This window comes from Triturus cristatus, chromosome 8, assembly GCF_964204655.1.
Source record: "Triturus cristatus chromosome 8, aTriCri1.1, whole genome shotgun sequence".
NCBI lineage: Eukaryota > Metazoa > Chordata > Amphibia > Caudata > Salamandridae > Triturus > Triturus cristatus.
Genome location: NC_140591.1, coordinates 498480739 through 498769096, shown reverse-complemented (window position 1 = coordinate 498769096; position 288358 = coordinate 498480739).

Below are 288358 nucleotides of genomic sequence, written 5' to 3'. Positions count from 1 at the left end.
GTGAAGTTCTTTTGTTGTCTTGGTGTGGCACTTACACTGGAGGAGTGAAATATTATTTAAAAAAAGGCTGTTATGTTAGAAAATGATCGTCAAAGTGATTGCTATTTCAAATTATGTTATGTTGTTTGCCAAGTCCACACATTGAAACTGTTTCATATATCTTTGCAATAAATGATTACTACTTCTACAGGGAGTGTGTCACTTTAGTCAAATGCATTCAATCAGGGGTGAATTATTTATATGTAGGTTTTGATAAAGATTTTTCAAACTGCTATTTTAACTGCAGTATCACCAACACCTTCTCCTCCCAGAGCAGTAGGATAAGGGGACTTGAAAACCCACTACTTGTTTCCATGGAATGCTGTGAAGAATTAGTATAGCGAAAAAACGACCTACAAAAGTTGTTCTACCTCCTTCAGATGTCATCCTGAGACATCTGGTCAATGAACGCAGTATTCACCCTCTCCACAAAGCAGGTCAACATTTCGCTATACTGACTTATGGTTGTAGTCTGCACCTGTGCACCCACCAACAATTTCATTCACCATTAATAGCAGCTCATTTTCTGAGAAGCAAGGGGCTATTCGGCTTGCTGTGGCTTATGAGTCTTTGTGCATGGCAAGGGTGTGCAGAATGGGGGTAACTACTTCGTTATGGTGGTTTGGCAGCTTTGTAGGAGAGGAAACAGGGGATTTGTAATTGTTTGTACTTATGCGGGTGTGTCTTGTTGTGCTGTCCCTCACAATTTGACAGATGTCCATATCTCTTATTCATGTTTGTCATAGACATGTCTGTCACAGTGGTTCCACCATCACTCCATGGTAGCGGGTTACTCTAAACACAGCTGACGATGGACCGCCACCTCGACCTTGGTAAAACTGAGTCCATAAATGGGGAAAGAAGAAACTGCAATGCAGAAAACAATTATAGCTGTCACTCTGCTATGGAAAATGGCAGAAACTACTGTTAAAGCTCCTAATATGGAAGTCATTCAACCTCAAGCCAGATGGTTTCTGTTAGAAATAGGGGTCTCAAGTTAGCAATGGTTTGCATCTTTGTCCAAGTAGGGACCCTTCTTCCTAGTCAAGGTAAGGGGGATACACTTCTAAAATAACCCCTGCTCACCCTCTTGGTAGCTTGGCATGAGCAGATAGGCTTATCTCAGAGGCAGTCTGTAAAGCATTTGCGCACACCTACAATAATACAGTGAAAACACATAGGGCCCGATTCACAGAATTAACTTAAGACAAAATCCTAAACTTAGTACCATTTTGGTATTCACAGAAGGCACTTACTCATTTTGGTATTCACAGAAGGCACTTACTCATTACGGTATTCACAGAAGTTAGGAGTTCTAACTTTAGGACTCCTAAATGCCTTCTGTGAATACCGAAAGTCTTAAAGTTAGGATTTTTCTCAGTTTAGGATTAGTAAAGTTAGGACTCCTCACTTTAGGACTCCTAAATGCCTTCTGTGAATACCGAAAGTCTTAAAGTTAGGATTTTTCTCAGTTTAGGAGTAGTAAAGTTAGGACTCTTAACTTTAGGACTCCTAAATGCCTTCTGTGAATACCGAAAGTCTTAAAAATAGGATTTTTCTCAGTTTTGGAGTAGTAAAGTTAGGACTCCTAACTTTAGGACTCCTAAATGCCTTCTGTGAAAACCGAAAGTCTTAAAGTTAGGATTTTTCTCAGTTTAGAAGTAGTAAAGTTAGGGCTCCTTAGGGTTTCTTTTCACCGGGGGGTTGGGAACCTTTCCCTTGGTTCCCTTGGGAATTACTCTGGGGCCCTTTTTGGAACTCCTTTTGTTTGCCCTTGTCCCCCCACTCTTCTGCTGGGGACCCTGCCCACCCTTGGCGTAGTCTCCCACATACCCCTTGTGGACCCTGGTGCTGAACCAGCGGTCCGCCTCCAAAGCAAGCTTTCTGGGGTCAGTCCGGCTTACTGTCAATCAAGTGCTGAGGGAGCTCCAGAAAACTATTAGCAGACAAGTGCTCTCATGTCATCAAATCATAGAGCCCCTGAAAATCATTTACCTGGCTACCCTTCACACAGCCATCCAGTGCTGTGGAAAAATAGGCAACATACTCCGCCCAAGTGTGTTATTCACGTTTCTGACAGGCCCTAAACTTCTACCTATATAGTTCAGGGGACAAGCCATATCTCCTGATTAAGGCTTCCTTCAAAGGAGCATAAACCATCTTATCCTCCTCTGGTAAGGCTTGCAAGGTATCCCCCCTATGCCATGTAGTAGTGAGTCTGCAACCGTGCTCCCCAGTCTCTCTCAGGGATTCTGTGGGACGTCATTGCTACCACATACCCCCTGAACCACTGAAAAATGCCATCACTTTTCACATAATCTTTGATCACTTCCTTAGGGATGTATGCCCTCCCTCATACCGGCACTGATGACAAGCTGCCATCATTGGAACTGGACTCCACACTGTTGGCTTTTATGTCCAACTCCTTCAAACCTCTCTCATGCTCTTTGAGCATCCTCTTTTATTCCAGGACTATTTTCTTCCTCTCTTACTCCAATTCCTAATCCTCTTTCCCCAACCTGGGCTTTACAAGCTCCAATGTATGCACTCTGCTTCTCTCTCTGTCCTCCAGCTCTTCTGGAGACAGTCCTCTTGAAGATACAATGCTGGCGTTCCTGGAAAGCACCCTCCCTCCAGGCATAACCGAAAGCCCATCCTGCAGCCCATCTAAATTCTCTGCCTCCTCCACAGTCTCCTCGGTCTACCCACTGCCATTCCTTGATTCCAACCAGGCCCTCAGCGCTTTTTGGTTTTGCTCCATCCTGGAGAGGCCTCTTACTGAGATTTTACATTTCTTGCAGATGGCTTTCAATTGTGGCACAGTGTAGGTTTCCTCCCTATCCTCTTCAAACTCAATATCTACAGATGCAATTGATGCTGGTTTTGTCATGGTAAACATTGGCAGCTCACTAGTTGCAAAAAAAATCCAAAAAGAAAACGTTCCACCAATAATATGTGGTTGTGTAATGGTCTGCACTATACTAGTGGTGTACACCAGTCACTATGTAAGGCACAAATGCAAGTCTAGATCCTCACTGCTGACCTCCGATATTAGAGATGGGGGTCTCTAGTTGGCAATGGTTTGCACCTTTGTCCAATGAGGGACCCTTTTCCTAGTCAGGGTAAGGGGATACACTTCTAAAATAACCCCTGCTCACCCCCTTGGTAACTTGGCACGAGCAGACAGGCTTATCTCAGAGGCAGTCTATAAAGCATTTTTGCACACATACAGTAATTCAGTAAAAGCACTACAAATGGACACCACACCAGTTTAGCAAAATAAGTAATCTTTATCTAAACAGTTATCAAGATATAACATTTAGAATGTAAAAACAATTCTGTCCTTAGCAAGCTATAGATGCAACAGTTTCAAAAGAAAGAACCTTGGATGTGTCTCAATCATAAACAAAATCAGCCACAGGGAAGGTGATGTGCCGGGTCCTTACACTCAGGAAAGGTGATGTGTTGGTTCCTTACTCCAGGGGAGGTGATACATCGGTTCCTTACTGCCACGCAAGGGATGTGATGCTTTGATTCCTTACCGAAGGGGAGGTGATGCGTCAGTTTTTTTTACTGTGTGGGGAGATGATGCATCAATTTCTTACTGTAGCCCCAGTGTCCTTGTAGACTTGGCGCCCCAATGTGATGCGTGGGGATCGGGGATGCATCGTTCTTGATGAGGCTGCGGCAAAGTCTTTGTCCTCTACTTGGCAGAAACAGCCACTGAAGGCCAACGCCAAACAGCATAGAGCAAAGGGGCAGTACTTTTCTTTCAGTTTTCCCAGCTCTTCTCCTTGGCAGAGGTCCCTCTTGAATTCCAGAGGTATTCTAAAGTTCTGGTGTCTGGGCCCCAATATTTATACAGCATTTATCTTTGTTCACTGTTGTCAGAAAAACTCTGTGCTCAGTCGAAACCAGTGCTGTCCGCTCTGGTGCAGCTTCCAGGCATGAGGTGGAGACAGCATTGTGTAAGGCGGACCAGGCCCATTCAGGTGAAAGGAAATCTCCTTCTCCTACTCTGAATGCAGACCAGGTCTATTCATCCCAGCCCTGACTCATACAGGTGAGACAGGATACACCTCAACCCCCCAGTGGCTGTCTACAGTGAATGCACATCCCCAGCCTCTGTCACTCCAACGCCAGACAGCCAATCCACAAACCAGCAGAGGCGCACAGGATGGCTAAGCAAGAAAATACCTACTTTGTAAAAGCGGTATTTTCAAACACAGAATGTAAAAATCATCCATATTAAAAGATTCATCTTTATATTCTGAGTTAAGGCATAATAAACTTTACTTTCCTATCTTGTACCAATGGAAAGTTATATTTATAAGATGTTATAAATAAACTCCCATTCTATCCTATAGGACAGATAGCCTTTCAATGGTAAGAAATGAAATTCACTGTAGTTCACTATTAGGACATGTTACACACATCAGTACATGTTCTACCTTTCAAATACACTGCACCCTGCCCACAGGGGTACCTTGCCCTACCTTAGGGGTGACTCACATGTAAGAAAAGGGAAGGTTAGGGCCTGGCAAGTGGGTGCACTTGCCAGTTTGACATGGCAGTACCAGATTGCACACAGACACTGAAATGGCAGGTCTCAGAACCGTTTGCAAGGCTGCTTGTGTGGGTGTCACAATTAGTGCTGCAGGCCCACTAACAGCAATTGACTTACAGGCCCTGGGCACACCCAGTGCACTGTACTAGGGACTTGGTAGTAAGTCAAAAAAGTCAATCATGGAAACACCAACCCATAGTCACAATTTTCAGAGGGAGCGCTTGCACTTTGGCGCTGATCAATAGTGCCCAAAGCATCTAGACGCGGAAAAAAGAAGTCCAGCACACAGCAAAAAAACACAGGAGGCAGACGCAAAAATATAGGCGAAAACCACACCAAGGATGCCAAGTCTAACAGTTTCTCTGTACTGCCAGGCAGAAGAACGGTGACTTATCCACCAAACTCTAAACAGGATTCCTAGTAATTGCATTGCATGTACATAATAGAGCATACTTATTGTGCTACAGTAGTTAAGTTTACGTCCCATGGGAGTGTAACATGACACATGCAATGGCAATCTATCTGTTGTGAGAATATGTATAGCTCAGTCACTTTGATATGCGAGAGGACTTTTCATGCTCAGACATTCAATAACTGCCTTACTGGACAGACAGCTGGCAGCTTCTCTGTACATTACACAGACAACAATGTAAATTGACCTGAGTTACACATTGTGCAGCATGTAAGATTTCAAATGACCATGGGCACCAGGTTCAGGCTCAATAACATCGATCAGACACCCTCCCTTTCATTTTGATATGCGTGCCAGATACAGGACAGCACCTTTTAAAAGAAAAGGTTGTACTTATGGAAGGGTATGCTTTTAGACCTCAGCTTGGAATCACACATATGACATCACATGCATGTGTGTGATCAAGAAGCCTCCTAGCTACACATGATTCTACACTAGAATGATTTCATGGGGTTGTATGTTGATCAAAATCATCACACACCACCTTAATTGCAAAGCCTGAAGCCACGCCCTTCTCTGTTGTAGTGGGTCTTTGGTTCCCTACTCATGGATTCATTCGGTTTCAGGAAAAACGTTGTTTGGTACAGTGCTTCAGATCATGCAAGTAATTCTTGAGTTGATCCACAGTCCTTCGTGTGCAACCCACAGAATGTATTTGCCTCAAAATTTTTCTCCAGAATGATGATGTAAGTTTTGATGAGGAGGTGTGTGGGAGATGTCATCATTTTCAGTTAGCACAAAGTATTTTTTTGTGCTAAAAAGATATTTTGTGCAGCACAGCTGTTTATTTCAGGATTGCACTGAACGCAGTTTGGCAAACTCATTTTTTCCATTCAGAATCAAGAAATGAAATTGGAGCAAATGCTGAGAAAGAGCGACCATGGGGAGCTGTATGCTCATGATTCAAGATATCCCATTAAGTTTGAAAAAGGCCAATTTGGAAGTAGATAGGGATGGCTGTGTTCGTGCACACGAGAGGATATGGCCGTGTCACTTCCATAAAAAAAGGAATGAAAACTGAGGTGGCATCATTAGCCCTATTCAAGACACTATGATGGGCATGGATTGCACAATAAATACAACGTCATTCACAAGTACAACTTGAGGGGGTTCTAGGTGGGGTTGTTTGAAGTTAAGAGTTACAAAGAACAGAGTTAAATGCGTCAAGCAGACAGAAGTGCCTGCAGCTCAAAAATCCAGATCTAAATTGTATTTCTCTCTTTACTCCATGAATTTATAATGGTAGAGTAATTGCAAAAAGTGTACGTTCAATTTCACACTTTCTTGTACCAGTGCATTTATTAGAAGGTGCCATACAACTCCCTTCATTAAAAAACATGTTTACAATTAGAACATTCTTCGGATAAAAGGATGCGTCAGTGAATTACTTTAAATGAGATGCCAATGTAAGAACATGTCTAATAATTTTGGAATTATTACTCACTGTTGGTTTTGTAACTTACATCCTTTTTGTGTCCAGAATATTTGACTAAACTTTGAAAAACACAAACAAAAGAGATCTACAACCAGAAAAGATTATTTTCCCTTTTCATGTATTTTTGGATTAAGTGAACACTTACTAAAACTACAATATTGAAAAAATATCCTCTAAGGATAGCACATCGGAAGAAAAGAGAGATTAGATCTTGGAAGCAAAGCATGTTGACAAACAAATTACTTTGAAGTAATAAAGGAGGAGGGGAGCAAGATGCTGTTTGGCACCTCATTTGTTTTCTCTGGCATTTCATTTCATTTTGAGTATATCTTACTGTACAATATTATAGCTGCATTTCCATTTATATTGGAGACAGCAAGCTCATTTTGTATAATCTTTACTGGGTGCATTTTCAAGATTGAAAAAAAGTATGTTAACCAAGAGGATAGTTTTGGACTGTCTGAATTAACCCTATGCTCAAAGACAAGTGTGATTTACAAGGGGGTTGTATTATCCCATTTTATTATTCATGCTTTAGGTTGCAAGAACGTTCGATGTATTATAGCAGGCATTTATTGGTGAATTTTGTTTGTAGGATTTATTATAGCAGGCATTCATTGGTAAATTTTGTCTGTGGGATTGTGAATGTTAACTACAAAAAGAGATCTGAGCTTGCCATGATGCAAAACGTGGCTAGCCTTTTCTCTCAAAGCAGCTTAAAGAATAAACATACTAAATGTGGTATGCAGCTTTTACTACGTGGGGTCCACATCAGGAGTCATTACATCGAGTTACATCGGGAGTCAATATCTTCGCAAGTCATTTTTACTTTACAGGTAATTTCGTTTTAAGTCACCTAACGTTAGCATTTTAAATCTATATTTGCATACATATTTGTATGATAATGTACATGTATGTGTATGTGTATTTTGTAAACATGCACACACACATACGTATATCCATTATTTATTTATTTCTATACAGGAGATGCAAATCTGAGGACTGCACCCTCATGGAAACAGAAACATTGTAAATCGTCTTACTGATGTAATTACACAGCACATGTACCCTGACAAGTTTGACAGAGACAACTATGAATATTGTATCATTGGTATAATATGATTATGTGTTTTTGTTTAAATCCATTTTGATTATAATTGTAAATCAACTTACATGTGCAATTGCATATCACATTACCCTTACCAGTTTGACGAGACAACTATGAATCTAGAATCATTAATTGGTTTGATAATGTTTTGCTGTTTAATTAAATTTCACTTTTAGGTGTTGTCTTTTATTTGTATAAATATTGTGAGATCATTAACAATAAATTTGGTGTGTGAGTTATGGTTTGCATGGCTGTTGCGCAAGTTATAGATTATGTTTAAAAACATAAATACTTAATGTCACTGGTTTTTTGGTTTCAATTTGTGGTCATTTCTGCATTTTAACTATGTTGTAGATGCATTTCCTAGGTTTTTTGAACATGTGTTGAGGTATAATCACCCAAAACTAATCATAAATTCACTTCAATGTTTGGGGTTTTCAGTGACGTTTTTATCTTTCTTTTCTGGTCATTTACAATATCCATGGGTTCCTTTTACCCAACCTACTGCAAGCAGATATCCCCAACTGAGCACAGCCTTTTTCAGGTAGCAGTGGGTGGTTTGACTACAAGCCCTGACCTTTAGCCAGACCCTGAGCACAAACATTCACTGGTATCCAACCCCCACAGTGCACAGTTTTTGGCCATACCCAGTGGGGTATGACTAAGGGCCTGGCCTCTCCCCAGGGCCTACAACCAACAATTTCTGGGTGTCCAACCCTTGCTGCGCACAGCTGAACGCCAGGCAGAGCAGGATTGGTCATAGGGCTATGCCTTCAGGCCCAAATGCCCCACCCTCTGAAGGCATTGACAAAAACTTTATAAGACCTTCGGTAGTGAGCAGCTTGATTGGCCAACAGAACTATTCACTGGCTCGCCTGAGCACCCAACTCATGGCTGGTGACCTATACCAACAACATACAACCTTCAGCCTTGTGCTGTGTGGTTGGTCACAGGATCTGTGCCTAACCTTCTATGAGTGGCCATCCACCACTGCACACAGTGTTTGGCCATGCACAGGGGTTGGAAAAAGGGCCTAGACTCTGTCCATCCCATTTGGCCAACTCTCCATGCATACCCACAGTGCATGGCCATCAGCCATAGGCAGAGGGGGTTGGCCATAGGTGGTGGCACTAGCCCACTAACTATCTCCAAAATACTGTGGATAGCCAACTGTGCAGTGTGAGGCCATGTGCCGCGGGGTTGTCTGCAGAGGCCTGGCCTACAGGCCTTCATTTTTGTGCAGTGGGGATGAGTGCAGGGTGAGACCTTTGGCCAGCTTTTGTGCTCACTTCTCCATAAATGGCCAACACCCTCAGTACATAACCTTTGGCAATGTGCACTGGGGTTTAGACATAAGGCCTGGCTTCTGGCATGGCCCGGTGCCCAGCCTCAAGCCATGCTTAGTGGGGTGATGGCCATAGACCTTGACATCTTGCCAGCCTATGCACCCAATGCTTTTTGGGTAGCCAGCACCTACAGCTCACTGCCTTCAGCCATGCGCATTAAGGAGGTTAGTCTAAGGCCCAGGCCTCTGAACAGGTCCTGCACTCAACACACAGTGGGTGGACAACAACAGCTGTGCATGATTTCAGCCATGCCCTGATGGGGTTGGTCACAGCTCCTGGCCACCATCCAGGTCCTGCCCTCACCCTCCTTGACAAGTCAACATCCACACCTCTTAATCTTTGTCCATTTGAGCGGGGGTTTATGAAAAGTCCTGTACTCCAGCCAGGTCCTGCACTCAACCGGCCATAGACTGCAAATTTCTGATACCGTTCAGAATTTGACCATGTGCAGGGGGGTTGACTGCTGGGCCTTCGCTCTGGCAAGTCATTACACCAACTGTCCACAGGCTGTCAACATATGCAGTTCACAGCCTTCAGTCATTCGTAGTGGGGTTTATCCCAGGTGGCCAACCAGTGCAGTGTTTGACCTTTGATTCTCTGCAGTGGTGTTGATTGCAGGGAGCTGTCCCCGGCCAGCCAATGCACCCAACTCTTCACAGGTAGCTAACTCCTAAGGCCTCTAGGAAGATACTGGAATCAGTTCTCCTTGGATGGCCATCCCCCACCATGTGCAGTGTGGTTGATTACACTGTGCAGTATCACAGGCATGACCAGCAGAGTGGCATTTCTCTATCAATAGGTTTAAAATTATCATCTAAGAAGTCAACCAAGGCTGGGTTGGATTCATAAGTCTACATCAAGACTGTACGAATGGGAGGAACAGATATTGGTCAAGAGAGCTGTAAATTTGATAGACCATCACCATGGCCACAAGCTTCTGAGACACATGGAATGTTGTTATTGGAGTGTGGTGCCTGTGGTAAACTTCCGCCTCTGGGTACGAGATGGGTAACAGCTTTTGCCAAGGGGTGCATACATACTTCTTCAGCAATTGGTTAACAAAATTGGCAAAGAAGTCCACAGCATCATTTAATGCACTTTTAAAACTATTAAAGGTGCCGAATTTGGGACTAAGTAAGACAACTTAAATTTTGACAGAAATTCAAATATCAATAGGCCATTCATTAGGGAGAGCAAGAATGTAGTCAGCATTACATTTGATACAAGGTTGACTACATATGATGTGACTGGCTGGTTCATATCTTGTTCAGGTTGTACCATATTGTTGAGATTTTCAAAATAAAAGGTCATTTTGTCACAAAGATCCTGCCAGAATGCCGTATTGTAAGTAAGAAAGCAATAGGTCTTTAGACATTTCATCAACGTAAATACACATTTTTTTTTTAAGATGGACAGACAAAAGTAATGTGCCTTTTTATTGCTGACATTTATCCACTTTGCTTCTATTTTGTGTCTGATCTGCTTCATCAATTATTGTTGTAGGCCGGACTTAAAGGTAGAATAAGTTCAATTCTTGGACTGGAGAGGTAGGGGCTACTTTAATTACAAATCCAGATAACAATCTAAAAAGAAAAGGATAGCAATTGTATATTTGTCCTTCTATGAGCCAAGAGTGGAAAATGTATCCAGTAGAGGAGAAACTTCTATAGTAATAATTTTACTTTGGATGCATTCGCTCACTAATTTGGTCAAGAAAGGGGAGCCGAGGTCTAGTGTGCTCATTTAGGATAAATGTAGGCTCTTGTGGTTACTGGGAGAGGGATCACATAAAAAAAAAACTACAATGCATGGCATTACATGTATATAATTTTTTTAATTGAACGGCAAAGGATAAACTGCAAAAGGACATTAGCCAAAAAGCTGTCAAAGGATTACAAAATACATGTTGCCACATATTTAGGTTGCATAAAAGATAAAAAGCAAACATTGAAATACAAATGGATTGACAAAATCCAAAGTGGAAGGGCCTCTATGATTCAACTAGGGGTGGGTGGAACTCGCAGAGTTTTGCTCTGGTGAATTTCTTGAAGTTACTTTAAAAACTCTGCGAGCAGCGAAATTCGGTACATCAAACCACTTGTGCTGATTTTTAGCACCTGGAGCTTGTCCGGCGCTATACAATCAGTGCAAACGGCACCACATGGCGGGCCAGAGGGCACTGTTTCTTTCTGATGCTCAAGTAAATACATTTTCTACTCAAGCAGAAGCTTTCTCAATGCAAGTGGGTGCTTTCTCAACATGAACGGTAGCAAACTGCCGCAATCGCCCACGTTGAGAAATCTTGCTGTTAGGTGGTCTAGTGCTCGACTTTCTTGTTCTCACTCACCAACCTAACATTGGTGAGCCGCGCAGGAGAAGAAACTCCACCACATTGTGGTTGGGGGAGTTCTTGTAGAACTGCGCGCTCGAAGCGGAGCGCAGAGTGGGCAAAACTCTACGATCTCCGCTGGAGGAGCAGAGTTTACCGCTCACCCCTAGATATACCCTGGTGGAAAGTAACAAGGATCGTTTGGTGAATTTGCCATTAAAACCCAATGGAACAATATTCCCTGATTCATTTTTGGGAATGCGGTTGAAGTCTTTGCTGATGAATGAACATGCACCCTTTGGTCATTTACTTCATTTTGATGGATGTAGTCTTGGCGCAGCAAAGAGTTAATCTCATAAGACCTGGTAGGGCTAAGCCAAATGTTGGTAATCCGTGCCAAATCAATCCTGTAAAAAAATAATCATGGATTACATTTTAATTTGGAGGGTGACTTCTGAACAACTGTTAAGCACCCCTATGCTGGCAAAATGCTCAGTGGAAATAAAGTTAGCAGCACATTCTTTACTCAGGGCTAATTCAGAAACATTGTTTAAGTTAAATAGGCCATATAGGGAATGAAAAGCAGAAATGATGCTTGATTAAATCAGGTTGTAACCCACAGGAGCACTAACCCCAAATGTAAAAGCAGATATCCCATGAAAAAAGGGACAGGCACAAACAGCATCCTGCCGCAAAAGTAAGCTAACTTCAAATTGCTGTTGGTCACCCCCCATTAACGACATGGGGAAACTAAATGCTTTGATGGTGTGTTGCCCCTACCGCGAAGGCATGACACAAGCAAGCATGCAAATAGCACAGAGAGTGGTATGATTCCTCTGGAGCAATTGATTGGAAGGCAGAAAGGAACACCTCGAGAGGAGAAACATAGCCGACTCAAATTATATGACTATTCCGCTCCTTGATCGCCTTTCTTTAGACTCATAACTAAGTGTTCCACACAAACAACAATTACCCTTATGCATCGCCACATTAATCCATCGCCCCAGAATGGGTTAAACTCTTTGCTAGATCAGACCCATTGTGCTTAAAGGGGATTATAAGTAAAATTGTTTTTATGTGTTGTTCTTGATGTCAAGCTCTCACCATGTGGCTAAAGAAACGATAGGAGGGTGCTAAATCATGTGCTTCTTATTTTGTTTCCCAAAACTCCATGAAAATGTTGAAAAATTGTTCACAATTATGCTTTTAGGGCAAACTGTGGTATGCCAGTATCTTGTGTGACATTTCTTTATATAAACGTGCACTCTGCATTAGAAATTCTTGTGGGACTCGTTTGAGGAAAAATGTCTCTAAGTGCCATATTTTTCACAGGAATCAGACTCCTGCATGAAAAATGTGATAATGTGAAAGTTGATGACGTTGAAACGTTGAAATTCTTTATTGCGTGATTGATAAAAATCTTTGCAACTGAGCTAAGAAGGCACCTTTACAAAATCCATAAAACAACTCATTTCATAACGATGGGGTTAGTTTAAAACCATTTAAAAAGTAACAATGTGTTTATGCTTTTGAGTTAGTACTATTTAGTATAAGCGAAAATTGTAAAATCTCTTTAAACTAGCCTAGATTAAAAATTGAAAGCCAAGGGATTCCATTTAACAAACGTTAATTTATACTCTTTCTTCTTACTATACCCTAAAGATTCACAACAAATCTAACAAGAAGACTGCTTAACATTAAGAATTGAATGTTGGGTTTTGGTGTTTTTAGACGATTCATGTACTAGCAGGAGGGTTTAGCATAGTTTTTGCTATTTTCATAAAACGGACCAATCTACAAGCTATTTGAATGTCTCCTCCTGTAAAGCAGGCTTTTAATGTTTGTCGGCGGGTTCGCAAGCATATTTTGTTCCAGAGTCGTCTAAATAATAGCCTTCGCTCTTTTTCTAGACCTTTGCAACTGCACAGTAAATGCAAGACATCCTCTTTTTGGTCATCACAAAGTCTGCAGTTCATTGTAATTTCCAAGCGTTTCCATTGGGGGAGAAGTTCTTTTGCTGGTATAACTCCCATCCTCAACTGCAAAAAAGATTCCTTCACAGCCCGTGAAAACCCTGTTCCCAGGTATCCTTGTAGTAGAGACCTAATATAGCTCTGGATGACAAACCACCCATGGGCCCTCCTGGTAACTGTGGTTTTATCTTCTTCCAGGGAAGTGTCTTCACTGTTTTGTTTACGAGCTGCTTAAAATATTTGTGAGTCCCATTCGCTTCCCAGAGTTCTTGTAGTGTGAGAGAGCTTATTGCTGACTGAAGGTAGACCGTTGCTGGGCAGTCTTTATTCCTTTTCAGCTCTTTCCATAGATATGAATTCAAAGTACCTGTCTCAGCAACCTTTATTTTTTGCCAACATTGGTCATAGGCACCCTTGCGTGCTATTTGTTTTTTGTGGAGACCGAACTCAAGCCTTAGTTGCGCTGGCGAAGTGTACTGTGGGAGGTTGAATAATATTTGCATTCCTTTAGACACCACCTTATCTAAGGTGGTCTCATCTCTCCCTCTCATACATTCACTGCCATAAGTTATTGACGGTAATAATCGTGCTTGTAATACTTCTAACAAAGGGATTAAGTTTGGGCCCGTTATTTTGTGCTTAATGCTCTTTAATGCAACGGCCAGAGATATACCTCTGTTTCTGATCGCCGTTTTTAGTTGCCTAAACGTTCCTTTCCTGTCGAAGATTATACCCAAATATTTATATTCTTTGACGACCTCCATCCTCTGGTCCCGTAGAGACAACTGAGGTTGTTGTTTTTTGTATTTTTGGTTTATTGTCATCACCTTTGATTTTTCTAGGTTTATACTTAACCCGTTCCTTTCAGAAAAGTTGCTTGTCGTGATAATAAGGTGTTGGAGGCCTACTGGGGTTCGGCTAATCAGTATTAAATCATCCGCGTACAGAAGATTTGACAGTGTAAGGCCCCCTAGATTTGGGGTGTATTGGTTGCAGTTATCAAGCTCTGCTGAGAGGTCTGACATGAAGAGGTTGAACAGGGTCGGGGCATGGACGCAACCCTGCTTCAACCCCTTTGTAGTTGGTATTTCCCTTGATAAACAATTGCCTGTCCCGAGCTTTATTTGAATCCATGTCTCAGAGTGGAGTAAAATTAATAGATTAAACATTTTGGGGTCTATTTCCCAGCCTGATAATTTAGCCTAGAGTTTCCCTCTGTCTAAACTGTCAAATCCGGACGACTAATCAATAAAACAAACAAATAGTGGTTTGTTTATTTTTATGGTGGCATCTATTAAGAGAGAGAGAACGAGAATATTTGTCATTGTCCCTGTACATTTTTGAAAGCCTGTCTAGTTAATGGGGATTAAGTTTTTCGTTGATGCCCATTCGGAGAGTTCTTCCAGTAAAAGGCCTGCAAAATATTTGGCATCTATAACTATTAGAGCGATGAGCTTGTAGTTCTTTGCTTTGCTCCTATTGCCTTTTTTGTAGATCGGGGCAATGATTGATCCCTTCCAAGAGTTGGGGATTTGTTCCGCCTCCCAGATATTCTTGAAGAGAGGGTGCAGTTGCTCTGCCCAGTAAGTTGCGTCCTGCTTGTAAAGAATTGGGGGTATTCCATTTGGCCCATGGGCCCCCTCTTTCCTGCCTTTCACAATTCTTTTCTTGATCTGTTTTGTTGTGCCTGGGAAGATGGTCTCCTTGACTAGATGTATATCGCCTCCGGGTGTAGCTGACTGACCATAGCGTCTTGTTTTGTTTCGTAAGGTTCTTTATTGAAGTAGTACACTATGTGTTTTACCCAGGCCTCCTCAGTTATGTGGGAATTGATTCCAGGGGCCTTATGATTCTCTATGTTGTTTACTGTGAGCCAGAATCTTGTGCTGTTGTTAGTTATAGCGTCATAAAGCAGTTTTGCCCATATTTTTTCCCCGTTTTCCTGTTTTATTCCCCAAATGATCTTAATCTTACTGCTCTTTAGCTTCCTCAGCTCCATCTGTATGCTACTGTCTTGGCCCTTTTTACAGAGTCTGAGGAGTGTTCTGTGGATATCGCTTTTTATTTGCCTTAATTTGCTTGTTTGGGTTGTCAGTGGGTGGATTTTTTGATTGTTTAAGGGCCTGGTGGGTGATTCCTTTTGGATGTTTGTTCTATTAATTGTTTTTGATGATTTTAGTTTGGAATTGGCTGGTCCAAACTTTTTCAAAAAATCCTCCCAGGCATTTATACTATTATCATTCTATGATTTAGTTTCTTCCCAGCAGATTTTGGCCTCTGTCACAGGTTTTTCCGGGTCACTCGTTTTGCATTTGATTCTTTTGCAGTTTGATGTGACCGCTAAGATTTGGGATTTGATTGGGAAAGTAAGTGCTGTTCCCTGCACCGTCAGGTTCAGCTCTTGTGGCTGATGGTTGCTACAATCTGACGTTCCAATCTTAAAATTGCTTACTTATTTAAAAAGTGGGTATGAGAAGAAAGTGTAGTCTATCGCAGTACTAGACGTGGAGTTATGGTAAGTTGCTGCATGGGGCCGATCGCCAGGCGTTCGCCCATTTAATGATATCAGGCCCAAACTCGTTAAGTCCATTAGTAGGTCTTTAGATAGCTTAGTTTGTTTTCCCTACATACACTCTTCCTGAGATGGAACCCCCCTTTCAAGCAATTGGTTGTCTGCAGGCTGATCGTGTCCGGGGGCTCCTTGAGAGGAACATATTAAAATCTCCTGATACGATGTAATTTGGTGTTTCCACTTCAGTGATAAGTTTGGTCAGTTCTTACAACAGGGATTTTGCGCCGGCATTTTTCCCGTTTGGGTGCAGGTATGTATTTACCAGAATTACCTGTTGTTTGATTTTTCCTGGGGCTACAATCTCCAACTGTATTACGTTAATACCGTTGTTTGATATATTTTTATTCAGCAGTTCTTTAACTGTATTTATTGTTCTTATTGAGTCATTCGTGGTGAGGCCTCCTTTCTGATGACCAAACTTTTAATTTCTGCTGGCTGGAATGTGGTATGATTTATAACCTCGAAGGTGAAAAGGTCCTACTGCTGAAAGTACGTCAATAGGTCTTTGTTCATAGTTTTGGATCCTAGGAAGTTTATGTTCCAGGAACATAGTTTTAACGTTAACTTTGACGACGACGAGTTCCTGTTTTGTTTTTCGATCTGTCACGTACCTATAGATCTGGTGTTAATGGCTTTTGCTACCCAGGTCCAGTCTTTCCCTGTGTCCTTCTCACCTTTGTCCCTGAGCATCGGGGTGTCTCTAGCCTTTGGTTCAACTGAGACTCCACGGGCTCCTTTTAGCACAGATTTTATGGGTGCACCAGACCGATCTCTTTTTTTGTGTATTGTCATTATGATCTTGGAAATGTCAAATTAATGGTTCTGGTTAGCCAACTTTGTAGTAAGGTTTTATACGGATCCCCCATACTTGTAGTTGGTGTTCCTCTTTTAAAAACTTTTTCCGCTAGGTTTCCTGTGATCCAGGTAGTTTTTGTTATTTCCTGTTCTGACAGGTGCTTGTATCTTTTGAATTCTACGGATTCCAGATCTTGGGTAGCTAATCCTGTCAGGTCACTAATAGAGTTTAATACTCAAAGAATGTTACTTCTGTTTAAGATGTCCTCTCGACCCTTTGATCTATATTCCGGAATAAACAGAATTGTTTTGAGGTAATTGGGGTCGGGGGTATCCTGAGATATTTCGGTCTTTAATTCTGTTTCTGTCCTCTGAAATCTCCTGGGTACTTGAGGATCTTTTCCCCCTTGTTCCATATCTCCATTTTGAGGTTAGCATCAGATTCTTTTATCTGTATTTTTGGTACTATTGCAACTGTGAATTCCTGGGTGTCTATTTTCCCTTTTTTGTGTTTCCGTACTTTCAGCGGTTTGGTTTGCTGTTCTTTTGAGTCCTAAAGTATTCACTTCGATCTTTATTTTTGTTCCTGGAGCATCTTGTAGGTCCGTTTCCTCCTCTTTTCCTTTGTTCTCATTTCTTGTTGTTAGTGTTGGTGAGCATTTGGTATGCAGGGGCATGCTTTCTGGTCCCTTTTGCCAAAGTTCATTTATGATTTTCTGCTTCTCATGCAGATTTAATTCATCTCTAATTTCCCCTTGTTCCGTCTGAATCGCTGTTGCGGTTTTGCTTGCCGGTTGGAAGAAGGACTTTATAGTGGAGGTTTTGTTCCTCCCTTTTCTCCTCAATTTCCGTTGTTGTTTCGATGTTTGCTTTATACTAAACTGTTGGTCTCCTTCTTCTAAGTTGCTTAACTGCTCGGTAGGGCTGCTCTGGTGCTGCTCTCCTGGTAGGTGTATGTCTGGGGGCCCTGTTTGGTTTGATCCCATGTGTTTACTCACTTTGGGCCTGCCGCGTCCCTCAGGTTTTTCTTGTTGCGTCGGTCCTTGGGCGACTCCTTCTCCTGTCTTCAGTTTGTTCCTTTCTTCATGCGGTACCTCTATGCTGTTTCCTTCTTTAATTAGGTCAGATAGGTTCAGTGCCTCTTCTATTGGTTGTTTTTGAGTCCCCTTTTTGGTGTGTTTCCTTCACTTATACCTTCTACGTTTCCGCCGGCATTTACGACTCCCTTGCTTTTGATATTATTTGCATTCTTTATATCTGTTAGGAGATCGCCCATTACAGCCGGTAGCGTGGCTAGTTTGTCGATGATTGAGTAGCAGGTGCAACTTAGTGGATTTAATATCGTTTCGGATTGGGCTCTCTTAATCAAGTTGTTCAGTTCTGAAAGTTTGTTATCGATGTTTGTAACATGCGTGGCTAGACAGTTTAGAAGATTTAATTGAATGTCCATCTTGTCAGAGTGGTATTCCATAGCCTTTGTTGAAAGATTCATGGTATTTAGTAGAGACGCCCATAGATTGTTCTCTTCTGTTGTTAAGTCCTCAATCTCTTCTTCGTTGCATTTCCTGTGTCCTGCTGTGAGGTATTGCTCTTTCCCTGGGAGTATGTGGAAACCTTTTTTCCCACTCTTCCATTGTAAGGAAGGATATATTACTTCCGGCAGTACCGGGGGTCTCTTCTTGTGAGACACCAGAGTTCTCAATTCCTTTGTCTGAGGTTGCAGTCGTGGGAGATAACCAGTGTTCTTCTGAGACTTGGAGAATAGGGACCGTGATTATTGGGTCCCGTCCCTTATCCCCGCTAGAGAGTGCTCTCTGTCTCGGAGCAGGCCTTGTTTTATCTAAGAAGGATTGTCTGTGCTTTTTTATAGGGTCCTTTCTTCACCGGTTTTTATTGGTAATTCTGCGGAGTCAGAATTGCTATCTTGCCTTTCTATTGGGTTATTGGGGATAGAAACGAATCTGGTGCATTTGAGGTTAGTACCGCTATGTCTCGTATTGTATTTGATCCATGTTGACGGGATTTAATTTTGATGTTTGGTTCCAGTGGGACTCTTGGGGGTTCCAGGGGACGTATAATGTGCAAGTTTCCTAAGGTTTGCTTGGCTTCATTGATTCCTTTCTCATTTATTCCTTTCTCGTCATCTTTCTCATCTTTCTCGTTTCCCTTTGAAGAAGTTTTTTCTGGGCACAAAGGGGAGGGGGGTCCCTTTGGTGTGTCGCTGGTAAAATTCAACACTGCCCCTGCATGTTTTACAAAGGAGAATTTAATGTAGATTTCTGGTTGATAGGAAGATTTTGGTGCTTTCGTGAGCAATGACGCCACTGTTTCTGTTTCACTGTCTAATTTCACTAGCGCTTAGTACTCCATGTTGGCCGTAGCGTCTGTTGTTGTGGTTGTTTTCTCCTGGGCACTGGCAGATACACTGGTCGGTACTTTAAGAATCTTATTTTTCTTTTTCCGATTGCTGATAACGGTTGTGATGCTCTGCCTTTCTTTGCCCGACCTCATGTCTATTTATCTATTTGTTTGCTTCTGAAAACACTGAATAGAGGGATGGATAGGGCTGCTTGAATAAATGATAGTCTGTGTTATTTGTAATTTAAAGCTTCTGGCTTCTAACTTCTATTTTTTGCTCAATCCTGCGTGATTGGAAATGATCTAACAGTTGACAGTCCCGCTTGAGCCCTGTTTGAGTTGGGTTATCTTTAATTTAATTTAATCCTTGGTGTGGAGGGAAATCCACTTCAGCGGGAGAGAGGGCTCAGGCTCCCCCACCACTCTCGCTGCCCGCCCCCTTGTCGCTTGTCGCTCTTCACCTCGCTCCTCTCCCAAGGCTCCTCACCTCGCCTCGGGGGCTGCCTTGCTCAAGTTCCGGTGCGGCTCAGGTACAGGGTCAGGCTCGGGTGCGGGCTCGGGGCGCAGGGCTCAGAGCTCAGGCTCCTCTCGCCACTCGTTGCTCCTCGCTGCTCAGCAGGGTCTGCCTGACTGACGCTGTGACGCTGATAGTGCTTGTTTGCTTGTCTGTGTACTGCTGGCCCGGGGTTGGGGCTGTTCAATCCTCGCCCCGTAGTGTTTCACAGTGGGGACAGGTGGTGTAGGGCAATCAATCAATCAATCAGGAACATTTATAGAGCGCGCTTCTCACCCGCGAGGGTCTCAAGGTGCTGGGGGGGGAAGTGCCGCTACTGCTCGAAGAGCCAGGTCTTGAGGTGCCTCCTGAAGGAGAGATGGGCCTGGGTCAGACGTAGGTGGGTGGGGAGGGAGTTCCACATCTTGGCCGCCAGGTAGGAGAAAGATCTTCCTCCAGTGGTGGTTCTGCTAATCCGTGGGACGGTGGCGAGGGCGAGGCTGGCGGAGCGGAGCTGGAGGGTAGGTGTGTAGAACGTGAGGCGGGTTTTGAGTTATTCGGGGCCCATGTCTTGAAGAGCCTTGTGTGCGTGGGTGAGGAGTCTGAAGGTGATCCTCTTTCTGATGGGGAGCCAGTGCAGGTCTCTCAGGTGGGCAGAGATGTGGCTGTGTCGGGGAATGTCCAGGATGAGTCGTGCAGATGCGTTCTGTATGCGCTGGATTTTTTTCCGTAGTTTGGCGGTGGTCCCGGCGTAGAGGGCGTTCCCGTAGTCCAGTCGGCTGGTGACGAGGGCTTGTGTGACCGTCTTCCTGGTTCCAGTGGGGATCCATCGGAAGATCTCTCGGAGCATGCGGAGGGTGTTGAAGCAGGAAGAAGTAACGCCGTTGACTTGCTTGGTCATCGTGAGGGAGGAGTCAAGGATGAACCCCAGGTTGCGTGCGTGGTCCGTGGGCTTCAGGGGGTGCCCAGAGCAGGGGGCCACCAGGAGTCGTCCCAGGCGGAGGGGATGGTCGGAGGATGAGGACTTCCATCTTGTCTGAGTTCAGCTTCAGACGGCTGAGCTTTATCCATTCTGCGACGTCTTTCATTCCTTCCTGGAAGCTGGCTCTGGCGGTGGCGGGGTCGTTGGTGAGGGAGAGGATCAGTTGGGTATCGTCGGCGTAGGAGATGATGTTGAAGTTGTGTTTGCATGCAATGGCTGCGAGGGGGCTCATGTAGACATTGAAGAGGGTAGGGCTGAGCGAGGATCCTTGGGGTACGCCGCAGATGATCTTGATGGGCGTTGCGCGGAAGGGCGGGATGCGGACTCTCTGAGTTCTGTCGGAGAGGAAGGAGGTGAGCCATTCCAGGGCCTTTCCTTGGATCCCGGCGTGGTGGAGTCGGGTTGACAGGGTGCGTGGCAGACGGTGTCGAATGCGGCCGACAGGTCAAGGAGGATGAGGGCGGCCGTTTCGCCGTTGTCCAGCAGGGTCCTGATGTCGTCGGTGGCTGCAATGAGGGCGGTCTCAGTGCTGTGGTTCGCTCGAAATCCGGACTGCGATGGGTCGAGGGAGTTGTTCGTCTCGAGGAAGGTGGTCAGCTGTTTGTTGACGGTTTTCTCGATGACTTTTGCTGGGAAGGGGAGGAGCGAGATGGGATGGAAGTTCTTGAGGTCTGTGGGGTCCGCGGTGGGTTTCTTCAGGAGGGCGCTGATCTCCGCACGCTTCCCGCTCTCTGGGAAGGTGGCGGATGTGAAGGAGTTGTTAATGATGTCCCGGAGTTGGGGTGCGATGATGGAGTCGGCTTTGTTGAAGGTGTGGTGTGGGCAGGGGTCCGCTGGGGAGCCGGAGTGGATGGTGTTCATCATGTGGGTGGTGTCTTCCGTGCTGACGGGGTTCCAGGTGCAAAGGGTGGTGGTGGGGGGCGTAGACTTGGTGGAAGGGTACATGGTCTGAGCGCTGAAGCTGTCGTGTATATCGGTGATCTTGCGGTGGAAGAACGTGGCGAGTGAGTTGCAGAGGTCTTGCGATGGCGTGATGTCGTTGTTGCTGGCGCTGGGGTTGGAGAGCTCTTTGACGATGCTGAAGTTCCTTGCTGTTGTGGGTGTTGTTGTCCAGTCGGTCTCTGAATGCTATCCTTTTGGTGGTGCGTATCAGCTGGTGGTGTTTGCGGATGGCGGTCTTGAGGGCTGTCATGTTTTCTGTTGACTGGTCGTTGTGCCAAGTTTGTTCGAGGGTACGGCAGGATTTTTTGGAGTCTTTGAGATCGTCGGTGAACCATGAGGCTTTCTTGCTGTCGGGATTTCTTGGAGGGTTCCTCAGTGGTGCAAGGGTGTCGGCGCAGTTGGTGATCCACTGTGTGAGGTTGAGGGCTGCTTTGTTGGGGTCCGTAGTGTAGGAGGGTTGGTTTTGGCTCAGGGAGGTGGTGAGCTGGTCGGTGGTGATCTTGCTCCAGCATCTTCGGGGAGCTTGTTGCGGGCGGTGGTGAGTCGTGGTTTTCCTGAAGTTGAAGTGGACGCAGCTGTGGTCGGTCCAGTGAAGTCCAGTGAAGTGGCTGAAGGAGATGTGGTTGCTGGAGGAGAAGATGGGGTCAAGCGTGTGGCCGGCGTAGTGGGTGGGGGTGTTGACCAGTTGCTTGAGTCCGAGGTTGGCGAGGTTGTCTACCAGGGTGGTGGTGTTGTTGTCCTTGTTGTTCTCCAGGTGGAAGTTGAGGTCCCCTAGGAGGATGTAGTTGGTGGAGGGGAGGGCGAGCGGGCTGATGAAGTCTGCGATGGCTTCGTTGAATTGTGTGCGTGGTCCCGGGGGTCTGTAGATGAGGGTACCTCTGAGGGTGGTCTTGGGGTCGGTGTGTATCTGGAAGTGGAGGAGTTCGGCGGCGGTGAGGGTGTCGTTGGTGTTGGTCGTGATGCAGAGGGTGTTTCTGTAGACGATGGCGATGCCACCTCCGGCTTGGTTGATGCGGACCCTCCAGGTGATCTTATAGCCGTCCGGGATTGTTATGGCGATGTCAGGGGCTGAGGAGGTGTTCATCCAGGTTTCCGTGAGGAAGGCGACGTCCGGCGCTGTTGTCTCGAGGAGGTCCCAGAGTTCGACGGCGTGCTTGTGGACGGAGCGGGTGTTGAGCAGGATGCACTTGAGGTGGTTGTTGTTGGCGCCTGTCCTGGCAGGCTCGGTGCAGGTCCGGAGGCAGGTGAACTTGCAGGCGTGGCAGGTGAAGGCTCCATGGGTGCGTTTCAGGGTGGCTCTGAAGCAGGCTGACTGTCGGCCGGTGTTGAGAGCGTGGAGGGCGGTGGCGCTGTATCTCAGTCGGGTGGGTTGGCTCCGGCGGGGGCCAGGAGTCCAGGCCCTGGGCGCGGTCCAGGCGCGGACGGGCGCAGACGGGCTTCCCTTAGGTGCGCCTTCGGCACGCCAGCGGCGCGCCTGCTGCGCACGCCCGCTGCGCGCCCACTGCGCGGCCTCCATATAAGTGGTAGTGGGAGGGAGGAGCAGCTGGGAGGTGGGAGCGGGGTGGCGAAAGAGACAGCGGGGGCGTGACCGCAGGGTGCAGCGGCGGGAAGGTGGACCGGGGGAGGGGGGCACGGGAAGGAGCGTGGGACCTGGGAGCGGGGTACAGAAGAAAAAACGGGTCACAGGGGCACAACAATGGAGAAAAACGGGGGAGCAGGAGCGGGGTACAGAAGAAAAAAACGGGTCACAGGGGCACAACAATGGAGACAAGCAAGCATTTGCAATGCAATAGGTCTCGCATTTATAAGAGTTTAAGCTATTGGCATTGTAAATGACAATGCGTTTTATTTATGTTCAAAAAACAAAAATAAAAGGCATTGTCATTTGCAATGTCAATAGCTCAAACTCGCGTAAATGCGAGACCTATTGCATTGCAAATGCTTGTTTTTTTTACTCTCGTCTCCACCATGTGGACTCCTACTAAGAGCGAGGTGGGGCTGAGGGGTTTAAGATTCTTGCTGCTCTCACACAGACTTCTAAGTTCAGGATGATTTCATCTTGAGATCTACCATGGCTGTTCGACTAGCGTATTTTAAGTGTGGTGTTCTGGTTGCTTGCTTTCCTAGTGGTTAGATCCCATGGGCTGGGGAGTGTCTACTGGACTGCTAGTTCAGCTGCTGGATTCCAGCTGTCATGTCAGTGTGTTTTTTCATGTTACAATACAATACTGAACCAAGTTGTCTTCCCTACTTTTGTTGGAGAACTATGGTATTCGTGACTAATTTAAAGCACATTTAGGATGTAAACACTGTTCTTACTTGTCACATTGGTATAACTATATACTAGTGTCTCTTGCACCCCCTTATTTTTCCTTTATTATTTCACGGTTTTCTTATCAGTACATTGATCCTGTAAAAGTGCTGCCGAGGTTCTGTAAATATATCTGCATAGTGCCTTGACTAATCTAGTGGAAACAGTCATTTTTCACTGATGTCCAAGAATATTACATTTATCATAAAAGCCCAATTATCTGTTCACAAATCATTTACTGCCAATACTCTGTGCAGCTACGTTGTTTAAACTTTCTCATACGAGACCTGAAGCCACGAGGTATAGAAAGTGGTCCTTCGTGTGATCTTTAAGAGGTGATCCAACTATAGAGCCAAAGTGTGAAATTCCAGTCTAGGTAATGTGGTCTTTCACAATGAATTGTGAGTCATAACCCAGATGCTGCCAAAGAGGATCCACGCACCAGAACCTAGTTACAGGAAACGGTTTCCAAAGAAAGACATTAGGGAAGTCTCTTGCTCTGCAGCATTGAACCTACACATGTTAAAAAAAAAAAAAGTAGTGACTATGGGGAACATTGTAGATACTCAAAATGATAAATATAAAGCAACAAGTTGTGTTTTATAGAAAGTGAAGTACGACGGGGATTCAAGGTGGGACACAATGAAACTAGCAAACTTGACTTGGCTCGCTATGGGTAAGGGGTGTGCCAAGCTGCAGTAAGCTTATAACGAAATGGGCAATTAACTTGCAGACTTTAGTATGTATGTCTGCTACACAACTGCATTCAAAACCTATTGCATTCAATAGTAATGAGAGCTAACTTATTCCATAGAAGAGGGGAAAAAAAAAATAATAACTATTTCTTCAACGATTCTACAAAATAAAAAAATATATACATTAAGAAAGCAGGTGAAGTCAGCAGTGTAAGGACTGTATGCACGGCTAGAGATGGTGAAATTATTCTGTAGGGCCTTCACAGCTTGTCCCACCCAGTGATGTACCTGAAGGACTGAAAGCGCGACTTTCCTAGTAAAATGACTGGCAGGAGAGTGTGCTACCCTAGCTTAAAAGCAGCACTGAGGTACAGAGCCCATGCAGTGACGAGGCTTCTGCCACCCAAATAGCACGGAATGGGGAGAATGTGTGTGTGTGTAGATAGATATCTGGGGTTTACTCAGGAGTCTGGGTATCCTGGTAATCAAGTTGCTACTGAAGTATCATACATGCCATCAGCCTCCCTCCAAATCTCCACCCTGAGCACTAAGCGATTTTACACCTCCATGTTCATTCCCGACAGGCACTGCCAGGCTCCAAGCACATGGTGATCTATAAACAAGCATTGGCAAAACCAACTGGCCTAGTGTTGCGGTCAATACTTATCCGCTTTGCCATGTTTCTTGCAAAAAGTTGTGGGAGCTGACCGGTCCCTCACCAATAGAAAAAGTAATTTTTTTGTCTTCAAAGCACACATTGCAATAGTAGTCACTAGCCCTGAAGTGAACTAACTGAGCAGATGTGCTCTTTGAGAAAGTAGAAGGCCATCACTCACAGTGGAGTTAGACAACGGGCACATAAGACCCACTACCCCACACCTTAGGCAGAAGAAAAATGAGAATGATACAGCAATAGACCAATGGGGGAAGAGAGGCTGGTCTCAGCAACAAATAGCTTTATTAAAATCAAAAAGGTTCTGTATAACGCAAGGACCTTTGATTTTACTAATATTAATTGCCTAACGCCAGACCTAAAATGAAAAACACAAAGCTACCAGAAGCAAATGGCAGCCGGTCAAATCTTGGAGGGAGGGGGGCTGTAACCGAATTCTAACGCCTAGGAAGCAGTTTACGGTTAAAAATAGACCCGCACATAAAGCTGGCGACCACCCGCCCGCCAATTATTGAGAAGTCTGGCCTTTTCTGACCGCAGATCAGCTGAATCGCAGCATTAAATGGTTGTCTTGGCGTGCACGAGAAGTTGAAAGTCTTGTCCAGAGACGATCAATAAGTCAAGCAGAGCGGCTCTCACGGGCTGCTCGCATTAGCATGAGAAGATAGCCAGTGCCCACAACCCGACGGGCTTAGTGAACAGCGCAGCAACACACAGCACTCCTGCGTGCAGTATGGCACCGGCAACAGATTCATGGTTACAGTCTACACCACGAGCACACAAAGCTGCAGCCCAACACTCTTGTTATCCACAGGAATGGGCCGAAGCCAAGCACACCCTCTCCCCACACAGCTCTGAAACTGTTAAGACACCAAACTACGGTGAAAAGGAAAAACAGATGCAGAGTGCCGTCTGCGGCCTTCATAGTTAGACACCACATTCAAAGACCTGCCAGCAAAAAAGTTCGACTACGTTAAAAAAATGAATGCAATGACAGGCTTTCCACTCCAAAGGCACCGGGGAATTTTTAGACTGGAAACCTGAAAGTCTGGTGGGTTTTCCACATTTCATAAAAAAAAAAAAAAAGAAGGATGACAGCGACAGCATTTAGTGTGAGGCTGCGCTCATGGTGTATTTTTCTACTGAACATATGTCTAATCTCCGGAAGCGATTTCGGGAAAATATTTACTGATGAGGCAGAGCTGCCTGTAGCGCGTAAGGAACAACAAAAATGCCAATGCTGATACTTACTCAACAGTCTTCTTATACAAAATCACACGTGACTGAGACTGTAAAAACAAAATTGGAGCATTTTTGTTGTTTCTTACGTATTGATTTTAGCCTAGCATTGCTTTTTAGGGCTAGAACCCTTCAGTGTTTCTACTGTAGCAAGAGCAGCAGGCCTGCGGTTGCCTACGAGCCTGGGACAGTTCGGTGCCTACACCCCTTGCCCGGCAGCGGCTGCCAGACTGCAGGAAAGGGAATATTCTTTTCAAAGATACGCCTGCCCTGTTGAAAGAAACACAAGGCTGCGTGCATGCCTCCGGGGGAGATTGGATCGTCTATGCTTAGCCCGGTGGCTTATTTTCACAGCGAATTCCGAGCTTAAATGCAATCACCCAAGAATCCCTCCCTACGTGCAATCCGGCCATTCCACATCGCTGCTAATGTAGAAGCAAGCACAAGCAAAACAACCCGAGCACTGGCAGTAGAACCAGAAAATGCAATTGAGGTTTCCAGCTTTTAAAAAAACAGGCATGCCCAGACTACTAAAAAGATTCAGCCCTGACTCAAGTGAAACAAGCTGTCGCCATTGTGAGGGAAGTGGGATAAGGGAGGGGGTGGCAAATGGTGAGCACTTTCCGGCCGCTTAGATGTTCTCATCAAAGCGGCCGCGAAATGAGCTTTTGTAAACAGGGGATTTGAAAGTGCAAACTAGTGCTTTCAGGCTGCCAAATGGTGCGCGTGCCCGGTGCACATGCACTGTATTTGGAGGCCTGAAAAGCACTAGTTTGCACTTCCAGATCCCCCTTCTACAAAAGCTCTCACAAGTGCAGCGCTAAAGCGCTGGCTCAGGCGAGACCTAAAAAACGGGTGACCAGGAGCGGGGTACAGAAGAAAAAAATGGGTCACAGGGGCACAACAATGGAGAAAAACAGGGGAGCAGGAGCGGGGTACAGAAGAGAACGGGTCACAGGGGCACAACAGAAGCGAGAGGACAGCAGGCGCAGGGGGCTTGCTAGGCAGCGGCGGGTACTGGAAGGCAGCAGCAGAGCACAGGAGGACCGTGTGGTGGCTGGGGGGCGACCTACCTGCTGGCAGGGTCAAAGGTCGCTCCCTTCATCGCTGCGCGGCCTCCATATAAGTGGTAGTGGGAGGGAGGAGCAGCTGGGAGGCGGGAGCCGGGTGGCGAATGGGACAGCGGGGGGCGTGGCCGCAGGGTGCAGCGGCGGGAAGGTGGACCGGGGGAGGGGGGCACAGGCAGGAGCGTGGGACCTGGGAGCGGGGTACAGAAGAAAAAACGAGTCACAAGGGCACAACAATGGAGAAAAGCAGGGTAGCAGGAGCGGGGTACAGAAGAAAAAAATGGGTCACAGGGGCACAACAATGGAAAAAAACGGGGGACCAGGAGCAGGGTACAGAAGAAAAAAAAGAGTCACAGGGGCACAACAATGGAGAAAAACGGGGGACCAGGAGCGGGGTACAGAAGAAAAAAACGGGTCACAGGGGCACGACAATGGAGAAAAATGGGGGAGCAGGAGCGGGGTACAGAAGAGAACGGGTCACAGGGGCACAACAGAAGCGAGAGGACAGCAGGCGCAGGGGGCTTGCTAGGCAGCGGCGGCTACTGGCAAGCAGCAGCAGAGCACAGGAGGACCGTGTGGCAGCTGGGGGGGCGACCTACCTGCTGGCAGGGTCAAAGGTCGCTCAGTAGGCAGAGACCACTAGAACAAGAAAAGCCGCTTGGCTCCACTCAACCCCCCAGAGCCACTCACCACTCAGCACCACTTGGCTCCCTGCGGCTCCCTGCGGCTCCTTTCACCACTGGAGCTGGGCACATTGGAGCACACTGAAGCAAGTGCCAACCAAGAGTAATGAGGAGGAGTGGAGAAACCATGTACATGTGCACAGAGCTGGAGCAGGGCGTGTGCGAGCAAGAGTGGGGCAGGAGTGGGGCAGGAGTAGAGCACACTAGAGCGGGCTACACGGGCAGGACTGCGCCGGGGCCGCTGTCACCCCCCCCAGCGGCTCTACCCACTCCACTCACCGCTCTCCGCTCACGCCGCTCTGCTTGACCCCCGCTGCTTCCTGTGACTCCCGCGGGTCCCTGGAGCAGTTCAGGAGCAGTTCAGGGCTCAGATTCTGGGCTTGCAGATCGTGGTTCACCGTTCCCTTTCACAGTTCTCTTTCGGTTTGCGGCCCGCGTTTCCAAGCTCCAGCGGTCCGCTTTCCGCTTGCTACTGCTGCCTCCTTCGCGCAAAACCACAGGACCACCACAAGACCCGGACTGGAGCCAGGAAAGGGAGCTTTGATTGAACTTGATGACGTACTATTCAGGAAATTCACCAATTTATTGTGTGTACTTAAAATGCAGCCTAGGCTTAAGGTAAATATTTATACTGCTTTATGTTTGTTTTACATAGTGCAATCTCAGCCGAACGGCATTAGAGCACTCTAGATGAGCACTAGATTTCATTACACAAACTAACCTTTTCTATTTTTCAGGCACAGGAAGAGTGAGTGATTTGCCCAGAATCACAGTGGGCCGCATGCATGAAACAATTTTGCATTTACAATCGCTGCGAATCTCAAAATTCGACTGTTTGCATATGCAAAAGAGCCTTTTATGATGTATGAAAGGCTTAGCAGTCACAATTTTAGGTAATCGCAATTTTTTGTGATTGCCTAAAATTGTGTATGCAAATAGGGAATCACTATTTTCTATTCTGTAACCATATGTATGAATCATTATCCAAATGCAAACAGTGCATTTAGGCAAATGCAATTACCATCAACTTCAAGTTAAAGGTAACCATGTGCAAACTTTGAAAAATTTACAAAACTGAATTTTTCAATGTGCCGTCTAGCACACACATGCCCCAAGGGCATATGTGCACTTTACATGTGCACATTACATTTTTTTGGGTGCTTCAGGGGGGCCTAACATTACCTAATATCTATTCGCTATTTACCGAATCGATATTAGGTAATTTTAAGGTATCTCTAAATCTTTGGCGATTCCTTACATACTGAGTGGCATATTTATAATAACTGACGCATCCCTGCATATCAGCAGGGATGCGCCAGTTATTTTGCGCCCCAGCTCCGCCATCATGGATGCGCCGCATTTATAATGCGGCGCACCATGGGGCAAAAACGGCACAGATGCGTCACGCATCTGTGCCGTAAAAGTGGCGCATTGCTGGAGTTGCGTCGCAAGCGCGACGCAGCTCCAGCAATGCTCTGGGGGCACTATCTTGTGAATGCTGTGTCAATCCTTACGCCTGCTTCAAGCAGGCGCAGGGTTTTGACGCAGCATGGGCTCAAAAGTGACTGAGTGAAATCTTGTAGATTTCACTCAGCCACTTTTAGGAGGCGTTCCTGCGCCGGAACGCCCCCATCTGCCCTGGAACGCCTGCATGTGGCGCAGGGCTTTACAACGTGACGCATCTCCCAGATGCGTCACGTTGTAAATACCCCGCACCATGGCGCAGGATTTGCGCCGCTGCTGCGTCACAAAAGTGACGCAACGGCGGCGTAAATGAGGCGAAAGTAAAACATAAATCTGCTCCATAGAATTTTGCTATTACCAAATAGCGTTTCGGTAAATATCACTATTTGGTAAACACAAAATGCTATTTTGATACATGTGGCCTAGAATGTTGAGTCGACACCGGCACTCAAACCTTTTTTCCTAGTTTTAAAATAAGCAGCTCAGGGTTTTAGGCCACAACTCTTGCTGTTCTATGTAGCTTATTTGTTATAAAATTACTTGAGCTCATATACAGTACCTTAAGTATGTCTCACGTGATATTTTACTTTTAGAAGGGAACAGACAGTACAGCAAGGTTACAGAGCTATAAACATGTTGTCCTTTGGTTTGGTTAATTCTTATTATGTGGAGTGGTATTTATTTAACTTTTTATGGGGTAGAGTTGTTATGAGGGGTCCAATACTTAATAAAGAATCACTACCATCTAGAGAAAATAATCAATAATTGGGATTCTCAATGTCTGCTTATGTGTGCGTTTGACTTTCATTAAATAAAGTTGCTCCGGCACCGCATGGTAAATATAGCTAACATTCTGTATTTATTTTAATTTGATAAGTTAAGAAAACAGTTCAAGTATGCATTTGCAAAAAGTGTGCATTTGTGAGATTGTAGTAGCAGTTTTTCTTTTATTTCTTGAGCTCATGTAGGAACGCAATGCAGCCTTAAAACCCTGCCTGCTATACACTAAGAACAAGAACAAACCAGATGCTTGCTGACTCCCCAGCCACAGGATTAGAGTTCTATGATCAAGTCTACGTTTGGAAATGTATTTGATATGATTAATATCAAAACCGCGGACACTAGAGTGTATTGATCGGATACAAGGATTAGCGTTCATCTGCCTCGGAGGTTGTTATCTTTTGTCTCAAAAAATTCTAAAATAGCTTGCCAGCCCCTGAAAGCCTTATGCATAATCTGAGATCAGATAGTTTCCCGCCAGTAACCCTGGGATGAGAGGGAAGGCAAGTGGAAGTTCAACGGTTCAATGAGGCGCGGAGGAGCCCCGCTGCCGCCTAAAAAGAGGCGTGTCTCTAGCCAGGCACCCAGCTTAAAATAAACACGTTTTATTCGCAGGCTTGACATTTTACTTGCGTGCTGGAACAGATGGTTAATAACGGTTTATCCAACAGAAATATCTCGCGCAGCCGTTAATCTTCCTCCTTCAACAGATTCGGCGTTTTAGCCGACGTTAATTCTTATGCGTTGTTGGAAGTAGGCCCACGATCAAAGCTCATTGGGAACGCACTTTAATTTATTTTAATGCTGCTTAAGAAGTGACGAAGGAGCAATGGGAAGAGGAAAATGCAGTCTTCGGCAGAAGGTTAAATGCGCCCACTGCTGTTAAACCGGAGTTTAGTTCATTCACCTCGTGCCTCTGATTGAGGGTAGCCTAAAAGTTGAATAATCTACGGAATATTTGATGGGTCCCTGTTGCTCTCACAGGGTCGGACTGGAACAAAAGATAGGCCCGGGTACCAAAATAAAAGTGGCCTCCCCATTAGTGAACCAGATAGCTAAAAAAAAAAGTCCCACATTTGAAAATCAGGACTGTTTTGAACTTTAAGGACACGGGGGCAGATTTACAAGCCACTTGCGCAACTTTTGCGTCACTTTTCCCATGTTAGAAGTGACGCAAAGTGGCGCAAGGGGCTTGTAAATTTGCCCCACGCTGTATTGGTATTTTGCAGTATATGGGTTTAGTGCATGCAAGTTATACCCAGGAAATCACAGTAAAAAAAAAAAGTCCCACTAGGCAATACAACAGGTGCACAAACTGCTAATAAAACGACCCACACACTAACTGACCTGTGAGACCAGCCCATGGGGAACTGGCTGATTGCCCCATAGGACAGTCCGATCCTGGGCTCTCATGTATCAATCATAGTCCTGAGGCGGAATGGGGCCAACGGAGCCTGTGAGGGCCATCCTCACACCCCTGAAGAATGGTGCATTAAACCTTTCCAAGGAACAGAAGTAGACCATAAGCAAAGCTGATATCGTATATAAAATGTCCCTAAGGTTGCTTTTCAGTTTCAACTCTGCCTGCATACCCAGTTCTCCAACTTCTTTGTGGATCATTTTGCTCAGCTAATGAGTTAAGTAACACGCACGTGTTGCATTTCTATTACTTACATAATGGTTGAGTGAGCTGTTGCATAAAGTTACAGAACATTGATCAGCAGAAAACCCATGAGTGCAAGATAGTAGAAGTGCAGCCACTGTGCCCATTTCTAGCTTGCTTACATCAGCTCCTGTATAGGTCAGTTCTTGTATTTATTATCTACCAGGGCATAAGTCCTAAAAAAAGAAGTGGGGGGACGCTGACGTTACGACGCTCCCGGTAAAATAAGTGGGGGGATGCCGTCCACCCGCGTGGTACCCCAACTTGAGCCCTGTTATCTACAAAGTTTTTTAAGGGCATGCATAGAGGTGAAATAACTTTGTTGCTTTTATACTCTGTTCAGTGTCAGAGCCTCGGAACTGCAGTGTCAGACTTAAGAAAAAAGCAGTAAGGGAACCCAGGAAGGTTAGGAAGGAAAGCTTGCGGATGGGCTGGTGTGAGATCCTCAGGGTGGGTGACAGACTGAGTGGAGAGGTATGTTAAAAATACAAAAGTAAATATATCTTGTCAGGTTTTATTACAACTGTAGCATAATTGGACGGAGGACCTGAAATATCTAATTGGATTTTAAATTTACCATCATAAAGTAAAAAAAAAAAATGTCAGGACCCCATTCAGAGGGGCATGGGTCATGCAGGGGCTACTGGGCCCAACCAAGGGAATTGAGTCTTTTTACTTTTTATGTCCCGGCCTACTGTGGATTCTGAGCAGCAGGATCAAGTACCCCTTGCAGTGGTAAGTATGGTCAAGCAGTCCAAGGCTCCCTCGGGGAGGTGAGTGTACTAACAGATTAGTGAACACGGGCTAACAACTCAAAATGCACGCAGAAGCAGCAACAAATCACTGTCCAGCCAAATACTGACTTCTATGAAAAGAAGAGAAGTGTTTTATTTCTACTGCTACACACACACAAAGGAAGAATACAACATTCACAAACAATTACACAGTCCTCCACTGATGATGGAGCTCTTGTGTCTCTTTGGAAGTTCCCTGCCCCACTAAATCCTCGTAAATAGCAATTGTGTTTTTTTCCCCACCCCATTAGTAGTCCAAGTCTCAGAGTACACTATGACTCTGATTTAAAATCAATAGTGTTCCAGTGCAAGTGCATTCGAATTAGCATCAAGTTTGTCAGGGTCCAGCAGGCCTGAAATAAGTCTTACCAGCACCGGCAGTTGTGGAGGGCCTAGGTTCCAGAGTGGGTCAAGTCCACGAGCAGTCTCAGCGGCTGCAATCAAGTTCGAGTAATTCAGCTGCACGTGGCCCAGAGGGCTGCACTCAGCCAGTGCAGACTCTTTCACTTGCGGTTTACCGGTGGTATCCTGCAGCTCCTCCTGCAGGGTAAGTGTTCCTTCAGTTCCTGATGGGGGGTGCTTATGACTATCCTATCCCTCACTCAGGTGAAGGTGCATGGGTTATCTGATGGTTTTCTCACTTCTGTGGCGGGGAAAAAAACAAGTTGCAGTCTTTGGTGCTCCTGGTGACCCCATTCGCATAAGGGGTCACTGCAACTGACTGTAACTGGGCTACGGAATGATCAGCAGAGTGCTCTTATCACCGGCAACGTTTCCTGGTATCTGTGGACACTTCACAGCTGCTGGACAAGTCTTTGGCCCTCATCACATGGCAGTCTTTACCTCAGCTGTCCTTCTTGGCTGATGGGTTCACTGCACTCCTACAGCACAAGGCTTCTGCCATTTCTACACAGGTCTTCTTAACATGGCTATCTTGACAGAGGCCACCATTCCAGCATATAGGGGTCACTGGCTCAGTCCTGCACATGGGCAATGACCGATCGATGCATCAGCCATTTCCTTAAACCACGGCACAGGGAGTCCAGTTGACAGGGCTCCCTACTTGACCTTGCTTCCTCCAACTCTATCCTCTTCCTCAAAGGGCACAATAGTCTTGGAAAACAGGCAGCTGCTGGTGTTCTAGGCGCCGGGACAGATAGTCTTGGATTCCCTGGGGTATGTCCCCTCTCTCAGCAGGAAGACTAGCAGGCCTTGAACCCCAGTCCTGGTCAGGGACAGAATTCTAGTTGTGCTTCCCCTCCACATGCATATTTAAATAACAACAAGAGCACTCCTCATGCAGCCCATCTGGTTGCTTGGCAGATGACAACTTTGGGGTCTCAACCTCCCCTTCCTATAGCTAATTTCCTGACACCAAATTCTGTCACAGCAGGAGTGTCTCCAAAGCTGATAGTCCCACAGCACAGGTCATGGGAGTGACTAGAGTTCCCATATGGATTTCAACCACAGTGATATGTGCATCAAATTATTCTCCTTGCTGAGATATTCCTAGTCCCCTTCCTTGTGGCCTGTGATGGAATCAACGAGCACTCTCTGAAGTGTACAAGAGAGGCCTGTTCCTCTCCTATCATGTGTGTATCCCACCCAGCTTACAGATATGCAGCAATCCGCAAATTTGTCTTGGTGGATATCTGTACCTCCAGTCCATATTTCAATTTCACCATGCAGGCCTGGGACTCCCAAAATGGAACCCAGGGCTCTCTACGTTTTGTACGATTCACTGGCACACATACACCCAGTGCATATTTACAGCATGCACACACTGAGCAGTACTGTATCCTCCAATTCCTGTAGCATTTAGAAACACACATACATCCAGCATTTGCATCTAACATATGCACACTGCCCGAACTATATTCTTCATGTATTATTCCACTCATAGGCACACATACAGACAGCATATGAATTTAATTTACACACACTGTACGCTTCATGTATTGTACCACTCTCAGACACGCTTACAACCAGCACATCCATTTATCCTGCACACGCTGTACACCACAACATCCTTCAGGCACTGTACCACTCATAGGCACATTTACATCCAGCACATGCATACACCATGCACACACTTCTCTGTACTGCATTATTCTCGCATGGAACCCTTCCCAGGCACACATACATCCAGCACAGATACACCACTTCTGTGCTGCACAGTGCTTCACACCAACCTTATGTAGCCACAAGGGTGAGTTAAGCACACAGCAGCAGAACTTTAAAACGTCACTAAGCCTGTATGCCTCCCCCAGTGACAAAGATTAACAAGCATTTGCAATGCAACAGGTCTCGCATCGGTTAGAGTTGGAGTTATTGGCATTGTAATCACAAAATTGCTTAATGTTTGGTCCAGGTTAACTCACTACACAACCAACACAATGGGCTAATGTCGCAACAGCAAAAGTCCCATGAAAATTTAGGAACCTACACACTTAAAATAAAACGCTGCGATATGAGCCGGTAAAAGCGCCAAGAAGATCCGAAAAGGCACTTTAAAAAGAAAGAACTGCTGTGATGTATTGAAAGAGAGCAAGATGAAGATGAAAGCAGGCAGATTGAAGCCAGTGAACTGAAAACAACTAAAAAATAAAGGACAGATGCAGCTAAGGCTCCTTCCAGTCTGCTCTCTTCCTGTTCGCAATATAAATAAAGGTTTCACGGACATGAAAGAGATGGCAGCATGCTTGTTACAATCCACAACACTTTGCTTTTAGAATAATTCACGACGAACAGTAGATGGTGCCATAGATAAGATTTAGAAACTAACCCCCGAAACAGTAAAAAAAAGTGCTGGAGGGCATGTGTCTGCCTCGTGTGAAGTATTTAAGTAGACAAACAATTACATGGAGCGCTAACAACTGGTATACCACAGCATAGACGCTATGATCTATGTGTTTTTTGTGTAATATAACTATTTCTCCTGTAAAGCTCGCAACTACTTTTGGGGGTAGTTCGCACTACATAAAACTGCAAAACAAAACAAAAAACAACCAGCCAGTATACCCCTATGGGCAAGATCTCACTACACCAGCTGGTCCAGCACACGCACAGCTATGAAAGCTCTGTACACCCTAGTACTGTCCGTTAGGTGGAATGTTCCCAGTACACATATAGCGCTGGCAGTGGGCCGTATCCAGACACACACGAGTTAGTATACGGTCCTTGAACCCGTATACAGCTCCGGGGTGGCAGGAACAGCACACTGCATTCCCACAGCAGATAAATCAGAAAGGCAGCTTTGCTCTGTTTGCTGACAAAACGACAAGCCACTAAATCGTATTCATCAAGAGTGAAGCTTTATTTCATCGTATATTTTTTTGAGTGTTTGATATTGGAACAGTTCTGCCAATCTATGGGGTGCCTTATTATTTTCAGGCGGTACTCTGCGTTAAGTGATTAGCCTGTCACATACACATCTCGCGATATTACTGCTTGTAAACTAGTGCAGAGGTAATCGGTAACTATTGAACAGATGTCGCTTTTGTTTGTTTCCCTGTACAGTATGTGTAATCTGACTCAGAGGCGCAACTAGAGCCAAATTTCGGGGGGGGTGAGCAAAAATTTCGGGGGGGGCTGAACTTTAAGCAATAGGCAGAGTGGAGCTGCAGGGGCTCTAAGAAGGGGTGAAACAACAGTGAGGCCTCATTAACATGCAAATGGTCTTTTAAAGACCTGTGAAGTGCTCGGGTGCGGCTGATTTTTTGCCCGGGAAGGTGTCTCATCCCGGGCTGCCACACACGACATGGGGGGGTGGCTGAAGCCCTGTGAGTCCAATGGGTGTTGCACGCCTGATCTGACTGTACGTTTAGAGAGCACTGTATATAGGTAGGATAAGAATGACAGCATCCGGGCCTATATCAAGAGGTGATTTGAAACTATGCCTATTGCCGCTAAAGCAGTAATGTTAAAATATTTCAGAAGCTATACACCTAAATAATGTGCCACTATTAGGTTAAGTGAAAATTAAAAGGTGTAAAAAGGCACATATAAATAATAATGTTGCAATGCGCCAATGTGGGAGCGCTATAAACCTGGAAACAGCGCGTTCTAGATACTGCACGCAAAAGCGACCAAGAACAGGCAAATGTTGTCTGAGGCTGTCCCCCCAAGTAAGTATAAAGTACAAACACTTATGTGGCACAGCACATCAGGCGCACACAAGTACGAGGTCAAATATTGCAGAAGCCACCAATAACAAATGATAGATGTTGCCTCTGTGTGTTTCTCTGTGTGTAGTATGAGAAATTGTATTCATACATAATATAGCGCTAATATCCCTGCAAGTTATGAGAGCGCCGCATATAGACACGTTAGAAGAAACACCAGCCAGAACTGCTGTGTGGGTTAACCTGAAACAATGGGCTAATGTAGTAACAGCAAAAGCCCCATGAAAATTTGGGAAGCTACACACTTAAAATAAAACGCAAGTAAAAGCGCCAAGAAGATCTGAAAAGGCACTTTGAAAAGAAAGAACCGCCGCGATGTGTTGAAAGAGAGCAAGATGAAAATGAAGCCAGCGAACTGAAAACAACCAAGAAATAACGGGCAGATGCAGCTAAGGCTCCTTCCAGTCTGCCCACTTCCTGTTCGCAATCTAAATAAAGGTTTTACGGACATGAAAGAGATGGCAGCATGGTCGTTACAAACCACAACGCTTTGTTTTTAGAATAATTCAGGACGAACAGTGATGGTGCCATAGATAGGATTTAGAAACTAACCTCTGAAACAGTAAAAACAAGAACAACAAGCAGGAAGTGGGATAAGGGAGGGGGTAGGGGAGAGAGGCAATGCAGGCTGGCAAATGGTGAGCACTTTCTCGCGGGCGGCCGGGCGGCCGTGCGGCCGCGAAAGTGAAAGAAAACGAATGCTTTCAGGCTGCCAAATGGTGCGCGCGCCCGGAGCACATGCACTGTAGTTGGCGGCCTGAAATGCACTCGTTTCCACTTCCAAAAGTCGCTTACTATAAGTCTTGCCAGAGCAGCGCTAAAGCGCTGTCTCAGGCGAGACCTAAAAAGGACCTATTCACTTCTACTGATCACTACACAGTATGCTGTCATCATTGCACTTGTGCTGCTTAACTCCTGGTGAAGGCGGTAGTCTTCCATCACTATGAGAGTAGAGCTTTTGGCACCCCTTTCAGTCCAGCAATCAGTAAAACAGGCCTACGTCATCATGCGCACACATGATCCGTGTTTACCTATAACTACAACAATCAGCATTAGGGATCCAAATATCAGTACAGTTGAGGTATCAGGGCAGGGGTGCACAAATATTACCATAAAGAGGACTTTTACATCCCAACACATTATAATGCACATTTTCCACCAACCCCATGGCTTCCTTAACTTAGATCTAAAACCTGATAAATTGGTAACAAGTTCTGTTTAAGAGTAAATGTTCCTTAGAAGAGGCGAAGAATCATGCTATGTTATGTTTACATAGAAACATACATTTGACTTTTATATATTGTAGCTTGACATATTAGCTCCAGTGCAAACAGGGGTGGGGAAAAGGTTCACCAATAAATTTGGTGCAAATCAGGACCAAACATTGCAGCAAAGGTATCTAGGGTTTGTGGCATAGACACATTCTATTATGAAGTACATTAGGAGACTATTGACAACTCTAGCACTGACATTTTCTGCAAATAAGATGAACAAGTATGCTCCTCTTTGCAACTTAAGATCTGCTCATTCTTATTACTAGCTGTTCCCCAATTTTGGAAGAGAAGATCAGGAGGCAATAGTTTTGTAGTGTTATCCTCCACTATCTAGAACCCTCTACCTTGGACAATTCACCAAGCTGCAGATATTCAATCCTTGATAAAACATTTAAGGAACTGGCTGTACAAACAAGCCTTTTCGATTTAATTGGATTAGACGATAATCCACAATAACGGTGTATTTCTTATTGTGCCAAGAGACCTTTGGTGAACGTGCGCTTTATACATTTTCTTTAACATAACATAACTTCCGTGCATTTCTGGTACTACTGATAACACAGGGATCCAGGTTCATCAAAAAGTGTAGAAATATGTAAGGAGTTTTACACCTCTACTTAAAAATACTTTTACGTAATTTTCTAATTCACAAACAGCAGTATTTGAAGGTTCACATACATATTCTTCGGAAGTCCATGGACTTTTTCAGGTACAAGCATTTTCCGGAGATGAAAATGCACACACAACATAATTCTTTATTAAGTGGATGCAGCTGTGATGTATAAGTGCAATTTTTTCTCAACTGTAAAGTAATTTCCCTCTAGAAAAACCCTTTCACCTATGTCTCCAAGAGGTTTAATGGTTTTCTGGTCTCATTCCCAAACCTAGAAGGGGACATAATCTAAATAATTTGCAAGAGTAAATCTTTACTCATTTCTAGTGAAGTTCCAGATAGGTATTTTGATTGCCCCAATCTGCTTTGTTTCTAAGCTTTTAGAAACTCAAAAGGCAAATCTCGCCTTCTTAGGCCCACTTCCCATCCCATTCATGGGAATTACTTTTGTGTAAATATACCAAATAGTGGTGTGCAAGTAAACGTATTTAACCTGCTTGGGATCCCTTATTAAATCTCCAATCAGCAAAACTCAAGCCATTATCTACTGTAATGTTAAGATCAATGGCATGGGAAAACCAGAAGTTTACACAAATCAAAAATTGGTTAGGCGAAATATTAAGAAGATGTAATAGTTCTAAGAGGACAGGAAAGGGAGACAGTAAGATCTCAGAAAATAAGTAAGTTATCCTAAAATTAAAAATTTGTGAAGTATTCACCTTGCAAAGGACAGTCAGCAGTTCGAAATTGGAAATCTGGGGGCTGTTTAGTTCTTGATATTATTTGTAACTATAAGGGCTCATCTGTTTTCTTTTTAGGAAAGGTGGTCTTGGTTTAATATTTTAAAAGTGCATTTCAAACATAGAAACAATATCTGAACCAATGGGCAGTGAGATCAGCAATCAGAACCCTATAAGTGGAATGTGCTGTAATTATAATTAACATAAGTTCTGATGGAAGTTGGAACATATTTTAATCAATCGTGCATGTAAAAAGGCTATTCAGTTGCAATGTGCAGTTTCTCTTCTGAGATGGAAAATAGCTTAAAGAAACGTTATTGGTGACAGACTTACTGCAATAGTAGTGGTTATGTACAACAGAAAAGGAAGGGTTTCTGGAAGATTCCAATGGTTTGCTGAGGAAGGACGCTCACAGGCTTGCTGTAGGCACACTCATTGTGTGTGTCCATTGTTCAGGTGGGTTTCCCTAACACTCATATTTTCGAACAGTTAGTGATACCAATGTAACGTGATACAGAGAAGGCTCCTCCTTTTTTCAAGCAACAAAGAAGTCAGCAAAAAGTGTGCAAGTATGTAACAAAAGAAATGTAATAACATGTTACTGCCAGCACAATAGTGTGCTAAAACAAGTAAAAGCAGACCCAGACAACTTGAAGACATAAAAGAAGCTAAATGATTCCAACAATAAAAAATCAGATAGCAGAGTGAAGCAAAGTCTGGCAACCTTGTATGTGAAAAGAAATCAGAACTTAAACTATAACACCTCAAACAACAAACATGCAAGATGCACAGATCTAGTTAACATAGGCACCCTTGCCAGAGGTATGTTAAGGTATCCACAAAGAGCACAATTGCCCAGGGCCCCCACCTTCCAAGGTGGCCCCAAGGGAAAGTAAACATTTTTGACTCTCTATCTCACCTCTGTCCGTTTTTATATCTGAACCTCTCTTCTTCTCTCTGCCACTGTGTCTCATTGCCCACGGACATCTCAAGGATTTTAGGGGGCTCAAAAAGACATATTCCAGATTATTTTTTCTGTGAAAACCATTTCCAGGCGTTTGGCATCATGCAGGCTACAATTAGCACACAAGTGGGTAGTAAAGTTCTTAATAAAGTTTTTCAAAGTTTTTATGAATGAGGGGCCCCAAAATATGTCTCGCCAGGGTCCCCAATAATTCTTAAGACAACACTGACACTGGGTACATCTCCATGTAGCTAATCTAGTTTTGATATTATATGATGGGTTTTGCAATTGGGTTCTGCCCAATCAGTATGCATGGATTTTTTTGCTTTTTAGATCACCTGGTTTTGGACTTTTTACTGTGGGTCAGTCTCATTACATGTATCTCGCCCACAGTATTCACTTGGCAAATGGACTGCATGTGTTTACCACCAGTGTCTGCCGTTTATGGTAAGGGCGCTGAGAAGCAGCAAGGTTAAGGGGCACACGTGTGCGGGCTGTGCATGGGAGACTACTATTGTGCACATCCTGGTAACTGCCTGGTGCAATGGGTACTCTGCAAGACTAAATATTCACCTGGGATAGGTCTTATAATGTTAGTGTACACTAACTGTGAAAGTCCAGAGAGCAGTGTAGGATGTCATACTAGAACTGTTATTTTACTATACCTGAGGTGGCGGCTGGGGTGATGTCCAGCTGGTTGGCCAATCAGGTAGGTCCTGTGGATCAGATACTAGGAGTGAGAGCAGAGGCCCTGTAGTGGTGGGTAAGGCCCCCAACATGATGTGAGGGTGCACAGGAGGTTCTGTACCATCCTTGGGGTGGATGCCCTGGGGCCCCTCAAAGTCCTGTCTCACAATGCATTGGTCTGACTGGTGGGTGCCGCATCCCCAAGTACTTTTAGAGTGGGCAGGAGGGTCTGCCCTAGGCATGCCCCTACCTACTGATGCATTTTTGGTGTACTAGCCTAGAGTGGATGATCTGGGACTTTTCAACTTCCTGGGTTGCCAGACGTTGACTTCCCTGGTGGGTGTGGCCCCAGCTTGTACAGTGACCAAACGAGGGTGCCAGATGAGGCTGATCTTAAGTGAAGGGACCATGATCTTCAGACTGGGTAAGTGTAGTAACTTCTGTCTAGGACTCTTACTCTGAGCTACCAGTGAGGCAGGCTGTTGTGCCTGACAGACTTCTGGCGGGACCACTTTAGGTGAGCCAGAGAGGTGGATGCCACTGGTGAGGGTGTGCAAGAATTGCTGCCCTAAGCAGGTCCCTGCCTGGTGCATTATTGGTATAAGAGCCTTGGGGTGGAAACCCTGGGGACCCTCAAAGTCCTGGTTTGCCAGGCAAGGACTCCATAGGAGGCGACAAGCTCTCTGCTGAGTGTGGTGCAAACAGGCAGTGCGAACCTCAAGGTGACTTTTTGAACCTTTTTCTGGGGCATCAATGTGGTCCCTGGTTGGTCTTCATGGTTGTGACATGTAGGCTGGGAATTGGACTCATAGGGGCCTGACTCAGGCATGTCCCACTCACAGTGTCCTGCGGTGCTTCTGTTGAACTGGTGGGGCTACAGGGAGTCTGTGGGTGAGGGGTTCTTGTGATGCAAACTGCCTGGAGGTGACTCTTATCTGGGAACACTCTGTGATTGGGCTGGAGTCCCCTTATGGGACACAGTCATCCCGAGAGGGCGTGTCAGCAGCGTAGACCCAAGAGAAACTAATGTGTGTGAGGGTCAGCAGCTTGTTCAAGGGGCCTGCATGGCTCAGTTGAGTGAGGGTACTGGCTTGTGTATTATCAAAAGGGGGGACAACCAGTGACCCATGGGACAGGTTTTGAACCTGTCTGTTGAGTTGGCGTCAGTGCTGGTGCACTGTACCCTTTCTTGGGATTATGACGTGGACGCAGTTTTGCATGGCCCAGTGCAAGAGGGGACCTAAACCTGCCAAGTCTATATAGTTGGTTAGTGTCCTGGATGCATCTGATCTAGAACCAGAAGGATTCTTAGTGCAGTCTGGGCTCCCCGTAGAGATCAGCAGTCACTTTGTTGAGTTAGGTGAGTAGTCTTAGCTTAAGAGGTCCAGTGGAAGTTCTCAGTGATAGCGGACAACTGGCGAATTGTGTGTCTGGTCAGAACCCATTGCCATTTGTTAACCACTGATTAGGTAAGAGTACCCATGAGTGACGGCTATCCCTTCCCTACTTACAGCTGGCAGTGGTACGGGTAGCAATTGGGTTCTGCATGGTCAGTATGCCCGGATCTTTTGCTTTTATTTCACTCTGTTTTGAACTTTCTACTGTGGGTCAGTCTCATTACATGTGTTTCATCCACAGTAACCACTTGGTAAATGGACTGCGCATGTTTACCACCAGTGTCCTACTTTTAAGATAAGGCTGCTGCAACACAGAAAGGGTAAGGGGCACTTGGCCGGTTGCAAGTAAACATGTGTGGACACGCTTGTGTTGGCTACTCTTGGGAGACTCCTGCTATGCACAGACCAGTAACTGCACAATGGCACAATGGGGACTCTGGAGGATGGGAGGATCACCTGGGATAGGCTTAATAATGCTAGTGTACCCTAATTGGGAAAGTCAGTGTGGTTTACTGTTTTGTCTATAGTGACACTCTATTTTATACACACTAGAGAGCACTTCCTTAGAGTGCAGTTTCACTCCCCTTTTGCTTATAGAAACCATTGACGTCTTGAATCAGAGTGTCACCGGTGCAAAAAAAACTAATCATGTAATTTCCAAATTGATATCTGCACACCTTATTGATTATCCAGAGTTGTCATATTTCTCTGGCTCAGCTCAGGATCAGATCCCATGGCTTTAGACACTCTGCTATGTCCAATAATCACATTTCTTTCCAGCAGCCGGAAGGAGCAATTAACAGTATTTCTCCTAGTTCCTGAGCTGAGGAGTAAAGGGGTGGTGCGAACTGATCTACATCAATCACTCAGCTGTCACACTGCACTAGGGTTGGGCCTGCCCAAGCCCACTGAACAAAGGAGATTGCCCAGACAAATGGGGACAACTCAAAAGGGTGTCTCTCTTCGAACGTCTAGTGTAAAGGTCCCTGGAAGTGATATCAGCATTGGGTGGAGCTGAGACCCCAGGAGGCATTGTGACCAATGACTCCTGGATGATGACACCCTATGATTGGCCAGGGGTGCCTAACATCTGGAACCTTGCTCTCCCCTTTAAACTTCTTGCACAAGGGGGAGACTCTATCTTGCCGGCCAATTGTTCTACACTTCACTGCTGGATCCTGGGACCACTATGGAGAACTGGAAGGAGGAACCCACTGACCCCAATCAGGAATAAGGACTTTGCCCAATTGTCCCCAGGACCAGTGGGTCTCCCCAAGGGCTAGTGACGAGACCCTGATTACACCATTTTCCATTAAAAAACCATGGTAACGTTTGGTGAAGGCACTACACAGGTAATTTGGCTGCTAAAACCCTTTTGCTGTTATTAACCTGCTAATTTGTTTTAAACATTCACATTTGTTTTAAACATATTTTTAATTCTTGTAATGCTTTTTAAACTTTAAAGCTTTTGAAAATGTATCGAAACCAGTAGACTGGTAATGTCTGACATGCTAATCCAGGCACCTGCACTTTACTGTAAGTACTTCAGTGTCTAGAAAGCATGACAACACTTTAGGCAATACCAAACCCAATACGGAGCGTGAAGGACATTAGCAGCTGCTATTTTTAGGGGTTGATGGACTGTGCATTCCTGCGTGCCTCATGGGCTGGGGTAAGGATATTTAAGTAGAGCCCTTGTGCCAACTTGCAGCGGACTTGCGCAGCTGTCGTGCAGCGGGCATGCTACCAGCGCACCACAGGTGCACCAAAGGCCGCCTGCACCCATCTATGCCAGAAACCCTGTCTCTTCCCCTTAACAGGTAAGATTGTGGTGCTTATATCATACACCAGTGATTGCAACAAACAGGGGCAGCCCTGTAACCCAAACCATGGGCTAATAAACAATATAAACACAACAATGGTTCAGGAACTAATTAAAAAGAAACGTAACAGTTTATAACATATGATGGTCCATTCATAGAACACAAAAATTAGCAATTAAGTACCTACAAGTATATATCACAAAGTTATTTGTTAATAAACAGATATGAAATAGTCAAATACACAATAATACAATGGTGTTCATAATGCTACACATACATGTATAAAAAAGGGGACAAACTTAGGTGTAAACAAACACAATGGCAAAGAAAAAAATACAGAGACAACTTTGTCAAATTACAAAAACAAAACAAACAAAATAAATTCTTCCTCTTGAATTTTGCCAAGGTGGGCCTTGTCACTGCATCCAAATTGAGTGGATGTAGTGACGAGAGGAGCGGGCAGGGATTTAAGTAATTAAAAGAAACACGTGATTTGGAATCAGGAGGTGTCGCGGAGACAATTCCTTTGGATGTCTTAATGCCACGTTATAACCCAACTGTCTTGCGTGAATTATATCTTGGACTGATCATATTGCAGGACTATCATTGATTTCATGCCTGAGACTGGATCAGGAATTTCACAATATGGAATATTTCTATGTGTCATCACTACGGTCTGCTTTTACCAGATATGATCTAAGTAAACAAAGAAAAGGCAGGGAATCACGCTGAGAGATTAATTAAAGCAACGTTGCTTGAAGAAGAACACTTCGTTTAAAAGAGTAAACAAAAACGACTAAGGGTTAAGCACAGCCAGAGAAATTCGCCGCACTTAAACAAGTGAATGCCACTCTCAGATATGAAAAATAGCCAGAGAATCCGGCTGCAAAAAGTCGACTGAAACTCTTTACGTTAGAGACACTCGAGCTGCAAATAATACAACGCTGTCCAGAAAACCAACAGTGCTGCAAAAACAACTAAGAGCCCTGATGAGAGTCCATTTATTAAATATAAGAGACTCAAAATGCGTTGGCTTTACTACGACACAGAATATGAACACGAAGGAACAATAAAATTGGTTCAGTCTATATATAGAAGCAAAATCCTATGTATTATGAAAATAAGTTTTTTTTTCCCCCAGTTCTTTCTTAATTGACATGATGAATTATGTGACATCAAGTAGTATGTAAAGATGAAATAATTTGGTTGTGATACTAAAAGACAACACAAGAAAATTGTGATAGTAGGATGTTTTGTTTATTAGTTAATCACTTATGTTTGTTTATATTGTGTATTACATACCCAATATTATTGTTAAATGTTTTATGAATCACTGCACAAAAGAATTTTCTGTATATAGACTTAAATGTCTCTTCTGCTTTGAATATACTAAAAAGAGCAAAAAAAGTTGAAAAATATGTACTAATAAAGTACCAGATCAAATGTAAATAATAAAGTTTGGTCTAGAGGTAATTTAAAACGCTAAGAATTATAAAGGTTCTGGCCTACCTCTCTTTTCACAACTTTCTAAAAGTGGCATTTTCAAAACTGTAACTTAAAATCAGACGTTACCATTCAAGAGGATTTTTTATTGCAATTTCTCAGAAACAAAACATGAAAAGTCTGCCTGTTCCCAATCAAATGTTAGCACTTATTAAATGTAATAAGGCAACCAAATGTTATCCTATTGGAGAGGTAGGCCTGACAGTAGTGGGAAACAAATTAAGGAGTTTTTCACAACCAGGACATGTTCAACTTAAAAGTATATGTCCAAGCATGTATTTACAAATACAATTCACCCTGCCCTATGGGCTATCCAGGGCCTACCTCTGGGGTGACATACATGAAGTAAAAGAAGACTTTAGGACTTGGCATGGAGAGGTTTTATATTACTAAGTCGAATTGGCAGTTTAAAACTGCACTCAGGCTGCAACGACAGGCCTGGGAGATGTTTTAAGGGGCTGCTTAAGTGGGTGACACAATAGATTATGCAGGCCCACTCGTAGCATTTAATTTACAGACCTTGGGTACAAGGTATACCAATAAAGTAAATTAAATATGCCAATCAGTTGTAAGCCTATTGTACTATATCTAAAGGAGAGAGTACAATTATTTTAGCACTGGTTAGCAGTAACCCTGGGCGTAGTTCGCGAAGTAGCACTTCGCGAAGCTACGCAAAGTGCAGTTCGCACTACGCGAGCTACGCGTAGCACTTCGCGAACTGCGTAGTACCTTGTTCGCACTGTGCCAGATGTCGTTTTCAAAGATTGCACAGTGCGGACAAGCAACCGGCAATGTGCAATCATTGAAAATGGCATCTTGCACAGTGCGAGCTGTAGTTTTCTGCTGCTCGAGTAGATTTTTACTCGAGCGGCAGCTTTCTCAACGCGAACTGGTAGTTTCTCATCGCGAGCGGTCGCGAGCATACGTGACCACTCGCAATGAGAAACCTGACCTCCTCGCGTTGGGAATCTCGCCGGGAGGTTTATTGTCCATGCTCGCGATCGCCAACTTGATGTTGCTGATCGCGATCAAGGAAAAAGTCTCGCCGGGATGTCATTTTGCTTGCTCGCGGTCACCAACTTGACGTTGAGGACCGCGAGCAAGCAAAAAATGACCGCAGCACTACGCAACACTACGCTACGCATGTTCGCACTGTGCTACGTGCAGTTTGCGTAGTGCGAAGTAGCGCGAACTTCGCAAACTACGCGAGCGTAGCGTACTGCTTTGCCCAGGCTTAGTTAGCAGTGGTAAAGTGCATAGAGCCCTATGACTAAATGAAACAAATTCAGCAAAATAGAAGTGGTGACGGCAAAATGTATGAGGGTACCCTTTCAGAGAGGGTGAGGTCCAACAGTATTGCTAAAATTGGTTTCACCCAAAAGGTCTACTTAACTTATTTGAAGGCTTTATTAGATGGCTCAAAAATGTGCCAATTAAATGGAAGTTTCATTTATATGTGATCTACAATTTGTAAGTATATCACCTACATATGCACCAAAAACATGCAACTTCCAAGATGTTTATTGACAAAATCAGATTTTTTTGGTGGGAAAATACCTTTATAAAAATGTTCTTTAAGCTGTCTGGGCCTGAACTGGCTTAAAACTAGTTCTGCCAGTCATCACACCTTCATAGGTAACATATACATCCTTGACTGTGAGAGTTTACAGCTTTGGCTGAGAAATCTGAAGAAGAGAGACCTACTGGAAGAAGGACTCTGGTACACATGACTGCTGCTTAAAGAAGATTACTTTCATAAGGACTCAAGGACTCCTAACTCTTGTTTACACCCAGGGACGGAAACTGCCCTTCAGAAGTCAAGTGCATGGACTCCTGTTTGCTTGCTTCAGGGACACAAAAGCCAGGTAAAATCCTGATTTCAAGAGTACCCACAGAGGACTCAGCCATGCTTGAGATCTAGCTGGAGAGAGCAGGTGTGTAAAAGCCTGCCCTGAGAAGCTACAGACTAAATGACTGATCAGAAGTAACTTTACCACCCTAGTTGGAGGAACTTGAGAACTAAAAACATGACAAAGTCCAAAGGTAAAACTTTGGACCAGATCTAGGTGGAAAAAAATATCTGATCCACAAAGCTCCAGCTCCAGCCGTGAAATCCAGTTTTATCACACTCCAAGCTTATGCTGTCAAACCAGTAGCTTTAGCAGCAGCTCAGTGATGAATTATCCCACTTCAAGGGACAGCCTTGGACTTTGCTCCAATGAAAAAGTTTGACTTCCATTTCAGTGAGTTCAAGGGAAAACATTTTTACTGGGAAAACATGCTTGATTTATCTAAAATCCTCTCCATCTAAGTGAGTGTGATATTGGGTCCCTGTCAACTACAAACTGTGGTTCTTTAATGGCACTATATGTTTTCTAAGCACTTTTGCCTTAAACCTTTAACCATTCATGTCTCAGGTTAAACGTTTCCATTTTTCTTTTTTTTGCAGAAAACCTTTTGGGTCTTTTTGATTAAAGGACGGTACATTACAGAGCAAAATCTGCAATAAATACATCGCAGAAATTACCAGAATAACAGGACGGTCAATTGTGGCTTGCAGGCCAATAGCGACGCCAAAATAAGAACAAAAAAGCTAAGAAAATATATAAGAAGAAAAAGAAAAGCCGGCAACCACAAAACATTGACATTCAGCATCACCCCTGAAAATAGACATGCCACCAGAGCAAAGCTGACATGCACCACTCTTCCACTCCCCTCACTTTCCCTCTACCCCATACAGCACTCAGGTTACAAAAGACCTGACATCTGTTTCCACGGAGAACAAAACCTGTGGACTTGGCTCCCAGTGTATCTCAAGATAACCCACCCACTATTCCCAATCCTATAATACTTCTTAGGACAGCCCCTAGAGGTGTACACAGGGCATTCAAGACCTAGGCAATGGCGCATCCCTTATTTCCAAACCTCCAAGGAGGAAGCTAGAAGCCCTTTACAGGACCTCACCATGCCGCTCTTAGCAATGACCAGCCCCAACCACAGCACTACTGTCAACATCATCAGAAATATGAAGCATGGCACACCGAGGTGTGCATGTCAAAGAAAGGCCTAGGCCCCGCTCTAAAAACATCAAAGAGACCCCACTCCAAAAAAAGGCATGTTAGACTTGGCTTTTTAAGAGGGTTTACCCCCACACTTTTTACTTTTTGGCCTCCTGTTTTGACCCTGTTTTTGTTGGTTTTAGGACTCTGGGCACTTTACCATTGCCATTCAGTGCTAAAGTGCATATGCTCTCCATGTAAATTGTGTTTATGGATTGGTGTTTCCATGACTGGCATGTTTGATTTACTGGTAAGTCCCTAGTAATGTGCACTGAGAGTGCCAGGGCTTGTAAATCAAATGCTACCAGTGGGCCTGCAACACTGATTGTGCCACCCACAGAAGTAGCCCTGTAAAGGTTTCTCAGACCTGCTACTGCAGGGTCTGCGTGCAGTTTTTACTGCCATGTCGACTTGAAAAATGCACCCACTTGCCAAGCCTTAACCTTCCCCTATTTTACATGTAAGTCACCCTAAGATAGGTCCAAGGTACCCCCATAGGCAGGGGGTAGTGTATAGTCGTGTATGACATGCCCTGATAGTGAAATACTGTGTATTTCATGTTTCGCAATTGAAAGGCTATCTGTCCCATAGGAGAGAATGGGAGCTACCTTGCAACATCTTACAAGTATAACTTCCCACTGGGACAAGAAAGGAGAATGGAGTTTAATATGCCTGAACTCAGATTTTAATCACACATCTTTTAGCAAAGATGGTTTTGAATTTGTGTGTTTGAAAATGCCACTTTTAGAAGAAAGTGCATTATATACAAGACAATTTCAACTGTGGGACTCTTTTTCAAAAGACGTGCTGGCAACCCTCTAGTATCAATCTGGGGAAGCCCACTATACAATGTTCCAACTCCAAACCAAACAGGTGGTACCTACACACACTGTTGCTGTATTATATGATACGGCCATTACACAAGGTTTCTGTGGTAATATATCTATTGTCTTATATAGTTCCATTCACTCATAGATTTTTTGCTATACAGGTAATAAACAAAATAGATCACATAAGTGCAGACAAATGGTGGGCTTCCCCGGATTGATACTAGGGGGTTGCCAGCACATCTTTTGAAAAGGAGTCCTATGGTGGACACTGTCTTGTATATAAAGTACATTGACCCCAGTCCACGTGGACGGAAAATGGGTTGTCCATGTGAGAACATATACTTTTAGAAAGTAGTCATTTCTTACTTGTGTGCCTCTGCTGGGGTGTGGATTGACCGTCTGGCTTTGGAATGACAGAGGCTTGGGATATGCATTCGCAGTAGACAGCCACTTGGGGGTTGAGATGTGTCCTGACTCTCCGGGATGAGTCAGTGCTGGGCTGAATAGATCTGGGCTGTATTTAGAGTAGTGGGAGGAGATTTCCTTGCACCTGAATAGACCTGGTTTACCTTACACAAGACTGTCTCCACCTTCTGTCAGGAAGCTGGACCAGAGAGGACAGAACTGGTTTGGACTAAGCACAGAGACTCTGTGCCACAAGAGAACAAACGGAAATGGGGTATACATATTGGGGCCCAGACCCCAGGACTTTAGAACTCTTTTGCACTTAAAAAGCTGCCATGATGAAGAGCTGGAGAAGCTGTATGGAGAAACTACCACTTTGATGTGTGCTTTGCTAGGTTGGCCAGCAGTAGCTGCTTCTGTCTTGGGCAGAGAAAGAACTGGCCTGAACTTTCTACAACTTCTTTTTTTGAGTTTCTCCAAGGGTGTGAAGTAGAGCTTGCCCCAGCCCAAGAATGCTCAGGAACAGTAAAGACTTCACCTTCCTCTGGGTACCGCCTCCAGGACCACGTGTCTCAGTTGCCACAGAGGGAAACCGCAACCCAACACCTTCCCCAAGACCGCAGGCGGTTCCGTGACCTGAAGGCCCCGCAGAGGACACGGCCGCACTTTGCACCACAACCCTGGTCTCACCGATGACAACTACCGCCGTCGCCACCAACCCGCTGCTTGCACCACGACATGTGGGCACTGCACTCCGCCCGCCTCTCTCACAGCTCGTAAGCTACATGAAGCACCCCCCAACTCACACCACAGCCATGGCCCACCAATGCCAGCCCCATCGACCTGCCAGCCCCATCGATCTTTGAAGGACGCCATTGCTTGCACCATGACTGTGAGCACCGCGATGAGCATAGCCCCACTTCGCACTGCAGCCCTGGTCTCACCAACGCAGCTGGACGATCACCACGGAGCCACTGCAGGAACCAAGACCTGAGGGCACCACATGCCGCACCACTCCGCTTCACACCGCAGCCTCACCTATTCCCACCACCGGAACACACAGCCATGGTTGGCCGGAACAAAAGGTACTGTTTACAAGTCTTCTGACACCAACGCTGGTCTGCACAGATGCGGTCGACCAACACTGTTGGATTCGGTGGTTTTCAGCACTGCAGTAGCACCGGACGAAGCTACTGACTTAATTGACCTGCATTTCTAAGGGCATTCTTGCAAAGTGCATATTCGGATTATTGTATGTTGGATTTTTATCGTTTCGTCTTGTTTTACAAAAATAAATATTGGTCATTTTTCTAAAACTGGTCATGTGCAAATGCTTTACACACTGCCTCTGAGATAAGCCTGACTGCTCATGCCAAGCTACCCAGGGGATGAGCAGGGGTTATTCCAGTACTGTAGCTCCTTATCCTAACTAGGAAGAAGTGTCACTACTTGGACAGGGTAGCAACCTGCCAACTAGAAAACCCTATTTCCAACAAGCCAGAACAGCGCAATCCCAGACAATGTGTAGGAAGTCTCCTGCTGCAAACTGGCACTGCAAATAGTTGGCAGAAGTTATGAGGCCCTTTCCTGATGTAATAGACCCTATGCAGATAGCACAGCCGAATGAGGCATGGAATAGCCACCTCACTAGGGGAGGCAAGTGCCTCTCCCCAGTTCCCATCTTCCAAGAAGCCCATGTCACAAGCCCAGGCCTCCCTAACGGCCGGAAAGAAGGTGTATGGTGCATTAACTACCAAGGAGAGGTAAGCAATGTAAACCTTATGGCGGGTAATGTCAGTCAACAAATCTTGACTTCTAAGGGGCTGAACTCAGGAATTTCATCTAAGTGTGTAAGATAGGGGGAGAGTGTTCATGCCCGAGCTGCAAGTATCTATAACATTGCTTCTAATGCAACTGGAACTCCTCCTGGAGGGAGGCAAAGTAGTTGAGCATTTGCCCATCAAGGACGTCCCCAAACTTTGCAATGACTATAAGGTCCCAACAAGAGAACTCCTTCAGCCTGGCCACCTGGAATAAAAACATACCCTCCCACAGAGGGACCTCCCTAGTGAGCCTTTTCCTCCCCATAGACCTACTCGCCAGCCTCCACGTTTGAAGCATGGCCTAAGCCGTCGGGGGAATGTGCAAGTGATTACCACCATACAACAGATGTAACAGGGACCGCAAGCCCAGAACCTACCGCTCCAATGATGCATTTGTGGGATCGGCACAGCCATCAAACCACTAATCAATTAAAAAACTGCAAACTGGTCCTCCATGTAGTAGGACCACACATCAGGAGTAGCTATGCCCCCGTCATAAGTGGACTTATAGCACCTGGAAAGGGAAATATTGGATGGGCCCAAAGCCCACAGGAAGCCACGCAGTAGAGAATCAATACAGGTGAAGAGAAATACAGGCATGGGGAAAGGGACATTCTGGAGTAAGTACAAGAGTTGGGGACAGGCCGCTATCTTAAAGACGGTTGAACGACCAAGAAGGGGATGGAGTAGCATTGCCCAGTCTGCCAGGTCACCCTTATGCCTATCTATCTGCGGCTGTATGATCAGGGCACATGCCCAGGCTTCGTTGTCCATGAGAAAGACCCCCAGATAGCAGAACCCCTGCAATAGGATCTGAATCCCCAAAGCTCAGGACAGCCCCTCTCACTCCACTCACTGGGTATGTCGAACCTGATGTCCTCAAAACCGCCCAAATAATTCCAGGATCTGGAGCCTCCGCAGTAACAAGGTACGGAGATCGGTCAGGAAGATAAGCACGTCATCAGTGTACAATGAAATTCTCTAGTCCAGCCCCACACCCATTTAAACCCCCGTAGCTGTGCATCCGTATTAACTTAATTCGCTAGAGGATCTGAGGCCAAAGCATAAAGGAGCGGGGAAAGGCGACACCCCTGTTGCATCCCCTTCTCTACTGGAAAAGGGGAAGATGCAAACATACCCAGTCAAACTTGAGCGCAGAGCTCTGTATATAGAAGGCACACATAGTTGATGAACCGGGGACCGATGTTATGTTAACTTACCTTATCTTATGCTATGTGTATTTGTATAGCGCACAACTCGCCCAGGAGGGTAATCTGGCCCTTAAGCAGGGGCTGTATGGGCCAAGCCAAGATTTAACCTAGGTAAAGACCAGGGGCCATATGTAGGAAACAGTTTTGCGATCGCAAACAGTGCGATTCGCAGGAATCTGGGTGTTTGCGATCGCAAAACATACTTGAGCCATGTAGGAAAGGTATTCGCAGAAGAGCTGTGCGAATCGCAAATTTAGCGATTAGCTATTTTGTGGAAAGTGGAGTCTGCGAATAAATCAGCGTAATCGCAGTCTGCGCACCAGTATTTGCGAAAATCGCTGTTACCGAACTCGCAAATAGCGATTTCGCAAAATGACATGTTCAGAAAATTCGCAAATAGCGATAATGCAAAATTCGCAATTTTGCACTTCCCAATTACCATCAACACTGAGCAGGTGGTAATCAACTGCAACCTATTTAAACAGGCCCACAATGCCACATGGCCTTTCCACCATGGCTGGGCTGTACGTGATAGCCAGGAGGCTGCGAATCAGGGATGCCACACAGAGAAGGAGACGCCAGGAAAGGATCTACAGAGCACGCATCACCCTCTTCCAAGTGACCGATGAGGAGATCCATGTCAACTACAGGCTGCACCCATACAGCATCCTGGATTTAATTGCTGAACTGACACCCATACTTGACCACCCCACACGCAGGGCACACTCTATTCCCACCCATGTACAGGTGCTGTGCTCACTGCACCTCCTGGCATCAGGTAGTTTCCAGGGGGTCATTGCCACAGCAGGAGGTGTCTCCCAAAGTGCACTTTCGCGCTTCTTCCACGCTTTCCTGGATGCAATGGTACAGAGGCTGCATTACCACATACAATTTCCTAGCACAGCACAGGCACTGGATCAGACCAAGCAAGATTTCTACCAAATTGCACAATTCCCCCATGTCATTGGCTGCATAGATGCCTGTTAAACACACGCAGAGGCAGTAGAGTGATGCAGTGGCAGGACACTATTGAACATTAATCTGCTTATACCCCGCAGGTGACAGTGCGTATGCTGTACGAGACTACATCCTCACACCGTACCTGAATCCATCAACTGCAGGTGAGAGGGGGTACAACAGCGCACACAGAGCTACACGCTGTGCCATTGAGAGGACCTTTGGAATCCTAAAGAGCCGTTTTCGATGCCTCCATAAGAGTGGTGGAGCGCTACAGTACAGCCCTGAGACGTGTTGCAAAATAGTGGTTGCCTGTGCAATGCTACACAACATCGCTACCAAGAAAGGAACCCCAGTGGACCTGACAGACTCTGAATCATCAGATGAGGATGGAGCAGCACCACATCGCGCTCCCGCAGGAGGTGCTGGTGCAGCTGCCGGACGTATGAGACGTGATGAGATCACCCAAAACTACTTCTAAGTGAGTAATGATGACACAATAACACTGATTGGTGACTGACAGGGTTGTTTATTTCTGTGTCATCAGGCATTGAGTGATCTCACGTTGTGACGTCAAAGTCCCTGCATGCACTTGTTTGTGTCACAGTGCAAAGAATAACAACAGACACTGAGTCTACATGGACTGTGTTGCATCACACATGGCCATTAGTCCCTTGTGTCCCTTCACCTCCTACGTGCACGGCCTGGTGCGCCTCGCTGTGTGCACGCTGTGCCCTCCCTTGACTCATCCTCCACTGTGCTCTGTCGTCCACTCCTGCGTCTTTCCTGTGGTATTGGGGGAGTGATGCTGCTCCTGCTCGATTGTCCATCAGTGTCCGTGGCTGCAAGTGCACCTATGCCACCTGTGGCGGTTGCGCGCATCTGGTCCACCGCATGTGTGACCTGCACCAAGACACTGCCCACGTCCTGGCAGCAGTGGGCCATCTCGCGCTGCATGCCAACACATCTTCTGGCCTGCAGGGATGTGGCGGTTATGTGGCGGTTCACAGCCCTTGTGTATAGGTCCAGCCGTGTGTGAAGGCGATGTCTGTCCCGGCGCCACGCTGCCCTGTCCCTCGCTATCTCCCTGCACAGTCCCTCCAATGCACCAGTCATGGCCATTACTCCTGCGTGCAACTCGGTCATGTTGTGGTTATGTGCTGTCAGCTGCCGTTGTATTGACCTGATTCCCTTCACTTGCAGGCGCTGCTGCTTCAGCATGCTGCCCTCCAGGCCCGAGAACACCGTGTCCTCTTCAACAGGAGCAGTGCTGGTGGACGGCCGTTCCCTGCGTCTCATCCCTCTCCCTACTCTTGATTGTTCAGGGGACTGTGTTTGTTGCAGTCCTGCACGCTGCCTGTGCACTGGCTGTTGCTCCTCTGCTGTGTCTGGTGCCTGTGTCTCCAACAGTGGTAGTGGTGGGACAATTATGCGACGCCTGCATGGTGCTGTGTCGGCAGTTGTGGCTGCGCCCTGATCCTTCTGGCATGCCTGGTCCTCCATCTCAGCTGTTGGCTCACATTCAGCCTCACTATCCTGTGTTGGTGGTGGTGCTGTGGATTAAATGACACACATTAGTACTGTGTCCTGTGTGGTATTTGTCATGCATTAGTTTCAAGCAATAGAATCTCATGGGTACTATCGGTCTTTTTCTATCTCTGCATGATGGAGTCCTTCCTATTCCACCTGTCTGTGTCTCACTGGCACAGTTATCAGTGCATGTGACTACGTTTCCCATAATGCATTACTGTGTGTGCTGTGTGACATTTACTGGAGTTGCAGTCAGGTTGCCTTTTGGGGGATGTGGGTGGTTTGGGGATGTAGCAGGGGGTTTTGGCATGCACCTTACCTTGTCTGGTGTCTGTGTGTTCTGAGCTGTCCAGGTCAGCCACTCCACTCACGCTCTCAGGCTGCAGTGTGCCCTCCACCAGCTCCTCCAGGGGCGTCGGTTCGGTTGCAGTGGAAGGGCCCCCACTGTTTTTTTTGCCTCTGCCAGTCTTGTTGCCACTCTCTCCTTTGACCTCTGCCGCATGTCATACCATCTTTTACGTAGGTCCTCCACACTGCGGTGTGTGACACCAATGGCATTCACTTTCTCTTGGATGTCACTCCAAATCTTGCGCTTTCTGGCCTCAGGTACTCTCAGGGAACTTTTACCAAATAGGAGATCATGGTTGCTGACCACCTCCTGTGTGAGGACCTCCAGCTCCCTCTCACTGAATTTCTGTTTCCTCTTCCTTGCTGGTTCCTCCTGCTGCTTTTCAGTCCCCTGGGAATCCATTTGGCTGGTTTTCAAATGCAGAGCTTCACTGTTCTCCTCTCCACACAGGCTCTCAAACAGCTACTGGCTCACACACAGCTGCTGGCAATCAGGTGCAGCATGGGCAGTCACACTTCCTGGTTGTGATGTCCTCATTCTGCACCTGAATTGCAGATTCCCAGATTTGCGATTCCTTAATAGCGTTTTCGCAATTAAGGAATCGCTATTAGGGTAATCGCAAAATAATTCTGCGAATTTTTGCGAATCGCTAATTATTCGCTAAAATCTACCTACATAGCTATTTGCGATTCGGAAAATGCGATTCGCGAAAAATCGCAATTTCCGATTCGTAAATTCCATTTTACCTACATATGGCCCCAGGTCTTCAGTTTCTTGTGGAATTCAAGAATTGAGAAGGCTGCTCTGATTTGTGTCCATGGGGAAGTTGTTTTAGGCTTTAGGAGCAAGGTAGGAGAAGGCACGACTGCGATTCTGGTTCTGCATATGCAGGGGGTGGACAATTAGGAGTCTGGCTGAGCAGCTGTGTCTAGTAGTTTTGGGGACGTTTATGCAGTTGTTAAGGACCTGGAGCTCATGTTCTGTTTTTGTATGTGTTGGTGAGGAGTTTGAAGAGTGCTTGTTGGTGGAGTGGGAACCAGTTGAGCTCTTTGAGGTGCGAGGTGATGTGAGTGCGGTGTTGGAGGTTGAGAGTGAGCCTGGCTACTCCGTTTTGTATCAGCTGGAGTCTTCTGATCATTTGAGCATTGATTCTAGTATAGAGTGCATTTCCGTAGTCCAGCTTCTGAAGAGTGCCTGGGTGATGGTTCTGGGAGTAAAGATTTGGAGGCATTTGAAGATCTTCTTGAGCATCTTGTTAGGTGGAAGCAGGAGACGGAGACTGCTTTCACTTGACTGGTCATGGAGAGCTGAAATGTCAGTAAAGGAAATTATGCATATCACATACAAGTCTAAATAATCTTACATTATCAAACATACAAGCTGGAAATGACTGCGAGAATCTTATTCTCAATGACAATGCCAACCATTTCCAAAACAATTGAAATGACAGTAATCACAAAAATAACCAAAACTAAATGAACAAGTGATTATCCAGAGTGTTCCTCTGTTTAATTCTAATACAACATTTTGTACAGCTGTCTGTGAAATTCTAAAATACTTATTGCTTACTTTTACGCCTGCATGACCATGGCATATCATTTGCAAAGAAGGTCCTGCTAGAATCTATTTGTACTTAAATTATGCATGATTGTTTCTTCCTAAATCATGGTTTTGCAGTTCATCCAAACATGATTCTGTGCTATGACTAAATGTGAATACTCATAAAACTAAGCATCGCTTTTTATCACTCTATATAGCAATTTTTATCCCAACACAGATTGAAATATATTATTCATATGCATGACAAATGTACAGTGTGAGGCATCCTTTTAATGCAGATAGGTTTCGTCCACATCACATATGCAATCTACACAATCTAGCGCTAATTGAATGAACAAATATTTAAATTGCATGTCATCAAAATGGAAATGTAAACTACATGACCAACTAAAGCCATACTACCTAACTGATCACTAACACTGAACTGCCAAGAAGTACTGTCCACCCATCTGCAAATCCCTTCCACAATTTTCCAGAGATAGCAATACGCTATTTACATGCCCATTGTGTAAAATGCACATGAATATTGTCGTTCTAATAGTGAACCTCAGTTCTCATCACATTTGGAAGGAGAAACGGCCCTCTACATTTCAGGCAGTCAAGCAGTCAGGCATGGTTTCCCAAAATGGGAAAAACTGGATAAAAATGTTTTACTACCAACTAAAATATGTAAGGGAATAAGTTAAAATCGAAATGAGGCAGGGCAACCTTGTGGAATATAAGGAAAATAAAGTAAGAGAAATCACAATAACCAATTAAGCAAATTGCGGGATAAAGTGCAAGCTCATATCCAGTAGTGACCTCAAAGTCACATGAAGCACGATAGGTGAAGCATTCCATTAATATCAGGCAAATGATCAGTCAGTCAAGCAGGAGTCAATGATGTAGAAAAAAAGACAAAACTAAAAATATAGTTCTATGTAAATTAGGTAAAAGAATCAATCAAAACTAGTAGAGTGATGCCAACAAATTCCAACAAATAATGAAACAAATGCCCCCTCCCCCAATTTCCCAAACTCTGGTGTTGAAAAACGTAGGCCTCAAATTTAATGGACAATTGTTATTTCGCTCCCAAGTCAACTCAGTAGCAGGCACTTGTTTTGCCCTTCTTCGACTATTTCTGCTTCTATTGTCCTTTACGCCTAGACAACAATTGATTTAAGCCCTGAATATTTTACGTCTTGACTATTGGAACAGACTCTACTCAGGCCTGCCAAAATACCTGACAGATAGGCTTCAGCTGGTCTAGAATGCAGCTGCATGAACATTTTTGGGGCTCCCCCGTAACTCCCATGCATCAGATCTTCTTAAGAGTCTTCATTGGCTTCTTTTGAGGAAGAGGATTACTTTTAAGACTCTGCTTGTGACCCAGAAAGCCCTCCATGGAACTGGCCCAGCCTATTTACAAGACAGAATTAAGTTCTACACCCAGCAGAGAAACCTTCACTCTGCGGATCTTTTTCTTGCCAGAGTTCCGCGGATCAGGAAGGCAAGGTCAGGGGGCAGAGCCCTTTCTTTCTTGGGCTCCTCCCTCTGGAACAAATTTCCACTGACTCCCAGAAGCATCAAGCCAATGCCTGTATTTCGGAAAAGGCTTAAGACCTGGCTTTTTTCCAGTCCCTAGGTCTTTCTCTTCTTTCCCCCGCGGACACTCTTTTGGCAGTAGCGCCAGGACACCCCTTGGAATAACAGCGACACTTTATAAATAACCCCACATAGACAAGCACCTCAGGTCATAAAGGGGAAATCAAAGCCTTCTACATACCAAATGAAATAAGAAAGATGTTGTTGCACAGCTCTGACTATCTAGTTTGGATTTCTATTTCCTTTTTTAAATCTTCCTGAAGTCATAACGGGGCTTGTCTGTAAGATATTTCTGCTGCGCATAGCCTGCAATTTTCTAGTTAGTATCAGCTAGGGAGTGCTCTTCTTTCTAAAGCCTTAGCATGCACATATGAGATATCATTGTGGTACTGTAAATTTCGGAACCATGTTGGTAGCATGGTCCTACCATGCCGATTTTGGTATCAGCGAACCCCAAATTACTAATGCGGTATATATGAGTGTTTTCGTCATGTTTCCTCGATGAATTCACCGTGTATACGATACTACATATTAGACCCTCGGGTTCCATTTTAGAATGGTAACCATTTTGTGGTTGCCCTCACATAGGCTGCGCATTAAGGCCATGCCTAGGCCTAATGGACACACAATCCTCCTGTGACTTCTTTGTGACCTGTGAAAACTGACTCCGCTGCCCGAGGTCAGTCGTGTCCGGCCGGTTCCTTTTACTGCGGCCAAATGGGATTAGCATCAGGGCCCGACACATCATAAAGTGGTGCATACCACACGAATCCTGACTAATCTCTTTCACACCTGACTCTGTTTCCTACTTTATGGCTTGTTTTACGAGAAGGGGGTGCCCGTTTTATTGGGGTCTGCTGATATATGATGAGGGTTCTGAGCCTCGCTGGGTAAATAATTATGGGCAGACCGAGCTGAAATGTGGGATTATCATCATGACTTTGCTCTTTCTTTGAAGCGAAAATATGTGAATGACCACTTGTAAAATAGGGGCGGTGTTGCCCAGAGCGTAATATTCTGTATATAAGAAAAGACTGTTTTTTGGTTCGGGAGCAGTCTCCTGAGAACATACACCGTGCTGTACTTCTCGGATACCTGTGATTGGTCTGCAGCCAATAAAGACGATCTTTGACTTCATCTAGAAGACTCTGTGTTTCTGTAGTCTGAAACAGGAAGAACTCGAAGTCTCCGGGTGTGTCCCCTGGCACCGCTGGGTTGGTTCTGAAAAACCCAGTACTTCAGTTGGCGCCCAATGTGGGGCGATTTCAGCGGTACCGGTCCAAGCCAGAGGTTCGTGAGGAGCTTCATGTGAAAATTCTGGAGGAAGGCCGCCACTTCATCGACCCCTGCATGTCGACGTGGTCCGAAAGTCTTTACTGCGAGGTTCTCCGTGTCCTGGACCCTTGATGATTTGGTAGAGCGAAACGATTTAACGAGTCTTCTGGTGACGTCATCGATACCTCAGTTAAGTATAAGTGGAGCGTCTCCCAGTCCTTAGTTTGGTTCTTAGTTTGGTATCCCTTTGGGATCGCTTTGATTTGGAACTTGCAAGTGCCAAAGCCGAAGGACTCGTGTATTCACAAGACTATCGTATTCGATAATCCTTTGAAGTTTGAAACTAGACTAGTGAGCGAAGATGCCTGGTTCTAGTATATTTGGAAATTTGTTTTGTCTGGGTTGTAATAAGGACTCCCGATTAGAGGATTCGTGTCCGCTTCCTCCAATTGGAACTCCAACTTATGAGCTTTATGTGAAACATGGCGTGGGCCCCATTACGTACAATGAAGTATGGATCCGATACACCAGGAAAGATGGTGATTTAAAATGGTCCCAATATGGTAGTTTCGACACAGAGATTCTGGATAATCTGGAGGTTAAATTATTTAAAAAGAAAGCCCGGCCGCCGATGTTTGATTCTTTCCGCCTATGGTGGAAGGAAGCCAAACAGAAAGAAATCAAATTAGCGAAGAAAAATAAAAGAGAGAAAGGAAAGTCGATAATGCAAGCAGCTTTGCAGTTTAAAGATAATGAAGAAGAACAAATGAATGAGCAGTTGCGAAGGCAACGTAAACTAGTGATTGATAAATGTTACCCAGTTTTGCCGCCCCTTCAGCAAGATGCATCAAAAGAAAAGGAGAAAGATCCCCTAATGTCACATTTGCTGAGTTCGCCACTCCCGTATGCGCAGAGTGCTACAGCGCCTCCGCAACCTTTAAATGTACAGCCTCGAGTTAATTTGCCGCAAGCCTTCCCGCAGCCGCCAGCTCCTCCTCAGCCGGCTCCTATCCCTACAACGCAGCCCTCTCACGGGCCGCCGATTTCGCTACCTATCTCTTCTGCGCTTCCTTCGACTTTACCTGGTACATCAGCTGCCTCTCTCGGCACTCTGCCTGATACGGCCCCTGTACCTGTATCTGCACCGGTTTTTCTTCCCTCTGTCTTTCCCCCTGTTCTTGCCTCAACTTCACCTTCTACACGACAACGAATAGCTAGTGCGGTCACTAGTTTCATATCACCTCTCTTAGGGTCATCTAGTACGACCCCTGGTTCACAACGTAAGCAGTTGCGTAGTCAGCTGCCTGGTTTTGAAGAGAAAGAAGTATTAGACCCCATGGCGCATAAATGGATTGTTTATCCTTCAAGATATGATGTAAGGTCTGTTGTTAATGTTTTTCATCAATGGGAAGCACCAAAACAGAGATACGTTTTCGAGAAAATGTGTGAATTCCTCTGTGAGGAATTGGAAGATCATGGTTTAGATTCAAGCCCGCAGGAGTTGTGCCGTGTACGATTTGAATTTGAAAAGGGCACGATTGTGGGTCCCGATGTTGAAAAAGCGGTTGCGACATTGTTGTCTTTTAGGATTTAGGGCCCTTCTAAGTCATTGTTTGAACATGACCCATCTGATAAAAAGGTAAGACAATACCCTATGAGAGAAGTCCCTCCGGTATGGAAGGACGGGGTTGCGGCTGATGCCGCTAACAGTATTGTTGCTATGCCAGCTCATTTCCAGCGTGTTTGGGTACATGTTCCTTGGAAGCGATCTGAAGTTTTAGCCCTTAAGCAGACCTTGCCTGACCCCCGTAAAAACCCTGCAGGATATTATAAGGAGTAATCACAGACCGCAGAATCGTGTGTCATGAATCTAGCTGACATAGATATGTTGTTCGGGAATGTTGTTCCGCAGCCTTTATGGGGATCGATTCGTAATACAGATCATGCTGCAGAACTAGATGACACATGGGCTAATATCATTACGGCAGACACTAGACAAGTTGGTGGTGCGAAACCTGAGCCCTTAGTAGCACAACTCCCTGCTAGAATTATTACCTACATGAAAACTTTAATGCCCGCGATGCGTGTGAATTGGGATAAATTATCCGCATGCAAGCAGAAGAAAGATGAGTCAGTGTCTGATTTCTTCACCAGGTTTGAAGAAACATTTATCGACCACAGTGGTCAAGACATGAGTACGGAAGGTGGTCAACGGTTATATGTTGATAAATTCGTGCATAATTTGCTTCCCGAGTTGTGCAAGAAATTAAAAGATTCAGAGAGTTCTTGGGCTGTTTCCTCTTCAGCGCAAATACTGGCTACTGCACAGTATTACGAAAATAGGGATAAAGCTGAGAAGGATAGAGCAGACAAGAAAACAAAAGAATGAAAGACGAAGGTTTTGTTACAGCAGGCCTACCCACCACGCGGTAGTCAGAGTAACTATCAGCAACCTCAACAGTTTCAAAGAAACATGCAAAGGTTTGAATATTCCCAACCGCGTGTTCCTGTAGGTCCCAATCAATGTTCGTATTGTAAACAAGAAGGTCATTTTAAGTACAGTTGTCCTATATTGTTGCAGCGTACGAATAATGCTTATGGCACACGAGGTAGAGGTGGTCAGCAAGCTCTTAGAGGTAGAGGGCGTGGAAATGTTCCCCAGAACGCGCGTCCTCTTCCGCCTCAAAATACGGTGAATAGTTTTGATCAGCAAGCCAATGCAACTGGTAGGACGACTCAGTACTATAATAACGACTATTATGCAGAAGATGAAAATGCGGAAGGTAATGATTACTAGGACAGCCATAGACAAAGAGAGGGAGTTGTTTCAGTGCCAGTGGATCAGAGTGGACCGTATGTCAAGGTGACTACAGCGGGTGTGTCAGAGCCTTTTTTATTGGATACTGGTGCTGCAAAGAGTTCTATTATGCACTCAAAACTCCCTGGCGCGCCTTTGTCTGGCGAAATGAATGTTTCAGTAGGTTTTTCTGGCGCCCCGGTTAGGAACCCGATCTCTAGTCCAATGCCCCTTTCTGTTGGACCTTGTGAGCTGAAAGCACCCCTTATCCTAACGACAGGTTGTGGTGAAAACCTGTTAGGATTGGATTTGTTAAAGAGGTTACATGCGACATTATATTGTTCTCCCTCAGGAGTACAACTTACACTGGGTAGGAAAGTGATTTCTCCAATGTATTTGTCAAAGAATAAACTGCCAGCTGAATTGTCGTCTCTTCCAGATGTCCTTTGGGCTACTGGTCCTAATGATGTGGGCCTCTTGGAAATACCGCCATATGTGGTCACTTTGAAAGCCAATATTAAATTGCCACGCATTCCCCAGTAAAAGATCTCTAATGAAGGTGAGAAAGCGTTGTTAGCGATCATCTATGATTTGATTGAAAAGGATGTAATTGAGGAGACAAGAGGCAACGTTTGCAATAGTCCTGTTTTGCCTGTTTTAAAACGTACTGACCCTTCTCAGCCACCTGTTTACAGGTTTGTGATCGATCTTAGAGAGGTCAATAAGATAGTTGTGCCACAGTTTCCAGTTGTCCCTGATATAACTGCCTTGTTAACTATGATTCCAGCTTCCGCTGCTTGGTTCTCAGTGATCGATTTAAAGAATGCTTTCTTTAGCATCCCGATTGCAGAGGAGAGCAGGGATATTTTTGGTTTTAGTCTAGGAGGTTCAAGCTTCCGTTTTAAATGCGCTCCACAGGGCTACTGTGAAAGTCCATCAATATTCAGTCAGGCTTTAAAAGCGCATCTTGATGCGATTGTTTTACCTAGTGGTGCTAGCCTCATTCAGTATGTTGACGATTTACTAGTCGCCGCGGATACTGAGGAGATTTGTAAAGAAGCTACATTGTCATTGTTGCGTCATTTGTCTACCTTTCATCACAAAGTGTCTCTCTCAAAACTGCAATATTGTCGACAAGAAGTGACCTACTTAGGTCATCTCTTATCGAAAGAGGGAAGAAAACTGACCCCAGAAAGAATTCAGGCCATTGCACAATTGAGCGTGCCAAGAACACAGAGAGAAGTGCGTGCTTTCTTGGGTATTACTTCATACTGTAGGCAGTGGATCCCGAGTTTTTCTTTGCTGGCAAAACCTTTGATAGCATTAACATGTAAAGATACCCCAAATCCCGTCCCGTGGTCTGAAGAGTGTCAGAAAAGTTTTTTATAATTGCGTAATGCATTATGTTCAGCTCCGGTGTTGGGTACCCCCGACTACAGTAAACCCTTTATATTGTATGTTTATGAGAAGGAAGGTTGCGCATTGTCAGTGTTAACACAGTCTTTTGGAGACAAACAGCGTCCATGCGTGTATTTTTCGTCGACTTTGGATCCGGTAGCTAAGGCATTGCCGAGTTGCTTGAGAGCCACAGCGGCAGCAGCTGTGTCTATTCAACAGTCTGCTGAGTTAGTGATGGATAACACGTTGATTGTAATGGTTCCGCATGCAGTGGACATATTGTTAAAGAAGACCAAGACACAGCACTTAACTAGTGCTCGATTGTCAGGTTATGAGCTAACACTATTAGCAAGTCATGTGCACATAAAGAGGTGCAATACGTTGAATCCAGCTACATTATTGCCGATTTCAGCAGACACAGATGAGATTAAACAGCATGATTGTCTGTTCAGAACAGAAGAAGAAACAAAAGGGAGAGTGGATCTTAAAGATACTCCCCTGGTTGAGAGTGATGGTACCTTATGGGTGGATGGTTCGTGCTTCAAGCTTCCGAATGGTGATACGACTGCTGCATATGCTATCACGACTTTGCACACGATTGTTGAAACTGCACGCATACCACATAATTCGGCTCAAGCAGCAGAATTAATTGCACTTACAAGAGCATGCGTGTTGTCGAAAGGAATGAAAGTGAACATATATACTGACAGTCAGTATGCCTTTGGCGTGGCCCATAGTTTTGGGCGCTTGTGGAAAGAACGTGGGTTATTGACTTTGCATGGAACTAAGATTCAGAATGGTCAGTTGGTGAATGATCTCCTTGAGTCGTTGACCTTGCCGTTACAAGTTGCGATTGTAAAATGCAGTGCACACAAGAAGGTTACCGATGATGTTGGTCGTGGTAATGCTTTTGCTGACGAAATAGCGAAAGAAACAGCAAAAGATGTTACAACTCGAATGTATGTTGCAGGCCCTGCAAGATGGGTTGGTGATGTTGGAATGTGTGAAGACACGATAGAGAGTGTGAAGTCCCTTCAAGCTGAAGCCACAGAGAAAGAATCGAGCATATGGAAAGAAAGTAAGGGTAAATTGGATGAAAATGGTTGTTGGGTTGATTTGTCAGAACACCGACGATGGTTGTTACCTGATGCATATGTGCTTCCAGTTGTCACGATGGCACATGGAATGGCGCATATCAGTGTGAAAGGGATTTGTAAGTTGTTGGCTCCAGTATGGCAGAATGCTGGAATTCCCAAGTGTGTGGAGAATGTGGTCAAAAATTGCATGGTATGTTTGAAATACAATCCTGGTAGGGGAACCCCAACTCCAGCTGGTCATTTTGCGCCTCCAACGTATCCGTTTGAGGTTTTGCAGCTAGATTTCATCCACATGGAAAGGTGCAACAATTTGAAATATGTACTTGTTGTTGTCTGCGCTTTTTCAAGGTTGATAGAAGCATATCCCCTAAAAGACAATACTGCCTTATCCACAGCTAAAGCCCTTGTCAAAGAATTTTTCCCTAGGTTTGGAATGCCAAGAATGGTATGGAGTGATAATGGGAGTGAATTTGTAGGTCGAGTGATGAAGAATGTATGTGAGGGACTAGGTATTGAGCAGAAATTCCACGCTGCAAATCACCCCCAATCAGCTGGACTAGTAGAGTGTTACAATGGCACTTTGAAACTTAAGTTAGCTAAGATTCAGGCGAGTTCTGGTCTTAAATGGCCTGATGCTCTGCCCTTAGCACTCCTATCAACAAGAATGACTGTGCATTCACGAGTGGGACTTAGTCCGTACGAGATTGTGTTTGGCCGTCCGGCCAATATATGGGGTGTGCCAAGACCGACAAAATTCAGCTAAATTGAACATCCAGTACTGCTTGATTACCTGTATGAATTGACGGCTAAATTGCGTGTTTTACACCAACAGGTGCATGATACTCTGCCTCAGGTCTCTGAAGCTCCAGGACACCCCATCAATCCTGGATCATGGGTGCTGATCAAAAACTTCAAGCGGACGAAAAATGATGAGCCCCGGTGGACCGGCCCCCATCTCGTCCTTCTCTCGACGAGATCAGCTGTTCGAGTGAAAGGGAAAAAGAACTGGATCCACGGCGTTCATTGCAAGAGGGTCCCTTTGCCTTTGCCTTACGACCAGTGGGTCCAGGAAGGAATCGCTGACTCAGAGACTGAGACTGTGCCTCGTTTTCTGCCGTTTAGTGATGCACGAGTGAAAGGAACGCTTTCTGAGAAGGAAAGCGCTGACATTTTGCAAGAAGCTGTGCCACCGTCAATTCGATTGGACACTACAGAACCTGAACTTTTGTTTCAAGACCAAACAGTACCTGGGAAAAGCCATTACAATTTGAGGTCAAAGACTATGGACAAATAAAAAATTCCTTTCCCTTGCTATTTTTTTTAATATTACACCTCTCCCATCTGGAGGACTTTCTTTATTTTTGATTTTTTCTTTTTCGAACCACCATGCGGGTTCAGCTGTAGGGTCGCGGTGCCAAGACTTTGGGGTACAAGCCAGAGACGTTAGGTCAACGGTTTGGTTGGTCTAGGGCGTTCCCTGGACTGACAGGTGTACTCCTTAGCAGAAGACACTCATCCGCCGCGAACAGCACGATTAGAGGATGGAGTTTTCCGAGATGGAGAGACCCGCTGAGGAAATACAATTTAAGAGCAGAATATGTAAAGTAATGAATAGCAAACGTTTTGTAATATTATGTCTGTTTGTACTATTTAGCATGATGATGTTTTCTGTAGGTTATGTATTATTGTCTTTTCAAGTGCCGTTTGCACCCACTATACAGCCTATACCTCCTCCTACTGTTCCCTCACACTCTTTCCACCCTCTACCTGAACACGAACAAGCTAGACGTTCTGAGTTCGCAAACAATTTGTTTATTCAACTCCTGCACCAGCACCAACTAGTTATGAACACAACAAATTGCTGGGTGTGTGGTTTGATGCCGCATACCATTGATAAGGGTAGCCCGTATCTAGTGCTGCCGTTTAGTTATAATGGGTCATCATGGGCATTCCAGACTATGTTTCTTTTTGCACTTGAGACCTATTCCCCACGACCACCGCGTTCCAATAGACCTAGCACGAACAATAAAGCCTTGATGAGAGGAGTTGCTGATATGAGTAGAGATATCGATGCATATTCATCTATTCCCAAGGATAAGTTGCGAGCTTATGTGGGTTGGAATGCGACGGGGTATAGCATTAGTCTGGGCGAGAAACAGCGTAAAAGTTCATCTCCGATTTGGGTCATACCCCACATAGGTCGCTTCTGTTTACAAGGCAATGGTCAGAATCCAAGAGCTCAATTAGGGAAGAGTGACTGTGCGGAAACGTACATTTTTCCATCACAGTTTTCCCCTGCATTTGTGGCTGCCAAGGGTACATACTTTGTTTGTAATGACCGAGCATATACATGGTTACCCCCTGATTTCTTGGGCACGTGTTATGTTGCAAATTTGCTACCGCCGACATTTACTGCCACCTCTGATTATCACAAGACCAGATTTGTGAGAGGCGTTGCTAGTAAAGAGGATACTGCCGGTCAGGAAGCGGGAGATTTCTTCCTGGGTTTCCTGCCGTTTTGGGGACCAATGGTCAATAGCAGGAACCTGAGACAACTGACTCGTGTAGTTGAATCCACTGTTAATGTAACGGCTGGTGCCCTTGGTAACTTGACAGCTGAGCTCCAAGCGGATCGCCTCATGATGTTGCAGAACCGTATGGTTCTAGATGTCATACTTGCAGATCGTGGTGAGGTATGTAAGGTTATCCAATCAAGCTGCTGTATTTTCATACCAGATAACGCTCCGACAGTCTATCAGGCCATTTCCAAACTGCATAAGATTTCCGAATCCATTCATGTAGATAAAGGAGACTGGTCGATGATGGGGTGGTTCTGGGGACTGATATCAGCTTGGGGATGGAAGATTCTAATAGTCACTGGGACGAACTTAGCCATTCTTTTCCTGTTCTGTCTATGTATACAGTGTGCTCCTGTAATCTGTGGCCTCTGTGTTATATCATGTGTAAGGAAACCTGCATCAAGGGACGAGCTAAGCAATAGGATGATGCTACAGCAACATCTTCATGACTTTATGAATATAGACCTGGACACAGATTAGTATGAGTATAGTTATTGCCTATGTAAGGGCAAAAGGAGGGTCTGTGGTACTGTAAATTTCGGAACCATGTTGGTAGCATGGTCCTACCATGCCGATTTTGGTATCAGCGAACCGCAAATGACTAATGCGGTATGTATGAGTGTTTTCGTCATGTTTCCTCGATTAATTCACCGTGTGTACGATACTACATATTAGACCCTCGGGTTCCATTTTAGAATGGTAACCATTTTGTGGTTGCCCTCACATAGGCTGAGCATTAAGGTCATGCCTAGGCCTAATGGACACGCAATCCTCCTGTGACTTCTTTGTGACCTGTGAAAACTGACTCCGCTGCCCGAGGTCAGTCCTGTCCGGCCGGTTCCTTTTACTGCGGCCAAATGGGATTAGCATCAGGGCCCGACACATCATAAAGTCGTGCATCCCACACGAATCCTGACTAATCTCTTTCACACCTGACTCTGTTTCCTACTTTATGGCTTGTTTTACGAGAAGGGGGTGCCCGTTTTATTGGGGTCTGCTGATATCTGATGAGGGTTCTGAGCCTCGCTGGGTAAATAATTATGGGCTGACCGAGCTGAAATGTGGGATTATCATCATGACTTTGCTCTTTCTTTGAAGCGAAAATATGTGAATGACCACTTGTAAAATAGGGGCGGTGTTGCCCAGAGCGTAATATTCTGTATATAAGAAAAGACTGCTTTATGGTTCGGGAGCAGTCTCCTGAGAACATACACCGTGCTGTACTTCTCGGATACCTGTGATTGGTCTGCAGCCAATAAATACGATCTTTGACTTCACCTAGAAGACTCTGTGTTTCTGTAGTCTGAAACAGGAAGAACTCGAAGTCTTCGGGTGTGTCCCCTTGCACCGCTGGGTTGGTTCTGAAAAACCCAGTACTTCATCATTCTTCTTTCCATTGCCAAAGGATTTAGTTTCTTTTTTGCATGTGCTGGATTGCAACCTGGCTGTCTGAAACTAATTGTTCACTATTTAGGGTCCCAGGTGGTGTTGCATGTTTGCATCCCTAACTTTTAGTCTCTGCACAGTGGATCTAATCCGTGAATTAGAAAATGTTTCTTTTACCCCAATGCTTGACCCAAAACATCTCCCTGTAGAGCAAAATATACAGACACAACTGATTTCTTGATTGTGTTAACATGCACCTAAAAAGATCACTCATTACCTTTTAGTCAGACAATTGGGTTGACAAGTTGGTAGTGAACATGTTAAACATGAAAATTGAAAGCTTTTACCATAAGGAATAGAAAAACAGAAAGATGGTTAGAAGTTAATATATAATGTGTTTCTTTATCTTTACATTTCTGCCTTGGGGTATGAGAGCATTGTACATAGAGCAACATGGAGATGATCAGTATCAAATACACTGAATCAGAAGCCAAAGCTATAACCACCATGAAATTGAAGTGGATAATAAATATTGAGAAAGTAAATGAGCAGTGGGTAGAGGGATTATGTGAGAAGGTAGCTAAAGACAATGCAAAGGACAGAACTAAAGAAGCAGATTCATTTTACAGGGCTAAGAATTGTGGGTAAAGAGTAGAGTTCAATGTAACTTCTGTGAGTCAGGAAGAAAATATCAGTTTTCGTAGATTTTTCATAATGTAATTTTATTTGCCAGAAAGTAATGTATTACAATCTGAAAAATTGAAATAAACTATAACAACTTATTTAATGATAATTTCATTACACGCTTAATTTTAGCCCTTATAACAATGTCTTCTAAGCTTCATAAACGCCTTCATATAAATTCTCCCTAAAGCATTGCAATTTTCATTGGGGGGGGGGGGGGTTGGCTGCCTGTAAAGGTAGCTCCACTTCCTACCAATGGAATCCGATGGAATCCATCCTTCCTGTGAGATGATCACATGCATACCTCTTATCTGGGAGTTTAGGTGGCAACTAGCTCCAGCCCCAAATGAAAATTGCTGAACTTACTCTGCTGAGGACAGTGTGGCAGGAACTGCAAGGGCTAGGGGCATGCTCTCAGGGACTGCAGCCTGCACGGCCGCTGGCTGCTTTGAGACTGTAATTGCAGTGTGGTTGAGCGGACCAGGGGTCATAAGGACCCTTTGCCCTGTCTGCAGCTGTGCCCCCATCAGCCGGGGTTCTCCGGGCCTGACATTTCTGCCAACCTGGAGTTCTACCAGCAGGGAAGGTGTGACTGTGGGGCTGAGCCAACTAAAAATAGGCAGAAGCGGGGGAGGGACTGGCTGAGAGGGGCCCCAGGATCTCTCTCCCCCTGTTGCCCTGAGCGCCTGGTGCATGGTGTCCTCCTTGCCTGCAGCCTGATAGGGGACATAGGGCATGGCCTGTAGTAGGGAGGCTGGCCTCTGGTTGCTGCCTGTGCACAGCCTGGTCTGTTGCACTGCACAGGGTTGACCGTGGGCCCCCCAGTGAGCCCTGGACCTCCTCTGTGCTGAGCAAGCTGCGGCTGGCTTTCGGGTCCTGGCCATGGCTGGTGCGCTGCTCTGGCCTTCCCATAAGGGCACCCTGAAGATAGAAACCTTTGACGTGTGGCTCAACCGGGGAGCACTGGTGAGCCGGTAGAAGATTGGCAGGTGCTATTTGGTTGCTGTGGTGCAGCCACGCTTTCCAGCTCAAAGACCTTATTAGTTGGTCTCCCCCGAGCGGTTCACTCCTCCTCATTACTGCCCCCAGGCGAGCGGAGATGGTTCATCCCTCACCTATCATGGTAATATATGGACTGCCATCATCCTGATGTATGGGGCCCTAGAGAATAGCACGTTCTCTATCAATGGATGTCCTGAACTGTAGCCTGTGGGATCCACCCTACTGCTTCCTGTACTACCCACCTGACCTGCTCCTGCTGGTGCGCCCAATCCTCCTCTTGCTGGAATCCAGGTCTGTGGGGTCCATTAACTATGGAGACTGCACATCCCTTGACATGCTTGACTTGCGGAGGTGGCAGAGTGGGTGAATCATGCGGGGCACACGCCTGATGAACTGATGACTATAGACTCCAGTGTATTCACTGGGTCCGCATTTCCTGGTGACCCAGTTTTGTTGGAGTATATAACCAGTCCAGCGGTGGAGTTGACTTAAGTGTCACTTGCTAGATGGCGGCCCCTCAGAGTATTGCTGAGGGCATCTCATTGCTGCAGCGAACGCCGCTAGCTGCTGACATTCCCCAATGGTTACTGATCTGTTATATTGACCTTGTTGCCATCTGCTGTCCTATCAGACTGGGAGTGCCATGCCTAAGCTAAGTAGGGGATTTGTTTTACATTCATCCTCCCCACTATGGGTAAATGTGACCTGAAGCAACCCAAGCTAGGGTTTGAACTCCATAAGGAGGCATACTGCAAAAATGTAGACGGTCGGGGTGCGATGGGGAATGTCAGAAAAATCTCCAGTGAACCTGACACTCATGGCTTGCTGCTTCAGGTGAGTGCTAGTAAACACATTAAAACTGATAACCTGACTGGCCACCTGGACAAACTGGATTTTTGGATTGGTTGACAGGAAACGTGAACCACTGACGTAGAACACCCCATATTCTCACTGGGAGTGGATCAAACCACATCAGCATCCAATTACTAAACGTTCTGCACTGAACTCCTTAATGTAGCAGCCAAGAACAAAGCCTTGGAGGCCTGCTCCAGAAGGAATAACTTGGGCCTTGTGGGCAACCCAGAATCCACCAACACTGGGAAGATGGAAACATTAATTGAAAAATTGGTGTGTGAACTATTCGCCACTGACTCCTTCTCCAAATGGTTCCTTGTAGAGCATGCTAATCAGTCACTGGGCCTACGCTCTGTACCTGGTGCCCCTCCATGCCCCTTCACTGCCAGGTTTCTGAACTACCACAATCAGGACACTGAAGTTTACCTGGCCCAGGAGAGGGGGACTTTCACTTACCAGGGCTTTAAACTCTCCAGTATCCCAGACTTTACCCTGAAAAGGCAGGAGGCTAGGCGTGCATTTGAGGAGGCAAAAGCTCTTCTACATGATCATAATGAACCTTATGCCATGCTATATCGGGATTGCCTCTGATGCAAGCTTAATTGTAAGGTAACTCTTTTCACATCTACCTCAGAGACCCTACGAGATATCATGAGTGCCTTTGAGGTGCGTACTCGACTTCGCACAACAACTAGTCCTCTATGACCGGCAGTAACACTGGCATCTCAGACACTATGGGTCCTGACACTTGCTTATAATAGGCTCTATCATAACCTCCTACCATTGGCTAGGTGGATGGTATCCTGTGGAGAAGTGTGGCTCACTGGTTAGAGGAGGCAGACCTGGAAGCAGAGGTCAGCCTGGGACCAGGGTTCAATTCCTGGCTCGCCAGGGTCTTGAGTCCATAAAATGTCCATGGACTCGATAATTCTCGCTCCAGTGCATACTCGATTCATGGGTTCACACTCTGCGACTCTGGGCAATAGCTTGCTTAATCTCCACAATGGCCCCTCGCGACGGGATGCCTGGCTTTCACCTTGCGGAGGCCCTGCTGGGTTATCTCACAGGGGAATACCAGGACGGGTTCCCTAAGCAAGCGCTTTGTGATTTGCGCTATATAAATTCCTGCACATTTACATCAGCGCTCCAGAACTGTACTTTCAGTTTTATGCCGTCCATCTACACACTGTTATGTTGTTTGCTTTGTGGTGTTTTTTGCCTATGGAAATGTGTGCTGTACTGATGGCGCTAGAGAATGAATCAATACTACTTTCTGAGAGCCGCTGTTAAGAATATGTTACTTGATGGTGATAATTCCCTCTTTCTTGCTGTGTGGGTGGGGTGGTTAAATGCATTTAGCTTCCCCCCGGTGCACTGCATGTTTGGTTCACTGGTCTATTCAAAGTTATATTCTTCTTCTGTGTCCATACCAATGGTATAGTTTATTTTCCAAGGGTTTTCACTGATAATAGGGTTGATCAGTGTGGGTTGGATTTTGATTTAAACACTATGTTTTCTTTATTGTTCATTGAGATGGCAAATGTCCTCCTATTAATAACGGGATATCTGAGTGCTAGCCTGCTTACGATTGGATTGCGATGTACACATTTCTTTTGGCCCTTGTTTCAGCTCATGTTATCATACCCTGCTTCTCATGGCACATAACACAAATATGAGGTCTCATATTAACCTCATATTTTGGAATGTGTGAGGTCCTAACAACCCTCAAAAAATACGGAAAGTGTTTGGTGTTCTTGAATTGCCATAACATTCATATCGCTCTACTGCATAAGTTGCATAAAGTCCAAGGCAGAAGCCATTTTGTAAGCAATTGAGCCTCTCATAGAATATTTGCCATCTTCTCTGCTTCTGCCAGGGGGTGGTCCTACTGATAAAGAAAGAGCTTCCGCTCTGCTACTGGCGGAGATATCCCACCCCCACCCGAGAAGGTTTGTTATGTGGAAGTTACTTTTGCAAGGTTAACACCTCACCATCATCAATACCTATTGACCAAATACAGATGACACAGAATTTTTGTGGGCAATCTAGAAGCACTGTCTAGCTCTTTCATCTGACAGTGTTGTCTTGGGTGACAATTTTAATTTAGTTCCAGATTGTGACACTGATTGTTCTAATGCGGATTACCACAGCGCTGCTGCCACTGCATTGCACCACCTCATGAAGACCAATGACCTAATTGATATCTTAAGTGCTCAAAATCCCAGAATCAAGGTGGGCGTACACATATCCACGGTCCGTGGGTCTTGGGCTAGTCTGGACTACTGGCTGGGTGCCCATGATGTATGCAGTTGTACCCTGATGGTAGAACACCTCCCGAGAAACCTATCAGACCATTCTCGCTTACTGCTTACCCTAGCCTTTCCAGAATTAAAACACACTGTGTTTACATGGCAACATACTCATCAGGCACTAACAGATCCAGTGTTTAAATCTGAACTACACCAAAACATTACCAAATTTGTGACAAGCAAGGGCTCGGTTTATTCAGTGGTTGCAGTATGGGAAACATTTAAAGTGTACATTAGGGTAATGTATATGTTAAAGAATTCTCTACGGCATCAATTAGATCTGCTGGGGTAAGGTCTTTGGCAACTCAAGTGTGACATAGAGACTGTCTATCATCCACACCTGGTGATGGTACTTCAATCTGTCTTAACTGAATATCACACCCTTGCGGACAGTGAGAGCAAACTCTTGCATCAGTGTGCTAAAGCACATGAGTACGGGAACTCTGATAGACCGGAATGGACTCTAGTCCATCTTCTAAATAGCCTACTTACTGACCCTATTCCTCTTGGCAGAGCAACTTGTCAGAGCTCCCCTTTGTCACCTCTGTTTTATGCACTAGTGACTGAGCCACTGGCTTCCACCATACGATAACTACACAGCCATAGGGTTCTGGCCTTTTCGCAATGTAACATAGTGATCCCTCTATATGCAGATGGCATAACCCTCTAGTTAAATAATCCGGTAGAGAAACTTGACCCAGTTATACAAGAATTTTCACAGTTCCAGGTGGTATCTGGTAAAAACAAAAATCACTAAAGCTTATATATTCCCACTCACCCTGGCCACTGCTATTTTCACACTGTTACTGCCTTTGCGATGGATGACCGACTCTCTCAAATACTTCGGGATCCAGGTCAGTGCTAGTAAACTACATGCATTTTGGCAGAGAACGGTGGGGCAGTACTAAATGCTCTGGAGGAACAGATCTGTGTTTGGAATGATTTGTCCTTTTCCCTAATGGTACGCATTGCCATCATGAAACTGGTCATACTTCCATGGCTGCACTACCTCTCCACAAATATGCGTGTCACTCCACTGCAGCTTATGAATACTTATGGTGCACCTTGCTTCACCAGGACATCAATCTAGACTTTGTTGGACAACTTTTACCTTACCCTATCCTATGATAGTGGCGGTCTCGAAGCCCAAGATTCTGAGCCATATTATATCTGTGCACAAGCCTCATTCGCCCACTTTTGGTTCAGAGCTCCCCCTTATCTGGTGCACTATGCACCTAAACATGACCTGGTGTATCACACTCCCCTCCCAGCCCTGATTGGCCAAGCACCACGACAATCTCACTGCAAAATTGACACAGTAGCTTGCATACAACAGCCCTGGGTCCAATTGCAAGCTAGAATTTGCCTTAAAATATTATATTCTCCGCTGCAGAATGTCACTCAGCTCCCCCTATACTGGAAACTAAGGGAGGGTGGGGCTGCTCAGAGAGTGTAATGCTGGGAAATAACAGAGACGGGTGTTTTTTTTTCCAATAGATAATTGATACTGGTTATTTATTGGATTAGCTGGATATTTTCAATTTTTTTTGTATCAGAGTGTTGCTCAGGCAACACTATCCTGACTTCCCAGCAGCACCATCTGAATGCAAGACACATAGGGGCATACAGGGAAATGGCACAGCGCAGCGCTGTGGCAAATTTTGCAGCACCGTGCTGCTGCATTTCCAAAATGCAGGAAGGCACTGTATTTACAAGAATACTGTGCTCTGTGTTTTCCCTAGAGCTAAAGAAAAACTGCCTAGCGCCAACACAGACACCCTTGCACCATAGTGCAAGGGTGTCTGCATTGCATGGATGATTGTTTATGTGCAGGAAGGTATCCTTTCCTGCACAAAAACAATCACTAATGGTGATTTGCTACTTCTATATTTGCTGCATTTTGCAGCACACATAAAGGTAGCAAATCGCCATTATTTAATGATTATTTTTGTGAATCAATGGTGTTTGGCTCTTTCTATGTGTGCTTCAGAATTCAGCACATATATGAAAAGCAAAAATGTGGAAAACTGAAAGTATTTCTCCAAGTTGCGCTACTCTAACCCCTGCTTTTCACAGCGTTGGTTTTTGGTGCTGACTCATATTTACAGATCCTTGTAAATCTGGGGCAGCATCAAAACGCAATGGGTTTTGAGGTGGAAGGCCCACAGCAACTAGCATGGCATGCCACTTTCATGCAGATACCTGTGTGAGAGTGTAACATATGTACAAAGTGGCGTTAAACCACAAAAAGTGGCTCAACGCCACTTTGTAAATATGGAGCAGGGCATTGTACCACCGGAACATCATTGAAAGGGATATTCTGGCTGTGCAATTCCCCTCGTGCATATGCCCCTAACTTTCCTTCTTAAGGCACTCTCCCCATTATGCCTCAGTGCAGTCTGAGATGATGCTAGGCTCAGAGCATTCTAAAGCTGCCTGGGAGGCTGATTTGGGCAAACACATTACTGATATGAAGTGGGGAAGCACATGGAGTCTGACCCAGACCCTTTCCCCAAATGCCAAGCTATACATTATAGATTTCCATTTTCTACACCAGACTTATTACATCCTGCCCAAACTATACAAATATCAGCTGCGTGCCCGCGATGAGTGTGACAGATGCCATGGGGGAGAAGTGGACTTCATGCACTTTGCCAGGCTAGGTCCTCCCATTGCAGTTTACTGGACTGCCGTTTTCTCCACAGTGTTTGACATGTTGAATAAGCTACTAAGCCCATCACCGGAGTTGACGCTTCTGCTTCTCCTGGCAGACATGCCCGAAGATAACAGAATGCTTTTTGCGCTAATGCAACTTTTACCTAAGCGTGATTGTATGTGTGTGGGGTCGTATGGGACCCGTTCATTGGCAGGTGCTTTCAAAGAGACACTGCTATTGGCACAACGTAACTAGAGACTATGGACTCAACGTTTCATCTGTAGACTCTGCTTAACTTGCAGGACCCTCTTAAAAAATAATTGGTGTGGAAATCGCCCATTTGGTTTGATCCTTCAGGATCTACCTCTGACTGTGTCTGTCTGTTTATATAATTTTCCAACATTTCAGCCTTTTTTTTATCTACTTCTATGCCATTGTAGGAGCAAAATTTGAAACCAAAATTTACTCACTCCACAATCTTACACCCCAAAATATTGATCTCGTCTGGTTCTCGCACTAATCAAATTTGGCATTAAGGCGCCCTTTAAAGATCAATTAGGAGAGTGAAACAGTTAAAATAAATAATAGGCCCACTCAATAATTTGTGTTCCAAATCAGAAAAAAGTAAAAGGGTTTTAAAACAAAATTCAATGTAATAATACAGGGTAAATGCAACAAAGGTGTTCAAGTGCAAAGTTACAGAAAGTATTCAAAGTCGGACAGCATCACTAGTAGAACAGGGAAGTCTTTAGGGTCACCCCCAAAACCCAGTGGTTCTTATACACAATTCTTGCATAACAAGTCAGGCAAACTAGGAAATCGATGTTGTCTGAGCAAATCATTTTTTCTTTGTCAAATTAGATCACAAGGAAAATGACACAGCATTGCCTTAACACATAAGCACTATGCCATTAAAAAAAACGTATTCAGCACCCTCTATGCTAATACCATCCAGACAGCAGCGGTCCGTGGAGGGAGTTCCGTGGGGCAAAAAGGTGGGGCGGGATAGGGGCAGGGTGGGGGGTACTAAACACCGGAACATGGATAATTGGAGGTAAGCAAACAATTAAATAAATAAAACGAATTTCGTAGCGCACCCTGCATCACAAAATGCGGTGCAGCGCGCGCTACGAAATTAGTTTTATTTATTTAATTGTTTTCTTACCTCCAATTATCCATGTTCTGGTGTTTAGTACCCCCCACCTGCCCTTCCCCCGCCCCGCCTTTCCGCCCCACGGAACTCCCTCCACGGAACGCTGCTGCATCCAGAGATGTTCTAACAAAAATAAAACATTTAAATAATAGAACTTTCAGTAAATTAATGAACTAATATGCACAACGGAAGGCAGCGGAAGGGACCATGATAATGTTTCACATCATAGGAGCCAGGAGAAGGTTCATTGAAAGGGGAAATAAACCATTATTCAACATTATTATTTCACAAAATATAAACCCCTCCAAAAAATCTAAGACCATCACATCTAAGAAGGAGTTAGTTCCTGTTATGTCTGGGACCTGAGAACTTGTAGTCATCTTACCTTTAACAACTTCATTTTTTCCCCACTTTAATAGTTATTCCTTCCCAATAATGTGGTAGTACATAATATTGTGAGATTGGCGATATATTTCTGCAGGGGTCTCCCATGGGAGTTTGGCCAAGTGAAGAGAGATCCTCAGGGGAGATGGGTGTGGGTCGAGGCTAAATTAAATGGCATGATATTGCATTTCATCAACTACTATGGCCCAATTGTGGATGACACTACTGCCCTGTGCAGAATTAGTGAATTATTAAGGGGGGTACCCCGGAAAATAATTATTGAAGGTGATTTTAATTTCATTCAGGATTTAAAGAAAGATACCTCGAATAAAAATAAAAAAGAGCTGAAACCCAAAACTAAAAAGGTGATCGAGGCTTTAAAACAGGAGCATATTTTGGTGGATCCCTGGCGTGTTGCCACTCCATCGAAATTGGAATTTTTATGTTACTCGAATCAATTCCATACGGCTTCTCAAATTGATTTTTTTTAAATATCACAATCCCTGGGCTGTACTACCTCAGATATAGATATGAATCCATTCTCCGACCATTCTCTTATTAAACTTAATATAGAAATAGGGGTAAATAGGAGGCCAAGAACCAGGTGGAAGATAGATCGGCTACTTCTGCAGGACCATCAATGGGTGGCTGATACAAAAGATTGGATTGTAGAATTTTTTAAGATCAATGAGAATACGGCAGAAATTTCTCAGTTTGGGGGGGTTTAAGGCTGCCCTTTGTGGACGAATGATTGCACTATCCGCCTCTCAAGTTAAATCGAGGAAAGAGAACAATTTTAAACTCCAGCAGGCCGTAGCAGAAGCAACAAAATTTAGATATGCACAGTCAGCAGGTATGGGGGACGCTAAAGCAAAGCTAGACAGGGCCAAATTCGAGCTAAAGGTGTTTTTTACTCTGGAAGAGATTGCCAGCTCCAGAACTTATCTACAGCGAGTATATGAGGAGAGTCAGATGGTTGGCAAGATGCTCACTGGAAGTACTAAAACCAAACAGGAGGCAGCCACTATCACGGAAATTATAGACCCCAAAACTAGATTGTCTTTAACCGGTAAAGAGGAGATAGTTGAAGTCTTTCTAGATCATTACGCCCAGTTATACACCACTAGATATGTAGCTGGTGTGACTCAAATCAACAACTATTATGATGGGGTCGAGCTTCCTACTCTTTCAGGGCCAATGGTGGAACAGCTTGTGCTAGACATTTCTGAAGAAGAAATTATAAGTGTTATAAAGTCTATTTCAGGAGCAAAAGCCTGCGGAGCGGACGGTCTACCTATTGAGTTTTATAAAACTTTTTCGAGAGAGCTGATCCCTTTTTTGGTAAACCTTTTTAACAACATCATTCAGGGAGGTGGTGTTCCCCCAAGTTTTAAGGAATCCATATTGGTTAGTTTTGTTAAAAAGGAGAAAAACGGCAAAGATAATAATTCGTATAGGCCTATTAGTCTTCTGAATGCGGATTTTAAAATATTAATGAAAATTTGGGCACAACGCTTTACTCCTATCTCCCAGGAGCTTATTCACTCTGACCAAACCAGGTTTGTAGCTGGAAGGTCCATGTCCACATATACTGGGTTTTTAATTCAAACTCTTGACTTTGTGACAAATAATAAAATACCTACCCTCCTTACCATGGTTAATGCCGAAAAAGCATTCGACCTGGTAAATTGGGACACACTTTTTTTCAGTTGAGGTAAATTCGGCATTTTGGCTCAAGTTTTAAACATGCTGAAAAATATTTACCAAGGGGCTCAAGCTAGGGTGATTGTTAATGGGGACTCAATAGGGACCGTGGAAATAAACCGCGGTACTAGACAAGGGTGTCCAATGTCACTCCTACTTTTCACTTTTTTCATTGAACCCCTTGCTGTAAGAATCCGTGGAAATCCCCTAATTAGAGCTCCATGCGAAAGAATGTCCAAGTCAAAATTATTTGCAGATGATATAATTATGTACCTCTGCTCGGATAAACAGATCGTGGAAGAAGCTCTTTTAGAATTTAGTAAATTTGAACAAATAGGAGACTATAAAATAAACCAAAATAAAACAGAAATTTTAGTGCTTAACACGAACTTCAACTTTTTACCCACAATTTTAAGAACCCAGGTCTTGAAAGAAGAGCCAATCAGATACTTGGGTATTAATGTCTCGTGCCACATAGATCAATTATTCAACCTGAACTATATAGCTGGGCGAAATAAAATTAAAGCTCTATTGGACAAATGGTCCCTTCTGCCATTGACTTTGATCGGTCGTGTAGCACTTTTAAAAATGTAAATTCTTCCTCTTTTAATATTTTTGTTTGTTAATGTACCTTTAAAAATTAATGCTAAATATTTCAAGGAAATTGACTCTATGTTTAGGGAATTTGTTAGGAATAAAAAGGCGTCAAGGGTTAAACTGCCCATAATACAATTAGAGATAAATCAAGGGGGTTTAGCCGTACCAAACATCCGCACTTACTACGAGGCTGCGTTATTAGATCTTACGGCACGCCTATTGGAACCTAATGACCAGATGGACACATATTTTTTTGAAAGAATGATTGATGAGTCTGGCACAAAAATTCCAGTTTTTAAAAAAACATCAAAACTACCAAAAAAGTCCCGTTATAAGACTGTTCGTGACTATTCTGATCGTTTGGGTTTGCCTTTTTGAAATTGGAGGAATGGAGGGGGTTTGGCCTGCATATTCATTCTAGTCGTCTTAAGAGATGGAAGGATATTGGCTTCGAGAATCTGAGGCATTTTCTCAGTGTAAATACAGTGATTTCTTGGGAAGGAGTACTAGGTAGAGCAAGGAATCGAATTAAGCCAGGGTTCTTGGAATATATGCAGATCATAAACTTTATTAAAAAATATAATCTCATGTTAAGCGGGGTTCCAATTGTCCTGGTTAATGCTCTATATAAAGTAAAATTAAAGGGAGTGGGAAGTTGGTACTCCTTAATTATGAAACACAAGGCACTTCCCTTGGTTGATGAATTCTTGGGAAAAATAAATCAGGAGACTAATTGCGCCTTCTCTCATCAGGAATGGCAGGCTATAGCCCAGCTAGGAAGTAAGGCCCTGAGAGCAGCTAATTTTAAAAGGATGGCCTTCTTGTCACGGTGGCTGACTTATTATACTCCGAAAAAGCTAAACAAATGTCATCCGGAAGTGGTTAATAAATGCTTTTTTCTCTCCCTTGGCGAGGGAGACTGGCTCCATATATTTTCCACATGCCTGAAGCTTGAAGTCTTCTGGAAAACATTTTTTTAGCAATGAGCCAGTCAATTAAAAAAAAGATCAACCCCGAGACAGAACTGGCTCTCTTTGGGCTCTGACCAAAGTCGAAGAGGGATGTATGACGTTACAACGCACACTTTTACAACGCATGCACTTACAACGCATTTTTTACAACGCATAATCCATTACAACGCATGACATTACAATGCATGACACTACAACGCATTTTTAAAAACTACCTTTACAACGCATTTCCATTACAGCGCATGCAACCTTTACAACGCATACCATTACAACGCATAATATTAAATTGCATTTAAGGTAAGTATTAGATAGTATAGGGGTAAAAGTTACTTTTCTAACTCCAGGGGGTGCAACAGTAGGGTAAGTGTTGGATAGTATAGGGGTTAAAATTACTATTCTAACTCCAGGGGGTGCAACAGTAGGGTAAGTGTTGGATAGTATAGGGGTAAAAATTACTATTCTAACTCCAGGGGGTGCAACAGTAGGGTAAGTGTTGGATAGTATAGGGGTAAAAATTACTATTCTAACTCCAGGGGGTGCAACAGTAGGGTAAGTGTTGGATAGTATAGGGGTAAAAATTACTATTCTAACTCCAGGGGGTGCAACAGTAGGGTAAGTGTTGGATAGTATAGGGGTAAAAATTACTATTCTAACTCCAGGGGGTGCAACAGTAGGGTAAGTGTTGGATAGTGTAGTGTAATATTATGCGTTGTAATGGTATGCGTTGTAATGGTAGTATGCGTTGTAATGGAATGCGTTGTAAAGGTAGTTTTTAAAAATGCGTTGTAGTGTCATGCGTTGTAATGTCATGCGTTGTAATGGATTATGCGTTGTAAAAAATGCGTTGTAAAGGTAGTGCGTTGTAAAAGTTGTGTTGTAAAGGTTGTTCCCCGTCGAAGAGACGTACATCTCAATCTGCTCTACAGTAGCACGCTCATTAATTCTCCAAAATTTGCGGTCGGAAGAGATTCCATCTTATCCTAAATGGGTAAATAAAATGTCAAGTATAAGGAGATTTGAGGAAGTATATGCTAAACGGGTTGGCGCAACAAAAGAGTTTGCAGTGGTTTGGAAGTTCTTTGACAATTTGGCTGTATTACAGGAATTTTAGCACTTTAGCACTTTGCACTTTTGAAAATGTAGCACTTTAATGCACTGCACTTTAAACCCCTAACAGGGGAAAACGTTTTGTATTCTAATAATGCCAAGATTTTGCACATGAAAAAAAAGAAAAAAAGTTGCAGATAATAAAACTAATATTTCTCGTATTCATGATGATTATTAGGCACTAGTCTCTTTAGGCTAGTTTAGGATGTGGAAGATGTAATTGCTTTCTTGATGTTTATGAATATACGGTGTACGGATTTGAGGATTGAGGATGTGTCCATCCCGGTTTGAAGGGTTTGAGCTGTTAAATGTATATATTATATATATGTATATATTATACATGTACGTACGCTTAAGTTGGATGCATGAGGGTTGTTGTTTCCTGATGATCAATGCTATGTTATTTTTGCTCTCTGATCTGCCCAGCAAAAAAATAAAAAATAAGAGAGATTGGCTATTATTGACTTTTCTCCACTTGTTTGCAGTGGTGTTACAATGTACTCAGCTTCATTCTTGAAATGTCCAGCAATTTGAGCAACTGCATTTTGACCGCTTCTATTTCTCTTTGTTTGGATTGTGATATTGCTTTCTTTTTAAATCTTTTCTCACAATGGTGCATATAAGGTCTAGACTTTCCTCTGTAAGCTAGATGACTGCTTTTCTTTTCTGATTTTAATTGCATTACTTCATTGGACATTCAGATTATTTAAACTCGAGGGCCCAGATTAGCAAGCATTTTGTGCTGGGTTTGCATCACAGAAGTGATGTAAATCTGGCCAAATGTTTTTTAGGGGATTTATTTTCCAGCGCAAAATGTGATTTGTGCAGGATATTTTTCTACTAGCAACAGTAGACAGGGTTTTGTGCCAAATGATATGTCACTTGAAAGCAGGAGTTAGGAAGGAAACATACTTTTTCCCCCTAACGTTTCCCACTTTGGATGTGTGCTGCGCTGTAAAGCACATATCCAACATGGCAAAAGTTTTAAAGTTAGCCTAGTCATAGCATTTTTCACTGGAAAGGCATGTTTTCAGTACAAAACCTATGCTAGAGTCAGACAGACACCTTTGCACTATAGCTCACATGTGTGTGTGTAGAGCTCGGCAGCCTAATTGTGCATCAGCACTGGGGAGAGTAGGATAGTGCCATATCTTTCCAGATGTGGCTCTTTCCTGCTCTCTTCCTCTCACACAATGAAGCATAGCAAATTTGGGTACAGGGCTCCATTGGGTAAGCGTTTGCTAATCTGGGTCTTTGTTTGTTGTTGGAGTGATACACAATCTGTGTATTGTCCACCAGAGAAACCACTCACTCTGATCCAATAGAGAAAGTCCTCTTAGTATGCCTGCTGCTTAACAGCTCCCTGATTGAGTAGTGCAGCTGTAACAGATGTTTTTCTTCTGGGCGGGTAGCCAAAAGGGCAGAGGCACAATCCTGCCCATGGGAGTCTAGATGGGGTAAGACTGCATGGCCCACACATGTGGGCCAGTGAGAGCCTTGTAAGCACACTAAGACCACATTTCTTGACTTTCTCCAAAATGGTAGAGGCCACTGTGTTTGGTTGAAGAATCACTTCTCTTCAAATCAATCAATCAATCACAGACATTTATAGAGCGCACTACTCACCCGTAGGGTCTCAAGGCGCTGGGGGGAGGGGGGTGCCGCTACTGCTCGAACAGCCAGGTCTTCAGCTTCTTCCTGAAGGAGAGGTGGTCTTGGGTCAGGCGTAGGTCGGTCGGGAGGGAGTTCCAGGTCTTGGCGGCCAGGTAGGAGAAGGACCTTCCTCCTGTAGTCGCTCTTCGGATGCGGGGGACGGCGGCGAGGGCGTGGTTGGCTGATCGGAGGTGGCGTTTGGGAGCGTAGAAGTTGATTCGGTTGTTGAGGTAGCTCGGGCCTTGGTCGTGTAGGGCTTTGTGTGCGTGGGTGAGGAGGCGGAAGGTGATTCTTTTGTTGACGGGGAGCCAGTGTAGGTCTCTCAGATGTCCGGAGATGTGGCTGGTTCGTGGGATGTCGAGGATGAGTCTGGCTGAGGCGTTCTGGATCCGCTGGAGTCTCTTCTGGAGCTTGGCGGTGGTACCGGCGTAGAGGGCGTTGCCGTAGTCCAGTCGGCTAGTGACGAGGGCCTGGGTGACGGTCTTCCTGGTCTCGGTGGGGATCCACCAGAAGATCTTCCGTAGCATGCGTAGGATGTTGAAGCACGCCGAGGAGACGTTGTTGACTTGCCTGGTCATGGAGAGGGAGGAGTCCAGGATGAAGCCCAGGTTGCGTGCGTGGTCTGTCGGTTTGGGTGCGGTGCCCAGGGCGGGAGGCCACCAGGAGTCGTCCCAGGCGGAGGGTGAAGAGCCCAGGATGAGGACCTCCGTCTTGTCTGAGTTCAGTTTCAGGCGGCTGGTCGTCATCCATTCGGCTACCTCTTTCATCCCTTCGTGCAGGTTGGCTCTGGCGGCGGCGGGGTCGTCGGTCAGGGAGAGGATCAGCTGGGTGTCGTCGGCGTAGGAGATTATGCTGAGGTTGTGTTGGCGTGCGATGGCCGCGAGGGGGCTCATGTAAACGTTGAAGAGGGTGGGGCTCAGCGAGGATCCTTGAGGGACGCCGCAGATGACTTCGGTGGCCTCTGACTTGTACGGTGGTAGGCGGACTCTCTGTGTTCTTCTGTCGAGGAAGGAGATGATCCATTCCAGAGCCTTCTCCTGGATTCCGACGTTGCTGAGGCGCTGTACTAGGGTGCGGTGGCAGACAGTGTCGAATGCCGCGGAGAGGTCTAGGAGGATGAGGGCCGCTGTTTCTCCATTGTCCATCAGGGCTCGGATGTCATCGGTGGCGGCGATGAGGGCGGTCTCGGTGCTGTGGTTGGCTCGGAAGCCAGACTGTGAGGGGTCGAGGGATCCATTCGTCTCAAGGAAGGCGGTCAGCTGCTTGTTGACGGTCTTCTCGATGACTTTGGCTGGAAACGGGAGGAGCGAGATGGGGCGGTAGTTCTTGAGTTCGGTGGGGTCTGCTGTGGGTTTCTTGAGAAGAGCGCTGAGTTCGGCGTGCTTCCAGCTCTCAGGGAAGGTGGCGGTGTCGAAGGATGTGTTGATGATGTCTCGCAGGTGGGGTGCGATGACAGCGTCGGCCTTGTTGAAGACGTGGTGAGGGCAGGGGTCGGTCGGCGATCCGGAGTGGATGGAGTTCATCGTGCGGATGGTGTCTTCGGTGCTGATCGGAGTCCAGGCGTGGAGGGTGGTGGTGGGGGGTGGTTGTTCGGTCGTGGTGTGCGTTGGTTGGTTGTTGAAGCTGTTGTGTATGTCCGTGATCTTGTTGTGGAAGTAAGATGCGAGGGAGTTGCAGAGGTCTTGCGATGGGGTGATGTCGTTGTTTCCTGCGTTGGGGTTGGATAGCTCTTTCACGATGTTGAAGAGTTCCTTGCAGTTGTGTGCGTTGTTGTCCAGCCGGTCCTTGAATGCAGTTTTCTTGGCGGCGCGGATCAGCTGGTGGTGCTTCCGGGTGGCAAGCTTGAGGGTGGTCCTGTTGTCCGGTGTTGGTTCCCTTCTCCAGACTTTCTCGAGGGCTCGGCAGTTCTTCCTGGAGCTCTTGAGTTCGTCGGTGAACCATGGGGCTTTCTTGCTACCGGGTCTGCTGGGCGGGGTCCTCAGCGGGGCGAGCTCGTCCGCGCAGTCGCTGATCCACTTCGTGAGGTTGTCGGCGGCCTGGCTGGGGTTCGCTGAGCTGGCAGGAGGGTGCTGGCTCAGGGAGGTGGTGAGCTGGTCGGCTGTGATCTTGTTCCAGCTTCTGCGGGCAGCCTGTTGCTGGTGGTGGTGGGTCGTCGTTCTTTTGAAGGTGAAGTGGACGCATCTGTGGTCCGTCCATTGAAGCTCTGTGGCGTGGCTGAAGGCGATGTCTGTGCTGGATGAGAAGACTGCGTCGAGTGTGTGTCCGGCGAGGTGGGTGGGGGTGGACACCAGCTGCTTGAGTCCAAGATTGGCGAGGTTGTCGAGCAGGGTGCTGGTGTTGCGGTCGTTGTTGTTCTCCAGGTGGAAGTTGAGGTCCCCCAGGAGTATGTAGTCAGCGGAGGGGAGGGCATGCGGGCTGACGAAGTCGGCGATGTCCTCGCTGAATTGGGTGCGTGGTCCCGGAGGTCGGTAGATCAGGGTGCCTCTGAGGGTGGTCTTCGGGTCGGTGTGGATTTGGAAATGCAGGTGTTCGGCGGTGGTCAGGGTGTTGTCGGTGCTAGTCGTGATACGGATGGTGTTCCTGTGGATGATGGCGATGCCTCCTCCCATCTGGTTGGCGGTGCGGTCCCTCCGGGTGATCTTGTAGCCCTCTGGGATGGCGACGGCGATGTCGGGAGCTGAAGAGGCGTTCATCCAGGTCTCCGTGAGGAAGGCAACGTCTGGAGCTGTGGTGTCGAGGAGGTTCCACAGTTCTATGGCGTGTCTGTGGACGGAGCGGGTGTTGAGCAGGATGCACTTGAGGTGGGTGCTGCTGGTGTTCGACTTGGCGGGTGCTGGAGCGAGGCAGGTCTGGATGCAGGAGAACTTGCAGGCGTGGCAGCTGAAGGGTCCGTGGGTGCGTCGTGGAGTGGCTCGGTGGCATCCTGGGAATCGGCCGGTGTTGAGTGCGATGAGGGTGGCGGCGGTGTACGTCAGGCGGGTCGGCCGGGGTCCTCGTGGGCCAGGGGTCCTGGCACTGGGCGCGGTCCAGGCGCGGACGGGCGTAGACGGGCTTGCCTTTGGCGCACCTTCGGCGCACAATCGGCGCGCCCGCTGCGCGTGACCGCTGCGCGTTCGCACGGTCGCCATATATGGCGAAGTGCGCGGGTGGGCGGGGCAGCTGGGAGGCGGGAGCGGGGAGGGATACAGAAGGGAAAAAGGGGCGTGGTTAGCGGCGGTGGCGGGAAGCGGGGAGCGGGGAGGGAAGTCGAAGGCTAGTCGTGGGCAGCAAACACGTGATACAGAGGCAAAAGAAACAACTATACAACAATTCTAATCAATCAGGCAGCAGGGGCACAGGGATAAGAAATACGAGATACAGAAGGCAAGAATTCAGTTATGCAAACAATACAAAGCAATCAGACAGCAGGGGCACAGGGATAAGAAACGCAAGATACAGAAGGCAAGAATTCAGTTATGCAAACAATACTAAGCAATCAGACAGCAGGGGCACAGGGAGAGAAGCGGACCACGCCGCTCGAAGGAGGGGGCGTGGCCGCGCGGCGGCAGCCGGGCAACGAGGCACAAATGCGGGGAGGCACACGCAGCAGCTGGTGGCCGTGCGGCGCGGGGGTGTCCTAGAACTAGGTCACACTCACCTGCGTCGCACGGTCGCCATATATGGCCAAGTGCGCGGGTGGGCGGGGCAGCTGGGAGGCGGGAGCGGGGAGGGATACAGAAGGGAAAAAGGGGTGTGGTTAGCGGCGGTGGCGGGAAGCGGGGAGCGGGGAGGGAAGTCGAAGGCTAGTCGTGGGCAGCAAACACGTGATACAGAGGCAAAAGAAACAACTATACAACAATTCTAATCAATCAGGCAGCAGGGGCACAGGGATAAGAAATACGAGATACAGAAGGCAAGAATTCAGTTATGCAAACAATACAAAGCAATCAGACAGCAGGGGCACAGGGATAAGAAACGCAAGATACAGAAGGCAAGAATTCAGTTATGCAAACAATACTAAGCAATCAGACAGCAGGGGCACAGGGAGAGAAGCGGACCACGCCGCTCGAAGGAGGGGGCGTGGCCGCGCGGCGGCAGCCGGGCAACGAGGCACAAATGCGGGGAGGCACACGCAGCAGCTGGTGGCCGTGCGGCGCGGGGGTGTCCTAGAACTAGGTCACACTCACCTGCGTCGCACGGTCGCCATATATGGCCAAGTGCGCGGGTGGGCGGGGCAGCTGGGAGGCGGGAGCGGGGAGGGATACAGAAGGGAAAAAGGGGCGTGGTTAGCGGCGGTGGCGGGAAGCGGGGAGCGGGGAGGGAAGTCGAAGGCTAGTCGTGGGCAGCAAACACGTGATACAGAGGCAAAAGAAACAACTATACAACAATTCTAATCAATCAGGCAGCAGGGGCACAGGGATAAGAAATACGAGATACAGAAGGCAAGAATTCAGTTATGCAAACAATACAAAGCAATCAGACAGCAGGGGCACAGGGATAAGAAACGCAAGATACAGAAGGCAAGAATTCAGTTATGCAAACAATACTAAGCAATCAGACAGCAGGGGCACAGGGAGAGAAGCGGACCACGCCGCTCGAAGGAGGGGGCGTGGCCGCGCGGCGGCAGCCGGGCAACGAGGCACAAATGCGGGGAGGCACACGCAGCAGCTGGTGGCCGTGCGGCGCGGGGGTGTCCTAGAACTAGGTTACAGTTGTAAAATAAGCTGTAGCAATTGGCTGTGACATTCTTTCACCTTGAGTAGTTTTTTAACCTTGTGCTGCTTTGTCATATTGCATCAAAAAGATAGATCTGCAGTGGCAATACATGTTGTCACCAGAGAGCCTGAGACAACATAAAATGAGAAGTGTGGGTAATGAATGGCAACAAATCCTTGCCATTCTCCTTTAGTTCCTATATCCGATGGGCAGTAATTATTTTGGAATGAAATGACGGAGGAGAAGAGGAAGTTGAGCCTGCACTATAAAGAAAATTAAAGTGGATTACACACACACATTTCAAATTTGTGTTGCATTTGAGATGGTGGGCTTTCAGTTCCTTCCTAAAGGTAAATACGGACTTGAAAGTCTGATTTTCCTGGTAAGCCATTCCATATGTAGGGGACAGCCCTGTGAAGGCTTAAATTACAGTTTTCCATGTTGTAAATTGAGTCTTTGTCCAAAAATATTTCTTTTGGTCTATTGTATGACAGGAGGAGTCATGAGACCATTCAGAACTCGGCAGCCAGAATCACTCTCAACTTCCCATGGCACATTCACACTACATCTGATGGAACTCCACTGGCTCCCTATGAAGAAACAAAAACAATTCCCAATTTTTACCCACTTTTACAAGGCACTACATAACATTGGGCCTGCAATCGCAACTGCTTTCACAAACCTTCTAGACACCTTGCTTGTTGGGACTTCTACTTACACACATCCAATGCATATGGAAACCCAGATCTAATGGTCAAGCCTTCTCTTAAATCACTCCTACAGTGCGGAACAACCTGCTGCTACTCATAGGAGCCCCCTCCTCACTAATTACATTCCACAAGAAGCTGAAAACCTTGCTTTTTGAGTATTCCCACTAGGCCCTAGGTTTGGCTAGGCTCACACCTGCATAACATACATAACATAACATACAATAGCATAACATAATACACCCACAATTTAGAGTACCTATCCTGATTTCTTCTTTGAAGTCATTATTGCTAAGTTACTCAGTCCCTCTGCCATGCCACTCTTGTCAATGATCCTGCTTCAACGGCAGCCAGCTCTGATGTATGGGAGTGAGGCTTTTTCCTGCTGCCTTTTCTTGCTGCAGAAGAGTGAGTTTGCTTCAGGACAAAGGTTCACATGCAACAGAACTGTACGGTGGAAAAGAATGTGGAAAATGTTTACCAGGAGATAACCTGAGAAGCAGCTGTGCAGGTTCTGCACACACTTCTGAAGTGAAAAACAGATGTCTCTTTCAATTAGAAATAATCTCCTAAAAGAGTCAACAAAATCTAAAGGCAGGTAACTTTAACATTGGGAGTGTTGACAAGCCACAAAGTCTCTGGTTGGTATATAGGAGTTGCCTTAACCTCAGAATGTATTTGTTTGCTTAGTAATGCAGAGACAATTGTCCTCTAGTTCCGGCATTCTTGTGAATACTGGGTAACAGAGATATTGTAAACACAATTTGAGCCGGCTTCAAAATAAAAAATGTTCCAACTTCTAATGCAAGGACCAAGAGCAATTTCCTCCATGTGAGAGACTTGAACGCTACCTAATAAAACACCTTAGTGCCAAACCTTAATAGTTAAGGGGAAAGTCACTAGCTGACATTTTAGCCCCTTTAATGCTTACGTCAGCCAACATTGCACGATTAGTTGACTTGAATATTCACCTTGAGAATTGGCAAGACTTAGGGGCCTTGAAACTTAATCTCATGAACTATACTCCAGCACACAGAGCAGAGTACTTGTTGGATCAAGTTTTTTCCAACACAGAAAATGTACATTCCCTGTTTCTGATAGGGCTTTTTTGGTCAGATCATATGGCTGTCCTTTTTAGGGCCCCATACCATCGGGGGCTTTGGAAGAGGTTAGGCTAGACGCGCCTCATATTGATGACTGTCTCCAAAGCTCTCTAGACCATATTCTGCCCCTGAAAATCCGTCACTCCAACAGATTACAAGCCCTGCCCTATGGTTTACTGAGGAACTATTGGCAGAAAGAACGGGCTTTCAGAGGTTAGAGAGAGCTTGGAGGATCAGCTGTGATTTTTCCTCCAAGCTTAAATATAAAATGGCTTTGAAATAGTATCATAGCCTTTGTAGGACAGAATGTGCTACTTTTTACTCAGATCAGATCTTTTTGGCACAACACTACCACAAGACGCTCTTCAGAACAGTCGGTGAGTTGTCTGACCCCCGTAGGATTGCCCCTGTGTCTACTTTATCTCAGAGCCAATCTGAGGAATTAGTGCTCTTCTTTGAGGGAGACATATGGGGAACCTTCTAAGCTCGCTAATAATTGGTCACCTTCGGCTTCTGAGGACTTTACCACTTATAATGCCCACCAGGTACTAGATACTTGGGACTCTTTGGATCTGCCTTTATTTGTAGGCCTGGATAAAGCTATAAGATCAGGCTCTCCTAAAGATCCCATTCCTCCAGTCAAGCTATGTCTCCTGTACCCTGATGCCATGCTTTTATGGTAAGGATTCTAAACTGTTCATTACAGGAGGTAGTTGTTCCTCAGTTATGGTTTCATGCCACGGTTCTTCCTCTTATGAAGAAACCGAACTTGGATCCTTCCATCTGGTCCAATTATAGACCTATCTTGCCAATTCCCATTCTATCTTAAGTCAGAGAAAAGCATGTCTGTAAACAGCTTTTAATTTTGTGGAGACGCAAAGTTTTCTACATGACTCTCAGTCAGGTTTCCGAGCTGAGCACAGCATGGAGTGTGCCCTCCTTGGGGTCACTAAACATCTTGGGTGGCTCCTAGATAAGGGCGAGACAACAGTGCTAATTTTACTTGATCTCAGAGTTGCCTTTGATTCTTTGTCCCATGATACGCTCATTCTGAGGCAGACACAACTGGGACTCCAGGTAACCTGCACTTGCCTGGCTATCTTCTTTTATAAAGGGTTGATCCTTCTAGGTTTCCTTGGACAGCTCTTCTTCCAAGTGTCATGAATTGACTTCTGGGGTCCCGCAGGGTTAGCCACATTCAAAATCTATGACATGGTGGACTGTTGCGGTCTAATGCTTTTCTCCTTTGTGGATGACACTCAAATCATTGTTTATGTTATCATCCAATCAGGACCAGATCTCAGCGTCATTGAATTCCTCTCTGGCACTTGTAACATCTTGAACAAATAACATCTCACTGAAATTGAATGGGGAAAAATGGAGGTGCTAGTGCTTGGAAGGAACCCGCAACTGTGGGAACCTCAGCACTGGCTGGACGCGTTTGGGCAATATTCATGTCCCTGCTGTCAAATTTAAGAATCTTGACTTTTTAGTTGACACCAAGCTCTCTCTGAAGCCTCAGGTGGCGAAGGTGTCAGAGGCCTGCATTTCTACCTTAAAATAGCTTTGGGAATTCATCTGGATTCTTCCTATATCTTCTCAAAGAGCAGTTCTCAAGGCACTTATTCTGTCCCACCTGGATTATGGCAACATTCTGTACTTTGGGGTCAACAAATCCACCATAAAACATGTGCTGGAGCTGCCGAACGCAGCCACCAGACTGATTATTTATAGAGTGCCAAAACATGCTTGGGCTCCTCCTCCTCTCCATGAGCTTCACTGGCTAAGGGTGGAGAAACGCATTCACTTTAAGGCGCTCTGTTACATTTTCAAAACAAGGGCAGATGTTGTCCCCACCACATCGTGGGCCTGAGAAAATTGCACCAGCCTGTTCATCAGCTGTACTCAATGTCTCCCTGTGCACCTTTCCAGGATCAAACAAACCTGCATGGGAGGTCGCTCTTTTACATACCTCAGCCCAAAACTATGGAACACTTTACTGAAACATCTGAGATTCTGCCCTTCAATGACCACCTTTTGCAGACACATAAAGACATAGAAGTTCTGAGTTTGCTTGGCCGGAAGCACTCTTGCCTGTTGATAAAGCACTGGGAAACACCGAGTTGGTAGCTGTCAGCCTATATAAGCTTTTTAATCTAATCTAATCTAATCTAATCTAAATTGCTATTTCAATATAGCAGTGGCATCAGAACCCAATTTTAGAGAGTAAATTCAATAATAATTAAAGTACATTTGTACGCAATAGTAATTTGTTCATGAGATTTTTTTGTGACATGCCACAAGAGCATGCTTATGGATCCTGAACACACATTTGTCTAGTCTCATAAAAGGACCAGATATAACATGCCGCTGTCAGTATGGTCAGTGACTTTATGTATATTTTGTCATGCTTTCTGACTGCAAGTTCTAATTGGAGTGCCAACTGTACATCAAGAGACCAGTGCTTTTCCCCAAATTCTTTCAAGCAGGAAGGTAATTATTGTGTCCATTATTATTCAGGAAAAGTCATGCCTGTTATCACATTGTATTATCATGCTAAAATGTGTCATTTGTAAACAACAGTGGTTATTCCATGTGTTGTGTTCTTCATACTCACCATGTATGAACTCTTCACCTGTGTGTAGTTGCCTGTTTAGCCCATGAAGCACACTACAATGTGTCAGTCAGCATAGAATTAAAAATTATTTTTATGCATTGTATTAGTTAATTAAATTAAAATATGTAAATGCCCATAGACTTAAGAAGTGTCATACTTTAACTGTTTAATTTTTGACCATCAGGTCTGAGGAAAATACTCTCAAGTAACAGCATAGTAAGTATGGTGTATGGCTTTATGTACTCCACGCAGTATTTTATGAATTGTTTTATAAATTTCCCTAGTGCACTGCCACAAACCAAGTACTGAGTATGCTACACATATACAGTGAATATTGCCTGACATATTTCACAACATATGAGAAACCTTGCTGCAAGATGTGTATTGTGGCACACCACAAATACTCTAAAACAGTGCTTCCCAAACTTTTCTAAACCGCAATCCAATTTTTAGAACAGGAAACTTTCGATACCCACTTACCTTTAATAGACTTGAGGTGGGGCGAGTTTTGAATGTAACTGAAGCATTGTGCGGTAGCGCATTATAATTTTTCCATTTAAATGGACACTAAATTTGTGCAGAGATACAGTTTTGCTGATAAAACTATTTAGCACACAAATTATAATATGTGGAAATCGGGTTTCTGTGAATATTTATCATTTGTGCATCACTAAGTAAAGTGTCTTGATTTATTTTGATCCTATTTAAATCTGTTCCCACACTTTTCGGAATTACAAAACAGTGCTTCATGTTTGCTTATCTAACTGCTGAATGCATACTGTTCATTTATAGGTGCTTACATTTCATTTTTTTGTATGTTGCAAAAAGACAATTTCCTACAGCCTTTTCTTTCACACTCCCTATACTCTGACAAGATTGTCACATAGTTCACTTTAAAAATTCCTCTCACTTTGCAGAAAAGCAATTCCCATGTCAAAAGAATAAACAGCAATTTGTCAGACAACATAGCTTTATATTTGACTTCTGTCTTTGAAGCACAGGAAAATGTGACTAGATAAACAGCGAATTTAAAGACAACTTCATTTATTGCTTGGACTTTCCAGACCTACCAAAAATTGGCTCGAACCATCAGTGGGTCTTGTGCCACAGTTTAGGAAATGGTGCTCTAAACATTTTCCACAGTCAAATGGAAGAATCTATGGGCCTGATTAAGATGGCAGTGAATCCACCACCGGCAGGCTGCCGGTAGCGGGTTCACCTCCCTCGTAAGGCCTTTTTCTGCCCTCCAGATCAGGATGGCGGACGGGGTGCCTGGCGGGTGGAAAGCTTGTCTGCCACGGGTCCGACAGAAGCAATCGTTGTGATTGCCTGTCGGACTCATCCTGCATCCACAAAATGGTGGTGATCCCTGTCTATGGAGGTTCAACCGCTATTGAAAGGCTGGAGAGGATGTACTTTGGTGGCCCGTTGTGAGCCCCCCTTGTCTAGAGGCATGTGAAATTTGCACTTGGGGGACACCTATGGTGCCCTCCTACAGTTCTCTGCACCAGGTGGCAGGCAGCGCGTGGTTCCTGCCACTTACTGCAGGGAAATGCACAACATGCATTTTTACCATTGCGGCGGCTGCTGCAGCGAGCAGCTCCCGCCGCAATGGTAAACATGCACAATGCATCCGCCAAAGTGGCGGTTGCATTGTAATGTCATGTGCGGGACCACCGCCATATAGGCGGTTGGTCCCAATGCCCGGACCGATGGTAGACAAACTTAAGTCCATCCGCCATCGTAATCAGGCCCAATGTTTTGTATTTCTATGTAGTGTTAATATTCCATGGTGGTACACAATTTACTGTGCATTAAATGCAAAAGGAAAAAACATTTAATGGTCCACAGGATACAGTCTAGCTGGGAGGAAATGCCTTTTCACCATTACTCTGACCCTTAAATCATGTATGTCTGATTGGCTTATCAACAGTTTCTAAAAGTTAACTTACCTATAAGTCCCCAATATGTGGTACCAGGGTTACCCAGGGCCTGTAAGTTAAAATGGCTCTTGTGAGCTGCAGCACCTAGTGGGCCCTACGAATGTGACAAAAAAGCAGGGCTCTCATCCTGCCATTGCAGGCTTGCAGAGCAGTTTTCAAACTGCTAGCTCGACTTTGGCATTTAAACTAATGTCCAGACCTTCCCTTTCAACATATACATATGTCATTGCTATGGTAGGTCTATCGAACTCTAGTGCATGGTGCTGTATATTAAAAAGTAGGATATTTGATTTGTATATGTCCTAACAGTAAAAAACTCAAATTGTTGTTTTGCTGAAGAAAAGCTAGTAGTCCCAGAGCCCCAGACAGAAGAAGTGACTGAAAGGGTCAGTTGGATGACTTACTGTTACAGCTACAAAGCCACAAAAGCTGAAGACGTCTGTCTAGGCTAGTTGGCAGCCACAATCGCTTGACCCTCACTAACTGCTGAAATGCAGCCTGGATGACTAAGTCTTGATGCTCAAAAGTTGCACCCAAGTCTGCTGGACCCAAGAGAGTCATCAAAGTGCCATTTTGTTGCCCAAGATTGACACTAGCCTAAGTTAAATGGGTCCAGTCCAGTCAGGCTTTTTTGCAACTCTTGAATTCGCTTCTTCTGTCTAGGGATCTGAAACAACTTTTCCTCGAGCAGGGTGCCCCTGGCACCTAGACCTCCAATTACATGAGTACTAGAAGGATTGCCCTGCTGTTACCCGGACCTGGCAAAAAGAGGCTGCACCAAAGAGTGGACTACAACAAAGTTAGGGATTTTTCACTAGCAGGACATGTACAACTTAAAAACACGTCCTACTTTTTAAATACAATGCACCTTGCTCTATGGGCATTTTAGGGCCTATATTAGAGGTGACTTATATGTATTAAAAACGAAGCTTTCAGCTTGGCAAAAAGGTTTATTTGCCAGGTCGAATTGGCAGTTTTAAAATACCACTTTAATGGGTGACACAATAAGTACTGCAGGGCCATTGTAAGTAAGGATCACATCAATGAAAATGGAAATCGAATCTGTTGCCCTATGACACCAGTCTTTTATGTCCCAAGACAGGCTTGGGTCAGGGCTGGAAAGAAGGAAATACCAGCCAATCCGAACTGACGCAACTCAACACAACGCCTCGTAAAGCCTTGCCACACAGCTTTGCCAGAACCGAGGCAGAGTGACACAGCCCAACTCAGGACTTCGTATTGCGGACCTCACAGCTTCTCGGAACCGATGAGGTGAAGCCTCGCAAAGCGACCCTGCACAGACTGCACATCAGGATTTCAGGTAGTTTGTTCATCGGGCCAAACTTGCTCCCTGTATCCGGCCTGCACTCCATTGCTGTTGGCCTGAACTTGTGACTTTGTCCCGATCCCGAGCGAGCAGATACCACAACTGGCACTTTGTGCTTCTTAGCTCTATTTTCCCTTAAATCTTTAAAAAATGCATAACTTTGGTTTTATTTATTGGATTTTTTGTGGTTTTGGTCACAAATACTTATTACATTTTACTCTATTTTCCTAAATTGGTGTGGGATTTTTCTTGTGCTGTGTTTTCACTTCATTACTCTTTGAAGGGCGGCATAAATACTTTACATATTGCCTTTAAGTTAAACCTGCTGCTTTTATACCAAGATACCAAAGGCTAAAGGTTAATTTGGGGTTTGCTTGTGTTTCACCCTGATAAGAATTGTGGTTGCTGCTTGAGTAGGGCTTCACCCCACTCAACAAGTAGCCCAATTTCCAACAGGCATGAAACAATACCATATGATTTTATAGAAGGTTACCACAGTATTCTCATTCCCTAGAATGCTGAGATTTGCGCTGGCTTTCCCATGATGCTCTTCAATGGAGTGGTAAGCTCACTTTGCTATGTGAAAATGGCAGTGCAAATTGTTAGCAAATATCAGTATGTTTATCTTTAAAAACAATAAACGCAGATTACCCTGCTCTTGAATATGACTAGAGACATAGACATCATATTATAGTTTTGAAGAACTTTTATAACATTGATGTTGTCTATAACTGATGCTGAAGGGATCTGTAATTGCCTTCGTGTGTTTTATTTATTTGACAGATTTTGTATTTCTCAAGTCAAGCTCTCCTAGGGGCATATTGTCAAGCCAGGCGATACAATTATCGCCGCTTAAGCGGCAGAAAACTGCCGGTAAAACGGCGATAATGGGCTTGATAATATGCTCTTTGGAATTCCAATTGAAGCCCATGTTAGATGTGAAGGACGTCTAACATGGGCTTCAATTCGAATTCCATAGAGCATATTATCAAGCCCATTATCGCCGTTTTAGCGGCAGTTTTCTGCCGCTAAAGCGGCGATAATTTTATCGCCTGTCTTGATAATATGCCTCCTAGTTCCAAAGCTACATTAAACGACAATAATCCTACTTATTTTCACAAGGCGGACTTCAAGTAAACAGTTCATGATTATGTCTGATTCTGTAAGCTCTCAGAAAAGCTGGATTTACGCTAAAGCTTGTTAAAGCCTTCGAAGGCGAGTATTCTTTTTAAAACGACGGGATTTCAAACTAATTAGTCTTTTTTCCTTTCCTTGTCTATCTGCATGTGATATATCCTCTTAAATGCTCGGAGATTTAGACGTGTAGTCTAACACATGCCTGTTCTGCCACTCACAGCATAGAAATGGTGTGCTAATTCGTCAAAAGCTTGTATTTTAAAATACTTTGAACACACTTGCTACTTCATTTTTTTATTTTTTGAAAACATGCAAAGCGACAGCAGCGTCTGACTAATAATGATGCTTGGATTTAACAGTATTCTCATCTATTTTCAGAAGTTTTTTAAGTTCTAGATCACCTCTTTCTGTGATTGGCATGCTGAGATATCAACTCTGTTTCACATTGTTTTCTTGTGGATTTTTATTTCTACATGTCTGCCTATTTATAAACGGTCTTTTCTGGTCAAGAACGATTTCTTGTTTTCAAGATGTGCGAATGTATGTATATCTTTAGAACGCTTCAGCCCTCATTAAGGACACCCTGAGAATACCTGTATGCAAAACCACCTAGAGCTTAGTGTGCAAATTTGTCCCAGGTAAACCGTGGGTCGGATCAGGTAAAGTGAACAATGCAACTTTTAATTTAAGGCAAATGAAACATGCCATGAGCCCGGTTTCTGCACTGTGCCATCTCTAAAGCGATCAGTGTTTCTCTCTTAGGCATCTTCAGTACATACCTCAGCTCGTAATATCTCTGAGTGAGTGCATATTTTGAAGGCAGCAGACCTTGTGAGCATAAAGAGGCAAATACCGCCCCATGGGGCATATTATCAACGGCCAGCGGTAATTATCGCTGGCCGCGCTTAGCGATAATTTAGTTATCGCAGGCTATCTCTGGAATTTATCGCCCTGGTAGCGCGTTATTAACAATGCGTTTCTCCAGGGCGATAAAAATTCCAGAGATAGCGAGGTTATAGCCGTTTTGCAGGGAACATCGCTGGTTTTCCAGCGATATTCCCTGCAAAATGGCGATAACCTTGCTGATACGACCCACAGGGTTGTATCAGCATAATCCACCCCAATGTTAGGGGTAGGTAAGTCTTCATTTTCGCAGACGTTAGTTTTTGGAGAAAACAGCGGTTTTCTCCAAAAACTAACGTGTGCTAAAATGCTGGGGCAGCCTTGTAAATATCGCGATGTGAACATCAGCGATATTTACAAGGTTGTCCTGCCCAGTGACGCCCACTTTGCATCTCATTAGAGATGCAAAGGGAGGCGTTGGGTAAAAGGGTGCTAACATGCGCTAATGTATGTTAGCACCCTCTTGTTAATAGGGAGACAGTTTTATCTCCGCTTTTTTTGCTTTAATAGCCAAAAAAGCAGAGATAAAGCCCTTGTAAATATGCCCCCATGTTTCCAAGCCTTCCTATCGCCAAAACATGCACTACCTCGTAGATATGTACAGTTAAGTATGTGCTAAATATTTCAAAAACAAATCACAGTTACATTCTGCGCCGGCGCAACGCAGAAAAAGGAGTCATGATACAGCTCTAGTCCGGTTCACAAAAGGATTTTGACTCCCACTATTTCATGTCTATATTGATAAGTTAAGGCAGTGCTTACTCCAATCTCCTTTTACCACCGTATCATAAAAGCAGGGTTCTGGAGGTGGTAATGTGTCACAAGAACATTTGTATATATTTTGTTAGGTGGCATTTTGTGTGGATAACGTTATTTTTAGTTCTGCTGTGTATTTGGGCTGACCAAAAAAGGTCAGCAGTATTTTATAGTTCCATTTCAGATTGCTCCAGCTGTCAGCTAGCTGAGTTGGATGTCTTATATTTCTAGAGGAATATGGGGGCATATTATCAAGACAGGCGATAAAATTATCGCCGCTTTAGCGGCAGAAAACCGCAGTTAAAACGGCGATAATGGGCTTGATAATATGCTCTATGGAATTCCATTTGAATCCCATGTTAGATGTGAAGGGCGTCTAGCATGGGCTTCAATTGGAATTCCGTAGAGCATATTATCAAGCCCATTATCGCCGTTTTAGCGGCAGTTTTCTGCCGCTAAATCGGCGATAATTTTATCGCCTGTCTTGATAATATGCTCCATGGTAAGTGGAAATTGGAAGAATGTCAAAAGATGTGGTTACACAGGGCATGCCTTCATCTATGTGGCAAAAAGTGACGCTGATAGACTTGTATTACACACATTTTGAGTATCATGCGCCTTTCTTTCATACGAAGAATGCACGAGAACCTGTATTTTGTTACGTTAAAGATTTGTGCACAATTCTTGTACAAATATGTCTTTTTCCGAATATGTCAATATTGTATAGATACAATTCAGCCAACTGTGGCTATAGTCACTAGCCTGGAGCCTGTGACTGCTAAAATATCCAACCATCATATGTTTCTTTGGGAAAATACTGTGCGCATTAACATTCTATGACCTCCAGCATTGTATATGATATTAACATTTATGGACTCCCATGGTTGTTGAATTCAGTACAAGTCTTTTCTGTCTTTTAGGGATTCAGTGTCTCGCGTTTGCAACCAATTGCACTAAGTATATTGGAAACACAATAGAAATATGTAATCGTTGTGCATCCATTCCCAGTCCTGCACAGAGTGGTACCAGAATATTGTTGTCACAATATCTTCTGACAAAAATACTGTGACTTAAATATCACATGCAAAAATAGTGTCTCATTGGAGTTGATAATAGGAACTCTAAACTGAACTGGACAATGTGTTTTAAGACGCTATTTAGACGCAATATCTATATTAGGCAATACCATTCTATAATATATGCTGATATGCAGCTGTCCAACATAGACAATGATGCCATATCTTATATCCCCTCTGTGTGCCTGTCACTTGAGATGTGCAGGGAAACAAAACATCAGACTACACCTCTTTTTATAAGATACAAAGGAGAGTCTACTCTCACATTTGGACCTGCTCTTTCCATCGCCTCCAACGAACACCATCTGCCTTCTCATTTAGCATCAGGACAATGTCAAGCAGTCCTTGAGATTGCATTTTGGTAAAACTTTCTCCTGTAAATAAAGCTTATTTTATACTTTGCAACTGAGTGGGAAGTTAATGAGTAAAAAACATTATCTATTTGTGTTTTATTGATATCTCCTTAAGTTCATTTTAAATTCGTGTTCATTGTCCATAATGCTGTCTCACTTAGTTGTACCTATTATTGTTCTTGCTTAAAGAACTATGTAGCATAGGTGCCTAGGTCTTCTAGCCCTTTTGACAACTCCCGTATTCCGTCGTGCTATATCAGACAGTAGATCACATTCATATTTAGAAATAAAGAAATAAATACTTGATTAACCCATTCATCCATCTGTCCATTTATTAATTCATTCCTTTCTTACACAAGGCCATTGATTTTATTTCCTTTTTAGGTTATGTGATCCTTGATTACATTTGATGGTCATCATTATTCAACAGCAGCTTCCTGATGGAATGCTAATAATATTATCATTATTATTGTCACAATTGGTGTGCCAGTTTATTTTTTTCAATATGCTCCCAATTTCTATATTTGCATAATGTATTTCCTCGTAAACATAATCCTGGGTGATGCATGTAAGTTACACCTGTAAATGATGTTGGGCTTCATTTAAATTACTGCAGATAGCCTGCTATGCACCCAGGTGAGCAGAAGCCCTATTTGCGTAACCTCAAAAGGTGACTCTCCTGCCTGCTAGGCATTTCTGAGCCTTAAGTGGATCCAGCAATACATAAGCATACTCACAAAGTAGGAAGTTGGAAGTACCAATGACCCTGACACTTAAAGAGTTTTCTCCCTGTGATTGGTGGTCTTTGCTTATTTTATTTTTCTTGCTCAGGGCTTTTAGCATTGCATGCCATGTCCAGGATGGAAACAGCAGTGATGGTCAGTCCAAGTTAAATAGGGGTAATGAGGCCATAATTGTGAGCTCATGGTCCTTTGGAGTACAGGTTGACAGGTCAAGGACTTCTGTTTGCAGAATCAGCTGAGACTCCACTGTCATAAATCAAGGAATTCCCCAACTCCAAATGAGGCGCGAAAACCCTACCTTTGGTAAGGTAGGAGTGCTGCCAATATGCGGCTGATTTCCAGCTATGCCATACCATGGAACATTATGGAATGGAATGACATTTATAGAGTACATGCTCACCCCAGAAAGGCGTCTTTGCACAGGAAAACGAAAACAGAAGCAAACCATCCAACAAAATTAAAACTGAGCATATAAACTATTTACAAAAGAGTTACATTTTTAATATTTTCCTAAAGGATAAATAGGAACCAATGACTTGGTAGACAAAGGTATTTTATTCCAGAGTTGAGGTCTAAGATAGAAGAAGGTTCTATCTCCAGTCCTAGATTTCATTAAGATTGGTTACAAAAACAGTAACTGTGAGTAGGAGCCTACGGGTAATTTATAATGCTAAAAACAAGTGACATGGGGAGATTTTTTCAAACCATAAAGGATCTCATACATTGAAAACACAGTTTTAAAGACCACCCTCCCCTTGACAGGCAGCCAATGTAGAGCGATCCTAGACTGTGAAACATGGTCATACTTTCTCAACCCATATACAACTCTGACTGCTATTGTGAAAGGGGGTCTTTGTTTATTGGTCCTATGTTTTGCATACCTAATTCACACCATTTTCCATCTGTAAATCAGAAAATGTCCTTTCTAAATCAGGACCATACTGTTCTTTTCACTTTCTCTGAAATAATAGTGCATAATGTGGAAATATCTGATTTACTAATATGCATGCTGGCCATTCAATTTATGAAGACATATTTAGTTTGCCTCCCTGTCCTTCTGCCATCATTGATGCATTGACTAATGACACTGCAACCCATAGTTTCATTATTTGTCTGCTTCTTCTATTTTAAGTGTTGATCCAGTTATATGTGACAATGGAAAGCTCTTGGAGTATCAAGATCTCTGTGATTAAGTTTTGTTCCTTCTCTATAGTACTATGTCGTTCATGCAAGCAAGTGAGGACATATTTACATAGACATCAAAAAGAAGTTTCCATCTCCTATCTCCCTTTGCCCAGCATAGCAGTCCCTTTGAGAAAAGATTACTTAAATCACAATGACTGACAAAGAATGTCCTTAGCAGAACAATGACTGAACCATCCCAAACTGCATCTGTGGCTAATAGTGTGTATCTTAATTGAGGTCAAATATGAAGCCAACTGTGATAATATGAAGGTTATTTCACATAATGAAATTTTACGTATCAAAATTGTATTCTTTATCAATTGATCAGTTGACTCATGTGAGACTGTGAGGCACGAACCACAAAACCGCAGTAAATGTTTTAGAATTTGGACCTCTGATTTTTGGATCTTTGCTGTAGGTTTCACCTATCGAGCCTCACTCACTGAAAGCTTCTGTATAATGCTTTAAATGGAAAAATGCCAATACGCATGTTTTAAAAGACTGCCTGTGCAGCTAGGGTAGAAGGCTGTGCACTGGTTACACATGGTCAGGTGTGCACATTTTTGTGTTCACTTCTGCGAGCTGAGTGAGTTGAACTGCTGTCTTACTTAGCTTTAAATCTTCACACAGGCAAGATCTTGCGCAAATTGATCTATGCCATGTGAGGACCTTATGATTCAATTGGGCATCCAAAAAGAAATACTGACATTTTCTGATGACTACAGTATGGGTCTGTGGTGATTTATTGTAAATTAGTGGTGCTTTAATGTATCCAAACTCCATGTGATCACAGCACCAACATATTAACATACATTGACATAGAGAGATGATTAAAATAGTTTTCATTAAATTTCCAAAGAACTCAAGCACAAATATAAATCTAATTTGGTCATAGTTGCCTTGCTTCACATACACTGGTGTTTGCTATTTTCCCCTGAGCTAGTCCTCAATGAGTATCTTCTGGCCAGCAGGTAGATCAAAGCCTTTTCCAGACAATAGGCCCATTTTGGGAGAATTAGCTTTCTCCTAGTAGACGAAGACGATGAGAGAGGTATACACATAGGCTAATTGCACTCACACTCCACTGACAAACATAGGGAAGGCCTTTTTCACAGAAACACCATTGAGCAGGCAGACTTCTAGCACCAGTCTCAACAGGGGATTCCTTTGAAATCTTGGAAGGAAGGCATTCAGTTTGCTGTGCCAGTTAAGGGCCAAGTTATTGGCCCAGGGAGAGCTCTTGTAAGCTGTCACTTGAGAATACCAACAATGTTGTGCAATGGGATGGGTGAGCTAAAGGTCTGGTCTTAGAAAGTGTTTGCTAGTGGTGGAGCAATGAAGTGCCTTTGTACTGGGCAATGAGACCCACTTATGGAACTTTCTTCCTTCCCTTTTAAAACTCTGCATAAGAGAAAACCCTGAGAAGAATACAAACTGCAGAGAAAGAAAAAAATCTTCCTTCTGGACAAAGCCCTGTCTGAATTGAAAAGACAATTTGAACTTGTACTTCTAGGGGTTTTGTTTCCAAGACCAGTTGCACTTGCTTCCCTACTCCCTCAGGAGGACAGTAGAGGGTGAACGTGCTGGGGACACTGAAGACGAGGGTCCTTTTGAAAATCTGTGGGCTGGTCTTGTGGTCAGTAGCCATGGAGAGAATCCCCATGACTCATACTGAATAAGCAGACTCTCTGCAAATGCCTATAAGGCTGTGGACCAGTAGACTGCATGAAGGGATTATTATTTTTTTTATTTCAAATACTTTATTAAATTTTCCAAATATATACCAAAACAACCAAAAAGACAAGTTTGGAGCAATGTATAAACTGAATATTATGGTAAAATAACAATCTATCATCACATTCACTTTGCAACCTAGTAATGTTAATAATCCAAAACTTGTAAACCCAAAATGCTACACTAGAAGGACTAAAAGAAAGGAAAAGAAGAAAGAAGAAAAAAGAAGAATGAAACAGAAACAAAAGAAAAGAGATAAAGACCACACGTTAAACAACAAGAGAATCCTGTATTAGGGAACTGATATAAAATAATAACAATCAGAGCCTCAAATATTATAGACATAATATTACAGAGAATACACACATAATATGAATAATCATGGAGGTTTGTGTGTACTGAAGTAAATGTCCAAGGAGTTCCATAAGGATTGAAACGAGGGTTTCCAAGGAGAGTTCTGTAGCATGATGTTGTCTGCACCCCTTAGAAGGGTAACTCGGTTCATCCATCCTTTATATGAGGTCTTGTGTGTATCTTTCCAATTGTTAAGAACCATCTTCACTGCTAACGTAAGCAAAAGGTCTAAAAGATCTCTGTCTGTGTCAGTACACAAATAACACTTTAAAAACCAGTAGTTAGTACAGAGAACTCTCTTTTTAACTCGCATTCAAAGAATTTGGAAACAAAGCCTTGTACCAAAAGGACGACACAGCATTACAATGTAAAATAAGATGGGCTAAATCCCCAGTTTCCTCTTAACAATTCCAGCATAATAGATCATCTCAAATGGCCAAAGAATGTATACGAGCTGGGGTCCAAAATGCCTTATACAAATGCTAATATTTAGTTTGCGATAATACTGGGGATATTTTTTTGCTAGTTATCGAGTTCCAAACTTGTGGCCATGAAGAATCCAGTATTGGGTCAGTAGAGTAAGAGTCCCAAAAAGCGACCAGATTATCATGGAGTTTAGAAGATTTAGGTCGAAGAAGTTTATAGATATGTGACACTTAGTGGCCTAATTTATTAATATTTGTCACAAACATTGGTAAAGATGGAGGCCCATTATGTAATTTGGCTCTGGTTATTGCAGCTCTTACTTTTAAGAAATTATAAAATTCGATGTTATCTAATTTATAACTTGCTTGAAGATCTGCAAAAGTCACTGGATACAAAGAGCACTCCAACTGATGCGGGAAAAAGTTACCCTTTTTAATCCACTCATCAAGCTTTAATGATTTCCCTCTGTAGAGTACCCTACGATTAAACCATGGAGACTCCATCTTTGAACCCTTTATGCTTACATCTAATTTCTTATCTATCAACAGAAGTGCCAATTTTGTATTTTTGAAAATAGATTTAGAGCTGTTTGGGTGAAGCTGGTTAGAAGTATGTAATATCAAAGGATTAAGATTATCAAGAATGTTTTTTTCTACATCTAACCACACCGGGCTATAATGAGCTGGAGGTGAAATCCAATAGGAACCCTGTTTTGCAAGAAATGCTAATTGATACATTTTAAAGTCCGCTAAATTGACTCCCCCCAAAGATTTATCAAGCCTCAATTTTTTAATGGAAATGTAAGCTTTTTTGCCACGAAATAAAAAGTTTGTAAGAATGATGTCCAGTTTATGATGAAAGTCCTCCTTCAGGAGAAGAGGAAGCATGTTTATAAGGTAGTTAACCAAAGGTGTGATCATCATTTTTATAGTTTCTATCCTTCCCCACCATGAGTTTGGGGATTTTCTCCAAGGTTACCTTCTTGTTACGATGTATAGTATCAATGATATTGCAACCAAATCTGATCCCTAAATATTTTATATATCCTTGTTGCCAAGCAAATCCAGAGTTACCTAAAACGTCTTTTGTGCAGTGCACAATCAAGGGTTTCACTTCTGATTTGTCCCTGTTAAGTTTGTTGCCTGAGTGTACGTAATATTCCGCAATAGCAGCCATCAAGGCCGTAATTGATGGGCCCGGATTTTCAGTCATTATTAGGATATCATCCGCAGAAGCAGCTAATTTAACTTGAGTGTCTTTAAAACCTACATCCTTTATATCCGAATTCAATTTAATGTCCTGAATTGGTGGTTCCACTGCTAACAAAAACAGAGATCGGGACAGGGGGCAACCTTGTCTAGTGCCTCGATGAAGGGAAAAGGAATCCAAGAGAGAACCATTAATCGCAATGAGGGCCGATAGTGCAAGGTAGAGGGACATTACCATTTTTATATATGAATCTCCTAAATTAAATGTATACATGCATTGTTTTAAAAAGACCCAAGAAACTCTGTTGAAGGCCTTTTCTGCATTTAATATGATAGCGATAGCTGGATCTGGATTAAACGCAGCATTTTCCAGGACATGACATAACAAACGAGTATTGTCATTAGACATGCGACTTTTAAGGAACCGTACTTGAGAATTACTTATTAGATATGGCAGAACAATGTTAAGTCTAGTAGCTAAAATTTTTTAATACATTTTACAATCAAAATTGATGAGGGATATCGGTCTATAATTCTTTGGAAGTAGTGGATCCTTCCCCTCTTTAGGTATAACAACTATGTTGTCTTCTGTCATGGAGTCTGTAGTGCGCTCTTCACTAGATATATTGTTAAAAACTCGCAACATGGTCGGTTGTAGATAATCTCGGAAGGTTTTATAAAATTTGGCTGGTAAAGCCGTCTGGACCTGGGGCTTTATTACCTTTCAAGGTTTTAACCAAATTCGTAATCTCCTCTACCTCGATCGGTTTCCCTAACGCTAGTTGGCCTTGCTCCGACAATTGGGGTAGGCTAAGTCGGTTCAGGTATTAGGTGCAATTCTCGGAATTAAGGTCTTGACCCTTCTAATATAAATCTTCGTAGAAGGATTTAAATGTATTTAATATTTTTTTCCGTTTTGCGTGTACCTGCTCACTGGTATCCTTGATGGCCGAAATCACATTCTGGTTCTGTTTATGTTTAACATATGAAGCAAGCAATTTACCCGCCTTGTTACCTTTGCAAAGATTAAGGGCTTTAAATGTATTAACCCAAATTCTCGCTTGTTTACTCAGGATTTTATTGTAAGCATATTTCTTTTGTGTAAGTGATGAAAGAAGAGAGTTATCATTTAAAGAGCTGGCATGAGAAGATTCCAGGGTTTTGATTTCGATCTCAAATTTAACGAATTCCTCATTAATACATTTGTTTATTTTCGTTTTAATCTCAATAATTATTCCCCTAATAGTGGCTTTCAAAGCGTCCCATAGAGTATTGACATTAGTGTCAGCAGTGTCATTATGTTTAGGATAATCTATTATCGCCTCTTCAATTTTCCTTTCGTCCTCAGGGTCTAATAAGACATCATTATTAAAGCACCATCTTTTTGGAGACGGTTCATTATGGCTACCTGCCAGTTTGAGGAATACCCAAGTGAACTGACACTAGCTTAGGGGCGATGTCTGAATGTTCCATTAAAGTTGTGAACAGCCTGAAATGAGAATATAATCAATTCTAGTATAAGAATTGTGTGGGGTAGAGTAAAAATTGTAGTCTCTAGAATCCGGGTGTTGAAGACGCCACACATCTTTAAGATTACATTTAGAGCATATGGTGTGAACTATGGCATGCAATCTGGTAGGATGGTATTTACAATTGGATTGTCTATCAATTATAGGATCGAATGGGATATTAAAATCTCCTCCAACAATGATAAGATCCTCCAGGGGAAGATCCTCTATAGTTTTAGATATACCCTGCCAAAACTTTGGGTCATCTATGTTAGGGCCATATATATTCACCACATGTATAAGGTCTTCTCCTTTCTTTAGGTGGGTAACTAAAAGTCTACCATCACAGTCATGAGTTTATGATTCTAATAAAATATTTGCTTTCTTAGCTATCAGCGTAATCACCCCATTCCTCTTATGATCTGCCGGGGAGCAAGCAATTTGTGAAATTTTATTATTCTTAATAACTAATAATCTTCTTTAGATAATTTTGTTTCTTGTATTAGGATGATGTCCCCTTTAGTTTTAGCTAAATAGTCAAATAATTGCCTCCGTTTAGTTGGGTGGTTAAGCCCTTTACCTTTCAGTGATATTACATTGAGATCTTCAGCAACCTTACGTGATCTAGGTTGTGCCATCAGAAATAAATTTGAAAACAGGTTGTTGTAAGCTCGTACCTTATAAAATAATAACTGACTTCCACACTGAATACTAAATCGGAAAACATCATCACAACATGGATATAACCTAACATGGCAAGAAACACGCTATAAGTGTCAACCATAATTATATACGGAAAAACCCATAGGTACTCTTGTATGATAGGGCCACAGCATTGCCCAACAAATAATAGATAAAGGACAGCAAAGAGAAGAAAAAGATAAAGCACACAAAACAATAAAAAAATCAATAGGGAATCCCCCAGAAGCAAAACACAGCACAACTAATGACATTGCTCATGGTCTGGGAATTTCCAAAAGCCAAACCAAAATATCCCTCATCACCCTCCCTCCCCGCCCAACCCTGCAAACCTTGAATGTAGGAGTTGCGATGACAGGAGCGTCAACCCATCGAGCGGGTATTCGAATAAAATCAACATTGTTAAGATTTCCTAATGAGTGAATCAATTGAAGTAGTACCTAGGATCCTCCTAAGGAACAAACCAACTCATATGCAAGGCTACTAATTAGATGAAAAACAGAGGGAGATGCACCACCTTTTAAGTATCTTATATCGCCATAGGTGTAGTGGCTATAAATAAGCTCCATATTATGAAAAAGAACAAATCTAGGAATAAAGATCTGACCTCAAGATTCTAAACATCACACGAGCTAAGCAGCTAGGTTAACAATGATATTTTTAGACAATATTACCCTCATTAACTAAAAGCTAAAACTGGTGTAAACTGTTATCCGGATAGGAGGAATGTAAGAGTATCATGGTTTTCTTTTAATAGAAGCAGATTGGGCAAAGTCTATGTCTTGAGGTGGGGGCCCCTCTAGAAAGTTCAGTAAGTCTTTAGGGTCTGTGAACTAGTGTTGGTGATCATTGACTATAATTCTAAATTTACTTGGACCTACAAAGGAAAATTGAATGCTCTTGGCTCTGAGTTTGTCTCTCAAGCTGAGAAATCCCTTTCTAGTATCTATTGGAGGCTTGGAGAAATCCTACGTAAAGATTATGTTGCGTCCATTCCAAATCAGGTGACGACTTTTACGAGCAACGCTGAGTATAGTTTCAGTATGCTGGAATCTCAATAGTTTACAGATTATAGGACGGGTTATTTGACGTGAAGAACAATTGAAAGTAGGTACCCTATGGGCATGATCCAGCTCAAAAGGATTTGAACATTTTATACCAGTAAACTGAGATATCCATTCTTCTAAAAAGGCCTACAGGAATCCACTGAGTCTTCTGATCCTTCTGGAACACCTAAAATCCTAATGTTACCTCTTCTATTTCTATCTTTAAATTCAGCTGATTGTTTCCGAAGATTGGCTGTAATGTCCATGAGGGATCTCATTTCTTTTTTAGTTTTCATAGAAACATCTTCCACATTTCTGATTCTCTGTTCTGCTGCTGTCACTTTAGTATGAATTGCACTCATGTCTGCTCTAATTGCTGTAAGTTCTAACTGCATGGTGTCTGTAATTTGTTTTGTAGACTTAGCAAGATCATGTACTTCTGCAAGCTTTTTAAGGATCATATCCATTGTACTACTTACATCCGCTTTTGCTTTGATGGAAGAATCGGATGGTGAAGGTTCACCTTTGTTTTTTTTAATTGCATCCTAGATTCTTTCACAGCCATTATAATGCTGATTAATGGGAAGGACAGAATCCTTCTCAGAATAGGTGTATTCGTACAAGACAAGAAAAGGTGAGTCAACAGGCTGCTAGCAGTAGAGCTTCATGTAATCAGCCAGTGCCAACTATATCAGCCTATCGCTGTACTAAAATAAACCTCACTTCGGAGTATGTGTGCCACTGAGAGGCACAATCAGTGAAAAGGGGGTGGACTGGCTCACTTTAGCGACTGTTTCTAGAGATAATCTCTAAGTATGGCTAATGGTGGCACTCACCTATGTAACATCATAAGGCCCCCCCACCTGAAAAATTGAAACATGCGGCTACTCCCATCATGAGATGTCAACAGAGAACTCCCAGCAATAAAGACACTAGTAGGAGTTAGATCACAATACAAAGATGCAAATTTCCCTCAAGCAGGCACCAAGTCTAGATCAAGCAGTGACCATCATTGTAATGTTAAATATTACAGAACAGTGCTACGTGGAAGCAATCCAAATATATAGCACCAGCTTCCTCTCTAAACAGTGACAGATCATGTTTACATTACACACGGTGCTTCTGGGCTGTTCTATTCACTAGCATCTCTCCGATGATACCACACACATTTCTGTCTCCAGTTTGTATCTCTCTCACCATCGCTGGGCTCAGCCTGCCGTGATCGCAGGTCAACACTTGTCCGCTCAGACCGTACTCACTGCAACTGCCGTTTCAATCTATTACCTAAGGTAATCGGGCAAAGCAGAGATGCGGTGGTTTAATGACTCACCCCAGAAGACAAAGAGTTTCTCAGTCGGATGCGCAATGCCGCCATTTTAAGGTCAGGCAGGAAGTCGCGTAGATCTTTTATTGGTACTCTGGCATGGATCATAAAATAAAATGCCTCACCAGACCACAGGTCCCGATACATGCATAAGGGTCCAAACCACAGCTGGGCTCAAAGGGACCTCATCTGCCCATCGCCGTCACTAGCCGAGAAGCAGCTCTTTCCACCATTTTGAGAAGCCGCATTTGGTTGAAAGGCAACACAGCCCAAAGACGTTAATCTTCTGATAAATCACTCTTTCTGTTGCAGCATCTATCATTCCAATTTATTACTTGCAGATAGCGGGCAAAGCAAAGACTCAGTGGTTGAATGCATTACCGCAGGAGACTAAGAGCACTCCCGTCGGGAGCGCAATGCCGCCATTTTAGATTCAGGCTAAATGTTGTGTAGTAAGTTTATTGTCCCTCCAACATAAAACATATATTAACTTGCCTCACCAGACCTCAGGCAATGATGCAGGCATGAGGATCCACGTTTCTGCTGGGCTCAAAAGAGTCCTCGTTTGTACGCTGCAGCTTCTAGCCGAGAGTCGGCTCCGCCGCCATTTTAAGATGCCGAAATTCAGTTAAAGGCAACACGAGCCAAACTCATGAAGCTGTCAATATCACATTCAAATAGGGACAGCACTGGATGCTGCCACTTTTCTGGCAATCAATTCTACCTTTGTCTCGCATATCCAGTGCCGTCTTGAAGGAAAATCAAGCGCTGGAGCTCCACACTCGACAGAGCGACTGGATCAGGCATCCATCGGCTCTGCCGTCCACGCCACGCCCCGCATGAAGGTATTATTATAACCTGCCTTAAAGTACATGGAGTGCAGCTGAAGAAAGACCTCAGGCAAGGAGATTACCAGAACCCCAAACAGGAGATCTTGGCCTGGGCTCTTTGCAGCTTCATGCTGCCGGAAGGAGGTAGCTAGGTTTTGGAACTGTATAAAAGCTTTATAAAAAAAAAAGGTAACGAGATGAGGGCACTGAAGGGGAAGAACAGTCTTCAACAAGATACACAACACTGAAAAAAATTAGAGTCTAGATGACTTAACAATCCGGGTAGCTGGAGCAAGCAACAAGAAGAAAAATGCAACAATCCCAATTTAAAGTGGCCCAATGGGGCCCAAGATATCTTTACTTGTTCCTCTTGCTCGTTTTGTGAAATTCCCTGTAAATACCGAGTGCTGCCAGCTGAGCAGAGCCATTCAGTACCTGGTGGTTTATTAAATCAAGCCCCCTTTGAAGGCCAGAGCCACAGAGGTGCCAGTGAATGTGGATCAAGTAGTGCTCAAAGAGCTGCCCCACAAAGAAGAAACTTTGCTCAGGGAGGGCTAATGCCCCAGAGGTGAACCAATACTGATTAGCAATTATACCTTGAGAGATCAATGCAGCCTCCTTGTCACCTTGCCTCTGCCCCCCATGCTTGTGTTTGGATAGAGTGGGCCCGAGCCGAAGGGCATTCAGGAAAAATACATCAAGCTGTTTAATTCCATTGCACTATTGTGCTTTCCCATTCAGGAGCTAGAGAGAGAAAGTGCTGTCACTTCCCCCAAATGGAGAAGAAAATAAAATGTAGTCCAGCCCCCCGACAGCTCCATGGACAGTGAGCTAGCTGAGTGGAGAGCTATCCAGATTGCATGTTTGTGGGCACCAGGTGAAACACTCTTGGAAGAGGAGCCCCGATTCTACAAAAGGAAGAACACACCAGTGAGCACTCAATAAAAAAAAGAATTCCAAAACAAAGTATTTATGGGCCTGGCCATGATTGTTTCAAAGAACTTGGAAAGTAAACACCATAAACATTTGCCGGGTTTTTCAAAGTTTGCATGTTTACCTTGCAGTGATCTAAAGTTGAAAATGACAATATTTTGCCTGGTATCGTCCCAGATTTGTGCACTGACGGTTTTTGCTGACTGTAGAAGTCTGTGTACTTAACCCCAGCTACCCAGTAGTAGAGTGCCTGTGTTACCCCTTTCAACACGATGAAAGTGGCATATTCCTGAACTGAAGGTTTAACTTATCCTTCAGATCCTAATATATGGTACGAAAATGTACACAGCCCTGTAAGTTAAATGTCACAAGTGTACTGCAGCACCCGGTGTGGCATCCATTACAGTGAAGGTGAAAACTTGACTGCATGTCTACCACGTGTAGTAAGGCTGTCCTGTTGTAAAGTGCAAATTCGACCTCTCAAAATAATCTTTTTGATAGCCCTAAACCTTTCTTTTATACAGGAACACTAAATAGGCCTTACTGCCTATAAGGCATGGTGTATGGTATTTAAAGTTAGGATATGTTAAACTTTAATGTTAAACATGTAGGTATTCATACAGAATATTGATTTGGAAATTTCGACTTACAAAAATATCGAGTTGGAAATATAGTCACACAGAAATATTGACAGCAAGAATATCATGGTCAAGAATATCGAATTTGAGGTAAGAAATATCATTTTCAAAAAATATCGAAGTCATTAATATCATTTGCAAAATATAGTTGTTTCAAATATTGATTTTTTTGTTTAGTGTTATGTATTTTATTTTATATTATAAATGTATGTTTTTTGTATAAGTATTGTTTGTTTTTAATATAGGTGTTACATTTTTAGTAGTTATCGATATTCTTTTAAGTACATTTTCCGTTTTTAGTATCGTAGCAGGTTGTGGATTTATAGGGGAATGGGGTGGAAAGTAATTTAATTATAATAATTTTTTTTTCTTTCTTTTTTTGTGTCCTCATATGTGCCACCAAATGATATTTGCTCTAGATGGGAACTCTCCGTACCATTCACATAGACCAGCTCGATTTCCGCCCTCGGGGACTGTGTACAGCAAACCGGGTTCCCCCCAGAGGAAGGCTGTCTCCTTATCCAACTCCTGGTCCCTACCAAGAACATAATGGGTACTAGGGAGGACCGGACCACAGACCCCTGGCATAATCATTGGACCGATGTTGTTATTTCTTCACCCAGGCCATTAGTGGAGACCAGATCTTATTGGTACTCGCATCGTCACAGGCCATGTCTGACTGACTAATCATTGTGATGTTTTTTAGACAGTCCGCAAATCTAGGTGGGGCCTCAGACTTCCATTGTCTACAGATTTCTCTTCTGGCTATAACTATCACATAAAACACAAATTGTGAGGCAGCATTCGTATTATACTCCGGTAGAAGACCAACAAAAAACAGTCTAAGGCAGCATATGATCGGTACATGTAAGACCTCCTCAAAAAAGCTACATATAGACCCCCAGTAGCTAGAGATTTTTGGACAGTCAATAAACATATGTCGATCGTCCGCTGCTGGAAATTTACACCTAGGGCAGTAGAAATTATCTGACGTAACCCTGGATAGTTTAGCCGGAGTCCAATAAACCCTATAGGCTGTAAATAGGTGGTTCCTCCTCAAATTGGCAGGTTTGATTACTCTTGGAGACATGGAAAAAGAGTCCCTCCAAATTTTCTGTACCTCCTCTATGTTCCCTATTAAACCAGTGCCCCAGAGTTTCCCTATCTCTAAATCTAAACAATCCTCAGACCCAATAAGTGTCTGATACCAAAAGGAAACTTCTCGTTTCCAGCCTCCCTCCCTACAGATGGAATCTAGGATCGGGATGTCCGTTGCAGACCCCCAAGATTGTCTTGCCCACCATGCGGACAGTTGGTAAAACTTAAACCTGGTTGGGGACCTTTTGGTTAAATTTGCAAGACACTCCCAGTCCATAAGCCTAGAATCAAGACAAAGGTCCCCCCATATTTTATTCCCTGCTACCTTAAGAGGCTGGTACAATTGATCTAAAAGGCTTTCAGGAGTGCCTGGAGAGTCCCAGATTGGGGCATGTAGATTATAATAAGGTATCCCCAGTGTTTTCCGGATGTATCCCCAATTTTTAAGCGCCGTCTGTAGAATCTTAAGGCGGACTTTCTTGAAGAATTTTTGATCTCCAAATTTAAGAAGGAAAAACTCAACGCCCTGTGGCTGGTCATATAACATTGCCTGGAAAAGACGGCCCTGTGAAGAGAAGTCCAACTTATTGGCCAAAATTCTAAAGTTTTTTAAATGAAAGGCATGGCAGTATATAAACAAATCGGGTAGAGCCAAACCACCTACATTCAGACCTCTCCTCAGTTTCTACCAAGCTATCCTAGGCGATTTTGTGGCCCATATAAACGATCCAATCTTCCCTTGAAGAATAGCAATATCTTTGTGATTGAATGATAATGGGATAGAATTAAAGAGAAACGTTATTTTGGGAAGGATAATCATTTTAACAATATTTACTCTCCCGTAGATATTGAACGGGATACTTCCCCATCTTAACATTAGCTTACAGGCTTCCTTCGCAACTCTCTGCCAACTAGTTTTTGAGATGTCAGCCAGTTTTTGAGTTAGGTGTATTCCGAGATATCTAATTTTTTGTTTAGCCCCATCTATAGGGATTAAATTGTTCCAGCCCATTATATCTGTTTTTTCCTTATTAATTTTATACCCCGATACTCTTCCAAATTCCTCCGCTAATTCAAAGAGCCGCGGGATTGCCTCAACATGATTGGAAGTGTACAGGAGGAGATCGTCAGCATACAGGGCGGTTTTCAGCGCTAGCTCTCCTATTTTAAAGGGTATGATTATATTATCCCTTCTAAGTGTGCAAACAAAAGGCTCTATATAAACGTCAAACAATAAGGGGGACAGGGGGCATCCCTGCCTTGTACCTCTAGTGATGTTAAACCATTCTGATAGGCCGCCATTCACTAAGACCTTTGCTCTAGGATTCCGATATAAAGATTTAACAGCTTCGATAAAAATTAAAGGGAAGCCAAACTTCATCATGGTAGCCCAGAGGTACCCCCAGTTAACCTGATTGAAGCCTTTGGCTGCGTCAATTGCTATAATAGCAAGAGGCAGCCCCCTCTCTTCTGCATGATCGATTGCCCCTATTGCCTAAAACGTAAGTTCATTGAGCTGCCTCCCTGGTATAAACCCTCTCTGATCTGAATGTATAATTGTTTTAATGGATCTGGCTAATCTAGTGGCCACTATCCCTGAAAAAATCTTTAAATCCGAATTTAACAATGAGATGGGTCTATGCGACTCGATTTTTTGTGGATCTTTATTTTGCTTGGCTATCAGGGTTATGGTGGCCTCAGCCCAGGATGGGGGGATACTATCTCCTTGTAAAAGAATTCTGTTGAAAAGTAACCTGAGCACTGGAACTACTGTTTCAAAGTTATCAGAATAAATTTCTACCGGCAGACCGCCCGGGCCAGCGGCTTTACCTCTACTCATTTTCTTGAGTTGTTCCTGTATTTCACCATCCTTAATTTCACTGGCTAAATATATCTTATCTGCTTCGGGCAGTTGGGGCAGATTGCCCAAATTAAGCTAGTCAACCACCTCCTCCAATCCAATTCTGGTGTCCTCTTGATACAAAGCCGACATAAATCCCCTGGCCTCTTCTTTAATCAGCTCATCCTCTGATATCAATAATCCAGATTCTCTTTGTACCAACGTCTTAATGTTGTTCCTAACCCTATCCGCCCTTGACTTCCATGCTAGTAGAGCACCAAATTTTTCTCCATACTCGAAGTTCTTAAGTCTGCTGGCTTCCCTTTTCCTTAATGATCTTATCACTCCTGGCTTTAAATGCTGCTTGTAGTTCCAACAACTCTCTCTCTAGTTTAGAAATACTCTCCCTGTCTTCCAGGGCAGCCAATTGTAGATCTAACTCTTTCTTTTTTATAACTTTAAGATCATCAATTTCTTTTTTCTTACTGATTCTCCTCCTGTATGTCATTTGCGAACCTAACAGCCCCCGTACATAAGCCTTAAAGGACTCCCAAACCATTTGCACTGTAGAGGAGCCAAGATTAAAATCAAAGAAATCCGTTATCCTTACTTTTACCTCTACCTTGACTTTTTCATCCAGAAGACGTGTTCTGTCAAGTGTCCATCTATTTGCAGTATTCCTGGATCCTAAGCTGAGTGCAAGTTCGACCGCTGAGTGATCCGAGATACCCACCGTGGTGTAACAAACCGAAACAATGTTTGCAAGCAGAGCTTAGTCAGCCAAGAAGAAATCTATTCTAGAGAATTACTTGTACTTTTTGCTGTAGAAAGAGTACTCTCTTTTGGCTGCATATTTCACTCTCCATAGGTCCAGTAGATTAGTCCTTCATGATGTTCTTCAGTGATGCTAAAGTTTTGGTGGGAGCACAATATTTGACCCTAGAGGTCCGGTCCAATTGCCCGTCAAAAAACAGATTAAAATCTCCCCCTAAAATAACCGGGGCTGGATTTTGTAAAAGGCATGCACTAAGTTTTAAGATGGGACCTGGATTATCCTCATTTGGGCCGTAGTACACTGCAAAAGTAAAGGCTAAACCGCCTAAGGAGAGAGCTGCCACGAGCCATCTGCCCGATTGATCCGTTTCCCATTTCTGAACCTTAATCCCTCTGTTTGATCTAACAATGATAGCTACGCCTCTTGTGCACCCTTTCTAGCGTGAAAATAGTATATTCTGAACCCACTCGAGTTTACTAAAAGCTTGTTCACGTACTTTAGCCTCTAAATGTGTTTCTTGTAATAAATAGAGGTGGGCTTCCGTACTTTTTAGATGCTCACGGACCCTCGATTGTTTCCTACCGCCCCCCTAAACCGTTAACATTCCAGGAGAGGAATTTTATACTACTCAATCCACTCATGATCTACCCGTATTGCCATACATCTAGAGCAATTAGCACGAAAAAACCATCTTGCATAATGTGAGGACAATTTTCCAGATTTGCTAACCCCTTTGTGACCCCACCCAAACCCTCCTGTGAGGAACCCTCCCTTCATTCCTGGTGTTGGTGTCGCCTTTCAGGAGCCCCTCCCCGGCGACATAGCCATGTAATTATTACACAAAATCAAAACTCTAAAAGGCGACATGATGGGGGTAATTACACCCACAGTTCGCACCATGAGCAGAGATTGATTCATTGTATGTTCCATTTATATTCCACTCTGTAATATTTTTATATATATATATATATATTTTCTTTTTTAACCTACACCTCTTGTATATTTTTCCCCCCCGCCCCCTCCTTCTTAAGACTAAAGATCTTTTAATGTTCCTATTCGCCAACTCCCCTTTTTTTTTTACTCTATTTTGTAGTTAATGTGAATTTTTTTTTTTTTTAAAGCCTGAAGTAGATTTTTTTTTTTACAATCTCATCTGGGGTAAGAAGACATCAACGTCTTCTGGCTGACTAAAATTATACATTTTGTTCCTCCACATTATTTTCAAAAAAGCAGGAAATTTCATTTGGACTTGTGCACCAAGAGACCTTAATTCCGGCATTCTAGAGCCCAGCTCCCACTTTCTCTGCGCAGTTCTTCCCCCGATATCAGATCTAATTTGATACGGATGTGCCTTATGATGAAGAGTAGAATGGCATAGGCATCTACCTAAAATTAGTTCTTTGATGCTGTATGTTTGAAAATTAACAAGGATTTTTCTTGGTGCTTTCCTATCTGGGTGTAGTCTGAAAGGGTCCCTGTGCACCCTTTGAATCTCTGCCTCCAGGTCAATGTCAGGCCTGTCTTTCAAAACCCCATCCCTCAGAAGCTTACAGACAAAACCCTTAATGTCCTCCAACTCTTCACCTTCAGGAATCTTCAGAATTCTAAGGTTGTTCCTACGGGCTTGCATTTCTAGCCTTTCCATGTCCATTGTGAGAGACCGATTCTGAGTTTTTAATGTGTCAATGTCCTTAGAGTTAACTTGAACAAACTCTGACAGGGCGGTAACTTTAAGCTCCAATGATCCAGTTCGTGCACAGATATCATCGAGCCTGGACTCTAAAAGATTGAATCTATCGTGAATACTCTTTTGGTTATTCTCGGAGATTTCGAACTTAGCCATAAGATCCCCCCTCGATGACTGAAATAAGGAATCCAACATACCCCCTTCACTATCGTGGTTATCAGGTATCAAAGGGCTCCTCTGAACCAGAGCCTGCGAGTGTAGTGGGGCTAGGACTTGAGATTGACAATGCCCATCAGGGTCCACTGTGGGCTGGGTAGGCAAAGGAACCAGGGCCCCAATGAGAGCTGTGGAGTTTGAGACAAAGGCGGGCTGCTTACCGAAAGGGCCTGATTCACACTCTCACCCCCCAGGTCTAGCATGTTCTCCAAAGGTGCGTACCCATTCTCCAGCTCTAAGGGAGGATTACCGCACACCTGGGCAGATACAGCCAACTCACCCCCCCCTCAGAGCCTGCAACCTGCTCCATAATTTTAAAGAAGGTCTTAAGCGACGGAGTATTCTTCTGAGGTTGTTGAGCCCTTAGGACTTTTTGCCCTTTTAATATCTCCTGGCTTTCTCTTCTTCTTATGGGAGGTAAGCGGAGTTGGGCCCTCCCTAGCCACGGGATCGAACACCCCTTTTGTTCTAAGCTCTTGCTGTGACCTTAGTTGGTATCTATTTCTATTTTTTGAGGGTGAGACTGACAGCGCTCTTTGCACACCCGAAGGGTCTCTGCTACTCTTACACCCTAAGAAAATAGACGCCTGCACCTCCGAACTTCTTCCTCGCAGGGCAGCCACTCCCTCCTCACTACAGGGGATACCTGATTGAATCTCAACAAGCATCTGATCCATAAAATCACACTGGTGAACCTCCCCTTCTTGGAAACTCCTTACTGAGATCAACGGTTGAGAAATGGGGTAAGAATAGAGAAGGTTGCTGCAAACTGGCCCACGGAACTGAGTAGATACCAGCGCAGCCGGTGCCCGACACCAGAGATCCCTCCGACATCCTCCGGGCCACCGTACTGATGTGTTCCTCACTTCCTAGAGGGCTTGATCGCTTCTGCCGCTACGCCGTGCATCCGTCTCCTCTGGGTCCTAGCGCCACCGAGCGCTACGAAAACCGCCTTGTTTCATGGCGTTTTACATAAAGGGAAGAGAAAGGCAAATTACCCGCAAGTCAAGGGATGAGGGGAACCAGGCCAACATCTGCTCACCGGTACGAATCGAGAAAGCCCCCTCTCATATCGCCCAATCGCCTAAAATCGCCTACATGCTACGCCGCCTCGGAGCCCTTGCGACGGGCAACAGCCTGCCGCCGCCATGTTCCTCCTCTAATTTTCCGCCTTCAGACTCTACCTCTAATTATAATAATTTAGTGAGTTTTTATACTGTTAACTGTGGGAAGTAATTTATTTGTAATTAATTAATAATTAGTTGTTACTTAATATTAATTGGTAATTAATTATGGTAAGTGTGTAATTTTTTTAGGTGCGTGTTGTGGGGTTTATAGGGTAAAGGGTGGGAAGTAATTTATTTGCAATTAATTATTAATTAGTTTCTAAGAAATGTTAATTAATTAATTGGTAATTATGGACATTGCGTAATTTGTTTTAGGTGCGGGTTGTGTGGTTTATAGTGGTTAAGGGTGGAATGTAATTTTTGATTAATTAATAATTAGTTTTTAATTTATATTAATTAATTTATTGAAAATGAATAATGGGAATTGTGCAATAAGTTTAAGGTGGGTGTTGTGGGGTTTTATGGGATAAAAGGTGGTAATTAATTTATGTTTAATTAATTAATAATTAGTTGATCATTAATATTAATTAAGTCATTGAAAATTAAATATGGAAATTGTGTAACTGATTTTAGGTGCAGGTTGTAGTTTTTATAGGGGTGAACGGTGGGAAGTATTTATGTTTAATTAATTAAAAATTAGTTGATCATTAATATTAACTATTGAATTGACATTTAATTAGGGTATTTTTTTGTGTGTAGTTTTACTTTTATAGGGGTACAGTGTGGGGAGTAAATTAATTTTACTTCATAATTAGTTGTTAAATATGATTATGAATGAATGACTGAATGAATCTTTATTGTATGATTCCTAAAATCTTATACAAAACGTTAGAATAAAAAACAATTAATATAGAAGCAAATGATGTCATAACTATGCCATAACATTGTGTGATATATTGTTTTTTTTTAAATGTCGTTATATTATTTGCAGGGCGAGGTTAACAACCACCCCAGGTATACTGTCGTGGTGGTTTATATGACCGTTGTGAGGTGAAGCAGCACTTGCGCGAACTCCAAGCTATGCAGTGCACGAGCATGCAATATTATACCATGCAAGGATGCATGAGATTGAATGTACAGAGCAGATGTCAATGATTGGTTCAACCTGCAGGAGCGGTGCTTTACCCAGCGCCAATTCCTTCCTCAGTAGAGTATCGGCCTGTTTGCATGGTAGTACAGACAGCCCCACCCAGAGATTCGGGCAGTTTGGAACTTGGTTTTACAGAAGACCCCACAAAGAGACTATGTAAGATTGCAGTATTAGGACAGAACTGTTTGTGAGCCCCTAGAGTGGTAGGAATTCGCCAAATCGGTGCTCAGTGGAGTGGCAATCTATTTGGCAAGTGATTGTGCAGAAGGCCCCAGCAAGGGATTATAAATGGTTGCTAAATGGAAACAGAACCGTGTGCTGGCCCCTAGAGTGGTAAGACCTTTATCCATGCTGATGTATGCCAGCGCGTGCATTATGAGTTGTACAGGCCCTTCAGATAAACTGTCCTTCATGCAGGCCAGTCCTCCTTAACTGTCAGAAGTGCATTATACATAGCTTTGCTCGTCGTGGCCAGTTCGTATGAGATGCACCTCCAATTGTAGTTGCCATGGCCCTTAGGGAGCTTCGGCTTGTAAGTTATCGACTTTCATCTCCATTGCTTGGGTAGTGCTTAGGATCCTTTCTGCTTTTGAATGCAACTTGCCAATACGTGTGAGGGCCGGTGGATCGGTTATGGTAAAGATGAGCTTTAGGGCCTCTTTTCAGGTTCTTACGTGGTTTTGCAAGAACAGAGACCTAAATATAGTTGCCTTTGACCCTGCAGCACTGGGCAGCAGCAAATGATGTGCCCTGCTGATTCTGTATGGTAATGACACATTCGTTTTTTAATTGAAAATAAGTTTTAATTGTGTAATTCATTTTTTTACAGTTTAATTTTAGCTGTGGGTTGTGGGGATTATAGGGGTAAAGTGCGGGAAGTTAATGACTTTTTATGAGATTTAATTTGTTTTTTAATTAGTAATATTCTATAATTGGTCAATAATTATGTTAATTAAGGAAGTACATTTTTAAGACAATTTAGATGTTGGTTGTGAATTGTGTGGTGTTATAGAGTAGGAAATAAAAATAGTAGATTTATGTGATAATGAATGTTTTTGTTTCTAAATCATTTCTAATTAAAAATATATATTTGTTTGGAAGAGCGTGCGAGACTCCGCGGGACCTACTGCAGGTGCTGGGAAGGAGGAGCATCGTTGCTGCCGCTGTCCTGGCCGTGCTGGGGAGTCCCGAGTCCCGGGTCCGCGGCGCCCTTTCTGCTGTTTGGGGCGGCTCCTCGTGGCTTGGTGTTTGAGCGTTTGCCCATTGCATTTGCGAGGAGGCCGGCGGGGGCTCGAGGTGACTGCCTGACATGGCGGCTGAGGTGGAGTGGAGTGGAGGTGGAGTGGAGATCACTGGGGGGGACCGCTGCACGAAAGACAAGAGGGGCGCTCATTTTAATTAAGGAGTTGAAGTCCCAGGAATCCTTTTTGCTGTACACACCTGCCCCTGGGATGGAGCAACGCCTCCCCTATTGACTCTACTTACTCCATCACTACTTCCGCTGCGCGGGAGCGCACGGGAGCAGCCCGGGACAAGGACGGGGCCGTCTGCGGGCCGTTCGGGGGTCAGAGAGGCCGGGCTGGGCCATTCCCTATTCTCCATTGTCCTTTGGCCTGTGGCTTCAGAACTGTACTACATCTGCCACAGTAAGTGTTGCTGGGGACATCACTAATATGGCTGCTCGGGGAACAAGGAGCAATACATTGGCCAGTAGAGGGTTGGTTACTGGCACTTTAGACAATTTTATCGTTAGACCAAACTCAGTGATTGACCAGGGTATTATCCTTGTGGAGCGCAGAGTGTCTCAGGACCTAGCAATGGCTAAACGATCTTCCTTGGGCCATTTTGCCAGTGCTCAGACGCCTGTGCATGACAATCATATCAATACTACCTGTGTCCCAACCCTGGTACATGCTCCTCAGGACGACGGCCACATCTTTTCAACTATAGGCTTCCCAATTCCAGAGGCAACTGCGGCAATTGTGGTACCAGAAGTTTCATCTTTGCCTACCACGCCCGTGAAATCACCGGCAAATCCATCGAGGGGGATCAAAGAGTGGCAAAATGCAAGAGGAAGCGGGCTGCCACTAAAGTGATTTGTCACAGGAAGACCAGAACAGCGAAAGGCCGGACTAGCAGTGTTGCATCCTTAAAACCCAAGGGTGGTCCTACCTTGAATGACTCAATTGGCTCGGACACTGACTTATCCCTGTTACCTCCAGCTTCAAAAGGACCCATGACTCCGGAGCAGGTTCAGTGTATGGGGGAGGCTAAGAGGGAGGACAATATCCTCGTAGAGAGACCAGGGTCCTTACTAAAGACAGCGCTTGATCCGTTAGATCAGAGACTTGCTCACATGTAATCTCAGCTCTCCCAGCTACAACAGGCTATGGCTGGGAATGGGGTAAAAAGAAAGAAAAAAATGCAGTCGACGGACATAGCCCAAACCAGTTCTGTGCCCAGTTCTGTGCCCATTGGGGTTGTGAGTCTTGCTCATTCTCCTACTGCCGGGCCTCCTATCACAGCTGCAAATATGACAGCTGCGGCCGCAGGAGTGGCTGATGGGGCAGCCAACTTGAACACGTACACCCCAGACGCGATAGCACTAGAGGAGGGAGAGTCTCTACCCAATTTTATACCCCAGGTTGCGAAAAGAATTGATTTACCGCCTGAAACCAGTCCGTATGTGGTGGTTTTGACAGGTATTCCTGAAATTAGCAATCTAGGTCAGGAATCATTCATGTCTTTAAAAAATAAAGTGACCCAGTGGCTTAATCATAACAGGCCCCTACCGCACAATGTCAAAAGTGAAGTACTGATGGTACGTAGGATAGCTTGGGTGGGATGCAGTAGAAAAACCATCCCAGGCGATTGTGTTCTGGTTCATTTTAGGGACCCACGCACAGTTGAACACATTTGCAACTGGATTCACGACAGTGTAGGCTCAAGGATCAAACCCTATCCCCTGTCCTTCTTTTACCCTCGACCTGCAACGCCAATTTGCACATCGGATTGGTCACTGGTGATGCAAAGGTGGGGTCAAAGGGTGAACAGGGGCGGTCACAGAGACCTAACCACCCAAAACTGCCCTGTGACCCATAATAGGTTTAGTGCCCTTGAAATGGTGGACTGACTTTATGCGGATAGGGAGCTGAGGGTGGGCAATTACCAGACTATGGATCCTAAAAATACTACTGAAAGTGCAGAGGATTTTGAGGGTGGTCCAGAAAGCGCATTTCCATCTATCCAGACCTGGGTACCTAAAACGGTAGAGGGGCTTGCGACTCAAGAAAGTGTCCTGCTACAGCACCAAGCTCAACTTGATTGTGGGGCACAGAGTGTGAGTGAGACACTAGGAAGTGCTCCAGTAACCAAAGCAGCCACGGCACTGACTTCAATTAAAATACTGTCCTGGAACGTGGCGGGTATAACAAACAAGCTACATTGCACAGAGTGGGGTGCCCTGGTAGACCAGATGGACTTATGTTTGTTCCAGGAGACTTGGGCCAGGGAGGAACACTCAAGAGTGGGATTTGCCACTTATCATGTACCTGCAAGGTGGGGAGGAAAAGGAAGACCTTCTGGGGGATTGGCTATATGGTTTGCTCTTCACTTGGGTTGCGTGGTGGAAAATATGCCCACCCATTTAGAGGATGTGCAGTGTTTAGTGCTAAAATGGCCCAATGGCTATGGACTGGCGGTTGTGAATGTCTACTCGCGGCCAGTTCTGATAGGGCTTGAGTCATCCACAATCGATGATTTATCCCAGTTCTCGAGTACATTGCCAGGGGATTCTAGGCTTTTGGTGGCAGGGGATGTGAATTGCCAATATGAGCCTTTTTTTGGAAGTAGCGAAGGTGCGCTTATGGGAGAGGATGACTACTGGGCGATCCCCCAATGTCAGTCCCCACGCCCTAAGGTGTGGTCCCCATTGGCTACTCAGATCACATCCCTTGTATTAAATAATTCCCTTAGGGCTTGTAATGGCCGTTCAGTGTCCGATAGCCCGTCAGTATGCACCTATAACAAGAAGGGGCAAGAGTCCCGGATCGATTACATTATGGTGGAAACCCAGATGTGGTCAATGCTCATTGATTTTAGGGTAGTTGAGAGGGTTGATAGTGACCCCAACGCGTTACGCCTGGAGTTGGTGAATCCAGGCCAACAAGAAACAGACTCACCTAATGTAGGAGGAGATGATGAGGGTCTGGGTTTGATCTTATCAAGTAACAGGCGTAGGGTAAAGTGGGGGAGAATAGTAGGTTCGGAAGAGAACTTAGCTAAAGTCTACAACATAGTTCTACCACAACTCCTGGAGGTCGAAACTCTAATCTCCCAAGATGTTCCCAGTGACTTCAATGGAGAATTTAGTGTAATCCATTCAGATTTGGCCAATAACCTGGCTGAAATCTTCTACCCCCAGGCTCCCAGGAGAAGGCCCAGACAACCTGCCTCTTCCTGGTACAATTCAGCATGCAGGAGAGCAAAGAGTAATCTTGTTATAGCAATTAAGGCAGGGCATAGCAAAATGGCGATTTGAGATTACAGATTGCTTTACAAAGAGGTCATGGGGCATGCAAGAAAAGAATGGGACATGGAAAGGTGGATGAACCTAAAGGTAGCCCTGGACACAAAAGATGCGCGCAGATTTTGGTCACTTGTTAACCATGGATCGGGTGACCTAAAATCTGCCATTGAATCGAATATTGCGCCATCAGCATGGGAGGCCTATTTTAAAGGTTTATATGGGGGGAGGCTGCGTTGTGTAGTTTGCCCGACTCACAAGTCCCAGAAGATCAGCAGGAGCCCCGGGAGTTTGCCTTGGGGGAGGTGATAAGTGTAATAGGCAAACTTTCAGTGGGAAAGGCCCGGGACTTGATAAATTACCGGGGGATCTTTTTAGACATCAACCTGAAATCTGGGGCCCCTATTTCCTTGTCGTATTTAACGCTATCTCGAGAGGCATGGGAATTACCAGTACTTGGCTGGGGGCAGAGATAGTCCCGATATTTAAGAAGGAGTCACCTCTGCTCCCAGTCAATTACAGGCCAATCAGCTTAATCGACGTCCAACAAAAAATATTTGCAAGACTGGTTCTGGACCATTTGTTGACGTGGATGGAGGATCACGATGTACTGAGCCCCTTCCAGGCGGGATTCAGAAGGAATACGTCCACTATGGATCAAATCTTCCGACTGATCCTACTGTACTGGAAGACGGTAAAGGTAGAGGGTGGCAGCCTCTATGTGGTCTTCGTGGACCTCCGGTCCGCGTTTGACCTAGTTCCTAGGGGGAAACTGTGGGCTGTCCTCCAGGATCTGGGCCTCCCGCACCAGATTTTAGTGCTACTTATGAGATTGCATGAGGGGAGCTTTGCCCAGGTTCGCTGTGGCAAGAATGGGACGCTGTCACCAAGGTTCCCCGTTGGTAGGGGGGTGAGACAGGGTTGTGTCTTAGCACCGACCCTGTTCTGCCTTTATGTCAACGGGGTAAACTCTCATCTGGACAGTGTCCCTGACAATGACGCACCAAGACTGGCTGGCAGGAGGGTGCCGGCGATCATGTTCGCGGACGACACCCTCCTGCTCTCCAAATCTCCCATGGGGATTGAGAGGATATTGAACGGCTTTGGGGACTTCTGTCGGAGCAGAGGCCTTGAGATCAACACTGACAAGACAAAATTAATGATCTTTAACCCGCCAGTGTATACTCGCGCTAATCCATCACTGGGTGATGTATGCTTGGAAAGGGTTACGACCTTCCAGTACCTGGGTGTTACAATTCATGAAAATTTGTCATGAGGTCCGCAAACGGCCAAATCCCACATGAGACTTTCACAGCTGTCGGGTGCTATCTTAAAGGTTTCCAACTCATCAAGCTTTAGACCAGTGAGTCCTGCCCTGGAGGTCTATAAGACGCAAGCAAGGCAAGGGCAGCTGCTCTCTATGGGGGTTAGCTTTGGGGTCACTGTGCTGCCCCTGAAATTACTAAAGTTGAGTCCAAATTTGCAAGGCCATTAACACCGCTGAGGTTAGACCTGGGACTGTCGCCTATTGCAAACGAGCTAGCAGTAAAGCCCTTAAGGTTCTGGCACAGACTATGGACCACTCCAGATCTTGTAAACTATAGGGACGAACTTAAACAGATCCTTAGTCTCAATTGTGTAAGCAAAATCCCCTGGCTTGCGTTTATTAGGCGTGAACTTCTAAGTCTAGGACTACAACCCATGTGGGAAGACCCAGATAGGGCATGTGGCCGGATATCACGAAAGATGTTTACCAAAATTTACAAAGGGCAAAAGCTGGAACTTTTAATCACGGCCCCTAATGTGGGTTCCCTCACTAATTCTTTTTTAGAATTTAAAAATTCTTATTATTTTGAGGACTTCATGGATGTTGTCTTCCCGATTTTAGCACGTAAACTTTTTATCCAATGGCGACATGGCACTTTACCCCTCAAGGCCGTCACAAGCAAGTGGACGGCCTCCTCTAATAAGTCTTGTCTGGGCTGTAGCTGCGATTTAGAAGATGAGCTTCATGTTCTCTTCTTTTGTCCAGCATATACCAAACCAAGAAAATATTGGCTGATCCCATTGTGCAGAAATCTGGGTTTTAAACATTGCCTGAATGCTTTTAGAATTTTTAAATCTAGTTCATCGAGCCCTATTGTTTTTGCACTCTCTAAATTTTTGCTAGCTATGTGGTGCAAGCGGCGTAAATTAATCGATATTGATTGCTAGCTTTAATGTTTTTGAAATGAGTGTCTGGAACCTGACGCATTTTTAAATTTTTTAATGAGAGGGTATTTTTGCCGGTACGAAAATATTGCCATTTGTATACAAATGGATTTTAAATGTTACTTGCCTTCCCTTTTCCCCTTCTTCCCCTTTCTGTTTTACTCTGTACTCTTTTATGGCCAAATTGGCCGAAATAAAGAATTTTTTGACTTTGACTTTGTTTGAAAATTATTTTTGATTTTATTTAATATAATATTTTTAGGTATTTGCCATATGTATTTAACATTATGATATGTTTAATGTTTTATATTAAATATATTTGCATTTTAATTTCTAACACATTTATATTTTTTTATTTATTTTATTTGTTAAATATTTTTGTTCATGTTAATATTTAATGTTTTTAGGTTTGAACTGACGAGTGAGAATATTAATTGTTACCCCTCCGTAATCCAACACTTTCTCTACTGTTGCATTCACTGGAGTGGGAATAGTAATTTGTACCCCTCTGCTATCCAACACTTTCCCTACTGTTGCACTGACTGGTGGGGGAATGCTAATTTTTACCCCTTCCCTGACCAACACTGGAGTGGGAATAGTAATGAATTTTTACTCCTCCGCAATACAACTCTTTCCCTACTGTAACACTCATTGGAATGGGAATAGTAATTTTTACCCCTCTGCTATCCAACACGTTCCTTACTGTCACACTCACTGGAGTGGGAATAGTAATGTTGACCCCTCCACTATCCAACACTTTTCCGACTGTTACAAATATTGAAATGGGAATAGTAGTTTTTACCCCTCCGCTATCCAAAAACTATACCTATTGTTGCACTCACTGTAGTGGAAATAGTCATTTTTACCCCACTGCTATCCAACACTTTTCCTACTGTTATTGTATATATATATATATATATATATATTTTTTACCTACTGGCGGTCGCCAGTAGGTAGTTACAGTTACAACCTAGTTTCCATAAGAAAAGCATTTTTTGATTTGCTAATAACTTTGGCGTCCTTTGAAGAATCTTTATGAAATTGTCCAAAAAGTTGCACTTTTTCAGTTAGCTTCTATCTTGAAAGTTTGGGGGTGATTCGTCATGCGGGGGCTGAGAAAAAAGGGGGGTCCCAAAACTCATTTTCCCCATGTTAATTTCCATAGGAAATTTTGCGTTGAGCTAAAGCCCGAACTGCTGAACGGAATTACTTGAAATTTGGCAGAAAGGTAGAGCTTGATTCAGAAAGCAACCTTTTTTTTAAATGGTGTAAATCCGTTCAGTAGTTTTTGAGAAATTCAAAGAATCAGAGTCAAAAAATCAATTTCCCATAAGAAACTTTGTGCAGGGCTAGAGCCGAAACTACTGAATGGAATTACCCCACATTTGGCAAAAAGGTAGTGCTTGGATCAGAAAGCGACCTTTTTTATAAAAGGTGTAAATCCGTTCAGTAGTTGCTGAGAAATTAGAAAATTAAAAGTGTTGATATCTGGGCGGAGCCTAAGTACCGTGCACAAGCTTCAGTGATTGGCTGTCAAGACTCCAAACCATGAAGTGTTGGCAGCCATCTTGTGACTCGGTAGAAGCGAGTCACTAGAAAACATAGAAACAAAGGTATAAAACAAGAATAGGGGGCAGGGTAGAAACACCCTGACCCCCTGGGCCTGCTCAGGGGGCCCAGAAGGTCCCCCAGGGCCAAAAAAAACATTTAAAAAATAAATAATTGGCGCAATTGGCACTGGGGTCGCGTGTTCCCGTGTTTTATTTTAATTAGAATCCGGGGTGGGCTAGGTCCCGGGGGCATTTCTTAAAAAATATTAGCGGGGGCTAGCTGGGGCTGTCGGGGCCCGCTGTGTTCCCCGCAGACTCGGGGCTTCACTCATGTTGGGATGGGGGTTGCGTGGCCCCTCTCCTTGAGCTCTCCATGTATTTATAACTTTACAAAATTTTCCCAAAAGTTTCTCTTTTTCAATCTGCTCCTATCTTGAAAGTTTGGGGGTGATTGGTCAAGGGGAGCTGAGAAAAAAGTACCCCTGGGCGTAGTTCGCAAAGTAGCAATACGTGAAGCTACGCAAAGTGCACTTCGCACTACACAAGCTACGCGTAGCACCTCGCTAACTGCGTAGTACCCTGTTTGCACTGCGCAAGATGCCGTTTTCAATGATTGCGCAGTGCAAACAAGCATCCGGCACTGTGCAATCATTGAAAACGGCATCCTGCACAGTGCGAGCTGTAGTTTTCTGCTGCTCGAGTAGATTTTTACTCGCTCGCAATGAGAAACCTGACCTCCTTGCGTTGGGAATCTCGCCGGGATGTTTATTTTCCATGCTCGCGATTGGCAACTTGATGTTGCTGATCGCGAACAAGGAAAAAGTCTCGCCGGGATGTCATTTTGCTTGCTCGTGTTCGCCAACTTGATGTTGAGGACCCAGAGCAAGCAAAAAATGACCGCTGCAATACGCAATGCTACGCTACGCATGTTTGTACTGTGCTACTTGCAATTCACGTAGTGCGAAGTAGCGCAAACTTCACAAACTACACAAGCGTAGCGTAGTGCTTTGCCCAGGCTTAGAAAAAAGGGGAGTCCCAAAATGTGATTTCTCAATGCATTTTCCATAGGAAACTTTAGACAAGGCTACAGGTCAAACTGCTGAACGGAATTAAGCCAAATTTGGCAGGGAGAAAGGTCGTGGTCCAGAAAGCACGCTTTTGTTAAAATTGTGTAAATCCGTTCAATAGTTTTTGAGAAATAGCAAATTTTACAGATATCGATATTTGAGTATTCTGACATCTGATTGGCTGAGGGGTTACAAGCACGAGCTTGCTGCTCATTGGCTGTGAATGGTTGAAACTAGGAAGTGTTGGAAGACATTTTGTGACTTAGTCCGTCAGCTCGTATCTCTCTTTGTAGAAGCCATTGGGTCTGTAGTTTTTCCTCTGTGAGTTAACACTGGTATCTGTGTCTGAGTGAGATACCCCTTTCACACTAGGGGTGGGAGGAATTTGTGAAATCAACTTTCGCAAATTATCGCGAAAATGTTTAAAATTATCGCAAACAAGCGGAAATATCGCGAAGATGCAGAATTTGTTTTCCCGCATGTTCGCGAGATTTTCTGCATGCTTGCGGGTCGTCAACTTACCCATGTGGTTGCTTGTGGGCGCGGCAATCTTGTTTTGAGTTGTCTCGCGGTGCATGATCGCGAGAAGAAAGACGTGATCGCGCGACGCATGACGTCACTGCGGGCGCGAACTGTCGCGAGACAGCGCAAATGGCTAAAAACAATCCAACATCTCATGGAGAACGCGACCGGATCAAGAAAACTTGTCGGCGAATGCAGGGATTCAGGTAAGGCGATCGCGCGCGCGCGAGAATGTATTATTTTACAGCGCGAGCAAGAAACAAATTATCGCCAAGCTGCGGAATCCGGAAATTTTGACATTTTCGCGCTCTCCGCAGAACGCGCACATGTCAAATTATCGCAATTTCCGCGAACGGAACGAAATTTTTGCCCAGGCCTATTTCACACTACCTCTACCGACATCACCAGGTCGCGGCTATTCCTTTTGAAGCCAGTCCGTAGACTCGGAGCTCTGTGAGTCAGTCCGTTGGCACGACCCCCTACACTACCCAAACACCACTGCTCTACCCTAAACACTAAAACTACTCCCAGCACGACCTCCTATACCACTGCACTATCCTAAAACACTACTTCCAGCACGACCTCCTACACTACCCAAACACCTCTCCACTGCTGTAAACTCTAAAACACTACCCCCAGCACGATCTCCTACACTACACAAACAGCACTGCACTACCCTAAACCGTAAAACGCTATCCCCAGCACGACCCCGTACACTACCCATACAACACTGCACCATCCTAAACCCTAAATCAGTTACCACAGGACGATCCCCTACACTACAGAAACACCACTGCACTGCTGTAAACCCTAAATCTACCCCCAGCTCGACCCCCTACACTACCCCAAGAGCACTGCATTACCCTAAACCATAAAACACTAGTAGTCTGTCGGCTCACAGCTTTGCGTTTGGAAGCCAACGGCCCATAGCTCTCTGTGTGCGAGCCGAGCCCACGGGCTGCAGGTGTCCCTCTGCAAGGCTGTTCGACGGCCCGCAGGACTCCATGTGGTTGCTGGATCGCAGCTGTCACTCTGCGAACCAATATTGGGAATATAAGGCGGCTCTAAAAAGAGCCTTTTTGTTTATTAGTTGGAGCTACATATAAGTGCGGATGCACAACTTCAGGTTATTCAGAAAAACTCGATTTCCCTGATCTGTGAAGTGTACTCCATCACTTCTGTAGATATCATCCATATGAAAACGTATGTTGTTGTTTCTATGGTCTCTGAGGTTGCAGAGACAGCTTTGTTGACATTCTTCCTAGATTTTTCAATCTGATGACAAAATTGGTTTGACCAATTCCACCTCTGTCTAAAGGTGTCCTTCATTAGCATTTCCAAACCTACCCCAGTCAATGTGCCTAGGTCGTTACCACCACAGTGCACAATCATGTGGTCAGGATGTTGGAGATGCAAAGAGGTTTTAACCAAAGGGAGCAATTGGTGCCACTTTATTCCTCTTTGTCCAAACCATTTAATGTCCAAATTTTGTAAACCTAGGTCTAAGTCAATACGTCTCTGTTCTGCATACCTCTTGCACCAGAAAACATAGCTATGTCCTACGATCCACACTAGCATTTTGAAGGTATAGCTGGAAGATAGGGATAGATGTCTGTAGCTCATGCAGTCTGTTCGTAGAATAAGAGATATGTTTAAAGATGCGGTACTAGTTTTTAGTCTCATACAAAAGGATAACTGATTGGGTGATGAAAAGCATTGTTTACTAAAAAGTAGGGTGCATATTAATTTGTCAAAAAGCATCTTTGTCATTGGTTAATAAAAAGCAGTTCCAACATGGAGTACATATGATAGGATAAAATTTACTCTGTTCAACCACACCTGCTGCTTGCATTTGGAAGGCACTGTTCGAACTTAAAACAATCGTGAACTTTTAACCTGCAGGTGCGTTAAATGTTCGAGAAAATGTTACAAAAAAAATCGGTAGGATTGAAAAAATTATGAACTTTTAACCTGCAGGTGTCGTAGAATGTTCTAGAAAGTGTGTTGATGGAATACGTTGAATGTCTCATCTGTATGTGTTCTTACATTTTTTAAGAAACTGTTTATATGGAAAGTTGAAAAATAACCAATAGAGAGAAGTTTTGCAATTTGAAAAAATCAAGGAATTATTTACATGTATTTATGTGTGGAGCAACAGGGAAATTGTGCCATTACTGGTTCCATTCTTGATGAGAGCGGTGCAGTACATGTACTGTTTGACAAAGAAAGAATTAAATGCGTTTGTGACATTTGGAATCTGCATACCAACTACGAACGTAAGCTAAATTATGCTTAGTGTGGAAATAATGGGAAATGGCTAAGAGTAGAAAATTCATGTGTTATTAACAGAGATGGAACAAAATCCAGAAATGTTATGTGGACAAGATGTGTTACTGGCAGGCTTTGGATTTTGGTGTTGTTATCAAATGGAATTTGTTGGGGAGCGTTTCTTCAGAAGACGTTTTTTTGTAAATATGTGAGAGATATATAATAAATGAAAATGTTCTGTGTATATTTTTCATTACGATTTTGTTCACAGTGCTAAAATAAATGTGATTATTAGTGAAGGTAATTGTCAGAGTGTGTTTGTCTGCTGAATTTACGCAGGCCTTTAAGTGGTCCGGATCCGCCACCCATTTAAGACAGTTGCCAAATTTTTCTTTCCACTTAAAGCTGTTAATATACGTATAGTAAAGGGACGATACATAAAAAGTTTGCGAATTACACCTTTAGTTATACTGTCCAGCTCCCACCACCATTTTGTACCCCCAGCAGGACTATAAAAATAGCAGTTCTAAGTTTATTGACATATTGGTAGGGCTTGTACTATATAGAGAATGTTGTAATCAGTTTTAATGGTGTAAAACTGCACTGTGTTATGTTGGAAACATTACATATGTATAGGTTGTGATGTTATATTTTATACTGTGAGGTACATTTGAATATAAGTGAGGACAGGTGTTATACTGCGAACCCGTTCAGAATGTGCACAGATTACATGGAGAGTAAATGGACAAAGTAAATGTGCACCTTGTTTTCTGTATGTATGCATGGTTAGAATCATTTGATGATATTTTGAGATATAATCTAAACAGTGTTTGTGGTTTATAATTGGGTACACTGCACCGTGTTAGTAGTTAGTGACTAGCTGCTGCTAAAGGGATTATTTACTGCTTGTTCTTATGAAATAAAGGTGGAGAGGGGCGTTTCTTTCAAGAGATATTTTATAAATGTGTGAGAGATAAAAAAAGAACAAAAAATGTTCTTAGTAAATTTTCTGTACGATCTTTTGTGGATGGAAATTGTTAGGTTGTGTCTGTCTGGTGAATATATGCAGGCCTTTAAGTGGACCGGGTCTTACCAGTGCTGAACACTGCTACACCTTTCAGACACCCGCCATTTTTTTACTCCACTTAAAGCCATGAATATATGTATATTAAAGGAATGGTACAATACATGTTTAGGAATTACACTTCTGTTTACTCTCCTTATCTTCCACGCCCATTTTGTGCACCCAACAGTATTGTTTGTAAACATTAAGTGATAGAGCTGTATCTAGTATGAAAATAGTAGTTATACTATTATTGGCAGATTTGTGGGATGTGTAGTGTAAAGAGAAGGTCGTACTCAGTTTCAATGGTACAAAAGTGCCGTGATGTGTTTGAAAGATTACATGGTTTTAGGAATAAGCTCTCACTCTGCGAGTCCTCAGGCCCGCAGTTGTACCTCTTGAAGCCAACACTGGAAATATACCACAGCTCTCTCTCTACGAGATACCCCCTCTACGCTCCCTCTCCCCACATCACTGTCCTGCACCTATCTCGTTACAACTGGACGGTCCGCACCTCTCCCTATACTAGTAGGCCCGCAGCTGTTCGTCTGTGAGCCGGCCCACAGCTCTCCCTCTTCGAGCCAATGGGCCACCGCTCTCCCTCTACGAGCCAGCCAGTTGGCTCATAGCTCTTCCTCCATGACCTAATCCACCGGCTGGCAAGTCTCCCTCTCCGAATCACGGGTCGGCTCCCTGCTCTTTGTCTGCCAGCCTTGGGTCCCGCAGTTGTACCTTTGCAAGCCATCACTGGAAATATACCGCAGCTGTCTCTCTACGAGATATCCCCTTCACGTTCCCTCTCTCCACATTACTGTCCCGCATGTATGAATTTGCAAGCCGACGACCCACATCTTTCCCTATAGCAGTAGGCCCGAAGCTGTTCCTGTGTGAGCTGGCTGAGAGCTCTTGGTTTTTGAGCCAACGGGCCGCAGCTATTCGTCTACGAGCCAACTGGTCGGCTCGGAGCTCTTCCTCTATGACCCAGCCCGCCAGCCCGCACCTCCTCCTTCCCAGCCGGCACCTCTCCCTATACCAGTTTGCCCGCAGCTGTTCCTCTGAGAGCCGACCTGCAGCTCTGCTTCTGTGACCTGACGGGCCGTAGCTCTCCCTCTACGAGTCAGTCAGTCAGCTTGGAGCTCTTTCTCTACGAGCCAGCCTGCCAGCCCGCAGCTCTCTCTCTGTGAACTATTGGTGGGCTCACACCTCTTCCTCTATGAGCTAGCCCACCGGCTCGCAACTCTCTGTCTGCGAACCGCTAGTCGGCTCGCAGCTCTTCATCTGTGAGTCGTCGGACCCACAGTTGTAGCTCTACAAACCAAGACTGGAAATATACCGCAGGTGTGTGTCTACGAGATACCACCTTCACACTTCCTCTCCCCATATCACCTTCCCACATGCATGATTTGCAAGCCGACGGCCTGCATGCACATTTTCTTATAGCAGTCAGCCCATAGCTGTTCCTGTGCGAGCTGGCCCGCATCTATCTTTCTGCGGGCCCACAGGCTGCAGCTGTCCCTCTACGAGCCAGCTCGCCAGTTCGCAGCTGACCCTCTGCAAACCACTGTTGGGCTCGCAGCTCTTCATCTGCGAGCCGTCAGACCCGCAGTTGTACCTCTGCAAGCCAACACTGGATCTATACCGTAGTTCTGTCTGCGCCATATCTCCTTCATGCTCCCTCTTCCTACATTAGCGGTCGTAGCTATCTCGTTGCAAGGCGACGGCCCGAACTTATCACTATAATATTTGGTTTGCAGCTGTTCCTCTGTTAGCCGGTATGCAGCTCTCCCTCTGCGTGCCATGTAGTTTAGCAATCCTGCTGTCAGTGTAATGCAGTTCTTCAATCATTCATCCAGCACTAACCACTTACCCTATCACTCGGCCAATACGTAAGCACTTATAAATTTACCATGCACTCTGTTTGCAGCATTGTAATCATTCTAGTTAGTAGTTATGTACTTATGGAATGGCCTAGCCACTAAGACAAGTATAGCTATAGTATTCTGTGCAGTATCTATCCACACCTCTAACCAGATACATACTATTGGTACACTCCTATAAAACAAAAGTTAGTACCCATGCAGTCTAGGAGTCATGCTGTCAGTCCCATGCACTTTTCTAATCACCCTTTCAGCACTATATACTTATATTATTACTCCGGTAATATCTAAGCACTTATAAATTCACCATCCACTCTGTTTGCAGCAGTGTAATCATTCTAGTTAGTAGCTATGTACTTATGGAATTGGGTAGCTAATTAGACAAGTACAGCTACAATATTCTGTGCACTATCTATGCACACCTTTAACTAGATACATACTATTGGTACACTGCTATAAACACACAGTTAATACCTGTGCAGGGTAGGAATCATGCTGTCAGTCCCATGCACTTTTCTAATTACCCATTCAGCATTATCTAGTTAACCTATCACTGCACCAAAACCTAAGTACTTATAATTTCAACATGCAGTCTGTTTACAGCACTATAATCATTCCAGTTAGTAGTCATGTACTTATGGAATGGCCTAGCCATTAACACTACTATAGATACAATATTCTGTGCAATATGCATGCATATTTCTAACCAGGTACATACTATTGATATAGTCTTGTAAATACCCAGTTAGTACCCATGCAGTGTAGGAATCCCATGCACTTTTCCAATCAACCCTCCAGCACAATCTATTTATCCTATCACTTCGCGAATACCTAAGCTCTTATAAATTCACCATGCACTCTTTTTGCAGCACTGTAATCATTCCAATTACTAGTCATGTACTTATGGAGTGACCTAGCCACTAATACAAGTAGAACTATAATATTCTGTGCACTATCCATGCAGAGCTTTAACCTGCTACATACTATTGGTACAGTTTTGTAAATATCCAGCTAGTACCTATGTAGTGTAGGAATCCTCCTCTCAGTCTTATACACTTCTCCAATCACCCATGCAGCACTATCTACTTATCCTATCACTTTACCAATATCTAAGCACTTATAAATACACTCAGGCACTCTCCTTGTAGTATTGTAATCTTTTCGTCACTAGCCATGTATTCATGGAATGATAGAGGTTGTTACAAAGCAGATTCATAATTAGATGTGTACTATTAATGCTGTGCTTGAGGTTCCGTGTGAGACGGGACGGCACTTTTGAGTAGTGACGAATATGGATGAGTTTGGTATCTACGAACCGCAAATGACGAGTATAGTGGGTGTACGAAGTTTCGCTATGCAGCCACGTATGGTTCCTCTCATTTTTGTGTTTGTTCATCCGAACCTTTGGGTTCCATTTTAGATACAGCATCCATTTTGTTTCTTGCCCTCAGGTAGTCAGCGAACGGGCTTTGTCCGCTTCGTGACCCTGGGACTCTCGAGCTTGTACGAGGGACACGTGTTCCTTTGAGGTGACTTTTACGATGAGGGAAATGACACGACTGAGGCAGATGGCCCCGCTCAAGGCTCATCTTGCCGCGCCGGTCTATTGTTTCAGCCACGCATACATTAGACACGAGGTCTTTGACCCTTCTATCAAGTTTCCTTTATTGCCCCTAACACTCTTTTCTAACCTGTTGTGCATCCTTGTCCTTTCCTTGCATCTGTTTTTCGTTCTTCCTCTTAATGTGTTTACGGTTGGGATGAAATGTGTTTATTGCGGAGGAAATATGTTTTTACAGTTGGGAACCGGCAAGACTGTTGTAATTATGTTCCGGCATCCTGAAACATGAACGCGACCCTTTTGAAGTTTATTGTGGGAACTGAGTTGTAACCTTTGTTTGCCATACTGTGCTATGGCAAAAACTTGTATAAAAGGACCGATCCACTTCTACGAATTTGAAGCAGTCTCCGAGAACCTACACGTTGTGTACTTCTTGTGACCTCTGTATCCCTGCAGTAAATAAACGCTGATCTCTGACGTCGCTGGAAGTGTCCCGTGTCTCTGTGTGTAGTACGCCAGAACAGGTAACCCACGAAGGTTTCAGGTGTTGTTCCCTGGCACCGCTGGGTCTTAAGAATAACCCAGTCCTTCAGTTGGCGCCCAACGTAGGGCGACATCAACGGTACCGGTCCAAAGCCCGACGATCGTGAGGAACTTCGTGTGAAATCTCCGAGGGAAGGTGCACCCCGCTTCATCGATCCAGTTGTCGAAATAAGTGGCCCGACGTCTTTTCCCGCAAAGATCTCCGCCTCCTGACGGCTGCGACGGACCGATGCCCTGACTGTCGACCTGTTTTGGCGCCTGGCGTAGTCCTTTGTACGGCGAGACGATCGACGGGCCTTCCTGGTGACGCCATTGTTCTCTCAGTTAAGTATTTGTGGGTCGCTCCCAGTGTTGCTTTGTTGTTTGCATGGTTCCATAGCATTCGTGGTTCTTAGTTGTTTTGTTTTATTTGACGATTGCAATTGCCAAAAACCGAGGGTCTTGCATTTTTGCGAGGACATCGTAATTCGATAGCCCTTGAAGTTTGTATACTCGGCTAGTGTGCACGATGCCTGGCCGTAGTACTTTGTTTGGGTTTCTCAAATGTTGTACCATGGATTCCCGGCTGGAGGATTCATGTCCGATACCTCCGGTTGGAACTCCGATTTACGAGCTCTATAGTCGTCATGGCGTGGGTCCTATCATATATAATGAATATTGGGTCCGTTACACTAAAAATGATGGCGTCCTTAGTTGGCCATCTCATGGTAGTTTCGAGGCTGCCGTTCTAGATAATTTGGAAGCTAAATTGTTTAAAAAGAAAGCTAGGCCGGCCATGTTTGATTCCTTCCAAGTATGGCGGAAAGAGGCCAAACAGAAAGAAATCAAACAGAATAAGAAAAATAAGAGAGAAGGTGTTATTACGGTGATGCGAAATTAAGAACAGTATCAGTTAGACAAAGATGAGAAAGAGCAGGAAGTTAGTGCTCGGCTTCACCATATGGCAGTGGATAAGTGTTATCCGGTGCTACCTTCTAATATCGACAAAGTAGGAGAAGAAGCGGTGGAGGATTCGCTCTTGTCTTATTTGATGAAATCGCCACCTCCCTATGCTCCCGATGTTATGGGTCCCGTACATCCACCCCTTCCTCAACCTGCTGTTGTGGCGGCTGCTGGTCAGCCCGCCGTTCCTCCCGCTCTCCCAAATCCCCTTGTGCCACAGATTGTGCATCCTCTTGTTCCGCTTTCTCTCCCTACTGCGCCTTTCCAAGTGCCTGTTGTTCCCGCTACTCCTGCTGCCGCGTCTACTTCTACTGTTTCCACCCCTATTGTTGCTGCGTCTGCATCCTCTTCCTCTTCTCCTTCTGTTCGTAGTCGTCTCCTGACGGCGGTTGCTTCTCTTTATTCTCCGCTTTTTGGGCCGATACTTGGCTCGACTCTTTCAGATGTTGCTCAAAGACGCAGTCAGCTTCCTGATGGTAGGGAACGTGAATCGTTGGTGAAAACGGCACGTAGATGGATTCGTAACCCTGTTAAATACACCTCACGTATAGTGTTTGAAACGTTTTCTCAGTTTAATGTGCCCACGCAACGATTTGTGTTTGAAGAATTGTGTAAATCGTTGAAAGAGGAGTGGGACGATGATATGGCTGATAATATACCACCTGAGGTTTCCGAGCTACAGCTTCGGTTTGCCACGGGTGTAATCATAGGTGATAAGGTTCGAGAGGCTCTAGAACGCTTGTTATCCTTTCGATGTACAGTGCAACCTCGTGCGTTGTTTAAGGACGAGACTGCAGAATGGATGGCACAACCTGGTCAATATCCTATGCGAGAAGTTCCCCCAGTGTGGATGCCAGGTGATCCTACTGCTGTCCCTGCTGTCCCAGGCCGTTTCCAGCGAGTGTGGATACACCTCCCTTGGAAACGATCGGAAGTTTTGCAAGTGAAGCAATCTTTGCCTGATCCCCGGAAGAATCCTGCAGGTTATTATAAGGAGTTGTCCCAATTGGTGGATCCTACTGTTATGAACCTGGCTGATATCGACATGTTGTTTGGCAATGTGGTGCCTCAGCCGATTTGGGCGAAAATTCGTCACGAGAATCATGTAGCTGAGTTAGGCGGTGACTGGGCTGCCCTTACGGCGGCGGACGCCCAGCAGGTCGGTGGGGCTAAGCCTGAACAGCTTATTGTGGCTTTGCCTCAGAGGATAATTACTCTCATGAAAACGCTTATGCCAGCAATGCGCGTCAATTGGGACAAGTTATCAGCCTGCAAGCAAAAGAGGGATGAAAGCGTTTCTGATTTCTTTACGAGATTTGAGGAAGCGTTTGTTGATCATAGTGGTCAGGACATGGGTTCCGAGGGTGGTCAGCGGCTGTTTGTCGATAAGTTTGTATCGAACTTGTTGCCCGAGCTTAGCAACAAATTGAAGAATTCTGAGAGTTCGTGGGCTGTTTCTACCACCGCTCAAATATTGGCTACGGCCCAATATTACGAAAATAGAGAAAAGGAGGAAAGTGAGCGTGCAGATAAGAAAACGAAGGATCTTAAAACCAAGGTCTTGTTGCAGCAAGCCTATCCTCCGCGTTCGAATTTCAGTGATACACAGCAGCTAAATCGATCACAATCACAGTTCTCCAGATCGCAGACGCGAAATGCCCCTCCCGCACCTCGCTTTGTGTTGGGATATAATCAATGCGCATATTGTCGTGGGGAGGGCCATCTGAAGTTTGATTGTCCGGTTCTCCGTGATAGGAACAATGGTGTGTCGGCTCGAGGAGGACGTAGTGGCCCTCAACAGGCTTCCCGTGGTAGAGGTCGTGGAGTTACTCAGAATCAGGCTGAACGTTTTTCAACGTCTGCGGACTCGCAAAATTGTTTCGATAGGCGCGACCCGTCGTCCGGTCGGTCTGCACAGTATCATGTGGATGACTGTTATGTTGGGTGTGATGTTGATACGGATGATATCTACTAGGACAGCCATAGACAAAGGAAGGGAGAAGTATCAGTTCCGGTTGATCAGAGAGGGCCTTATGTTGCAGTAGCCACTTTGGGCGTCGTTGAGCCTTTTCTGTTGGACACTGGTGCAGCAAAAAGTTCCATCATGCATTCGAAACTCCCTGGCGCGCCTTTGTCTGGCTTAACGAATGTTTTCGTTGGATTTTCTGGCGCCCCCGTTAGCAATCCAGTTTCTAGCCCTTTGCCCCTTACGATTGGGTCCCATGAGCTAGAGGCTCCTTTGATTTTGACTACTGGTTGTGGTGAGAATCTTTTGGGCTTAGATTTGTTGAAAAGGTTGCATGCGACTTTGTACTGTTCTCCTACGGGTGTGGAGCTTACGTTGGGTAAGAGCGTGATTTCCTCTATGTATTTATCGGTCGATAAGCTCCCATCGTAATTGAGATCTCTTCCGGACTCCTTGTGGGCGACAGGTCCCAACGATGTGGGCCTGCTGGATATCCCACCTTATGTTGTTCAATTGAAAGTTGGTGCGCGCCTGCCGCGCATACCCCAGTATCGTATTTCCCTTGATGGTGAACGGGCACTATTAGCGATCATTTACGATTTGATCGGTAAAGATGTTATTGAGGAGACACGGGGTAATGTGTGCAATAGTCCCGTGTTGCCTATTCTGAAACGAACGGATCCCTCCAAGCCTCCCGTGTATCGTCTAGTTATCGACCTACGGGAGGTGAATAAAATTGTTGTTCCACAATTTCCTGTGGTGCCAGACATTACAGCTTTACTGACTTTGATTCCAGCCACTGCATCATGGTTCTCGGTAATCGATTTGAAGAATGCGTTCTTTAGCATTCCGATCGCTGAGGAAAGCAGAGACTTGTTCAGTTTCTCCTTAGGTGGTCGCAGCTTCAGGTTCAAACGCGCACCTCAGGGCTACTATGAGAGTCCATCAATCTACAGCCAAGCTCTTAAGAGTCAACTTGATGCGTTTGTGTTACCGGCTGGTGCGGCTTTGATTCAGTACGTTGATGATCTGTTGGTAGCTGCTGACACTGAACAGCTTTGTAGAGCTGCTACAGTGTCACTGTTACAGCATCTTTGTGACTTACATCATAAGGTGTCACCTTCCAAACTACAATATTGTTGTCAAGAAGTAACCTATCTAGGTCACTTATTGTCAAAGGCGGGAAGAAGGTTGACCCCTGAAAGAATTGCAGCAATTGTTCGAATGCCTGTGCCAACAACTCAGAGAGATGTGCGTGCCTTTCTAGGTATCACGTCATACTGCAGACAGTGGATCCCGAACTTTTCACTGTTAGCAAAGCCATTGGTAGCTCTCACGTGCAAGGACGTTTCAACTCCTTTGCCTTGGACGGAGGAATGTCAGAAAAGTTTTTCTGAACTGCGTGATGCACTGTGTTCGGCTCCTGTGTTAGGTACTCCTGATTACAGTAAGCCTTTCACATTATACGTCCATGAGAGGGACGGTTGTGCGTTGAGTGTTTTAACGCAGCAATTTGGTGATAAGCAGCGTCCGTGTGCATATTTTTCCTCCACCTTAGACCCGGTAGCTAGAGCGTTGCCGAGTTGCTTGAGGGCGACAGCGGCAGCGGCGGTGTCTATTCGACAATCCGCGGGTCTGGTCATGGATAATATGCTCATAGTGATGGTTCCACATGCAGTTGATACGCTCTTGAATCGGACAAAGACTCAACATCTGACGAGTGCAAGGTTGTCTGGGTACAAGCTGACCCTTTTGGCAAGTCATATACAGATCAAACGTTGTAATGTACTGAATCCGGCGACATTGTTGACGATTAATATGGAATCAGATGATGTGCTGCCACATGATTGTTATTTACGGACTGAGGAAGAAACAAAAGGTCGGGTGGACCTGAAAAACACTCCTTTGGTGGATCCCGATGGTACCTTGTATGTGGATGGCTCGTGTTTCAAATTGTCGAATGGTGATGTGACGACTGCGTATGCTGTAGTGACGTTGAGCACGGTTGTGGAAACTGCGAGATTGAACCAGAATTCAGCACAAGCGGCAGAATTAATTGCATTAACGAGAGCGTGTGTTTTGTCGAAGGGAAAGCGAGTGAATGTGTTTACTGACAGTCAGTACGCATTTGGTGTTGCGCACAACTTTGGAAGACTGTGGAGAGAAAGAGGATTCATGACATCGCATGGTACAAAGATCCAACACGGGCAGATCGTGAATGATCTTTTGGATGCACTTACATTGCCTAAACAAGTGGCGATCGTGAAATGCAGTGCACACCGGAAAGTGACGGATGATGTTGGCCGTGGTAATGCGTTTGCGGATGAAATTGCTAAGGAAACGGCTAAGAATCTTGCGACCCGAATGTATGTCACGAGTTCAGCAAGGTGGCTGATGGAGACTGGTATGTGTGAGAATACTGTTGAGAGTGTGAAAGCAATTCAGAACGAGGCCACTGACGCTGAAAAGACCAAGTGGAAAGAAAACACAGCAAGATTGGATACGCATGGATGTTGGGTTGACCTGACGGAATGTCAGAGGTGGATGTTACCAGATGCGTATGTATTAGCTGTTGTGACGATGGCTCATGGGTTGTCACATATTAGTGCGAAAGGAATATGTAAGTTCTTGTCTCCTGTATGGAGGAATGATGGTATTGCTAAATGTGCTGAGAGAGTGGTTAAGAATTGTATGGTGTGTTTGATGCACAATCCCGGAAGGGGCACCCCCACTCCGCCTGGTCATTTCGCTCCTCCTGCTTGTCCCTTTGAGGTTATCCAGTTGGACTTTATCCATATGGAGAGATGCAATAACCTGAAGTATGTTTTGGTTGTGGTTTGCGCGTTCTCCAGATGGATCGAGGCCTATCCTCTTAAGGATAATACTGCCCTGTCCACAGCAAAAATCCTGCTGAAGGAGTACTTTCCTAGGTACGGAATGCCACGGATTGTGTGGTCGGATAATGGAAGCGAGTTTGTGGGAAGTGTGATGCAGAGTGTGTGTAAGGGCCTTGGAATTCGACAGAAATTCCACAGTGCTAACCATCCTCAGGCAGCGGGTTTGGTTGAAGGGTACAATGGTACCCTGAAGCTGAAACTCGCTAAGATCCAAGCTACGACTGGACTGTCATGGCCTGATGCCTTGCCTCTGGCTCTCCTATCGACCAGAGCGACCGTACACTCTCGAGTAGGGCTTAGCCCATATGAGATTGTGTTCGGTCGCCCTGCAAATATTTGGGGTGTCCCAAGGCCGAGGGCTTTTGATAGTCTTGAGTATCCAATGTTGATTGATTATCTGCATGATTTGACCACTAAACTACGGTTAATCCATCAACAGGTCCTTGAAGCTCTACCGGCGCAGAAAGAGGGTCCTGGGCACCAGCTCCGGCCAGGGGACTGGGTTGTTACCCGAAACTTCGGTCGGAAGCGTAACTTGGAGCCAAGATTCGTCGGACCCTATCAAGTTTTGTTGACGACGAGGACAGCGGTTCGACTGGAGGGCCGGAAACATTGGGTCCATGCGAGCCACACAAAGAAGGTACCGATCCCCTTACCAACTGACGGTTGGGTGAGGACTGGGATTTCGGCCACAGAAACTGAGACTCCTTTGCACTTTGTGCCGTTTAGTGACGCTCAACTTGTGGAGGAGGATTCGTCACTGCCAACCCCACATGTGGAGTCATCAGTAGCAGAGAACACAAGGTCTGACTCGTTGTCCACTTCATCGAACACTGTTGCGCCAGCTGAACAATTGTTTGTAGAGCAAACTCGACCTGGAAGAAGTCGATACTTTCTTCGTTCAAGGACTAATAAAAATTAGTAGTATAATTGTTTTTTTCGACGTTACGAATACTATGGACAATTACATCCTTTCTTTTTGAGTTTTCATGTGTTTTTCCACTGCTAAGAGATTTGTAATAGAACTGAACGTTTCGAGGAAACCTCTCCATCCGGGTTACCGTAGGGCCGTGCGGGTACTCCTTTCTGCTTAGCAGGTTTCTGACGTTAGGTCGGTTACTTTTGTCGATTCCTGGGAACTCCTGGGGATTGATAATCGCTACTCAGAACGAAGTGCGTCAAGTACGTCACGGACGGTTTGTAGAGGATGGCATTCTCTAAGCTGGTGGAAGAAGAAAGGGTGTCAGCACAGAGATTAGAGCTATGGAGGGTTGTACGAACGAAATGTTTTTTGTTTCAGGTATTTTTACTGTTCCTAACCGTATCTATGTTATTGGTGGGTGGAGTGTATTTTGGAGTACAGTTGTTTTTGCCTTCTGTTTCACCTACCTTTTCTCCTAACTCAAGTTCCCTCACCACTGTCTCCCCACATTCCTTTCATCCTTTGCCTCAACATGAGCAGGTTAGACGTGCGGAATTTATGAATAATTCCTTTGTTCAACTCCTACATCAGCATCAGTTGGTGGTGAATACTACCAATTGTTGGGTGTGTGGGTTAATGCCACACACCATGGATAGGGGTATTCCGTACTTGGTCCTTCCTTACAGCTCCCAGGGTTCAGCTCGAGCATTCCAAACTATGTTCCGTAGTGCACTAGATTCCTACCCCAGTCGAGAGCCCCGATCTGTAAATTTTGGTCCTGGGCCGTACCACAAGCCTTTGGCTATAGCAATAGCGGATCTGGATAGAGATGTTTTTGATGCATCACTCATTCCGGATGAAGAAGTGCAGGCCTATAAGGATCTGGGCGAGGCTGAGTATAGTACGTCAGTGGGTGATAGACAACTTAAGAGCTCGTCCCCGATATGGATTGTACCGCACCTTGGTAATTTCTGCTTGAAAGGCTTGGGTCGAAATCCGAGAGCACAACTTGGGAACAGTGCTTGCACTGATACGTATGTTCTACCGATGCTCTCCTCCCCTGTTTTTCTGACTGCCAAGGGCACCTATTTTGTATGTTATGAACGCGCATATACATGGTTACCCCGCGACTTTTCCGGTACCTGTTATATTGCGAATCTTTTACCTCCAACTTTCACAGTTGCTTCAGACTACCACAAAACCAGAGTTGTGAGAGGCGTTATTAGCAAAGAGGATACTGCTGGTCAAGAAGCAGGAGACTTCTTTAAGGGTTTCTTGCCGTTTTGGGGACCTATGGTTAATAGTAGGAACCTAAGACAGTTGACCCGTGTGGTTGAGTCGACTGCTAATATTACTGCAAATGCCCTTGGTAATCTAACAGCTGAACTACAGGCGGATAGACTCATGACGTTGCAGAACCGTATGGTTCTAGACGTTGTTCTTGCAGATAGAGGGGGTGTGTGTAAAATCATCCATTCGAGTTGTTGCATTTTTATTCCTGACAATGCTCCAACTGTATACCAAGCCATCTCGAAGTTGCACAAGATTTCCGAGTCCATACACGTGGACGAAGGCAATTGGACGCTCCTAGGATGGTTTTGGGGCCTGATGTCAACCTGGGGTTGGGAGATTCTAATGATCGTAGGGGCTGTTGTAGCGTTTCTGTTCACGTGTTGTATTTGTGTACAGTGTGGTCCTGCCCTATGTGGCCTATGTGCTACAACGTGTATAAGGCGGCCATCTGTTACCAAGGAGACATTGATGAATAGAATGATGTTCCAGCAGCAGCTGAACGATCTGATGAATATTGACATAGACTCCGATCTTGACTAGTGCTTGCCTACATGAGGGCAAAAGGAGCATCTGAGGTTCCGTGTGAGACGGGACGGCACTTTTGAGTAGTGACGAATATGGATGAGTTTGGTATCTACGAACCGCAAATGACGAGTATAGTGGGTGTACGAAGTTTCGCTATGCAGCCACGTATGGTTCGTCTCATTTTTGTGTTTGTTCATCCGAACCTTTGGGTTCCATTTTAGATACAGCATCCATTTTGTTTCTTGCCCTCAGGTAGTCAGCGAACGGGCTTTGTCCGCTTCGTGACCCTGGGACTCTCGAGCTTGTACGAGGGACACGTGTTCCTTTGAGGTGACTTTTACGATGAGGGAAATGACACGACTGAGGCAGATGGCCCCGCTCAAGGCTCATCTTGCCGCGCCGGTCTATTGTTTCAGCCACGCATACATTAGACACGAGGTCTTTGACCCTTCTATCAAGTTTCCTTTATTGCCCCTAACACTCTTTTCTAACCTGTTGTGCATCCTTGTCCTTTCCTTGCATCTGTTTTTCGTTCTTCCTCTTAATGTGTTTACGGTTGGGATGAAATGTGTTTATTGCGGAGGAAATATGTTTTTACAGTTGGGAACCGGCAAGACTGTTGTAATTATGTTCCGGCATCCTGAAACATGAACGCGACCCTTTTGAAGTTTATTGTGGGAACTGAGTTGTAACCTTTGTTTGCCATACTGTGCTATGGCAAAAACTTGTATAAAAGGACTGATCCACTTCTACGAATTTGAAGCAGTCTCCAAGAACCTACACGTTGTGTACTTCTTGTGACCTCTGTATCCCTGCAGTAAATAAACGCTGATCTCTGACGTCGCTGGAAGTGTCCCGTGTCTCTGTGTGTAGTACGCCAGAACAGGTAACCCACGAAGGTTTCAGGTGTTGTTCCCTGGCACCGCTGGGTCTTAAGAATAACCCAGTCCTTCATCTAGTATCTTTCACACTACTCATACACTACCACAATTATGCAGGTAGCACTGTTCCATAGCTGAAATCATTGATCTAGTTTCTTTCTATCTATTTTTATAGTTATATATGTGAATATTTATATATAATTATTTGAATTATATTAAAATGTTTTCAAAACTTTTCTTATTTTACAGATATTTTGCATAATTTTAAGAAAGAGTAAAAATGACAAGAAAAGAGCAAAGAAAAAGAGAACACAGAAAAGAGGTTTATTTAAAACTAAAAGGAAAGAGGTATTAGATCAACTACAAGAAAGGTAAAGATGTTTTTTAAAAACGTGTAAAAACAGTTTCTAATTTAAAAAATAAAAAACAGGAAGATACAACAAGGACTGGGTCTTAAGAATAACCCAGTCCTTCATCTAGTATCTTTCACACTACTCATACACTACCACAATTATGCAGGTAGCACTGTTCCATAGCTGAAATCATTGATCTAGTTTCTTTCTATCTATTTTTATAGTTATATATGTGAATATTTATATATAATTATTTGAATTATATTAAAATGTTTTCAAAACTTTTCTTATTTTACAGATATTTTGCATAATTTTAAGAAAGAGTAAAAATGACAAGAAAAGAGCAAAGAAAAAGAGAACACAGAAAAGAGGTTTATTTAAAACTAAAAGGAAAGAGGTATTAGATCAACTACAAGAAAGGTAAAGATGTTTTTTAAAAACGTGTAAAAACAGTTTCTAATTTAAAAAATAAAAAACAGGCAGATACAACAAGGACAGTGAAACAAAAGGAAAAGAAAAATGTACAAAAAGTGGAAAATTGGATTATCGGGAAAAGAATTATGTTGGAAGCAGGAAAAAACTATTTTCAGAAATTCAAAAAAGAATCTATAAAAGTAGAGTACTCCAAAATTTACTAAAAAGATGTAAAATAAATAAAAGGAGATCAGCATTTTACAGATAAAAAATGGAGATTCTAAGTGAAATTGAAAAAGCCTTTAAATTGAAAATAAAATAATTTATCTTAATTATAAAATGATTAAAGGCTTTAAATGCAATAATGAGGCGTATGAAAGACAAATGTTAAAGGAAAAGAATTGTAAATAGAACTAATTTTTGTAAAATATTTTCCGGGGAATGGAAGCATACTTCTAGTACGAAACCTTTTTTTAATGAAGAAAGTTATTTTCAAGAAAATAGATTACTGCATGCAGTTGATACCTGTGGTTGTTCTTATGAAGTGAAAAATGGCTTTCCAATTGAACAAGAAAAGATAGTTCCTAGAAATGTTGAACAAGTAATAGCTGAGGAAGTTCAAGGGAGACGTACCCAGGCTCCAGTGTTTACATGGGATTGTAGTAGTATTTGTAGTATACGTCAACAATCTATTGATATTTTACTTGATTTCTTAAGAGAATATGGAAGAAAAACTGTGAAACAGAATATTAAGATATTACAAGGACTGGATCCTTGTCTTTCTATGAAAGTGTGTCAAAGTCGTTTTCATCATTTAAGAATGTTAGCAGTACATCATTTCGAAATGCGAAAGTTAGTTAGCAGATTATAGTACCTGAAAAGTCCTGCATTATGTTTAAAAGAATTTAATACAGCTCTTTTGCATGGTTCAGTGTTGGATGTAAAAAAAGTTTGTGATGATATAGAGTTACATTTCTTTGCTGGTCAAGAGGAGTGTAGAGAAAGTGAGAGTTTGATAAGTGTAGGTGTTGAAGAAGCGATGGAAGATAGTACTGATGTGAAGTTTGAAAAATAAATACCAACGTTTAAAGTAGTGTCTGGTGAAAATCCCAACTATGTTTGTATTTGTTGTCAACGTACTCATTTTCAAATTCAAACTAAGAATGTAGATGCTTATCTGTTTGTGGAAGGTCATTTTGAGTTTGGTACTGTACAATGTATTTGTAAATATTGTTACAATAAATTAGAAGAATTCAAAATGCCAGCTAGAGCTGTCCATAATGACTTAGAATTAGTAGCTATACCGCCTGAACTTAAAGATTTAAATACATATGAGGCCATCCTTATTCAATCTGTGCACGCTTTTCAGGCTATAATTCGTATGGAGCCTAAAACAGGTAAGCTGCCTCCAACAGATCTACAAAGAGGTGTAAAAGGAAGAGTTGTGTATTTACCTTTAGATTTTAAGAAAAATGTTGAAACTGTAGGTGTAGAAAGAGAGGATACTGAACCTGTAGTCATTCTTGTTAATGGTGTAGCCACAAAGAGTCAGAAAATATGGCAAGAGTTTGTAGATGTGAGGAAAGTCCAAAAGCCTACATTATATCTGGGGCAAAACAATATTTACTATTAAAATTGTAAATGCAGAAGAAGAAGAAATTACTTTAGAAAATGAAACAGATATTTCAAGTGGACAAATAGAAAACGTGGCGAATTCAAGAAAAGAAGAAATTTATGAACATTATACTATACACCCTCGACATTCAAAATAACTGATAGGAGATACTATTGAATTGTTCCAGATGAAAAAAGCAAAAGGAACTCCCATGAGTGTGTGGGAAAAAAGTTTTGAAGCTCTTTGTTTTCCACAGCTGTTCCCTACTGGAAAAGGTGGGCGATATGGTGAACGACTAGTTCAGATTCCAGCTTCAGAATATTGTACTTTACGACTCTACTCAGAAGAACCAAGATTTCGTCAGTGTATTCCATATTTGTTCTATCTTTTATTTGGGAGTGATCTGTCTGCACTTTCATATGCAGTCAACCATATATTAAAAACTGGAATGCATCTTTCACATGTTTCTGCAAAGCAATTTATGGACAAAGTTGAAGAAAGAGACAAACATTTAGAAACACAGTTAATTATTTTGATGGCATGTCAGCGTGGCACTAATGAATATTGGTATCGACATAATGGGGAACTAAAATGTATGTTAAGAAACTTAGGAACCCCTACGTGGTTTGTTACACTTAGCTGTGCTGAGTACTCATGGGATGATTTACTGGATATTTTAAGAGAAGCAAATTCACATATAGAAAATATTGAATTGAAGACACCTGGAGAACTGTGTTCCCTAGATCCTGTAAATGTCTGCAGATATTTCAATCATAGATTTGAAGCTATGATGTCTTTCATCTGTAATAAAAAGAATACACCTATTGGTGAAGTTACTGATTTCTTTTGGAGAAAGGAATACCAAGCTAGAGGTGCTCCTCATATACATATGCTTTTATGGATCAAGGATGCACCCAAATTTGCAACTGATTCGGATGAGACTGTTTTATCTTTTATTGAAGACTATGTTACCTGTGCGATTCCGAAAACAGGAGGAGAAAATATCTTTAGACAGCAAGTTTTACGATTTAAAAGTCATCGATGTGGAAAATATTGTCGACGGAAATACAAATCAAAGGAAAAATTTTACACAAAATGTCGATTTGGTTTTCCACGTCCAGTAATTTACAAAGGAAGAGTGAACAGTTTTATGTCTGCAGTGAGGCATGATATCACTCGAAAATCACCCAAAAATACTTATGATATAAAAAGAACAGAAGAATAGAAATACACCAATGATTCATTTTCATTTATTAGTCTTTATTTCAACCAAATTGATCATAAAAGACACAAATATTTACAACATCACAAGATAAAATCCGTTATTCCTTAGGGACTTTTACAAAAATGTAATAACACATATATTAAAAACGTATTAAAATCAGTCAGGATCCACTCCGAAATAAACCACGAGAAAAAAATAAAATAAAATAAATTTAAAAAAAATAATAATAAAATAAAACCGGTGCCAAAGGGAGCTTTTCTTGAAGTAGAAAATACCAAGATGCCCCTGTGCAATTATACAAATATAAACCATTTATGAATATATATAATCACAGTTTTAACAATACCAGGTGAAGGAAACTAAGCAGAAGACAGAACGCTAGGGTTTACTGTCGCAGTCTGCTTGTTTTTTTCCAGCTGTTGTCTTATTCTCCATGCCCATCCCAGGAATTTCGCTATGGCTATTACGATTACCTCTTGGGTACACCAATGATTACAATCCAGTGATTTTAAAGATGTGTAATGCAAATATGGGCATACAATATGTTGCAGATAACTCATTTGCTGTTGCTCGCTATGTCATGTCATATATTATGAACTCTGAGAAGACAGAATTGAAAGAAATGTGGGAGGAAATTTCACAGGAGAAGACACTTAGTAAAAAATTGAACAACTTAAGCTTAAAAATGCTTTCACATCGAGAAATTGGATCCTCCGAATGTTCGGATCAATTGACATCTGCAAATTTATATTCAAAGTCAAGAGGAATCATCTGGATAAGTCTAGGCCTTGCTGCAGCACAAAATCGAGTTTTGAAATCTGTACAAGAAATTGAATACTTGGCACTGAATGAACCAGAAAGTACAGCTATTCTGAAATCAAATATGTTGGATACATAATATCAAATAGAAGTCCATACCTGGAAAACATATGTCTATATGAAATATTACAACATTATAGTTTAAAAAAAAATGTTACAGAAAAATTAATGAAGGAAAATACGCTGTAATTGGATCTTAAGGATGTTTGGTAAAGCATGACAAAGGAAAATTGATTTATCACAGGAAATTAAGTTGTGATACTCCAGATAAAAGATAGTTTTTCTATTTAGCTCTTCTGCAACTCTTCAAACCTTGGCGGACTGAAATGGAATTACTTGGAGATTTTCACTGCTATGAAGATTCTTTCAATGCATGTAAAGATAGTATTGAATGTACAATGTTCCCAAATTATCTACAAATCTTGAAGGAAGAGAACTATTGCAGCTGAAATTGCAAGAGATAGTTCTCAAGATAGTCAGAGTTAGGCTCCACAAAGTCAAGATCCACTAGGAGAAGCCATACTTGAAAATGAAGCGGCAATAGCAATGAGTGAAGTGGAAACGGTGATGCAGCAAACACAACAGGAGGATATTGATTTAGAAAATTACACAACAGATACAACATGGATTACTACATAAGAAAAATGATTGCCAATGTACATCATTTAGACCTAATCTTATGTACATTAGTGGACAAGTTGGAATGGGGAAAAGTTTCTAGATTAAATGTTTGTCAAGTTATCTACAGAAAACAACGGATTCACATTTATCTTGTGTTGTAACTACTCCAACTGGTTTAGCAACACACAACATTAAAGGGATTACATTACTTTTTCTACTTATGTTACCAGTAGAACATGAAAATAAGTTGAAATACCACAAGCCATCTGGAGAAGCTTGTTTCGAAGTTTCAAGAGCACTGAAGAAAATGAAACTTCTGGTAATTGATGAAGTACGCATGGTCTCAAACTTAATTCTTGTGTTTGTACATTTGAGGATGCAGCAGATATTAAAAAGAAATTACGTTGTTTTATTTGGAGGAAAACATTTAGGTGCCGATTCCGATCCTGTAAAACCCGGGTACGAATGATCGTACGGAGCGCATTTCCATACGACTCGTATCCGGGAAATCCTCCTTACAAAGCAGCAAGTACGATTCGTACAGAAATACCATTTCCGTACGAATCGTAAAAGACTACGTGCGGCAAAAAAATACCCACAATTCAGATCCGGGACATCGCGTACGTGACGTCCGGACGGAGTCAGGCAGCGTTTTACGGACCAGCAAGTACGATTCGTGCCTATGTCACTCCGCACGGCTAATATTTTATGGCAGCCAAAAACTCCCAGGAAATTGAGGACGACGCGAAGAAGGAGCACCGGTAGGCGATGGACAGCCATGGACCCCATCCATGTGTCATCCCGGCCCTCCTAGCCTACGACCTGGTGCACCAAAACCGCCGCACACACCGCAGAAGGTCAGAACAACACCCAGGCGCAGGAAACATAACTCCTACCCAAGTTACAAAAATATATCCTGTACATACATTACCTCCAGGGTCTGGTCACTTCGGGGGGCGTGTCCACCAATCCCTGCGTACCGCCACAACGGTAGTGGACGTCTACGCGTACCCGTCACCACTACAATGGTGGTACGGACCGTAACCACGCTCTGACGGCGTGGGTACGGTCCGTACCACTATTGTAGTGGTGATGTAGGGGTACACGTGGTACGGACCGTACCCACGCCCTCAGAGCATGGGTACGGTCTGTACCACCATTGCAGTGGTGATGTAGGGGTACGCGTGGTACGGACCGTACCCACGGCCTCAGAGCGTGGGTACGGTCCGTACCACCATTGTAGTGGTGATGTAGGGGTACGCGTGGTACAGACCGTACCCACGCCCTCAGAGCGACAGGTACGGTCCGTACCACCATTGCAGTGGTGATGTAGGGGTACACGTGGTACAGACCGTACCCACGCCCTCAGAGCGTGGGTACGGTCTGTACCACCATTGCAGTGGTGATGTAGGGGTATGCGTGGTATGGACCGTACCCACGCCCTCATAGCGTGGGTACGGTCCGTACCACGTGTGCCCCTACATCACCCCTACAATGGTGGTACGGACCGTACCCACGGCCTCAGAGCGTGGGTACAGTCTGTACCACACGTACCCCTACAACACCACTACAATGGTGGTACGGACCGTACCCACGGCCTCAGAGTGTGGGTACGGTCCGTACCACGCGTACCCCTACATCACCACTACAATGGTGGTACGGACCGTACCCACCCTCAGAGCGTAGGTATGGTCCGTACCACCATTGTAGTGGTGATGTAGGGGTACGCGTGGTAAGGACCGTACCCACACCCTCAGAGCATGGGTACAGTCTGTACCACCATTGCAGTGGTGATGTAGGGGTACACGTGGTACGGACCATACCCACGCCCTCATAGCGTGGGTACGGTCTGTACCACGCATACCCCTACATCACCACTACAATGGTGGTACGGACCGTACCCACCCTCAGAGCATGGGGGGTCTGTACCACCATTGTAGTGGTGATGTAGAGGTACGCGTGGTATGGACCGTACCCACGCCCTCAGAGTGTGGGTATGGTCCGTACCACCATTGCAGTGGTGATGTAGGGGTACGCGTGGTACGGACCATACCCAACCGATGAATGCGGGGGTACGGACCGCATCACCCATACCCCTAGGGCACCAGTACATTTGTGAGACAAGGCGTACACACGCCACAAATGTTTGTTTAGGGCCTGGTGCAGCATATAACCAGTACATAGGGGGGGGTGTTTGGCCAGGCCAGCAGTGTACTGCACCAAGGGTGCGGGTGGGTAGGTTGGGGACCTGCCTAGGATTCCCAGCAGTGGACAAAGACATGTGAGGTGTGGGTGCAGATGAATACCAGCAGTGGACAGAGACATGTGATAGGTGGGTGCCTATCACTTCCATCAGTGGACAGAGACATGTGAGGGGTGGGTGCAGAGTACTCCCAGCAGTGGACAGAGACATGTGAGGGGTGGGTGCCTATCACTCACAGCAGTGGACAGAGACATGTGAGGGGTGGGTGCAGAGTACTCCCAGCAGTGGACAGAGACATGGGGGTGGATGCAGAGGACTCTCAGCAGTGGACAGAGACATGGGGGTGGATGCAGAGGACTCTCAGCAGTGGACAGAGACATGTGAGGAGTGGGTGCCTATCACTCCCAGCAGTGGACAGAGACATGTGAGGGGTGGGTGAATATCACTCCCAGCAGTGGACAGAGACATGTGAGGGGTGGGTGCAGAGGAATACCAGCAGTGGACAGAGACATGTGAGGGGTGGGTGCCGATCACTCCCAGCAGTGGACAGAGACATGTGAGGGGTGGGTGCAGAGTACTCCCAGCAGTGGACAGAGACATGTGAGGGGGGTGCCTATCACTCCCAGCAGTGGACAGAGACATGTGAGGGGTGGGTGCTGATCACTCCCAGCAGTGGACAGAGACATGTGAGGGGTGGGTGCCTATCACTCCCAGCAGTGGACAGAGACATGTGAGGGGTGGGTGCAGAGTACTCCCAGCAGTGGACAGAGACATGGGGGTGGATGCAGAGGACTCTCAGCAGTGGACAGAGACATGGGGGTGGATGCAGAGGACTCTCAGCAGTGGACAGAGACATGTGAGGAGTGGGTGCCTATCACTCCCAGCAGTGGACAGAGACATGTGAGGGGTGGGTGCCTATCACTCCCAGCAGTAGACAGAAACATGTGAGGGGTGGGTGCCTATCACTCTCAGCAGTGGACATAGACATGTGAGGGGTGGGTGCAGGGGAATACCAGCAGTGGACAGAGACATGTGAGGGGTGGGTGCCTATCACTCCCATCAGTGGACAGAGACATGTGAGGGGTGGGTGCCTATCACTCCCAGCAGTGGACAGAGACATGTGAGGGGTGGATGCAGAGGACTCCCAGCAGTGGACAGAGACATGGGGGTGGATGCAGAGTACTCCCATCAGTGGACAGAGACATGTTAGGGGTGGGTGCCTATCACTCCCAGCAGTGGACAGAGACATGTGAGGGGTGCGTGCCTATCACTCCCATCAGTGGACAGAGACATGTGAGGGATGGGTGCAGAGTACTCCCAGCAGTGGACAGAGACATGTGAGGGGTGGGTGCCTATCACTCCCAGCAGTGGACAGAGACATGTGAGGGGTGGGTGCAGAGGAATACCAGCAATGGACAGAGACATGTGAGGGGTGGGTGCCTACCACTCCCATCAGTGGACAGAGACATGCGAGGGGTGGGTGCAGAGGAATACCAGCAGTGGACAGAGACATGTGAGGGGTGGGTGCCTATCACTCCCAGCTGTGGACAGAGACATGTGAGGAGTAGGTGCAGAGTACTCCCAGCAGTGGACAGAGACATGGGGGTGGATGCAGAAGACTCCCAGCAGTGGACAGAGACATGGGGGGGGATGCAGAGGACTCCCAGCAGCGGACAGAGACATGGAGGTGGATGCAGAGTACTCCCATCAGTGGACAGAGACATGTGAGGGGTGGGTGCCTATCACTCCCAGCAGTGGACAGAGACATGTGAGGGGTGGATGCAGAGGACTCCCAGCACTGGACAGAGACATGGGGGTGGATGCAGAGTACTCCCATCAGTGGACAGAGACATTTGAGTGGTGGGTGCCTATCACTCCCAGCAGTAGACAGAGACATGTGAGGGGTGGGTGCAGAGTACTCCCAGCAGTGGACAGAGACATGGGGGTGGATGCAGAGGACTCCCAGCAGTGGACAGAGACATGGGGGTGGGTGCAGAGGACTCCCAGCAGTGGACAGAGACATGGGGTGGATGCAGAGTACTCCCAGCAGTGGACAGAGACATGGAGTGGATGCAGAGGAATACCAGCAGTGGACAGAGACATGTAAGGGGTGGGTGCAGAGGAATACCAGCAGTGGACAGAGACATGGGGTGTGTACATCATTATCAGATGACCACAACTCCATGGGTGAATGTACGCATCCCTAATTTTCGACTATGTCGAAAGTGCCATAACAACACATCACTGACAGCAGTGTCCCACTCCCATGAGGATAGATGTATTTCCCCCACTGCATGACACACCACATGTGGGTGTGAGGACAAATGACACATGCATACCCACCCCTGGCGGATGCAGCACAATACACACACATGGATCATGCCACAAGACTTTATAGTCATGTCAATGCCTTCTAAACTAAGAGAGCCAAAGGGAACACACAGTCACGCACATCCCAGGACTGATAGGAATGTACAGGTGCTAGGACAGCCACCAAGATGTTGTCTCTCATGGAAGGAATAGGGTGGAGTTCCCACAGATACAATGCCCACAGTTGTCAGTCAGGTGCCCAAATACCCTGCAGAACAAGTACCATATGTGTGCTAGGCTGGGATTACACACATGCATAGTGCGGAAAAGGGAGATTTACTCCCTGAAGGCATGGCAACATACTCAATAAACAAGTACAGCGACTAGCAAGGATGGCACAGACGATGCAGCCGGAGACATTGCTGAGCAGGCATGGCCATAGTTGAAGGGATCCGTCACCAACAAAGGGAATGTATACACAGGTCAGCACAACAATTGTGCAACTCTCTGCAGGGAAGATGTCAGGTGCCACGGAGGAAGGGACACATCTTGGCACAATGTCTCAAAAAACAAATAACACACACAACCAAAGATCCTTTGCAGAGACCTTGTGAAGGCACGCAGATCCCATGGGCCACCTCCTGACCATCAGACTCGAACCTTTGCCCGAAACATAACACATTACCACAACCCCAACTCCTGGAGCATCAGCACCAACATCAATATCTGAAATGCAATAGTGTGCAAAGTCATAAGAAAATGCATTAATCAGCATAAGATAAAAATTGTATCAACAACACTATATACAAAGGCCAATGGCCAGTCCAGAATAGAAGTCCTTGGGGGGACAGATGGGCACCTGTCTCCTCTCATGGCAAGCAAGAATGTCCACACAGATGTAACCACACAAAGAACAAACTACGTAGCATCTGGACCACACACTGGTGCCAAAAATGGATGAGCAGGAATCATGTATTTAAACTTTTGACACATGCAGCAAAGCACTATAATTAAACCCTGCACAACATGACTGGGTCACTGCATGTTGAGTGTCTGTCGAGAAAATTATCACACACAGGTCAGACCTGGCAAGGAGCCATAAGGTTTGGACATGTAGGCCTTGCCCGCACAAACCCCCCATACCTGACACAATGTGATTGAGACAGATCAAGAAGTTACACCTCTTAATCTGGGTTTACTAAAATGTGCATCAAGAAATCCCAAATGTACTCCACATCACCTCGTGAGGCTGCCAACAACATCAACAGATAGTTGTACATAGACACACAGGCACTGCCCAGTGTGAGGATGCACAAGCCAAATGGGGTCACCCTGTCCAGTGGACACATGTAGCACACTTTACATAAATACAAATGAGGCCAGGGAACAATGCCACAGAGGCCAACCTATGCTGAACACACAAAGAATGGGCACAGTGTTGGATGACACACATGATTCCGAGGCAAGGGTGTCTCAGGGGACTGTAGTGGGCACACTGCTCCATGGTCCTGGAATGATCTGACTTTAACATGAGCAACCGTCCCGGCACTATGCATATCTCCCACTCATGCACATCATGTCTGAGGCCACAACATCGGTCATGCATGCTGCAAATCTGTTAATTTGAAACCTCACACTCCTATGTTGAGACTCAGCTTCAGAGCCAACAAATATGGACACCCAAATGACTGAACAGGACAGGGCACAGGCAAGGTACCAACACATGTCACACACCACCCCCACACATGATGCAGAAAGCAATGTGCACTTGGATTAACTGGCAGCCTAGATTACCATGTGCAATAGTGTTTACACACAGACCAGAGAACACATGTCAAGGAGGGGAAGAGAGGAAGAACAGCACCGGTTGACTTGGGGGAAAAGGATATTCACTGCATATATAAACCCTGGCAGTGTATCCAGGCGACTGAGCACTTCCAAAAGCTGGTGACACACAACAAACACACATGTACCTACCCCCTTCCTGCTGCTGCATCTCCTGTAACCGCCTATCCATGTCAGGGAAGACCACCGCCAGGACACGCTTCATCTGGTGGGTCAGGCGTCGGCACCCGCCGTGGAGGCGTAGAGGTGAGTCCTTCAGCAGGACCCGGGCGATCCTCCGTGTCCAGCACCGGATGTCCTGACACCGTTTTCTTACTTGTGCTAGGCGCCGAATGTGACCCTCCACCGATCTCACGGCCCTGACGGCCTGCTTCCAGATCTCCCTCTTTGCGTAGGCAGTTACCTGTGAGGATGACAAAGTGATCCAACATCACTACACCTGCTCCATGTCAGAGAGACACACATTTGAACATTTTTGATATGTTGAGCAGGGCATAGGATGCTGCCAAGGAATAGCATCTAGGTCATATGGACATTGGCCTCTGTGGAAGCCCCAATTCACTACATGGCATCTAAAGTACACAGGTGGCATGAGGGGTGCGACACACTCCATGAACATGGCACCCACTGTGTATCACAAGCAACACCAGGCTAATGGACAGCACCTCCAAGCAGTTACATGCCCCAGGGCACTGACTAAACCTCAGACACACACAGGCACAGATCAATCACATGCCATTGGCAACAGCGGATACAAACCTCACTCTGCACATGTGCCACTTGCCTGTAGGGTGTCACAGGTGTGGGGCTAGCTCAGCAAGTCAGACACACAGCACGGCTTACTTCTCACATCAGATGGGTAGAGCTGTTGCCTCCTCCATGCTGCTGTGGTGCAACACTTCACATAGACACTCACCCACATGACAAGGAACATTCACACACATCAATGTCCAGGGGGCGTACACATCACTTGGACACTCTCACCACAGCTCCACTCAACTCACACACATCTGTGGGTACAGTCACCTGTCACACCGGGGGGACCACTGAATCACCTCGGGACTATAGACAAAAAATGCCACAAAGGATTAGCCAGGCTGAATGTGTCATGCACTATGCAGTGAGTGTCACAGTAAGCACAATGCAAGTGAGGAGTGCACACATGAACTACATCATGCTCTGCATGGGAGACATAAGCCATTCCCCCCCTGGGAGCCACTCTAAACAACATTGCATGTCTGTCACACCTGGACACAACGCCAGAAGTGACAGTCACAAAGAAGGTGCACAGTCAAAGCTAGTGGAGTCAGCACTCACCTGCTCCCCTGGTCTCCCATACAGGCTGGGGTACTGTGGGAGGATGACATCCAGCAATACCTCATTCTCCTCCTGGGTGAATGGCTGGGCCCTCTCCACAGACCATGACATGGTCCCAGAGGAAGCACAGACAGCAGCAGTGTTGTCGACAGGAAAGTTGTGCAGGCAAGTGCCCTCTCATGGGTTCTGGCTGACTTATATCTGTCTTGCTTAGAGGCATTCATTTTACATAGTGATTGGTCAGATTCATTTGCATCTTACGTTTGCTCCAATCCCTTTCCACATACACCAGTGACAGCATTTGCATTGTTCAACATTTCAGAATCATGTCAAGTCAACAACCACTTTGAAACATTGTATTTTGTGGGCAACTGACTTTTCCAGGCCACCTGATGGAAAATTTGAACAGAAAACTCTGTATCCATGACAACCAGCATGCATTTAGTGCCTAATACTTGTCCCTTATGTGTCCCCTATGTAATTTTCAATTCCACACACAGGTACGGTGCGTTTCACATGTACCCCTATGGCACCAGTTGCACAGTGCCTTTGACACGTATGTGTAGGCACTGGTAGTACGCAATGGTAGTACACGTACGGGTACATGCACTCCCAGTGCCTACATGTACGTGTCCGCAATGGTCGTACACGTACAGGTACATGTACTCCCAGTGTCTACACGTACGGGTACTCCCAGTGCCTACATGTACGTGTCCGCAAAGGTAGTACATGTACGGGTATGTATACTCCCAGTGCCTACACGTACGTGTCCGCAATGGTAGTACACGTATGGGTACGTGTACTCCCAGCGCCTACACGTATGTGTCCACAAAGGTAGTACACGTACGGGTATATATACTCCCAGTGCCTACACGTACATGTCCGCAATGGTAGTACACATATGGGTACGTGTACTCCCAGCGCCTACACGTATGTGTCCGCAATGGTAGTACACGTACAGGTACGTGTACTCCCAGTGCCTACACGTACGTGTACTCCCAGTGCCTACACGTACGTGTCCGCAATGGTAGTACATGTATCCATACGTTTACTACCAGTGCCTACATGTACGTGTCCGCAATGGTAGTACACGTACCCGTACGTGTCCTACCAGTGCCTACACATACGTGTATGCACAGTGCCTACACTTACATGTAGCCACTGGTAGTACACGTACGTGTGTACGGTCCGTACCACGAGTGCTCCTACGGGCACACAACTCTAGTGATACGGACCATACACACGCCCTCAGAGCGTGTGCATGGTGCGTTTCACACGCTTACACTGTTGATAGGATGCCCACACGAAAGGAATGGAGGTCTCAGACCCGCAGAAGGATGTACATCAAGTCATTGTCATTGCTGTCCTAAATGTGCAGGGCCTAGGTGTGTCAGGCAGTGATATTGCACGTGTCTCCTCATGTATTTGCACAATTGATGTGTGATGAACTGTACACATGTCATGTGTGATGGGGCACTATGTGGCACACTTCCCCTTCACACTTTGCACATGTGTGCATGTAGTACAAACGTGTCACGCACAGCATCACTGGTATGGCAGAGTCACCACCACCCGCAACTGTCCCCTGATGCCAGGGACAGGGACACTGACAACTTACATTTAATGACCAGCGTGCACCGATGTGACTATGTCATGTGTGTATCCCGTCCACTGCATCTGCTGTTCCTGCATCCAACATGTGTCTGTGTCTAGATGGGCATGGCACACATCTACGCCACCATGGCACATGTGGATTTCATCACATAACGTGTGTCTGTATGCATCGAACTTGATATTTTGACATGAGGAAATATCTGCGTCGTCTCAATGTCTGTGTTTTCTGTTTTCACGTGTACCCCTTCATCTCAATGTGTGTAATCTGTACATTTGACCTTCCATGTGATCTGTGCGTCTAGCTTGCCATCAGCTGTCTGTATGAGATGACATCCTTACAATGCAGAAATGTGGATGTATGTCACTCTTGTGATTTCTCTGGCTATTCACTGACACTGGCCCACAGCTCGTTTCAGGGCATGTCATGTACACTTGCCAATCAACGGGTGTAGCTGGATTTTCGTAGGAGTATCACCTGGCTGGCATAAGTATCCTGGATGTATTGCACAGACCAGACTCTGCATTTAGTAGATGTGTATTAGCAGTTGAGCATGTGCTTAGTTCATTGACTTTGATGTTGTTATGTTCTCACTCTTCGTTATTTATTCCCAATTTCTGCAGGGCACCGCCTGTCCCCAGACCAATGCCAGACTTGGGTGCCATGAGGGAACGTGACTGCATACGCCGTTACAGATTCACCCAACAGTTGATTGAGGACCTGACAAACAGGCTTGCACCACACCTCCAACTGCGACACAGTTATACTACTGCGCTGACCCCCAAGATGAAGGTGATGGCAGCCCTACATTTTTTTGCCACAGGTACGTTTCAATTCACCATAGCTGATGTTGGTGGCATGTCCCAGACGATGTTCAGCCGTGTCCTGCATGATGTTTTGGCAGCCATGTTGGAGCACCTGGATGAATTAATCCATTTCCGACTCCTGAGGAGTTGACAGGTGTCAAGGGGGATTTCTTTGCCCTGGGAGGGATGCCCCATGTCATTGGGTCCATTGATGGGACACATGTGGCTTTTGTACCACCACAGGCACAGGAGGTCGCCTATCGCAACCGTAAACATTACCACTCTATAAATCCCTTGTGGTGTGTCTTGCTAACATGCTGATTGCTAGGGGTGGGCGGAATTTGCGAAATTCACTTTTGCAAATTATCGCGAAAATTTTCAAAATCTCCGCAAAGACGCGGAAATATCGCGAAGATGCGGACGTTTTTTTCCCACCCGTTTGCGGTATTTTCTGCGTGGTCGCGGCTCGCCAACTTACCCATGCGGTTGCTTGCGGGCGCGGCCATCTTGTTTTCACTTGTCTCGCGGTGCATGATCGCGAGAAGAAAGACGTGATCGCGCGACGCATGACGTTACTGCGGGCGCGAACTGTCGCGAGACAGCGCAAATGGCTACCAACAATCCATTATCTCGTGGAGAACGCGACCGGATCAGGAAAACGCGGGGATTCAGGTAAGGCGATCGTGCGCACGCGAGAATGTATTATTTTACAGCACGAGCAAGAAACAAATTATCGATAAGCTGCGGAACGCGAAAATGCCAAATTATCGCAATTTCCGCAAACGGAACGGAATTTTGGCCCAGGCCTACTGATTTCCCATGTCTGTGCACGTTTTCCAGGGTCAGCACATGATGCCTACATCATGAGGCGTAGCAGGGTGCCAGAAATGATGCTGCGGCTGCACAACGAACGAGCATGTCTTGTTGATGGGTATACTCTGTTTGTCCTGTGTTTTGCTGTATCTTTGTATCTTACGGCATCTCCTGAGCCACTTTTTTACATGATGTTTCCATGTAGGTGACTCTGGCAATCCCAACATGCCATGGCTGATGACGCCTCTCCGCAACCCAAGATCAGCTGCAGATCACCGTTACAACGCTGCACACGGGCAGACCAGGCGAGTGATTCAGAGGACGTTTGGCCTCTTGAAGAGCCAATTCTGGTGCCTTCACAAGAAAGGCGGGTCCCTCCCATATGCACCGGTGAAGGTCTGCAAAATCTTCTTCGTGTGCTGCATGCTGCACAACATGGCAGTGGAGAAGGCAGTGCCACTCATCCTGGAGCAGTATGAGCAGGAACATCCACCTGTGGAGGATGAAGGTCTTGGTCACGAGGCATGTGAGGAGGAGGAGGAAGAGGATATCCGGAGTCAGCTCATACGCAACTTCTTCTCATAATGGTGAGTCACTGAGTCTGAGTGTGCACGCTTGGAGCCTTGTGTGGCATGTGTTGGAATGTGTGTGTCCAGCTGACTGTATGCTAAGTGACTTAGATGTTTGTTCTGATGTGTCACTTGCATGATGATGTCATTCCAATCATTTTAGCTGTGACCCTAATTTTTATAATTGCATGGTGACAACATTATTCCTGTAGAGTAAATGACCATGTATGCGGATAACAATCTTTTAGCTGACTGCTTGTGTGTCTGTCATCCACAGGTTCTTGCGCATGTTGTCTGGTCGTGTCATTATTGGCCTCCTGCTATTCCTCATGAGTATTGCAACGTGTGCAGAATCAGCGTTCCATGCACGGACATGTGGAAAAGCCATTTTGGGTGAGGATTGCAGCAAGGCATTTTGGGTTTGTTAGTTGTTTGGAATGTGTGGGGACTGCTCCTTTGCATGTTGGGTTACCATACATACATGTCGACTCACCATGGGGCACATTACATGTAGCATGACTCCCATGAATTGATAGTCTACCTTCGTGACAGTCATCTCTACTGGTTAGTGGATTCTGATGAAGGCATCAATGGGTGTATAACTTCCCTCAGAAACATACGGGATGCTACGGGTGGACATGGTGTGGGACATCCCCATAACAGGCTCAATGGGTAATTGCAGCCTCTCCGTGTGCAGAAGGGGGTGTTTGGCTCATCCCCTTAACTTGTGTGCCAGGCCATTAGGATTTACTACATCTGTGTTGTGAAGGGGGTGTCCAGTGTAGGTTCCACATGTTCAGCCAAATGACCTGTCTGTCTGTTCATATTGATGCTTTTCCCTTAGTGTGAGTCTGAGTAATAAAGGGGTTCCTCACCCTCCAAGGTGCCTCATCTCTGTCAATGCAGTTCTCTTGCCACTTTGCATGCAGCATCTCTGGCATAGTTGTCAAAGATTGTGCATATGAGTCTATGTGTAGTTTGGCTACATGCATGCAGGTCTTCATGGTTCAGAATCTCTATTGTGCATGAAGTCCATGATTGTGTATGTATTTGGGCATGTTGGTCCCCACGACGGGCCGTCAACGCCTGCTGAGGGTGTGTCTCCTGTGCGCTGCTCGGCCTTCTGTTTCCTGATCCTGTGTCAGTCATCTTTGGTGATTGTGCATCCATTTTCTCTGGGTGTTCCATGGGTAACTGGACACTCCTTCCTTTACTTACGCCTGTTGCATTTGTCGTTTCTGACATCCTTGTCTTTGTGTGCTACTTTTGGCATAGTTTCAAGGACATGCCACCTGCTGCTGCGGCCCCTGCAGCAAGGGCCCACAAAGTGGCGGGATTCCGCAACACACATGCCTCAAAGATGCTACTCCCTGCCTACCTCCAGCCATTCATTTGGCTGTCATCACCTTGTCTGTGCCACTGTTGGGTACACGCGGTGCCAAAAGCATGACCCTCATGTCCTTGCATGACCCACATCACACTACAGTCTGAGGTTGTAGCCACCCTCCAATCAATGTCTATCCGAAACTCAACCGCCTGCTCTCAGCCATGCCCTAAGCGCACACATGACACCTTTGCATGCTGAGTGTGCAACTCCAACTGCCTACACAGCGCTGCCTCTCCTTCCAGGCCCTGTCACACCAACCAGATCATGTCCCTCCTACTCCACACCGGCTCCGTACACCAGAAAGGCCATGGGAGGGGGACTCAGGCCTTCAGCATGTGGTATAGTGGCGTCATCTGGCACATGGCCCAGGGCTCATCTCTCAGCGTGTCAATCTTCAATGTGTCCAGGACCCCCCTCTCCACCATCACCAGCACACAACCTCATCATCATGTCGTATGCCATTGACACCCAGGTGCTTCTCACCCTTACCAAAGACCCAGCCATTGCCAGTTCCAACATTCAAGAAGGCATGAGGTCCGTGGATGAATAGCTGAACATCAGCCACCTGAGGCTGAACTTGTACAGGACTGAGGTAAGCATCAGAGGATTGTCCCCTTACAGCTGGCTCAACTCCTTGTGTCCCACCCGCAGGGGCCCTACACAAGCACCCAGTGGCCACGCACACAAGATGCTGTGCATCATGGATTTGTCACTCACATTTGCCATGCAAATCACCATCATCTGTACCTCATGCTGCAGCACCCTCTACATGATGCACATGATCCTCTGATAGATCCACACCAAGGAAAGACAGACCATCCCCCAGGTCCACGACACCAGCTGTGTCAACTACTGCCCCGCCCTCTACGGAGCAAGTACACCCTAACTCAGGGGAAAATTGTCCACATCCAGGGTGCATCTGCACAACTCAGCTTTAACATCCCACACCCCATCACCATCACCGTCCACCTGAGATAGCTGAAAGGGATCACTGTGTGCTGCAGGATGACCTTCACACTCCTCACACACACTCAGGAGGCAGTCAACACCCCCAGAGCCCAATACCAACCTTGTACGTCTGTCATCCACGACCCCGTTGACCCAACTCAATGCATCCGAACTTGGCCTGGCCACCATTCTTCACATCTACAACACTCCAGCTTGAAGGAGATGGTTCTCCCACCTGGCCAAACATACCTGGGACTCACTCCCCGGGAACCTCCACATGAGCCATGACCTGTAGGCCTTCATCATCGTCTTCCTGATTGGTGTGTGCGCACAGTACTTCAAGCCCCCCCTCAGCAGCTTGAGGCCATCACGGGTGAGTATTGGGCTCCCAGGCTGTTTTGGATGATACATTGTGACCCATGTGTGTCCTGTACCGGACTCAGATCCCAGGGTATGGATGGCTGAAGTTAGTTCAACACTCAGGCATAGTTTGACATTAACACACACGTATGTTGTGGACTAATGCAAAATGACGGCAACATCTCATGACAAAAAAATTGTTTTATTCTCCGTGGGGTGCGTGTTTTGGTAGATAACATAAGGTGCTCTACCGGGTGCATAGAATCCAAAGTTCACAGGGGGAGATGCTATCTTTGGCATTTGAAGTCATCAGAGTCCAGACCACAGTGTTGGTCATCATTGGTCAGACTGTGACCAGCAAGTCCATGTAGCAGAGAATGTCAGTGAATGATGTGCTGCTGTTGTGCATGAAGGCCAGGTGCCAGGCCAGGTGACCTGGGAGATGTGGATGGTCTGCTGCCTCTCACGGTCTTTTCCGTGGATGACACACCTTCCTCCGGGGACCCTCAGATGCAGGCCTTGACGATGTTTGGGACACTCCGTGGGACGAATCCTCCTCCTCCTCCTCCCTCCCTGTGAATGGCTTATGTCCCTTTGCACTGCCACAAGCTCAGCCAGTCTTGCCTCCATCCGTCCTTGGTGTTGTTGTTGACTGGTGTGTTGCTCGGCCTGCTGATTCTTAATGTCTGTGAGGGTCACCACTACCTGACTGATGGACCTGGTGCCACGCCGGTATGCCTCCATGATGTTACGGACGTGTGACATACCGGTCCCTTCAGTTGGCTGGTCAGGGTCTCGCCTCCGCCTGCCTCCACTCCCACCACCCCTGCCCACGCGGGCCTGGCCTGACGTTGTCGGCACATCGGGTCTACGGGACCCCTGAGGGATGGCAGTGTCGGTGTTGGCTGCCTCCTACTTGGTTGCCTGGCGAACCTTGTCCCTCCAGGTCAGACTGGCTCAGTTGTCTCCTGGGTGTCTCCTGGGATGTGGCAGGAATGGTGGTGGTGGTTGGCACAGATGTACCTGAAGCAGGTGCTGCAGGGGCTTGGACACCAGAGGGGCCAGGTGGGTTGGGGTCATCCGCGGAGTGTTGTGAGGTGTCGCTGCCGGTGGGATCAGGTTTCTCCCGAGCCTGGGACTGTGGTTCTTCTCCCCCATTGTTGGGGGGAGATCCATGACGTTGCCCTGTGTGTGAGAGAGAGACAATGTTTATGCTGTTTAATGCGACATCCATGTTTCACACATATTTTATTTGCCACAGTTCCTCAAGGTAGTTGTATGTGACTAGCTTTCACATCAATATTCACTTGTGGATGGGTATGTTGCAGGGGACTGATTGAAATGTTCTCCACGGTGTTTGACATGCTGAATTTGGCCTTGGATGCTTCTTTGGCTGTGGCTTGGTCTTGTTGTGTCACATGTCCATTGTGAGAGTGGGTAACTCCATTGGCTGCCCCGGGGGTGTGTGCTTGTGTAAGGGGTGAGTGATCATCCCTCAGCCCGACGCTGTTCAAAATCCACATGGCCCCCCACTCACACAAGTGGCCCACCCCCACCACCTCAAAACCATCTCCTACACCAACAACACCCAGCTCATCCTCTCCCTCACCAAGGACCCTCACACCGCCAAAAAAAACATCCACAAGGGCTGAGGTCCATCGCCGACTGGATGCGGAGCGGCCATCTGAAACCGAACTCGGACAAGACGGAGGTCCTCATCCTGGGGGACACACCCTCAGCCTGGGACAACTCCTAGTGGCCGATCGCTCTGGGGACAGCACCGACACCCACCCACCACGCACGCAACCTAGGATTGATCCTCGCATCCTCCCTCTCCATGTCCAAGCATGTTAACGCCATCTCCTCCTCCTGCTACGACACCCTACGCACGCTCCGCTGGATTGACTGGTGGATCCCGACCGAAACAAGTAGAACAGTGACACAGGCCCCCGTCAGCAGCTGACTGGACTACGGCAATGCACTCTACGCAGGACTCCCATCCAAACACCAACGGCGGATACAACGCTTCCAAAAAGCCTCCGCATGACTGATCGACAACGCCCCCCGCCACAGCCACATCACCCCCCTCCTGAGTGACCTGCACTGGCTCCACATCGACAAGAGGATCACCTTCAAGCTCCTCACCCACTCACACAAGGCACTCCACAACGCCGGACAAGCCTACCTGAACATCAGACTCAGCTTCTACAACCCCACCCGCCAGCTCAGCTCCGGCAGCCTCGCCCTCGCAGCTATCCCACGCATCCAAAGTATGACCGCCTGCGGGAGATCCTTCTCCTACCTCGCCGCCAAGACCTGGAACACCCTCCCAACCCATCTGCGACTGACCCAAGACTTACTTGCCTTCAGATGACTCCTCAAGACCTGGCCCTTCGAGCAGTAGTGGAACTCCCCCCCCTCCGCACCTTGTTGACCCTCACAGGTAAGTAGCGCGCCTTACAAGTATCCTGATTGATTGTTAATTGATTGACGGTGCCTGCTCGTGGGTGTAGTGTGATTTGGCAGTGGGTCTCCCAGGTGATGTATCTGTCCCCCCATGGAGCATGCTGCCATGTCAGTGAGTGTGAGTTCCTGTCCTAGATATCTGAGCTGGTTGTGTTTGTGTTAGATTTTGCAGTTGTTACAGGAGGGCCTTGTGCTGCCTACAGCACGTCCAAGAGTCAGCTACCTTGTCAGTACTTTGCCAGTCCCTGTGCATTGTGCATGGTGCATGGGTATGTACCTGGGCCATATGGGCTGAGGGCAATGGTGTCTGTTTCTGAGTTGTACAATATGTTTAGTGATCCCCACCCTCCCAGCATCACGGACATCCAGTCTTGGGTTTGTGGATTGTGTAGGCTGGGACATGGCATGGCCTTGCTTTGTGAGGCATACACATGTTAGTGACATGAGCGTTGTTTTTGAGTGTGGTTGTGTCCAGTGAGGGCTTGGGGGTAGGTGTGTGCAATTGTTGTAGTTGGGGTGTGGATGCCACTACCCCCATGTTACATTAGTTTGTGTACTCACCAGGCTTGGCAACTTCTTCGACTCCATGTATTCCCACCGGCGGAAGCAGGGCCATCTCCTTCTCCTCCCTGGGATGGTAATTTACCGGTCTGCGGGGCAGCCTACCTCTTGTGATGTTGCTCTGGGCGTAGTCATCGTTCATTTTGCGCTTGACTGCCCTGCGCAGATCATACCACCTGACTTGGCATTCATTCCTGATCCTTCTGATGGGCGCAACAGCATTCACCCGATCGACGATCCTCTGCCACAGGCGTGATTTTTCAGCTATGCTGGTCTGTCTGACCAATGTTCCAAAGAGCTGTGGCTCGACTCTGATGACTTCGTTGACAAGGATGTCCAGCTCCTCCCTTGTGAACTTTGGATTCTTGTCTGTGGGCATGGTGTGGGGTGTGGGTGTGGATGGTTATGGGTGTGTGGGTGTGAATGTGTAGGTGTGTGTGTGAATGTGTAGAGGGGGTATGTGTGAAGGAGGTTGTGTGATGGTGTGTAAGTTAAGGTGTATGGGTGCTGTTGTTTGTGTGTGATGTCTGTCAGCAGTGAGTCTGTTGCAAAGGCTCATGGTTTGTGAGTGTGGGCCCTTTTTATTGGTCCATTTGTGGGTGTGGCTGGGTTTGAAATTTTGGTGGGTGTGTTATAAGAGGTGGTTGTGAGTTTGGGCCTCTGTTTGCCTGTTTGGATGTGCCAGGTCAGTCTTTTAGATGTTTTTAGTAATGTAGATGTGTTTTGTGGTGTTGTGCAATTCGAATTGACCCTCCTTGTGCTGTTTTGCAGTGTCCTGGTTCTGTACGAGTCGTTTTAGCGTATGTAACGTGCGTTCATACGCAATGTTGTTGTACAGTGCTCACATATGCAATGTTGTTGTATGGTTCGTACATACGGGATGCTGGGGTACGGTTGTGGGGTACGGTGCGTCCAAGTACGCGGCTGGGGTACAGTGGTGGGGTACGGTGGTGGGGTACGGTGCATCCAAGTATGAGGCTGGGGTACGGTGGTGGGGTACGGTGCGTACAAATATGGGGCTGGGGGCGGTGTTGGGGTACGGTGCGTACAAGTAAGGGGCTGGGGTAGGGTGGTGGGGTACGGTGCGTACATGTATGGGGCTGGGGTACAGTGGTGGGGTACGATGCGTACAAGTATGGAGCTGGGGATGGTGTTGGGGTACGGTGCGTACAAGTAAGGGGCTGGGGTAGGGTGGTGGGGTACGGTGTGTACATGTACAGGGCTGGGGTATGCTGGTGGGGTACGGTGGTGGGGTACGGTGCATCCAAGTACGCGGCTGGGGTACGGTGGTGAGGTACGGTGCGTACAAGTATGGGACTGGGGGGCGGTGTTGGTGTACGGTGCGTACAAGTAAGGGGCTGGGGTAGGGTGGTGGGGTACGGTGCATACATGTATGGGGCTGGGGTACAGTCGTGGGGTACGGTGGTGGGGTACGGTGCGTCCAAGTACGCGGCTGGGGTACGGTGGTAGGGTACAGTGCGTAAAAGTAAGGGGATGGGGGACAGTGGTGGGGTACGGTGCGTACACGTTAGGGGCTGGGGTAGGGTGGTGGGGTACAGTGCATACATGTACGGGGCTGGGCTACGGTGGTGGGGTACGGTGGTGGGGTACGGTGCGTACACGTACGGGGCTGGGGTACAGTGCGGACATGGGGGGTACGAGGCAGATATGAGGAGGGGAGGGGGGGCTGTACAACTCGTATCCCGGGCACAAGTTTACCCGGATACGAGTGGTACGGCGTTCGATCCGTACGGAGCCTTTCCCATGCACTTGTGTTTTCGGACGGCCGATACGGATCGTACTTGCGCGCTTGGACTTTACTTTTACAATTTGTACGTAAAAATATCCGGGGACGTCTCGTAGACTTTTCCCAAAGTCATTCGTATGGATTTTTCACGTACGAATCGTGCTTCGCCGTTTGTACGGGACTTGTACGATTCATACGTAAAAAAATACGGATGCGAGTCGGACGGTAATTTTTTTGATGGATCGGAATCGGCACCTTAATTGTATTTGGTGATCTACTACAACTCACACCTGTGAAAGGCCAACCAGTTTGTTAAAACCCTTCTTCATGAAGACACTAAAAAATCTTTGGGAAGTATTGGAAATGTGAACATTCAGAGTTATTTTGAATGTAAGGAAATTATCAAGAACATGCGACAAGCAAATGATGAAGATTATGGAAATATTCTTCAAAATATTAGAATTGGTGTCTTAACAAAGGATGGAAAAAATGCTTTAGAAAGTCGGCTACTAAGAAATTTGTTTTCAAAAGAAAATATTGCAGCTGAAACAATGTACTGAAGAATTGCAGAAAAGAAATCTATAATTTCCTTATGCCAACACTGAAAGAATGCTCTGCATTCAATGAAGAACTCTTGAAACTGGAGAATAAACCGATAATGAAAATGTTAGCTATTGATAAAATAGAACATGAAGGAGTAACTATTCTTTTGTCAGAGAAATTTCAATTAAAATTAGACTCTTTCGAAAAAGCAATATCTAAGACTGTTTATTTAGAAAAGACCTTATAAGTATCTCTAAACTGCTGGGTAATATTACGGCACAATTTAGATGTTGAGAAAGGATTAGTAAATGGAGCAATGGGGAAAGTTGTCGACTTTGTTAGTTATGCAAATAGAAATGGAATTTAATTTTTGAAGATTAAATTTCCTCAGATTGAAGAGGTGAAACCGATTGGATGCTGTTCTGTTTGTTTCTTGCTAGTAAAAGATTTGTATGTTCGTAGAAAACAGGTTCCTGTTTGTTTAGCATATGCAGTGACTATTCATAAATCTCAAGGTTTAAGTGTAGGCCTGGGCGTAGTTCGCGAAGTAGCACTTCGCGAAGCTACGCAAAGTGAAGTTCGCACTACGCGAGCTACACGTAGCACTTCGCGAACTGTGTAGTACCTTGTTCGCACTGTGCCAGATGTCGTTTTCAATGATTGCACAGTGCGGACAAGCAACCGGCATTGTGCAATCATTGAAAATGGCATCTTGCACAGTGCGAGCTGTAGTTTTCTGCTGCTCGAGTAGATTTTTACTCGAGCTTCAGCTTTCTCAACGCAAACTGGTAGTTTCTCATCGCGAGCGGTCGCGAGCATACGCGACCACTCGCAATGAGAAACCTGACATCCTCGCGTTGGGAATCTCGCCGGGAGGTTTATTTTCCATGCTCGCGATCGCCAACTTGAAGTTGCTGATCGCGAACAAGGAAAAAGTCTCGCCGGGATGTCATTTTGCTTGCTCGCGGTCACCAACTTGACGTTGAGGACCGCGAGCAAGCAAAAAATGACCGCAGCACTTCGCAACACTACGCTACGCGTGTTCGCACTTGTGCTATGTGCAGTTCGCGTAGTGTGAAGTAGCGAGAACTTTGCAAACTACGCGAGTGTAGCGTAGTGCTTCGCCCAGGCTTATTTAAGTGTAGACAGTGCTTTGGTAAATGTTGGAAGTTCTGTGTTTAAGGAGGGTAAGGCGTATGCTGCATTATCTCGAGTAAGAACGTTATCCGGATTGTATTTGATTGATTTTGATGAAGAAAAGATTAGTGCAGATGTATACTGTGTAAAAGAGTACAATAGGTTAAGAAGACTCTATGCTCCTAGCTTAGGTGCATATCCTATTTATGAAAAATCTTTAATACGTCCAAAACGAAAACATATAAATATTTTACAGAAGTTGCAAAGTAAAAAGGAATTGAAAAGAATGATGAGTCTGGAAAGAAAATTGAAGGGAACACGGTTGCTAATATTGTAGGTTATCAGTTTGAAAATAGTTCAGGCATCAACTGCTATGCTAATGTAATCGTCAACGTTGTGTTTTTTTTTAAAAATCTACAGCATGCAATTACGGAAAATCGAGAAAAAAGATGTTGTTCTTTATTACATTATATTTTTGAGAAGTTGAAAACTGATAAAACGAAAATCCATACTGATTCCGCGGGATCTTCTGGATATATGTTCTGGATCTTCACAATTTACACAGAATGTACAGCAAGATGCTCAGGAATTTCTTATGTTTATGCATGCAGTATTAGAAGTTGAAGGTATACAAATTGAAAATCTGTTTAGACTATGTTTCAGATGGGTTCATACATGCGACAGCTGTTTATTTTCATCTACTATAAAATAGACACTGAACGATTCATATATTTGACAATGCCAGATTTGAAAACAGTGTCTTTCAATGATTTAGTAAAATCAGCTAATCAACATATGGAATGTACTCAGTGCAAATCAGAAATATTGTCAACATTATTTATACAAAGATGTGGACAATATAATATGGATGGAACAGAATTGGAAACCAAAATAAATTTTTTTGGTGGCAGGTCAAGTTTCAATTTCAGGAAGAACTTTTAAAACAGTGGCTATTGTTTTCCATGATGGAACTACTTCAACATCTGGACACTATACTGTATATTTAAAATGCAATAAAGGATGGACAGTATGTAATGATGCACATTTAGAGTATACATTTCAGTTGCCTAATGAATTACCGAATTCATATTTAATATTTTTGATGTCAAAATTCTGAGAAGGTTTCAACATGAATAACTGACTATATTGTGGATATATCCACTACAAATGATTTTAGATACATCATTTACCCTGTTGGAAGCATGTAAATATGATTTTAGAAGTCTATCTTGGATATTCTCATTGCAAATGTTTTCAGAAACATCATTCTGCCAATTGGGAAGGTGTGTATATGAATTCAAAAATGTATTTTTGATATACTTAATGGAAATATTTTCAGAAACATCATTCGGCCAGTTGGGAAGATGTTGGTAATTACGGATTCAATTATTGATTCTGTTCTTTCATATTGCATTTGGAAAATTGTGTTTAAAAGAAGGTGGTCATATATTTGATCTTTGTATTATATACTATATTATTAAGGATGTTCATTAGTGAAAATGTAAATACCAAACTGCGTTTGTTGTAGATATTTTGAAGAGAAATATGTTTTTTTAACAATCTTATTTAATTGTATGTTTTTTGCCCGCTGTCATCTGATGATTAACATTGAAGTCACAGTTTATGCTGAAATTCAATACAATCTGAAGACAGCAAAGGCAAATTGAATATGTGATGTAATTGTATACTTATGTTGTGTTGCAAAAATGATAAAATTATATGTAATAATAGGATCTTTTTCTTCTCTTTTACAGACCTTATTACTAAAGTTGAAAATATTTTAAATTTGCATTAAAAAAGAAGTGAATATAATTTACTATTAATTTGATATCTACTTGAAAACAGGTAAGATTAATTCACCCAGGTACTACCCTTGCAGTCTATCAAAGACACTGTCATTTCCCATGCCCATCTCCAGTCACCCAGCCAGTACTATATACTAATGCAATATGTCCACTAATATCCAAGCACTTATAAATACACTATGCACTCTCTTTACAACACTATAATCATCTAGTTACTAATCACTTACTTATGGAATGGCCTAATTACTAATACAAGTACAGCTACAATATTCTGTATACTATCAATGCAGATCTCTAACCACCTATATACTATTAATAAACTCCTCTAAATTCGAAGTTATTACACATGCAGTGTAGGAATCCTTCTGTGAGTCCGATGCACTTCTCCAATCACCCATCCAGGCAATACGTAAGCACTTATAAATTCACCATGCACTCTGTTTGCAGCACTGTCATTATTCCAGTTACTAGTCATGTACTGATGGAATGGACTAGTTGCTTACACAAGTATCCACTATTATTTTTAATAGTAGCTTTCAGTGAGGATATAGTTAGAAATTAGCATTTAAAAAACCTTTGAAATTCACTGAAAAAAACATAGTTTCAGGGACGTTATAGTTACAAATTAGCATTTAAAAAACCTTTGAAATTCACTGAAAAAACCATAGGTTTCAGGGACGTTATAATTAGTTGGACATTTCACTCATACAAAACCATAGAAATTCCACCGTTATCGTTAGTTGAGCTAATCGCGCCCCCGCAATGCACTGCTGATGACTGCACATATTACATCATTCATGACATGGTCATTGACATCACTGATGACATCACTGATGACATCTCAAATGACATCACTGATGACATCACTGATGAAATCATCCACGTGAAAATCTGATGCACCTCCTCACACCCTAATATAACCTTTGATACACCCCCTGTAAAATATGGACTACCATTTTTAAAACCATCGGCACACCAATACCAGTTACTACAAACGCACTCACTAATTCCTAGGTCTACACACATCCACTCATTCACCCATACAACCATTCATACATGTAGTCACTGATCAATACAACACTATCATATGCACTCATACAACTATACAGACACTCAGACACCACTACTCATCCTAGTCAGTCATGCAAAGAATCAATCACAGTTCCATTTACTCACCTACACAGTTATACACACACCACCTCATTTATTCATACAGATACTAACGCATACTTACTCTCTTATATAATCACTAATACAAGTATGCACTCATACATGCAGCCACTCTCACAATCACTTACTCTCACATATAGTTATTGATATACTCCAACTCTCACATCCACTGCCTTTTACTTTTGTACTTACTTGGACATCTACCACTGAGACATCCAATCACTCACCAACACATCCAACCAAACACTCACTCACACTTACAACTGTTTCTACATACACTCTTAGGGGCAGATTTATGTTCCCTGGCGCATCCCTGCAAATCAGCATGGATGTGCCAGGGAAGATGCGTCACGCAAGTTTGTCCTTGCGCCACCGCAGATGCGCCGCATTTACAATGCGGTGCATCGTGGCGCAAGGACAAGCAGATACGTGACGCATCTGCCGGCGTAAGGTTGGCGCAGTGCTGAAGTTGTGTCGCAAGCGAGACACAACTCCAGCACTGTTCCAACCTACCCTATCCCTAACATGGTGCATCAAGCCTTACGCCTGCTTCAAGCAGGCGCAGGGTTTTGAAGCATCAGCGTTGGGAAAGTGGCTCAGTGAAATCTTATAGATTTCACTGAGTCACTTTTCAGGGGCGTTCCTGCGACGGAACGCCCCCCCCCTGTGTCGAAACGCCAACGTGAAACCTGACGCAGGTATCACATGGCGCAGGGCTTTACACCGTGACGCATCTCCGTAGATGCGTCACGATGTAAATGGGGCGCAACGTGGCGCAAGGTTTACGCCGCCGCTGCGTCACAAAAGTGACGCAACGGCGGCGTAAAAGGGGCGCAAGTCCCACATAAATCTGCCCCTTAAAGTCATACACATAGTCAATTAACCACTCACACATCTATGAACGCACCCCCATCCAACCACACACACTCAGTCTCCCATACAATTACTCAGGCAACTAATCAATAACCCATATAGACACCCGTGGAGATACTGACCAACTAATGCAGCAGGTTATACAAAAACAGACAGACTGATACAGACATTCACACAGTTTAGTCACTAACCCATATATTTCGTAAGACACATTTAAATCACTCACTGAAACAGTGAGTCTCACAACTACTAAATCCTCCATCCAGACACTTATGCATCCACTCATTCTTCAATACAGCTTGGAAAATATATAATACATATTTAAATTTTAAAGAAAAACACATTCACTGGATGATGTCATCAGTGATGTCATTTGAGATGTCATCAGTGATGTCACTGACCATGTCATGAATGATGTAATATGTGACGTCATCAGCAGTGCATTGCGGGGGCGTGAGTTATAGTTAACTCAACTAACTATAACGGCTGAATTTCTATGGTTTTGTATGAGTGAAATGTCCAACTAACTATAACGTCCCTGAAACCTATAGTTTTTTCAGTGAATTTCAAAGGTTTTTTAAATGCTAATTTGTAACTATAACGTCCCTGAAACATATGGGTTTTTCAGTGAATTTCAAAGGTTTTTTAAATGCTAATTTGAAACTATAACGTCCCTGAAACCTATGTTTTTTTTCAGTGAATATATATATATAAATATATATGTTTTGTTTTTTGTGACGGCAGAGTGAAGGTCACCTTTGGGATATATATATATTATCTACTGGCGGTCGCCAGTAGATAGTTATAGTTAGGACCGTGTTTCCATAGGAAATCCGCAACATTCTATTTGGAATAACTTTGGCGCCGGTTAACGAATCCTCGCGAAATTTTCAAAATAGGTGGGGCGCTCTGCTCCGCTCCTACCCTGAAAGTCTCGGGGGGATTCATCAAGCCGGGGCTGAGAAAAAAGGGGGGTCCAAAAACGCGTTTTTCCCATGCAATTTTCCATAGGGACCTTTAGTCCAAGGTACAGCACGAACGGCTGAACAGAATTACTTGAAGTTTGGCAGAGAGGTAGTCCTCAGCTCAGGGATGTGCCTTTTGCATATATGGTGTCAATCTGTTCAGTAGTTCCTGAGAAAATCAAAAGTAAAATCATATATATATGTGGGCGGAGCCTAACAACACATCTCATCCTGAGATCTGATTGGCTGTCAGCACTTCATCCAAGAAGTGTTGGCAGCCATCTTGGGACCAATATACATGATATCACCTCATTAAAAATCATTGCAGTTAATAGAAGGTTTTAAGACTTTAGTTATATTATAAATCATTTGTTGATGGTACCATACTCATTTTAGGAATTGTGGTATGTTCTAAGGTGATTTCACCATGTGAAAAAGCCTTCTGCTGGGATATCATGATTCAGAGAAAAATATTTTCTCATGCTTTTTCCACAGAGGTTTGGAAGGTGATCTATAAGATAAACTGAGAGCTTATTTTCTGTAAATTCACATTATCTTTCTCAGTCATGTGAGAATGAAGTCTCAGTAAAACATGTACATCCAACAAGGGCAGAGACTGTCAGTTGATTCCTTTGTGTTCTACTGCAGCTTCCCAGAGTGTTCCAAAGAACAACTAGAGCGCTAACAGTCCTACTTATGATAAACGTATATCACACCTGAAGCCATCTTGCTTAGATTAAAGTGGTAACTCTTAAAACATTTAATTTAAAATGGAACAAAATGAGGGGGTTCATTTTTCCATAAAAAGTATGATTAGTGCTGCAGAAAGAAAAATTAGGGCACATTTTGAGTGACTTCTCAAATCCTCTTCTATTTCATTAAACAATTCTGATATGCAGACTGAAACATGCACTTTCAATACCAGCAGCAGTTTTCCCTGGTGAGCAGTAGCTTTACTACAGTGATCTAATGAGCAAAAAGAGTGCTAACATTCTGAATTTATGGCAAATGTGTGAGACATCTGAATGCCTTCTTGATGGAATCAAAGTAAAAAACTGAAAGTATTTCCTACTGAGGAGACTGCAGTAAATGAGGAAATTAGGAAACTTCATAACAAATAAGTCTCCCAAGATGGCCACCAGGGACAAAAGAGCCCAAATGTAGCCCAAATATCACCAAGATGTAGCCCAAGTATAGCCCAATGACAGAATGTCCCAGAGTGTTCTTAAAAACAACTAGAGCGTTACTGTCTTCATTATGACAAAAGTATGGCACACCTGAAGCCATCTTGATTGGAATAAACTGGTAACACTTAAAACATTTAATTTAAAAAGGAACACAATGAGGGGGTTCATTTTGCCATAGAAATTATGATTAATGCTGAAGAAAGAAAATGAGGGCACATTTTGAGTGACTTCTCAAATCCTCTTCTATTTCATTAAAAAATTCTGACATGCAGAATGAAACATGCACTTTTAATACCGAGAGCAGACTTCCATGGTGAACAGTAGTTTTACTACAGTGATCTAATGAGCAACTAGAGTGCTAACATTCTGAATTTATGGCAAATGTGTGACATATCTGAATACCTTCATGATGGAATCAAAGTAAACAACTGAAAGCATTTCCTACTGAGGAGACTGCAGTACATGAGGAAATAAGGAAACTTTCATAACAAATAAATCTCCCAAGATGGCCACCGGAGACAAAAGAGCCCAAATGTAGCCCAAAATCACCCAGATGTAGCCCAAATATAGCCCAATGACAGAAGTGTGCAAAACACTTATTATTTTGTGTTTTTGCAGTGTTATATAGTGCAGACTTGTCAGGTATTGGAGTGCTTTACATGAGCATTGGTTACATCACACAAGAACAAATTCATTTTGGTTGCAGACATGGGGAGACTAAGTGATTTGACCAGAATCACAGAATGTCGAGCTGAAGCAGAAACTCCAACCTGGTTCCCCAGTTGCAAAGTATGCAGTTCTGGAAGTAACACCACATCCTCTCCCCTATGTGCAACATTTAATCAAGTGGTCAACTGGATAAAAAAACATAAAGATAACAAATAATTTAAAAGTGCTTTGTCGCTATTTGAAAACTCAGAAAATATGTCCTTATTTTAGTCTTTTAGAGCACTAACCATAATTTTGATGCCAATAAGACGCTCTCATATATGTAATTTCTAAAGAAATGCTCTAGGTATTACAGTTTTGATTACATCAAGATGACGTCAGGCGTTCCACACTTTTGTAATAAATATAGAATGTTAGCAATCTAGTTGTTCATTAGGATACTGTTGAGAGGCAGAGGCCAGGGGGACGGACTCTGAAAATTGAAGGGAAGGTGGGAGGGTGCAAAGGCAACAATTTAACCACACTGAGCAGGCAGGAAGGGCCGTGGTAGCACAACAGACTATGGAGGGCAGTGGAAAGGGGGGCAGGGGCAACAAACCAACAATACAGGACTTGCAAGAGAGGCTGTGGCAATGTAATAGACCATTGTGGGCAGAAGGAAGAGGCAATGGTAGTACAACCATACATGCCAACAGAACCGATTCAGCCAGGAAACGTCCAATGTTTTTAAGCTCAAATGGGCTTTATTTGATCTGTCTCCTGTCTACAATCTCCTCTTTTTCAATGTAACTCAAAGGGGAAAATCAATACCCCAGTTTTTTTTTCAAAATCTCCCTCTTACCAAGTTCAAAATGTTCGCAAGTATGGTACATTGGATCATGGAAGGAAATGGGGTAGAGACATGGACTTGGATAACAGAGGACAGGAGGGACAAGGAGAGATGCACCAAACTGACCCTGCAGGGCAGGCATCAGGGTTTGCAGCAGCACAATACACCACACAGGGCATGTGGGACAGGAGTGCAGCACAACAATCCATAGAAAGCAAGAGGGAGGGGACAGGACCATGCACATGGACAACAGAGAACAGAGGGGCAAGAAGCAATGATATCTAGCTGACCATAATGGACAGACAGGAGAGAAAGCTGCAGCATAACAGACCATAAAGGGCAGGAGGGATGGATCAGGGGCATTACAATGGAACAGACAAGCCAGGAGGGAGGGAGCAGGGGTCTGCACATGTAAACAGAGGGCAGGGGGCAAGGGGGCAGGGCAGGAGCAGCAAGATAGCCATGGAGGTCAGGCAGGATGGGCACTAGAAGCAAGACACATCATGAAGAGCAACAGTGAGACTGTGATGGGATACACACAGACCATGTAGGGAAGGTGGGAGGGGGTCAGGGGCAGCTAACTGACCACACAGGGAAGGTGGGAGGGGCCATGGCAGCACAGAAGACCATGCATGGCAAGTGGGAGGGTTAGTGGCAGCACAATGGCTATGATGGGCAAGAAGGAGGGTGCAGGGGCATGCACAAAGGACGATGGAGGATAGAAGGGAGGGTCAGGACCTGTGCACAGACAAGAAAGTTCAGGGGAAGGGGTCTCACAACAGACCCCACGGGGCAGGCAGGAGGAGCAGTTGCAGTACAACAGACCAGGGAGGGCAGAAGGGTGTGGCAGTACAATGGACCATGTAGGACAGGAGGAAGAGGATAGGGGCATGGCATGTGGACAGGCAGGGTGGAGGTGGCAGGGACAGGTTACAGTCATCTGACAATGCTAGGCAGGTGGGATGGGAGTGGCAGCTCAATAGAACACTTAGAGTAGATAGGATTGGCAGTTCCATGGAACATGGTAGGCAAAAAGGATGGAGCAGGGGCATGCACAAAGACATCGGAGGGCAGGGGGAAGGAAAATAGGGGCAGCAAGCTAAGCACAGAGTTTAAGCAGGAGGTCAATGATGGTGCATAGAATTGGGCAATGGAGGGCAGGAGGAGTGGACTGGTACATCATACTAAATTGAGGGCAGTGGCAGCACATCAGACCATGCATGGCAGGAGGGAGGAGGCTAGTCCATGGATTCCTACAACAGAGGATAAGGAGGAGGGGGATGGGGCAGCAAGCTAACTGTTCAGAGAAGGCGGGTATTAGGAACTTTATTGTTTTTAAAACGTGTGTCTGTGCAAACTACTTAAAATATGAACAAGTATGCAGCATAATCTCACTTTTATTCAGGAAGAAGAGGACGTTTGTGACTGTGACTCCGGGCTCACTTGGCAGAAACACCCCCTGACCCTCCACCACGTATCGCAAAATGTAATGCCCATGAAAAGGGTAGGTGAACACAGTGTTATATAGAACATAGTCCTGAGAGCACGATTGAAAATGAAAACTAGATATAGTGTTTGGTATAAACTATGCACCAAAAAGTGTGATATAAGATGAACCGGGCGTGAAATATAATATGCAATACATTGTGCGCAATGACAGATTCATTGGAGAGCGCAAGATAGCACAGGCACTAGCGTGTGCTATGCGATATGCGCCTTGGAGTGTAATATGCACAGAGCAGTGTTGTGTAACCTAACTAGTCTCTAAAGTTGTAATATAAAATATGTGCTGGGGAGTGTAACTTGCATATGCACTGTGACAAAGATATGGATCCCAGATTGTAATATGTATGGCATAGCACTGTGTGTTATAACATAGGCATCGAGGAAGGCACGTTAGATGGGGCAATATAACCCGTGCGAAGACAAGTGTGGCATGACATATTCACAGGGTGGTGTTACAGTGCACATGGGCTAGAGAGTGTCATAGCATATGCACTAACTGGTGGAATACAACACAGAGGTGTGTGGCACTCAGCAGGCAATGGTGGGTGTAACACAGCATTGGGCTCTGCCAGGAGCGCGCTGTGACTCTCAAGTGATGTTCGTCCCCTTTCCAGAGAGTAAAATAAAAAGTATTACACATCCGGCAATGGATGTGTGTTTTATTAACCGTGAGGGGGGTTTCTTGCATAGTTTGTCAAATTTTTGTCGAATCCCCTTTGAATGGCTTGGTGTGCATGTGTATTAAATGTGCCCGTCAATAGCTACCCATGTTTGTATAAATAAACGACAAGGGTGTCTACCGGGATTAGGCACAGTAGGGCATCAGACATGTCAGAGCTTCACTAGTGGTGTAAATAGATTCCACGTGGATTCATTTTATGCATAGTCGCCTTTTAATGAATATCACACAAATCGTCATGGTGATAGGTACGTACGGTTTGTCAAGCATGTCCTAGGTGTGTCTATAAATATATAATAATAATAAGTGGCCGGCCCTGGGGATTGGGGTCAAAAAAATATAGTTAGGAGACAGGCCCTGGGGGATGGGGTCATCAGGGCCAATAAATTAGAATAAGAAGGGGAACCCCCTTCTTAAAAAATTAAAATAAATAAAAGACTGGCATCATGCCGGAGGCCACGCCCCCTCCTTGCAGCACTCTGCAAACGCGCCCCCTGGTGAGTTGTAAGTTGGGGAATTAACTCCTCTTCAATACTGAGGGTCCCTGAGGGCCAACTAGCCCAACAGGCATCTCCAGTATGCGCCAGGGAGCTGCGTGGCAGACAGGTGTTCTGAGGCCAAGCCCCTTTTTACACCTCTCTGCAACGCAGCTCTGTGGCGCTTACTGGAGGTACCTAGTGGTATAGTTTGACCCTAGGGACCCTTAGGATTCAAGGGGACTTAATCTCTCAACTTAGAACAGCCACAGGGCGCGTTTACGCAGTGGTGAAGGGAGGGGACGGGGCCTGAGGTGACATGTGCAAACACGCACTATGGCACGTTTTAAATTGGAGATATAATTTCCCTTCAATACTGAGGGCCCCTGGGGGCTAACTAGCCCACCAAGTGCTTCCAGTAAGCGCCACTGAGCTGCATTGCAGAGAGGTGGTCCAGGCCGTGCCACTTTTTACACCTCTCTGCAACGCAGCTCTGTGGCACTTACTGGAGGTACCTAGTGGGCTAGTTGGACCCTAGGGACCCTCAGGATTCAAATGAACTTAATCTCCCAACTAAAAACGGACACAGGGCGTGCTTACACAGTGGTGAAGGGAGGGGACGGGCCTGAGGTAACGTGTACAAAAACGCCCTGTGGCCTGTTTTAAGAGGTAGTTTTAATCCCCCTGCCCTATTATATACTAGGGGCTTACAGAGGAGGTCATGCTAATCACAGGGGGACCCCAACGCATAATGTTCTCTAGTGTATGTAGGTGTTTTCACTGTATTCTAAGTGTCTTTTAACATAGCACTGGCTCTAGTACCGGTTAGTCAGACTCAGTTACCACCAGTATCCGTCTGAAAACGTTCAGGGTACAGGATGATTTTGCAACATGGCTTCTTTCTGCTCTTCTTTTTGTTCTTTCTGCACGTTATCCTTCTTCCTGCACTTTTCTTCGTCTTTGAGGACTTCTGTTGCTTCTTTCTGCACTTCTTTTTTTTCTTTCTGTGCATTTTTTCTTCTATCTTCACATGTCCTATCTCTGTAGGCATAGTTAGAAATTAGCATTTAAAAAAACCTTTGAAATTCACAGAAAAAACCATAGATTTCAGGCACGTTATAGTTAGGAATTAGCATTTAAAAAACCTCAGAAATTCATTGAAAAAACCATAGGTTTCAGGGGTGTTATAGTTAGCTGGACTTTTCACTTGTACAAAACCATTGAAATTCCCCCGTTATAGTTAGTTCAGCTAACTATAACTCGCGCGCCCGCAATGCACTGCTGATGACGTCACATATTACATCACTCATGACATGGTCAGTGACATCACTCATGACATCACTGATGACATCTCAAATGACATACCAATACCAGTTACAACAACCTCTTCTGTAATTCTAAGATCCACATACACATCCACTCATTCACCAACAGTCCTATACAGTCATTCACACATGTACTCACTCATCATATGTACTCATACACCTATACATCCTGTTACACAATGCCACTCATCCATAGAGTTACTCACACACATAGTCACTCATGCTAATAAAGAATCAAACATACATTCACTTGCATATACAGTTATACACACACCACCACACTTACTTCTACGGAAACTTACACATACTTAGTCTTTTAAACAATCACTTATAGAAACACATACTTATTGATACAGGAACTCTTTCAATCTCTCACTCTCACATATACTCACTTATATACACCAATAGTCACATATACTAGTTTAAAACATATGTAGTTACTCATAAAGACACCATTGAGACAGTCATTCACTCACTAACACACCCATACACACACTCATCCACCCATACAGTCCTGCACACATGCTGTCTTCAACACATACAAACAGTGAGTCACTCATTCATGCACCTATGCACTACGTAATACCCCCACCGAACCATGCAGACACTCAGACTGATACTCAAAAAACCAACTAATAACCTATATAGACACCCATGTAGCTACTCACCAACCCATGCAGCCACTTATACACAAAGTGAGAGACTGATACAGATATTTACATATTTAAACAGTACTCACTAAGCCATGTATTCACTATGATACACTTAATCAGTCAGTTACACAATCAATTTTTCAAAAACAAATCATCCATTTAGACACTTATATACCCATTTATTCTTCCATCGACCTTGAGATATACATATATAAAACATATTTAATTTTCAGAAAAACACACATTCACTGGATGATTTAATCAGTGATGTCATTTGAGATGTCATCAGTGATGTCATGAGTGATGTCACTGACCATGTTATGAGTGATGTAATATGTGACGTCATGAGCAGAGGATTGCGGGCGCGCGAGTTATAGTTATCTGAAGTAACAATAACGGGGGAATTTTATGGTTTTGTACAAGTGAAAAGTCCAGCTAACTATAACACCCCTGAAACCTATGTTTTTTTCAGTGAACATATATATATATATACACACATACACACACACACTTAAAAAACCATAGGTTTCACACATGTTATAGTTAGGCCCCCTGAAGGCCTAACTATAACATGTGGCCACGCCCCCCTATCCCCCTACATCATGTGCTGTCACTGGAAGCGCAGCGGACGAGCGCAGCGGGAGCGCCGTTTGTGCGCCGAAGGCGCGCCAAAGGCAAGCCCGTCTGCGCCCGTCATCGCCACGACATCGCCAGTCGCCAGTCCCCCTGGTTTAACCAGACCCCACTTGCTCATACGATACGACCGTGAAGAACTCCTTGGCATGAACCCTAGCCAAAGATGCTCTGCTGCTACTGGCATCCTAGTCCACTCGCAACTCTACTGCAGTCGATGCCATTTTTCCACCTGCATGCCTACTCGCGTGTGGGGAGGCCGTGCCAAAACCACAACCCCGCCTCTGTCGATACTACAGCTCAATGTCAGATCCCTCTCTAAACACCATCAAGAGGTAAATTCACTCTTACTGGAGGAAAATCCTGACATCCTCTTTCTCTGCGAAACATGGCTACGAGACGGCGTAACTACTATCCCTAACCTGACGCTCCCAGATGAGTTTCATCTGGCCACTATAAACCGTGAAACTCGAGGCGGCGGCATTGCAGTCATCTATAAAAAGCACTTCACCTGCTCTTTTACCAAAGAATTTCTCCCAGATTGTGAATGCGCCCAATTTAAAATCAGCACTAGCCCTCAGTTTACGATATCTGGTCTTACATATATCGTCCACCAGGCCCGTCCTCAAGGTTCATTGACGCCCTCCTCGAAACGTCCACGACGCTCATCACTAAATCCGCCAATTTCGTGATTCTAGGCGATCTTAACCTACATATGGATTTAACTAATGACCATACTATCGCTAACCTTCTAGCAGATCTCTCGGCACTGCAACTCAACTCTCTTATCCATGCTCCTACCCATACAGCCGGCCATACTCTAGACCCAATTTTCACCAACATCCAAGAGGCAGTTACAGACACTCCCACTCCTATGGGATGGACGGACCACTACCTCATCAAACTAATGGTCCCAGCACCAAAACGTCAGTATAAAACTGAATCGAACCGTCGCTTAAAAAGACCTTGGCACAAACTCTCAATCCCCGCTCTTCATGAAACCCTAGGAGACTTCCTCTGCGAAACCAACCAGGAGATAGATACGACCTATACCTCATTCACTACCTGGATTACTAAGGGGCTTGACAATCTCATCCCAGCCAAGATGACTAAAGGACGTAACACACCCTCCAATCCATGGTACGATGATACCCTTAAAGCGATGCGTAAAGACTGTAAAAAAGCAGAGCGTCAATGGAGGAAAAACTTTGACAATCAGGATAAGGCTAACTACCTATCCAAGCTTAAAACCTATCACAAAGCCATCAGCATTACCCGCGCTACTTTCTATGCTGACAAAATCTGCTCCAACCCGAACCCTACTAAAGTGATCTTTAAATTAGTCAAAGAGCTCCAAAACCCTAGGTCGCCCTCTCCCAAAATCTCATCCAACGAACAATGCGAGCAGTTGGCTACATACTTTGTTGAAAAGGTCCAAAAAATGTATGCGACCTTTCTGCAGTACCCTCCTCACTCTGAAGAACTTAAGACACGAGCTTCCACCATCACCCCTCTTACCCAAATCCCTGCACTCACGGCTGCTGACCTGACCAAGCTCTGCAAGAAAGTGAAGTCTGGATCCCCAGCTGACCCTATGAGCCCCTCTCACTTCCTGGACTCGCTTGACTTTTTTCTACCCTCCATGCTGGATATCCTCACCTCTTCCTTCACCTCCGCTTCTGTACCCATAGCTTGGAAGCAAGCGTGGGTATCGCCGATTATCAAAAAACCCACCCTGGACCCTTCCAAACCGGAAAACTTCCGACCAATATCCCTCCTCCCCTGGATATCTAAAATAGCAGAAGCCCATGTCAATGGCATCCTCTCGAAACATGTGGACCACCACGGTATCCTGGATCCATCGCAAAATGGTTTTCGTGCGGGCCATAGTACTGAATCTGCCCTATTGGCCACCACCGAACATCTCCGGACGATTTTAGACTCCGGTCAAATTGCTGCGCTGATCCTTCTTGATCTCAGCGCAGCCTTTGACACGGTTTCCCACGACATTCTTCTGAAACGCCTGGAGAGGGCCGGCGTGACTGACCTCGCCCTTGCATGGTTCAAATCCTTTCTTAAGGACAGATCCTTCAAGGTGTCAGCCCCCCCATTTCTCTCTAAATCCCATCCCATAACTCAGGGAGTCCCCCAGGGCTCTGAGCCCCTCCCTCTTTAACTTATATGTCCAGCCGCTTGCGGTAGTAGCCAAAGAGTGGGGGCTTACACTGGTTTCATACGCCGACGACACCCAGCTGGTCGTCACCCTCTCGGAGAGCCCGTCCATCGCGGCATCCAAGTTCAGAGAGGGCATAGCAGCGGTAGCACAATGGATGACAGATAACTACCTCCAACTTAATGCCGGGAAAACCGAGGTGCTCCTCCTTGGCCGAAACACCAGCCTATGGAACGAGCACTGGTGGCCGTCATCCCTTGGTACCACCCCACTCCCTAAAAAGTGCGTAAAAAACCTGGGGGTCTGGATGGATCCCAACCTTAGCTTCCAGTCACACACTAAAAAGGTGGCAGCCACCTGCATAGGTCTCCTAAGGAACCTCAGGCCTATACTCGGACTCTTTGACTCAAAGGCTCGCCAGTTAATTATCCAGGCAACCATCCTGTCACGCCTGGACTACGCTAACGTTCTCCTCCTGGGAGCAAACAAAGCTGAAACGGCTAGGTTCCAACGAATCCAGAACACGGCGGCTAGAACGCTGGTCGGTCTCCCACGCAGATGCTCAGCCAGAGCCACCATCCGCAAACTCCACTGGCTGCCCGTGGAACACAGAGTTAAATTTAAAGCTCTCATCACGATCTTTAAAATTGTCAAACAGGGAAATCCCCCTCTGCTGTGAAACTTGGCCCGACCCTATGTTCCTGGCCGTGAACTACGCTCCTCTAACCAACTTCTTCTGGAAGTACCCAGAACTAAGCTCTGCCGCACTGGAGGTCGCTCCTTTAGCGTCCTCGGTCCCAAACTTTGGAACGATCTCCCGCTAAGTATTCGCTCGTTAGACTGCCTTCCAACCTTTCGCAAAGCAATCAAGACCCTCCTCTTTCCTGCTCTCTAGGGTTCTTAGCCACCCCCCCGTCTAGCAGGTGTGAGTTTGTCTCTTAGCGCCGGGACGCCCCATTGCTGGGGTAGCTGTCGCTCTTCACCAAACCTAGAAATTAGAAATTAGAAATTAGGTGGATATTTCACTCGTAAAAAACCCAATGAATTTCCCTCGTTATAGTTACTTCAGATAACTATAACTCACGCGCCCGCAATCCTCTGCTCATGACGTCACATATTACATCACTCATGACATGGTCAGTGGCATCACTCTTGACATCACTGATGACATCATCCTTGTGATAGAGTGGCGGTCGCGGGAGTTATAGTTATCTGAAGTAACTATAACGGGGGAATTTCATTGTTTTTTTATGAGTGAAATATCCAGCTAACTATAACATGTGTGAAACCTATGGTTTTTTAAGTGAATATATATATGTATACATATATATGTGTTACAAATATGTGAGAAACCTGAAATTAGCAAAAATACATGCCTCAAAACAAGAACAATGTATTAATGAAAACATAACCGAACAAATACCATCAGATCCTCCAATTTCGATCGATCAAATGAGTGATTTAAAAACAATGTTTGATCTACTATATGATCTGGATGAAGAAAAGATGTCAGAGGAACAAATACTATCTCATCTCGATATTGAAGTTGATAAAAGGCCGGAGAGCGGTCTAAAAAGAAAATCTAAATATTGTCCAGTACTATCTCCAGGTAATAGATTTGATCTGTTTTCTGATGCCATCATAGAGGAATTAGAAAAAATGCCAAAAATAAGGAATCAACAAAGAGAAAATCTAACTAAAGCAGAAAGAGGAGCAATCAAAAAATTAATTGAGAATGAAGAAATTACAATAAAACCGGCTGACAAGGGGGGACTATCGTTCTCATGGACACGTCAGAGTATATCAAAGAGGCCATGAGACAGCTGAATGATACAACGAACTACTGTAGATTGAAGACCCATCCAATCAATACAATGATTATTGAACTTAACACACAACTGCAGAAATGGCATAATGATGGTCTTCTAAGTGCCAACAAACTCACGTTCCTTATGAAGGACTTCCCCCAAACACCTACTATATATTTTCTACCGAAAATACATAAGACTCTACAACAGCCACCGGGAAGACCTATTGTTTGCTCATGCGATTTATTATATGAGAATCCATCTGAATATGTTGATACATTTTTGGCACCGATAGCTCAAAGCATGAGTTACTATATAAAGGATACAGGAGATTTCTTGAGAACTTTAAACAGAATATTTTGGAACAGCGAGTACCTCTTAGTCACTATAGATGTGGTATCGTTATACACCTCCATCAGACATGACGTAGGAATGGAAGTATGCAGCTACTTCCTGAAACAAAGAAGCGTTAAAGATCTAAAACATAAACAGATGCTCTTGAAGATAATAGAGACATGTCTTACCAACAACATTTTTTTATTTAACAAAGAGCTTTTTAGACAACAGTGTGGTACTGCCATGGGCATCTCATTTTCGCTGAACTATGCGAATACTTTTATGGGATGGTAGGAAAAGACAACTGCATGATGTCCGGACTTCCAAGAAGACCTGGAACAATTTGTGGTATGGGTCCGGTTCATCGATGATCTGTTCTTAATTTGGAATGGTACGGAGAAAGAGTTCAAAAAATACTTTGAGAAATTGTCAATGAACAACATTGGACCATCTTTCACGTACATAACAAGTAACCAAGAGATCGCATTTCTGGACACAAACGTTTTTATAGAAAATGACCAAATACATACAACTTTGTTCAGAAAAGAGACAGCAACCAACCACTTACTGCACGGGACAAGTTTTCACCCAACTCCCTTGAAAAACAGCATTCCATACGGTGAATTTATACGAATGTAACGAAATTGCTCCAAGAAGGAAGAAAAAAAAATATCACAAACAATGGCTAGACTAAGAACACGTGGATATAATGAAAGAACTTTGAGAAAATGTAAAGAAAAAGTTGACCAAAAATCAAGGACAGATATCTTGATTCCAAAGACTGTAAGACAGGAAAATATAAGACAACAAGCACCGATATTTATAACCACCTACAGTAAAGAAAGTGGTGTGATACTGAACAAAATAGGAAAGTATTGGCACCTCATTTCTGGGGATGGAGACATTGGAAAAATCTTATGCCAGAAACCTGCAGTTACATATAGGAAAACAAAGTCTCTGCAAGATATGATAACATCAAGTCATTTTCAGGAGAGGCCAAAAAGCAATTGGCTTGAGGTTCTGGACTTTTAAGAGTTCAGAGGTGTCAGGGAAACAACACCCGAAGACCCCTGAGTTCCTTCCTGTCTCGGTGCACAAATAAACAGAGACGCGGGTTTCTCGATGGTGGCGTCAGAGACCAAGATTTATTCACTGCAGGGACACAGAAGTCATAGGAACCACACAGAGGCAGAATCTACGAGACTGTTCAAATTGCATTAAGTGGGTTGTTCTTTAAATACACGCAAAATGTCTTTAGGCAACATTACACGAATATTTCTCATGCCCAACCCGGTATCCCAAACAAAACAGTAAATAGACATCAAACAATAATTAGTCGTAGGTTTTCGGTATTCGATCAGGTCCCCTCAACAGTTTTCCATTCTTTGCCCGATCCTCCCCATCATAAAAATCGTAACCTCCCCATAGTAAAAGCCCAGAAGGAGAGGAGCAGAGCCAGGTGCAAAGGATTGATAAATAGGATAAGAGGTGTTTATGGATCATAAACGGGCATGGCTACCGTCTTCGGCCTTTCAGTAAGGACAACGGACACGAGAACCAGTATAGCAGGACTGGCCTCAGGCAAGGGAGGCAGCTTGATTCTGCCTAGTCATGCAGCGTCAGCCTTTCTCGGGGCTCGAGCTTACGTGTCCTTAACAAGGTGACTCTGCCGGGGTCATCGTCCGCTCATTGACTATGTGAGGGCAAGAAACAAAATGGATGCCGTAACTAAAAAGGATGCCATGACTTTACAACAGAATGCCCTATTTCTCAGTGAATTCATGCTAGTTGCGTAGCGAAAACACTGTCATGCATATAATGGATCATTTGCGGTTCATTGGTACCGAAATCGTGTCAGTACTACGATACCGAATTCACGGGTTCGGATCGCTACAGAACCTCAGGCTAGTGAATCAAAACAAAGGATTCAGGAAATGTAATGCATGCAAAGCATGTAAAATTGGGAAAAATATGAAAACTTTTAATGACGCAGATGGATGTGTAACAAACATAGATCAGAACATCATTTGTACTTCCCTCTTCGTAGTCTATGTGATAGAATGCGATTGCGGCATGAAATATATCGGAAGTACAACGTGAATGTTAAAGAAACGAATACAGGAGCACATACGTGCTGTGAAGAACAGAGATATCACATATGCCACTGCGAAACACATGCAAAAATGTCAAAATGAAGACTGGAAAAAGATGTGCTACTATGGCAGTCACATGATACCGGCATGAGAAAGAGTAGGAGATCGAACAAAATCATTTCGACAAATGGAATCCAGATATATAATAAGACTCAGAACAAAGGCCCCGAAAGGAATTAATAATGATGAGGAACTCTTTGTACATCTCTAGGAATGTAAAGACAATTTAGCAAAAATGAACAAAGTGAACACTTGAATTATGAATGGTGTAATATACACTATACCATTTAAGGAAAAGAAAATAGTGAAAAATGTTGTCTTGAACTGAAGTGTTAAGTGGTTGGTAGTATATAAGAACTAAGTCACCATATAATAGAAAGTGGGTTCAATACCGGTACTATACCGAAGGAACTGAAAATCATAATTGAATCGAATTGAATAATGTACTATACAGATGCACTACCAATGCCTAGTCGTTAAACACAGAAATATGTGATACAATGTTAAAATCCGTTGATATTAATAATATCAGGAGGATAATGTAATCCTAAGCCTAACACAATTTGTTAAAAATGTAATTGATTCTTTATTATAATTCATTCACTTGTTAATATAAATTGTCCAATACACACTAAAGATCCCACAATGCATCATTGTGGCAAAAGTGGGTATATATAAGTGAAAGAGACAAAGGACTCACTGACCGTGAAAAAAGCAGAGGGGCTGATACGCGTTGGTTTGTGGAGGTTGTGAAAAGACAAAATATATGCTCAAAACCAGTTCCAGAGTGCCACGTTCCTTGCTCTGTTTCATAGAATTGGGTCTGGATCCGATACCCACGTAGAGCACCAGCTGGTGAGTGCGCCGAGCCATGGGTCACATTGGTAAACATATATATGTGTGTATATATATATATATATATCAAACAAGTCCTGAACTCCCAATCCAAGCTGGGGAGTCTAGAAAACAGGTACGAACCTCAAACCATACACGTTGCTGTTGTCCAAAGAAAATGTACCAAGCGGTTTAAAGTTTCATTTCCGACTTTATTCCATATAGTCAGACAAGTGTCCGCCTCAGACGCGTTTCGATCGCCTCCGCGATCTTGATCACCTGACGCGCTGAGACCGGACCTTCCTTTAAAAAGATAGTAACACCCAATCAATTCTCTTGTGCTCAATAAACATAAACGAAATACTAGAGAACTGAGAAATCCCCATGAAACTTTTGTGAATTCATTTCAAAGAATTCAACACTCCAAAAAATCACAATGGATAGTACAAATCACAATATTAAACATATATTGGCTATACAAAAAATATCCGGCAAGTGCCCCAGAATTAATTAGATGCAGTAATAAATCTCAATCAAGATTAAAATGTACTAAGTTACAAGATCCATGGTAAATTGATTAATTATAACATAGTTTTATGCTCATGTTCTCTGAATAAAAAAAAAAAAAATTTAAGCAAACAATAATTTCTTTGAATCAAAAAATATAAAGATTTTAAACAGTAAAAGAGAGTCAAACAAATAATAAAAAACGGTAAAAAAAAGGAAAGAAAAAATGAGGTAAAGCAGAAGACAGAAAAGGAAAATATCCCTAAAAAATAGAATTGATATTGAAGCTGCCAGAGAAGCATAAAACAACTAGATGAGTAAGTGACTAATCAAAAAGTTTTTTTGCACATCAGCATAGAAAAACGACCAAAGGATCAGATACAGATTTATAAAAAATTGTGCAGGTCCTCACTTGTATTCATCCCATTTGGCATTTTAGTGTCAAGTAAGAGGATGAAGGAGGATTCTAACTGACAAAGTTGTTTCTCTCTGTTACCCCCACGGATTGAAGGGGGCACTGCCCCAATGACAAAATATTTCAAGTCACTGATTTTGTTGGAATGAATGGCTTTAAAATGTCGGGCAACAGGATATGTGGAACCCGAGATAACAATCGCACGAAGATGTCACAAAATGCGATTGAAAACCGGTAATTTGGTACTGCCCACATACTTAAGTGTTACGAAAGTCAAGAGAAGAGAACTGTTCCCCCTCTCTCGTTCCCTTTATATATATATATATATATGTATATATATATATATATATATATATATATATATATATATATATATATATATATATATATATATATATATATATATATATATATATATATATATATATATATATATATATATAAAATATATATATAAAGGGAACGAGAGAGGGGGAACAGTTCTCTTCTCTTGACTTTCGTAACACTTTGCACTATTGAGGAAATCCATTTAGAGCCTGTGTTCTAGGCTGTGCCTCAAATTATTTTTATGCGTGCCAAACTGGGGTATGATATCACAAGACTTTTTACCATCACAATCTTTACTGCCCCTATTGTACCATGCTACAGAACTTGAAATGTTTATAACTGCAGAAGTGAGATTACATCATTGACTTACCTGAATTTTTATCGCAGTTATGAGATCAGATTGTGCATTTTCATGGTGCATTATGGGACATGTATGCAGCAAATGAAAGGTCACGTGGTGGCAAGCATAAAAGGGAAGCACGCAGCTGTATAATACTAACAACAAACTGCCCCACCTGTGAGCAAGGCTCATTGGAGCCAAAACATTAGGGAATTGAGAGCAATAGTGTTCCAGAAATAAACGCATTGTGCTTTACGAATTGGGCCTAGCAGCTGTCTTTTTGTTGGATTGAAATACAGGCTTCTCCGTGCCTGTGAACGCCAGGCCACGCTGCAGGGTTGGAGGCTCTTTTATTCGGAGACTTGTTGTGTTGGATATGAATTGAGAGCATAACCCGCTCGCTGTGATGCCACAAAAGGATTTACCCTATAACGACGGCTACGGTGAGAAAGGGAACAAGAGAGGGGGAACAGTTCTCTTCTCTTGACTTTCGTAACACTTTGCACTATTGAGGAAATGCATTTAGAGACTGTGTTCTAGGCTGTGCTCAAAATTACATTTATGCTTGCCAAACTGGGGTATGATATCACAATTCTTTTTTCCATCACTACAATCTTTACTGCCCCTATTGTACCACGCTACAGAACTTGAAATGTTTATAACTGCAGAAGTGAGATTACATCATTGACTTACCTGAATTTTTATCGCAGTTAGGAGATCAGATTTTTGCATTTTCATGGTGCATTATGGGACATGTATGCAGCAAATGAAAGGTCACGTGGTGGCAAGCATTAAAGGGAAGCATGCAGCCGCCTAACAACAAACTGCCCCACCTGTGAGCAAGTCTCATTGGAGCCGAAATGTTAGGGAATTGGGAGCAAGTTGTGTTCCAGAAATAAACGCATTGTGCTTTACGAATTGGGCCTGGCAGCTGTCTTTTTGTTGGATTGAAATACAGGCTTCTCCGTGCCTGTGAACGCCAGGCTGCCCTGCAGAGTTGGAGGCTCTTTTATTCGGAGACTTGTTGTGTTGGAGATATATATATATATATATATATATATATATATATATATATATATATATATATATATATATATATATATTATCGCTCCAGAATTCTCTAGTCGTAAAGAATTAAGCACTCACGGGTAGCGTGTCAACGAGATATATTCCCAGAACAGACGCGTTTCGGCGATCTGCCTTCCTCGGTGTTCACAGCACACCGTAAAGCGCCATTATTTGAATCTTTCAATGCATCATGGATTTTAACATAGAAAGAGGACAGCGTAAAGTGCACAGATAATACAGCGCCATTTTGAAATGTGTTCAAAATCAAGTATATGAATAAATAAACATATACACATGCATACTGAGTACATGCAAATTAATCCAAATTGCAGAATCGTCAAAATTATCAAACATAATAAAGGCATATTGTCTCAAGTACCAGCACATCAATATTTTGAACAACAATTTTGCGTAAATATTAATTCATAAGGCCGTGTATCGGCTTATGCTTTCTGGCATCTGCTCTACTGCACAAAATCAAGCCGTGTATCGGCATTGCCATCGATCAAACCGTGAATCAGCTTTACTGCCCAACTAATTTTCTACAAAAGCAGAAAAAATAACTGAAAAACGATGATGTTACTGTTACCATAATCAACTCTTTACTTGATAATTTTGACGATTCTGCAATTTGGATTAATTTGCATGTACGCGTCTGTTCTGGGAATAAATCTCGTTGACACGCTACCCGTGAGTGCCTAATTCTTTACGACTAGAGAATTCTGGAGCGATAATGTTATGCGGCTGGCACCGCCGCATTTACAGCACCCGACATTAGATAGTTATAGTTAGGACCTATTTTCCATAGGAAATCCGCAACATTCTATTGGGAATATCTTTGGCGCCGATTGACGAATCTTCGCGAAATTCTCCAAACTTTTGGCCAGCTCTGCTGCGCTCCTACCCTGAAAGTTTTGCGGTGATCCATGAAGCAGGGCCCGAGAAAAAAGGGGGGTCCCAAAATGCATTTTCCCCATGCAATTTCCCATAGGATCTGTTGTCGCAGCTACAGCCCGAACCGCTGAACGGAATGACACCAAATTTGGCAAAGAGGTTCGGACTCGTGCCTTTTGCATATTTGGTGTGAATCTGTTCAGTAGTTCCTGAGAAAATTAGGGTAAAAAAGTTAGTGATATCTATGGCCGCGGAGGATCCGCGGACCGTACCCGCACCGTAAGCGCACCCTCCCCATCGCGCGCTGAATGCTAATTGGCTGTCGAGCGTCTCTCTACATTCAAAACCAGGAACTGTTGGCGGCCATTTTCTGCCTCGGTAGAAGCGAGGCTGAAGATGGAAGGGGAAAAAGTGTGTAAAAGATATAAAGGGGGCAGAGTGGAAATACTCTGACCCTCTAGATCTGCTTAGGGGGTCCCAGAAGGACCCCCTGTGGTCCCCCTTTTAAAATAAAAAAAAAGCGGCAAAATGCACGCACAGTGCGTGCATCCTATCGCGTTGGATGCACGGATTCTCTCGCGGTGGGTGCGCGGGTCCACGGCAATGTTTTTTGAAAAACGACAAGAAATCATTGGTTGTATAACAACTTTCTACACTGAAAGGTAGGGTGTATATTTTTGTTTTTTAAAGGTATGATTGTTATTGGTTAACAGAAACAGATTGTAAGGAACATTATATATGATAAGCTGATATGCTGAAACATCAAGCACACTTCCGGTCTTGTGTAGGAACATTGTGTGCTGAACTTGTGACCTGTGAGCTCAGTGCAGTGTTCCATGACCTGTTTCTATGGTAACAGGCAGAAGGCAGATTGGGGGAAGGGTCGACATTTATTTCAGTTGGAAAGGGTTGAAATGTTTAACCAATAGAAATGTGTGTTTGATTTTGAGTTTATGTGCGAAGGATTGTGATTTGATGTTTACATGTATATGTGTGGAAAATGAAAGGGGAACTTTTCCATTCTTTGCTTTTGCTGAGAGGTGCACAGTGCAGAGATTCTGTAAAAGAAAATATGGTGAGTGATTGATATACTCCTTAATCTACAAAAGAACTTGAAAGATGAGTTATTTAATTGTGAGGGGATGTATGTGGACTATTTTGATTTTAATCAGACTAATGTATTTTTCCTGCTTACTTTTTTTCTCTACAATGTGTGTGCATGTAGAAACCATTCTGTGATTGGCATTTGTGTTTTTCATGTGTTTGTAGACAGATAACTGTGCAGTTTTTATATTTTGGTAGAATTAGAAACCAGTCATTGTTTATGAATTTGTGAAATGAATTATGTTATATTTCTATACTAAAATGTAGTACTACTTCTAGGTGAAGAAATGTGTTTTGATATAGTGCAAGGGGTAGTGTTGTTTGTCTAGAATCACACAGTGAGTCTGTGTGCATTTGGTAACCACTGTGAGAGAAGAATTTGGTAATATCGTGTATTTGCTGACAGATAAGTGTTTTAAAACCAGTCAGGTTGTCAAGTTTTAGTAGCATTAGAAGACAGTTATGGCTTATGCTTTCATTAAATGAGTGAGGCATTGCCAGTAAATTGCAGTTGCCTTACCACTTGCACTGTAGTGAATGAGTTTTAATAAGCTCATAGGGATAGTGGTGCTTGTCTAGAATCACACGGTGAGTTAGTGTGTATTTGGGATCAGTGTGAGAGAATCATTTGGTAACATCATGTATTTGCTGACAGATAAATGTTTTAAAATCTGTCATGTTGTGAAGTTTTAGTAGCAGTAGAATGCAGTCTTTGCTTATATCTTGATTAAATGAGTCATGCTTTGACACTGATGTGCTGTACTTAAATATGTAGATTTTCTGCAGTACCATTAACTCTTCCAGACTAGTGAATGAGTTTTGGTAAACTCCTAGGATAGTGTTGCTTGTCTAAAATCACACTGTGAGTCTGTGTGCATTTGGGTAAGGATTGTGAGAGAAGCATTTGGTAACATCGTGTATTTGCTCACAGATAACTTTTTCAAAACCTGTCATGTTGTCAAGTTTAAGTAGCATTAGAAGACAGTTATGGCTTATGCTTTCATTATATGAGTCAGGCATTGACAGTAAATTGCAGTCATGAAATATGTAGATTGTGTGCAGTTCCCTAACCAATTCCACTGTAGTGAATGGGTTTTGGTAAGCTGCTAGGGATAGTGTTGTTTGTCTAGAATCACACTGTGAGTCTATGTGTATTTGGGAACTACTGTGAGAGAAGTGTTTGGTAACATTGTGTATTTGCTGACAGATAAGTGTTGTAAAACATGTCATGTTGTCAAGTTTTAGTAGCATTAGAAGACAGTTATGGCTTATGCTTTCATTATATGAGTCAGGCATTGACAGTAAATAGCAGTTGTGAAATATGTAGATTGTGTGCAGTTCCCTTACCACTTTCACTGTAGTGAATGAGTTTTGGTAAGCTCATAGGGATAGTGGTGCTTGTCTAGAATCACACTGTGAGTTAGTGTGTATTTGGGATCACTGTGAGAGAATCATTTGGTAACATCATGTATTTGCTGACAGATAACTGTTTTAAAATCTGTCATGTTGAGAAGTTTTAGTAGCATTAGAATCCAGTCTTTGCTTATATGTTGATTAAATGAGTCATGTTTTGACACTGATGTGCTGTATTTAAATATGTAGATTGTGTGCAGTACCATTAACTCTTCCAGACTAGTGAATGAGTTTTGGTAAACTCCTAGGATAGGGTTGCTTGTCTAAAATCACACTGTGAGTCTGTGTGCATTTGGGTAAGGATTATGAGAGAAGCATTTGGTAACATCGTGTATTTGCTGACAGATAACTGTTTTAAAACCTGTCATGTTGTCAAGTTTTAGTAGCATTAGAAGACAGTTATGGCTTATGCTTTCATTATATGAGTCAGGCATTGACACAAAAGTACAGTCCTGAAATATGAAGATTGTGTGCAGTTCGCTTACCACTTCCACAGTAGTGAATGATTTTTGGTAAACTCTTAGGTATAGTGGTTGTTGTCTAGAATTACACTGTGAGTCTGTGTGCCTTTGAGAACCACTGTGAGAGAAGCATTTGGTAACATCGTGTATTTGCTGACAGATAACTAATTTAAAACCTCTCATGTTGTCAAGTTTTAGTAGCATTAGAAGCCAGTCTTTGCTTATGCATTGATAAAATGAGTCAGGGTTTGACACTAAGGTGCAGTACCATGTACTATTCTGTTCACTGTGGCAGAACTGAAAATGTAAAAGTTTTACCTAAGCACTGTCCTAGAAGTAGTCTGATTATTTAGTCAGTTTCTAAGTACCAAATAGATTGCTTCAAATAAAAGTGTTCTGACATACTATACACTTGTCTTTTACACCTTCAATTCCCTAGTCAGTATCCATACACTTCCAGGAAACACCCTGTCACTTCCTTTGCAGTCCTCTAGAGACCCATTCAACAGCATGTACTAATCCATTGACTGTGCCAAAACTCAAACACTTATAAATTCACCTAGACACTCTCTTTCCAGTACTCTAATGATTCAGTCACTGCCTAAGTATTCATGCACTGAGCCAGGTCTTAGCACATGGACTACGTCAAACCCATATCCACTATGCATGCAGTCCTCTAACCACCTACACACTTGTCTTTCACACCTTCAATTCCCCAGTCAGTATCCGTTCACTTCCAGCAAACACCCTGTCACTGCCGTTGCACTCCTCTAGTGACCCATTCAGCGTCATGTACTAATCCATTCACAGCGCCAAACCTTATTAAATTCACCCAGGCACTCTCCTTGCAGTACTCTAATCACTCAGTCAGTACACAAGTACTCATCCAGTGACCCAGGCCTTAGTATATTGACTGCTTCAAATCCTTATCCTCTATGTATGCAGTCCTCCAACCACCTACACAATTGTCTTTCACACCTTCAATTCCCTAGTCAGTATCCATACACTTCCAGGAAATACCCTGTGACTCTCTTTGCAGTCCTCTAGTGACCCATTCAGCACCATGTACTAATCCATTCACTGTGCTAAAACCAAAACAGTTATAAATTCACCAAGATACTATCTTTGCAGTACTCTAATCATTCAGTCAGTGCCTAAGTATTCATACACTGAGCCAGGCCTTAGCACATGGACTGCTTCAAACCCCTATGCACTATGCATGCAGTCTTCTAACCACCTAGACACTTGTCTTTCACACTTTCAATTTCCTAGTCAGTATCCATACAGTCCAGCACTTGTCACTGCCTTTGCACTCCTGTAGTGACCCATTCAGTACCGAGTACTAATCTAACCCCTGTGCGAAAAGCCTAGCACTTATAAATTCACCTAGGCACTCTCCTTGCTGTACGATAATCATTCAGTCAGTACCCAAGTAGTCATGCAGTGAGTCAGGCCTTAGCACATTGACTGCTTTAAATGCCTATGCAGTATGGATGCAGTCCTCTAATCACCTACACAGTTGTGTTTCACACCTTCCATTCCCTAGTTAGTATTCATACTCTTCTTGCAAACACCCTGTGAGTCACCAAGTGTGTCTCCTTATACTACTGTAATCATTTAGTCAGTTAGCATGTAGTCTTTTAGTGAGGTAGGCTTTAGGGCATGAACTGCTTCAAAGTAATATGCACTATGCATGTAGTGTTTTAATGATCGTCACACTTGTGGTTCAGGGCTATAGTTTCATAGTCAGATTTTATATAAAATGTGTTTTTACAGTAATGGAATAGTATACATTTGAAAGTTATTAATATACATTTATTTGTGATTCTTTTTTACAGATACAGAACAGGAGTGTTTCTCATCTGTTTGCACTCTTCTCGTGCAAGATTGTTTGGATGAAGGGTCCTTAGGTGTTTCATCATACTTGCTGTGCCGCACGAGTATTTTTTGTTAGAATCTCCTGGTGGCATTGGTCTTTGTTTGCTCCTTGGAAAAAGTAAAAAATTTCCTCACCACTGAAGAAAAACGTTGTTTGTGTGGTGCCTTCTGCAAAACATTTTCTGCAGATTCGGTAAATATTTTAAAGCGGCAACATTTACAGTTTTTGTAAGTTAAACTTATAAAATTTTGTTAGCTGTATGCATTTTATATATCTGTGATTTGTTTCTTGTGGTATTTTGTTGAAAATACCATGTTGTTTTTTTTTTAACAATCTTTCTTATTTTCCAGGTCTGTCATCAACATCCATTGTCCCCACAGTAGTGTTCTGCCTTGTTGTTTTTTATTATTGTTGTTACATTTTGTTTATTAGTTTATTGTTCATGTATATGTTAATAAAAAATAAAGTTTGAAAATAGTTTTTCGTTTATATATTTAATATTATAAAAAATAAAGTTTGAAATGTTTTTTTATAAAGTTTTTAGTTGTTCTCTTAACTGCTGTGTGACTCTTTCTTGTTCTTATTACTGTTATTTGAGGGAGTCCACCATGGTGTTAAATTTTGGGGGACTTATCGCTTGAATACTGGTGATATCTGCAGTTTGCACCAACTTCTGAATAGTGTGTTAGATTGATCTCAACTTTACTCCCGTTAAAAAGCTGATAATGAAATGGAGAGTAGCCGTTCCCGTGCAAAAAGACACAAGGTGCACCTTTCCGATTTATTCGAAATACTAAAATCCTGTATTGAATTGCACTGAGGTATTGGCTGCACTTACAGTGTACACACAAAATCTATTGAGAAATCTCATTGTATTTATATTGATTGGGAATAGTGTGTCAGGTGCTGGATCTTGATGAGATACACTGCTCAGTTCGTATATTGTTCTGCACATGAAAAAAATCACATCACAACTTTCACACCAATTGCAATGCGAAACAAATTCCGGCGATAAGACACGTTAGCACCAGGGATTTTACACCTTTCTGCTGGTGTTAAGCAGGACAACTACCTGCACCATGAAAGGGAACACAGCCAAGAGCCACACCAGAACACCCACAGGTACCATAGAGTCAATGACCATGATACAGGGATACCCATGAGGGCCAGAAGACTCATCTCAACAACTCCAGGACCGCCAATGCCCCCCAAACCCACATCTTAGTAAGTGTGTCCCTGTGGTCATTGTCTTAGCATGATAGGCACGAGCCCTGCAACATCACAGTGTGCTGTCACCTCAGCGTTGGCAGTGAGCCTGGATGTGTAGCTACGCACGCATCCTCCTGCATGCACAACTGGCGTGTGCTGGTCTGGGGTTCACAGGTCAGTGCAGGGGTGTGCCTATCCGGCAAGGGGAACGGGGTGTCTCGGACATGTCCGTGTACAGGAAGTGCGGTAAGTGTGTCTCTGTGTTCTGGTGTGGCCTGCTACAAGAGCCGCAGCAGTTGATGTTGTAAGCTGGCATGCACCACCTCTAAACGGCACTGTGATGTTGTAGTTGGAATGTAGCAGGACATGTGCAAATAGGCATTACAATGGTGTGCTGTACGAGTGCACGAGATACAACAGCGCACCGTACAAAAGTGTGGGGGCTCATGGGAGGGAGGTGCAGCCGTTTGGCAACATAACACACAGTGAACTCGACCATGTGCCACATGCTGGGCATCTAATCCCTGATGACCACGGTCGCAGACATCCCACAACACCAATGACTGGCCTTTGTACACATCCTGTATGAATGCAGCGTGGTTTTCACTTCTATGCTCGTTCAGTGGTGTGATGTTGGCGGGTTGTGTGACCTGTGCTGCTTTTTGGTGTATTTCATTTTGGCCATTGTTCGTCTATATGTGTGTTGTACTTAATTGTGCATGTGTGCCATTCTGCCCATCTCCCCCCTCCCCCCACTCCCTGCTTCTTCCTCTTCCTAGTGCTGTTGTGTCTATAATTTTGTTACAGCACACATAAATACATGTAAAGAATAAATTAGAATAGTTCCTTGATTCTTTTAGGTTTCAAAACTTCTCTATTGGTTTCCTTTTAATTTTCCATATGAACCGTTTTTTTAATATTGAACAACACATAGAAGTCAGAAGTGCAACGTATTCTATCAACACACTTTCTATAACATTCTACAACACGTGCAGGTTAAAAGTTCATCAATTTTTTAAAACTTAACGATATTTTTTTGTAACATTTTCTTGAATATTTAACGACACGTGCAGGTTAAAAGTTGACAATTGTTTTAAGTTCGAACAGTGCCTTTCAAATGCAAGTAGCAGGTGTGGTTGATCTGAGCAAATTTTATCCTTTGATATGTACTCCACGTTGAAACTGCTTTTTCTTAACCAATCACAAAGATCCTTTTCCACAAAACTAATGTGCACACTACTTTTAAAAAAGAATGCTTTTCATGATATCTTCAGAGTTAAGTTATAGATAGGAATTAGCATTTAAAAAACCTTTGAAATTCACTGAAAAAACCATAGGTTTCAGGGGCGTTATAGTTAGGAATTGGCATTTAAAAAACCTTAGAAATTCACTGAAAAAAACAAAGGTTTCAGGGGGGTTATAGTTAGCTGGACATTTCCCTCGTACAAAACCCTAGAAATTCCCCGGTTATAGTTAGTTCAGCTAACTATAACTCGCGCCCCCGCAATGCACTGCTGATGACGTCACATATTACATCACTCATGACATGTCAGTGACATCACTGATGACATCTCAAATGACATCACTGATGACATCATCCAGTAGGTATGTGTTTCTGTACAGTTTTAATATGTTTAATATATATAGGGAAAGGTCTGTTGAAGATTGAGTGGGTGTACAAGTGTGTGAATGGATGATTTTGTAGGTGCGTAACTGACTCTTTAAGTAAGTCATTAAATGTATCTTACTGCAGACTAGTGACTAAACTGTGTGAATGTCCGTATGTGTCTGTGTGCTGGTGTATAAGTGGCTGCGTGGTTTTGTGAATAGATATATGAGTGTCTATATGGGTTATTGATTGGTTGTCTGAGTATCTGTATGGGTGCCTGAGTGTTTGTGTGGGTAGGGTGTGTGTGACTCTGTGACTAGATGTGTGAGCGGGTGAGTCATTGGGTGCATGGTTTTAAGAGTGCATCTGTGATGGACTGTATCGTTGGGTTAGTGTATGTATGGGTGTGTTAGGGATTGAATGTATATCTCAGTGGTACATGTGTGACTAACTACATATGTGAAAGACAGTATAAATGTGTGTAAGAGTATATAAGTGGGTATATGTGAGAGTGTGTGATTGTGAAAGTGGCTGTCCAGCTAACTATAACGTCCCTGAAACCTTTGGTTTTTTCAGTGTATATATATATATATATATATATATATATATATATATTTATATATATATATATATATATATATATATATATATATATATATATATATATATATATATATATATATATATATATATATATATATCAAGAGATTTTGAACAGGTCATCATGTGGCTCCGCTACATAGATGACCTGTTCATTATCTGGAATGGTACCAAAGGGGAGGCTGAACATTTCATCAAGCAACTCAATATGAATAAGTACAACATCTTACTCACGGGTAACATCAGTGCGGGACAGACTGATTTCCTTGATGTTTGCCTAGAAATCAAACAGGGCCAGATTTGCACTTCCCTCTTTGGGAAAGCTACTGCGGGTAACAGTGTTTTACATGCTCTCAGTAGTCACCCGGAAGCATTGAAATGGAGCATACCCTACGGGGAATTGCTCAGGGCCAAGAGAAACTGCAACAATGAGAAATCTTATGCAGAAGAAAGGGATAACATCATTGAAAGATTCAAAACACAGGGGTTACCCCAATTGGGTTCTCAAAAAAGCCACAGCTCGGGCTGAATTGATTGAGAGAAAGAACACACTATCTGATCCCATAGAGCCCCCCACTGACAAAGATTCGGATAACACTAGGATGATCCTTACCTTTAATTCCGACTCACACAAAATTAAACACATACTGGTCAAACACTGGGACATTCTGAAAAATGATAGTGTCCTGGGAAGCAGTACTCCCAATAGACCCACCATCACTTACAGACGCAACAAGAATATCCGCGATCTGGTGGTTAGGAATGATATCACACAATCTCCCACCACCACTGGTCATGGTCTAATCGGATTTTATCCATGTGGTCACTGTAAGGCGTGTAAATATAGTAAGTTCAAGAGCACTCTATCTTACAATGGCATAACGAAAAGAATTACACAATTCCTTACATGCAGTACCAGCTTTGTGATCTACGCTATTGAGTGTCCCTGCAAATTATGGTACATTGGGAGCACCACCTGTCCAGCGAAAAAGAGGATCTTAGAACACTTAAGAGCCATTACTAATCATGACCCCAAGTATCCTGTGGCACGACATTTTGAAGAATTCCATTTCTCCAACATTTCCAATGTCAGTTTCACCATCCTCGAACATGTCCCCAGAAATCCTAGAGGTGGTGACAGGGTACTCTCTTTACGACAACGTGAATCTAGATACATCATAGATTTTCATACGAAGACTCCTGGGGGGTTGAACATGGATGAAGCGTTATCCATTCACCTCAAAGAAAGCTCATAATTGTGTCTAATTGTGTTTATTGGTATATTACCAGGACAAGGACAGTGCCATAACCCTTGTGATGTATAGACCAACATGTATGATCGTGACTTGCCTTATGTATGCCTCTGTCTTACAGGATGTTAGGACTCTTCAGTATCTGTCTTGGGTTGTCAGTACATTTACTTAACCTTCTTGCTTCTTCCACTCCTCGTTAGGATGTGCAACAAATGTAATTTGTTTTTATATCTTTGTATTCTAATTATCTTTTATTATTCTTTACAGGAGAAAAGGAAGGGGCCCACTTTCACGTATTCACCTGCACGGGCAACCTACCCTTTTCATCCGGTATGACCTACACGCTTGCCACATCTTCATTTATGCTGTCACCTACCATGTCCACTGATATTGACACGTTCCAGGTTGGCCAGGTAGTTCTGTAATGCGGAACAATTTTGGGACTTCTTTGTTCTTCCGTGTGCTTATATTACTTTCTTACGTTATCCTCACAGCATGGACTGTTCCTGGTTTACTTGTATACACTACATGTTTACCTTCGCTCAGCCACTCATTTAGGCACTAAGCCACTGACTATATTTGGTCCACGTAGTCCCTATGTCTATGCAGTTATCTCTGCACTTAGATTAGATGCTGTACTTGGTTTACACTCTCTTGTTCCCCTTTTTCCGCTATTATGCGGAACTGTACAATATTTGTGACACACTATGTGTTCACTCTGTCCAGGGAACATCTTTTACCTGAGCTTGGTCAGTTGACAACATTGCTCTCAGCACTTATTAATTCCAATGTGTCTCCATACGTGAATGCATACCATGTTTTCCTTCCCCAGGCAATGTATATTTGATTTTCATTTGCATAACTGATCAGAACTTTGGCCAGGGGTTGGTTTTGTTTCCTACTGTATGGAAGGGTATTTCACCCATTCCAAGATGGCCGCCATGTATTACGGGATTATCCTTTGTTCATTTTGTTGACTTCACTTTGGACCGTGCTAACTTTATCAGTGTGGAATATCGACAGCATGTCCAGGGAATATCTTTTACCTGAGCTTGGTTAGTTGAAAACATTGCTCTCAGCATTAATTCCAATGTATCTCCATACGTGAATGCATAATATGTTTTCCTTCCCCAGGCAATGTATATTTGATTTTCATCTTGCACAACTGATCAGAACTTTGGCCAGGGGTTGGTTTTGTTTCCTACTGTATGGAAGGGTATTTTACCCATTCCAAGATGGACGCCATGTATTACGGGATTGTCCTATGTTCATTTTGTTGACTTTACTTTGGATCGTGTTAACTTTATCAGTGTGGAATATCGACAGCATGTCACACGTGAACAAGGCTTCTGCCGAAACGCGTCGTGTGCATTAAACTGGTGATTGGGACGATCGTGTCTGCCTTTCCTTCCTGAGAGCGTATTTATGTACTTTTTCATACCTTGGATATATATATATATATATATATATATATATATATATATATATATATATATATATATATATATATATATATCATTGCTCCGTCTGCACCTTCAAACCAGCGCACTCAGTAGACGGGTGCTTTGAAACGCGAAGGTGCAATCGCGTTTAAAAATGCGCGCTCACTCCCAGTCACTTTCAGGAACTTGGAAAAGCACTCAGCGGGACACTCCTGCAGTTATTTAATCATTTATTGCATTGCGAGCATGAGAAAACATGACGCGTTTCGGCGATGCCTTAATCAAATGTTTTACAAAATTCGTGCCAGAAAACGGCATATTTAAAGAGGCAGAGCAAGAGTCACATGGTATTTCTTTGCATGGACAGCAAAATGGGACAATCACCTTCAAAAATCGGCCGCCACATTGGGAGAAACAATTGTCAAAGTGTATAAATACAGATTTCGAATTGGTAAACATTTCACCATAAATGGGTTCCCAATGTTAGCCTTCATTTTAAAAAACAATTGCTCTCATAAATATGTGCAATAACTTGTCAAATATTATGCCGTGTATCAGCTCACGAAGTCCCCCAAACTTGGCCATAATTGAGCCGTAAAACATAAAGAGGATATATTCCTCCATTTCAGAGGAACAGCATGTAACTGTAAATCGGTTGCCATGTATGCAAAGAAGATTTGCTAACATAATGCCGTGTATCGGCCTGAACCTCATTGTAATCGCTACCATTCAAGCAAATGTATGACCCATAAACAAAAGCCTCTATCACAATCATTATATAAATTCAAAAAAGATACATTAACAGTCATCACACAGAAACAGTACCACTTAAATAAATGCAACATCTTACAAAATCTTATCTTCCTGAACCCTATAGTTTGACCACATTCTCCTATTCTGTCATTATACCTTTAGTTATTTAATCTCCAAGATGGACCGATAATTCCTCGCCCACATTCATGCCTGCGGGATTTTTTGTTCCCAGATCTATAATATAACGTGACTCAAGCCTGCGCAGTTGTTTAATTCTGTCTCCCCCCCTGATACTTATAGGGACTTGGTCCAAACCATAATAGCGTAATAGCTCCCTATTGCTATTATGTTTTTCAGAGTAATGTCTCGCGACAGAGTAGGTGATGTCATTCTTAGCTATCGCTCGCATATGCTCCAGGATGCGAATCTTAACACAGTGGATCGTACTGCCCACATATCGTAGGCCGCACGGACATTCCAGGCAATAAACTACATAGTTTGTGTTACACGTTATGAACTTCTTGATGGGTCGAGGATTCTTTAGACCAGTAACCTGATAGGTTAATGTCCTTCTACTGCCTACAAAGGCTTTGCATTTGCCGCATGGGAAGAAACCTCTAAGGTCCCTTAGGGTTCCCATCACCTTGGGGCTAGTAGATAGATGACTTTGAACCAGACTGTCCCTTAAAGATCTTGCTTTTCTGAAAGTTACTAGAGGGGCAGAAGGAATGTCTGGATCAATAACATGATCCGTTTTCAAGATGTGCCAGTTTTTTCTCAAAATTTTTTTCAGTTGATTGGCACCATTTGAAAAGGTAGTTACCATTCTAAATTTATTGGTATCCAACTCATCCATTTTACTTTTCTTTTTCCTTTCCTGTGTATCCACTTTCTGGTCCTCTTTCAACAGAGTGGCCCTGGGTATATTCCTTACTCGCTGGAGAGTATTCTCAAGGAATACTTTATTGTACCCTCTAGTTACAAATCTACTGATACTGTCTTTAGCTGCATTTTCGAAATCATCCACCCTGGTGCTGTTTCTCTTGAGCCGCAAGAATTCACCATAAGGGATATTTCTTACTAGCCCGGGGAGATGATTACTGGTAGCATGCAGGGTCGAATTTCCGGCTGTGGGTTTACGGTACAGTGATACAGATAATTGATTATTCACTACTCTGATCTTTAAATCGAGGAAGTTAACAGTTTCCGCACTGACTTCCCCACTAAATTCCAAATTGACAGCATTTTTGTTCAAACTATCAATGAAGGTAGAGGCTGACTCAGAGGAACCATCCCAGATAATACAAAGATCGTCTATATACCTGTACCAACTGACCACCCTGTTGTAGTCAATCAGTCCGGGTGTTCTGGACACCTGCTCCTCCCACCAGCCCACGAATAAATTTGCGTAACTGGGGGCGAAACAGGTGCCCATCGCAGTACCGGATCTTTGATGGTAAAAATCATCACCGAAAACAAAAATATTGTTCTTAAGGCAAAACTCAGTAAATTGAAGGATCATTGCATTTTGTTCCATAAATTTCAGAGGTTTTCTCTTCAGAAAATGGGCTACGGCCTCTAAGCCATGTTCATGTCTTATCCTGGTGTACAGGCTAGTAATATCTAGCACAATGAGTTTGAAATCAGGATTCCATTGTTGTTTTTCAATACGCTTTAAAAAGTCTTGTGAATCCTTGATGTACGCCGGTAAGGTTTTTACTAATGGAAAAAGGAAGGAGTCAACAAAAATAGATAAATGTTCGGTTAGACCCCCTTGGGAAGAAACAATAGGTCTGCCCGGGGGGTGATGAATATTCTTATGGACTTTGGGGATATGGTAAAATGTAGGAGCCACCGGATTCAAGCAGCGGAGGAACAGATACTCTTCCATACTGAGCATAGACTTATCAAGCCATATCTTAATCATGTCATGATATCTTCTGATGCTGTCCAGATATATATCCTTAGAAATTTTCTGATAGTTCTCTGCATCTGACAATTGTCTAATGGCTTCCATCTCATAATTCGCCCTTGTTTGGAGAACCACGTTCCCCCCTTTATCCGATGGTTTACAGATTACAGTGTGATCATTCCCCAAAGTGTCAATCGCCTTACGTTGTTCTTTAGTTATATTTTGCTTGGTGCCCGAATGTTGAAGTTTTCCTCGAAGGGCCAAAAGATCTTTATTGACTGCCTCCGAGAACACATCAATCGCATCCACAGGTAATCTTTAAATATGCCGTTTTCTGGCGCGAATTTTGTAAAACATTTGATTAAGGCATCGCCGAAACGCGTCATGTTTTCTCATGCTCGCAATGCAATAAATGATTAAATAACTGCAGGAGTGTCCCGCTGAGTGCTTTTCCAAGTTCCTGAAAGTGACTGGGAGTGAGCGTGCATATATATATATATATATATATATATATATATACATTATCTACTGGCGGTCGCCAGTAGATAGTTATAGTTACAACCTAGTTTCCATAGGTAATCTCAAAATTCTATTTTGAATAACTTTGGCGCTGGTTGACGAATCCTCGCGAAATTTTCAAAACTAATGGGGCGCTCCGTTCAGCTCCTTCCCTGAAAGTCTCGGGGTGATTCGTCAAGCGGGGGCTGAGAAAAAGGGGGGTCCCAAAACACGTTTTCCCTATGCATTTTTCCATAGGACCTTTAGTCCCAGCTACAGCCCGAACGGCTGAACAGAATTACTTGAAATTTGGCAGAGAGGTAGCCATAAGGTCAAGGAAGTGCCTTTTGCAGGTCTGGTGTAAATCTGTTCAGTATTTCCTGAGAAAATAGCATTTAAAAGCATATCAATATCTATACGCGCTCACCGTGCGCACACTGTGCGCGCACCCTGCCGTGCGCGAGCGCAATTCTGATTGGTTGTTAGATGTCAGTAAACATTCGAATCGGTCGAAACCAGGAAGTGTCGGCCGCCATTTTGTCTCTCGCAGTCTGAGGGAGTGAAAAAAAAAGGTGGAGAACGTGAAAAGGGGGCAGAGTGGACAGTTCCTGACCCCCTAGCCTTGGTCAGGGGGTCACAGAAGGTCCCCCAAGGGCGAAAAAAACGATCTTATTTTTTTTTAAAAATCACGAGCGCCCACAGCGCGTGCACGGTGCGCGCACGGTAAAAAACCTGAAAAAAAATATTAATAAATACATAACTTAGCATTTAAAAAAACATACAAATTCACTGAAAAAACCATAGGTTTCACACACGTTATAGTTACGAATTAGCATTTAAAAAACCTTGCAAATTCACTTAAAAAACCATAGGTTTCCCACATGTTATAGTTAGCTGGACATTTCACTCGTAAAAAACCAATGAAATTCCCCCGTTATAGTTAGTGCAGGCAACTATAACTCACGCGACCGCAATCCTCTGCTGATGACGTCAGATATTACATCACTGATGATATGTGTGTCTTTATGAAAAATAAATATTTGTAATATATGTATAGCTAAAGATTAATGGAAGAAGACATGGGTAAATAAGTGTCTAAATGCAGTGATGTAATATCTGACGTCATCTAACCACCTACACAATTGTCTTTCACACCTTCAACTAGAGCGCTAACAGTCCTACTTATGACAAACGTATGGCACAACTGAAGCCATCTTGGTTGGAATAAAGTGGTAATTCTCAAAACATTTAATTTAAAAAGGAACAAAATGAGGGGGTTCATTTTGCCATAGAAAGTATGATTAGTGCTGCAGAAAGAAAAATGAGGGCACATTTTGAGTGACTTCTCAAATCCTCTTCTATTTCATTAAAACATTCTGACATGCAGACTGAAACATGCACTTTTAATACCAGAAGCAGACTTCCCTGGTGAACAGTAGTTTTACTACAGTGATCTAATGAGCAACTAGAGTGCTAACATCCAGAATTTATGGCAAATGTGTGACACATCTGAATGCCTTCTTGATGGAATCAAAGTAAAAAACTGAAAGTATTTCCTACTGAGGAGACTGTAGTACATGAGGAAATTAAGAAACTTTCATAACAAATAAATCTCCCAAGATGGCCACCGGAGACAAAAGAGCCCAAATGTAGCCCAAAATCACCCAGATGTAGCCCAAATATAGCCCAATGACAGAAGTGTGCAAAACACTTATTATTTTGTGTTTTTGCAGTGTTATATAGTGCAGACTTGTCAGGTATTGGAGTGCTTTACATGAGCATTGGTTGCATCACACAAGAACAAATTCATTTTGGTTGAAGACATGGGGAGATTAAGTGATTTGACCAGAATCACAGAATGTTGAGCTGAAGCAAAAACTCCAACCTGGTTCCCCAGTTGCAAAGTCTGCAGTTCTGGAAGTAACACCACATCCTCTCCCCTAAGTGCAACATTTAATCAAGTGGTCAACTGGATAAAAAAACATAAAGATAACAAATAATTTAAAAGTGCTTTGTCGCTATTTGAAAACTCAGAAAATATGTCCTTATTTTAGTCTTTTAGAGCACTAACCATAATTTTGATGGCAATAAGACCCTCTCATATATGTAATTTCTAAAGGAAATGCTCTAGGTATTACAGTTTTGATTACATCAAGATGACGTCAGGCGTTCCACGCTTTTGTAATAAATATAGAATGTTAGCAATCTAGTTGTTCATTAGGATACTGTTGAGAGGCAGAGGCCAGGGGCACGGACTCTGAAAATTGAAGGCAGGTAGGAGGGTGCAAAGGCAACAATTTAACCACACTGAGCAGGCAGGAAGGGCCGTGGCAGCACAACAGACTATGGAGGGCAGTGGAAAGGGGGACAGGGGCAACAATCCAACAATACAGGACTTGCAAGAGAGGCTGTGGCAATGTAATAGACCATTGTGGGCAGAAGGAAGAGGCAATGGTAGTACAACCATACATGCCAACAGATTAGGCCTGGGCGATAAATTCCGTTCCGTTCGTGGAATTTGCGGAATTTGGGTAATTTTGCGTTCCGCGGAGAACGCGAAATTGGCCAAAAATCTGCGTTCCGCGACTTCGCTAAATTTTTTGCTTGTTCGCGTTCTCAATATGCGTGTTCGCGAGATATTTCACCCCGAGCACGCAAACAGCGATCGCGAACAGGAAAAAAGTATCGCGAACAAGCTATTCCGTGTGCTTGCGGAATTTCTGCGTGTTCGCGGAGATTTTTTACCATTTCGCGGAGCTTTGCGTAACGCGATTACGCAAATTCTGCCCACCCCTACAACAGACCCGATTCAGCCAGGAAACATCCAATGTTTTTAAGCTCAAATGGGCTTTATTTGATCTGTCTCCTGTCTACAATCTCCTCTTTTTCAATGTAACTCAAAGGGGAAAATCAATACCCCAGCTTTTTTTCAAAATCTCCCTCTTACCAAGTTCAAAATATTCGCAAGTATGGTACATTGGATCATGGAAGGAAATGGGGTAGGGACATGGACTTGGATAACAGAGGACAGGAGGGACATGGAGAGGTGCACCAAACTGACCCTGCAGGGCAGGCATCAGGGTTTGCAGCAGCACAATACACCACACAGGGCATGCGGGACGGGAGTGCAGCACAACAAAATCCATAGAAAGCAAGAGGGAGGGGACAGGACCATGCACATGGACAACAGAGAACAGAGGGGCAAGAGGCAATGGTAGCTAGCTGACCATAATGGACAGACAGGAGAGAAAGCTGCAGCATAACAGACCATAAAGGGCAGGAGGGACAGATCACGGGCATTACAATGGAACAGACAATCCAGGAGGGAGGGAGTAGGGGTCTGCACATGTAAACAGGGGGCTGGGGGCAAGGGGGCAGGGCAGGAGCAGCAAGATAGCCATGGAGGTCAGGCAGGATGGGCACTAGAAGCAAGACACACCATGAAGATCAACAGTGCGACTGTGATGGCATACACACAGACCATGGAGGGAAGTTGGGAGGGGGTCAGGGGCAGCTAACTGACCACACTGGGAAGGTGGGAGGGGCCATGGCAGCACAGAAGACCATGCATGGCAAGTGGGAGGGTTAGTGGCAGCACAATGGCTATGATGGGCAAGAAGGAGGGTGCAGGAGCATGCACAAAGGACGATGGAGGATAGAAGGGAGGGTCAGGACCTGTGCACAGACAAGAAAGTTCAGGGGAAGGGGCATCACAACAGACCGCACAGGCAGGCAGGAGGAGCAGTTGCAGCACAACAGACCAGGGAGGGCAGAAGGGTGTGGCAGTACAATGGACCATGTGGACAGGAGGAAGAGGCTAGGGGCATGGCATGTGGACAGGCAGGGTGGAGGTGGCAGGGACAGGTTACAGTCATCTGACAAGGCTAGGCAGGTGGGAGGGGAGTGGCAGCTCAACAGAACACTCAGAGTAGATAGGAGTGGCAGGTCCATGGAACATGGTGGGCAAAAAGGATGGAGCAGGGGCATGCACAAAGACATCGGAGGGCAGAGGGAAGGAGAATAGGGGCAGCAAGCTAAGCACAGAGTTTAAGCAGGAGGTCAATGATGGGACATAGAATTGGGCAATGCAGGGCAGGAGGAGTGGACTGGTACATCATACTAAATTGAGGGCAGTGGCAGCACATCAGACCATGCATGGCAGGAGGGAGGAGGCTAGTCACTGGATTCACACAACAGAGGATAGGGAGGAGGGGGATGGGGCAGCAAGCTAACTGTTCAGAGAAGGCGGGTATTAGGAACTTTATTGTTTTTAAAACGTGTGTCTGTGCGAACTACTTAAAATATGAACAAGTATGCAGCATAATCTCACTTTTATTCAGGAAGAAGAGGACGTTTGTGACTGTGACTCCGGGCTCACTTGGCAGAAACACCCCCTGACCCTCCACCACCTATCGCAAAATGTAATGCCCGTGAAAAGGGTAGGTGAATACAGTGTTATATAGAACATAGTCCTGAGAGCAGGATTGAAAATGAAAACTAGATATAGTGTATGGTATAAACTATGCACCAAAAAGTGTGATATAAGATGAACTGGGCGTGAAATATAATATGCAATACATTGTGCGCAGTGACAGATTCATTGGAGAGCGCGAGATAGCACAGGCACTAGCGCGTGCTATGCGATATGCGCCTTGGAGTGTAATATGCACAGGGCAGTGTTATGTAACCTAACTAGTCTCTAAAGTTGTAATATAAAATATGTGCTGGGGAGTGTAACGTTGCATATGCACTGATATGGATCCCAGATTGTAATATGTATGGCATAGCACTGTGCGTTATAACATAGGCATCGAGGAAGGCAGGTTAGATGGGGCAATATAACCCGTGCGAAGACAAGTGTGGCATGACATATTCACGGGGTGGTGTTACAGTGCACATGGGCTAGAGAGTGTCATAGCATATGCACTAGCTAGTGGAATACAACACAGAGGTGTGTGGCACTCAGCAGGCAATGGTGGGTGTAACACAGCATTGGGCTCTGCCAGGAGCGCGCTGTGACTCTCAAGTGATGTTCGTCCCCTTTCCAGAGAGTGAAATAAAAAGTATTACACATCCGGCAGTGGATGTGTGTTTTAATAATCGTAAGGGGGGTTTCTTGCATAGCTTTGGTCGAATTTTTGTCTAATCCCCTTTGAATGGCTTGGTGTGCATGTGTATTAAATGTGCCCGTCAATAGCTACCCATGTTTGTATAAATAAACGACAAGGGTGTCTACCGGGATTAGGCACGGTAGGGCATCAGACATGTCAGAGCTTCACTAGTGGTGTAAATACATTCCACGTGGATTCATTGTCTGCATAGTCGCCTTTTAATGAATATCACGCAAATTGTCATGGTGATGGGTACGTACGGTTTGTCCAGCATGTCCTAGGTGTGTCTATAAATATATATTTTTTTTAAATATTAAAAAACAGTGGCCGGCCCTGGGGATTGGGGTCAAAAAAATATAATTAGGAGACAGGCCCTGGGGGATGGGGTCATCAGGGTCAATAAATTAGAATAAGAAGGGGAACCACACAGCCCCCTTCTTAAAAAATAAATAAAAGACTGGCATCGTGCCGGAGGCGACGCCCCCTCCTTGCAGCACTCTGCAAACGCGCCCCCTGGCGAGTTGTAAGTTGGGGAATTAATTCCTCTTCAATACTGAGGGTCCCTGAGGACCAACTAGCCCAACAGGCATCTCCAGTATGCGCCAGGGAGCTGCGCTGCAGACAGGTGTTCTGAGGCTAAGCCCCTTTTTACACCTCTCTGCAACGCAGCTCTGTGGCACTTACTGGAGGTACCTAGTGGTCTAGTTTGACCCTAGGGACCCTTAGGATTCAAGGGGACTTAATCTCTCAACTTAGAACAGCCACAGGGCGTGTTTACACAGTGGTGAAGGGAGGGGACGGGCCTGAGGTGACGTGTGCAAACACGCACTATGGCACGTTTTAAATTGGGAATATAATTTCCCTTCAATACTAAGGGCACCTGGGGGCTAATTAGCCCACCAAGTGCTTCCAGTAAGCGCCACTGAGCTGCATTGCAGAGAGGTGGTCCAGGCCATGCCACTTTTTACACCTCTCTGCAACGCAGCTCTGTGGCACTTACTGGAGGTACCTAGTGGGCTAGTTGGACCCTAGGGACCCTCAGGATTCAAATGAACTTAATCTCCCAACTAAAAATGGACACAGGGTGTGTTTACACAGGGGTGAAGGGAGGGGACGGGTCCTGAGTTAACGTGTGCAAAAACGCCCTGTGGCCTGTTTTAAGAGGTAGTTTTAATCCCCCTGCCCTTTTATATACTAGGGGCTTACAGAGGAGGTCATGCTAATCACAGGGGGACCCCAACGCATAATGTTCCCTAGTGTATGTAGGCGTTTTCACTGTATTCTAAGTGTCTTTTAACATAGCACTGGCTCTAGGACTGGTTAGTCAGACTCAGTTACCACCAGTATCCGTCTGAAAAAGTTGAGGGTACAGGATGATTTTGCAACAAGGCTTCTTTCTGCTCTTCTTTTTGTTCTTTCTGCATGTTATCCTTCTTCCTGCACTTTTCTTCGTCTTTGAGGACTTCTGTTGCTTCTTTCTGCACTTCTTTTTTTCTTTCTGTGCATTTTTTCTTCTTTCTTCACATGTCCTATCTCTGTAGGCATAGTTAGAAATTAGCATTTAAAAAATCTTTGAAATTCACAGAAAAAACCATAGGTTTCAGGCACGTTATAGTTAGGAATTAGCATTTAAAAAACCTTAGAAATTCACTGAAAAAACCATAGGTTTCAGGGGTGTTATAGTTAGCTGGACTTTTCACTTGTACAAAACCATTGAAATTCCCCCGTTATAGTTAGTTCAGCTAACTATAACTCGCGCGCCCGCAATGCACTGCTGATGACGTCACATATTACATCACTCATGACATGGTCAGTGACATCACTCATGACATCACTGATGACATCTCAAATGACATCACTCATGACATCACTGATGACATCATCCTTGTGATAGAGTGGCAGACCTCCTCTCACCCTAATATAACCTTTGATACACATATTCAAAAATAGAGACTACAATTTTCAAAACAATGTACATACCAATACCAGTTACAACAACCTCTTCAGTAATTCTAAGATCCACATACACATCCACTCATTCACCAACAGTCCTATACAGTCACTCATACATGTCCTCACTCATCATATGTACTCATACACCTATACATCCTGTTACACAATGCCACTCATCCATAGAGTTACTCACACACATATTCACTCATGCTAATAAAGAATCAAACATACATTTACTTGCATATACAGTTATACACACACCACCACACATACTTAGTCTTTTAAACAATCACTTATAGAAACACATACTTATTCATACAGGAACTCTTTCAATCTCTCACTCTCACATATACTCACTTATATACACCAATAGCCACATATACTAGTTTACAACATATGTAGTTACTCATAAAGACACTATTGAGACAGTCATTCACTCACTAACACACCCATACACACACTCATCCACCCATACAGTCCTGCACACATGCTGTCTTCAACACATACAAACAGTGAGTCACTCATTCATGTAACTATGCACTACGTAATACCCCCCACCGAACCATGCAGACACTCAGACTGATACTCAAAAAAACAACTAATAACCTATATAGACACCCATGTAGCTACTCACCAACCCATGCAGCCACTTATACACAAAGTGAGAGACTGATGCAGATATTTACATATTTAAACATTACTCACTAAGCCATGTATTCACTATGATACACTTAATCAGTCAGTTACACAATCAATTTTTCAAAAACAAATCATCCATTTAGATTCTTATATACCCATTTATTCTTCCATCGACCTTGAGATATACATATATAAAACATATTTAATTTTCAGAAAAATACACATTCACTGGATGATGTCATCAGTGATGTCATTTGAGATGTCATCATTGATGTCATGAGTGATGTCACTGACCATGTCATGAGTGATGTAATATGTGATGTCATCAGCAGTGCATTGCGGGCGCGCGAGTTATAGTTAGCTGAACTAACTATAACGTGGGAATTTCAATGGTTTTGTACAAGTGAAAAGTCCAGCTAACTATAACACCCCTGAAACCTATGGTTTTTTCAGTGAATATATATATAGATATATATGTGTGTTCAGTTTATGCCCTACACAAAGAAAAGGAATGTCTGTGCTCAGGAAGTGCCAATTGCAGAATTTATTCCATAGTCACACGGTGTGATCAAAACAGCTAGTCTGTCAAAATGCGTAAACACTATGCAATAAATTCTGCAATTGGCACTTCCTGAGAGTGTGGACATTCCTTTGCTTTGTGTGGCAGATTGTGTCGGCTGGCTCCGTCGACATCACGCGCCACCTACCTAGGGCTAAAGGTCCTGGCAGGAGCATCTTGTGTGTGCAATATATATATATGTTATGTTAAGTTATGTTAAAGTAGATTTATAGAGCGCATGGCTACTCAGAAGAGTGTCCCGGCGCTAAGACAGAAAAGCAAACAAAAAACCAGAGGAAGGGAAAATGAAAGGGAATAGAGAAAAAATTAATTAAATAGTTTTTGGGAACAGCCAGGTTTTCAGTTGTTTCCTGAAAGCAAGCAGGTTGGTAACTTGCCTAAGTGGAAGAGGTAGCTTATTCCAAAGTCCGGACACTTTCACTTGGAAAGAGCGACCGCATTTGCTAGCTCTAAGGTAATTAGGGGTGGCCATAAGATGTAAATGAGCGGATCTAAGAGATCTGTGGGGTACATAAAAAGAAACTCTTCTACATATGCACTTTGCTCCCACACCATGTAGGGCCTTAAAGGCCAAGACCAGAGCTTTGAACCAAATTCTACTGCGAACAGGTAACCAATGCAGAATATTAAGATGGTTGGAGATCCGCTCTCTAAGCCCGAGACTCAGAACAGCCCTGGCTGCCGCGTTCTGTACCAACTGCAATCTGTTGAGTAAGAACTCCGGGAGGCCTAGATAGAGGACGTTGGCATAGTCCAATCTAAAGATGATAAGGGCCTGAATGACTATTTTTCTGTGCGAGGTCTGTAATAGAAATAAAAACCTCCGAAGCATCTTCAGGAGACCAAAACAGGTCCCAGTTGCTGACTGCACCTGGGCTACCATAGAAAGGGCGTCATCCATTTTTACTCCCAGGTTCTTCACAGTCCTAACAGCAGCCTGCGGAGGATTCAGGTCTTGTGGCCATCATTGTTTCCAGGCGTCCAGCGGGGGGCAGCCAAAGAAAATGATCTCGGACTTGTCTGTGTTACATTTGAGATGGTTATGGTTAAACCCAGAAATGTTTTCGTTTAGGCACTTGTTGATCTTCTCCCCATTAAGAGCTCTTCTCCCTTCCTACAGTTGAACAGCAGTTGAGTGTCATCGGCGTACGATATTATTGTGACCTCGTTCTCTTCAGCCAAAGTAGCCAGGGGGGCCAAGTACAGATTGAAAAGTACGGAGCTCAAAATAGAGCCCTGCAGCACACCCACACTCAAAGATGGCATGCTGGCCGAAAAAGGGGGTGATCAGACCTCCTGATTTCTATCCTCTAAAAAGGAGGCAAACCACTTCAACACCGTGCCCTCAAACCCACCCACCCTCAGCCTCTGAAGAAGATGGTCGTGGGGCGCGGTGTCAAAAGCCGCAGAGAGGTCTAAGAGAACCAGGACTGCTTTGCCACCAGCATCCAAGGTCTCTTTGATAGATTCAGATACCTCCAGCAGTGCTGTCTCTGTACTGAAATTCTGCCTAAAGCCAGATTGTCTAGAGGGAAGCAGATTATATGCCTCTGCAAAATTGCTGATCACTGTATGAATGTATTTCTCAACTGTTTTTGCAAAGAAAGGCAAAAGAGAAATGGGTCTATAGTTAATGAAGACCATGGGGTCAGCCGTAGGTTTTTTAAATAAAGGAATAATTTTCGCGCTCTTCCAGCATACTGGTACCAGGCCGTTAAGGAGGGACGTGTTTACCACACAGTTGACAATGGGATTCAAAATCTCTGCCATGGATGCTAAGAATTTGGACGGGCAAGGGTCTACTGGTGAGCCAGATTTCAAACCCTTCATTATTGCCATTGATGTCTCTAAAGGCATAGGCGGGAAGATGGAAAGGCGAGCCCTCTCGTCCTGGCACTGAGTGGCAGTCTGAAGAGTGGCCGACCCATCATTCACACTTGGGCTGTCAAACGAGGATTGTATAGTCACGATCTTCGTGTAGAAGAAGTTGGCTAAATTACCAATCCACTCGTTGGAAGGATGGGATAACCTGGACACAGCCCTAGGTGAGGAGAAAGTTTTGACAATGTCAAAAATGTCTCTACTTTTTTTTCCTGCCGATTTTAAAAGCAAAGAAGTTCTTCTTAGCTACCTGTATCTTTTTGTAGTAGTCTCTTAGGGCCTCTTTGCAGTTCCTTTTATTTTCAGCCTTAAAATCCTTCCTCCAAACTCATTCCTGGCGTTTACAGTCCTTTCTACTCTGACGTAAAGTGTTGTTGAACCAAGGGGATGAACGGCTGATTGTTCTTATAGGGCATGGGATGGGGGGGCAAGGGTCAAAGTACCCTGTGCAATCCACTTTACAAGAGCCTCTGCATCCAGCTCTATGTCATCAGTGAGTATGGGGGTATGTAGGTCTAATTCATATTTAAGAGCATCCGGAGTAATCTTATGAGGAGGTCTGGAGGTGGAAGATGACTGCTTAACCTAAGTCAATAAGTGCTTTAACAATTTAGTTGCCTGAAACTGATCAGATAATGATCTGACCAGAGAAGGGGTAGAGGAGGCTCTGTCTGAATTGAACAATTTGCAAATACCTGATCAAGGGTATGACCTTTCTCATGCGTGGGGGCAGATATACATGGAATGATAGTGAGCACACCCAGTGATTCTATCAAGGAAATCGTGTCTGAGGTGTCATGTGTATGTTAAAATCCCCTAAGACGAGGAAGTGTTTAAATCTGGAGGCCACAGGCAAAATGACATCACCAATGGACTTCAAGAAAACCCCCGCCGGCCCTGGGGGTCTGTACAAAAGGACTCCTGCCAGGCACTGATGGGGGGACAGGGTAGCCTGAAAACATAGACTTTCTGCCCCTTCTATTTCCTCCAGGGGAATGCAAGTAATGGCTATGTCCGTTTTGCTAGTAATAGCGATTCCACCTCCCTTGCTTGCAACCCGATCTTTCCTTATATAATAGAGTAGCCAGAGGAGATGGCTGAAGCTATGGTTGGATTGAACGAATCCGAGAGCCAAGTTTCAGTCAGAAACAAAAAATCAGGTTTGGTCTCAGATAGTATATCAGAAATGTGCAAGGTATGTTTATTAAGTGATCAACAGTTTAACAGTAGAGCCTCAATGTATTTTTGTTCCTTATCTATAGTACCCTGCTCCTCCTGTCTTTGTGTATTGTGCTTGGGCATGGTATTTAGGGTGTCATTAGTGTCACCCCAGCTGCAATGTTTACACCCTATAACAAAAGCGCTAGTCTCAATATTTATAACCTTTTTGCACTGGCAGGAGGAGCCCAGCTCAATGAGAGTCTCCCTGTCGTATGTAAGTACTTTATTTGCTGCTTGGGTCAAACCGGCAGAAAATCTGACCCCGGCCGCCTCCGGGATGCGGACGGGCGCAGACGGGCTTGCCTTTGGTGCGCCGCCAGCACACACTTTGCGCGTGTCCACTGCACGGCCGGGCGACCATCTTGTTTAAGTGCTGAGCTGTCAGCGGAAATGACAGAGGCAGGGGGAGGAGCCGCATCCCTCCACAACAATCGGTCACTTAGAGACCGCGGTGGACCGCGGACCGGCTTCGTTATGCAAATAATCACCAGTTAAAAAATACAGAACAAACAGAAAATTCCCCCCAACAGCAATTCCAAAGTTTAAAAGTTTAGATTTAAAAAGTGCAAACGCTGCCATATATATATATACTCTCTAAAGACTAGAAAGCTCCTCCTGGAATCCCTGCCCGTAGTCTGGTGGTGCGCATGTGCCGGTAGAGCCAAACCGGGCCAATGATTCCCACTCGAAAGTCCAATGAATGTGCACACTCAGAAGTTGTTGACTAAGCGCAAGAGTTTATTTCTCAGTTTGCCTTTTGTAATGTTAGCACGCCATCTAGCGCAAGTTCTCATATGATTCCTTCTCATTTAGTGCTAGCCCAGAGAGTAATTGAAATTTATAGAGTGTGGTAGGGATCGGTTCATGGTCCGCTTTAAGATCATTAAATCATCCGCATATGCAGAGATAAGATGAGTGTAATTTCCTATTCATATTCCTTTGTGCTCCACCACAGTATGTAGTTTAATAGCTAGTGGCTCGAGGGCTAGTATAAATAATAAAGGTGACAGCGGGCACCCTTGCCTAGTACCTCTTTCCACTGTATATTGTGTTGAAATATGAGCACCTGTATGAGCACGGGCCTTTGGATTTGTATATACAAGACTAACCCATCTAACATAAGCATCCGGTATGCCAAACTTCGAGATTGCACGTAATATATAGCTCCATTGTAATGGAGCAAACGCCTGGCGTAAGTCTAAAGATACACACCCTTGCTTGTTGTCTGTTATTGTTGCTCTCGTCATGACTTGGTGCAGACGTCCAATATTAAGGGCCGTGCATCTTCCAGGTACAAACCCACACTGATCCATATGTATTAATTTTGGTATAAATTGAAGGATTCTGTTTGCTAATAATCTTCTTAAAATGTTATAATCCATATTTAACAGTGAGAAGTGGAGATATCCTGCCACATCCTTACTGTCCCTGCATGGTTTCAGCAGCGAAACCACCACTGCTTTCATTGTAGTGGGTGGGAGGGAGCCCGTGTCAAGTGAGACTTGGTATAGGCTTTGTAAGTGAGGAACTAGTATCGTTATATACTTTGCATAAAACTCTATTGGTGATCCATCTATAACTGGCGCTTTGTTGTGAGGAAGTTGTTTAATTGCTGCCCTAATCTCCGCTGTTGTTATTGGTTCCTCCAGTTTTTTCTTTTGATCTGCTGTTAATTGTGGAAACCGTAAATCCTCAAAAAAGAACTCATAGTCAGCTTTGCACGGTTCTACTGGCGCTGCAAATAGTGTCTTGTAGTATTTCTTAAAGGCTGCATTTATTTCTAATTGGGTGCGGGCTGGGGGTCCCTCATGCATGGTAAGTTCAGTAATAGGTGTTACCCCCGGTTTGTCTTTAATAATCCGAGCTAGGAGTGAACCTGCCCTGTCTGCCTCAGCATGTTGCCTTTGTGCATATGCGCGGTGGTCTATAATTCGAAGTTCCTCCACTAGTTCAGCATGTTTTATGTGCGCTTCCTGGAATTTATCTCTATTGGTGTCATTTGTTCCTGCCCCACGTTCTAATTCACCTGGGCTGTTTTCCACTGCCGTTAGTTCTTTGATTTGAAGAGACCAGGCCCTTACTCACATGCTTATAACTGTCCCCCTTATTACAGTTTTAAATGCATCCCACTCCATCTGGTGTGTACTAGCCGTGCCTGCATTTTCTGCAAAATAATTAGTAATTCCTGTGGAAATGGAGAAATGAAAAACCGGATCTTCAAGTAATGAATGGTGCAATTTCCAGGTAGGTATTGGTGTGGGAATCTTCCCCCATGTTAGCGTGACTTCAAGTGAGTTGTGATCCAATAATGTTTTCCCTTATTATGTTGTGTCTGTTACATGAGTAAGTAAATGCGTAGAGCAAAATATTCAGTCTATACGCGTGTGTAATCCATTTGGTGGTGAGAAGAAGGGGAATTCTTTGCTGTCAGGATTACACTTACGCCAAACATCATCAATGTTCCAACTGTCTGCCATCCCTCTAGTGGAGGGTGCAAACGGTCTAGTCCCACATCCACTACAGCGTTAAAATCCCCCCTATAATCCAAGGGTAAGTGTCCCGGCCCGTCAGTGCATTGGTAAGTATCCCTAAAAATGTATCCTGTTCCGAGTTTGGCGCATATACACTGCCTAACACTTTATGTTCCCCATCTAGGATATCATGCAATAGTACATTTCTACAATACAAGTCTATTCTTTGTTCTATCAGTGAAAAGGGGGTTCTGCTTCTTAACCATATCAAAGCCCCGTGGGCAAATGCTGAGTAGGAGGTAAAAAATAATTGCCCTCTCCATTTCTTTTGTAACTTTATGGCCTCTGTGTGCGTAAGATGGTATTCTTGAAGAAAAACAATATGCACCCTTCTGCGGTTGAGTTGTGCAAGTATTCTGCGTCTCTTGTGTACAGAGCCAAGACCCCTTACATTCCAGGCACAGGAATGTATATTTACCAGGTTGAGCCATTTGTCTTTGCATAATGTGGTGTGAAGTATAGGGTCCTGAACCCTCCCTACTGACCATAAGAAGACTGGACAGTATCTGAGTCTGTGCATATATACCACATGAAAACTCTCAATACTAGGTTCCCCCTTAGAACATTAGAGGACCAAACGATGACAACAAATTCAACCTGCAACTTGTAAACTTTGTAACAGAGTGCATTCGCCACGGGGGACATGGTAACCACAAATCTATTTACGTGCATGATCGTATGCACAACATATACATATGCGGCGCCCCAGCTCAGGCCCAATCTTAGTAGGGCGACAAGGTACACTTGTCTCATCCGCAATCATACTACATTGTAATGTATACTCACCTGTTAAGGCATATGATCAACATTGGAAATTCGTAGCGTTCATCCTATATATTCATTTGCAGTCTCCGGAGTAACCAGAGGGAACAACGCCAAACTGTTTTCAGAGTCTGAATGGATAGTGTTATCTTCTGAAGAATCCACTGACTCAGTGATAGATGTTGTGTCTTGTTCTAACATTGCTGCTGCAGTACGTATAGCGTCCTTTTGATTTACTGAGATCTGTGCCGGTGTAGGGTTCTGATCTGAGACAGTTTGTGTATTCTGGCTTTTGTTCTGGTTTGTTCTTCTTGTTGTTGGTAGTTTTTGCGATAAAGGCAGCAGCTGTTGACTTGCTTGGGATGATTCTGCTGTCTCATTTGGTGTCAGAGTAATTTTTACCCAGTCCATTGCTTCATCCGGGTAATCAAAAAACAAGGCTTTCTGACCATAGATAACTTTTAAGTGGGCAGGGAAAAGTAGTGCATACTTTAGATTATGGGTTTGAAGCATCTTTTTAACCTCCTGGAATGTGGCTCTAACCTTCTGCACTGCCACGGTAAAGTTTGGGTATAGTGAGATATGGGTATTTACTAAGTGGTTTGGAGCATAATCCCTGGCAGGTCCCGGTCTTTATAGTTCAGTATACGCGCTATTATTGGTCTTGGAGGCGTACCCTGAAGTGGAGGTCTTGGCGGCACTCTATGTGCCCGCTCTACGCTATACATGTCCGTAAGTCCCATTGGTACAACATGATCCGTATCCATGTCTCTATAAATTGGGTGTGATTGATTCCTGCATGCCAAGAATTCGAACATTGTTACAGTGGGATCTTCCTTCCGCATCATCCACCCTTTCTTGTAATCCCACCAGTTGTCACCATACTTGCTCTATTTGGGAAGTGTGAGTTTGTTGTTGAGCTGTCAGATCATCTAGCATTATTTTGTTAGTTTTATACTTTTCCGCTAGATTTGTATGGTCCACCTTTAGTAAAGTAGAGCTAGTGGTCAATGTACCTATTTGTGTTTAAGTAGCTGCGTGGGATTGCCTAATTTCTCGTAACATCATATCTAGTTTATTGGTAGGTTGTCTGGGATAAGTAGGAGGTATCACATCCTGGTCTGAGGTTTGTGTTTGCTCATTATTAGCTGTGTGTTCCATTACTTCAGAGGATGGGGGGTCCGGTTGCTTGGTTTTAGGACGTCCCATTTTTGTTTCTCTCTTCCTCGCTTTCCCTGTTTCGTCTCTAAAATAAACCTATTGCTACTACTACAGTCCGCCCTTCTCCACTGTGCAGCAGTGCATGGAGTAGCTATCCCTCTGAACAGAGTGTATAGCTGAAAGTAGAACTTTCTTCCCTGCCATACTCCGCACCATGTGGATTCAAGATGTTAGGTATGAGGAAGAATGCGACATGCATTTTTTTCTGTGTTTCCCCTATATGCCTATTGATATACTATTTCACTCAGCAGTTTCAGAGGTGTTCACCATGTCGCATAAGTTCGGCTGTAGCGTGCTCTGGTTACCAGCCCAAGCAGCCCTTACCCTTAATCACTGTACACTGCTCAGACTGTATGCAGTAGGGCATCTGACAAAGTTGCGCTGTAAATTAGAATGCAGCACATATGTTCATTCCGCCAAAAAGATAGGAGAAACCGAGATGTTGAGTTTGTGCTCCTCCATTTCCTGCAATGTGGATCTATTTTCCAAGTTTTCAGGCGACGCGGGTCAATAACGACAGGAGGGGGTAAACTTTGTTTTTAATTTCTCACAGCTTTCTATATATTCCTGCAGTGTACCGGCATCAATATTTTTTCTGGGGCGCCCTTGCAGCCACAGTCTGTCTCAGTTCAGTTGGCACTGGGGAAGTTACATGCTTGCCTGGGCTCTGGTGTTTCCTGACATAGTAGCGCCCACCATTTTGTCCTTCATCACAGTATACTCCATACCTTTAGCACGGTTTCTTAGGGCATGCGAAATGTCCTTGTCAATCGCGTCCAGTACAGACCGGGTCTGGAGTCACTGCCTCTATTTGTCATCTCTGCTGCACCTCCAACAGTTTCCACGGCGCTTCCCCTCCGGTACCGTCAGATAGCCTCGCCCAGTGTTGCTGCGTAGTCAGGTGATTTGCTTCGCCTCCATCGATGATTCCGCACTTAATTTCACCTTTTGAAGCGCCGCCGTATTCCCTTGCTTCCCTGTCGAGGCTTAGCTTGGAGCTCCGCTACCTCTCGTCCAACATGCTTGGCAGTTGGCCACGCCCCATCTATGCAAACTCCTGATGTGAACACCCTCTACACTATAATTGACCATGCCCACATTTTTTGAATGACAAACATATAAGCTACCTGGCGCACACCAACATGCTCATTTAAATTATGTACCCATGTCTATGAAATAACATCTTTATGTTTAATGGCGACTTCTACAAACAAGTACTGGGCACAACTATGGGCACATGTTTTGCACTAGCTTTGCCAACTTGTTCCTGGGCTTGTGGCAAGAGGAGATACACAAGGAGGCTACTTTCATCCCTGATTTTGAGAAAGTCATATTATGGCTACGCTATATTGTCAACCTTTTTGTTATATGGAAGGGAAGCAAACAACAAGCCATTGAGTTTATTGATAAACTCGACAACAACTCCTACAACATAACTCTTACGCACAACATAAGCAGTGTACACATCGATTTCCTAGATGTCAAGATCAGAGCTCTAAAGGTACCTTAGAGACCAGTCTATTCTGTAAAGACACAGCAGGGAACAGCCTCCGTCATGCCCTCAGCAGCCACCCGGATGCTCTCAAATGGAGAATCCCCTACGGAGAGCTGCTGAGGGCAAGACGGAATTACAGTAGTAATGAGGCATACTACAGTGAGCAGGAGGTCATGATCTCTATGTGAAAGCACAGGGATATCCCGATTGTGTACTCAACCATGCCCTATCCAAGATGAGAACCATAAGTAGACAATACACATTGGATACCAAAACAAAGACTAACGAACCTTTGGATACCAGAGTTATTCTCACTTACAACATGGATTCCCATAGAATACAAAATATTTTAGTTACAACGCAAGTCTTTACATCGACTTGCGCTAGATGGCGTGCTAACATTAGAAAAGTGTAATCTACCATTCCAACTCCAGTTCACTTAACAGTAGGGAAGGTTTTGGGATATTAAACTACACTATTTGTAATGTTACGCCTTTTGTAATGTTAGCACGCCATCTAGCGCAAGTCGATGTAAAGACTTGCGTTGTAACGGCATGCGTTGTAAATCCAGTTGCGTTGTAACAGTTTCGTTGTAATGGTAGTGTGTTGTAAAAGTTGCGTAGTAAAGGTTGTTCCCCGGGGGAATGGGGTCCCTGATCTGAAAGCATACGCTATGCAAGCCAACTGCAGCGGCTTGCGTATTGGATAACAGGGCGCAACCTGATGGAGATAGCTATGACTAAACGCGAATGGGAGAGAGGGGAATTGCATATGCTTTTGTTCCCAGACAGTAAAATCCCAACAAATGCGCCCCCTTTATTAACCATTGCATTGAAGTACTGGAAGAAAGCACTTCGTTATACAAAGGCATTAGTCCCCTATGCTTCCAACATCCCATTACTGGGCCTTCCTATACCGCTGGGTACAGTAACATCGCAACATATAAATAAATGGATGAACGAGGGCGTAAATACAGTGGGAATGTTATTAATTGATAATACATTAATGACTCATGACACATTTGTAAGGGAAGAAGGTGTACTTTATACAACATTCCTGCTCTATGCAAATATTAGTAGATATGTTTGGACCACATGGGCACCGGATGGGGCGGAACCCCCGATACACAAACTAGTGCACATGCAATATCTAATGGGGAATGGTAGCCACCTGACCCGATTGTTGTACTGGGAAATCCGAACACATGCTGCCACCTCATTAAAAACACTTTGTGATAAATGGAATGCTGATATAGGCCGAGAGCTGAAGGACAAAGAATGGGGATATGGATTGGAATATGCGAAAAGGGTATCACGTAACAAAGTTTAAATTTATACAACTCATGATAACACACAGAGCATACTTGACTCCCCGTCAACTAAGTTTGATGTTTCCAGATACAGTAGACACATGTCCTAAATGTCATGCCCCAAAATGCATGCTTCCTATGTTAATGGTCATGTCCACAAATAACACATTATTGGACAATAGTACAAACCATATTAAATGCGGTTGCCCCTGGGGGCGGAGGAGACTCACTAGAAAGTTGTATATTGGGATTGAACCCCAGATGTAAGAAAAATTTGCAAACATGGCATTGTTGTTGGCTAAAAGAACAATAACAATGCGCTAAAAAGCGGCAAAACCGCCCACAGTATTAGATTGGTGTTATGAGGTGGTCCGGTGGGGTTGAGCTGAAAGTGCAATACTCATACGTGAGGAGCAGAGATGATTATGGAAAAAAACTATTTTGTTGAAATGTAATGTAATGCTAGAAGAATTTATAGCGACTGAGTCATAGATAAATTAGGAAAGACATCAGTGTACATTTACTGAGAACGGGTAACAAACATAAGAGATGTGAAGAGGTTGCTATCTCATTGTATCATATTAAAGGAGATTGCTCATGGATATGTGCTAAATGCCTATAACTGTACTGTACTGTAATGCTGACTAAATCAGATAAATGCAAAAAAGAGCTGTGCGTGGGGAAAGGGGCAGGGGTGGGACATAGTTTTTTTGTTAAAGATAATAGGGAGAGGGGAATTGATCAGCTTATTATAGCATTATGTTATACTATATAGAACAAACCACTAGAACTCTCACAGACGATGTACGAAAGTGAAAAAAAAAGCCAGACCATGCAGCCAATTGGATATTATCACTGTCGAATCGTACTATTTATGTATATGTCTATGATGACTTTATTGAATTCTTAATACTGTATGGATATAATATATGTTGTAAAGATGCTGAAACTGATTATTCTAAGAAAATCAATAAAATATGTTAAAAATAAATACTTTGCATAGAAAGACTTTAGAGTCCTGGACATAAGATGGCAATGTGGTCATGTATTCTCTCAAGAAATGGTCGACGTATTTAGAGATGTTGTCAAACACGCTTCGAAGGGATGATACAATTGGTCTGCTGGGAGAGACCAACAGGTTCTTATGTATCTTGGGGAGGAGATACAGGATGGGAAGCTTGGGAAAATCTCTTTTAAAAAAAAGGTACTCCTCCCACGTGATGATACCCTGTTGCTGCCAATCAGAAAGTTTTCCCCAAGTATGCAAGAACTTTCACTGTAGGTTGTGGTATTGCAGCTGCAATTGAATCTGCTATTATCCAATTGTCTGTGTGCCTCAGCAATGTTCATTTCTTTGCTGAGAAGCACAATGTTTTCGTCTTTGTCGGCGGGACATATTACAATTTTGGTATAATTCGCCAAGGATATAATGATGTTCTTCTGTTTGATCGATAGGTTATGTTTGATCGATAGGTTATAGGACCCTTTGGAGCCTTTCTGATGTTTAAATTTGAGGTAGAAGAGAGACCGAGGTTTGAAAGGGGTGGAAGCTGCTCTGTCAGTTGTGATATCCAAAAACAAGTTGGTGGTGGGCAAATCCTCAGTTCCAACCTCTGGGATGGAGATTCTCGTTACTGCATGGTCATGAGAATATCAACATCTACAAAGCCAAAAACCCAGGCACAGCGCAAGACCTGGACACCTCATTGAACACCAAATTCAAGAGGTATGAAAAACTTAAAAAATCAGACACGTCAAAATGGTGGAAGGACATAGTGTGGGAGGACAAATACATGTTTATCACTCTTGCTGTGAACTCCCTTTACACTAAAAATAACCATGACCAAAGCATCAGAGCCTGCTCACATTTTTTGAACGACAAACAGATAAGCTACCTGGCGCACTCTAACATGCTCTTTGAAATGATGTACATATGTCTACGCAATAACATCTTTATTTTTAATGGAAACCTTTACAAACAAGTTCTTGGCACAGCTATGGCCACATGTTTTGCCCTAGGCTTCGTCAACTTGTTTCTGAGCTTGTGGGAGGAGGAGATACGCAAGGAGGCTACTTTTGTCCCAGATATTGAGAAAGTCGTATTATGGTTACGCTATATTGACATTTGTTATATGTAAGGGAAGCAATCAACAAGCCACTGAGTTTATTGATAAACTCAACAACAACTCCTACAACATAACACTTACGCACAACATAAGCAGTGTACACATCGTTTTCCTAGATGTCAGGATCAGAGCTCGGGAAGGTACCTTAGAGACCAGTCTATTCCGTAAAGACACAGCAGGGAACAGCCTCCTTCATGCCCTCACCAGCCACCCGGATGCTATCAAATGGAGCCTCCCCTACGGAGAGCTGCTGAGGACAAGAAGACATTGCAGTAGTGATGAGGCATACTACAGTGAGCAGGAGGTCATGATCTCTAGGTTGAAAGCATGGGGATAACCCGATAGGGTACTCAACCATGCCTTATCCAAGATGAGTAGACAATACACATTGAATACCAAAGCCAAGACTAACGAACCTTTGGATACCAGAGTTATTCTCACTTACAACAGGGATTCCCATAGAATACAAAATATTTTAGAAGACAATTGGGACATCCTCAAAAGCGACACCACTGTGGGTCAGACCATCAGTGATAGATCCAGAATAACATACAGGAAAGGCTGCAGCCTAAGGGACATTCAAGTACATGGAGACATAACAGAAACTCATAACGTTGGGATAGACAATCTGAAAGGTTTCTATCTGTGTGGACACTGCAAGGCGTGCCAAACCAGCCACATGTTGAAAGAGTTTAGCACACCTGACTCCAATAAAACCAGAGCAATCACACAATTCTTAACATGTAACTCCACCTTTGTGATATACATCCTGGAATATCAGTGTAAGAAGAGGTATGTAGGGAGCACAACCTTGATGGCCAAGAAAAGAATATTAGAACAGCTTCGAATCATCACCAATAAATTTCCACACTATCCCATGCCAGGCATTTCCAGGACTATCATTTGTCCAACAGTTCCCTCCTTCGGTATTTCGCCATTGAACAAATACAATTGGGTCCCAGAGGTGGCAATAAAGAATTGAAACTTCGAAAAAAGGAATCCAAGTGGATCCTTGATCTCGAGACCAGGTACCTTATGGGACACAACCTTGATGAGGAATTAGCAACACACTTACATGATGACTAACTGTTCCTACAGGTGAGACCACTTTTGTGTTGTTTTTCTTCTACATGCAGTTTCTCCTTCATTATGTACAGTGATTTGGTTTTATTGTGCACTTTTGTGTTCACATTTTGCATTTTGCATTTTAAACTAACATATTCTCTCTCTTTTTTTTTTTTCTCTTGTCCACAGGAGGAAACGAAGGGACCCACCGTACGCTGATGGACACTTCACGGGTTCCCTACCCTTTTCTTCCCCGGCATCAGGTTGCAGGACCTGCATAGATAAGAACTTTCACTTTTTTCACTTTTTTTGTATTTTTGTCATTGCATTGGAGACTGAACCAGCACAGTATCCACCACTTGGAGCATGTATTTCTGATCAGTGCCTCCTGGCTTACAAGGCCTCCTGTGGCTTCAATCGCGGGTTTTTTTCTTTTTTCAGGGTTCCTCCACCACTCCTGTTTCTTGAGCATAGCCCGGGTCTGGGTGATTAGGCGGCTTTTCCTGGGCACTCACACAGGTACCCTACCTCCATTTCCCAGGCTGACACAGCCACCGCTCTCACTGCACTATGCACCTTCCATGATGGCCGCACTCCGTTCATTCCATGATGGCTGACTTTGGGCCATTGATCACCCTTTGACCTTCCCCTGTTCACTCACCATGAGGTCACTACCCTGCCAATATCGCCCGAGGATTGTGCATCAGCGCTATGAGCCTGCCTGGGATGGGACACTTCCAATTACGTTTGCTGGTGATCCTTGGAGATCCTTCTTTCTTTTGTACAAGGTTACTTTGAGGTGCACCATGCTGCATTACATTTTTATTGAATATGTTTCATTTATGCTGTGTAATAATAACATGTACGTGCACACCCATATGAGTGATTTATAACGTTTACTTGTGCCATTTACTTTGTATTAATGCTACATACAACCAGCTCTAAGATGGCCACCAGGTATTTTCCCCTTGGTGCCATGGTCTTCGCTGTGAGTCACACGTTTATGTCTATGTAATGCTTTTTTCCCAAGACTCAGCGTGTGATCAAGAAAGTCCATCTGTCGAAACGCGTAGCAAACTGAGGAATAAACTCTTGCACGTAGTAAACAACTTCTGAGTGTGCGCATTCATTGGACTCTCGAGTGGGATATATATATAAATATTACCTACTGGCAGTCGCCAGTAGGTAGTTATAGTTAGGACCTATTTTCCATAGGAAATCTGCAACATTCTATTTGGAATAACGTTGGCGCCGATTAACGAATCTTCGTGAAATTTTCTAAACTTTTCGCCAGCTCCGGTCCGCTCCTATCCTGAAAATTTCACAGTGATTCGTCAAGCGGGGGTCGAGAAAAAAGGGGGGGTCCCAAAACACGTTTTCCGTATGCATTTTCCCATAGGACCTGTTGACGCAGCTACAGCCCGAACTGCTGAACGGAATTACACCAAATTTGGCAAAGAGGTAGTCCTCAGTTCAGACTCGTGCCTTTTGCTTAAATGGTGTAAATCCGTTCAGTAGTTCCTGAGAAAATGAGAGTTAAAAAGATAGATATATCTGGGCGGAGCCTAACCACACATCTCATTGTGAGATCTGATTGGCTGTCAGTACTTCATCCAAGAAGGGTTGGCAGCCATCTTGGGAACAACATACATGATAGCACCACATTAAAAAGCATTGCAGTTAATAGAAGGTTTTAAGACTTTAGTTACATTTTAAATCATTTGTTGATGGTACCATACTCATTTTAGGAATTGTGGTGTGTTCTAAGGTGATTTTACCATGTGAAAAAGCCTTCTGCTGTGATATCATGAATCATGTTTGAGAGAAAACTATTTTCTCATGATTTTCCCACAGAGGTTTGGAAGGTGATCTATAAGCTAAACTGATATTTTCTGTAAATTCACATTATCTTTCTCAGTCATGCGAGAATGAAGTCTGACATTCTCAGTAAAACATGTACATCCAAGAAGGGCAGAGACTGTCAGTTGATTCCTTTGTGTTCTACTGCAGCTTCCCAGAGTGTTCTAAAGAACAACTAGAGCACTAACAGTCCTACTTATGACAAACGTATTGCACACCTGAAGCCATCTTGATTGGAATAAAGTGGTAACTCTTAAAACATTTAATTTAAAAAGGAACAAAATGAGGGGGTTCATTTTGCCATAGAAAGTATGATTAGAGCTACAGAAAGAAAAATTAGGGCACATTTTGAGTGACTTCTCAAATCCTCTTCTATTTCATTAAAATATTCTGACATGCAGACTGAAACATGCACTTTCAATTCCAACAGCAGACTTCCCTGGTGAGCAGTAGCTTTACTACAGTGCTAACATTCTGAATTTATGGCAAATGTGTGACACATCTGAATGCCTTCTTGATGGAATTCAAGGGAACTTAATCTCTCAACTTAGAACGGCCACAGGGCGCGTTTAGACAGTGGTGAAGGGAGGGCACGGGGGCTGAGGTAACATGTGCAAACACACCCTGTGGCGCGTTTTAAGTTGGGGAAATAATTCCCCTTCAATCCTGAGGGCCCCTGGGGGCTAACTAGCCCACCAGGTGCTTCCAGTAAGCGCCACTGAGCTGCATTGCAGAGAGGTGGTCTAGGCCGTGCCCCTTTTTACATCTCTCTGCAACGCAGCTCTGTGGCGCTTACTGGAGGTACCTAGTGGTCTAGTTGGACCCTAGGGACCCTCAGTATTCAAGGGGCCACAGGGCGTGTTTACACAGTGGGGAAGGGAGGGGACGGGGCCTGAGGTGACGTGTGCAAACACACCCTGTGGCGCGTTCTAAGAGGTAGTTTTAATCCCCTGCCCTATTATATACTAGGGGCTTACAGAGGAGGTCATGCTAATCACAGGGGGACACCAACGCATAGTGGTCTCTAGTGTATGTAGGTGTTTTTACTGTATTCTGAGTGTCTTTTAACATAGCACTGGCTCTAGGACTGGTTAGTCAGACTCAGTTACCACCAGTATCCATCTGAAAAAGTTGAGGGTACAGGATGATTTTGCAACAAGGCTTCTTTCTGCTCTTCTGTTTGTTCTTTCTGCACGTTATCCTTCTTCCTGCACTTTTCTTCGTGTTTGAGGACTTCTGTTGCTTCTTTCTGCATTTCTTTTTTTTCTGTGCGTTTTTTCTTCTTTCTTCACATGTCCTATCTCTGTAGGCATAGTTAGAAATTAGCATTTAAAAAAACGTTTGAATTTCACTGAAAAACCATAAGTTTCAGGCACGTTATAGTTAGGAATTAGCATTTAAAAAACCTTAGAAATTCACTGAAAAAAACATAGGTTTCAGGGGCGTTATTGTTAGCTGGACATTTCACTCGTACAAAACCATTGAAATTCCCCCGTTATAGTTAGTTCAGCTAACTATAACGGGGGAATTTCAATGGTTTTGTATGAGTGAAAAGTCCAGCTAACTATAAGGCCCCTGAAACCTATGTTTTTTTCAGTGAATGTATATATATATATATATATATATATATAAATATATAAACATCGATATTTTGTATTACTGTATATCTTTTTCTCAATATTTTTCTACTTACCTGTTTAAGTATAGGGAGTCGATATTTTGGCTTTCTATATTTTTTCATTTATAGTTTTTACTTCTATAGTTTTTTACATCGATATTCTGTCAGTGAACCAAAATGTCCTTGCTGTGGAGAACCCATAAAAGCTGTTTTCACTATAGCAAGGTTGACCGCCACACAGTGAAGCATTGAAAGACAATTGTTGTATCAAATGTATTATTGTTATCTCCGGTTAGGAAGCACTTGAATTCTTGGAATTTTTTAAATATTTTTTACAAGGCCAATACACTGATGAAGTTGGATTTGTAATACATTTCAGAAAGTTACCTTTTCCCTGTCTAATATCTGTTCCTAACAAAAGGTTCAGGAGACAATTTGTTTAAAAATACACAATATACAATTTACAGATCAGACATAAAGCAAATAATACATTAGTGAAAAAGAGGGAAGGAGCACAAAAGAAATAAAAATACCCATATGTACAAGAACAATCACTGTAAATGTATTCCAAAAACTAAAACAATTGAGACAATAACACTCAACACAGTGTGCTGGTATACAAACAATATAAATCACAAACCAGACAAGTGGCAAACGAAAAAATGTACGTTACAACAAAGGTACAACATATACAAAAATGAATGTGTCCATCACGGATTTAGGCCACAGAAGCGTCGACAGCGTTTCGACCACTGTAGAATTACACGGTCATCCTCAGGACTAGGAGTTCCATTGAGCCTTATAAACCATTCAATATCTATTAGAACGAAGGACTGCACCCTTAATTACTTCAGTTTTTCCAAAAGCAGTTTAATCACATCAATAAAATGGGGGGATATAGCTTCATCCTGCCTCAAAAAATCAAAAGTTGACAACTTCAACCCGTCTTGAATAGTACGCAGTATGTTATACTTTCATGGCATCAGTCCATATAGATAAAGAGATCGTAGTGAGCAAAACACCACGGGGCTTGCGCACAGTCATAGAAGGGCAATGTGTTAGAGCGGCAATAAATTTAGACGGTCCGCGAACCGTAGTAAGACCATTCAGGTCTCGGTGGAACGGACGGGGAAAAGCAGGCTGCTAGGGCCTTTTTGAGCAGTATTTCAGGGTCTTATCACAGCACTCTGAATATTGGAGTCCACTCTTCTTGAAAATACGATATAAAAATCTTATTTGCTTAATGGTCTTACTACGGTACCTTAACATTTGGACATTTATCTGTTGGTTGACAACGTAATTAGGTCTATTTTCTGACAATTGATCGTTTTCAATATTATGAGATTTTGGATTTTATTTCCTATTTTATACAATTCGACGTCAGCTAAGGCGACAAATAATTAATTGTAATGAATGTTTATACGTCTTAACAACATTTGGGAAGACTGGGCTTCTGTGACAAAGATATAACAAAGAAAGAAAAGGACCAGAAGCAGTTATTAGAATTAAATTATTTAAAGATTCGAGTAAGGACTCAGAAACTTTCACTTATACGGGACAACTGAGCCAAAGAAAATTTTCAGGCCCCCGTGTGAACATGATTTAAGCCTTGAGGAAGTCACGGTGGTGACGAAACGCATGTTGGCTGTTTCCGTTGTTCTACTTGACAAAGGACTGGAATTTTGAGCACATCACAAAACCTCTGTTTATGAATATTATGATATTGGATGTAGTGCCAATATTTATATTATATTTATATTACTTATTAGCAAATAAATCTTTGCAATAAATGACCGAATTTTGTTCTCTCAGATGATTCCTGTGATAGAAGGTATCTCCCCAATTATGGTGTTTCCTTGTTCTAGAGACTCAGATACAAAATTGTACACATAAATGATTAGAGTGCCGGGGTTCCCATTTTTTGTATACTTTGAACAAGTCACTTGGTGCCTTGTGTCTACTGATACTCTGGGTCGTGTGGTATCTTACCCTGAGTGGCACCTACTAGACCTTTGATGTTTAGCGTAACTATGTTAAATCGATCCAAACATACCAGTGTCTGATAATACTTTCTTGAAGTGCGACAGTATATCCACCACTACCTTGTGTGACCTTCTGTGGGTGGGGTTGTACCTGGGAGCTTTTATCCAGTTGGTTAGCGAGAGTGGCAGGAGTACCCCTATCTACAGGCTAGTGCCAGTCTTTAATGTGGCACCCAGTATCCTTGTGTATGGTTCATACTATTTCACTAAGACTGTGCGTTTTTGCAACATAAACTTTAAAACTACATGGCATGGAGGCTGCGCTCATGACCAGAATTTGTTGATCTTAGTCCTGACTAGCTCACGGTGCACCGTCTGGAACTCTAACCTTACAAGGTACCGGTGGTATGTGAACCTCTGAACATGACAACCCTGATTCCTCAAGGAAATCTTCACAGCTGTTCTAGCCCATTCGTTAGTAACTCACGCATGCCCAAAGGAAGACATAAGAAATACTCAAAACTGCATTACAAACATTTATTGAAGCAATAACTGAGTAATCAGCATTACGAGAATGGTAAAAAAGATAAACAATTCAACCATGTTTATATATAATTTATATATGGTTCACAAATTCATCTGGGTATCTTACAGAACATGAAAATAAGCAAGAGACTACTGCTGTGTTAAGAGAGCAATGTCTTCGGTAATTTTCAGAATTAGAGATGATGCATACATATGCGGATGTGCAAAGGTAACCTATTCCAGTACATAGGGGCTAAGTAGGATAAGGATCTGCTTTCGGTGCAGGTCCTTCTGACTCGTGGAACTGTAAGCAGCACTTTGTCACTGGATCTAAGCAGTCTAGGAGGGCAGTAGTGCGATAGTCTAGACGATAGATAACTGGGACATTTTACAAGCAAGGAATTGTGTGCCAGACAGCAAATTTTAAAGATAATTCTTTTACAGATTGGTAACCGGTGCACTGAACATAAAAAAGGGAAAGATGCACCACTGGTTGAAAGATTGCAGACAAGATGGGTGGTGGTGTTTTGCACCACTTGAAGTTTGGAAAGCAACGTCTCATTTGAAGAAACCAATAGGGCATTACCATAGTCCAAACAACTTATGACCAACATTTGTACCACGGTTCTTATTTCAAAAAGAAGGAGGAAGGAGAACAGTCTCCTCAATTAATGTAATATATAAAAGCATGTGCAGACAGTGGATGAAACCTGCTCCTTCATAACATGGGTTTGGTCCAGTTTGACTCCCAGATTTTTTACCACTATTTGGAACTTGGGGCTGAGCGAAGTTCTGGAGGCCACCAGTCAGGAGACTAAAGCTGTTGGGCCTTACAAAATAGCATGATTTCAGTTTTGCTCACATTCAATTGGAGACAATTAACTGTCATCCTGATGAATACAAGCCCCAGCTAGGCCCGCAGCATACAAGGGTTCGCTCTCCTGTAACGGAAGCTAGAAGGAAGTTGGCACGGAAACTGCAAAGTACAAAGACAAAGTTTATTAACCCTTAAGGGTGGTCCTACAATCCATACAACACTCTTCAGTATTGCATAGAGTAGCACAAAGAACTTGCATACATAGTCCCCTTTTATACACAATAGAGGGGCTCATAAGTGGGTGGATACAACATGGAGCAAAATACATTACCTTTTATGGGCATTTTCGATACAGAATCAATATGTGGGCGGAGTAACTAATTTCCTGAGCCCGCGAAAACATGGTCAAACAAGGATTAACTGATTACAGATGTGGTCAAGTCTGGGCATGCGCCAGACGGACAAAGGGGCTATTTATAGCCTGTTACTGGGCAGATTGTAGAGCAACTAGCAGAAAGATAGGACTCGTCTCGTGCAAAGCACGTGGAGACATGACAACACAAAATGGAGTCCAAACATTATTCAACATAGGAGGGAAACTTGGCCCGGCGATAAGGGAATTCATGTCTTTGGTGAATGCTTAATCACATCGTTGTTTCAATTTTCAACAGACGACCGTTTCAGCATTCACTGAAGACATTCGGTGTATTAGGATAATCATCATATATGTCAATTTTCATCATTTCTTCTACTTCTTGAGTTAAATGTTTCTGATAGGTGACTTTGGCAATAGCTTTCTTATCAGGAATACAGAATGACACACATAGGGAACAGAGTAAAGGACCACATTGGATACAAATGCAACAAGAAAACAGAATTGCTACGATAATACAGAGACCAGTTAAAACCTTCCATCCCCATGTAGTAATCAATGCCCAAAACCATCCAGAAAAGGTCCAAGTGCCATTTTCTGTATGGATTTCAGCTGCAATTTTATGCAATTTATTGATAGCATTATAAACTGATGGCGTGTGATCAGGAATAAACACACAACAACTACTTCCAATAATTTTACATGCTCCACCTCGGTCAGCTAACAGAACATCTAATACCATACGATTCTGTAATGCAACAATTCTAGTAATTTGCAATTCTTCCGTAAGATTCCCAAGAGCAGCAGCGGTCTGATTTGTCACAGCCTCTACAACTCTTGTTAATCTTCGAACTTTCCTACTATTTAGGGCAGCTCCAACAAAGAAAAACAATCCTAAATTGAAATCAATATACTGTTGCAAACTCGTATCAGTTTGATCGACATCATCAATAGATAGAGTACGTCTATACCTATTTACAGTCACATTATTCAACAACTTCAAATCTTTATGATAAGATGCAGGTGCCAAGAATACAGGTGGTAATAGGAATGCTACATAACATACTCCGGACCAACCGGCTGGCAAACGATAATAACCCTTATTCCCACATACGAAGTATGTGTTATGGGATGGTAAGAAAGTACTGTTATTCAATCCATCAATGTTCAGGATAATGATACAGTCACTAACACCAACAGGAATATAACCCACACTCTGGACACACAGGTCCGCTTGAGCTTGTGCCACTTGAATCACAAATTGTTCCTTCCCTACAGTGTCTCTAGTGTTCGTGAAAATGTAGGGGATCGATTCATTGTCTGGTCTATACTCTTCCCATTCCCATATCGTCCCATTCGCTTGTGGGTAACCATCTTTATCTTGATGACATTCCCTATTGAGTCTAAAGAGTAATCGTCCCACTGTAGGTTTCCGGGTGGCGCAAAGCAAAGTATACCATGCTCTACAAGAGCCATTATGAGAAAAGGGAAGAGGTATGAATGGCGTTCCTCCTTTCTTCTGATGAGCTGGCATCATACCACATATCCAACAGTTCGTAGCATTTGTAGCAACATGGGTATGATGCAACATCTGGATGAAAGTGTTATTCAGATAAGACTGCCGATGCTTCAATTCTTGATACGGAAGGGTATAAAAGTAGTGCTCTTCAGGCACTGGAGTGGTCAAAACAAGCAACTCACGGGCAGGAGTCACATCCTCAATAAACCATGTGGTTATACCAACAATAGCCACAATGATAATAAAGCTTGTCGCACAAAGAATCTTCTTCGTCTCCATCTTGTAGTAAGAAGTCAATATCTTCCTGAAACTAAAAGGTTGTCAGAACTCTTCCCCTTAGGCAGCCGTTGATTTCTTCACCAGCGGGCCAAGACGGGTGTCGCTATACTAATGCAGGGCTGATCCCCCCCACTTGCCACATTGGCTCTCCGTTTCACTAACCTAAGGGCCGTTCTGACAACTTTGGATACAGCAATCACTTTCTTGATCTGAGGTGATATCTTCTTCTTCCAGGAATCACCTGGTTCGGGAAGAGCTCCTCAGTGTCGTTCGGTTCCACAGCACGGCCTTTCTCCGCAGTCAGGATTTCTCGATGGTCAGTCAACACAGCAGGCTCCACCAATCCAGACGGCACTTTGCGAAAGTGCAAGGAGTGGATCCAGTTCTTCCGATTGGAAACCCGCACAGCTGTCCTCGTTGCGAGCAAGACTTGCTCAGGACCAACCCATCTCGGCTCCAAACTGTTCGTCCTTTCGAAGACTTTGATCATCACCTGATCACCAGGTCGGAGATTATGGCCTTCACCGGTGGACCGATCAGGGAGCGCCTCTCGAACCTGTTGATGAATAGAAGCCAAGTTATCCGTTAACTGTGCCAGATAGTCATTCATCATTACACAAGGTACATCATACACGGACTTAGGTTTTGGTGGACCCCAAATATTCATTGGGCGTCCAAAGATGATCTCATAAGGTGTGAGACCGGTTCGAGAATGCGGTATCGATCTAATTTACAATAATGCCAGCGGCAAAGCGTCTGGCCAAGTCAAAGAAGTCGAAGCTTGGATCTTAGCGATCTTGAGCTTCAGAGTACCGTTATACTTCTCAACCAATCCTGCAGACTGAGGGTGAAATACTGCATGGAACTTCTGGGTAATGCCTAGACCCTTCAGGACATACTTTATAACGTCTGCTATAAAATGAGGTTCGTTATCACTCCACAACAATCTGCAAACACCGTATCGAGGGAAGAACTCCTTCAATAGCATCTTGGCTGTAGTCATTGCAGTATTGTCTTTCGTAGGGTATGCCTCAACCCATTTGCTGAAGGCACAAATCACTACTAGAACATACTTCAGATTGTTACAGCGCTCAAGCTGGATGTAATCCATCTGCAAAACCTCAAAGGGTGCAGTAGGTGTCGCAAATCCTCCTGCTGGAGTCCGGGTACCCTTTCCCGGGTTATATCTCAGGCAAATCATGCAGGTCTGCACTACCCTCTTTGCTGTACTAGCGATCTCCGGATGCTCCCAAACTCGTGTGAGTAATTTAACAATTACGGAAGCTCCGACATGCGCTAGTCCATGTGCCATCTGAACCATAGGTTGTACGAAGGCTGTGGGTAACTTCCATTTATCCATCTGCTTATTTCTCCAACATCCTTCGTCATCTAATTCTCCATCATTGGACCATTGCTCCCGTTCCTTATCGGAAGCGGTCCTCTGTATTTCCAGCACATCTCTCCTAGCATCGTGCCATCTTTCTGCCTGCGACTTCACAACATACATTGCGGTAGCACCCGGCTGCATCGCAGTCTCTCGTGCCACCCGGTCTGCCAAAGCATTCCCTTCTCCAACTCTATCAACCACTTTCTTATGGGCACTACATTTAATTATAGCAATCTTCTCTGGGTATGTTAATGCAGTCAAAAGGTTGTGAACTAACTCCCCGTACATTATCTGCGCTCCATGTGACGTTAGAAACCCTCTCTCCTTCCAGAGTAGGCCGAAATCGTGCGCTACTCCGAAGGCATAGCGGCTATCTGTATAAACATTCACACAAAATCCTGCACTGAGCTCACATGCTCGTGTTAATGCTATCAGTTCCGCTGCCTGAGCTGATTTCTGCGGTATGCGTGCTGTCTCCACTATTGTTTGCAGTGTGGTGATTGCATACGCTGCTGAAGTCGTACCATCTGGTAGCTTCAGGCATGATCCGTCCACCCACAGTTCTCCATCTACATCTGTAAAGGCCGTATCCTGGAGATCAATACGACCCTTTGTCTGTTCCTCAGTCACAAGAATACAGTCGTGTGCTTTCCGTGCTTCAGACTGAGTTTCCGGGAACGGCAACAATGTGGCCGGATTTAACGTTACACACCTCTTTAACGTAATATGAGGAGCCAAAAGCGTCAACTCATATTCCGTTAAATGGGCACTGGTCAAATGCTGCGTCTTTGTCTGATTAAGCAGGGCATCAACAGCATGGGGGACTAATACCAACATTTTGCGAGATAACACAATTCCCTCACTTTGACGTATTGACACAGCTGTCGCCGCAACCGAGCGAAAACAACCAGGCAATGCTCGGGCAACAGGATCAAGTACAGCCGAAAAATATGCACAAGGGCGCTGCTTGTCGCCGTGCATCTGCACTAAAACTGATAATGCACATCCATCTTTCTCATGCACATACAGTGAAAAGGGCTTCATATAATCAGGGGTCCCTAACACTGGTGCTGAACAAAGGTCCTGTCGCAATTGCTGAAATGCAATTTCACACTCATTTGACCAGGGAAGAGGAATTGGTGTGTCCTTTGTCAACAGGGCTAACAATGGTTTAGCTATGTGTGAAAATCCCAATATCCATTGCCTACAAAAAGAAACAAGACCCAAAAATGCACGCACGTCCTTCTGTGTGGAAGGCACTGGCGTGTCCAAAATTGCTTGAATACGATCTGGCGTGGGTGCACGCCCCTCCTTAGGCAAAAGGTGACCCAAATAAGTCACCTTTGGTCTACAGAATTGCAATTTCTTCTTCGACACTTTGTGATTGTGAGATGCCAAAAAGGAAAGCAAGGATAACGTACTTTTCTCACACAGCTCAGGGGTGTCAGCCGCCAACAAGATGTCATCGACATATTGTATAAGGGCGACACCCTCAGGCAGAACAAAGGAATCCAATTGCCTTTTCAATGCTTGACTGTAAATGCTAGGGCTTTCGGTGTAGCCCTGAGGAACTCTACAAAATCTATAAGACCTATTATTCAAAGTAAAACCAAAAAGTTATCGGCTATCGGGATGAATAGGGATCGAAAAGAAGGCATTTTTCATATCAATAACTGAAAACGTGGTCGCCGTTGGCGGGACCAAAGGGAGCAATGTCGTGATATCAGAAACCACTGGGTACTGAGGTATCACAATCTTGTTCACTTCTCTTAAATCAATGATAAACCGATAAACACTGGCATCCGTATCCTTCTTCAAAATGGGTAAAATAGGACTGTTGCAAACATTATAGGGAACTTCTTCCACTACTCCCACTTTAATCAAATCCTGCACGATCTGAATGAGTGCCTCCTCCCCCTCCTGGGAAATGCGATACTGAGGGAGGCGCGGTAACACCGCACCCTCCTGGACACTAATATGGACCGGTGGAATCACCATCTGTCCCACATCAGTATCTGAAGTAGCCCACAAAGAATGAGGAAGGGAAGCTAACACAGTATCCTCCACGACCACACACATCCGGTCTGTCATCGGGTGATTATCATTTAATATCACACGTACTCCAGCGGGGGAGCAGCGGATCGTAGCTCTGAAGTGCTTGAGCATATCAAGACCCATGATGTTATCAGGCGTGTTCGGGGCAAGCAGAAACTGACGGGGTGCAGAAAAGGGATCAACATGGAATGCAAGGGGTCGGGAAAGAGGGCTTCGAGAGAGTGTACCATCAAACCCTACCGATGTAACCATTAAGCCAGATGGGGGAGCCCTCGGAACCAATTGTTTTGACAGCGCACTGCGGGTCGCTCCTGTATCAACTAGGAACCGATCAGTAGAACCCAAAACCTTTGCTGAAACATAAGGACCCCTCTGATCAACCGGCACTTCAACTGATTCTAACCCCCATCCAACGCATTCCTATGCGTGCTGCGGATCATGGTACCCAAAGCGGTCAGTCCCTGACATTTGATACTGGTGCTGTCGATCAAATACATTGGGTCTATCTTGTTGCTGCGCGTTAGGTTCAAAACGAGCACGGTCAGTAGAATTCCCTCTGAAATTCGAAAAGCCCCCTCTACCTCTCGGTGGTCCCTGACCACGTCCCTGACGAGATGCATACAACGCCGGACAATCTCTGGCCCAATGGCCCGACTGTTTACAATACGCACATTGATTCCTATTTACATCTGACCGACCCGAAGGGGGACCATAGAATCCTCCCCTAGGTCTGTCGACACCCCGACGAGGCGGACCATACACTTGTGCTAACATCACCTTTGTTTTCAAATCTTTCGATTTCTTCTCCTCCTGCCCCTTCGCTTCTTGTTCCTGACGCTCATAATACTGAGCCATAGTCAAGAGGGATGCCGGAGACGAGGTGGACAAAGAACTTTCACTCGCTTTTAAACGAGCTGCTATTCCCGGTAATAAATTTGCCACATATTTATCCACAAAGAGATGGCAACCCGTATCATCAGTAAGTGACTGACCACTGAAATCATGAAACGTCTCCTCAAAGCGCGTTAAGAAATCTGAGACTGATTCATCAACCTTCTGTTTACACGATGCTAACATATTCCAGTCAATCTTTTTAGGGGGGATAATCGTTTTCAACTTAGTCAAGATAGCAGCAGGAAGATCTAAAATAATCCGCGGTGGTTTTTGCGCGGGTTTTCTCTCCCTATCCTCATCCTCAATCTCGGACCACCTAGCCTTAAAAGCGGGAACATCATCCACCTTCCGCACAGATCTCCACATATCCGGGGGTAATATGAGCCCAAAGAACAAATCTATATCTGCTAAAGTCATAGTACAAGAGTTCAAGGCCCCTTCGACCTCTTCATAAAAGGCCGCTGGGTTCTTGCGGGGGTCAGGCAATGCATTCTTTAATGCCATAACATCAGCCCTATGCCAGGGAGTATAGACCCAATTATACACAAAATATCCCTTAGCATCGGCGGAAGTAATATCCGAACTAGTTCCCGCTCCTTCAGGAGGAACATACAAAGGGGCTGCCTCTCGCATCGGTTTAGCATGCACTAGTTCGCCCTTATCTGAGTGGGAGGTAGATGACTGGTCATCGCCGATACGTGGATTCGACTGCTCCTGCTCCCCTGCCTTTAGGCGCGCTCTCTCTTTAAGGTCACTCGCCGCGTCTCGCAATGCAAACAGCCGTCGAACCGCATCAGGTGCCCTAGAGGGAGAAAAAACACCGTTACGTAATGCTTTAGCATCTAATACTACATCATCAGGCTCAAAAACTTCTGAATATTTCCGAAAGGCAGTAATCACTTCATCAGAAAAGGCGCCCAAAAAATACAACTTCTCCCTGTCCTGCCACTGTTCCAAAGAATCCAATAACTCAGTAAGGGATAACTTGCCCTTAAATGCACGAAGAGAAATTTTCCGAAGCTCACCCATACGATCAACTGATAACATAGACCGCGTGTCTACCTTATCGGAAACCACTCCAGAATCCTGCGATCTCGGGGCAGACGCGCCAACATAAGGGGGCGGAGAGCGATCTAACAAATAAAAATCATCTTCGAGATTAGTAAGGACAGGATATTGGCCCCAGACTTGCAACCTACGCTCTTTCTCTTGTCTCTCCGCCAATTCTCTTTCCTCCCGGCGCTTCGCTTCCTGCGCTCTCACATGATCATTTTTCCGTTGCTCTTTATCGATCAGCGCTTTCTCACGTTTCTCTCGCTCACGCACTTCCTTCACCCATAACCGCACACACTCAAACATGTCTTGCCGAGCACGCCGTTTACACATGCACTGTTCCACATACTCAATCTTACGCATATCAAACGATCCATACAAAGGCCAGCGCAACTCAGGATCCTTTTTGGTGTATTTCCTCCATACTGTGCTGTACCTTATAGAAGAAAGACCATGCTTCACATACATATCCCTATTAGGAGTCCCCTCCGGGGGGGCTGGAGCAGATTCCTCGAGGTTTAACCGGTTTCCAAAGCAGCAGCACCACTTACGGAGTGCGCTAAAAGCAGGCATGCTCAAAAATAATGCAAAATATGCAGTATTATCAAAAAAATGGCACTTAAACTTTGCGCCGTTCAAATTGACACAGCTCCGGAGAAATATCTCCACATTACCTGCCTATATGTGTTGCAACGCATATATTTTCACAATAATCAATGCAAAATATGACCGGTCATCACAAAACCAAACTCAAATAGCCAACCCAGGCTTCAAAACTCGAAGCAAGTACCGTACAACGGTTCTTACCAATCAAGAGTGTCCAGATTCCAACTGCCAAGTTCCACAATTCGCCCAAACGGCTATCGCGGCAAACCGACAGAAGAGATCTCAGTCGAGGACCGGCGCCACCCAGAAGGTCAGTTCGGAAGGGAAGGAAGAAAACCTCGGGATGCCAGGGCTAAAAGACGCCGCTGGCAGTGATCACATCCCTGGCCAAATTCCTCACCTTCGCCACGACCAATCCTTCGAGCATCCGAGTCGCCGATGAGCCCCACGTGACGGGCGCCAATTGATGAATACAAGCCCCAGCTACGCCCGCAGCATACAAGGGTTCGCTCTCCTGTAACGGAAGCTAGAAGGAAGTTGGCACGGAAACTGCAAAGTACAAAGACAAAGTTTATTAACCCTTAAGGGTGGTCCTACAATCCATACAACACTCTTCAGTATTGCATAGAGTAGCACAAAGAACTTGCGTACATAGTCCCCTTTTATACACAATAGAGGGGCTCATAAGTGGGTGGATACAACATGGAGCAAAATACATTACCTTTTATGGGCATTTTCGATACAGAATCAATATGTGGGCGGAGTAACTAATTTCCTGAGCCCGCGAAAACATGGTCAAACAAGGATTAACTGATTACAGATGTGGTCAAGTCTGGGCATGCGCCAGACGGACAAAGGGGCTATTTATAGCCTGTTACTGGGCAGATTGTAGAGCAACTAGCAGAAAGATAGGACTCGTCTCGTGCAAAGCACGTGGAGACATGACAACACAAAATGGAGTCCAAACATTAGTCAACATAGGAGGGAAACTTGGCCCGGCGATAAGGGAATTCATGTCTTTGGTGAATGCTTAATCACATCGTTGTTTCAATTTTCAACAATCCGGTCAGCAATTGCTATCATCGTGGCTGAGAACCACTCTTCAGTTTTAGCTGGGTCTTCATCACATGAGATAATTAACTGAGTATCATCTGCATAAGATGTGACCTCATATCCAAAGATTTTGATGATCTTAGCAAGGGGGGCCATATAGATGTTAAATAAGGTGGGGCTAAGTCAAGTGACCCGTGGCACACCATTGTCCAATGGCATAATGCGTAATTTATAAAATCCAATGTAATAGTTTGGGTACAATTGGAAAGAACATCCTTAAGCCACTGCACTGCCAGGCCCTGGATTCCGATCTCCTACAGCCTGTGAACTAGCCTGGGATGAGAAACCATATCAAATGCTGCGGATAGATCCAGCAGCATGAATGGAAGGAGTGTTGACATTAAGGGCGTATCTTGTGTCACCAGGAACAGCTAACAGGGCTGACTCTGTGCTGTGAGAATAGCAAAACCCATATTGAGATGGGTCCAGATTCTGATCAGCCTCAGGAATGTCCATGAGCTGCCTGTTTATTTGACTTTCTAGCAACTTACCCAATAAGGGGCACAGTGAAATTGGATGGTAGTTTGTGAGGATTAAGGAAGACAAATGTGCCTTCTTTTGAACTGGCATATCCTGGGCCTCTTTCCAAGCCGATGGAATCTTGCCATTGTGCTGTTATGTTGATTATATGATTGCATCTAATCGTATCTATACTCCTACCGAGAGCTTCCTATCCAAAGTGGTTAAACTCCCCATTCATCTGAAGGTATGTGTCATCTGGTAGCCCGTCTTACTGCAAAGCAGGCCCATCCTTCTCAGCTAGGCTGGAATTCCAGCATGGGGCAACCTTGAAATTACCTACGAAATACTTCTCTGGCAAATAAAGGCTGGGTTATTCAATCAATACAAAACATGGGTTAATAGTTTAAAATGTACCCAATTAAAATAAATAATTCCAAGTTATAGTAAAATGAGAAAGATGTACAGGTAATTTCTCCAAAAAATTTAGATTAAATATTTCATTTAACTTGCATTTATATAATATATTGTAAATAACGACAACACAAAGAACATATTTGTTTTATTTAAAAAAATATATATTTTTAAAACTTAAAAATATACACTTTTTTTATTAAAATGCACATTAAACAGTAATTGTTTACATTTTATCAAGATTATTTTTTTAAAAAAAGTACATAAATGTTTTAATACATTTCTAAATAGTTTTTCCCATGGATTACAATAGATTTCAGTGACCGAAATTGTCCTTTTTTCTTTTTTACATTTTCAGATGACGTACGCTGTTGAATGTAACGTTCTACAGCTGATGAAGAGTTGCGGTGAGGGACAGATGCAAGGAAGAGTTGCAGTCGGGTAAGGGAATTTTCTCTTATTTTTTAGACAATGTGGCAGGATTTCTTATTTTAAGGAGAGTAGAGAGAGGTAGTTAGATGTAGTTGTGTAATTTAATGTTTTTAAGACCATTTTAATTCCTATGCATGTAGCTGGGTTACGCAAGAAAGGGCTTTTTGAGTTTTTTTAATTCAATGTTGGATTAATATAAAAGGGAACTCTGTTTGTTAAAGATTTTCCTTTTTTTGTTCAGCCTAAGTGTATAACCTGTAATTTTTTTTAGATATAAAGTTTTTTACAGCGTGGCATCATTTTTAAAAAGTTATGCATTTCCAAGGATCGCAAAACACCTGGATCTTTGCAGTACACCGACAACATTTTTTTTTGTTTTACTATTCTTTTGGACTTGAATCGTTTTTTTTAGGAAACTTTTTCTTTTGGGAAAAGCTTTTCAATGTGACCATTTTTTCGTTAGTTATTGGAGATTGGGGACATTTTGGATTGCCAAGAAGATCGAAAGAGGATTGCAATGGTGGATATCTGGATGCGTTTTTTTTCCAGAATTGATCTTCTTTTGGGGATTTTTGGGGGGATGTGTTTTTTTAGTGGGTACACAGATTTATTTGCCCAAAAAAGTTATGGCTATGACAAACTGTGTTTTTTTAACTTAATCGCGGGCATGGATGCGTTTTGTGGATTATGGAAAAACACTTTGGACATTTGGGGAGCTGCAGACTCTTGCTGGGAAGTGGATTATTAGAGAGGAACAAGAGTTGAAGAAAGAAGACCTCTGAAGGTAGGAACCCGTTTATTCGAATCATTGTTTAAAAAATGTGTTTGAAAAATAAAATCCAATTACAGTTAATAAAAAAAAAACACTAAACAGGCAAGTAAGGTAGAATAGGTGTTTATTATGTTTTAATAATGTAGTATGTGAGCAATACTGTCTAGGTAGTCTGAAGCTACCATCAACGAAACTGTTGAATTTGTCCAAATATTTTCTCAGAGATTTCCTTTGTTTTTTTGTAATTCGTATGATTGGGACATTCTCAATGATTGGAAACTTTGCTCCTTCCTCAATATGTCCCCAAAATTATAAATGTTAGGGTGTGGTTTGCCAATTGGTTTATTAAAGGAGTTGTGCCATTCATCTATGGCATTATTGGTCAATAGCTCCTCCCTCTAAGCAGGTCATGTAACAGTTTCACCACTTGGCAGGAAAGCTTGGATTCTTTCTGCGACCCGACCTGCTTAGATTGCCAATCCATGTGCCTTCGAAGTAATTTAGTAGAGTGCCCAATTTGTCTTCATTTGCAGTAAAATACTGTGATTCGGTAATTGGCGTGTATTATTCATCCACACTGTCAGGGGGAACAAAGCACACTGTTGTAAGTTTTTTTTAATTCAAATTGCAATTTACTGTCAGATATTTAATCCTCAACTAAGGATGTTTTTTGAATTTTTCACCAAAATGCCTGTGAAAAGAGCAACCTTGAATTTGGGTTTCTGGGTAGGTTTTAGAAATGGTGTTAATCATTGATATTCTCAACAGACCCACCAGCAATTCCAAGTCTTCAGATTGGATCGGTTGCATTCCTAAACATATATCCAGGGCACACTCGAAAGTGCAAAGCAGACAGTGGAACACAGCCTATATATAATGCAACCATATAGCCTGAAATGACAAGAACCACTCATCATCAAGTTCCTGAATCAAGGGTGCACCGAAATACTGCATCATCCATTTACCACACAGTAGCACATGTGGCAGTGCTATCCCATTTAGCTGTGTGACGGAACATCCATTGCAGAGCAGCAACAATAAGACAAATATTCTGACAATTAGAAACAGTTCAAGGGGTACCCCTCAAAAAATGCTTCCTAGCACGGAGTGTATAAAAGAAGTTGTTAACAAACTCAAACTCAATCACTTAAAAAAAGTGTACTATAACCGCAGTATTTGAGGCACTAAAAATATGGTGCATAAGTTCTCCGAAATGTGTTGTGGGGGGTTAGCATGTAGTGGTGACTTGATTTCAGAATACTTTGCAAATTGAAGATCAAACGTCTCACATGCAGAAGTTAGGTAAACTTCCTTCTGAAACAATGAGGCTTTCAGTCTGTTTAAACTAAGTAGGTTCTAAGTTCACATTTTAAATTGAAATTGAAGGCCAAATTGTCACTTCCCTATTTGGACAGGCAGGTGGAAAAAGCACATTTCTACAAGAGGTCACAACCTTAGAAACTGTCAAAACATAGGGTACTCCCAGTTTCATCCCAAGCAACCTTGGTCCTTCAACATAAAACAAAACTCCCATTTGAAAGTAATCTGAATGCAGCCAAATAACAGCAACTTGCAAAACTTTCAGATAACAGCACAATTTTGCCTTGGATGCATTAAATGCTCTGTGAAGTATGACAGTCACATGGCTGATAGGGACATTGACGACATCACTAAGTTAGCATGAGCCCAGCAACCATGATGCTGCTTTTGTGCACGTTACTACATGGCTTTGTTTTTGCAAGACTCTGTTTATGCCTTTCACAAGAGAACCATCTGCTTTGGTCGTTCTCTGCCTGTTCCTGGAGTTTAGTCTGAACACTGTGAGCAAGGTCGATAAACAATGCCTCTTGTTATTCTGTTCTGGGCAGTCTCTAGCACCTAGACAAAAGATGCTAACACAGCTGCTGCTGGAAACTCGTACTTTGATGTTTTGGGGATGCATGTTTAGGAAACACACACTTCGAGAGGGAGCTTTCCAGGGAGAAGAGAAATGTGGTTCCTATGATATAGATATACCATCTAGGCACTAAGGTATGGGGTCTGCTGACAAAGCCCAGAGATCTTTTATTATATATTAATACTTCTTTTTACCAAGGGGAGTGTGGTTAGGCCTTATAGCCCTTTCCCCACTGTCTTTATATGATGACATCTCCCTTAATGATACATGGCCTTGGCGCAATGCTAACTGTATAGATAATATGCATGTTGCTGCTGGTTGTGGCTCGTATACTGCATTTTAGAGTACAGTATTTGAAATAAACACTTTAAACTATATTTGTGTTTCAGTCAGTTCTTATTGTGGACAGGTACGAGAGTGTGAATGAAAAGGTGTGTCTTGTTACTGTGTTTCCTGAGCTATCCAGGAGTGTTGTGTTCTGGTGTGTCTAATCATTTACATCTTCATGAGTGTGTAGGAGATTGAGTGAGATACATAGCTAGTCGGTCCTTGGTTCGTGGGCACTAAGGTGGTTGGAAGGCTTACTCCTTATACACCGAGGTCCAATTTTCCTGCTCATAGTTCTGTGTATGTGCTGAATCACTGCCACATGACCTCACTTCAAAATAATGTCTGTGCCGCTATGAAAAACCTCAGTATCTCCATTTCTCCACGAGTACTTGAAAGGTAGGACCCATGCCTAATGACAAATCTCTCGCCTAGATCTTCATATTTGCCTTCTTGATAGTGTTGTAAGATATTCTTAAAGAGGAACGTTACAGTTGGCAGTTATAAACTGTTGTATTATCCATTCGGCAGATGGTGTTTCTGCTGTAGTGAACAGTAATTTCTCTAGATGTTTTATATTTAACATTGCGTATGTCTCATCCTTCCTTGCCATAATTTTCTGTTATTTAAATAAATTGTATGGCAGAAACAAATCTGCGGCGTTTAAATACTTCCAGGCAACACAACCACTGCACAAAATCTGTAAAGTCCAGCTCAGTGGCCCGGTAGACCTAATCTGCAATTGTCTATGTTGTTAATGGGACATGTCACGCAATATCATGTCAATAGCAGATGACACAATGTTACTTAGAGAATAAATCCTAGTTGATAATGTGGTCATACCATTGTCAACAACTGTTAGAGATTTTTCTAAATTTGCTCTCTGAATTTCATGTATCTGCTCAGCAGTTTTCTACAGTGAAACCTTCCACACTTCATTGTATATTGCATGCAGGACACACTTTTGACGTGTCTTTCTAGGAACTAACAGGAAATCCTGTAAATCCATTTCATGAGAAAGTAGCGACAAGTGTTCTTTCACCTCATCTAATGTGTTATGTTTTAGCCATTGTGCGCACAATTTTTCAACGCTATATGTTGTTACCACTCCTGAGTGTTGTGTCTTTGTGTAATGTGGATCTGGCTTATCTTAAAACCTTTGGTGTTGTTGAGAAACCGTGCATGACACCCATTAGTATCTAATGGTCACACTAACCAACCCTCTGGATTGGAATGTGAAGAATAGTATGTACGATTCTTGAACATGTTGTTAAATATAGGGGTGGGCGGAATTTGCGAAAGCGACTTTCGCAAATTATCGCGAAAATGTTAAAAATCTTCGCAAACAAGTGAAAATATCGCGAAGATGCGGACGTTTTTTTCCCGCCCATTCGCGATATTTTCTGCATGGTTGCGGGTCGCTAACTTACCCCTGCGGTTGCTCGCGGGCGCGGCCATCTTGTTTTCAGTTGCATGATCGCGAGAAGAAAGACGTGATCGCGCGACGCATGACGTCACTGCGGACGCGAACTGTCGCGAGACAGCGCAAATGGCTAAAATAATACAACATCTCATGGAGAACGCGACCGGATCGGGAAAACTTGTCGGCGAAAGCGGGGATTCAGGTAAGGCGATCGCGCGCACGCGAGAATGTATTATTTTACAGCGCGAGCAAGAACCAAATTATCGCAAAGCTGCGGAATGCGGAAATTTTGACATTTCCGCGCTATCGCAAATTCCGCGAACGGAACGGAAATTTTGCCCAGGCCTAGTTAAATATTTCCTTTGTGTACTTTTTGAATTGCTGCCAATTCTCAAAATGTGCAAATGTGGGAATATTTGGTGTATTCATATCCTTTATCCTGGCCAGGTCAAGACATAATGTTTGCTGCACTGTTTTGTACAGGAAAATCATTTGTCCTGGTATACGACATGCTCTAAACAAAGACCCGTTACTCTGAACTTTCTGATCTTTAGTTCACCAAACTGATTTTTATCCAATGTTTGTCTCTGGGGACAGAATACTTTTATAATATTAAGAATAGGTCTATGGGGTTGTGAACAAAAAAATATACAACCTTCTGTGCAAATGTCTTGGAGCTGAGCTACCCACTGGTAGTGTAGGGCAGTGTTTCCATTGCGTGAAATTAAATACTGGATGTGGAGTACTTGTTTTGTGTAAGTAATGTTGAAAAGAAAACATTTAATCATAGTTAGATGTTCCGCTATACATATCTTCACTTTCAAATACAATATAATGCTCTAATTCATCAATCATTTACTTTACTGTATGAATATACTTCAGAGATACTGTCAGGAGTGGTAACATCACTAACAGAAATTTTAATCATGTATGGAATCTGCAATGTCTTAGGCAGTCCAAATATATCATAGGGTAGATTATCCCAAAGGTATATACCGAAGACTTGGAAGGCGCTCTGCTCCCGGCCTCCCTGACAGAGGGGACGCTAATTACACTCTGAAAACCAGACAGAGAGCCCACACAAACAAGCACCGACAGGCCATTGGCATTGCTGAATGGAGACTATAAGGTCCTGGCAGGTGTTCTAGCAGGTCGTTTGGCACTCCTTACTCCACATCTGGATCATCCAGACCAAAATGGTTTTGTCCTGGCCCGTAACACAACTCTGGGCATCTCTAGGCTCTGTATGGTGATGCGTAGTGCAGCAGCAACATGGCCCGTAGTGTGTTCCATGGTTCTAGACCTGGAAGTGGCCTTACATGTTTGCGGTGTTGCAGCGTTTTGGGTTTGAGCCATATTTTCTCAGTCTTGTTAAATTATTGTATGGTGCTCTTTCGGTGCGGGTCCATCTTGGAACTTTATTCTCTGGACTCATCCAGATAGGGAGAGGGACTAGACAGGGTTGTCTCCTTTCCCAATTGATCTTTTCCCTGGTCATGGAGCCTCTGACTATGGCAATGCGCAGATCAGCAGAACATTGGGGTATACCACTAGGTGGGGAAACACATGCTGTATCACTTTATGCGGACGATATTCTGCTTTATTTTAGGGATCTGCGGGCGATTCCCCTGGTCATAACATATATACTCAAGCAGTTTGCTTCGGTGTCAGGCCTTGGCGTGAATTGGGGAAAATCATGGCTATTTTCTTCACTCCTCATGCAGATACCCCTCACTTGATGGTGGACGGAGCGCTGGTGGCTTAGCAGGCGGCTGTGTTCTGCTAATTAGGAATCCAGATTTATCATACCGACTGGGACCTTCTGGATGGGAATCTATCCAGAGCAATTGCTGCCCTGCGCTCTCAGCTAGACTTTTGGTAAACACTCGATCTACCAGTATCGTTCTTTTGACCATTAGAGGGCATGATGAGAGATCTCATATGGAGTAATACGCATTGTAGGGTGGCATTATTTAAGTTCTATTTGCCAAGAGCGTGAGGAGGATTGGCCCTACCTAACTTTGAACACTATTACCTGGCATCCCAGATACAATGGATTGTGAAATGGGCAGCAGAGTTACATCTCGGGGCTACGGCTGAATGTTCTCCTCCACATACACCAGAGAGGCTCCTCTTTCTTTTTCATCCTTGCACCAGACCACACACTTCTCTTCCCTTACTGGTGAAAGTAGCTCAGAAATGCTTCTGTAAAGCCCTACGTCTTACAAAACATGTCACACCCTATGCACCAATGCTCCTGTTATTGGTAATGCTGAGAGAGGGTGGTAGGGTTAATGTGGAGATCTCGCAGACTGGCAGGATGCAGGCATTTGCACATTAGGTGATCTATAAGAGGGAGGTTTACTACAGCCCTTTCTCTCCTTGATTGACGAATAGGGTATCCAACCTGGGTAGTTCCTGAATAATGCACCATGAATGGCGATGCTGGTGCGACATTGGGGCAGCATTTCACAAGAGCTCCCGATGCATCTCCTGATTCAGTACATACACGTGATGGGCACGGGGCGACACCTTACAAAATGGTTCGTGGAGCCAATTCGCGAGCATACATGACTGATGTAACATCACTGCGCAATAAATTGGAGGCAGACTTGCCCGGCCTTACACGTCTAAAGAATGGGACACACCGTTGGAGAGCCCCTAAAATATTCTGAGAAAGGCAAGGTTCAAGTTAATTAAATTTTACATTATTCACAGGGCGTATTTAACCCCAAAAGGTATTTTAATAAAACATACGCTTGATGTCTATGCTGCAAATTACTGGATTCGGACCTCCTGCATATGCTTAGGTTGTGTCCCCAGCTTCGAGACTTCTGGCAGGGTGGTACTAGAATGCTACAAACATGCACTGATAGGGCGCTACCGCATACATGGGAGGATTGTATTGTGGGAATATTTCCTAGAGATATAAAACATGAAGCATCTTCTTGTTTCCTGGATCTGGGGCTGACAGTGGCTAAGTGGCTCGTCACGAGGCATTAGAAAGCAGAAGATCCCCCACCACTTAAAGCCTGGATACAATCCATACTAAATTGAACCAAAGCTGAGGCTGTATCTTTATCGCGGGAGGATACACTTAGGCTGCGCAAATATCCTATCTTGACTGGCTGTAGCACAATTTTGACACCGCTCCAAGTGGCTACAACTCAGGCGGACTCCTTAGGCATTTCCAATGTTTCTTAAATATGGGATATATACACACTCCAGTATGTCCGGTTAATGGAATACTAAGAGATTTTTTAAATGATTACTGAGTACCGACCCAATGTGATGCAGTTCGTGACTCAAGCAGGTAGATCTAGATTTGTCATACTGGTATTTTTATGGTGGACTTGGAATGTCTACCATCTTACTGTGCCGCTTCTGTCTTCCCTTCCTTTTTCACTTCCTTTTTGTCTTTAATTATTGGATTATTTTTTAAAGTTTAATTGTTATCTTTAAAGTTGTTTGATCAATAATCCCGAGGAAACAGGCAGGCCGGCTGTAGTCACTGGGAGAAATGTAAGTCGACCATAACTATTTATAGCACAAGGCCTGTAATCTTGTTAATTCACCAGAATACTGAATGGTATTAATTGATATGATTTAGCTTTATTGTATTGGATTTTATTCACTGCATGACATGTTCGTGGACAACCTGGCTGATGTTTGCTTATAATATGCTAAGTTAGTTGCAAATGACCTGATTGTCGTAAATGTGTACTGGTTCTGTACAATTTATATGCCAAGGTAATATGTCTCTTAAAATATGAAAATTCAATAAACAGATCCAACAAAAAATAGAGTACCCTATCCCAAACAATTCTATCAATTACCAGAACCGCTGAAATGTTCACAAGGGACACGTCTCTTCGCACTTTGTGTGATGAAGAATGAGGCTTCATTATCTTGTTTATCAGGTTAACAGCAGAGTGTAGTGGGAGATAGTGTCCATTCAGAAGCAAGAACAATACTGTCACAAAACCCATCCAAAGGAATAGAAAATCCAAATATAAGATATAGGTGGAATAAAGTATATCTTTTTATAAGCCAAATTCAAAATGCAAGAGTTCCATGCTGTGGTGGATCTGACAAGTCTGAAAAAAAAGTCTTCAATGTTGGTTAATAACCTGAGGCAGTTTGCGCAAATGTAGGGGCCTCATTGAGCTGTGTAGAACTGGTAGTCAACTCCAATGGTGGGGTATAGTAATTGTTTGCTTGTGGTGTTGAAATCTGTGAATTTGCACCCAATGATTTTATAGTTTTGTTAGATGTAACTGAAAGTAGCGAAATTTCAGTTTCTGCTGTCCCCATCCAGGGAGAAGAAACTTCACTGTTGGTTAAAGCTTGTAACTGGAGTTCTTGTATGGTAGTGAGAGGAAGTAGGTAACTACAGAGGAGGCAAAGTGGCCTACTATGGGGAACCAGCGACACGGTGAGGTTTGACCAGATCTAGTGACACAAACCTTTGTGTTTAATACCAGCAACTGGCGGTAAAAGTACAGTTCTGGTACTGTCAACAGTGAGGACTGGCACCTAGCAAGATGGGCCAAATTATTTTTTGCCCATGATTTTCTCCCGTACCAGATCACCGATCTTTGGAACCCAGCCAAGAATTACTGATAGTGCCTGCACTTAGCCAATGGCAGAAGCTCATATAGCTCATTGCTTTGCTTGTCCTCCTGTTAGAATGAGTCACTGCAGCTACGACATCAGTTTGCATTGCTGCCTTTGAGGCTTCAGCTTGATCATGCACCCTTTATTATCTCTGAATCCATTCTGGATCTAAAAGTGCAAGTACTTATTCTAAGACTAGAAACAATAATATGAATCACACACTGTAAGTGTGGGGAATTCAGTATTAGTATTCTCAAGTGCCAGAATTAGAGCTTTCAGTTCAGCCAGTTGTGCAGTGCAGTCACCTATTCACTGCATGAATGTTTCAAGAGGTTGGAATTCTCCCTTCCTTGTTTAACCATTTACCGCTGTGCAAGCGGTGGAGTATGGTGTTTTGTATAAACTTTAAGGTCGTACTGATCTAAATACATTATTTCATTGGGCATAGGGGATTTTTGCTCATATGGCAGGTATGCCTGTGTTTGTAATGTATAGTCAAAGACATAGTCTATGTCTGTTGCTGTGAGTAAGTTGTCCCACTGTATCCATGACAGATGATTTTCATAGTTAGGAATCCTTGCCTTTGTGACAGCCTCTAGGGTTGGAATTGAGTTATGACAATTCTGCATTTTCCCTGAGCCAGTGATCTCTCTTTCCGTACAGCTGTCTGTTTTGCCATCAGTATCTTTTCCGTTTGTGCAAAACGCATTTCTGAATTACAATATAAATGTGATTTATATAAAATTGGGACAGTGTCACCCTCAATGACGAGAAATATTTGTAACTTGAGGTCCTCACGATCACGTGTATCACCATGTTTGTGATGTTAAAACGTGTGTGTAAGTGTTTTGAAACTAGCAAATATCGCAAGATGGCCGCGGTGTAGGAGCTCTTGGCTCCAACTCCCGGGGTTTGGGATAACCCTTCGGGTCAAATCCCATGTTTACCCCTTCCATCTAGGTTGGAGAAACCAGCTGACGAGAGCAAATATCACAGTGGCTGCAATCACTCACAACAACCAACCACTTGCCTGATAGTCTGGATGCGGTCTCAGCTTCATGGCGCTGTCTAACTGCACATGCTGGAAGAGCCGCAGCATACATGCTGACAGATGGCCGCCACTGAGGGAGCGAGATTCGAGTGAGTCACCAATTGGATCTAGAGCTGCTGGATTGGGTGAGTGACTGCGTCCCCCTCTGTTGCCGCCTGACCTCTTGGGTCGGGCTCACCCAGGCTACCAATGCTGAGTTCACCACATGCTGGGCTGGCTGCTGTACCCAAACCAACTGACGAGAGCGAACATTGCAGTGGCCGCAATCACTCACAACAACCAACCACGTGCCTGATGGCCTGAATGCGGTCTCAGCTTCAAGGCGCTGTCTGACTGCACATGTTGGAAGAGCCGCAGCATACATGATGACGGATGGCCGCCGCTGAGGGAGCTAGATTCGAGTGAGTCACCAATTGGATCAAGAGCTGCTGGATTGTGTGACCCGGTGAGTGACTGCGTCGCCCTCTTGGGTCGGCCTCGCCCAGACTACGAATGCTGAGTTCACCACATGCTGGGCTGGCTGCTGTACTCGGGCCCCCCCTGCTGACCTGCCTGCGAGTCGGGTGAACTCTGAAGAGTCTGCCGGAATGGTCGCAGCTAGGCGCTTTCTTTAGAGCAGACGAGCTCCAGTGACTCCTGGGCACGCTTGCCTCACATCCCCCTCACATACTCTGGAACCAAGCAACAGGGAGCCATAGCCCCCCAAGGTTGTTGCTTACTAGTTGCATTGTGGAGTGAGGCTGGGGAATGGGAAATCCTGGGAAGTTTGCACACCCTCGTTAGGTTAATATGAGGCAAGCTCTGTGTCGTGACTGATCCGGCACTGCTGGTCTTCAGGGCCCTCAAGGTCCAAACCTCCATTTTGCCCCTTGTCTTGGCCCCCGAATTAGACAGAAGCTAAAAGAGGACTAGCTCTCTCTGACACACAACACTGCTAATGTGCCAGCCATCTGTGACGGCCTATAACAGTTACGATATAAGTGAATTATGGAGAGAAGAGATAAGATAAAGGAAGAGAAGATAGACATTTGGAAGTGATTAGAAGAAAGGGAGGAAATATGAAGGAAGTGTGAGTAAGAGAAAAAAAGGGAAGACAGGGTATGAAAGCCCATCTCCCCCTCCTCTCTTCTCTCCCTCTCCTATGGGCGCTTCTTCTCCCCCCAGCAACTCCTTCACCCCTCACATAATGGGCATAAAACTTGATCCACAGGTCTCCATGTCTTCACTATTAACTACCCAACTGAGCTATCTAAAAATACTGCTAAAAAGCACAAACATCAGCTACTCAAACCCGCCCTGAAACAATTATGTCTGATATATATTTCTGCGCCAATAATGGTAAACTAACCAATGACCTCATCTTCTACTCCAGAAAACATGCACAATGGAGAAATGTCTTTTATTCCATGCTTTGTATCACTGGCACCAGGAAAATTCCTTATGGCCTCAAACTATCTGCTTCTCCTTCGCCCTTCTACAATACGAACACTACCATATCCCTTCACAACAGCAGTATTATCCTAATACAAGCTTTGAATGACAATTGAGCTAAAATGGATAATATCTTCCCTACACTCAAGAAAGCGGCGATTATTAAGAGCTCACATCCCCCCTCATATCACCTTAATTGCCATGATGCCACTCTCAAACCTCAACATCCTGGGTGACTCCAACTACTCCTACCCCTCCCAATACCTTAAGCGATCTCTACCCCATCCAGTCTCCTGAAATAGCAACACCAGAGCTCTCAACCCCAACACGACCATTGAATCAAATGGTTAGTTGCCCTACTTTGCCTGATAGTCCCCGGCCTCTACGCGGATATACTACGGGTCCCCCAATGATGTAACCTCTCCCGCTTATCCACCTTATCACTCTACTGTGGAGCTACCTTGCTAGATCCATCTTAGAACGCCATCAGCCCATACTGATGCCAGGAAACCACCATCCTTGGAACCTATACCACCCAATTCCTTCAAACTCTTATCGCCCACACCTTACCTGCTGCCCATATGCCCCCCTATCCTCCCCCAACACCAGCTTCCTTCTCCACAGAGATTGGTCCTCCACAAGACCTCCCTGACTCAATCTCTCTCCATAATAATGCTGCACTGCCCAACCAATTCTCCCACAAAGCCTATCCCCCCACCGGAACTCTCACTACAATCCTTAACCAACTGTCACCACAATAACTGGGCCGCACACCTTCATGAGATCTCTATCTGCCTGCGTCACCTCACGGAAGAAATCCAGAATTTGACAGCCATCACGGCCGAGCATCTTCTCTTGCTCAGAAACACTAGTAACAAAGGGACCTGGCCCAACTCCCAAATTGGTGCATATCCTGCCCAAGACCCACACACCCCTCACTTTAACTCAAAAACTTTACCCCTACCAAATGCCTTCTCCTGTCCCACAAGACTGAAGGCTGATCTATCTAACTGTGACTTTAGTGACCTACTCCTATCATATACCAACTCAATGGATGCTAACAAGACCTTCCGGGGTAAAATCCAAGCCATTCAAACTAACACCTACAGAGAACTCACCCACAATCTCAGAGGTATAATAAACGACAACCTCAAGCACGTTAACATCCCTCTGACTCCCACTAGCCATTCTACTTGCCAGCTGAAATGCATACTTCTCAACTGCAGATCAGCTAGTAAACATGCCACTCATATCTACGATCTCATCCTTACAAATGAGCTTGATATCATTATCCTCCCCAAGCTGGCATGAAAGATGTACATGACCTCACAGACTTCTATAACTTCTCTATCTCTGGCATCCTTGATTCTATTGCCTCTCTGCAACAAAACAATTGTCCCGATTCACAAAAGTAATCTGAGAACAAATCCTAACCTTACGACTTTTGGTATTCACAAAACCCATTTAGGAGTAGTAAAGTTAGGATTTTGTTTTAAATCTGTCTTAATTTTTGGTCTTAAGACAAAATCCTAACTTAAGTTAAACGTAAGTTAAACTTAAGTTAGGATTTTGTGTTAAGTTTCTCTTAAGTTTGGGTCTTAATACATTATCCTAACTTAAGTTTAACTTAAGTTAGGATTTTGTCTTAAAACCAAAACTTAAGTGAAACTCAAGACAAAATCCTAACTTTGCTACTCCTAAATGTCTTTTGTGAATACCGAAAGTCATAAAGTTAGTTTTTGTCTCAGAGTACTTTTGTGAATCGGGCCAGAAGCTTCCACCAAAATCTTTAAATCTTGATTCAATGACAACCTAAACTCTAAATGTCGCTGTTTAAGCTGAAAGAACTTGGAGATCTATAACCTACACCAAACACCTAAAATACCTTAGATCAGTTAACAACTCCTACAACAGTAAAATCTAAGCTGAAAAAGCTCACTTCTTTAGAACTTAACTCAACCAAGCCAAAAACCATCCCCAAAATCTTTTTGAAATTGTTAAGTAACAATCGCTCAGTGCTCCTAACTGGCCAGACCATGGTGACAGCATTACAACATGCGAGGAATTGGCTGCATTCTTTGTGGAGAGAACAAAAAGCATCGAAGTAGACCTAGAATCAAAGAGGGACTTCTTCCAAATATAGGGATCACTTCTCGCCTCACCTCTCTGGGCCCTGATTGGTTCGGTCTCCCTGGAGATGTACCTAAGAACAATGTCTCCTGACACACCTTCATTCCACTCAGCGAAAGTGACATCTACAACATCCTTTTAGCGATAAACCCATCTAACCACTTCAACCACCCACTACCACCTCCAATCTTCAAAGAAATAAAAGGTGCCATTCACTCCTTATGGTCAAAGATTTTTAACACCTCTCTATCGCAAGGCACTATCCCTGAATGCCTAAAAATAGCACAGGTAACCCCCGTTCTAAAAAAAACGAATACAGACAGCTCTGATTTTAACAACTTCTACCCTATTACCAACATCCCCACTCTGACAAAACTTCTAGAAAAGTGTGTGCAAACTCAATTCTGCATTCACATTGAGAAATTCCAACTCTTGGGTCAACATTGATCCGGTTTTCGTCGAGGTCACAGCACTGAGTCTGTTCTCAATCACATCATGGGTGACATTTTATAAATGCCAGACCAAAATGAATCATGTCTTCTGATTCTACTTGACTTATCCTCTGCCTTCGACACAGTTAAACACAACAGCTTACTTTCCATTCTTGAACAACGAATGGGCCTATCAGGGCATGTCCTGCAATGGTGTACTTTATACCTCCACAACAGAACCCAAAGAGTCAAGGTGAATCAATCCCTCTCTCACCCCATCACTTTCAATATGGGGGTTCCACAGGGGTCCGCCCTTTCACCCATACTCTTCAATTTATTCCTGGAACCTCTTGCAATTGCACTGGACTCAGCAAACATTCTTTATCACATGTGTGCAGATGAAACTCAATTGTATCTGAAAATCTCCTCCCCAGAAGATTTCATTTCACTCAACCCGACCTTGCTGAACATTCAAAACTGGCTCACGGATAACCTTCTCATGCTCAACTCTGCCAAAACTGAATTCTAACTCTTTGCTCCTCCTCATCACAGTCCCAAGATCAACCTCTAGATGGAGCATCTAACAGCCTTCAACTGTTCTCCTCCCATTATTGTGTCCACTAAATCCCTTGGAATCACACTAAACAAACATTTGAATATGCTGAATCAGATCAGCAATGCGACCAAGGAAGCTAACTGCCAGATAAGTCTACTAAGGAAACTCACATTGGGTCCGATTCCCAGAACTAACTTAAGACAAAATCCTAAACTTACTACTTTTGGTATTCACAGAAGGCATTTAGTAGTTGTAAAGTTATGATTTTGTCTTAAGTCTGTCTTCAGTCTGTCCTAAGTTTGTCTTTAGTTTGTCTTAAGTCTGTCTTGTCTTAAGTTTGTCTTAAGTCTGTCTTAAGTCTGTCTTAAGTCTGTCTAAAGTCTGTCCTAAGTTTGTCTTAAGTCTGTCTTAAGTCTATCTTAAGTCTGTCTTAAGTCTGTCCTATTACTTTTGGTATTCAGAGAAGGCATTTAGTAGTAGTGAAGTTAGGATTTTGTCTTAAGTTTGACTTAAGATAGACTTAAGACAGATTTAGGACAGACTTAAGACGGACTTAAGACAGTCTTAAGACAGACTTAAGAAAGACTTAAGACAAACTTAGGACAGACTTAAGACAGACTTAAGACAAAATCCTAACTTTACTACTACTAAATGCCTTCTGTGAATACCAAAAGTAGTAAGTTTAGGATTTTGTCTTAAGTTAGTTCTGTGAATCGGGCCCACCATTCCTACCACAGGACGACTGTAAGCTGGCAGTACAATCTCTTGTATTGCTGAGGCTAGAATATGTAAGCTCCAATCTTTGCAATCTTCCTAAATACAATTTGGGCCCGCTAAGGGCGGGCCTCCCTTAATGCCGCGGCCAGACTAATATGCGGTACAAAAAGAAATGATCACATATCCCGAGCACTAAAAACCCTAAACTGGGTGCCGTATGAAGCAAAAATACAGCTAAAGATTGCATGCATGACTCATAAAATCCTACATTTCAAGACCCCCATATATCCGGCACAAAAGATAAAGTTATCAGAGGATGCAGACCTTCAGCAAGTGCATGTTCACTGCTACTGAAACCGCAGATGTTCCACAAAAAGAGTTTCAGTGTCAAAGGATTGTAACAGTTCTGTTACACGGCCGAGAACAACACGGGCTATTCTTATACAAAAGGGGAATGGGAGCACAGTGCTTCACCTTCCAGCACAGTTCGCTCCTTAGAATCCTGGTAAATGCAGTTCAGTTTAAATGCTTACTTGAATGTTTGTTTAAGTGTCTCACCAAAGTTGGTGCAGGTTAGTGCTGTGAATCCTTAGACACATTCGTTTCTGGATATTTTCCTTCATCAGTAGAGATAAAAAACAAAATTCATCTGGGGTTGCTGAGAAAGCTGCCACAATCCTCTTAGGTCTCTGTACCTCACCCTGGCAGACAAGTGCATCTCCAAGAGTTCGTTAGCTATTCTTATACCCTTATGGCAAAACTGTTTACATTAGCTCTGGACTTGTGCATTTATAAATATATCTCACAAGCATGATTTTTCTAATGTGTAATGCATACGTGTGTGCAATGTTGTCATTTAAGAAATTTAAATAAACACACCTGTATTATGTATTTCTTTGTTTTCAAATCTGGTGTAAGCTACCATCATGATAATGGACACACATAACAATTAAGATAAATCAAAATTTATAATGTATTCATACAGATGTGTTTAATTATTTTTATAAACTATCAAATTATAACTTATGTGTTACACACATTTTGAAATATTACAATGTTATATAATTTAGTAGTTACACTAGATAAGGTAAAACTTTTATTAAAAAATTAATGGGAAATCAATGTTAGTTCTAAATCATTTATATAATAAGTTAGGTAATATTTCACCTTGTCTAGTGCAGAGCCTGTATGTTATAATGTTTTAATGTTCTTTTATTTAAAGGTGTACTACATTTGTGTTTTTCACTTACTAAGTTAAAATAAGCACCCTTTAATAACAGTTAGGCCTGGGCTAAATTTCCATTCCGCTCGCGGAAATTGCGATAATTTGACATGTTCACGTTCTGCGGAAAGCACAAAAATGTCAAAATTTCCGCATCCCGCAGCTTAGCGATAATTTGTTTCTTGCTCGCGCTGTAAAATAATACATTCACGTGCGCGCGCAATCGCCTTACCTGAATCCCCGCGTTCGCCGACAAGTTTTCCCGATCCGGGCGCGTTCTCCACGAGATGTTGGATTGTTGGTAGCCATTTGCGCTGTCTCGCGACAGTTCGCGCCCGCAGTAATGTCATTGGTCGCGCGATCACGTCTTTCTCCTCGCGATCATGCACCGCGAGAAGTGTGAAAACAAGATGGCCGCGCCCGCGAGCAACCGCATGGGTAAGTTGGCAAGCCGCGACCACGCAGAAAATACCGCGAACGGGCGGGAAAAAAACTTCCGCATCTTCGCGATATTTCCGCGTGTTTGCAGAGATTTTTAACACTTTCGCGATAATTTGCAAAAGTCACTTTCTCAAATTCCGCCCACCCCTAATAAAAGTTAGGAAAAAAACTTTTTTTTTGGTGTGTCTATAATCATGAATTTAAATATCTATTTCAATTTTTACATCACTAATGTTTGGACTGTACAAACGTCATTTTAAAAAAAAGTTTGTATTTTCTGTCTTTGGTATAAGTAATAAGTTCATCATTAACATTCTTAATAATGAGTGAACTGTAAATTAATACTATTTTTGGTCAAACTTTGTTTTCAAATTTGAAGACAAGAGGAGAACAAAAGGGTTTACACTAAAACAGGCTGTGGCTTTGTTGCCCATAACTTGCCTCCCAAATAGACTCTACAGGGTAACTTCCTCATGCAGGGGCATCTATTGGGCATAGAGCAGGCACCTCGAGGAGTACTCTTGGAAGAGGTCGGTTTAAGTTTGGTAGGGGTTAAGGACAGGTAAGAGGTGAATTCTGAAGGAGGATTAAGGGCAGGAGGGGTGGTAGAGGATTGGGTGTAGAAGGTAGAGGGAGCTGGAGTGAGTGATGTGGTTGTGTCTATATGTTTATATGTTAGGCAGCTGCATGTGGGTCTTGTATTTGTTGAGTATGTTTGGATGTTTGTTGTTTGGGTGTGTTTGATATTATGGTGAGTGTGTGTATTTGCTTTTGGGTGGTGTTGTGTGTAGGAGTGCATTTGTGTGAGTGTGTTGATTTTGATTAGTGTGTTTTTGTGGTAGTTGGTGTGGTTGAATTGCTTGTGGGTGTGCTGGTGGTTGTGGGTGTGGTGGTAGGTGTGGTGCTTGTGGGTGTGCTGGGGGTTGTGAGCATTGTGGTGGTTGTGGTGCTTGTGGTTATGCTGGTAGTTGTGTGTGTGGTGATGGTTTTGGTGCTTCTGGGCATGGTGGTGGTTGCGGTGGTTATGGGTATGGTGGTGGTTGTGGGTGTTGTACTTTTGGTGCCTGTGGGTGTAGTTTCAATAGTGTGTTTCTTTCTGCGTTTGTGTTTATGTGTGTGTGATTGTGCTGCTTGTGTCTGTTGGAGTGGGTGCCTGTAATGAAGTGAGTGTGCTTTGAATTGGAGTGGGGGTGTGGATTGCGGTTGAGGAAGGGAACTGAGTTGGGATAGAAGGTCGGGCTGGTTGAGAGGCTGGAATGAGTGAGGAGGCTGCTATTTTGGCAAGCAATCTCTGATGCCAGACATTGGATTGTGAATGGCATCCAGAAATGCAACTATCTGTTGCATTTGGCAGGATAGCCCTTGGATGTAACTCACTATCGCAGTCTGGCCTAAAGAGATGCTGAATAAGAGGTCAATAGTCTCTTCAGTCAGCACAGCCGGGGTGACAGGGGCAGGGGGTGAGGAGCCTGTGGCAAAGGAGACCCCAGCTCTTTTAGGGTATGGGTTTGGCTAATTGGGGGGCAAAAGGGAGGGTGGAAATGTGTCTCTAGTTAATAGACAAGGATGATGTTGGTAAAGTTCCGGTAGGGTCCACCCTCACTATGGACTTGTCACATATGAAAGCCTCAGAAAAAGATGATGAGGTGGTGGCCACCATTCCAGTCCCATCACCCTCCATAGAGCAGGATATAAAGCCATGAAATCTGATTAGTACATCAGGGGTGCCGCTCGTAGGCGAGGGAATTTCTTCATTTTTAAAAGTGCTCTTTTAACCTCACCTGTCACGGAGCTGCTGGCCGACAAACTTTCACGGCGCTGGGTTGCTTCTGGGGCTTCTCCTGTTGCCGGGACTGCGAGGACCGGTGTGCCTTGCCTGACTTGCTTTCCACTGCGCCTGGTTCCTCTTACCGGCTCCTCCCGGCGCTGCTGCATTGAGCCTCGTGGCCCCCGCTTCGCGGGAGCCGCTCGTAGGTGAGGGAATTTCTTCATTTTTAAAAGTGCTCTTTTAACCTCACCTGTCACGGAGCTGCTGGCTGACAAACTTTCACGGCGCTGAATTGCTTCTGGGGCTTTTCCTGTTACCGGGACTGCGAGGACCAGTGTGCCTTGCCTGACTTGCTTTCCACCGCACCTGGTTCCTCTTCCCGGCTCCTCCCAGCACTACTACATTAAGCCTCGTGGCCCCCGCTTCGCGGGGCCGCTCGTAGGCGAGGGAATTTCTTCATTTTTAAAAGTGCTCTTTTAACCTCACCTGTCACGGAGCTGCTGGCTGACAAACTTTCACGGCGCTGAATTGCTTCTGGGGCTTCTCCTGTTACCGGGACTGCGAGGACCAGTGTGCCTTGCCTGACTTGCTTTCCAACGCACCTGGTTCCTCTTTCCGGCTCCTCCTACTCCCTCTACATTAGTCACTACTCACTTACGCGTTAGCGGGACGCGTGCGGGGGGCAGTCTGGGGCGAAGCCCGGGCAAAGGGCGGGCCCGTTTAAGCCCGTTCAAGCACGGTCAAGACCGGACCGGGCCCCCCCTCTTTTGCCCCTCATCGCCCACAGAGGAATCTAATGGCTACACGGAAGAAAATACAGACACTAACCCCGATGCTACCAGGTACATTGGATAATTTTCTTATCAGGGCTAATTCGGTGGTCAACAATGAGCTGTTTATGCTAGAACAGAGACTCTCGGATGGCATTGAAAACACTAGAAGATCTTCCCTTGGTTTACTCGCATCTGTCAGGTCTCCGGAGATATTGAATAATTCGCATACCGCCCTAATGAACAGCATCGACGAAACGATCGATTCAGTTCTCCAGGACCTAAGAACTAGTATAGCTTCTCGGCGTGAATCCCTCCAACTTATTCCCGAGAGCTTTACTGTACTGATATCCGCTGCTGCTCCGAATCTGGGGGAGGAAATAGTTGTGACACCAGCCCACAGTTCACGGGAGGGGGCGGTATCTAAAAGGAAATGTGTGAGGAAGATGAAGGGTGGGAAAAAGGCCAGAATTGATGTTATTTGTAAACCACCAACTGAGGTTCCATCTAAGGCACCGTCTGGCCCCACTGAAATCCTTACTCCACTACCCACCCCAAGATGCGATCAAATATCCCATCATCCTTCCCCTTCCACTACCGCTGAGGGACCAGCCCGAGAGACAGATATGTTAATTAGCTCTTTAGTAAATGCGCTGAAGACTTTTTTCGATCCTCTATTGGCTAGATTTGATTCTATTAATGATACACTAAAAGAAATAGAAAAAGCTACAGGGATTATTACTAATTGCTTAACAAACAAAGATAGCTCTATCCTTAAAATTGATAATGTGCAGCAATTACAACTCCCAGACCCCCAGTCTTTGTCTACTGTTAATTTAGGTGGCCCTTCCAAACTCACAAGAGCAAGGGGAGAAATGGCTACAGATGATATGCCACGATCTTCTAATACACCCCAGCCCAATGTTGTTGTTCTCTGTTAATACAGAATCACCCATCCGACCAACCCAGGCCTACGGAAACTGTTAGCGAACTGAATATTCTTAGTACTAACGGGGTAACCAACAATAATGTACAGGGGAAGCCAAGTTGGAAGGATGTAGTGAACTTACCTCCCGAGGCGGCTCCCTATGTAATAGTCTTGGCTGGAGTCCCTAAGTGCACTAATCCTGACTCAGAAACTTATGACTCCCTCAAAAATAAAGTCACCAGTTGGTTAAATACTCACAGGCCACTTCCACCATTTGTAATTGCCGGTATTCTGATGGTTAGGAGGATCAATTGGCTGGGCAACTCAATTAAACATTATAAGGGTGATTGCGTTGTGGTGAACTTTAGAAACCCCAAGATTGTGTCATATATTCTTGCTTGGAAGGGGAAGCAGAGAGAGACATCTATTCAACCTCTTGCACTCTCCTTTTTTTATCCCCCAGCCAATAACTATGTATACACCAAGAATGTTGATGACTGGACAAGGGTGGGTCCATCCTCTCACAGTCGAAATTACGATAATTCCTGGCTTAACCAGTCTGTAGTACATGATTTTCCTTGCCAAAATAGGTTTAGTCCTCTTGAAGAGGTGGATTGACTGCGACTCGAAATTACATCTAACGGAGAAAAGCGCGAATCCCCTGGTCCAGCCCAGACTGTGGCAACTCCAACTAATGACATCTTTTATAATGACCCTCTATCCACTTTAGACAATGATGTCATATCTATTGACTTACCCTGTGTCCGCCCATCAATAAAGATTCTCTCCTGGAATATTGCGGGCCTCCATAACAAGCTTAATTGTCCAGAATGGGGCTCTTTTATAGATCTGCACGACATATGTTATTTTCAGGAAACATGGGCCAGGGTTGACTACCATCGAGCGGGCTTCGCTTCCTTTTCTCTCCCGGCTACCTGGGGAGGTAAGGGCCGACCCTCCGGTGGCCTTTCTATCTGGGTTGCAACCCATTTGGGGTGTACTGCTACTCTCCTGGATACAGGGTCTGATGATGTCCAGGGCTTAATACTGAAATGGCAGGCTAGGACACAAATGGCCCTGATCAATATTTATTCTAGACCGATTAGATTATCGGCTGAATCAAGGGCTGTGGATGTGCTATCTACGGTATTGTCGGAATTACCTGAGGGTATCCTTTTAGTGGTAGGTGGAGACTTTAACTCCCACTTTGAACCTCTTGAGGGTCTACTAGATGCTATAAACCAGGAGGAGGATGACTTTTGGGAAATTCCACAGGTGGTTGGCCCCACTGTAAGATTTTGGACCCCCCTGGCTCTTCAAATTACTTCCTTATCGCTCGCTCACTCTATTAGAGCATGCAATGGGCGATCCAAATCTGATAACCCCCCGAAGACTACCTTTAATATATCTGGTAGAGAGGCTCAACTTGACTATATCTTCGTCCAGTGCAAGGAATGGAAGCGAGTCCAGGATTTTGAGGTGCTTTCTAGGGGTGAAAGTGATCATAACCCCCTGATCTTGGACTTCGCTCTACCTGAGTTGGGTCCGATTGAACCTGTGTCGTATTTGGATAGATTAGGCACTCTTGCCCTCTCTAACAACAGACGAAGGGTGAAATGGCCCAAACTGGTTAGCAATCCAGAGGATATTTCCAGAGTTTACGTGAGTGTCAGCTCAACTTTGGATGAATTGATTGGCCTCATTGACTCTGAATCATCTTCAGATATTAACAGGGAAATTGCTGCTCTTAATAATGCACTTTACATAAGTTTATCAAATATATTGAATCCCCTAGCTCCCTTGAAGAAACAGAAACCTGGAAAGCATCCATGGTTTAATAGGGCCTGTAGACTGGCAAAAGCAGAATTAATGACAGCCCTAAAGGCAAATGATAGTAGAGACCTTATTAATTCTAAACGACGTGCTTACCGTTATATAATCCACCATGCTAAGCTTGAGTGGAGTAGTCAGAACTGGGCCTATCTAACATCTGCTTTGTCGGATTGCGACTCCTGCAGATTTTGGAAGATTGTGACTGCTGGTTCGACCGAGATAACCTCTGCAATCAGCCCAAATATTGCCCCACAAGTTTGGGAGGAGCATTTCAGTCTTTTATACAAGTGCCAGTCCCCTAGTACGGTTCCCCCTTTGTTTGAATTGTCGCAAAGTGTTAACTCTGCGCTTGATTCAATTAGTTTTACTCTTGTCGAAGTCCAGGATGCCATTTCGGCACTCCCTGTCGGAAAGGCCCCTGGTCTTGATAAGGTGCCCGGTGACCTTTATAAACATGAACCAAGAGTCTGGGCTCCCTATCTTTTAACTATATTTAATGGAATTGCTAGGGGTATGAAGATTCCTTCTACTTGGCTCGGTGCGGAGTTGGTCCCAATTTATAAGAAGGGATCGCCTCTTCTCCCAGCCAATTATCGGCCTATTAGTTTAATTGATGTAGCCCAAAAACTTTTTGCCAGGCTGACTTTGGATCGCCTAATGGATTGGATTGATGAGTTTGAGATCCTGAGCCATTACCAGGCTGGCTTTAGGAAATGTGTTTCTACCATTGATCAGATCTTCAGGTTTAATATGCTCTTTTGGAAGACGGTCATGGTTGAGGGCGGATCCCTATAGACTGTTTTTGTAGATCTCCGATCAGCATTCGATTTGGTCCCACGCACCAAGCTATGGGCTGTCCTTTGTGATTTAGGAATTCCACCCCCCCTTCTTGACATTATAATTCGACTACACACTGATAACTTTGCCAAGGTTAGATGTGGGAGAGAGGGAAACTTATCATCTAGCTTCCCTGTCAACAGGGGCGTTCGCCAGGGCTGCGTTCTGGCACCTACCCTCTTCTGCCTGTATGTAAATGGAGTTATCCCCTATCTAAGTGTGGTTCCTAATAGAGACGCGCCCAAGCTCGCGGGTGTGGGGATTTCGGCGATTATGTTTGCTGATGACACCTTGCTACTCGCCAAGTCCCCCATGGGCATCCAACGAGTCTTGGACGGTTTTGTCTCTTTTTGTCAAGATAGGGGGCTGGAAATTAATACGACCAAAACTAAGTTTATGATTTTGAATCCCCCTAAAAAATCCCGCCCAAATCCGACCATCGACGGTGTTAGTTTGGAGAGAGTTCGGATGTTTGAGTACTTAGGAGTGACCATAAATGAAAATTTCCTATGGACTCAACACCAGACCAAATCCCAACTAAAATTAACACAGAAAACTGGGGGGATTATTAAACTCTGGAATAATTCCTATATAAAACCTATTGGCCCCCCTCTAGAGATCTACAAAGTGCAGGCCAGAGGGGCAGTAATTTATGGCGTGGAACTGTGGGGTCACAATTGCCCGCAAGAAATGGTGGCCATTGAAAATAAATTTCTTCGCCAGCTGTCATCCCTTCCTACCAGTACTCCCCTTCTTCCTCTTAGGTTAGATCTAGGAATTAGATCTATCAAGGAGGAACTAGGACTAAATCCATTAACTTTTTGGCGGCGTCTTTGGGCAACCCTCGAACTTAATACCTATAGATTAGAATTTTTGGATTTATTGAAGTACCAAACTATACAAAACCTTCCCTGGGTAAAATATATTAAGGAAGAGTTTCATAGGTTGGGTTGCCCTTCTCTGTGGAGTTCTCCAGAACACGTTTCTAAGATTATAACACGTAAAGTTTTGGTTAAAATGTACCACGAAAGTAATCGGTCGGCTTGGCTGGCCTCTGATAAATTGGGTTCCATGACAAGTTCATTCATCTTAATAAAAGATTACTATAAGTTTGAGATAGTGCTGAATGATATTTATCCTTCTACCCTCAGAAAATTATATCTCCAATGGAGATATAATTCGCTTCCAATTCGCGCACTCACAAGCAGATGGCACCCTCCATCTATTGTTAATTGTCCCTTTTGCACTGACCAGCCCGAAAATGATATCCATGTAATCCTCTTTTGTCCTTTGTACGCAGCATCTAGGAAAAAGTGAATTGTCCCCCTATGTAAAAAATGGGGATTTAGGAAACACTTGGAAGCTTATCGAATACTAAAAACGGATTTATCACCTCTAACCGTCTTTGGTGTTAGCAAATTTCTAGACGCAATGTGGAAAACTAGAAGAAAGTCTTTGTAATTTTGAGATCACTTAGTTTCAATTTTTTCCTGTTTGTCTTAGGTGACTGGTCGTATTGTCATCTTATGTGCACTGCTAAACTGACAGTATTCATTTTCCGGCTATAAAGTGTATTCTGGTATATATTTCTAAATTTTTGATCCTACTATTTGTATTTTCTGTTTATTCTGTGTTTTTCTTTTATGACTCATTGTAGTCGAAATAAAGATATTAAAAGAAAGATTAGTACATCTAAATCAATTATGCAATCATTAACATCATAACTGTGGCTAAGTTTCATTCAAACACCAGCTCCTGCGAGGTCACCACACTATGAAAGTGCTCATTGCTAACCAATGTATTGAGAATACCAGGTTCTCAAAAATTCATTCAGTCAGTCAGCCAGAAAAACTTTATTTCAATCACTTTAGATCAAAAAAGTACTACAGGAAAGAGAAAAGACAACAAATATCACAACATAACTCTTTTGATGAAATATGACTAGCTACATAAAACATATACAACTTTAAATGCTCATTTGTCAGTCCATTTCAGTGGCAGCATAAAAGAGAAATTTCATTTAAAAGGACCATTATTAAAATACTCATTGCAATAACGGAATATAAAAATACAATTTCTTCTATGAATACTAAAACATGTTTATCAGCAGCATGGCATCCAAATAGCAGCATAAGGGAAAGGGATAACCAAAGAGAGGTGACTTTTAAAGACCACCAAGTACACATGTTGCACGTCTAATCCACATTTCCATAAGGAATTTGGTCATACAGACTACCACGATTCAATTTGAATCAATATGTAAATGTCAAGGTACTTATAGAGCGCACTGTCTCCAGATGGCCACCTTGCGGTGTCGCCTTTTGCGGTTTCCTGGCGCTGATACTCATACCGCTGTGGAACCCCTCCTGGCTTTCCCTGTGAAGTGTCCACTCCTGAGCACCCCCAGGGTGAAGCCAGGCATCCTTAGCGCTGTTGGGGCCGGCGTGGAGGCTAATCAAGCTATTGCCCAGAGTTGCAGCGTGGGGCCCGTGATTAGAATAGGCACCGAGGTGAGAATAGACAGGTCCGAGGAAATTGAGCCTGAGCCCCGCCGAGGTGGGAATCAAACCCTGGTCCCTGGCCAGAACTCTGCTTCAGGGTCTGCCGCTCTAACCATTGAGCCACACTCCTCCACAATATGTAATATTCTGAATGCCTCCTGATGCTTCCTGGTTCCCAATTTCCTGTACAAATGGACAAACCATTTGGTTCAGGGTTGATTATAAAGGGGACAAAAAAATACAACATCCTTTAGTGACTCAAGACCACTTTGGCAGCAGGTACAAGACTCATCCACCATATCTGTTTCACTTTGCACTTACTTTTAAAGGTATTGACAGGTAGGCATCCAAACCTGAACTGTAAGTATGGTTTCCTCACTAGTGGGGGGACAATTTCATCAGTGGTACTCTTGTATAACTGGGTGGATTTAAAATCAGTAAAATCTACCGACAATGTGCCTTTGCAGTTTCAACTATTGTCCACTGCAACACTTACCCAATAGACAGCTGAAATACTAGGGTTTTGAATTAAACTTAGGGTCTCAGGGTCTCTGGAAAGTCCCAATATGTGTAAAGGACTAACCACGGACGTAGAGCCTTTACAGTATGGAGCCATAGAATCTTACTTGCAGATTTTGGAGACATGAGGTCATGGAGACCCACCCTGTAACATTCTAAGGCTGTTGTTGACCATAGTCGGTGCCAAAACATAAGGAGTTAATGTTCAATATTATGGGTAATTTGTTTCTGCTCTAATTCTCAATAGAGGGGGATCAGTGGGATGCTCATATAAAGATTAAATATGGATCTAAGAATTCAATGTTCCACCACTGTCAAACTATTATTTTTTTGTGCAACCCCACAGCTCCACACCATATAAGACTGCCCCAAGAACCTTGATATTATAGATATCTTGTACAGGAGCCACCCTTCTAGATATAATTTTGCAATGGATTTTTGTTATGTTTGCTGTGTGTTGCACTAAGGACATCTGTGTCCTTTCCACTTGTGGAGGCCAGCATAGGTTTCTTGTTAGCTTTATACCTAAGTAGTCAAACTCAGCCACTACTTCTAAAGGTGTGTCACCCACAAACATCCCTCTCTTGCAGTGGGTCGTCGACCGGAAGGATAAGATCATGCATTTGGTCTTCCAAACCTTGCTCAAGACAAAACACCTGAAAATCTTTCAGCTGCTGGAGCCGCTAGGGTGACTTTAAACTCAACAGAGTGTCATCTGCAAAAAGGAGTGCAGGGACAATCCTTCCTCCTATTTTAGGTGCATCGCACCCATCCTTGTTCAAGAACTCAATGACACAATTGATATAATAAGTAAACAGCATTGGTGCCATTACACACCTCTGCTTTACCCCTTGGTTGATGTATATGGTTTACGTCAATGCCCCTTCCTCACCCCACCTCAATTGAGCCAAAGTGTCACATTAGCAATAGCTAAGTTCAAAGTAAAAACCATATTTAGGTTTAGTGACATATTCAAAAGTTGAACTCACCAGTTTTCACTCCACCAGGAATTTATGTCAAGCCTTCAGGATGTAGGATCTGCAAGACTTTCTCCTCCCAGGGATAACTTTGTAATGGGGGAGCTGGGAGAACCACCACCAGTTCTTCCTAATTTCCTCTTGTGTGCACAGGTTGCTTTCTACAGCATTCACTCTGTCAACTATTCTAGGCCACATTTGCCTCTTCTGAGCTATAGTTTTATTTTGTGCTTTGGCTCCAAACAATTGTGGTTTGATTGTAATATTTTTATCCATTGTGACAGACAATTATCTCTCAGTAAAACAGGGCTTTCTCCTAACTGTCATTATGGGAAAAAAAACATACATACATTTGACAACCTGCAAGAAACAGAGAAAGCAAGAAAAATAATACTGAATTCCCTGACAAAATGCTCAAGTACACTGTTCTGCTGCAGTGGAATGGCAAAGGATCATGGTCTGGGTTGCAATGTGTTCTACAGTGTGGTATTTGGGAAAAAATTATTAGCCATAACATATCAGGAGTGTGATGTTAGCATCCATCCAAAAGCCTCAGGAATAATACAATGTCAAACTTGTCCCACAACGGAATCCCTCCAATTGGCAATCTGCCAGTAGGACAATGGCAGTACAACTGTGAAACCTAAATAGGCTCGGCACAATCCCGCCATGCTGATGACGACAGTGTAATGTTAGCCAGCAGACGAGTCTGCTACGTCGACAGCGGTGAGCCACTTACATGACAGAAAACACTCTTTGAACATGGATAGAGGATCAGCCAGCCTGCATCTAAATAAGGCGGGCTGAAGTCCGTCAGCTCTATGGAGTACTTGTAAACGCTGCCATGGAGGGACACGGTCTAAATTAAGCACTTAGTCTCTTGTCTGGTGTTTCCACCTGGACATAGTCATTAGTGACTGCTGCCAGCAGACATTGTATAAGATTCTGGCAAACTATTGTGACTTCTGCTGTGCTGTCCATCATAGTCAAAGCTCACTCCATGTTCAAAAGCAGAGTCTAGTTATACAGGAGATTAGTGGTATGGGGCATAGGGAGGGCGCTGCTAGAAATATTCACTTAGGTTATTAAAATTTAAACAATTATTACGGTGCCACAAGGAGGAGAGAACCACCCACCTCTCCTAAACAGCAGCCTAGGCTGCAACAAAAATTCAGCACAATTCCTTAGCACACGTTTTTCTATATTACTTTCTTACTAATTCATTTATTTTACTTCCTTCCCTATATACTGTTTTATACTTTCTACATTTTGTTAATCGCCCTCTGCCCTCCCAGGTTCATGGCAGAGACCTGTGCCAAAATAGTGTTACAGAAGAGCCGTCCAGAAGGGGTGCGGCCCTGGGCCTTGTTTTCAGGGGTGGAGGTGGCAGCGCTGTTTTTTCTACAGCACCACCTCCCCTCCACCCTAGCAGCAGGCGTCAGGCCTGGGTCCAGGTACGGGCTCCGGGAGTGCCAGCAGCGGTGGGCGAGGTGCACCGGGCAGTGCATCGCTGCTCTGGTGTCGGCGCAAACACAATCAGCTGACACCCCGTTGGTCTGACAGCCTGGACCGAGAGCTGGACCTGTTGGACCTGCTAGGGGTTGAGGTTGTGGGGCTTAGTGAGTGGCTAATTATTATTATTATTATTATTATTATTATTATTATTATTACTTGTGTGTTCTATGTTATTACTAATATTTTTTCCCAAATAGCAAGCATACCGCTCACATGCAGGTAAAGTACGTTTACAAATCTTGCATCATGTGATCATTATTCTAGACAGGTGCTCGGAGCTACCGTATTGTAATTGTTTGCAACTTTGCGCTCACTTCAGGTGTTTATGTAAGAACTTAAGTAATGCAGAATAGATAGAGACTCCTTTCCTGTGTCCTGTCACTGCTAAGATAGTGGTAGTTAGTTTTAGCAATTTAGTGGCGCGCATCCTCTCACTTCAGTTCTTAGAACCTTTTTGTAGCTCATACAGTGACAAGCAACCAACCAATTTGGTGTATGCATGCATCCATCTATGCATTTAAAGACAAAATGCAGACCTAGTAAATTGGCCCATCAAAGGGGGTTGAGAAAGATTGTGAATGAGATCGGAACTAAGAAGCAAATATCATTCATTGTAATTTATTCCAAACTCTTTGGGATACGTGGGCTAGGTAGATTTAGGACATGTGGAATCGATAGTATGGTCCGAGATACTAGTCTACTACTAATAGATAAGATTTAGGAAAGTTCAATGTTATTACATTTGCCGTATCCAGTCCAAATATTGTTTTGGATAGAATATTTATTTACCACCAATTTTTATTTGTCTCTTTATTTATGTCTTACATGCATCAGCATCCAGGGGCAAGAGATCATTGGAGGCAGGTGAGGTAGCCGGAGGTGCCTTCCAGCAGGAAGAACGCTCAACGGTGATGGCTCTGCTTGCCCCAGTAAGTCCTCCTGTTGTTAATATTTAATACTAATATATATTTCCCTAACTTTTACTGCTCCTTAATTTGAACTATTTTCTACCTGTTTCCTAATTAAGTTTTTCCCAAATCCTCTTTGATCTATCCGTTTATCCCAGCATTATCCTATTATTTAGTTATTTTATATATCTAGTCTCCATACTTCACCTCAAATGTCCTCTGTCTGTAGCTTCCTTTCTTCTGGTTTTTCAGTCAGCTTTCCCCCTCCCCATGTATATTTTGTGGGCAGCCTTATGGTGGTACTATAAGTCTCAGAGAACCCATTGTTCCTTACTATTTTACTAGTACTACTACTGCTACTACTCTGCCAAGTAGAATGCATGCCCAAGTAAGGTTTTCTACGCATGTTTGTTGAGATGAGAAGAAGGCTTTCTTTTACTTTCTCATGCTCAATCAATACAAATGAGAGAGTAGCCATGGTCACATTGGACACCCCAAAGTCGTGTCTTCTTCTTATCTAGGCCAAGTATTTATTAGCAGCAGTTGATGGTGAACTGATTACCGTGCACCATGGCTGGAAGGGAGTATGAGAGGGGGAGGATGGCACCATCACACATTTGCCAACCAGGAATTTATTTTCAATTTTGCTATTGAAAATATTAATAGGAGGAGGCGCATATGGCATCTAAAAATGTTTAATGGTTTTTCTTGCCGCACCGACCACCAGTGCAAGGGCCAGTGGAGGTGGCGGTGCCATCCAGGGAGCAGATGTGGAAGCTGCAGGGGGTGATACAGCAGCAGTTGCAGTGGCGGGCGGTGGTAAGTCATTTTGCTTTGCTTGCTTATTGACAATTTCTATACTTGCTGTAAGAGTTAGACTAAGGGGCTGATTACGATGTCATTCGGATAGGCTCTGAATGGGATTTGGAATCTCAAAATCAGAATCAAAACCTATGTTTTTGACCGGATTGTACACATTTCCAACCGACTGATTACGATTCATGGAAACCGTTCAGGCTGTCTGAATCGGTTCCTAAAGGCATTCAAACAGCCCAAGTCTTTCGGAGCTGATTTGTACAGTACTATGGACATGGTTTCCAAATGAGTGATTACGATGACCGATTCAGGCAGCTGTTCCGATTCGGCTTGCCCGACATGAAACGGTTGTCGGAATCTGACTTTGCGGGCCTGTAGCAGACCCCCCTTCAACCTGAGGTCTCTGGTTGGGGCCAGTGAGGGTACCCAAGGGACCCCCATGCACAGTGTTGCAGGCACCATGGGGTGCTCTCCACAGGCTGCAAGGTTTTCCCCAAACCCCCCTTTCTTCAATGGGAGCCTGCGTTCCCATTCGGAATACAGGCTCCCATGATAGCCATGTTTGGATGGATGGATGGTACTAGTATTCATAGTGAAGATTGGATGAAACTTAAATGGTGACTGAGTAGCAAAGCCAAGGGTGAAGAATTAAAATAATGATAGAAGAAAAATGCATTGAAAGATGGAAAAATCCTTGGGAAGAAGAGTAAATAAGGATTTTTTGATTCAAAGGTTTGAGCAAGGTTGTATTTCAGCCTCCTCCCTTGACTTACAGTATTTTTAAAGCACAACATATATTATGCTCCCCTATCCACCCATCATCATCAATTTCCTCCCTCCGAGGCCCATTCCTTACCCATGGTATTTTGACAGTGTCCGCCATGTGTGGCCTATCAGCTGCATGGTTACAATAGTAGTTCCTCACGTCGTGCCATATATAATTCATATATTAGTAACTATTCATCTGCCTTGTTGTAGTCAGGCTAAAAGTGAGCATTTGATTTAACAGAGCATGGCCATGATAGGAAAATAGATAATTGTGTAGTACAGCTGTACCACCTGCAGACAGTAGCAAAGTATAACATGACACAAGTATGTCTGTCTAGGGAGCAAAGTCAGCTGGCATGCCTACATTCATTTAGCTGAACAAGAGAGAAGAAGAATACTTGTCTAATCCATGTAATCACATCAAAATTGAATGGGCTGAGGAATCGAGGATACCAGCAAATGGTATGTACTGCTAGTGCTACTGTGCCACTATATCATTTATTTGGTAATGTTTTGCCTAAAGTATTGGTTGACATTTGTTTTCTTTCTTGATATAGTTACTCCTGCCAATCCAACATCATTCAACAGGCAGGAGAGAGCAGCCAGCAAAGGAAGCTGGGGGCCATCAGGGCCAAATATCAGCAGCTGGTTGCCTAAGAGGAGAATGAGGTGGTGGCAGCAGCTGCAGCCTCCAATGCCCTGGCCCCAGCCAGGCCCCTGTGCCTCCAGTTGTACGCTGTCGTGGTCAGGCAGCTGCGCCATTATTCAAACACTGCTGCTTCCCCCTATAGACTCTGTAAAGACTTTCAGTACTGCATGCTCCTGGGGAAGGCGCAAACGGAAGCCAGGCTAGAGGAGCGGTTCAAAAGATTGGAGAGGAAGCTCATAGCCTGCTGCTACGTCTCTCTTGCTCCTTTTTTAATCTTTTGTTTGGTGAGTGGACTTGTTGAGGAGAGGGTGGGAGTGTGTAAGTTAGGTAAATCTTGGGTTTTTTGGCATTTTGATTTATGGACAATTATTTGGACTTTCTTTACGTTGGACATTGGCTGGAGTTAGGGAGAGGGGTGGGCCAGGTGTTGTGGGATTTCAAGCTTATTTGTTAGGGAAATACATTTTTCATGGTTGTACCTACGATTGAAATATTTTTTGAGGGGTTACTCTTTTGCTTCGCATTGTTTTGTTTGCTGTGAAGGCCCAAAGCCAGTTTTTAAAATCTGCTGATGGTGTAACACACCAACAGATAGTAATGTGATACCCTCACTTGTCCTACTACTCTCTCCTCCTAGTCACTGCAGTCTGCAACTATATCAACCCCTAAAGACTCGAAGTGGGTGTGAGAATTTCTCTAGTACATAGATTATTGTAGCTCAACAATCCCCCACAGTTCTTCTCTTTCCTTTGATCAGGCGAAACGATGGCTGCATGGTTTCCTAAGGTGCCATGGTGGTTGAAGTAGACAGTAGCAGCATGCCTGCGGACTAGTCATTGAATACTAGTGAAAGCACCAGATCCAGAAGCGAGGTTCCACTCCCTCCTAGCCGAACTCAAACTATAGGATGAGGAATATTCTTCGCAGGGAACTCATGAAATTTTAATGAAAAACTGAGATAATGCAGATTTATATGCAGGCTTTGCAAATAAATTGAGACGGTCACCAGAGGGAGACTAGAGTACAACTAGTAGTAGTACACAAGAAGAAGACTGTCCAATGAGAAAACATGATAAGTAATGCTAAAGAAAAATAAATAATCAGAATGGGGAGCTAGTAAAAGTTACAAACTGAAGTCAACTCGAGCTATGAATGGACAAGCGTAACCTTTAGTGCTGGAAGGATGATGACGCTGGCAAATATGAATTATGTTCCTCTGAAAAAAAATCTAAATATCGGATACTGTGAATGGGTGGGCAATCTAATAAATATAATATTGCCAGTGTGGGCTATATTTAGAGAGAAGAAGATCATTGCCCTGCCTTGAGTTGGTTTTGCTTTCACCACACCCCCTCACCAAGTGTGTGATCAATTAATGGTGTAAATTTAATTTAGTCACATCTCAAAAAATCACACAGCCCAAGGTAAGAGGGTTAGGGGTTCTATGAATGGATGGAAAGGGGATTTGAGGGAAAGGTTTGACAAAGACAAACACTACACACAGACAACACATTCATCTTGGCAGCCGACCATCATAAATCTGTTCCGGGAGGAAAAGGAAATGCATGCATGATGATGAGAACTAGTACAGTTAAACCAAATCAAATTGTCCATCTGCCCCAGTGAAACCCAAGTTACATTATGTTCTGTAACTGTTGTACCAAGCTAAGAAAGTTATCAAATAAAATTTAAATATCAGTAGGAGTCAAGTAACAAACATAAACAACACAAAGAATTTAATGATAAAAAAATATATACTGTTTTGCCAAATTGGGAGTTGCATCTGCATTCCTCTTGGACTGTCCGTCAATCTTGGGTGGCTGCCAGATGTGGTTCAGAAGGTAAGTGTGCGTATATTACATTGTTTTCACAGTATGGCGCAGAATAAAAGCCAGGGCCTGTAGATTGAAAAGCAAAAATGATATTGAAGAGTCAAGGAGAAAAGTTAAACTGCATAAGGAGCAGTGCAACAAGAAGAGAAGACTCAGAGGCAGCATGGCTAAATGTCTGTTTCTGCAATTACCTCAACAACAGCCCCCCCACCCAAGGCACCACTTAGATTCGGATTAAACAACAAATTGGAACCAGACAGCACTGAGCAGTGAGCACACACAGCAACATAGCATTTTCCCAATCAATTTGAAAATCAATGCACCGCTGTCAGTCACACCACTCACCACCACCTCTACACAGACTTGTGTAGGTCTGGTGCTGTTGCTCACCTTTGGGCCACTTCAAAATCATCATCATCCGAGTTGGTTGGTTTCAGTGAACTTGAAAACTTCTATCTTCTTCTGGTGGCAATTCTCGCAGTAGTCGCGCTCACACCCACACCCTGAGTCATTGCATCATCTCTGATCTGCCTGAGTCTGACCATGAGGATGGTATCCAACTCCATACCAACAGGGTCCAGAGTCCAGACTCAAAATGCAATAGATCAGCCTGTAGTAGTGCAATTTTGTTATTGAACATCAAGTAGGGAAAGATTGAGTCACGTTTTGTGTAGACTAGATTTGTGTTTGTAAACTTTGCATTATCTAAGGAACTGTTCAGGTCTGAGTCTTTGAGAATTATAAATATAAAGCCTAAAACAATAAAAAACAAAGCAGTGTGGAGTGTGGACTGTGTGGAGTGGAATTGGACCCGGTGAAGGAATCTCGCTATCATATCTTTGAAAGGGGAAGGAAAAAAAAATAACCTTCAGGGGAAAATGTACAATTCTTGATCAGCCTCCGGTAGGCCACCAACATTTTGGGAATCTCAAATTCATCGCTTACAGATTAAGCGTAACAAACAAACACCCAGTCTCACACTGCCTGCCAGCACATGAATCATCTCATCTCTTCTCAATCTATTCTAAACACATTGATGATGACATATCACAACAAGTTCATACATCACAACAAACAACAATCACTCAGTGTGCAATGCATGCCAGCATTTAGCTGTTCTTCTGGTGTTCTCACCATGATCGATTGGTGGTACGTTGCAGAACGCAGATCCTCCATTTGTCAAGCAGCAGAGAATTATAAATGTCACATGTGGGTGGGGCAGTCCCTCTAGGGTAGGAAAGCATAGCTAGTCAAGGCCAATTGGGTTGGAGGCAGGCACACATTTGTTTGAATTCTCCTTGCAATGTCTGGCTTGAGGGAAATGGCTTTGGAGGGCGAGTTGAGAGTCAGATTTCTTCACTGACTGCATGCAGTTGCAACTCCGATCCGGCAATAAAAATGTGTGTTAGAGTAAGTCAGTGGGGATGAACTGGTCAACTAGACAGCCAGACACATAAATAATAGAGTAAACAATGTTCTCTAGCCAAATATATATTTGGGGAATCAAAGAAAGAAAGCCTAGTAGCCAGGGAAGTAGAGGTTGTCCTCAAACTCTGATGGTTTACCCAGACGTTGGTCATCTAATAAACTACTTCCATGACCTGAGTCTACATTATCTCACTTCTGTAGTGCTTCATGTATGGTGTAATTCGTTGGTATAAAGTGACAATCATTTAGATCATTGTTAATCTCTCCATGTTTTGGGGTGAGAGACTGGTCCTTCTCACTGTGACAACGGCACCAGCAGCACTGAGAACTTGCTCAGCGGAGATACTGGCTTGAGCGCAAGCCAGATCGTTTTTTGCCAGACTGCTGAGCACTGGCCATTGGCACCTCTTCCCATACCAATACATAAATGGGTTTTGATCAAGGTAGACCTCTGTTGCATCATCCAGATAGACATGGACCATTCACTCAATGTTCATTGTAGGTGCTCCACTTTGCTCGATGTCTTTTGCCTTTGCCGCTGCGCTGGACTTAAGCCCTGCCAGTAGAAACCACTCAGTTGCAGATCCTGGTCTTGGTGTTGTTGATGGTGTTCTTGTCATTGGTTTTGGCTGCTGTGAGCCAACGGCACTGCCCTCAGGCTCTGAACCTGAAGGCTGCACCACAGGACTTGTGCCCTGGACCATTAGGCCTCTAATTCTCTGCGTTCTTTTTCTAGCTCACTGCCTTGCTCAGCTATCCATGTTTTGTATTTTCTAACATCCGTGTCTAAAAAAGGCATGAAAGTGGACAGTAATAGTTTGTACCGAGCATCAAGAATTGTGGCACAGATGTAATGTTTGGAGGACACAATGTCTCTTTGCACGCTGGTATTAGCAGACAAGCGAAGGATTAAGTTCTCCACCAAGTCATATGCATTTTTTTTTCCTACACACCTGCGTACATTGCAGACACCTCCTTTACCCGTTCCTGTAGCATGTGCATCAATGGGATAACTTGGTCCATGGTACTCTCCTCTTTGCTGACTTCCCGTGTAAACAACTCAAAAGGAAGCAGCATCTCTGTCAGGCATTTGACTATGTCCTATTTGTCCATCTCAATGATCATGCCTTTTACAGATGCATCTCCTCTTTGTGTGACATATTCATTGATAGGTCTGTACTGCTCAAACAGCCATTCAAACACGTGATAAGTGGAGTTCCAGCATGTTAGCTTCTCCTGTATGGGTGCTTTGACAGGCATTCTATCATCACACTGAATGTCCCTGAGCTGTGTCCGGGCTTTAACTTAATGGCTTAAATGAGTGCAGATTCTTCTGCAAGTGGACAGTAAGTTGTTTACTTGGTCTTCTTTTTTGAGAAAGTCCTGTGCTATGATGTTGATGCAGTGCATCAAACATAGGACCCTGAAAAAACCACCATCGGCAATGGCCTTAACTATATTACTGCCATTGTCTGGGCAACAAATCCAATATTAAGCCCTGTTGGTTGCAGCCATTTATAGACCATGTTGTTAAAGTCTTCTAAAATATTTGCAGCTGTGTGGGATTTTGCATGCTTCCGAGCAGCATTTAGAATCTCAGCAGTGTCAACACCTGCAGATATTTTTTCTCTAGCCTCCACTAGAGAGATCCAGTGTGCACTGATGCACATGTAATCAGTCGCTTGGCAACTGGTCCACATGTCTGTTGTCAGGTGAATAGTGTGGACAGCACTTTGCTGCAAAGCTTGTCCAAGCAATTCAAGCACATCGTGATGTAGTGCTGAAACAGAAACTCTGGAAAAATAGGACCGGCTGGGAACCTTCCATTTCGGGCAGATGCCACAAATTCAAGAAAACCTACTCTTCAACAAAAGAAAAAGGAAGGAGGTCGAGCGCTAAAATTTTAGCCAGCTTCGCGTTGTACACACGTACCGTTGGGTGGTTGCATTCATTTTGCCCCTCTGGCCTAACCATGGCAGGAATAGTAGCCTGAATTTTTTTCTTTCCTGATGCC